The following is a 209,988-nucleotide window of genomic DNA, read 5'->3' as shown; positions in this document are numbered from 1 at the left end:
ATATTACTATTATTATAGGGCCCGATCACTGACTTGGTGTCAGAATGGAGGACCTACAGATTATTATACAACGTCCGACATCGATGTTCGTGGAAGTCGCCAGCAGCCCAAGCACCTATCCTTCTCACCTTTTTCACCCCTGACCCGTTTTCATGCCTGCTAATGCTTCAAGACTTGAGTATAATAAAGGTGAATAATGAAATTTCAGCAATTTAAATTGTATTTATTTGACTCATTTATTTAAACAGAAAAACTAATAATGTTCATCCGTGTTAAGTAAATTGAACTCAATCATATTAACTAAAGTGAATGTAATGTCAGTAAATCCAACATAATGTTGTTGTGTTTATGCAATGTAGCAATATCATCTCCATTTAAAGTAAGATAGTTAAGTAAGATTTACTTAATATGTGTTGTTCACATGTTAAGTAAGATTTACTTAATATGTGTTGTTCACATTAATAGTACATTGCTTTTCCGATTTAAACAACACAGTTGTGTGCAACCATTTGACATAACTTAGTTAAGTAAATCCAACATTTTTTTTCTTAGAGTGTACATGCTCAGTGGTCAAAACATATATTTATATTTCTGAGGAGTCATGTTAACCTATAAGTCAAGTGTAGTCACCTCCCACATTGTAATTCACCACATTCTGTTATCAAAAGAATTAAGATTAAAGATTGGGGGTGACAGGGTTTCCTTTGGAACTGGGAGATGAGAAAGTTTATGTGTACTTCTTAATCTCATCGTACAGCACCAACACAAAGGCACCGCCCATGCCTCTGATAACATTGGACCAGGCACCCTTGAAGAAGGCTTTCCACCCCTCTTGCTTATGGATCTTCTTCCAGCAGTCAATTGTGCCTGTATACATGATGTCAGCTGTGGACAGAAGACATGGAAAGTGAACCATAACGCCCATGTGTAAAATGCGTAATTGGGCAACGAAAACAATTAAATGCATTATTATAGGACACAAGCATGAGTGATGCTCACCTTGTTTGCGTCCAGACTGCATCATCATACGACGTCTGACAGTGTCAAAGGGGTATGAGATAATACCAGCTGCAGCGGTGACCGTCTGAGCGATCATCCAGGTGATGAAGATGTGCGTGTTTTTGGGATCTGGCAGCATACCTGCATGAGGGAGAATTTTAAGCCACCTGCTCGACACGAAATAGAAAATAAACATACTTTAAAATGATGTTAAGATCGGCCAGATGGGCGCACCTTTAGCTGTGTCGAAGCATCCAAAGTAGGCCGCTCTGTAGATGATAATACCCTGCACTGACACGTTGAATCCAAGGTAAAGACCCTTGAGGCCATCGGATCTGTAGGTTTTGGTGAGGCAGTTTCCAAGGCCGCTGAACTCTCTCCCAGATGCCCCCTTGCCGATGTCGGCAGCGAGTCTTGTTCTGGCGAAGTCAAGAGGGTAGACGAAGCAGAGCGAAGTCGCCCCGGCGGCTCCGCCAGATGCGAGATTACCAGCGAAGTAACGCCAGAATTGTGTTTTTTGATCCACACCACCGAGGAAGACCTTCTTGTACTTATCTTTGAAGGCGAAGTTGAGGGCTTGGGTGGGGAAGTAACGGATCACGTTGGCCAGGTTGCCTCTCCAAAAGGAAATAAAGCCCTGCTCCTGTGGGATCCTTCTCAAACAGTCCATGATTCCCTTGTACTGCATCTCTGCGGTGATCTGCTTGCTGGCATGCTGGACCTTCAAGTAAAGACAATAAAAGCACATTAAAAAAGACACGTATAACTCCCTCAAACTCTGGTTAATTATCTTGTAAAACGTTGCGAAACTTTTTCATCCATAATTTGATATTTAATATATACATAATATATCATTTGTTTCTACATTTTAATAACTTCTTGTACACTACCGTTCAAAAGTTTGGGGTCACCCAGACAATTTCGTGTCTTCCATGAAAACTCACACTTTTATTTATCAAATGAATTGAACATTTCATAGAACATATAGTCAAGACATTGACAAGGTTAGAAATAATGATTAATATTTGAAGTATTAATTTTGTTCTCCAAACTTCAAGCTCAAAGGAAGGCCAGTTATAGCTTATATCGCCAGCATAACTGTTTTCAGCTGTGCTAGCATAATTGCACAAGGGTTTTCCAATCAGACATTAGTCTTCTAAGGTGATTAGCAAACACAATGTACCATTAGAACACTGGAGTGATCGTTGCTGTAAATGGGCCTCTACACACCTATGGAGATATTTCATTAGAAACCAGACACTTCCACCTTGAATATTAATTTACCACATTAACAATGTATAGAGTGTATTTTTGATTAATTTAATGTTATCTTTATTGAAAAAACAGTGCTTTTCTTTGAAAAATAAAGACATTTCTAAGTGACCCCAAACTTTTGAACGGTAGTGTATATTTACATAATCTTTGCCGGCCAGGAATTACTGTGTGTAGTTGGAGGCCTTAGTTACAAGCACACTCCTGTCACTTGAGAATCAGATGTGTATTGGATTACATAGCTCAGGTTAAATTTAGCAATTCAATTTCACTAAATATTACTGCAGTCATCACTAATATTATTAATTAGCTTAATATACGTACAAATGGCTCACAAATTAGTAGTAGCCTATGGCCATTTTATTTACACATATTAGGAGTCCTTGTCGCCGTCATAGCAGCAACGTTGCAAAATGTGCGTAAAACCATCTCCGCATTGACACGGGACCTCTAGCGTGCCCCTTGCCTTTAAATATATAATAACTTACACAGTGCACAGCTAGGCATTTTCTTCAACCTAAATGTATTACAGATTTAGATTTTAACGTTGGGTGTATCAGTAACTCAGCATTTATGCACACTTTACGCATAAAAGAAAGACCATGCGACCATACGTTTGGCATCAGATGGTTTCATAAATTTACCTGCAGCAACAACTTTACTCTCTCAATGGGAGCAACAGCTGTTTTTGAAATGGCAGCGGCAATGCCACCGGCCAAAAAGTCCTTCATGAAGCTAACCACCGCGTCCGACATGGTTGGATCTTTCTTGTGCAGATTTGAGACTCCTGACTGATCCAAACTTCACCAACGCCCTCAAGGAAACCCAACGACCATCAGAGTGGGCAAGCCCTCTCGTGTCTGTCCTAATATATGTGCGCCATGTATCGCGAGACATTTCAGTGATGGATTTACGTTTGGTCAAACAGATAAACGAGGGTGAATAAATATCCGAGGTTGAAAGTCAAGAAGTGCGCCATGTTCCTGAAGTCAGGATTATGCCATGCCAGGACACAATAAGTGTAATTTGATTTGTATTTAAACATAAATGTATACTTTGGAATCTAAACTAATCATTGTGAAGTAGTTGGCCTATCTGCTGCTGACCCAAACCTATTTATCCATAATCCAAACATACATTGTTGGTCATTTCAGTTTCCAGAAGACTTATAATAGACAGTTTTAGGAAGTGTTTTTTAAATGGTTCCATCTGTGGTGAACTTTTTGGCTGACAATAGACTACAGCGTCCAGTCCAGCAGTGTGGTTGGGCCCAAGACGGTATAATTCCTATGATTACAAAAGGTGTTTCTTTTACTACGCTATCAAATATGCATCATTGCAACCACAAATATCCTGGTGGCGACATAAATTGTACAACTACAAGTAAAATGCACCTTTAAAAAAATAATTAAAGCAGTTTCAAATATAATATTTTTAGGAAAAAGTTTGTAAAAATATAGCAATAACTAACTACCTATTACATTGCAATAATATGTTAGAGGACTGATGGACATGTAATGTTAACCTGTTACGTTATACGTGTTATTGTGTTTACAGGAAGAAGTTGTTCTTGATAATAAAAATTGGTTATGTGAATTACAGGAGGTCAGTGAAGGTCTCACTGCGTTGCTTTGAAACCTGTCAATCATCCTATAGCTACCTGTGGGGGTGGGTGGGACACCTGGACTACTTCGGATTGGCAGAGCAAGTAAACTGTGATGGTGTTTGTGTTACTTGCCTGTTGAGAGTAGTCTATGACCGGGAGGAGACGAAGTCGAATGTTTAACGTGTTGGCTGTTGTTTGGCGTCGGCTACGGCCCACTAGTAGCCCAGGGCTCTCAAGTTTTGAAGACAGGCAAGCGTGAGATTTCCATCAGCACCCGATACATCTGACTGTTGCGCGCGCCGGCATCGAGCCGAAAAGAGTTGTTGACGGGGGGTGGGGGGGGGGGGTGCTAGTGACTATTTTTCTGCTCCATCCCAATGCGCGCAGACCGGCGTCGGAGCTCTGCAGCGGAACAATCGATCGGCGTATTGAGCACCCCTGCATTCAAGCATTAAATAGCCGAGAGGTTTTTTCAGCGTGAGGAATTCGATGTGTGGCGGGAGTGCGTGAGATAAGACCGAAATGCGTGAGTCTCACCCTCAATGCGTGAGACTTGAGAGCCCTGGTAGCCTGTGTACTGTCCCCAAATAAACGGCAATAATCAAGATGTCGTCATGTAGCTTTCCTGACCGGGTCGCTACATAATGATAATAGGCCTACAATAAAATAAGATAAACGGGTTTCCCGGTCAGTCCTCTTCTTAGGATATTTGCCACCTCACGACCACTTGGTGGCGCTGCTGGACTATGTTGATTCATGGGGAACCCTAAACGGTTTCAAGATGTTTCCTCACAAGACAATATTAAATTAGTAACCCCACTTATACAACCTCAATTATAATATTATCATATCACAAATTCTCATGAAATCGTTCTTTTTGGTTGTTATAGATTATTCACTCAAAGCTAGGGAGGTGTAGGTGGGGTGTAGCTAACAGGATGACTGGGGGGGGAAACCAGTGACACTTTCCTTCATATAACTTGATCTATAGTTTTGTGTACACAGATATAAACCTATACAGAGTAATCCATCCCTATGTTGCTGTGCTCTGCTGTCTAGTCAGCTGGTGGCACTAGAGAGCTGGTTTACATTAAAGGACATCACTGACACCCCCAGAGTGAAACAGGTGCTTTTCCTATAATTTACTTCACACTCCACTCAACAATACAAATAATGCACCACTTTACTGGTCCCCTACAGGGAAATGTTCTTAAGTAGCCCCCACCAGACAGGTCAGAGGCCAGGCCCAGCTGCAAGGCATACAACCTCAGAGCTGGTTCGGGATTCAGCATCTTGTTCACGTGAACGCTTCAGTTAGGCAGATGCTTGCTTACACAGAGGCCTGCACCTGCTTGTCGGCCTTGCAGAAGTCATACATTTGACAATTTGAGAGCACATAGAACAATTCACAATTGTTTTAATTATAAGCCTCTTAATTCTGAGCTGTCAGGGATTACCTGGTTTCATGCCATTGTTTAAGTTTACAGTTATTATTAATACCTGTATCAATCTTGTTTTGGCAACGTGACATTAAACTACTTCTCAATTTTTCTGGATTGTCATCACAGTTTGTTTGATTATAAACTTGGAGAGTTTTTATAGCAGCAAATGTGCCTCTTTTACCATTTCAAAAAAGGAATTGTTTTTGTAAAACTTACCAACGGCTGCTCATGTGATGATCTAAAATATATCTAGTCACCATTTAGATAGTCGGAGGAGAGCCTTGGCAGAGTATATGTTGGCCTACACATTAGAAAATGTGGTTCTCGTTTTATTTTCGGAAACACATTTGACTTGTTTTGTGGTGCTAAAACTCTTTTTATAATTCTATTTAAATCTGATCTAGATTTGCGAAAGTCGTTGCTCAGTAACCTTGGATCTTGGAGATTGAAGGAGGGGTCGTGGAGGGGGTGTGGGCTTGGATTTGCATTTTGAGTATGAAGAGCTGCAGGTGTCAGACAGTTGAACGCCCCCAACCCACCCCCACACACATAAGCATGCACATAAGTAAAGCCGTTACGCATAGCTCCAACACCAATACAGTCATTGATTTTATCTGTTAAGAAGTAACTGTGACAAGAATCTCTTTATTCCTCTGGTCCCCCACCGTCTGAATCCTTAGATCTTAGACCAGTAGAAATTCAAAGATAATAGAGATTATGAATGTCAGACAGGGTTAAAACCACAAATATTAGGGACAAAATTCACAAGCATAAGGGCACTGGTTGCGTATGACTCCAGTGTGTGATTTAGACTGAATTTCTGGTTAGGTTATAATCCTTCTATAAGCAAATTTAAATCATGAATTTGAAAACCTGGATTCAAATTCAGTTTAGTATAGTTAGATGTGGCGCAGGTTTAATTAATAACAATAAACAGATGAAAAATAGCCTCTTGGCTAACTCTGGCACATTTACTGCAAAGTTTTTTATCAATGTGCACTGTCCCTTATTAAATAAACCATTAAAAAAAAAAAACTATTATATCAATATTGTATTTTTGAATACTAAGTGAATGGTTAATTAAAATATGTTGTTTGTTTATTTGGATATCTGTTTGCTGTGCAAAAAGGCCAATGTTGCTCTATTTTTGTCTCACAAATAGAATGTTATAGTCTAATCTTTTAAGTAGTCAGGCTAATTTAACGTTGGCTTAATGTAAACTTAAATCAGATCGGAGTACATAGTGAATATGATGGGACATATTTTCTGCTCCAGATTGTTGCACATTTGGTGCTCCAGTGAGTATTTAGGCACCAGGATGGTAAATGTGAAACTGACAATAAAACTAGTAGGCTTAATTTCCCATGTGACATGCTCATCTTATTGAAGGAACATGTCACCAAATGCAACATGTGGCTCATTGGTGTGTTTTTAATTGTTATCAAACGCCAATGGAGCTCAATGAAACAGAGACAACACAAACTATACCTATAGGGCTCAATTAATTACTGTCTTTTTATGGTATATATTTGTTGACGAACAAAATATAGAATAATGCCAGCTCTATCATTTAAAATAATCAACACCACTACCTCAACAGTTTTTTGTAAACATTATGTACTTATATAATATATACATTATGTAAGTAATATACACACACACACACACACACACACACACAATGATGCATGCAGAATTCACCAGCCAAGAACAACAGGGCTATGTGTCAACAAAAGCTTAGTTCCCTCCTAAAAGAAGATCATGTTGGCTGTTTATTTCCTCACAATGCTCGATCCCACGAGTCTCCTGGTTAAAGTCATAATGATATTACAATCCTCTTGCCTCAAATCTAGCAGGCTGGGATGCACACTGAGTCTCCCTGAGCAGACTTAGAGACTGAGCTCTCCAGGACTCAGGGGGAAGGAGATTATTTGAGTGTTTTCCAACTTCTCGATGATGCATTTTGGCTGTTGGCCGGTTTTCACAAACATTTAAGAAGCTGACAATATATGTGTGAGCCTTTGCTTAAAAACATAAAGAAAGAGAGAGAGAGAGACACACAGTGTCATGCAGCTTCTCACCCGCAGTCAGGGCAGTGCCCATGGCAGGGCAAGGTGGAAAACCACACACACACTCACACACACACACACACACGCACACATAAACACACACGTAAACACTTCGGTTGAGAACGAAGAGAAATCCCCATGACAAATCTGGAAAACCTGGAGACACGCAGTCAGTGGGGGACGAAGGGATGGACATGGCGGGAGTGGGGGTGGAGGGTGAGAGAAACAGAGGCTGAGGGAGCGAGGTTCATGAGAAAGAGGGGTGGGGTGAACATTAATACTGGTGGAATATGACAGCAGTGCCGAGATGTAAAGATGGTGAGAGACAGACATGTTTTAAGAAAAGGAAGTCTGGTTGGGGGGAGTTAGGCAAGCTTGTGGTCTTTTGCTGTTTGGACTGAGTGACAACACTGTTTTTAAAACTGGTCGGCAAGGCGCGGCACGGTACAGTTTAAAAAATACCATTAAGTCCCCAGTATGTGAAAGTTCAGTATCTGAATTCATTTTCAGTATCTAAAATCAAAGGCTATGCTAGTGGCATGACTGTATATTTCTGCAAAATGGTCACATGCCATGGTTTCAGCACACCAAACACAACTGCAGTTTAAAGGCCACCTTTTACAAATATTCCAAAATGTTTATATAATACTAATAATAATAACAAAATGAATGTCAATATTAATAATAACATATGATGTATTTTCACAGTTCCTAGCAACATAGAACAAAATAGTTTTTTAATGGAATATTTGCTAGGCATCTTAGTTGTAGTGCACATGAACTACACACCACTCGCATTCAGAAACTTTCTTTTACATCACTCCTTATTACCTTCGCATTGAAAATGCGGAAGGTTATGTTTTGATCGCCGTGTATTTATTTATTTATTTGTATGCCTGTTATTCGCAGAACTCAAAAAGTATTAAACCGAATCGCATGAAATTTGGTGGGATGATTGGTTATTATCCGGGGACCAGTTGATTAGATTTTGGGATCGATCGGGTCAAAGGTCAAGGTCAAAGGTCATGAACAGGTCAAATCTTCTTGAATCACATGGAATTTGGTGGGATGATTGGTTATTATCTGGGGACCATTTGATGAGATTTTGGGATCAATCGGGTCAAAGGTCAAGGTCATGGAAAGGTCAACATGTTTTTTTTTACCATAGCACGATACATTTTTGTCCAATTGGCATGCAACTAATGCCAAAATGTTCATAATTCAATGCCCAATCTTGTGATATGCGAAGGTATTCGCTCTACCGAGTGCCCGTTCTAGTTTACTATGTAATGCATTATATTTACTATCTTCCATTTTACTCAGAATTCTTAGTTTGAGATTTATTCTCCATATCGTGCTCTAAAAGATTACACGATGAAGTAGTGTCCAATGTGTTGCATTTTTTTGATTTTGTGTGTCTATTATATAGTGACCAAAGAGGGTCTCGGACAGAATATGGATTCTTAAATAATGGTTGGCAATAAATTACAATTAAATTCAATTCAATTCAGTTTATTTTGTATAGCCCAATATCACAAATTACAATTTTGCCTCAAAGGGCTCAACAATCTGTACACATACGACATCCTTGTCCCAGAACCTCACATTGGATCAGGAAAAACTCCCAAGAAGTAGAAATAAACCTTCACGGGGGAAATAAAGGGAAGAAACCTTCAGGAGAGCAACAGAGGAGGATCCCTCTCCCCAGATGGACACGTGCAATAGATGCCATGTGTACAGAAGGAAACATTACAGAGTTAAAACACATTCAATGAATATGACAGAGTGTATGAATAGTTGGTAGTAGGCATATTCCACGATCCAGACCTCCATACATACAGTAACAATTTGCGATCTGTTACTGTTAATCAAGCTCGCTCAACTCTCTGATGCTAATGTGTTGCTAGTACAAAATAATGTTTTGCTAATACAACATTCTCAGTATGTTTAAATGTTATGCTGTTCTAACATGTGTTGCTCTTTTAGACTTTATGTGAGCGCTTAATGTAGACCATGTGTACAATCTAAATCAGCTAACCTATAATCTTAAGAATCTTTGGTTCATTCCTTTGTTTGCTATACTAATGCCTATTTACAATACCTTTGGTGAAAATCTATTTCCTTGCAGATCCTCCCCTGATAGTACCTTCTTTAGTCAGTTTGAGACATCAACACATCAGTGCATCATATATTCTTTGTACTTTAAGGTATCAGCTACATGAAGAGGACCCGCTCCATGTATAGATATATCCTGCTCATTCTAAGATCTAGAAAATACAACCATTCTTATTTTCAGGGAATTATATAACAAGTAAAGAAAACCTACTAATTAAGAGTGTATGTAGATCCCCTTCAATGCTACACACTGTTCCTTTAACAACACTTATTTCCCATATTAAATCGTTGTACACTTTACTTTTTAATTACACAGTTGTTACATTACATTACATCTGATATAGATATGTGTATGAAAATAATATACTGTAACAAACAACACTAAGTGTTGCAGTTCAGGAGTTTCACGGGTTCAGCAGTGTCACATTGATAATTCTTAAACTGGGATGTTGGCACTGAGAAGCAACACTGCAGACAGCTCCTGCACAGATTATCTTCCATTAATTGGATATATGAGACAAAGTAAACTTTGCTCACAGTCCATTTTCAGTGTTTACGAAGTCTGTTGGATGAGAATGAAAACAGGATTAGTCTAAATAGAAGAGAGAGCGATCTCGTGGGTTTCTGTGATAAAATGAATGCAGACATTTAGTTGTATTTCTTTTTAGTTTAGTGATTGGCTTTCTCTGTTAATAATCAAATAAACTAGCCTGTTGAGTAAAAATAATTCTAAAATTGTTCACTGTTGATGGAGCGAATTAGGTCAATATCATTGTTCCATAATATATATTGTGTATGCATGCAAATGTAGCTATCGGAACTTTGTAACAACCCCCCACAACACAAAATTAAGCCTGAACCAAAAACTCTCATTTCTTTGCTGTGACGTTTCAGTCCTCTACCTTCCTCTACCTTGTAGTATTTACACTAAAGTGTAGAGAATTGTAAATAGCAGCACTCATCTCTCATTCACAATAGAAGAATTCCACTTGGACCGGCAATCGCTCAGGAGATGCTAATACATTCAGAGGAGTAATATATTTGTAGCACCCTCAAGATGATGGTCCCACTCATCTAATTGTGTGAATTCATTCATCTACTCAGAAAGACAACAACCTCTTCAAACCTCAAGTCCATTTAAAGCAGATTTTGAACCCTCTTAGCAGCGCTTAGTCCTGAATTAAAGTGTGTAATGAGGACAACTTCGTCACACAGTTTGTCAAGAGTTTAACCTGTAGTGCCTATTGTAATCTATTGTGTAATAGTGCTGGTATGTAAATGTATTGGCTTTATCATGCACATTATGTTGCAGAGAGGTTGCTCTTCCAACTTATATATTCATCTTGTATTCAGAATAGAAGACTTTTAAATGAGAAGAAAAAAGATGACCTCACCCAATTATACACAGTACGGCTTATGTGTTGTAATTTTCATTCATGTCATTAAGATGTAAACTCACAAATCTTTTGAGTAGAATATAAATTTCCTCAACAACTAATAAACAGTTGAATCCATACATCTCTGACACATTATCAACAAACACTGATCACTCAAAGCATCAGTACCATTTATTACAGCACTATTGTTTTTGGCTGACAATGTATTTTGCCTATACTACCAACAATGCCATGGCTCTGTTGATGCTCTGCTCACTCCTCCTCTCTGCCTCCATCTGCCTGATGGATCATGGAGGTCTGGGTCATGGTCCATGCCTACTACCAACTATTCATACACTCTGTCATATTCATTGAATGTGTTTTAACTCTAATCTGTCCTTCTGTACACATGGCATCTATTGCACCTGTCCATCCTGGAGAGGGATCTTCCTCTGTTGCTCTCCTGAAGGTTTCTTCCCTTTTTTCCCTGCGGAAGGGTTGTTTGAGAGTGTTTCCTGATCCGATGTAAGGTCCTGGTACAGGGATACCTAAGTGTACAGATTGTAAAGCCCTTTGAGGCAAATGTATAATTTGTGAGAATGGGCTATACAAAATAAACTGAATTGAAATGAATTGAATTATAAGATGTCTGTATGGGTTTGTTCACTCCTGCATAGCGTGAGCCATTTGGGTATGAAGCAGAAGACGCTTTTTCACCAAATCAAATCCAGACTGGCAGCTAGAGAGAAAAGCTAAGAAGTCTGATGCTAACATTTATTATGGGAACGATATGAAGTATTAAAAATGTGCAGTTTGAAAGTAACTTATTTCAACTGATAAAACTCTGCTTGCTTGGAGACCAGAGTATACACCTTTTAATGTTATGATTAATTTCAAGAATGATTCATAAAAAGAAATGTGTTACTAAAAGCAATCTGGTCAGTTACAGTTGATCATCAGAAAATTAGTTACCCCGAGAATTAGTTCAGCAGGTGAAAAGTGAGAACCTCTATGATCGGTTTAGTAATTGACGACTTAAACAAACAAACAAGCTGCTCTCAATATATAAATTGAGTTTGCTGTTTCAAACAGCACCTCTTTTTTGTATCGTGAAGGATAATGTTTTTATTTCATAATGGTGTGTAAATATTTATGATTGCTTCATGCTTCATCCAAGGTGACCTGTCTGCTATACAAAAAGCACAAAATGAATTTTTACATCAACTACCGATGATTTGAAGATTTTTTGTCTGAGAAGAAGTGAATGGCATTGTATTACTCTATCTTTTGAATAATACCAAATAAAAAACATATTTTTAATAAAATTATTCTTAGTTGCAGCCGCAGATTATCTTACACAAGGTTCAAAAGAAATATATACAGTTTGCATGATTATCACTACTGATAAAATACTTCCTAAAACAGGTTTTTTTAGATATCTTTTACTTCACCAAAGGTGAGTGGAAACTTAGTATACATTTATATACATTTATATTCCATTCAATGCTTCACGTTTACCCCCTCGGCTAATAAATCATTTCAATACAAAAACACCATCGAAATGTCCCAGAGGTTTAGCCAAATGTAATGTCTTTATGATTCCGCTGTCTCTGTTGAAACACGGTTTGTCTGAAAACTTTGATAAATCAATCTGTGTGTGTGTGTGTGTCAGTGTGTGTGTGTGTCTATGTGCGCATGGGTGTATGTTGTGATTGTGTTGGTGTGCCTGACAATGCATCACTGAACCTTTGATTGGGGGATAAGCCACTGCTTGTGCGTCCATCTTGATTTGATGGCCGGAGAGAGGGCTGATTGACCCCGTGACCTTTCTGTGTGGGGCGAAGCTGCTCGATGTCCGAAGCTCCTGTCAGCGGGTTAATGAGCGACGGCTGCTTGGGGCACGCTGGGCCTTGGCTAAGTGGCCGGGCCGGATGACCACCCTCTGCTGTGACCCTCTCTACGGCCATCAGTTAAAGACCCCCTCCACCACCCAACTCCCGTGTTTCTCCTCCCTCAGCCTTCCTTAGAGTAAAGCTGCAACTCAGGACTTAAGCTCAGGTTTGTACAGCTGCTGCACAGGCTTTCACTGGCCAACGGAAATGTTCACTACCCCATCGTCAGTTTGGGATGCAGCAATGCTCCTCCCAACACACACTCACACACAAATACCAAATGATCTGTTGTGAAAATGTAAACATCAATGTATCAGTACAATCCAAACCATCCACTGTAATGCAAACTCATCATCTGTGTTTTTCTATCAAATTTTATGGTAACCAATTTAAACCCCTTATTTACATTGACAATCAGTATATAAACACCTTATGTGTAGGTAATAACACTATAATGTAGGTCTAATTGGATATTTAAAAAAGTATTAATTTAGTTGTCAAAGATAATACTTGTGTACAAACAGTTAATGAGTTTTTGCTCACACATTAAAACATGGCTGCATATATATATATATATACTATGTTCAAAAGTTTGGGGTCACTTAGAAATGTCTTTATTTTTCAAAGAAAAGCACTGTTTTTTCAATAAAGATAACATTAATCAAAAATACACTCTATACATTGTTAATGTGGTAAATTAATATTCACGGTGGAAGTGTCTGGTTTCTAATGAAATATCTCCATAGGCCCATTTACAGCAACGATCACTCCAGTGTTCTAATGGTACATTGTGTTTGCTAATCACCTTAGAAGACTAATGTCTGATTAGAAAAGCAATTATGCTAGCACAGCTGAAAACAGTTATGCTGGTGATATAAGCTATAACTGGCCTTCCTTTGAGCTTGAAGTTTGTAGAACAAAATTAATACTTCAAATATTAATCATTATTTCTAACCTTGTCAATGTCTTGACTATATGTTCTATGAAATGTTCAATTCATTTGATAAATAAAAGTGTGAGTTTTCATGGAAGACACGAAATTGTCTGGGTGACCCCAAACTTTTGAACGGTAGTGTATATATATATATCAGGATATATCAGTCTTAACACCAGTTATAGATGCTTCATATACACTTAAAGCGTGAAAGAAATGTCCTTATGTCTGCTAAAACTATGTTCTAGCTCATATACTAATTGATCATATGCTGCTTACAATGTTAAAATAATATGTTAGTGCTGGTAACAAATTTCCACGATTAGTAAATTCATCATTAATGCTTTATATTTTTTGAGATGCCCGGTTGTGAGTAATCCATCTTGCTGGTGCATATTGTGCTCTAAGATAACTGACCTTTAATAACATTTACAACTCCACATGGATTCTCTCAGAGGGAAAGTCCATGGTCCTTAATTAAATACAATTATTAATGTTTATAACTACGACTTGCTTGATGGCTTATTAGAAAATAAATTAATCATTGCTAAATAATCAAGACTTTCTCACCTGTCTGCCAAACGTCAATGGGTTGTCACAAATGTTTTGTTGCTGATCTATCCAATGTGTATGTTATTAAAGTTAAAATTAGATATTGATTAAAGAAAGAAGAAGAAAAAAGTCCAGCTAAATACACAGTTCAACTTTATAAGGGCCTCACGGCTATAACAAGTATCTGGGCCAACATAGCATCATAATATAGGTCCCAGTTAGAAAAACTTGTAATTATACAGATATGTTCTGAAAATAATAATAAAGGATGACGAAACACATATGATTAAAAGGATAATGTAAATTTGATGAGGAAACAGAAACCACCTGCAGTTTCAATACATTTTGAAGAAATCTAGTGTTATGGTATTGAGGTTGTTTGGACACCAGGTAGTTTCCAACAAGTTTGACATTTGTAAAAGGTTCTGCATCTACTGTTATACAAATGAAAATGTTGCTTGTATGTTCCACTTTTAATCCCAGCATATATGTCTAAACTTTTCCTGATTGTATTGTATGAATTTGCCTTTTCCCGTCAGCAGATTCGACCCGCGAGGCAACAGGCTTGTTTCGTGGAGCATGTAAAGCAGCCCATCCCAGTGTGGACGTTTGTTGAAGTGAACAGGGTAATGAATTTTAAACTGCTATAGTAACAGCTCTCAGACATGTGGTTTTAGTGTGTAAGCATGGGTGAATGGGTGGGCGTGTGTGTGTGCGGTTGGGATTTTCAGTTGTGTCTGTATCTGTATTTCTATGAATGTAGGGGATATGTGCATAAATGGGGTTGGGGGCAGGGAGTCAGCCTCTGTGTACGTGTGAGTGTATGTGCTAAGGATAAAGACCTAGCAGACCAGCCTGGCTTAGTTGACAGGTGACAAGGGTTGTTTTGAATGGGGATTTTGTAATACCAACAGTGAGGAAAAAGCCGGGGTACCAAGGGACTTCTGAAAAGAGAGAAAGAGGACTTTTATTCTTGCAGTGACGGAAGAGAGAAAAGGCTGTGAAGGCTTCGAGGGACTTAAGGATCCCACTAATCAAACTGCTCCACCGTCTAGTGCACTCATTTTTATTCAAAATGTAGAAATGCTAAATCATTCCAACCGGATTGATCCCTGTGTCAGTGCTTGTGTGGTATTTTCATTCTCTTCTTTCCTCCGTATCCTCAACTTTGACATATCAGTCAAGCAAAGACAGAGCTGTTACAAAGCATACTGATCCAGAGGCAGCGTAATGGTTAAGAAGTGGCATTTTAAATGTTGTTTGGAAATTTCCATAAATTAACAGGCACTTTTGAAACAAACGGCTTCAAATAGCTTCGTCAACAAAACATATTTCCCATCAATTTTTTATTCTTTTGTGTGTATTGTCTCTCAAAGCTTTGTTGGTTAGCAAGGTGCAACCAATAACTGTGATAATAATTGGGATGCTAATTTTGGCTGCTGAGAACAAATGTACTTACCGGAAGAAATTAACGGCTGACTGTTAAGCATAAAGCATACCCCGCTTTATTGTCTATTTTTCTCTAAATGACCATAATTTCCTAAAAGAACATCATGCTGTATTGAAGAAGACTTAAAACCGGCAATTGAGACCATAAACTCATGCTAAAATGTTAACTGAGGTAATGACTCAATAATGAATAAAAGTGACAAATAAAGTCATGAAAAGTACAATCTTCTTCTCAAAAACTTCTCTACAATAGACTTATTTTTTGCCACCAGAGGATTTGACCCTGATGGCCATTATAATGAATGCTTGTTTAAATTAAGGCACTTCCGTATTGGCTTCACTTTTCAGAGCAGGAGTCACGCTGACACGGCTTACATACCATCTGAAACAGCAACTTCAGTTATAACTGAGTTTTTATCTTAATGTCATTGCTAAAAACCTGAATTGACAATCAACCTGCTCTCATCGTTCACACATTAACAAACACGTCAAACCCTATTTTATAGCTTCGTCCTTCATTCTCGTCTTCCAAAATCCCTTGCAGTTTGCATACAGCAGTGGGGGTGATGTGCACTCCTTGTGCTCCACAGTATATTTATAGTTCTGAGTTTTTTTTTTGGGTCCTGGATTACCTTTTGTCTCGACCACAGTTTGTCATGCTTGATAAAAGCTGTCTGACAATATCTTAACTAAAACTGGAGAACCACAGTGAACAGTTTTATCCTCACGTTATACAGCTGATATAGGCGGAGCCATGTGTCTTGGAACATCCAAAAGTTCTCAGATGACACTGGCCTGGTTGGTCTATTTACCCGAGGCAATGACCTGGCCTATAAACGGGAAGCATTACTGCAAATGATGAAAACATGCAGGACCAATAAGATGGTCAGAAAGGCTGGCTCATTGATTGGCCATACCCTGATCTGTTTTTTCTGTTCCAGATTTGTTTTTAGATTTAGCATCTCTCTGGTGTTAATCATGTTTCATATAGCTTTTTCTTTCGTTATTTATTCTTTTTAATGTGTTTTTTGTCTATTGTTCTCTGTATGTAATAAAGTGTTTTCATCTAATCTAATCTAATCTGTATCATGAAATGTTGAGTGCCTACACATTAACAAAAGCAGACATACAACTTCATTCATAACAGTTATAATCATCATAATGTATCACAGAAAAAACTCAAACATCAATCAGTTAAAGTTTGAGAATCTGTGTGTCTTGTCTTTTGTGGTTTGGTCTATGTGTTGTATGTGGGGCATTTGGGAGGCATAATATTTGCATGATTGATCAGTGACTGACACTTGCACCTGCATGCCATCTCAAGGTTACAGTCAAAACGTTGGATGTAAAACTCAGATCAGTATCTGGGTTCCCTCATATACTGTACACATCTTAGGCTATATATAATAATATAATAGTAATATAATATTATAATATAACATTAGTTCTAATAGCCAAACAAAGTTTGAAATTTAATACAAAATTAGAATTAAGCTTTGTTCCAAAATTTGAAAAACGAATCACTGTTTTGTAATGCCAGGTACATTTCAAATGTATTGGAACAAAATAAAATGCAATAGGTGTAGCAACTAAACTGAGAGTTACATAGGGGTTTGCATTCAATCTTAATGTTAAAGTAGTTTCATTTTTTTTTAAAGATTTAAAGTTAAACCATGATTTAATCAGATTTAAGTATGAGTCATTGTTGATCCTGATTCCCTCTGCTGGGTTTATACATACTTGTCTGTGTATTAGTCACAGGGAGCACAACTCAGCCTGTGAAAACAGGAATGTGTCGGTCCTGGCTCTGGAGAATCTTTGTAGAGTATTTTCTTGGGCAAGTGGGTCAAATAAAATTATGCATTTTGGGAAATATGAGACTATGCATTTTGGGATCTTGACTCAGTCTCCAACTTAATGAAAAGCAACATTAAATTGGTAGCATTCAACTCCCTGTGAAGTACAGGACTAACTCTATAACCACTATCTCACCATAGCCGTACAGTATTTACAGTTTAAACCATCTTATTTTTAATACTTTTAATAAAGTTAGCTCTGTGGTGAACAGGTGAACTGAGCTCAGTGTTTACTTTATTTACCCCCTAATGCATGCTGTGATAGTATTTGCTGTGATATTATCTATTACTTATGGATGAATTTTCATCTCTCCATTGCATATTACTAACTCTGCTTCCTCTCCGGAGTCCTTGTGACTTCACGTCTCACAGGGTCCATTGGACCCGGCTGGGTCTGATGCCATGGCCCTGCTGATGCCCCGCCCACTCCTCCTCTCTACCTTCATCTGCCAGATGGATCATGGAGGTCTGGATCGTGATCCATGCCTACTACCAACTATGCACTCTGTCATATTAATTGAATGTGTTGTAACTCTGTAATGATTCCTTCTGTACACATGACATCTATTGCTTCTGTCCATCCGGGGAGAGGGATCCTCCTCTGTTGCTCTCCTGATGGTTTCTTCCATTTTTCCCCGTGAAAGGGTTTTTTCTTTTTCTTGGGAGTTTTTCCTGATCCGATGTGAGGTCCTGGGACAGGGATGTCGTCTGTGTACAGGCCCTCTGAGGCAAATTTGTAATTTGTGATAATGGGCTGTTCAAAATAAACTGAATTGAATTGAATCTGAGCCACTTTTATTCTTAATAGCAATTAGATAGTGATGATATATAGACAGATTAATAAAAGAATAACTTTAAAAAAAATCCAAAACACATCCATTACATACACAGTCGTATGACTAACGGATGCATAATTATGATAATTACATTTTAATTTCACTTTTTAAGTTTGATTGACTTTGGCTTTGTCTCAATATTGTTTGAGGTCCCAGAAATCCCATTGCGATATAATTGTGAACATAATCAACCAACTTCTTCCTCAAAATGTATTTATTTTTTATTTCTGATCTGATACAGATCTTATAAAACTATACATTTGGTGTAGTGCTGCATAAAAAGTACTTATTGTACCATATTTTACAGCTGGGAACCCTAAACAAAAGCAAGGCATTAATATCTGTGCAGACTTCTGAAACTTACAATTGTGTTTATAAACATATTTAAATTAGAAAAGGTCATGCATGTTTGAGCTGATAAATCAATATTATGTTTTTGAGATGTATAGGAGACAGAATTGTGTGAATTGTCTATTTTTTCCCCACAAATAAATGTATGTTATTGGTTCAATGATCCAACTGATGCACATCATTTCTTTAAATGCTGTTATTTCTTTATACACAGTTGATTCATTATGCACAGTTGTTACACTCTAAGTATTTTCACTTCAGTTACTGGACCAACATCAGAGTGGATTAGTGGCTGCAGTGAACAGAGACGTTGGTAATTGTATTTAAAAGGGCCACATTTCTAGGGTTAAACACCCCTGCTGTGACCCAGCCTGTCCAATGGAGTGCATTTACTCAGGCAAACAGTGGCCTCTCCTCCACCCACCATCTCAACCTCCACCCCAACACACCCACTATGGTGGCTTCTAGCATCCCCAGGAATTGAAAGCAGAGCACTGACTCAACACTCATCCTCTCCACCGCTGTCCGAGATTAAATCATGAAATCATTTAGTGTTTGTGTGGTCTTCCCTGTCTGTGAAAGGATGGACCGGCTAGAGAGAGAGAGAGGACGGATCCAGCTCTAGTCAGTGTGTGGGAACCACATAGGGCGAAATCCCTAGCTGATCCTGGCCAAAACACTTTGTTTTTCTCCCCTCCATACCCACCCCTTTCCTCTCTCTCTCTTTCTTTCTATCCATTTTTGGGTTTTTCATTTTTATTCATAGGGTGATTGGGGTGGAGGGAAGGGTGTCAAGAAAGCAGGGGGCAGTTTGCGTATGTGTGTGTGTGTGTGTGTATGTGTATGTGTGTGTGTGTGTTTGGTAGGAGGGGATTGTTGGTCGGCTGATGCCAGTGGATGTAGGTGCAGGCCTCAGACCAGGCCTGTCAACAATAGCCACAGTGTTGTTTGGCTAGTTGCGTCCAGGACTCTTGGACATTCTTCCCATGTCAGTATAATCACTACTGGGAGGTAGCTCCATTACGGATTACCATATCATTAATAGTATCCATGACTTTTCTTCAAAGGCTACTTGTGTAATGTTGCCTTGTGGATGACGGTTAATCCGCTGAGCTGCAGCTGTAGGAAAGAAGAGGGGTAGATCCCACCATCAGTCTCTCTGCCTCACCAACACACAGACACACCCACACACACACACACACAAAATATAGACACACTCACTACTCCACACATACTAACACATATAGAGGCATCTCTCTGCCCAGGCCCACGGGGATCAGGCCCCTGAAAGACAGATACAAACAACAGTCAAATACAAAGTTCCACCCATAGAGAAAAAGAAACATCCATTCTACACTTCCCAATTGATCCCCTCCTTAAAGCCAAAGACCAACCCCCTGCCTCCCCCCTTTCTCTTCCCTTCTCCTCCCCTGTCCCTGAGTTGGCTCTCGTCCTCCCGTTAAAGCCCCCCGCTCTTTAGCGCAGCCCTCTTCTCAGATGGTGGGCCAGATTATGTGGGGAACAATAACAGTTTTCAATGTAAAATGTGCATCTTGTTAGTCCTTTTTCTCTCCTCCTATCTTATGATGGGGAGAGAAAAGGAGAAGCGTAAGCAGCCATTCAGAAAGTTATCTGTGGGTGTCTTCTCCTCACAAATGCTGGCCTGTGCCGTGGCGGTTTTTAATCCTTCTATTTTTCAGTCTACCGCTAGATTTTAGCAGAGAATACACAACCAACACCCTATAGACCAGGGTTTCCATTGGCATCTCAGTGCAGCGTTCAGTCAATATAACGTTTTAAATGGGTTTGACTTTGTCTTTTCTAGAATGAAAAGAGAAGCTTCTTGGCACTATTTCGTTATTGTGTAACTTTAACATTGGGTATTAATGTTGGCGATAAAAAACACTCTTTTGTGTGCTGATAGTGGGAGTTCAGAGAGGGCAGCAAGACTAATATTCTGCAGCTAAGTCATATAAATTTATAGAAACAATTTTTTTTTTAAAGCTTGACTACATTTATTTTTTTCAATTGCATTTCACAGCTTAAGTGTGTGGCTATTACAATTATAATATATTGGTTGCTAATAAAGAAAGACATTGGTTAAAAAGCTATAGGGAATACCTCAAGTTTATAATATTTGGTCAGACTGCTGTTCCCGAGGTTATAAAATGTATTTCTCCACTGATTTATTTGTATAACTAAACTGCTCTGAGATCCATACTATGTGACCAGGGAGAGAAAACAGGATGTAGGTTAGAATAAATAATGTCTCTATTCGTTCCTATCAAATTTGAGTCACAATTCTGCCCTAGTGATGACCTGCACTCATAATATCCCCAGGCAATACATATGGGTACATTTGTTGTATGGCATCCTCCATCTTTCTTCTCATTCCCTGTCATTCTTCTCTCTTATCTACTTAAAGTCTACAAAGGCCCACCAAATATTAAAACAATAAAATAAATAAACATTTCAGAATTATGGAGAAATTAACTGTCTCAGCAAACACAAACTCTCACATGCAGAAATAGCTTTTTGTTTTTGGGATTACTGCCTTTCACAATAGTGTATCGACCATTAAACATTCACAAGCTAAAAAAAAAATCTCATTTTTTTCTGGGTGCTTGGTCAGTCTCATTTGATGACTGACGTGTATTATTTCTAACTGATTTACTGCTTTATGGTTGTTGTTCCGTAGTCCCAGTTGTACTACATTATGTTCTTGGTGTCGGACATGGGTGCCCTGCTGTGAAGGTCACGGTGAGGTCACTGAGGGTATGACCACCACGATGATGACCACTGCCGTACCACAAAGCAGACTGTTAAAACACTGTAAAACTAAAAGGAAACACACTTTAAATTGACAACGTTGTTTCTTATTTTGAAAGAAATAGCTACTATTGTTTATTTATGTCTTTTCTCTGTGTGGATGTCTTTCTGTGGTTGTGCTCTCCATTTACTCCCTCTAAAAAAACCTCTTTCAGCTCAAATAAAATAATTCAAACACGGTATCAACATTCACGCCAGAAAATGTATTTGCTGTACGTCATTCAGTTTGACTTGAGATGAAGTCTTCGACCCTCACTAGCTGCAAATCTCATTTCTTCTTTATTTCTTTCTCTGGATTGGTTGCTCAACTCATGACCTCAGAAGGTGACCTGTGGCGCCCCGGGGTCCCCCCATCGCTGGCCCTACGCTGGCCCTGGACACAGCTAAATACAGAGGACCGTCCGTCATCTCGCCGGACAAAAGGGCAAACATACTATGCTCACCCCTCATGAGTCCAGCCAAGCGCACAGGGAGCACATTAGGACCTCTGGGTTTTATTTACCCTTTCTTTTTGGTCCTGCAAAGAGTCGACGGGCGTCAAGTCGGTCAGGTGCCTCATCTGTGACCGTCTGACCACATCACACACACACACACATGGCCTTTCACATTCCCAAAGAGCTTCACGTTGCATTCACGTTGTCGGTTTTCATATTCTCTGTTTGCCACTGAAGCGTTATGTTTGAGAACGATTTCTGGTAGGAATGAACCAGCCTCAGTACAACTTAAAGGCTTTCTCAAAGAAACCTTCACACGTGAATGCAGCCTCACAAGCACCAGAGTGATTGAAGCTGAAAGGACGGCTCTCCTCATTGAATCCCAAGACGGGAATTCCAGTGGTGCTGGAGATCTTGAGTTCTACTTGCAAAATAGAGGTGAAAGAGGCGAGTAAAGTGTGTGTCGCAGGGAAATAAAAAGTGAAGTGACGATAGACAGGGGAGCAGTTTACAACACAAGATCATTTAATTAGTTCCATTTTGAAGCAAAGATAAAAGCTTTGCTTCTAAAAGGTCGTGCAGATTTCACTTTATGCTTGACCAGGAATGTATGTACATGTTTTAATGAACCCTTGTTATGTTTTTTAAATGACCAATCTACCCAAAGTACAAACATGCATATTCTTTTCATATATTCTGTTGGTATTCAGCCATGCTGATAGGTTTGTTTTTTTCTGCTCTATCTGCTTTTACCCTATGTCAGTAGCAGTGTTAATGCTCAACTCATCACGGTGAAACTAATGTAACAGCTTTATACTCTGTTGGGTGTTTATAAGACATTATATTTCAAAAGATTAAATGTTTTGTGAAAACCTTTTAAATGTATTCAGATAGTTTTTGCACTTGGGGATTTTAGCCTCAGTCTCAATACAATGGAGGTGAATGTACACCTGTTTGTGTTTTATTTTTAAATGAACACCAACAATTCTTTCACAGATTTAACTGTTTTTAGCAGGACCATTTCTTTGGTCCACAGTTTTTAATTATGGTTATATATTTGGGAGGTTTAAGCCAGAGAGGGTTAGTTGTGTAACTAAAAGCATACTTTTATTGTTGATTGATTACATTAATTTCAGTTCTCAGACAGGAGTTTTTGAGAGAGCTTCTGAGAAAGTGTTAAGATCAACTGATTTGATTTTCATAATATACCCATCAATGACAGTACAAACAGATTAGAGAATGTGCTGCTTTGTACTGACGATGTAAATTAAGCATTTGTTACAATGAACATTATATGCAGAGTATAATTTGGAACGTTAGTTGTATTAGTATATGATTTATTACCTTCGCATTGAAAATGCCGGAAGGTTATGTTTTGATCGCCGTGTATTTATTTATTTATTTATTTGTATGCGTGTTATTCGCAAATCTCAAAAAGTATTGAACCGAATCGCATGACCTGCACTCATAATATCCCCAGGCAATACATATGGGTACATTTGTTGTATGGCATCCTCCATCTTTCTTCTCATTCCCTGTCATTCTTCTCTCTTATCTACTTAAAGTCTACAAAGGCCCACCAAATATTAAAACAATAAAATAAATAAACATTTCAGAATTATGGAGAAATTAACTGTCTCAGCAAACACAAACTCTCACATGCAGAAATAGCTTTTTGTTTTTGGGATTACTGCCTTTCACAATAGTGTATCGACCATTAAACATTCACAAGCTAAAAAAAAATCTCATTTTTTTCTGGGTGCTTGGTCAGTCTCATTTGATGACTGACGTGTATTATTTCTAACTGATTTACTGCTTTATGGTTGTTGTTCCGCAGTCCCAGTTGTACTGCATTATGTTCTTGGTGTCGGACATGGGTGCCCTGCTGTGAAGGTCACGGTGAGGTCACTGAGGGTATGACCACCACGATGATGACCACTGCCGTACCACAAAGCAGACTGTTAAAACACTGTAAAACTAAAAGGAAACACACTTTAAATTGACAACGTTGTTTCTTATTTTGAAAGAAATAGCTACTATTGTTTATTTATGTCTTTTCTCTCAGTGTGGATGTCTTTCTGTGGTTGTGCTCTCCATTTACTCCCTCTAAAAAAACCTCTTTCAGCTCAAATAAAATAATTCAAACACGGTATCAACATTCACGCCAGAAAATGTATTTGCTCAAAAAGTATTGAACCGAATCGCATGAAATTTGGTGGGATGATTGTTTATTATCCGGGGACCAGTTGATTAGATTTTGGGATCGATCGGGTCAAAGGTCAAAGGTCAAAGGTCATGAACAGGTCAAAATCTTTCGCAGAACTCAAAAAGTATTGAACCGAATCGCATGAAATTTGGTGGGATGATTGTTTATTATCCGGCGACCAGTTGATTAGATTTTGGGATCGATCGGGTCAAAGGTCATGAACAGGTCAAAATCTATTGCAGAACTCGAAAAGTATTGAACCGAATCGCATGAAATTTGGTGGGATGATTGTTTATTATCCGGGGACCAGTTGATTAGATTTTGGGATCGATCGGGTCAAAGGTCATGAACAGGTCAAAATCTTTCGCAGAACTCAAAAGTATTGAACCGAATCGAATGAAATTTGGTGGGATGATTGTTTATTATCCGGGACCAGTTGATTAGATTTTGGGATCGATCGGGTCAAAGGTCAAAGGTCATGAACAGGTCAAAATCTTTCGCAGAACTCAAAAAGTATTGAACCGAATCGCATGAAATTTGGTGGGATGATTGTTTATTATCCGGGGACCAGTTGATTAGATTTTGGGATCGATCGGGTCAAAGGTCAAAGGTCATGAACAGGTCAAAATCTTTCGCAGAACTCAAAAAGTATTGAACCGAATCGCATGAAATTTGGTGGGATGATTGTTTATTATCCGGGGACCAGTTGACTAGATTTTGGGATCGATCGGGTCAAAGGTCAAGGTCAAAGGTCATGAACAGGTCAAAATGTTCTTGAATCGCATGAAATTTGGTGGGATGATTGGTTATTATCCGGGGACCATTTGATTAGATTTTGGGATCAATCGGGTCAAAGGTCAAGGTCAAGGTCATGGAAAGGTCAAACTCTTTTTTTACCATAGCACGATACATTTTTGTCCAATTGGCATCCAACTAATGCCAACATGTTCATAATTCAATGCCCAATCTTGTGATATGCGAAGGTATGCGCTCTACCGAGTGCCCATTCTAGTTTTGAGTGTTTTTGTTATGAAAATCCTTGTGCCTCCAATAAATGTGGCATTTTGACACCTGCATCAAAACACATTTATCTTACTTGGTGAATGAAGTCGTATTCCGAAATTTAGTCTTAAAAAGATAAGCTGATAAGCTTTTTACAATTACAAGTCACATGACTGTAACATGAGTGTTAACATGAAAATTAGACACTGAATCTCTGCTGTTAATTCTTCTTCTAAGGCCTCTTTAATTTAACATACAGTATTCTTCTAAATATGAATAATTTATTGATGTTGTCCAACTTAATGCCATTAGTCTTTAACAAAAAGGCCGTAAATCATAAATTATGCCACTCTATTGGATACGTCTTGTGAAATTACTCACACGGTGTTATTGTTTTATTTGCCTCCTCTTTACACATACTCCCTTTATAAATACACACAGGAACTGGAATGTATGGCGCTCTTTGTCTAACTACCATGCAAAATTACCTGATTTATCTCGAGCACTTTCCGATGTCACACTGTCTGCGCTTGTGACAAAAGTGCCCCTTGTTGTGGCACACCAGATAACCAAACCCACCCTCATGGAACTCACAGCACCATATATAAAACACGCTCTCTCAACCTTTTGTCCCCCAAAAACAAAGGACTGCACTTTCTTTAAGCAAATGATGCCTTAATTGTGCAAGTTAACAAGCTTGCTCTTTTTTTTCATGAATAACAAAGAGTTTGGTGCCCGTTTGTTTCTTTTTGTTTGTTGTTGTTTTTTGTTTCTTTAACTCTTCTATAATGTGTTGTTGCACACTTGTTGGACTGTTCCCATGCTGCTCTCTCTGTCTCCATATTTTCTTAATGTTCTACATGAGAAAAACTTAACAAAACACCGGAAAAGGACAGAGCTTGGAAAGCCAGGGTGTAACTGAAATGATAGGCCACAGTGGAATATTCTGTACAGTATTCATTATGTTTTCATTAATATTGGAGATGTCTTTGACCCTGCTCCTGCTCTTGCTTTAAAACACTGCTCTATTCATTTTGGGCTCAAATATCTCCATTCTAAATGGAGGTATTTTTTTTATTTATTTATACATTTTATTTGTCAGGGACAAAGCAGCGCACATTATTACACAAAGTGTACATGTGATACAGAAGGTTTCTAGCCAATTGGCTAATTTGCAACCCCAGTCCCTGAATGGGACATCGGCATGGATTTGCATAATCTGATGGCATTGCTGTTGAGCAGATAGAGGGTTGTGCCAAGTACAAAAAGGTGAAGCCCTCATCCCTTGGCAGGGGGCAGAGAATACTGAAGAAACAGCTTAATTAGATTTCATATCTAATATCTTTGATCTAACAAATTTTTATGTGTGCCTACATGAGCAAAAAACAAAGAACATTGTCTTAAACATTTATATTTCTTTTCTGTGTTAATATCAGGGACGCACCTTTCTAGATGAAAAACGTTCATTACCATATCAAATGCTGTCGCTTTTTACACTTTGTTACCGCTAAGTGATGTGCTCTCACTAGAATCCCTCCCAGACAATCAAGAGGCATTGATATGTGGTGTTTTCTTTTCTCCTAACAGACCCTATTCATGTCTGCTCTCTCCTTACAGTGCCAGTCTTTCTTCAGACGTCGCTGGTGCCAAGGCAGTAGGATGGCTGCCTCTCTCTGATGGGAAACTGTTGCTCATGTGCTCTGGGTTGGCTGCCAAGTTTTGGCATTATAGGTAAGAGAAGGGGGGAGGAGGAGGAGGAGGAGGAGGAAGAGGGCTGGGGGTTGGGGATACAGAAAGGGGGCCCTGTGAGATAGTGGTGTCTGTTGTGCCTTGTGGGAATGATCTTCATCACTTTTCCCCTTTTTTCAACATTCTCTATCTCTCACTGTTTCTGCTTCTCTCACCCTCTTCTTCTGTCTCCTCCTCCCTCCCCCGGCTCTCTGTCTTTTCATGCTTGAGATCAGACGACCATCCTGAGGTGAGCCGGCAAAGATCTGATGCCACTGAAGGACTTTGATTAACAACCAACACTGACTGTTGGATTTCTCACAGCTTGTTTCTTCTTTGGCTTCTCTCCCAAAACTTGATTGTACCCCTTTCACACACACACACACACACACACACACAAACACACACGCACGCACACGCACACACCACACACACACTACGGCAACACAAACACTACGGCACGGTAAAGGAAAGGAGCTTTGCTGTTACACTCTCTGAAGCTTAACTAACCGTCTAAGCCCGACTTCATGTGGGTACAAAGATCAAAACAGGGGCTTTCAGACATGTAGAGGGCACTTATGTGTGGGTTCCTCTTTTGGTGACAGCAGGCAACCGTATATGCTTTTGTGACCACTTAAAGGTAATAGCTTAACATTTGGGGAAATATGTTTAGTTAAAGAGAGATAGATTAGAGTAATTGATGCCACTCACATCAGCAACACCTTTGACTAACTCTTTATATATTGTTTTATCAATCTGTACAATAACCAAAGTGACCATATTAACGGGCTTTATGGGGGGTTTATGTCGGACTATTTCTAGAAGGTTACTAAACTCAGCCAAGAAAGAGCCAGATACATAACACCCAGCAAATTGTCCCTTACTTCGTTTTGTGTACTAAAAGAACAAACAAGATCTCCATAGGTGTATAGAGGCCCATTTCCATCAACTATCACTCCAGTGTTCTAATGGTACATTGTGTTTGCTAATCGCCTTAGAAGACTAATGTCTGATTAGGAAACCCTTGTGCAATTATGTTAGCACAGCTGAAAACAGTTATGCTGGTGATATAAGCTAGACAACTGGCCTACCTTTGAGCTTGAAGTTTGAAGAACAAAATTAATACTTCAAATATTAATCATTATTTCTAACCTTGTCAATGTCTTGACTATATTTTCTATTCAATTTTCAATTCATTTGATAAATTACATTACATTACATTACATGTCATTTAGCAGACGCTTTTATCCAAAGCGACTTACAATAAGTGCATTTCAACCTAGAGTACAAACTAAGAACAACAAGAATACAGGAAGTAACATTTCCTCAACATAGTCGAACTACAAAAGTACCATAAGTAAGTGCTATTTAAGTGCCACTGAAGTGCTAATCTGTGTTTTAATCCAGATAAAAGTGAGTTTTCATGGAAGACATGAAATTGTCTGGATGACCCCAAACTTTTGAACGGTAGTGTATATATATATATATATATATGTATATATATATATATATATATATATATATATATATATCCGATGTGAGGTCCTGGGATAGGGATGTAATACATAGTACATACATATGTATACATACAGATTGTAAAGCCCTCTGAGGCAAATTTGTAAATTGTGATAATAAATAAACTGAATTGAATTGAATATAGGGTTGTCACTTTTTCTATAAAAATGCATTATAGTTTATAAATTGATTGTGTTTGGTTTGTATCTGCAGAGTAAACTAGTAAATTGAGCTGTCAGATAAATGTAAAAAACTATTCTTTCCTTCTAAAATGTTTATAGTGCTTAAAAGGAAAATACTAAGTTTTTCAAAATTGTACTTGAGTAAATGTACTTTCCACCACCCTTTTTTACATGACAAACCAGATTAACAAAAGAAAAAGATTATTCCACACACAATTAATGTGTTGCACTTGCTTGAAATATTTGAAAAGGGAAAAATAGTTATGCATTCAATCTGAATTTTTTTCCATTCTTTTCTTAAAAAGCATCTTTAGAACCACATATGTTAATTATTGTTATAATTTAATGATTGTGTGTTAGTAACAGCTAGCAGCAGAAGTACAACAACAAAGTAGTTACCAAAAAAAGATATATTATGAGCATCTTCTATGTACAAAGGAGTATGAAATACATTACATACTAACTTACAGTGTTGTGAGACAAGAAGTAGTCACAAATAAGAAGTGCAAGATTTAACAAAAAATCAAATATAAAGATTTCATGAAAGGGAATAAAATTTGACGTTCGGTATAAAGTGTCTGTATCAACAGATGTCTTTAAATACAGTTGTATTGAAATTATAATATATTTTTGTTTTGGTTTCTTGATACAAAATATTTAATAAGTTACAAACATCTGAAAGCCATAACGTCACTTATTCCCATCATCGTCCCTCTTTCTACACAGGGATGAAACTTCCTCATAAATTTGCCCGACTTCCTGCTCATCTGAGTTAAACTCAGCGTGCGAATTGTTATTTTTCTTTGACATTCAGTAATGAATAATTTTTCTAAAGAGTGGATTGTTAATGTTCAGCATGTGATGTTAATGCGAAAGATAAACATTCTCAATGTGAGGCTTTACCGCTGTGGCTCAGTTTACATGACAATATATAGTTTGGAGTCCTTTTTTCTTTTTTAATCCGTGCTCATTTTATTATTATTCATTTGATTGTGCTGCAGTTTAATCTTTCTCATCTGGCTGAACATCAGTCTTTTTTCTCCATGTTTAGAGTCAAGATTTAAACCAATATTGGAGCTGTAGGGATCCAAGTATTCCTTCAAAGCCCTTTCACTTTTTTTGTCACCGTTTCATCTGCGTGGACATTTGTCTTTCATTTCTTTCATTTGCTCTCTGCTTGTCTTTTTGTTCAGGGGCTGGTTAATGTGAGTTTATCCAACCATCCAGGCGATTAATGTGGGCTTATCCATGCATCTGTACCGCTCCACCCAGAGGAGATTCCTCCGTCCATCATATCTGTCCATATGTCAACGGCCACATGAGGATACCTATATTGCTTGTTATCTTTTACAGTAAGATATTATCACCTATGTTGATACAGAGGAGATGTATAGGTAATGACTTATTTACCTCTGAAGGAAAACCGTGGGGACTAAGTATTTTCTTGAACTCCTCTTTGAGAAAGACTTTGATTTCATGGTGTTGATTATTTTTTTCTTCGCAATCACTCAAGGATAAAGCACAAGAGACGCAGAGATTGTTCCCCTTTCAGATTCACCACAATGGGGCTCCTTGGTTAAAAAAAACACAACAAGGAGTTTTCCTCTCTGCTCCTTTTTTAACTTCTCCTTTGTACAATTCAACTCCATACAACTTACTTGAAGAAAGACAGAAAGAGTCTGGAAGCAGTTTAATGCATTTATTGAGACTGTGGTTACATATAGCTGCTTGGCAAAAACAATTATCATTTCATCGAAGTAATTCCTTATTCTGTTGAAGGCAGAGAGTAACTTTACCAATATGGCGTTCCTTTATGGGTATAAGGCGTTCCTTTTGGGAATAAGTATTTAAAAGGCTTCAATTCAATTCAGTTGATTTTGTAGCCCAATATCACAAATTACAAATTTTGGGGGCTTTACAATCTCTACACATACGACATCCCAGTCCCAGGACCTCACATCGGATCAGGAATAACTCCCAAGAAATAGAAAAAACACTTTCACAGGGAAAAAGGGAAGAAACCTTCAGGAGAGCAACAGAGGAGGATCTCTCTCCCCGGATTGACGGAAGCAATAAATGTCATGTGTACAGAAGGAATGATTATAGAGTTCCAACACATTCAAGGAGTATATGACATTCACAGATTGTATGTAATGCTGCTCCATAGTTCAGATGTTTGAATGAATATAAACATTATATTTGACATATAAATAAGGATCACATTTTAGGTTGGGGGGCTTGGTCTAACATCCCTCTTTACTCCTGATGAACCCCATTTCCCCATGGAAATAGTCAAACTTGGCTAAATTTCAGACAATTTGAATTTTGTTTTTATATGCAACTTTTCATTCAAAACACATCACAATATATTCAGAATGTGTGTCTTGTGGAAATCTTTATTTACTTTTTTTCGCCTTATTATGTCCAAAACTGTTTTTGTATTCAAGATTTGAAAGTTACATAAGGGGGGTTGTTGGGTGAGTCAATGGTTGTGTTAACTGCAGGTCTGTTTAACAGGAGCATGTGGCTCAATGTGAATAAGGCTCATGTCTGCCCTCTGGAAACTGATGCTGACACATTAAACCCTCGGATCAGTCTTTAAGGAGAGTGAATGGGGTAGTGCGCCAAAAATAGTGGCCATGTTTATGAAGTTTGAGCCCAGTCTGCCTCGTTCTAAATATTTATTTTAGTCCTATGTACTTGTTTAAAAAAAAGCTATATGTTGCATGCTAGAGCATGTTAGTTAATTTAATGAACTAATACTCATCAATAATGTATCAAGCAACATCACAATATCACTAATAATATACAGATTGAAACTGAATTCACTGAAGATTGAACATCTTTCTCAAAGGTGCACTAAGAAATATGTTATCTCTCTTCTAATCTTTTGCATCGCTTTTCTTTGCACTTTATATCTTTTTTCATTTGTAATTTCTTGTTATTTTGGAGATTTATGCGTCACCTTAACACTTAAAAGTGTAAATGAACACAACACAATTTGAGTTTTAAGAAATATTTATTCACAACATGTACAATATCTATTTCCATCATTCACAAATATATAAATAAAAACAATCGCAAAAAATATAGCAAAACGATTTACATGGCGTGTTGCGCACTATGCAAACTAAAAGTGTTTGCGTGCGTGTGACCGATGAAGTTGAAATAGTGGTGATCGAGTCCCTGCACCGGGGATAGGTATCCACCGTGCTGCTGTGTATGCGCAGAGAGAGGCACTGTCGGGTACGAGATGGCCGGGCTGCGGGTCGAGCTGTGCCAGGAGAAGTGTCCCGGAGGACTCTGTTGGTAAACGGAGTCAGACGGGCTGTGACTTTGGTGCTCGGGAGAGGAGTGCAGCTGGCTGAGGTAGTCAGACGGCTCCGGCATCGAGGCGGCGGAGCCGAACACAGGCTCGGTGACCACACGAGATTTAGACTGTAAGAATGCAAGGATCCGTGCGTACTTGATGTCTTTGGTTTCAGCCCTGTCCTCTGTGGTCAGGTAGTGCACAAGGTTTTTCATACACTCGTGGTATCCGTAGTGGAAGTAGTTTGCAAACTCAGCCAGTAGTTCACCTGGAGTGAATCAAATAAGCATCAGCAATTACAACCCCGCCGGCAACAAGTGATCAACACGTATAGCGCAACGTAGGCTAGTTTGTCTGCGTAAAGATAGAGTTGCAACACAATGTTTACATATATACGTTTAAACTAAAATGTACATATATAAACAAACAACTCATCGTTTTACCTAATCAGAATGGTAGAAGTTTTCATACAGTCTTCCAACAGAAACGTGGGGTTGACATGCGTAAAGTGTCAGAGCTCTGTGAAACGCGGACTCACCTTTTTCTCTCCCACGGGGGAAATCCGCTGAGTGCAACGCTCGCAAGTACTGAACTGTCATTTCCAAAATTTCAGCTTTCTCCAGTTTTCCAGAGTTCTATCAAATATTTAAAAAAGTCCAATATTAGAAAATGTTTACATGGTTATTCGAAAATGCATTTTCTGATAAACACGTCCTTGCTAAACGATCAATAGGCCTACTGTAGAATAAATAAGAGTTACCATATACAATGCAATACACATATTCCAATACCTGTTTTGCCAGGGCCATTGGTACAGTTTTCCCTAATTCGTTTAAGCAGCGATTAATACGGTCCCGTCTTCGTTTCTCAATGACTTTGTGAGAGATGGGAGTTCTCTGTGGAAACAGGGAGAGAGAAAACATGAATTAAAGTAATACATCGCATTCACAACTATTTCGTCAGTCAGAAACACGAACATGAAACAACCAGAAAGATATAAATAAAGAGAAATGCAGTGATGAAATATTTTGGAAACCTTTTGCGCGCCGCGCGCTGTGTTGCTCCAGAGCGCGCAGCGGACATTTGCGCGCCGAGCTTTTTCCACAACTTTGAGAGTTTATTGGAAATATTTTGAATCTCTTTTAGTACATATATTATGTATACGTGTTTGTAACCAAATGAATTCCATTAGAATTGCCCAAATCATCCGAAACTGTCTGATAGGCTATTTCAGACAAGTAGCGCGCTACAGTTATTCTCTAGCACGTGCCACAGAGGTGGTGGACAATAGATGTCCCCTCCACTAGAAAGAACCTTACTCCAAGTTGTAGTTGAAGAATATTCGATGTAAATTATGAAATAAAAAGTCCCATAAAGTGACTGAAAAGTGTTTAAAAAGCAGCGTTGCCAAAAAGGTTCAGTCCTCCTTATGCAGCGCGCACCATGGAGCGCGTACCTTTCTGTCTTTCATTTTAGATGCCATCGACGAATGTCTGACAATGTTCTTTAAAAACCGTGTCAGCGCAGGAAAGAGAAGTCGACTATGTTGCTCTGGCAGAAGATGAGGAGAGACTGAGGTGGAAAGTGGAAAGTGAAAGTGGAAAGCTGGTCGTTATATAGGGATCATCCAGGGGACTCTGGCATTCATGGTGTAAATTATTCCATGGTATTAGAGCCATGCATTGGGTAAATGTGTGCATTAGGATCAGTTAAAGAAATAGTAAAAATCTAAAGCCATGGGCTAGCAGGGGGGCAAACCTGCTTTGTTAATCCACGTGGCTGCTCAAAAGACACGTGATTACTTTCGGAATATTATTTGCATAGTAACAACCCAGGCGGGAAATCAGAGGCGAGCGTTGAGATCGCCTGATCCGGCGGGGCGCACTGTGCGCACTGAAAACAAAGCCGGCGAAAAAAGAAACCCTCTTTCTTCCAACTCGCGTTTCTCACACGATCGCCTGTTTACAAATCCCAGCAAGCGATCTTAACTCTCATCCAAGCCCGGTCCGAGTTTTAAGGCCTGTCCAGTGTCATTAGAGTAATTAAGTAAGCCTTTAATAGGCTGTTCCGCCAAGTTCAGGGGAGATCTTTTGGAGACGGAGTCCCCCCGTTTGTTCTCGGCGTTTCTCACACGACTTGGTGACACGTCCATCTTTTATGAGAGATGGCAAGCTTTTTGTCTACATTCTTCATTTTGTTGGACTCGGCAGGTGTGTGATTAGCCCTGGCACACGAGCGTCGTCTGCGTCAGGGCCAGCGTCAGCAGCCTCTGGCACACGAGGGTTACCCACCACTGGAGACTCTTTGGAGAGGCTCACTTTGTATCCTATTATCCTATAAGAAAATGGCTATTCAGTCGAATGAATAGTTTCATTGGCCTAAATTTTAATAATGCTGTGAAAGAAGTGGAGAAATAAAGAAGAATGCAGCTGGTGTGAACGCGCATTATTCCCCGTCACCTGCAAGATGGGTAGCCTGGAGACCCCTATTCATTTGCCTAATTTCGGTCAACTTAACAAACTTTGGGAGAAATTATACTGCCATTGTTATGAAGGGTGAAGCTTTCTGATCGAATTAACAGCATGTTTTGATCCGGTAAATGTCATTAGAAAGAAAGAAACAATCGCGTTTAAAGGGGCCGGGTAATGCGCCAAGTGGAGACGCCAAAGCGCAAACTGCACAAAGGGTGCTAGTAAATGCCACAGGGGACTTTTGTACCCTCACATTGCTCAAGTTTTTCCTCCCAAACAAAGGGCATGATTTTATATTTGAATACATTTCATACAACAATTGGCTGTTTTCTTCAAACATATTTTCACAGCAAGTTTAACAACAGGTTTATTGTGTGCGCTCCTCACAGATTCAAACTGCTCTCATGCGCCAAAACATTGCTCCAGTTCTTTATTTTGTCACTGAGAACGTTTTATCTCGAAACTGTCAGCGTGCTTGGATATATTTGATCCTGTGAGCAATGTCGAAGAATAAAAAGCGGCGGTGGTTGGTAAAGAAAGGCTCACAAGACATCTGAAGTGTTTGGAGAGTTTTTTAGAGCACCATGGAGAGAAAAGCGCGAGCCAGCGGGACGGGGGCATAACATCCAATTACTTCAACGTGCAGTTTTAACACTTTTTATGTGTGTGTCCTTTGAAATATGGAGGGGCTATTGCTTAAAAAAATGAATGAAATACTGGAAGTTTTGGCTGACCGACTTTGTAACGTCAAGTGCTACGTAATATGAGGCCAAACAATGTGTCAGGATTTGTTTTTACAACTGTGGCGTGAACATTTAATTTCCGTGTGAAAATATTGTGTTAAACAGTCCTACGACTATCTTGTTGGAAACAAACGTTTTATATATTCATGTGTTTAAGATATTTTCAGTAAAATAGTTGTCATGCCTTTATATCCACATTTTACATTTCATGAATCACAACTGGTGACAATATTGGTATCATTCAAACAGATTGTTGTTGTTTGAGGTTTAAGTATTGATGATTATTCCTAACATACATCAAAATAATATTACTGCTCGAATTATTAATATGTAATAATTACTATTTTTCAGAATGGTTGCATGTTTGTGATACATTAGTATGGAATCTTTATCGATCATTATTGTGTGTATTGATACTATAGTATTGATCTAATTAACCGTTGTAATCACTGCTGTTTTCTCTACCTATTAATAAAGAGGTCGCAACGGACCGAAATAACAGTATAACTGCAACTAAAATGACTTTAGTCCATATACTTTAGAAAATACAGGATATTTAAGGATTGGTCTTCACTGATAGACCATATCAAAATGCGATGGGCATAACCTTTACGTTTTCCCTCTGTGTTCTTCCATAGACCGCTGTCCACAGCCACTGCGTAAACAAAACCGGAATATGAATACCTTTTTACTTTCAATGTTGTCATTTTTTACGCAGTCGTCCCTCCCTGCTACACATTGCTGCACATTCAGCTACTCCAAGAGTTTTGTCACTATATGGAGCCCAGAGCAAGTAAAATAATCCTATTGAAAACATCACATCCCTTAAAGATATACAAATGAACTGAAATCAGTCAGGTGAGAGCAGTGAGATCTGTGTGAACATGAAACTATTGTTCTTGTGTGGATTTATGAAATAGCTACAGTTGCATATAGCATAAAGGTTACTATATTCATTTAACACACATTATGTATATTGCTGTTACTGATGTGGTAAAATCCTGCAGCTTTTGGTTTTGCAAAACAAACAAAAAACACATGAACAATCCCTAAGAAAAAGATTGCTTCTGCAGTCGCTATTACTCGAAATAGTGTGTCCGCTCAGGGGAATTGGGGACATAATCGCTTGTTTTAATCTCTCGTTCATCTCTAACGTCAGCACAGTTACAGAAAAATATAAACAAGCCTAAATTGTGACAGCACATCAGTGTTGGACTCTGTGTGTGACTGTGTGTGCATGTGTGTGTGGCTGTTTTGTTGTTGTTGCGTGCGCGTGTGTGTTGTCAGGCGCGGCGCTGTGACCCGTGGTGACCCCTGAGGGTCCCGGACACAATCCTTTAGCTTGGTGCGCCACCCTCCGCCTGAACTGCAGCAGTTCACACGGTCCCCATTGAGCCCCTGGAAATGATCTAAACTGAGTTCAGACGACATGGTTCAGCAGCTACATGCCCTTTGAAAAACAGATACAACAGAAACAGAGGCTGAAGATTTACTTTTTTAAACTTCTAAACATGGAAGTACAATTATATTCCTCTCCTCTCATACAACCTTTAGTAAAAGTAATAATAATGATCGTCCAGAAGGTTAAATGTTTTTTCTTTCTTCAATATACCATCTTTTACACGTTATAGTGATTTGTGTATCTCAGGATATAAAAAAGGCAATAGGAACATAAACGTAACACATATATTATAATAATGATTTACAATATGAAAAGATTATTAAAACGCAATGTGTTCCCACTGACTCGTGATAAGCTTTTATTTGGCGGGGCTATTTGCAGCATTTTGTTGTGTGTGAAAACATAATTATTCTTTAAAGTTGTGTTTCTAAATAAACGCTCTATTATTCGCTCTGTTGAAAGTGGTTGAACAGTTCCCTCTCGTGGTACATTTTGGTAACTTCAGTTCAGGATATTTATACGAGGATATTTCTACACTGAGACTGATTTTTGTCTCCATTAAATAGAAATGACCAACTATTATATTGTATAATTGTATTATAATCTAAGCATCATTTAACAAGAAATACTGAAGTCAAAGTTAAATTAGATGTATTTAAATGTATGTTTAAAATTAAATGTATTGTAATAATTTATCATTTATGCAAGATTATTTTCAGGAAATTCCTTTGGAAAGCAGGAGCTGCTCATGACTCTTGATTTTGGGAGAGAAAAATATTAATATTGATTATTATGATATATTAAATAAAGCACTTAAGTGAATATGTTGTATAGAGTCAGGAATAATCTGTGTTCTGTACTCATCATTTGACTCCAAAACCAATCCAAACAATATAACCATATATATATATATATATATATATATATATATATGTATATACTGTATAGAAATGAGTAATACGTCACTTTCAGTGGTTCTCACTTCACTGTAAGTATACTTTTGTTGGGCCTTTTTCTGCTCTATCGCCTGGATCTGTTATATATGTGTATAATGTATATAAATGAGTGATAAGTCACTTTCAGTTCTCACTTAACTGTAAGATGAAGCTAAATGTAACTCTTTACCAGAACAAAAGATAATTTGAATGTATAAGTACAACAATGTAAACCGATTCATGTTAATGCCCTTTTATTGTTGTAGCTAGTTGACATTTAGCTGGTTTCAAATACTTTTTATATCTGGGGTTAAAAGTATTTGTAGTACTGGAGGGCTTTTATATTCCACTGTATACATATGTATTAAATGAGTTACTCTGCTAAATCAGATGAATTATGCAAAGTGTAATCAACAAATAATTATAGTGTATTATGGTAGATTAAGTACAATTTATTGATCAGGGGTGAACTCAAATGCTACTCTGTAGTATGCTAAGTATACGTAAAAGTGGTCCCAACTTCATTAGCTCTAGTATAGAGTAGCATACGATTGGAATATTCAAGTATCTTAAAATGCTTCTTCATTACAGCGCTTAAGCAAATAAGTGTAGTAACCTTTTACGGCTGAATGTGTAAAATATACCTTCTCCCCTGCTCTCCAGGGTCGCTGCCTATTCTGGACATAATACATATTACAATTTAATATGATTATTAAATTAATATTATCGGATGAGAGATGTACAGTTATTGGCACAACAGATTGACCAATGACAGGATGCCTCTCAAACCTGAGGAGAATCAACACGTGTGGTCGCTCCTGATTGGCTGAGAGCCGCACCAGCTGAGTAAAATGTAGACTGCAGCTGCCGCTGCTGCTGTTGCTTCCTCAAGACTCAAAATCGTACTCCGTATCTGCTGGTGCTCACAGGTCAGTGCAAACATTTCCCACCTTCTGCCTCAAATAGTTACGTGTACATTTGTGTTTACTAAAAGACTCATGTGTTATTTATGGAGGTTTGTTGAAATGTGGGTCTTTTTTGAGCCCTCGGGGTGGGGAAAAACCTGCGCTTCGCTTATTGTTGCCCTAAAATAGATCAAGCCACTTTTAGCATCTTCAACATGTTTTCATTTCCTTTTCTCTCGTAATGTAAACGTCGGCCGCTTGTTCAGTCAGTAGCATGCATTTAATCCGAATTAAGTGTTTCTCTTATTTAGTCTTGGGGTGTCCGTGAGGTATTTCGTGTATGTCGCAGGGGCGTCTCTAGGATTTTGATACATCTGGGGCTTAGCCAGTGCAGCTGCTCGCCATGTTGGTGCCCTAAGCATAACTCCTTCATGATGCCCCCCTGAGATAGGAAAGTGACGGCGAGCGTTGTCGACGGGGGGGGGGGTGCTCACCTGTGTGCGCGGATGTGTCTGCGCGCGCATCACGGCAGAGCGATGCGACCCGAGAAGTGTTAACGGGGGTGCTGAGCGATTAAATATATCTCTTGTTCTGCCGTTTTGTGATATACATGCCTAAAAGGCGCCTAGTATTTCTAGACTGAAATAATATCGGCATTATAGTTATTAGAATTTTGAGGATTTTTTTAGTTGCCTACTTTGTGATGCCCCCTCACACAGCAAAATCGAAAGTGTGAATTTAACTCGCATAGTGTTAAAATCAACACTTTGCTGGTGTTTATATAATCCACCCCGGCTCCGAGTTAAATTTACACTTTGCATAGTGTTAATATTTTAACTCATTAATAGTGTTAATATTTAACACCTATAGTGTTGTTAAAAGACACAAAAGTGTACTTTTAACACTCAATTGTTGTTGATTTCTAACACTCTTGGTGTTATTTAATGACACATTGCAGTGTATTTTTAACTCCAAATTGTTGTTGATTTCTAACACTCTTGGTGTTATTTAATAACACATTGCAGTGTTCTTTTAACACTAAATTGTTGTTGATTTCTAACACTCTTAGTGTTATTTAATAACACATTGCAGTGTACTTTTAACACTAAATTGTGTTGTTTGCTTTCAGTAAGTGTTGATTTCGAACACTCGTCATGTTTAATGCTATGTAAAAATTTACTATTAACACTAAAATTGTATATCTACATACGGTCAAATGCTTACACCCCAAAAACAGTGAACTTCAATAAATTATTGATACAATTCTTTTTATTTTATTCAGAAAATATCTTCAAAGCACCATCATGCACATTTACAAAAATCAACTCCTGGCAGGCCGCATGTACAACACCAGAAATGAAACACTTCATTTTTAAACCACGTGCAAGACCTTCGCCCAGAACTCACGTACTCTTGGAGACTGATCTGTTGTTGTAATATCGATGTTGTAGACTGTTGTCTGCACAAAGGTGAAGAGTGGGACCAAAGTTTCATCGTAAGACAGGTTGAACACGTAGTGGGATTTAAATAGTTCATCAAAAGCACCCAACGAGCTCGTAGCTTGGCAGGGGATGAGCCGTTTATCCACAACGATGTAGAAGGCATCGATTCTGTTTTTGTTTCGGCCAACAGCAAGGATGTACGGTTGTTTAGCCTCTCTTCCCAGCAGGTGTTCACTGATGCTGCAGCATGACTGAAAAACACAACATGAAAAACGTAGCTCAAGTTATTAGCCATGCAGTGGTACTTGTTGCTCCATGAGTTTAATAGATCCTCCAATTTGAGCAGTCATCTGGCCCTGTGTTGCAAAAATGAAATGTGAGCTTCACTGGAAGTGTCTTCCTCCCAAATTAAGTCCCACTTTATTTTGAAAAAGGAACACTCAGTGAAGCGTGTATAAGAATTCGAATTATCACTTTAAAGCAGTGTAGGAAAATGAAGAGTTAGCAAGCTTTCAACTGCATAGTTGAGTCTGTTAGATAAAATAAATGTTGATTTGCTCCTGTGTCGAAAAAGTCTTTGCTGTTGAAGAACTGTTGTAAAGATTGCAACATTGAGATGTTCAGATTAGTTGTTATTTTTCAAGCTTAAATCAATTTTTTATTGAGTTAATATAACTGAAAAACTGGCTTGTGGGATTTACGCAGACGAGACACACATACCTTGTGACAATGCAACATTTTTCCCACTGCATCACTGGGACTTATTTTGATCCTCTTCCGTCCAGCTGTGGGTGGCAAGAGATGGAGAAGCAGCAGCAGAGAAGCCATGTCACTGTCCCCGTCTACCAGGAGTAAATGAGGCAAAACAAATCATGTATATGTACTTGGAATGCACAAAGTTAATAGCACCAGCCATTTGGATAATAAATTAAGGATATCATGTAGCTTACCGGTATGATCATCTTCTGGAAGGTTCTCTGCAGCTGTCAGAAGTTGGCACAGCTCAGTTGACGGAGTCAGGTGTTTGGCCTCTTTGATGACCGTGGGCTTGAATGCTGTATCCCACTTCTCGAGCATCTTGGAAGCCGTCTCAGCACCAAACAGCAGCGTGAAGTCTTGATTCAGCTGTTGATCATACAGATGCCAACAATAATAAAAATTAAGCAAAAGGTGTGTGTGCTGATAACTACTTACATCCAACCAAATTAAGGACTAGAGTTTAAATAAAAGATGTGCACAACTCACGAGTCCTTTGACGTCTAAAAAACGTGGAAATAAATTCTACAATATTTTGAAGAAACACTTACCCATCCATTTCAGTCATATGGCCAATATGTTGACAAGCTGTCTACGGGTGCGGTGCTTCAGCGAATTTCCTGACTTGTACTCTTCAAGGACATCTTCACCTCCAGGTTTGGTGAGCAAGGCATTTTCTACCATCTACTCACATAAGATTTTAAAAAATTTAGTGTATAATTCAGTTCAGTTTATTTGTATAGCCCAATTTCACAAATTACAAATTAGTCTCGGAGTGCTTTACAATCTGTACACAAAACCTCGCATCGGACCAGGAAAAACTCCCAAATAATGTTCAGTCTTAATCAAACAAACAAATTGGTCAGGTAACGTAGAAACATCTTTTCAGGATATGTGGGGCATGCTGAAGCCAAAACAAGCAATATAGTCTACACTACAAAAGACAAGGCACCGTTCCATGTATGTAAATTAACCTAATTGAATAAATATGTATGGAAAGAAGAGTTACATAATACGAAGCTACACAACAGCTAAACCCTGGGTTAATTATTAATTTACACTAAACTAAGTTTCGTAACTTTCTCAATCTGGCACTCACCATTCTAAATTTAATTATAGTCCAATTGGTGAGAATCATCATTCAGTTAAACAATTTTCTTCATGATATTGTGAGTAAAAATGTTAACTGACATCTACTGCTTTCAAGTACCTCTTTTGCAGTCTCTGAATCCGAAACCTTTTTTGTAGACCTGTCCATGACCTCAGAGCTCAAAATCCCCCTTTGTCTTATCCTATGAACAATGCCACTTAAACATTGTGTATTTGTTGTTAAACCAGCAATAATTTGTTTTTTACATAATATGTTACTCACCTGCAGTGATGAATTCCAAATAGGTGAAACCTAGCTGTAATCGGATGTACTTCTTGGTACTCTGGTATCTCACCTTCAGCAGCATGGTGATATCTTGCAGAAACTGTACAGAGTGGAAAAAGATAGCTGTCCAACTTTCTCTAGGCAAGGAGTTATTAAACATGTATTAAGTCCAACAAGTGGCTGAAGTTAACAGGGTATCGCTAAGTTAACGTTAGAACCTTCGTCTCAGAGATGTTGGAAGTCTATAATTACCGTTTTGGTATCAATTAGGCACTCGCTTTTTCCTCTTTAGTCCCTGTCGTAGTTTAGCATATGCCTGCGATAAAAGTCGGCCAATTAAACCATACGCCGGTGAAATGCAAGACAGCGAGACCGCAGTTCCGCGAAACTAACGTTGGCCCTCGACACAGCAGTACCGCGAAACTACCGTAAGCCCTCGACACAGCAGTACCGCGAAACTACCGTAAGCCCTCGACACAGCAGTACCGCGAAACTACCGTTAGCCCTCGACACAGCAGTACCGCGAAACTACCGTTAGTAATGTTAGCGCGCGAGACAGCAGTACCGCGAAACTACCGTTAGTAAAGCTAGCCCTCGAGGCAGAAGTACCGGAAACTCTCGTTTATGTCCTGTCATGGTGGATCGTCGAATTTCTGATGGCAAAATAATGTGGCATAATTAAGTTAAATATTCTTCAAGAAATTTACTGAAAGAAAAAAAGTCTATTTATTATTTTGGCCTGGAATTAAATATGCTCGGCCGGTTTGAACAGGTTCATACATAGACTGATGTTACACTTCCTGGCTTATTTCTCCTCCCTTCAACCAACTAACATTAGCAAACGTTAAATTAGCTATTAGTCACAAGCTTCACTAAAATATAAAACACGTCTCACCACACTTGAAGTTAACACATCATTTCATATGAAGATGAACAGCCTGTAGAAGTAAATATAATGTGTACTTAACTTCTGAAATAACAGCTAAATATCTTCCTGACCACGGGTTTTCTTCACCGTGACTTCAAGAAAGAGCGCGTTGAAACCGGATGTGCAAGTAACTCGGTCAGGAGAGCATCACTTAACTCGCCGCAATAACTCCGCCCCCAGAGCTGTTTTAACACTAAGTGCTAAAAGAACACCACAATCAACACGGATCAACTCCAAATATTTGACACTGGGAAATCAACACTACCAATTTTGCTGTGCAGGCAGGGCCGGAGTGGGGCCACTTTTCAGCCCGGGAATTTCAGGCTCAAGACCAGCCCACTTTTCTCATGGTAGTGGAAATTGGATAAATGAAGCAACAGTTCAGCTCTTACTATCCTGTAGTTCTTTTATTAATACCATGGTCCAACAAATAATATAAAGGTTAAATACAACAATAATAATCCACTTAAGATGAGAAGTTAACAAAAAATATGCATAACATTAAAAAAGGCAGAATAGCATAGCAGGGGTGTCAGACTCAGATTAGGCATTAGGCCAGATTTGTTGGAGTGAGACTTCATGGGAGACGTCATTGGCATGGTCATTATCATTTTTCTTCATGTGTATTATATAGTGGTGATTTACTCCATTACTACACCCACTTCCGAGCAAACAATGCATATTGGTTCATCAAGTACTGTCATATACTGCTCTTTCTTAGAATATATAACTTTAATTCATATTGTTTCCTGTTATCCTCTCTACCTGTCCCTGTAGTCATGGCCTCCTCATTGTAAATGTCGGGCTCCTCATTTTCAGCAGGAGACTCTTATCTGCTGCTACAAAGAAAAATTAAGTTATATTACTGCATACTTCAATATCAATATCAATATTTCCATAATATTTGCAAAGTCTTTGGATCGCCATATTTTGGGTGAGATAAAAAGGCTAATATTTTAATTCAATTTAATATTTTGCTTGGGAATAGGTTGACAACGCTACAATGATATTAATCAAGGCTACTACATTAGCCGAATAGTTATGTTGCTAATCATTAGGCCTTTGTCTCTCTTTACCAGTTGCCACTTGTGTTTGTCCTCTTGAAAATAAATCTGTAAGCTTGGCACATTTGGCAGCATCCTCCTCCAATGCCTTTCTTTTTTTCAACCTGGCTTTTTCAGCCCCTCCTGCCCTCTTCCTCCCGTCCATCCTCCCTGACGTGCATCGTTGCGGTCGGGCCGGCCCAGCTATCGGTAGCTGAGAAAACTTTTTGGAAAAGACCGCGAAGGGCTGAACCAACTCGATTAGGAAGTGCTCCTCTCCCAAATTGAGTTGGTTGGTTCCATAATGGACTGAACCAACTCTATTATTTGGGAGGGGTGAACTTCCTCGCATGGTACAACCCATGCAGAGGCTGTGGTGTCAGAATGCGGAACGTGTTTAACCCACTTTAAGAGAAGATGGACTAACGTGACAAATGTCAACAAATACAATTCTCGACCGGCCCAGAAGTGAAGCGGCCCACCGGGAACTCTCCCGATTACCCACCCCGGGCCTGCCCTCAGGACTTGGTGCCCTATGCGCAGCGCGTCGTGCGCGTTATGGGAGCGGCGGCGCTGGGCTTAGCCCAGAAGAGTGAAACAGCGAAATTTGTAGACATAGAAACACTCTCAGACAGCAGCTTGCTGTTACGTGCGCCTGCTGCCAGCCTGACTCCGCTGTTTTGGGTGAATGACATCACGTGCGACTTGCCAAATCTTTTTATTTATTTTTTATTTTAAATTAACATTCGGGACTAATTAAAGCCAAGGGACGCCACTGGTATGTCGGAAGCTGATCCTACAACAACAGATATGACCAGCATTTGACCAGACGCCGTCAGAGAAATGATACTTTGTTCTGAAACTTTTGGGGGGGTTTTAATCTCTGCTTTAACCACATTGTGTGCACATTGACGACATTGTGAATGAAATGTGATCAAAACGAGGGTTAAAGAGGAGAATCGTGACTATTATCAAACGCATGTCGTTGCATCCCCGCCATACGTGTTTCTGACCTAGTAACCTCGAGCCACTTCTCGTGATAACATTTTCTGGAGTGAGTCTGAAAAGCACACCGAGGAGAAGACAGTATAGCCGATCAGTGGTTTTTCAGGTGTTGGTCCACACCAATATTTCTTGCAGTCATATATTATTATCTTTGGCCAACCTTTATTTTTGTTGTATAATCATCACAATGAAACATACCGTTTTGAATGACTTCTTTAATCAAATGGTTACATTATCACGACATATATACAGTTTTCTTTCAATTCAGTTTATTGTGTATAGTCCAATATCACAAATTACAAATTTGCCTCATAGGGCTTTACAATCTGTATACATACGACATCCCTGTCCCAGGACTTCACATCGGGTCAAGAAAAACTCCCAAGAAATAGAAAAAAAACCTTTCACAGGGGAAAAAAAGGGGAAAAGAAACCTTCAGGAGAGCAACAGAGGAGGATCCCTCTCCCCGGATGGACAGAAACAATATATGTCATTACATAGTTGCAACACATTCAATAAGTATGACAGATTGTGTGAATAGTTCGTCATAAGCAACAGACCACGATCCAGACTTCCACAATCCATCATGCAGATGGAGGTAGAGAGGAGGAGTGGGCGGGGCACATCAGCAGGGCCATGGCATCAGACCCAGCCAGGTCCAATGCTATGGAGGACTCAAAATGACTTAAGTATAAATAAATAAATGCATGAATAAATACAAGAATAAATGAATAAATGCTTAAATAAATGTATAAATAAATAAATAAATACAAGAATAAATGTATAAATACAGAAATAAATACAGCAATTAATATATATAAGTTATCACTCAACAGGACATCATTAAATAAATGTATTTCTACATTTCTGTATTTCTTCATTTATTTATATCTCTATTTATGTGTCCACACGTATTTCTTCATTTATTTATGTGTGACATTTATGTGTCCGTATATTCAAATGAGCTGGGCGGTCCGAACCTCATTGTTGAACAGGATTGGTCAAGTCAGGAGCAAGACAGAAGCAATCGATCCCTAGCACTTGGATCTGTAGACGAACAGCGTTTATTATGCATTCTTGTCTGTACATTCTAAATACTACTGTTGAGTCACGGAATGTAATTTAAGGATGTTTTCAGCCGAGAAGTTAGTTGTTTAAGCATCAAATCTGTGGTCGGTTTATCGAGATTCAGTCTAATAAGGATATGCGACGGAGATTTGAGGTCCTGCTCATGGGACCAGTGAGCTCCAGGCGGTCAGCGCTGTGTGGCCGCCGAGAGAAGCCTGATCTCGGCAGGACTTTTGAAATGCTCCGCTGCCTCTGACGTCTCCGTGGCGGCTAAACATGAGATATAATTAGGTTTTTGAGGATCTAAAGAGCACAACGAGTTTATTATTTACTAAAAGATAACGTTACGTCAATTTGACTGAGGGTTAAGATTCATAACTTCATATTGTAGCGACCCTGGGTCAGGAAAGCTACGAGACGTTGTATATTTATTATCGTTTATTCGTAGCCTACGCCAAACAACAGTGAACACCGCAACACATTCTACTCCACTGTTAATTATTTTACAGTGAATAATTTGAGTAAATTCATGCGCAAGAACAGTTGATGTGGTAACGTCACAAGACCAGAAAGACCGTCCTGCGTCCTCGAGAGTCTGGACTCCCAAAACCAGACTCCAAAGACCAGACTCCAAAAGAACACAAGTCTGTACTCAGTGTTCTTGGAATTGATAAACGGCTGAAGTCAAAAAGCTGTCGAGGCTAACTTCTGCTAACGGTGAGCTGAGCGAGTCAACTTCAGCGTCATGTGCCAGGCAGAAATAGTAGAGCACAACACACCAGGTGCATCACACTCCTGTGACCAATCATGCTTTAGACAGAGGTTCGGACCGCCCAGCTCATTTGAATATACGGACACGTAAATGTCACACATAAATAAATGAAGAAATACGTGTGGACACATAAATAGAGAAATAAATAAATGAAGAAATACAGAAATGCAGAAATATATTTATTTAATGATGTCTTGTTGATTTATAACTTATATTTATTCATTCCTGTATTTATTTATTTATTTATACATTTATTTAAGCATTTTTTTATTTATTTATACATTTATTTATTTATTGATACATTTATTTAAGCATTTATTTATTCATTTATACATTTATTTAAGCATTTATTTATTTATTCTTGTATTTATTCATGCATTCATTAATTTATTTATTTATACTTAAGTCATTTTAAGTCCTCCATACAATGCACCCTATGAGACATGAAGTTAATAATGTGTGATGGAGAGATGAAAATTCATCCATAAGTAGAGAGATAAGAGGAGATAGGTGCTCAGTGTATTCTAAAACGTTCCCCAGCAGCATATCTAGGGGCTGGACCAGGGCAAACCTGATTCAGCCTTAACTATAAGCACTGTCAAAGAGGAAAGTCTTTAGTCTACTCTTAATGAGGTGACTGTGTCTACCATCCGGAATGAAGGTGGAAGCTGGTTCCATAAAAGAGGAGCTTGATAACTGAAGGCTCTGGCTCCCATCCTACTTTTTAATAATAATAATAATAATAATCATTTATTTTATATAGCGCTTCTCTAGACACTCGAAGTCGCTTTACAGTCCAGAGTCCAGTAGTCATACACACACAGTCGTCCCGGTGGTGGTAAGCTACATCAGTAGCCACAGCTGCCCTGGGGCAGACTGACGGAAGCGTGGCTGCCAATCAGCGCCTACGGCCCCTCCGACCACCACCAACATTCATTCACATCCATACGAACCGGGGTGAGGCTGCGGTGCATGTCTTTATGATGGTGGGGGAAACCGGAGTACCCGGAGGAAACTCACGCAGACACGAGGAGAATATGCAAACTCCACACAGAAAGGACCTGGAATGACCGGAACGACCGGGATTCGAACCCAGGGCCTTCTTGCTGTGAGGCGACAGTGCTAACCACTCTATAAACCACAAGTAGTTCCGCATTTAGTGAGCGCAGCTCTCTAGTGGGGCAATATGGTACTACAAGTTTCTTAAGATATGATGGTGCATCACCAATCAAGGCTTTTTAGGTTAGGAGAAGAATTTCGAATTTGATTCTTAATTTTACAGGGAGCCAGAGCAGAGCAGCTAGTGCAGGAGTGATGTGATCTCTTTTCTTAGTTTTAGTGAGAACACGAGCTGCAGCATTCTGGATCAACTGGAGGGACCTAAGAGACTTATTATAGCAGCCTGATAATAAGGAGTTGCAGTAATCTAGTCTAGAAGTAACGAACGCGTGAACCAGTTTTTGTGATGTGCCTGATTTTTGAACTATTACGTAGATGAAAAAATGCTGTCCTTGAGATTTGCTTTACGTGGGAGTTAAAGGAGAAGTCCTGATCAAAGATAACGACGAGATTCTTTACAGTTGTTGGATGCCAGGGCAATGCCGTCTACAGAAACCACATCACCAGATAATTGATCCCTGAGGTGCTCAGGGCCGAGTAAAATAACAGTTTTGTCAGAGTTTAACATCAGGAAGTTGCAGCCATTGCATCCATCTTTTTATGTCTTTAAGACCTGCTTGAATTTTATTGAGCTGGTTGGTCACCTCTGGTTTGATCGATAGATATAATTAAGTATCATCTGCATAACAATTAATGTTTACAGAGTGTTTCCTAATAATATTGCCCACAGGAAACATGTATAAGGTAAATAAAATTGGTCCAACCACAGAACCTTGTAGAATTCCGTGACTAACGTTGTTGGTCATTGAGGCTTCATCGTTTACAAATACAAACTGAGATCGATCTGATAAATAGGATTTAAACCAATTTAGTGCGGTACCTGAAATGCCAATCGACTAATCCAGTCTCTGTAATAGGATGTCATGATCAATGGTGTCGAACGCAGCACTAAGGTCTAACAAGACCAAGATAGAGATGAGTCCTTTATCTGATGAAATTAGGTCAGTTTTAATTTTCACCAGTGCTGTCTCTGTGCTGTGGTGTTTTCTAAATCCTGACTGAAACTCCTCCAATAAACTATTATGTTGTAGAAAGTCACACAACCAACCGGTTTGCTACTTTCTCAAGGATCTTAGAGAGGAAGGGGAGGTTAGAGATCTGTCTGTAGTTAGCCAACACCTCTGGATCAAAAGTGGGCTTCTTCAGGAAAGGTTTAGTTACAGTTACTTTGAAGGAATGTGGTCTGCTAGCAAAGACACATTGACAATATCAAATAGAGAGCTGCCAATTAAAGGCAAAACGTCTTAAAGCAGCCTCGTCGGGATGGGCTCTAAGAGACAGGTAGACGGTTTCGAATTAGAAACCGGTGAAGACAATTGGTCGAGGTTGATGGGAGAAAATCCATCTAAATATACACCAGGGCATACATGTGTACAGATTGTAAAGCCCTCTGAGGAAAACATTTTGAGAATGGGCTATACAAAATACACTGAATTGTATTGAATACAGCCGTTTCCAAGGCCACTCCACTTGAGGACAGATTGGCACTGGTTGAGGGCAAGTGATTATTAATCTTGCCTCTAATAGTTAGAATCTTTTCATTGAAGAAGTTCATGAAGTCATTACTCCTGAGGTCTTTAGGAATACATGGCTCCACAGACCTGTGACTCTCTGTCAGCCTGGCTACAGTGCTAAAGAGAAACCTGGGGTTGTTCTTATTTTTCTCTATTACTGATGACTAATAGGTTGCTCTGGCATTACGGAGGGCCTTCTTATATGTTTTAAGACTATCTCAATCTGCCATTTTGGATCTTTAAAGTATGTTCCAATATATCATTGTGATCACATTTCTTTCACATGAACTCACTTCTATGTAATTGTAACCGAGATGCACATACAAAGAAGCACGGAAAGAAATGGCTGGCTGCCCTGCAAGTTCTGCTGTATTTGTATTTGATCAACATAAATTACTAGTTCATTTGCAAATTGTTTAAACTTCACTGCATAAAGTGGGGAGACGGATGTGATTAAGATCTATCGTTGGATTCTGTTTCTATTATTTACTTTCTGTGTAAAGTCAACAGAAATTATCCAACTGAAAGTCACAGATACGGTCTAAGTCAACTTATGTTGTAAACAGGTTTTGTGTGCAACATGCTGTAATGTAAAGTGTTGGATGTGGAAGCACATCCTCCAAGAGGAATCTGTGGAATGTAGGCTGTGTTAGCCTATTTCTTCTCTCTTTTTTTTAAACAGCCTTTTCTAAACACTAGGGAGTGCTCTTTTGGCCATGCGGTGCAGTCACATGAGCAGTTACACGACAGACATTGGATGATCCAAAAGTGACCGAGCACACTCAATCATGTGTTATTTTCCCTTGAGTACAGGAGGAGCTTTCATTACTGCAAACAGAGGGGGACACTATGTGATTCAGGAGCTCACTGCCACACTGTCGTCACTCTGATTTGGTCAGATAAGAATACAACCATCAGCCTGCTTTTCATATGGAATGGTTACTGGAAAAAAAAGTTAATTGATCAGCAGATCCACAGATTTAGACTATTTTGAGAATTGATTGTATTCCGAACTAAAATGCCAAACATTTATTTTTATTAATTGATGGTAACTTCTTGCAGCTTAGTTTAAGCAATACCTTAAATATATGTGAAAAATACAGTAATGCAGTGTGCTGTAGTTTTGCATTTGTATTTAAAGTACACACTGACCTTAGTTGAAGAGCAACGCTCTGAAAGGTACCCTGTTTAGTTTTTTAACCTGAAGATGTTAAGAGTGAGTGTCAACTTTTTGTTCATTCACGAGGAAGTGATGCATATTGACAGTTATTGGTGGTGACACATTAAGAAGTGCACTGCAACTCAGAGTTAGTTAAAAACTTGAATGTGCCCTTTAAAAAATATATTTTTTAAAATCTGTTTTGCTAATGTTCAATCAGTAATAACATGCATCTATTCCATTTGAATGTCTCTTTAATAAAATAATCTGACCTTTTAAACATTTGATTTGCTGACCAGATTGACTCGTGGACGATTGTTTTAAAACAACAAAACACGTTTTCTTTGACCTACAATGTAGAGGTAATTTGTCCTGATGTTGTGTTGGTAGCCGTTGACGGGTGTGTGACCTTTGTTCCACTTCACAAATCCCGTCCTCCACCCTCCCTCCCCTGCATTACTCCACTGTGAGAACATGTGACTGGGAGTGTGCGATTTCACCAGGGAGGTCGAGACCTGCAGTCTGGAGCGTGGTTGTCTTGTGCAAGGTTAGCCTTCGTGTCCTAAAACCAGGATTGAATGTTACTGGAGGCTGGACGTGAGTCCGTCAGAGGGGGAAAGCAGATGAAAGATGTCACATTAGCTTCAACAAATGTCCAGTAGCCACGCAGTCACACATATATGCACTGAGACTGATAGGTTGTCCTTTCCTGTTCAAATGTTCACAGCTTTCAGGTAGTGTCGAAAGTAAATCAGTTGTCCAGGACCATCCGAACACTTTTCACTTATGAAACTTTGGAAGTGGCTTTACACCGGAATATACCAATTTATCATTCTATTGAGATTATTTCCCTCAAGATGTGCTCATGGTGACCCTAATGTCCCAAAAGGATTTTTTTCCTTCATCTTTTGCACATGATTCAAAAAGTAGTTAATGAGCTTTACTGAAGCAGATTCAGCATAAAGAGAACTGAATCATTATATAAAAATTGTCTGTGGTAATTTCCTGAACACATTTTGTTTCAGGTTTAAGAACTTGTCTGTCCTTGTTTGTATTGCTATATTAGACTGAACATCTGTAATTAACAATCATTTACAAACCAAGGATGTGGAGAAGCCATTGTTTTGACAACAAGATTGCAACCATTGATTCATTTTGTGATTATCGTTGCTATCACAACGTATTCCCATAATAATTAATAAGATCCTTTTTACTCCAGACAAAATTATTTGGTTAACATGGGATGTTGTTAAAACGAGAAACACATACAGGACTGTCTCAGAAAATTAGAATATTGTGATAAAGTTCTTTATTTTCTGTAATGCAATAAAAAAACAAAAATGTCATGCATTCTGGATTCATTACAAATCAACTGAAATATTGCAAGCCTTTTATTCTTTTAATATTGCTGATTATGGTTTACAGCTTAAGAAAACTCTAAAATCCTATCTCATAAAATTTTAATATTTCCTCAGACCAAGTTAAAAAAAAAGATTTATAACAGCTGAGTGTTTGTCAAGGCTCAGGAAACCCTTGCAGGTGTTTCGAGTTAATTAGACAATTCAAGTGATTTGTTTAATACCCTACTAGTATACTTGTTCATGATATTCTAATATTTAGAGATAGGATATTTGAGTTTTCTTAAGCTGTAAACCATAATCAGCAATATTAAAAGAATAAAAGGCTTGCAATATTTCAGTTGATTTGTAATGAATCCAGAATGCATGACATTTTTGTTTTTTGAATTGCATTACAGAAAATAAAGAACTTCATCACAATATTCTAATTTTCTGAGACAGTCCTGTATAGTTTAAAGCCCCACTATGTAGTTTTTCACTTTTGGCGCCCCCTTCAGGTTTTTAGGTATTTAGGTTTCGACTTCAGTGTCGTAAATACCCAGTGACGATAGATGCAGCCTCGCATACACTTGTATTGATTTGGGATCATGTGTTGTCCTGTATTATAATTATTATTATTATTATTGTTATTATTTGTACGTGTCACAGGTTATAAAAGGTGACGCAAGGTTTTTTTTGTTTGGAGCGCGCTGACAGGCGGCGGACTCAGAACGGCAGCAACCGGCGACTGTTTCTATTTTGGATTCATACCAACGGGCGGGATCACTAATAGAAGACTGCGCAGGAACACTGTGAACTGGCCCAGCACCTACCGGACTAGGGTGAAGTAGCGCGGGGATTGAACGCGGCGCCTCGCCACGTCTCTGCCTGGTCGATCAGCTGTTTGTCGGCTTTGGGGGGGGGGGGGGGTGCGCGTGCAGTCATTTACTTTTGTTTTGGGGGACTGCAAATGTGGAGTACGTGTGATCGAATACAATATTGTTGACAACACCAAAAAGCTACATAAAAAGCTACCCTTATACTGGAGCTGCGAGCGTGAAGTGGCACTTTATGACATTGCATAATCACTGCCAGAAAGCAGGTCGAGTACATCCGCCGGATATACCGGGCGGCTCCAGAATCTTACATAGCGGAGTTATTTCCCCACAGACCCCCGATGGCAATAGCGGAGACGCAAATCGTCATATTAAAAGTCATTGTAGCGGCACAATTTTTTTCAAGCTGTTATTTTAAGGTCCAAAAGTTACATAGTGGGGCTTTAAGTTAATAGAAGTTGTCCTTTTGATTTTGCCGTAAAATGCCAAAAGTCTGTCAGATTTGACCACTTGTAGCTACGTCATTTCGTAAGTCATTAAGATCACGTTAGCGCAGTGAGTTGGTTAAACACATTTGGATGACTTAATGCTCTAGGTCGCTACTCGCATGACATGCCAAAACTTCAGCTCAAGATACCGGTCAAAAAGTCAGCTCCCTCACCTGTTGAACGCTATGACGAGCTCCTCAGCCTTGGGAGCAGTGGCGTCCATAGAGCCTCTTAAAATTTTGAGATGAAAAAAAAATACATCCTGTCAAAAAACATTATATGCCAAATCATTTAAATAGTAAATATACCGTGTTGACGCGCTAAATGTGTGTGGGAGACCGTCAGCGTGTCAACAACCACTTAAGTTAATGTGAAAAAATATAATATATCGCCACTCATTATCACATTTTCGGGACACCGGCCAAATGTGTGTGTGCGGGAGAGAGCAAACATTTCACAGTCGTTTCGGCAAGGACGGCTTCTCATTGGCGGATGAAACGTGAATCTTGGGGCACAAAAATGTGCGCTCATTGGCCAATGACATTGTTTTATTATTTCACGTGATTGGACTATTCGGCAGATCAGAGACATATCGTTCCCTCAGCCAGAGAGCTCCACGGAGCTACGGGAGCAGGTAGCTAACGGAGCTGGTCAGCTGGTCAGCTGGAGGCTCAGTGAGTAATGCGCTGTTTAGATTCCCCTGTCTGTTGTTCCAAAGTCCTGGGACTGAAACTCTCTGGACTACAACGGGGGGAGGGATCTAAAGAGCTGCAGACAAGTGTAAAGCACGAATCTTGCCGCAGTTATCTAGCTAAGAGCATGGAGCTAACTCGCTAACAGCATGAAGCTAACCCTGTTTGCAGAGCAGAGCAACAGAAGGAGACCGAACTGGCATCGAAAACACAACGAAGAAGTTCTGAAAAACAGACCCATTCCCTCAAGAATAATGGAAACAGGCTGGTTACAGACATGATTGACTTTAACCAGAGAGTTATTGAGATGTTTGCCAACTTTAAAGAGAGGAGGGCTACTTTTCTTTACACGTAGTGGGTCTGCTCTGTCAAACACCCAATGTAACATGTGCTGCATCTCTTTCTCACTCTATTCTGCTCTGAACCTCTTTCATGTGAGGGTGAAACTCTTTTATTTTGCAAACCTCTGAAACCCAACCCAATGTTTCTTAAAGCATTCTGCTCTGAACCTTTCATGCCCAAAGTTACAGTGTGTTGATAGTTGTTATTGGACAGTGTTGAGCACGGTGGTTTCTTGAAATAAAGCTTTGTTTTTTACAATATTCTACTCAAAACCTCTTTTCTTCTCATTGTTGAGTGCTATTTAAACTGCGCCCCCCCCCCCCCAAAAAAAATTCACCAGCCGCCACTGCTTGGGAGGAACCAGTTACTAATGGAGGTCGTAAGCTTGTTTGCCAGACTTGCAAATATAATACATTTCTCCCATATGTGCACTTGTGTTCTTGGTTTTGGAAGGTCTTTAAAAGACTCCACCCTCGTATACAAATGTTTGCAGATTAATTTAACTGCTGAGAGAAAGCTGCTTATGATATTTGGAAGTGACTGTCTTGCCAACATTGGATTAAGTTTGTTTAAAGGCTCCACTTGTTAAATTACCCTCCAGTGTTACGGTTGAGCTTAAATCATTTAACCTAAACCTAAACACCCAAGCTGGCTAGTTTATTTTTCTTCTGTCAGTGCACCATCTCACCAAGAGGAACTTGAACATTTTTGAGGAAATCAAATGTGACTGACCAACCATGTGGTTTTCTTTTTGTAACTTCCTGGCTGTGGTTTCAAAACTACAGCTGTAGTTTACTCTCGAGCTGCAGTCTTGGTGTTTCGTTATGTGTCAAATGAACCAGCTGCTCTGTCCCACTCTTTTTTTCCAATGGCTTGTGTGTGGGGTGACCCGAGAGCTAGCTCTGCCATTGGCTTGTCGGCTTCCCAGTCCAAGTATGGAGTGCAGAGGTGGAGGAAGGGGGGTGGGGGGGATGTTGCATTACCTTTTAACTTCAACAACTCTCAAGCATGCAATCAATGACATATGTCCACTGTTGAGCTGAAACGTACCACTATTTTAATTATCGCTTCCTCTGTCAATTACTCTTCTGATAAATCATGCAGTCTTTAAAATAAATAAATCTGGAAAAGTTGTGTTTTGGCATTTGTCGACACCAAGTCATGTTTTAGTGCTGAAACCATCAATTGATTCACATTCACATTCTCAGATTCCAGCTTTACACAATTGAACACTATTGTGTTTTGGACTTATCTTCAGACACAACGAGACATTTTAAGATGACAACTTGGCCTTTGCATAGTTGGGATTGCATTATTTTTCAAAAGTTAGAATGATGATGATGGATAGTGGCAGCTTTCAAGTTTTTTTCAAACAGAGAAAAAAAACATTTGCGTGTTAATAAAGCTGTAAAATTGTGATTTGATGAATACATTTTGTATAATATATTTGTTGGGGTGGGCAATATGACAATTTAGCATCAATGTGATGAAATATTTTAAAATGTCAGGAATTTAATTGTCAGGAATAACCTACAAACTGACACTACTTTCTTGTTGTTTTATCTGCTCAGCCCATGTAGTAGAACATTGCCTGTATTGCTGTGTATATTGATAACATAACTAGTGCTGTGAAAAATAACGCGTTAATTCAATTACAGGTTTAACTAGTTTTTTTTTTTTTAACGCATTTAACGCATGCGCAGAATGAGCTTCCAATCCGTCTGTTGTTGGTCGTCTCGAACCAGCAGCATGTTGTTCTGTCTCTACGTGTCACGTTAACACGACTCCGATCTCCGTCTCGCGCGCCGCAGAGCTCGGATGCCGGCGTGTGCACGCACATCCGGACGAAAAAAAGTCACTTGCACCCCCCCCCCCCTACCCCCTTTCAACAACTCTTCTCTCGGCTCGCGCAGCAGAGCTCCGATGCTGGCGCGCACACTGGTGAGCAATGCAGGGCTCTCAAGTGTCACGCATTGAGCGTGAGATTCACGCATTTCGGTCTTAACTCACGCACTCCCGCCACACATCGTACTTCTCACGCTGAAAAAAACTCTCGGTTCTTTAATGTTTTAATGCAGGGGTGTTCAATATGTCGATCGCGGTCGCCGCAGAGCTTCGATGTCGGCGCGCGCATCGCTCTGTTGCGCGAGCCGAGAATTGTTGACGGGGGTGGGGGTAGACGAAAATTACAGGGTGACGGGTGGAGATTCCCCCTGTTATAATAGGGGAAACACTGGAGTTGATAAGCGTGTCTTCTTGTCTGATCAATACGCAACTGTGAGGTGCGCGAATGGACCGAGTGCGCTGATCACTCACTCAACGAACAGACGGTGCGCGCGCAGCGCGCCAAAAAAAATTTTGGAGCACCGAAGACCCATTTTGACCCAGGAAAAACCCTGAATGTATATATGTGATTAATCATGATTAATCCACAGAAACCTGTGATTAATCTGATTTAAAATTTTAATCATTTCACAGCCCTACATATAACATATAATTACATACCATGACAGGATTTAGAATAGGATGTTATCCATACTGCCCGACAGTCACATTTCAGCGTTGTACATTAATGTTACACTTCACAAACATCCATGTGTATTAGCTTTGTAGCAGATGAAAAATGTCCACATGTTCACATTTAACCCACAGTCTTAATTTGTTCTCATTTCAAAATGCAAGAAACTAAAATGTAAGATTGTCTCTACTCTAGTTGATTAACACAACATCTTAGATTTAAAAGAACCTGCTCATATGCTCAGTTTTATGTGTATCTGGGTTAGTGCTCACAAACTCTGGGATATCAGTAAAAAAAAAAAAAGTGTCAAAATATCGATGTGGAATACAAAAACATTCTTGTGTAGTTCTTTATTCGACAAGTTTCACCTGTTTGGCCACTCGGCAACACAAGAATTGCACACACTGTGCCCAGATAGTGTATGATAAGACATTGGTCATTTAATCTTGAATACACATCACTCAAAGTGTTTAAGTCACTCAGATCTGCAATCAGATTAGTTTGAATTCTGATTAAATCTGGCTACCATTACCTTTTTAACCCTTGTGTTGCCTTCGGGTCAATTTGACCAGATTCAATGTTTAATGTCGGTGTTTTTTCGGGAGTCAACAAACAAACATAAAGTACCTCACACTTAAACTTGGAAAACAATATTAATTCTAATAATTTTCTGGAGATTTTAATAGCTGGGGTCATATTGACCTCAAGGGTAAAATATGTTAGTAAATATAAAGGTAACAGGAGGGTTCAACATTGAATCGGATCATATTGACCCGAAGGCGACAGGAGGGTGAAACATTGAATCGGGTCAAATTGACCCGAAGGCAACACAAGGGTTAAACAGATTTTTTTTGAAAACCTGATAACTACTTGTTGGTTGTGTTTTCACAAGGACAAAAAACTCAGACTGGGTTTAAATGAACCTGCTGCCTGAATATTGCTCCAGTGATTGAGTAGCGTGGCCTCATGTGTCTGTGTTTCTATTTGAGAGGGGCGTGTTTCTGCTATTCATAGTTGTGAAAACCTCAGAGGTCTATTGGGGGTCAGTGTGAGTCCCTCTTATAGCAACGGCTGCAGCAAAGGGCCTGTCAGATAGTTATACTGCTCCGCCTTTGGACACTGTCTGTACCAAACTTCATATACAAATACTTTTGGCCTGTGAGTATAGAGACTTATTATATCTTCATTTGTAAACAATCAATAGTAAAGTTAATTTAGCTACATTTGATGTGCTGTATAGATGGGGTGTGATCATCTTGTCTTAGGAACACCTGTAAGACTTACTGTATTGTAGCATTGGTTAGGATTCATATTACATATATATATATATATTATTTATTTTTATAAAGCACAAATATACCTGAACCGCTTGAATGAATCTTGTCAGTGCTTTGTGTTGTGGTCTTTGAATATATACATTTAAGAGATTATCATTAATCTCTTTTTATCCTTGAGCACATTCAACACTTTACTGCATTTAAATTATCATGAAAAGTAAATTAAAGAAAAGTAGCTTATCTACAATACTTTGTCCCAGTTGGCAATGGTCCCAGTTGCCATGAGATCTGTGGTAATAATAGAAGGAGGTGAGAAGTCAATTGTTACCTACTGTATGTGGCAGTTGTTCATTTACCTACAGGGCTGTTACCATCTGATCTAAATGTCAAATCAGTTGAATATAATCCATTTAAAGCCACATTATATATTGATATTAATATTTTTCCATATTCAGATGTTAAATTTGAAAAATGCCTGCAGGTTAGATAGGTCCTACTTTAAGTTAAGTTTAAATGAGTTTGTCCTACTAAAGTCCAAACTGCATTTACAATAACTTACTTTTAAAATTAAGTGTAACAGAATATCCAGTTAAATGTGCTTTCAGCCCAGTGACTTCATTTCTCAAACATCCAGAACAGAAATCCTCCTTTACTCCTCAGACATATACTGTAGGAGAGTTGCGTTCATTGAACAGTGTCTGTGGTTGTGTCCGTATAATTCTATAAAGGCGTCATATTTCCTTCCTGTGCCTTTATTGCAATAGCTTTTGAATGGGATAGCACATCTTCCTTTTGTATGCATTGTTTGTGGAAGTAAGAACAGTGGCAAACGTAAATGTACTTTCAGCAGCATATTTCTGTTAGAAGTTTCTTTAAAAATAATCTTTATCTTTTAGTTTTGGGGATCTAAAGATAGTTTAAAGAAAAAGTTCCTTTTCTCATTTAAGGACTGACATTTCTTGTTCTCTTAAACAAAAAAATATTAGCATTTAATTGTTTGCTCTGAATAATTCCCGTTACGGATAATCTTTGTTTTACATATCTAATGAAGTTAGACTACTTTAAAAGGAAGGCATACAACGACCAGAATACCTGAACATGGAATAGTGAGGTAAAATGAGATTTTCCTGGAAAAGGAAAATAAAGTGTATCAAACTTAATATTTTAAAAAGTGCATGATAGACAGATATATAAACATATTTAAATCAACTCAGGATATCTCTGATCTATTGAAGGACATACTGTTAAGAGCTTTAAAGCTAAGGTTGGGCCGAAGGTTGTCTGATGGGCCGAATAAAACAGAACTTTTGACCTAACACAAATAATCAATATCACTTTGTGGTGGACCAACGCTGACCTTCACTGCTGCTTTATCGCCCTGCCTGCTGATTCATCGTAGATCTATCCTTGAAGCTTTATTTCGGTTACACACTGTATGTTTATGTTATCAGTCCATGATCATGCCAGAAATGGATTCATTCCAGTTCTGTTTTAATGTTTAACTTTGGTTTTTTTTTTTTACATGTGGCTCTAATTGAGGAACCTTTTATAAGGCTGAGGCAGCTGTTAATATGTTTGACATCTGGATGGTAATTGTGTAGAAAAAGGTGAAGAGATGCACACCTTATAGCTTCAACATCCTCTGTCTGATCATTAAATGCAAGTGCTGCAACTAACGACTGTTTTCGTTATAGTTTAATAAGCAGATTATTTCTTGAAAAACTGTTGGTCCATATAACATAATAAAACAATAAAACAAACGTTATCCTAGATCCCATGTAAAATATAAATTGTTAAATAAATAGTTTTTGTTTGACGAGCAGTCCGAAATATAAAATATTTTTTTATGTCAAGACATGGAAAAACAGTATTGAACAAGAGAAGTTTGGAGATCTATTTTTTTTTTAAATGGACAATTATCAAAATTGTTTGTTTTCTGTCAATCGATTCATCTTTCTATCTTCCTATACCTTTTTACTTTCAGAATATACATTAAAAACAAACAAAACAAACATTAGTAATACTCTATAAATGTAAAAAAATATTTAAGTTAATTCTTTTGACACATAAAGGAAGAAAAAGTTTGCCTTACATGTAGTATATTCAGTTTAGCATGTATTTGTGACCACGATGACACATACATTGCCTTAACTCTGAATGGAACCACTATTATTCTTCTGTGCGAGCGGGTTCTGATGTTTCTGTGTAACGGTCTAAAACAAGAGACCCATTGATTAACAAAAGATCAAATTCTACCGCCTGCTGGATCACTGCATTCTGAAAGAACCGCATTGTTGACAATTTCTTTGAAACTGTTTTCTAAAATCTCACATTAACATGCTGTCATTATGCTCGTCATGAATGCTAAATTAGTTATTTTTTTAAATACAACATATTTTAAAAACACATGTCTTAGCTTAACTGGAAAAGAGAAACAAACAAACACACCGTACAAAAATAGCTGACAAAGTTTCCTAATGTAATTCTGTTTTGTTTTCCCTGCAGAACAGTCATGCAGGCTCAGGAAGTTCTGAGACAGCTGCGGTTTCCCGAGCTGGAGGATGTTCGGCAGTACATGCGCAGCTTGCCCACCAATGCACTCATGGGGATGGGTGCCTTCGCCGCCGTCACCACCTACTGGTTTGCCACTCGGCAGAAAGCCCTCAAACCACCCTATAACCTCGGCCTTCAGTCAGTGGAAATGCCAGTAAGGGATCTCTTTTCTTTTCTTCTGCTACTACAAAAGTCTCGAAACTAATAAATGCGATGTGGATCCTACAACAAAGAAAACAATGATGTAACTGTCCAGCCACTGTCTTGTAATCCTGTGAGTTGGATGAATATCTGAAGTGTGATCTGATTATATTGTGAATTTTTAAATATTTGATTGCTTACCTGTGTAAATATATAAATGATGCTGTAGCGAGAAATGTCCCCTTGCGGGTTTAATAAAGTGTCTGTCGGTCTGAAGGAGACTAGTCAGCAGACCTCATTCAGGAATGATAATGGGATCCTTCCCAGAAACTTTAAATCCAGCTAAAGCTCTTGTAATTACGAGCTTTGACATCCTTACTCCTCGTCACACTGTGAGTGCCAACAAGTTAATCTTAGACTAGTTAAAGTTAACTGTGCTGGTGAAGTGGCTAGTTCTGTAGTTCAAGTGCTGTTGACTACTGATCATCAAATTTACTGCAGACCGGATGGAAACACTTCATTAATAACTTATTAACATTAACACACACTTAGTTGTGTATTAGAAAGTGAGTATTTCTAGTTTTTTTATTATTAAAGTGCACATGCCATGAACCAGCGACTATTTATTGACATTTCACATTTCAGCTCAAACCACAACTGCTGCATATAGCGTCCAGGTTTGTGTCCAAGATATCCCAGAGAGCCAGGTGACACCGAGCGAAGGTGTACCACAAAATACACCTGTGCTTTCCATCTTCTCCCTTGTTCTCCTGACTAGAGCCATGTAATGTGTCCCGAGGTCGAGGTGTTGACAGTTCGGTAAGAGCTGCTCTTAACAATGTGTTGTTTTTCTCCTTTTTCTCGCAGGGTGGAGAACGTGCAAGAAGGTCAGCGCTGAACGACAGTGATGAGCACATGACTCACTACTACAACGACGCACGCACACTGTACGAGGTCTTCCAACGAGGGCTCAGAGAATCAAGTGAGTTTATCACTTGTATTAGCTACATGTGAACCAATTCCTTCCGATGAATGTAGATAAAGGTGAGCATTTTCTTTCGCAGATGACGGACCATGTCTCGGATCAAGGAAACCAAACCAGCCATACGAGTGGCAGTCTTATAGTGAGGTGAGACGTGGACCATAGACATGGAAGTCTAACATTGAATTGTTCCACAATATACAACTGGCCAAGTCTCAATAGGTTTGAAAAAATAAATGAAAATGGACTTTTGTTTTGTTTTTGCACAGGTGGTAGACAGAGCGGAGAACGTCGGCTCTGCTCTCCTTCACAAAGGACACTCTCGTACAGGAGACAAGTTTATTGGCATCTTTTCCCAGAACAGGCCAGAGGTAAGACAAATGGCATCATCTTGTGCTTTTATCTTTCAGAGTTTTTGAAGCAAAGATATTTTGTCTGAGTCTGTTCATTCACTGTGTAGACCAGCCTTTATCTCACCATTTTGTAATGTTGCCATCATGTATTGGGAAGTCAGGAAAAAAAGTTAGATTTAGATTACTGCTTGATGAGAGTATTGACCCGAGTACTGTCCACTTTTAAGTTTGGGCTTCACCATCTGATTTGCTACATATGACCTAGTTCCACAACTAAATTGCTTCCCACATCTCCAATGACATTTATTTACGTTAATTCTCGATTTGACACACACAAATTTAATTTTTACCTGCACTTTTTGGAACTGTGCAAACACCGGCCCTACAGGACGTTGATTCTGAGCCATGATCTCAACATTTCATTAAAATAAAATAGAAAGTAAAAACAGAGTCAGGAGCTATAAGGTCAAAGCACTGACTGTTTGGATTATTTTATGATTAAACTCAACTTAACTCACAACTCGCATTTGATGTAGGTAGATGTTATGAAGTAATAACCTTTCAATCATTTTAATTCTATTCATAATGTTGATCTATTTAATGGTTTTCTTGTCACTTAGTGGACCATTTCAGAGCTGGCCTGTTACACATACTCCATGGTGGCTGTTCCATTGTATGACACACTTGGCACCGAAGCCATCGGCTACATTATCCACAGAGGTACACACAAATTCACACTAACCACACACCACCTGGAGCTCTAACCCGTACTCTAGATCAAGGACACTGATATTAACACTAACAAAGTGGTTAATCTGGTGCCTGCCATCTGTTTTTCAGCTGCCATCTCAACAGTAATCTGCGATGTACCCGAAAAGGCTAAGATGATTTTGGACTGTGTCGAAGGGAAAGGGCGAACAGTGAAGACCATTGTGCTCATGGAGCCATTTGACAGCGAGCTGGTGACGCAGGGACAAGAGTGGGGCATTGATATTCTGAGTTTGAAAGACTTTGAGGTGAGAATAAAAATGTAACCTTCTCTATGTACATTATGACAACATCTACACTACCGTTCAAAAGTTTGGGGTCATCCAGACAATTTCGTGTCTTCCCTGAAAACTCACTTTTATTTATCAAATGAATTGAACATTTAATAGAAAATATAGTCAAGACATTGAGAAGGTTAGAAATAATGATTAATATTTGAAGTATTAATTTTGTTCTTCAAACTTCAAGCTCAAAGGAAGGCCAGTTGTATAGCTTATATCACCAGCATAACTGTTTTCAGCTGTGCTAACATAATTGCACAGGGGTTTTCTCATCAGATATTAGTCTTCTAAGGCGATTAGCAAACACAATGTACCATTAGAACACTGGAGTGATAGTTGATGGAAATGGGCCTCTATACACCTATGGAGATATTTCATTAGAAACCAGACGTTTCCACCTAGAATAGTCATTTACCACATTAACAATGTATAGTGTGTATTTTTGATTTATGTTATCTTTATTGAAAAAACAGTGCTTTTCTTTGAAAAATAAAGACATTTCTAAGTTTAGTTTAGTTTAGTTTATTAAGGATCCCCATTAGTCGACACCGTAGTGGAGACTATTCTTCCTGGGGTCCAGGCAAAAAACATTACAATACAATACAAATACATAAAATGCAGTACAGCATGATCAATTTTCACAAAAACACTTAGACTTAGAAAACAACATTTACATTAAAAGTAAAATAATAATACCTATAAATACCTAAAATAATAACCTAATCTACTATAATATCCTTTCCGATTATTGCTGCCTTAAGTTTCCTTTTGAAATCACATTTATTTCTTGTTAGTCACATATGAGGGGAGCACATTCCAGTATGCAATGGGCTCTGTACATTACTGATTTCTTTAGTGCATTAGTTCTTGGTAGAGGAAAAGTAAAGTGACCATTTAGTGCATGTCTGGTATTATAAGCATGTCTCTCATTTGCACCCCTAACTATAAGCGCTATTAAAGAGAAAAGTCTTCAGTCTACTCTTAAATGAGGTGACTGTGTCTGCCTCCCGGACTGAAAGTGGAAGATGGTTCCATAAAAGAAGCGCTTGATAACAGAAGGCTCTGACTCCCATCCTACTTTTTAGGACTCTAGGAACCACAAATAGCCCCGCATTTAGTGAGTGCAGCTCTCTAGTGGGGCAATATGGTACTACAAACTTTTTAAGATGGGAGGCTTTGTAAATGAGAAGAATTGTGATTCTTGATTTTACAGGGAGCCATTGCAGCTCAGCTCATACTGGTGTAATGTGATCTCTTTTCTTAGTTTTTGTGAGTACAAAAGCTGCAGCGTTCTCTTTTCATTTCTATTCCAACCTTGTTAATAAAGTCATACTTTGAACTGTGTTTTTTAAGACTTTAAGTACACAGACGATGCATCTAAGATGCGCTTTGTTGTAGTCCATCTCATGAACATTGTTGTTTTCTCAGCTGCAGACCGACGTCACTAGCATCCGCCTGCCGTCGCATCATTACTACGTAGTTTAGTGAAAGTGTCGTCGGATTCTCTAAACACCGCGGTTGTCTTTCCCTAACTCCTCATGAATTCTCCTTCCTATCTTTTTTTGACCCTGTGACGTTTTCCACAAAGGTCAAGGTAAATGGGTTAGACGTTAGGAGGTCATTTTGGGACTATTCGACTGCAGCCTGCATCTCACAATATTAACGTTTTCATTTGTTCCAGGCCTTGGGTCAAGCCAACCTCCAGAAACCAGTGGTGAGTGTCCTGTTGAATACATGACAAAAAAAGCTGTGAATTCGGACTACATTATTGCAATCAGAAACTTTAATAATTTAGCTGGACGATTATGTTTGGGACTCAAATAAAATATATAATCTTGCACATTTCAAATGCAATATCAATTCAAGCTTTACACGCTGAAGTGTTGACCTGTGACCTGATTGCAGCCCCCTCAACCAGAGGACCTCGCACTTATCTGCTTTACATCCGGTACCACAGGTAATTACATAACTTGTTTCCAAATCTTTTGAAAATGTCTTCATCATGTATAATCATGATCATCGCTTTGCTTTCAGGAAACCCAAAAGGTGCAATGCTTACTCATGGAAATGTAATCTCCAACACTGCAGCTTTCATGAAAATAACAGAGGTAAACAAATATTTTTAGTATTGGCTCTTAAAATAAAGGGCATTATCTAATGTATGGTTTGATTTTAAGTCCTTTTGTATTAAGGTGGATGCTTCTCCGAATTCTCAAATACTCTTTTACATTCTTTTTTTGTGGAATTTCCACCCTCATTTTGTAATTATTGTTTTCAGTCATAGCCTGAGAGTAAGACTGCAGACACTACTCAGAGCTGAAAAAGTACTTGCGCCTCCTCTCCATGCATACAAAACATTGAATCTATATTTTTGCTTAAAAAATTAATTAGAACTAAAAAAAAGCCCCTAGAGCTGAATATCAGAGATTAGACTGTAAAAGAGAGTATTCTTTGGTGTAAATACACAAATACTGTCTTTATCAAAGAAACTAAATGTGCTTTTGAGCTGGAGGAGTGCATAACTAATGCAGAAATGTACACAGCACATTTAGTTGTACTACCATTATCTTGGTATGCACAAGACAAAATGTCATCATCAATAATTATTTGCGAGACACATAAATAGTGCTGGAAATGGCATTCTCCCCCTTTACACTTTTGGCGGACTTCTGAAACCAAAACTACATCCTTACGTTTATGAGATTTGGATAATATAAATTGTAAAACATTGAGCTTTTTCAAAGACCTTGCTTAAAATCTGAAATCCCTGTTTGACTCGGGTTGACCCTCTGACCCCTTTTTATTATTTATTGTCCGTCTCACCTCTGTTCATCGTTCCACTCCTTCCTTCTATGTACATTGTTGTCCAGGGCGCACTGAAGCCCACCAGTAAAGATGTGCAAATCTCCTTTCTCCCTTTGGCCCACATGTTTGAGAGGGTGGTGGAGGTACAGTTCGCCTAGCCTGCATACATGCATGTGTTTTGTTTTGTTTTGTGTCCTCCGCAGGTATACTGCATGCTGAGCATCAATGACATTCATGTATCCTACCTCCCTCTAGCTCACATGTTTGAGAGAGTTGTACAGGTATGTGCTGGAGTTGTTTTTCTTCAGATGTGTTACACAATGAAATAACAAGTGTGGTTTAAAGCTTTAATAGAAAAGCATGTTTATTATCCTCAAAGTAGGGCATCAAATAACCTGCAGCTGAGAGTCTGTGTGATATTGTTATGCAGTGAAACCAAAAATGCAGCGTGTGTTGGTCAACGTCATGTCGTCCTTCGTTGTTTTGACGAATGTGTGATCAATGGAAGTCCTTGACCTGCAAAGTAACTTAATAGCACGACCAGTAATGGCTTCTAGAAAATACTGCAGTGGTTTTAAATAAAGAACACTGGATATTTAGAGAAATGTTGACAACAACACTGCTCCCTTATGGTTAAATTGTCACACTGATTTAACTTGCAACATCGAGGAATAAGCAGCTCTCTTGTCATCAGGGTGTCATCCTCATCCATGGTGCTCGAATCGGCTATTTCCAAGGCGACATTCGGCTTTTGATGGATGATTTGAAAACGCTGCAGCCGACAGTTTTCCCTGTGGTCCCACGTCTCCTCAACCGCATGTTTGATAAGGTCAGAGTTTATGCAATGTTACCAATGATAAAGTCTTCAACAGTCATATTTATGAGAAGAGCCAGCTGTTTCACTATCATTTCCCAGAACCTCATTCTCCTTTTTTATTATTTAATTAATAGACTCAAAATGTCCTTTCTCTGGTCTGCTGACTGTCAAATGTGGTGATTTAAAGTAAAGTTGTTCTCAATAACTCACAGATATTTAGTCAAGCCAACACGCCGCTGAAGAGATGGCTGCTCGATTTTGCTTTCAGTAGGAAGGAGGCAGAGCTTAAAAGTGGTGTGGTCAGACGGGACAGCATATGGGACACACTCGTCTTCAAAAAAGTGCAGGTAAACAGGTTCAACTAAAGCTTAATTCTTCCACTTGATATTAATAAGATTTCGCACGTACTTAGCTTTTAATGAGGTGTGGGCCGTTGTTAATGGGTACATAAACAGAAAAAATACCTATTTTTATACATGTTATAGTCTGTGCTACTGTTAAAGGCCTAATTGTTCATCTTTATTTATGATCTAAAAAGCACTGACCACATGACTAGTTCCTTACAATAATTTGACGATATCACCCGTAGGTTTTATGATTTGTGATAAACATTGTTCTTTCTGTATGTTTCACACCATGCAGGCGAGCCTGGGCGGTCGTGTCAGGCTCATCATCACAGGGGCAGCGCCGGTGTCTCCAACTATCCTGACGTTTCTACGAGCTGCACTGGGCTGCCAGGTGAGCCACGTCCACTTTTCTTTGAACTCATCTTTTGTTTTGGAATGTTTGCATGAATGTCACCAAAAATACGTTCTGCACTCCACAGTTTTATGAAGGCTACGGCCAGACTGAATGTACAGCTGGGTGCTCCATGTCAATGCCCGGGGACTGGTCAGCAGGTAAAGACATTTGTCCGCTCTCATTTAATTCAGCTTAAAAGTACACAGTTCTGTCTTTGAACCATCAAACTGAAATGGCACTGTTTTTTCTGCAGGTCACGTTGGGCCTCCTCTGCCCTGCAATGCTATCAAACTGTTGGATGTGGCAGAAATGAACTACTTGGCAGCCAATGGAGAAGGAGAGGTGAAGAGGGCTTTTCAGTAACAATTAACATACATAAAGTTGCACGGGAAAATGTATTTATTACTTTTTAAGTAGACAAAGAGTTTACTATATTATTACACGTATTCCATCAAAAAGTCAAAAATCATAGTATAGTTCAATATAAAATGCATTAAAATGAGTCTGTTATGCCATACATAAAAATGGTAACAATGGTTATAGTAAAGTTAAAAATAAAAACTTCATGAAAGTCTTACAATGTATCATTGATACAAGTATGATAACTGCAAATTCAAACCTTTGAATAAATGTGATTATCATCAATATTATCCCCTTTAGGTGTGTGTCAAAGGACCAAATGTATTCCAGGGATACCTGAAAGATCCCGAGAGAACTGCAGAGGCAATCGACAAGGATGGGTGGCTGCACACAGGAGACATTGGCAAATGGCTTCCTGTGAGTGGAACAGTCTTTCGTCTAATATTATTGTGGCATAGCATCAGTTGCAAGTTGCAACCCTAATTACCTTCGCATTGAAAATGCGGAAGGTTATGTTTTGATCGCAGTGTATTTATTTATTTATTTATATGCGTGTTATTCGCATAACACAAAAAGTATTCAACCGAATCGCATGAAATTCGGTGGGATGATTGGTTATTATCCGGGGACCATTTGATTAGATTTTGGGATCGATCGGGTCAAAGGTCAAGGTCATGAAAAGGTCAAAATCTTCTCATCAATCGTCAATTTTTATACAATTGGCATGCAACTAATGCCAAAATGTTCATAATTCAATGCCCAATCTTGTGATATGCGAAGGTATGCGCTCTACCGAGTGCCCGTTCTAGTTGCAGTTTGTTTCTCTCCTGCCTTGTTGCAGAGTGGCGCTCTGAAGCTCATTGACAGAAAGAAGCACATTTTCAAGCTGGCACAAGGAGAATACATTGCCCCTGAAAAAATAGAAATGGTGTATGGTCTCAGTGATCCAGTGGTCCAGGTGTTTGTTCACGGAGAAAGCCTAAAGGTAAGTAATTCATGTGAAACTTGTGTAGCGCCAAATGGCAGACACTGTTATGACCATGCACAATACAGTTTCTAGTATGGTTCAATTTGTGTGGCATTTATCTTCCTGTTATCCGTGTTACATTTTTTCAGGCGTGTCTGGTGGGGATAGTCGTGCCGGATCCAGACTTTTTGCCTATTTGGACCAAGAAAAGAGGGATTGATGGCTCCTACTCTGAACTGTGCCAAAACAAGGTGAGAGTAATTCCTATCTGCAGCTTAAACACGCCGCTACACGTGTTAACTTTTTTTATTCCTGTTTTTAGGATGTGAAGAATGCCATTCTGGAGGACATGCTGAGGTTGGGCAAAGATGCAGGACTCAAGTCTTTTGAGCAGGTGATTGTTGCCATGTTTGACTATATTACAATGAAAATACCTTTTGAGTTCAGAATGTTCCCATTCGGCTGCATTTGGCCTGGCTTTAAAAACTAATTTAAATGCAACAACATATTTTACTCAATATTCATTCTTAATTCATCATCTTTCAATTTCACCTGAAATTATGTGGCGATGACCGAATGAAAATATCAAGTACATTTTGTTTCGTTTTTTAAGGCATTTTTTTCCGGCACAAATGCCATAGTGTTATATTATCAAATATTAGTATGTGCTCCTTTTTTTGTTTTTGGAGAGTTTGATAGTAAACTGAATCTTTTAGGATCGGGTGGTTGGAAAATCAAGCAATTTGAATCCATAACCTTGTGCTTGAAAAAAATGTGAACGCTTCTTTGTAAAATAATCAGCACTTTAATTAATAAAAATACAATCGTTTTTTACATTGTTTTAAATTTTTGCTTTTACTTTCTTATTCAATCTGGTTTTACTCTACTTTTCCTCTGCAGGTGCGTGATATTGCATTACATCCCGAGATGTTCTCTATCCAGAACGGCTTGCTGACACCCACCCTGAAGGCCAAGAGGACTGAACTTCGGAGCCACTTTAAAGAGCAAATTGATGAACTCTATGCCAAAGTTTAAGATGTAAACTGGGATAAAGAAGTAGTCTAAAAGGTATAAATAATTTAAAGCACACGACCAGGACCCCATTGATAGTTGAGGGTGTTTGTCATTGATTTGTTGGTCAGTGAGCTAATGAGCTTCATGTGTTGTAGCTGTACCATTTAAGGCAGTGGTCACCAACCTTTTTGAGCCCAAGATCCCTGACCTTCGCCTTCATGACGACAAGATCTACCTATTGAGGCGTTGAGAGAAAACGACTGTCCAGACTGGACTTATGACTTTTTATTTGGCCTAATTGTCATTTTGGTCCAGCGTTCAAATTGATGTGACACAGAATTTAAGTGTAATATAACAAGTAAAATATTTGTTAACCGCACACAATATGAACAAGAAAAAATACATTTGCAATGAACAGCTGGATGAACTACCAATATAAATGTTGTATTTATTTACATTTCGTTGCTTCTGTACCTGGACTCTAGCAATGACAATAAATTGAATCCAATCCAATTACAGCACAACACTGACAACATGATCAGTCAGTGCAACTCATGTAAGTTCAGCTCTCATCATAATGCCATCACGTCATGTGACTCCAGTCAGAGTGATGGCTGTGACTGAACTCTGCCTGTGAGCTTGTAGTTAGTTCATAATCACAGACAGCCAGTCTGAGGCCGTCTGTCAGCTGTCTGTCAGTAATCCAGCTCCTGGTCTTTGATTTGGTGATTTTCTCAATTTCACTGACGAGTTTTTCGGGGCAAAATTGGTATTCATGAAAGTTTTCTCATCTGGGATTGGTTCTGAACTCAGACCGTTGGTGATTACGTTCACATCAGCTCTACAGACATCCTCAGATTTAAAGAATTTTCATAATAATAAATATGAGAATCACCATTTGTGACTCCTGCATCTGTCCCTTTTCAAATAATAGTATAAATGCAATTGCAATCACTTTCAAGTAAACCAGATTGCTCTATGGACAAGAAAAAAGCTCAATGTTGAGCTTTTGTTTTGAAGGACAACAGCAGAAAAGCTCAACTCACGGAGGTAAGACCTGGCAAGTCGCCAAGAATCTCGGCTGTCGCGCACGCGCAGGCGTAACCTGTTAATGCCTTAACGTAAACATGTACACGAAGGTACAGGCATTTCAACATATATTTATTGATGACTTAGTTTTATGTCGGTGTACTTTGAGGCGAGCTTGTGATCAATAAAGGTATTTCTGCATTTACCCCTGCGCCCCACGTGTCGTGGTACGTTCCCCTCTTTCTGGGTGCACAGCTGAGAACACGGCTGTGTAAGCGAACCCGTTTTCAGGCGTTCATGAATCAGGCGGAGATCTTTTCTGACGTCAATCTTCCAGTCAGAAAGAAAACATTTCAGAAGACACTTCAGAAAATGTTCTAAAACAAGGAACAATGTGTTTTTGAATTTATTTTCATTTTATTTTGGAGATCGACAGGGAACGTCTCCGAGATCGACCGGTCGATCGCGATCGACGGGTTGGCGACCACTGATTTAAGGGTTCCCTGCTATCTGGTAAATTAGTTCAGAATATGTCATGTTTCTGGTCAAATTTACCATAGAGTACGGGTTAAAAACACAAAGGGGAAATCCTACCTGCTCATGCCATGAACTGCCATTAAGTCAGACTGGTCCACGGTCAGAAACGTGAAAACATTTCTGCCAGTTCTTTTATTTTTGGGAGCCGTAGAAAGAAATCCTATAAACTTGCTTTTAAAACTGTGACTTATATTGCCTATTTATCTATCAGTGTATTTGATGTTTTGGTCTTTCTATTTAAGTTGGTATTTAATATAATCATCAAACCTGTAAATAGTGTATCTGCAAAGAAAAAAAGAAAATCTATTTGTTTGAAGAATAGTGTGCCTGATGTTCTGTCGTTCTAATCCCTGCATTCCTTGAAGGACTGCTGCACCCGTATTCGTGAACAATTTAGGTAACGGCCTATTCAGAATCATACTGCTTGATGGATTTGTGTGGCTTTTTACTTCTTTCTTCACACTTCATGGGAAATAAAATGTTACGAAACTGTACATGCAGTTCCTCCCTTTTAGATTTTCAAATGTTAGTGTCACAGGTTGCAGGATAAAGCTGCATACCATCATTTGTAGAATGCACTTCAGTTTGTTGGGGTAAATATTTGAAACACTGTTCATTTAAAGAAGCTATTTTTCCAAATTAATTCCATGTCCTTGACCACATTAACTTTCTTTTTCTTTTCTTGTGTGAAATGTAGCAGAATCTCAGTTGTTGGAAAACAATGTTATTGTTGATTCAGATGATTTGACTGAATCACGTTAACAGCCTCTTTGACTTTTAAAGCCATATTCTTTTTGGTCTTTTTTTATGACGGTGTAGAAAAAGGGTAAATGTTCAGTTTTGTGCTTATGGTAAAAGTACACTTTATTTATTTCTCAGCTGTACCAAATAAATGCTTTCTTCCAAACTGGTGTTTTGTTTTGTTTTTTATACTTGGGAGAAACATGTGTGTGCTGCTGCAGGCAGAGTTGTCGGTCCATCCGGTACTATGAGATTTTCATAAATTGATTTTTTTATACTGTATACCATTTTTTACATTTGTTCAGGGTAGATACTATGACATTTCATGAACTACTTCACTCAGATTTTTCCATGACATCTATAATAGCAATTTTATGATATACTATGTTTTTATTAACATCATAAATGTCATAACATACTGAGGTGCGATGTTACAACATTTCTGGTCCATAGTATTCATGCTATAATGTGACATTTATAAATATGCAATACTATGACTGATACTTTTCCAAAGCATGTTAAATATCCAACAGCTAATACTTCTTCTTTTAACTAAAGGACAAATTAAATGACTAATTACATTTCTTACATACTAGACATACAATGTCGTACTGGAATGCCCTGAGGCAAATTTGGAATTTGTGATATTGGGCTGTACAAAATAAACTGAATTGAATGCCAATTATACATAAATAAAATCATGCCACGGAAATGTTGTTTACTTGTCTAAAATAATTGGAAGACGTGACTTTCTTTATACATTCCAGTAATTAACTAAGGTTAGAACCTGGAATTTGTTTTTGATCGTCTTTAGTGCAGTCAAAGGAATAATTAAAAACATCACCTATGGATATAATTACTGTCAAAACAAAGCATCACTAAGAAGTTTTTTAATTGAAAAGCAGCAGGCATTTAAAAACCCTAAAACATTGCAGAATTGTCACCAGTAGGAACATTAGGCGAGACGGCGTCCTGTCAGCAGATTGCACGTCCTCTTAACACTGCGTCTTGGAACGTTGTTGTAAAATGTGATGTGTAGGTTGGGATTTGATGATGGGGCTGACGCTGCAGCCAAAGCAGGAGTATTTCTTCTGATTCCCTCATCTGGACCACATTTGATGTACAACCAGTACCCGCTCTCCGTGACACGGATGCTTTACAAGCTATTACCTCTCAGCAGTCTGCCTGGTTGTCAGCCGGTTGTGCTCTCATTGATGAGTTGTGGAGCTGCTCCACATTCACTACCTCTTCAGATTGCTTTTGTGACATGAAACTCACCCTTTACTGGGATTCAAAATCTGTCATACATTTGAGCAGGAGCTGATCGGAGATATCCCCATTGTTTTGTTCAAAGTCATCCAGGCTCTCCAAGTAGTCCTGGTCGTCCTGTCCGTCTCCCCACACGTCAGCCATTGCCTCCTCTGGACACGCCGTGCTCTCTGGGGCCTGGTTTGGGGTCTGGCTGAGTTCAATGTTGCCTGCATCATCCATTAAGTAAGCCTGGTCTTCCTCATCCTATAAGTGAACAGAAGACATGGTCATAAATATGTCTTTGAGCTTTAAAAGAAGACAAACATGAGTTCCTGGCAATTTCAGCAAGTGAAAGTAAAGCAAACTAACCAGTTTCATGATATAGCTGACGCAGATGTCCTGTGGCAGTGGGTAACCTGTAACATTATGTCACACAGGTTGCATTGACACCATTGAGCGCTCCCCATGAACAGATGTAGCCTTCATGTTTTCAATAACAAAAGTCAGTATGGTAGCTCTTAAAGTCAGAACTTACTTGAGGACCTGAAGTTCCTACATTCAGGATCGTGACACTTCTGATACCAAACTTCCTCCTTAAGGTCCACAACAATCCTGCACAGGAGAATGTGGCCAAATTAGACAGGAAGTGGAGCACACGTCATACACAAACTTTAACAACATGAAACATACATACATGATGTTGTTGCTTCTATGAAACCGTTTCACGTTTTCACACCAGCGGTATTTTGCAATGTCGTAAACAAGCAGTTGTTCAACAGCAAAGTAGTTCCATCGTCTGATGCCTGTCAAAGTAAACACATCTTTGCATAGTGCACTCTGACAGGACAGTTTGAACACACACACTTTGTAAATTATGATATGTACGAATGTCCATAGCAACTTAATGTTCCTCTACCAACAGATTCTGCATTCATATGCAGGAGGAAATTTGATAAAATGTTGGTATCGGAAGCATAAGAGGAATGCATGGGCAGAAATTAAATCTGGGCACCCACCAGCTATTGTCTGAGATTTACTTTTGTATTGGTTGAAGCAATGAATCAGTTAGTCAACTAACAAATAATTAATATGCATTTCAATAATTAATCATTTTAGCTATTTTGTCAAGCAAAAATGCTAAACAATTTGTTCCAGTTAATAGAATATGTGTTTTCTGCTGTTCTGATTTTTATAATTGTGAACTGAATGTTAAGACATAAACTATGGCTTTAGGAAACAGTGAAACACATTTTCAGTTTTCTGTCAATGTAGACCAAACAATGAATTGACTGATCAACAAGACATGCAAATGTTTTAAAGTAAAACATATGACTCGCCCAGACACTTACTCCCATGGATGCCATCCTTTGTTGTCACAGTTAATACAAAGTTGTCCACTTCTTGATGAGGGGACGACAGGTCACCAGAAAGTGAACCTGCCAGTGATGGATGAGAAGAAAAAAAAGTTAGATGAACTAAAACCATTCATGCTGACAAATCTGAACATATTGATACTCTGAGTAATTATAAAACACACTGTGCATACAAAACAGAGAGAAGACGTGTTGGTCAGTTCAGTGTCACCTGGATATGTGGCTGATCCCTGCTGGGAATGAGGCCTCAAGGTTTTGGATTCCTTGGTTTCTGGGACGTCCGACGTGAGAATTCTTTGACCTGTGAAACTAATGATACACAGAAATAAGCTCTGATGCTGTGGTTTGATGAAGGTAATATTATTTTTAGAAAACAGAGCTAAAAAGTGTTGTACCTCATATTACAGACGAGGGAAGCCAAGAACACACTTTCCTCCTCAGAAATCCCTTTCTCGTGTTTGTGAGTAAAAGTGTTGTCATCTGCCACCGTGAACGCAGAGTTCTTTCCCACTTTTGATGACTTGTAAAGGCGGAAATTTCTGTTTTTTGTGTAAACACCTGTTTTGCAAATTATAACAATAATTACTGTATAATTGTTTACTGGCAGTGTTTACAAACATGATCCATTGAAGAGGCAATGAATAAATCAAGAGAAAAATTTGACCCAAGTTAGTGTCCGTTTCTCTTACCAAGATCAACAAAAAGACACTCTTGGCCATTCTTGTTTTTCACCTGGAGGAACTTGAGGTCTGTCGTTTCCTGCCTGCGCCTCTTGGCCTGTGGACTCTCATCCATCTCATCTGCCTTTGCTGGCGTCCCCTCAGAGACTGCATGGGATCCGCTGTCAGGACATGATTGAGACAAATTACACAAAGGTAGCAAAAGACATGTAAATATTTATTTTAACATGTCTGAAAAACCAACCGTGTTTCACTGTTTTCTGCCACTGAATTCATCCCAACATTCAGGACACTTTTGGGTGTGCTCAGGACTGGGTGGAGAATCGCATGGATAAACCTGCCTAAACAAATAAAAAGACAAAATATATTAACTGAAGTAACTGCAAATAATGTTAACAATTGTGTTGCCTCTATGAAACACTGGACCAACCCATATGTATGTTGTCTTTGAAAGCTGCACTTTGGAGATTAAAGATGAGATGTCGACTGAACTTCTCTTCCGTGCTCGAGTCAAGATTGAGGATATTTTTTGCAGAGCACTCAATTCCATAAACTTCCATTAGTTTGTCACAAACATACTGCCAAGACACACAATATAGAGAGATACATATCATACAGTTGTATGTCATACATCTTTAGGTAAGAAAGTAACAAGATAAGCTACAACACACTCTCACAATATTTGATGGAAGATTAAATTAATGCCATAGAACAGGGTGTCCAAACTACAGCTTGCGGTCCAATTGCCGCCTGTGGTGCATTTTTAATAACACATTCTAAAAATATAATGGAATATGGCCCACACATGAAACTTGCGCTTTACTATACTGTGCTTCTTATTGTCAACACTAGGTAGAGCTACTACCTTGAACAAGGCAGCTTTTTTTTTCATAAGGTAGCTAAACTCATTCATTGGAAACCTTTCTCCGAATTTATAACACAGTGCCTCACTAAAGTCGCAGGTATAATGTGCCCAGAATATTTTTCAATATTCCTTTTTTAAAAAAGCCCTCGTAGTTCCATGTCCAACTTCCAGATGGAAATGGAATAATAAGAGTAAAAGATGAACAGGAAATTGCTCCTTTATTTGTTTACTTACTTGAATTAATTTATTAACACCTTTTGGGCTTTATAATTGTTGAACTGAACAACATATGAATCATTGTTGTCTGCAGGGGAAGCAAGCTGCTCGATAAAACTAAATATATTTGAACAGAATACAGCGAGATATATTGTAAATTAAGATGCAAAAAGGTCTTTACCTGGATAAGTGAAGACACCATAGTTTCACCATCAGCTCCGTTATTTGAGGGCTTGTAGAACTCCAAGTCAAAGTAGAGCTTACACACAGCTCCCTCTGGTATCACCTCATAGCAGTGCATCAAGGAGTGTGTGTAAGTCCTGAAATAAATCAAGTAACAAATCACCATTGATGCACATCATTCATCACATTGTAATCATTTCACAATGTAAATCTACCTGTAGTAATGCCATAGCTCACTGTAACTGGTAACCAGGAAGATCCTTTGACCCAGGGATGTCTTTTCTTTCTCAAGTGCAAAAACGTGTACAGCCTAGGAAATGCAAAGCACTCGGTCAGCTTTCTCACCTTCACACACATACATCTAATGTGTAGTCTAAAGACATAGTCCAGCATTACAAAAGTCACGTGTTACTACTGCACCTCTTTGCAGCTCTGAGCGAAGCTGATCGCCATACACTGACGAGGAAAGAGCTTCCAGACAGAGGAAGGCTGGCACGGCCACAACCGAGGTTTGTAGTGTGTGGCCAGAGGTTTCTGCTGGAAGGACTGAGCAAGCTGCTCAACCTTCTTCATTCGATCTCCCCACTTCCTCATCTTATCAACCACTTTTGTTTATGTCACCCTTTATTGCACCCAAACAGTGACTTGCTCAAGGAAACCTCAGCAGAGGGGAACCTGGAATCATCCTTCAAGCTGAAAAAAAAATGGTTTTAGCATTACAGAGCGGTGTTTTTGTTATTAAGCCTGCTGGGTGTCACTCTGTTTGTGGAAAATGCAAAATAAAAAGTTTTTTTAAATGCCTGCTGGGTGGACCAAATAATACGAAGACCTGTTAGTACAACATAAAACTGTTACAAAGTAAACTGAATTGAAACTGAATTAAATAACATTTATGTAAATTAGGATTAGATAGATTCCCAGAGATATATTTTTCCACATATAAAATACGACCTGATATACTGTTAGGATGTTAGCATACTAATGTTTAATTAAAAACTAAGTTAATTCAATGATGGTTTTAATGGGTTTAGTTAATAAAGTACTTTTCATTATATTGCGTGATATACGTCTTCCACCACTGTAAACCAGGGCTCTCAAGTTTTGAAGACAGGGAAGAGTTACATATCTATCCCCCCCCCCCCCAGAACGAAACTTTCGGATATCAGTCGCGCGCAATTCCAGGATGCTTTATTGTCATTGGTTGCTGGATTGAATCGTACCCAGATACAACAGATACGTTCTTTTTCTGATTGGCTATTGTGTAGCCCATTACTTTTTTTTGATTGGCTGATAAGTGGCACCTCACAGCAGAACTCCAGGGGAGCGCTTGATTCCTCCACGGTGAGGGCAGCGCGGCCAGCTCATGTTTCGTGCTGCGGCACATTAAAACATTAAATAACCAAGAGGTGTTTTTCAGCGTGATAAATACGATGAGTGGCGGGAGTGCGTGACTTAAGACCGAAATGCGTGACTGTCACGCTCAATGCGTGACACTTGAGATCCCTGGTAAACTAATGTTAACCAAATAAACAGTTGCAGAGTTAATTCAGAGCTAATCTAAGAAGTAACGGTAACGTTGACTTAAACTAGCATTAACTTTAACGTATTGTTCATAACTCACCATGTGTTATGATTCACTGGTACAACAGTCCAGGCGGCTACGTCACCGTTGTGTTGATGCTATGTGTCAATTATCCAGTCATTCAGTCCCGTCACTTTCTCAATTGAAATTGGTTTGTAAAGCAAACATAAACAAACAAGTAGTTTCAGCCTCAGTGTCGTTTTCGTTTTGGCGCACTTCGAGTAGGAAACAGCACTGCTTCCGGTTTCCGGTAATAAAACGGAGTCGTACCAGACAATAATTTTAGTTTTTACTGTCAATTCATGTAAATTAATTTATTATATGTGTGGCCTCGTTAAAAATAAAGTGGAATATTAAAGTGCTTGCATCGTAAGCGTTAACTTATTAAATTAAACGTCATTAATGTACCTCTGCTTCATGATTTTGTAATGTTTAACTCCATGTGACAACTTGCACACAACACAAATCAAATACATTTCTACACAATTTAATTTATTCTTAAATTTGAATGACTCTCTGTTGTCTGTTGTTGTTGTTGTTTTTGCCTCTGCATGTCAGAAAGATAGACATCTTAAGTTTGCATATGGCCTTGCAGCCTATTAGCCAACATATAATAGTGAATACATAATGTCATCATCTGTTAGCACATTTTTCATTTAACCAATTCTTAATTATAATTCCCCACTAAAAAGGTGTATGATTATTTCAGACTTAAATTATATATATATATATATATATATTATATACAGGACACCCTATTTACCCCAAAGAGTCCCGAAGTTAGCAACAGAAGAAGATTTTCAAACAGACACAACGAGCAGAGACTACGGTATGTTAATATATATATATATATATAGAGAGAGAGAGAGAGAGAGAGAGAGAGAGAGAGAGAGAGTTATGTTGGCAGGTCATCTGCCATATTGAGTTTCAGCAGGCACCAGCAAGGAATGAAGGAAGTGAGAGTAGCCTATGTAAGGATTACGAGCACTGTGAACTGAACTCAAAAGCCCGACCACAAGACAGAGTTGGCAGGGGTCAAAAAAGTGTTAGTGCAATACTGAATGCGATATATAACTGCTTTATTAATAGTCTAAGAGTAATAGTGTCTGCAGTTATTTAGTTGGACAAAGGGAAATTGAAAGAACATTCCAAATGAAGGCATATTATTACTTTACCACAAATTCACAATTTGGAAGGATAGAGGAAGAAAGAAAGATAGAAAGAAAGAAGAGACAGCATTTGAGTAAACGTATAGCTGGGCTGTACCATTGAGGTTTATCTGGTTTATAAAAACATCTGCAGCAAATCAGCAAGAACTTCCAGTAACTCAGTAGTAGCTCAACATCAGGGGCCCAAAGGCATGTTATTTCCTTCCACAGGAAAGGGAAAGGCGTTTCTGGTGTGATAAGTTTTTACTTAGGACAGTGTTCTGCTGAAAAGTATTGCTCCGCTTCACTTTGATGTAAACAGACTTGATTTTTGCTCCAAGAAATAATTTATTCTTTCTTAAGGTATGTGTCTTTTGATATTTTCTTTTAGTGTTGGTGTTTAATCATGCATTATCTGGGGTTAGAAGGTGGGTGCCATTTTACAAGAGTGAGATCGAGGGCCTGTCTAAAAGTAATTGAACTGCATGCCAGATCATCCTATTTCTGTATTGTTTACAAATTTTTATACAAGTTTGGTCCAGCAATTCTCTTTTTGGATTTCAGTTTCAGTTCTGTTCCAGATAGAAGAAAAGAAAAGCCCTTCAAAATGTGCGACAGAAGGAAACTGCTTCTTGCTGCAATTGTTTTCTACTATGAAGTAAGTTGTTGTTTTCCTTAAAAATAGTTATTCAAAACCTGATGTGATGTTATGTTAAATGTTAAATGAAGATGATATTTGCTTCTCTTGAAACTATATTTTAACTTCTATACTCAATTAAAGGTGACTCTGGGGAGCGCAAAACTGCTGGACATGGCCCCAGATTCTGTAGATTACATGTACAATGGATGTCAAAAAGAGGCCATGGAGAAGTTAATTCATTCAGGCCTCTTAAAACAAGAGCTAAACGACAATGAGGGATTCCAGAAAGCTTGGGATGTAAATGCTACTTGTTCAAAGCTGATCCCTGGAGGGACCAAAGAGCATAAGGCTGCACTGTTGGCATACGCTGATGGGGCTGAAGAGTTTACAGAGACTTTTGACAATGCAGTCGAGACAATGGGCAATATAAGCGCCTATGAAAACCACTTCCATTTCAAGTCGCTTCATTTCCTGCTCATGGATTCCATGTTGCTGATGAGTACAAAGAAGTGCAAGACTCTGCATGTTCTCCAAGAAAAAGAATACACAGCACAAAAGGGCTCAACCGTGAGATTTGGAAAATTCATCAAAGTTCACACAAGCTACAGTGTGCTACAGAAAATGGAAGATTGGGATGGGCATGTCATCTTTAATATCACTTCTTGCTTCTTTGTTCACCTGGGAGATGACATTTGCAGCCCAGACCAGGGTATGGCCCTCTTATCTCCATCTGAAGTGTTCACTGTGGAGGCAGTCAATAAAATAGCTGCTGATGACTCTGAATTCACTGAGATCCTTTTGAAACACTTGGAACTGGACAGCTCGCACAACTGTTACAGTGTGTCAGGGTAAGACATTTTTCTTTATCATGAATGAAATATTTAGCTAAATGCTATGATTATTAATAGTTACTGTATATTGGATTTATGATTTTCTATATGATTTATTCATGAACACTGTTAGTGTGGTCTTTAAATTGTACAGCACTGTTAATAATGAATGGGAAAGTGTCTGGTATCAGCAAGTAGATGGACCCGATGGGCAGGTGGCACCTGGTAGACCAGCCATCAGTGTACAAATGGGTGTGAATGGGTGAATGGCTTGACGTCGCTATCCAAGTACCAAAAGACCACATTCATTTACCTGACTTTATGGCAATCTAAGCAAAATAGTCCCATAGAGTTCAAAGCCCACCATCTTTTAAAGCCCTTGACAATCCGGTTGCAGATCTTTAGTATTTCTCTAAATCCTTAATTATTAATGACAAACAACAATCAAAGTTAGTGTTTAATAAAAAGAAGAATATAACAATCAATAATTGACTCGGTCAACTTTTTACAGGCTGAGAGAGCGTACATTTTAGTTTTCAATGTCCACAACAATTAACCTTTTTAAGTGGTTTGAATTCTATCTATTTTACAAAGAGTAGGTCGATTGTATTATTAACTTTGTTTTTTTACCCCAGTAAGAAGAGCAGAGAAAAAAGGCACAAATCCCTTTCCTGAAATAACTAAAACAGTTTGGCAATTTATAAGAAAAATGTTGTCTTCATGTAGACATTACTCATAGTATGAAGCATATTGATTTTTGCAAAATGACCAAAGATATTAACGTCTCTCTCTTTATTTCCATCTCACTAGGTCCCCAGCTGATGTCTCCACTCAGTGGCTTGTGTTGATGCTTGTGGCTCTAGCTCATTTCCCCTTCAACTATTGAGAACAAATGAAAAACAATTACCTGCGCAGATTGCACTGAGAGTTCCACAAAAGGTTGTTTTTTCTTTTGTACAGTCGAACAATAAAGATCAGTTTTTCTTCTATGCTGCCAAATAAGGTGCAACACACTTTTGAAGCCCGCCGAAAACACGTTTTTTTTTTAATGTCTTCAAAGACATTTGCTTTATGCTTATCAGCAGATACTGTATATACTCTAAACTGGTATCAATATTTCAATTTCATATAAAAAATTGTTTTTATAGTTTGAGGGAAACAAACATGATGGAAACTTGGTATTTGTCTTTAATACATGTTAAATAAATGAATGGTTGTTTCTTTTCATGATAATTAAAAGAGTCAAAACCATGATGAAGATTGATATTAAATTCAGACACAACCCTCATGTTCCACCATTTTACCTTCATCCAAGTTACAGCATATTGATTGACAATATTGTGGTGCAAAGTGGCATCAGTAGAAGTAGGCACACAAATAAAAACGTATATTGTCGAGCAAAGAATGGACTGTTTAATCTGTAAATACTAGCAAACATATATTTTACTTGTGTTTTCAAGTTCAGTGAATTTAACGTTAACATTTTTAAAGTTAATCTATATATTAATACAACAATTAAACATTAATTCACCACAATTTGTGTCTGTGTGTTTGTGTTTGCACCAAACAATCAGAATATTATAACACATACTGTACATACATTTATTATATGCAAAACAAATCATACTTAGAATAAACAGTAACTCTATACAGTCCCCAACAAGTTTTGAATTCGCAAATACTTTCTCAAACTAACAAATTACAGCATCAAACACGAATTTACACCCAACCAGAATCACGGTAACTTAATTATTATAGATTTAAGGGCATTAATGCTGGGAGAGCAGCTGTAATACGGATGCTGCAGGTATTGTTGATGAAATCCTCCGATTAATTGTCTGATGACATGAATATATGTCTAACATGAGCACACTAAATCAGTCAAGTCGTCAAAAGCAGCTGAAAGTAAATGATGATGACAAAGTATTTGTAGATTTGTATAATAGGCAATATATATATATAAATATATATATATATCATTATAAAGACATGTGGGACAGCTTAATTTGGCATAATGCAGAATTAGCTTTAAGCAGTTCCTTTTTTTAATTTGTATGTTCTCACGTGAATGTACAACTATCACCAGATTACTTTGATATTGAATACAACTTAAAAACATGATGATTCTCAGTCAAGTTCTGCAGTTAAAAGTAAAGTCTTAACTATGACTTTTAGCGATGAACATCTGAGATAATAATATCCTTGGAAAGTGTTAGTTATACTCAATCTGACATGATGTGTTGAGATTAGTTTATTGTACCTTAATTGCCTCCATGAGTTTGTGTGCCACAGCCACTGCTGCAGCTGTTGATAAACAGGCCGGATCATCAGGGAGGCAGACCGCAGTTTGAAAACTGGATTGTGTCCAGTGGAGACAACTAACTAACTAATTGTTGGGCTCAGAATTTAGTCTTGACCTGTGTCCATGGAAATGAATGCTCTTGTCTTTGCTGAGGATGCTGGTGTCGACCCGAGAGAGGGTACACATGCTGCTCTGGCGACCCGGTCGAAGTCTTGTGTTTCGGAGCTCCAGCTCGTCGTAGCTTGAGACCTGGACAAATGGACACCAGCGGAAAACCTGCTTGAAGCCTGCCCGGAACCTGCAGCAAAATGAACCCCTGACATGTAAACATGCTGCTGTATACAAATACAGTATTTACACATGTGTGTTTTTTGGGATTGTGGGGAGACTTATTCATAGCCCACCTGCTGTTAAGGCAGCAGTAGATGATGGGGTTGTACATGGTGGAGCTCATTGCCAGCCACAGCACTGACAGGTAGACCTGCTGGATGTACTTCCACTTGCTCAGACGCTTGTTGAGACCCGTCACAATGAAGTAGACGTGATAGGGCAGCCAGCAGAGGGCAAAGGTCACCACTACGATGATCATCATCTTCACCACCTGCAAGACAAAGGAGATAAATACTAACAGTATTAACACGAAAAATGTAATAGGAGCTCACAAGATGAAAACACATCATCTCGTCCACTTCGTAGACAATTCAATTCAATTTAATTCAGTTTATTTGTATAGTCCATTTTCACAAATTACAAATTTGTCTCAGTGCTTTACAATCTGTACATATAGACATCCCAGTCCCAGAACCTCACATCGGATCAGGAAAAACTCCCAAACAACCCTTCGCGGGGAGAAAAGGGAAGAAACCTTCAGGAGAGCAACAGAGGAGGATCCCTCTCCAGGATGGACAGGTGCAATAGATGCCATGTGTACAGACGGAATCATTATACACCAATTAAAACACAGTAAGAACACAATCAATGAATATGACAGAGTGTATGAATAGTTGGTAGTAGGCATATTCCACAATCAGGCCAGCAATTTAAAAATGTGATATTTAAATGGATGATTTTGAAATGTAAAGAAAGCAAGAAAAACAGTGTTGTAGTCAAGACTGTGGGTAGAAGCAAAGAGAAATGTAAACGTTAACAAGTTTACCTGGTTTAGTGTGGATGTAATCTGATCTAAAACAGAAGATATAAGGGGTGTAAAACCACAACAGTGAGCTGAAAGACTCCATAAAAGTGAGAGGACCTGCATAACCAGGGGATAATTATTTGTGGGTTTGTCACTATGAAATACCTTTCACAACACTCATTTGATGCATTGGCAATATTTCCAGTTAAAAATATGTATTTTTTTTAAACCTCTGCGGTGTCAGTGCTCTTCAACTGGAAGAATGTCAAATTAAGGAAACCAAACTCTAAATTCCATTTCACTGTGATTTTGAATATTCAAAGCCATGGCAGCTCTTTTCATGCAAGTGTCTCTGAAGTAGCGAGTATGAGACCCAGCAGGTTCCAGGTAGGACAGATGAAAGAGCAGCACAGAACTCATCAGTGTGTTGCAGCCCGATGCAGAGCGGTGGGGGGTTAAAAGGAGCAGGGGGCTATTATACCAACAGCAGAGGCTCATCTGCAGGATGGAGATGAGAGCAACTTCCTCTTATCTCCAGCGCAAATGGTATCTTGTCAGAGTGGGCCTTTCAATCAAGCCTGATATAGTCCTGTCATTGTCTAGTAACCTTTGTTTCCTGATGTGGATAAATCTCTTTTATCTCTCGTGGCCCAATTTTGCCAACAATCTGAGCCCCTAATAAATTTTCTTTTCAATAAAGCCCTTGAAAAGATTGTGAATGGCAAACCTGCACCTGTCGCAGCCTCTATTTCTGTAGACTGAATGTGTGTGTGTTTGTTGTGCCAAACATTATTATAAATGTAAATGCCAATGTAGTTTTTGTGTTACATTGTTGCTCAATTTATTAGTAGTGTAAATGTGCCATTGTTAAAAAAAGTTGCAATATTTGCAATGTATATTTTTTAAACTAAATCTTTCTGCAGCCTTTCTTCTTTCAGCTGTCTATTTTAATAATCCAGGGTGTTAACTTGCAATATTTGTGAGGTTTATCAATAAATTGCTGTAGTATTTAGCGTTAATCCAGGGGCTGACTCGATCGTCGCTCGTCATGACAGCTGTGATGACCTTAATCCCTGTTTAACCCAACCCTCACAGTAACTGCTGCAAAGCTCAGTGCACAGTCCGGCTGATGAACCTCTGTCTCTTCTTCTAGGTTGCAGTTACAATTGCCTTAAAGTTAAATTATCTCTTCAGAGGTCTATTTAAACACATGACAGTATAAGTGTAATTGTTCGAAGGTACGCTTTCTTTGCTTGCCTTTTTTTAGATAGTGAAGTATGATATAGCTTCACCGCACTGAAGTAATCTGCTCTGCTCTATTTGACGAATAGTCTTAACTTCTACATTTCAGGAAAACACCTTATTAACATGTATAATCTGTTTACAGATATGCCTGTTTGTTTCCCCTCCAAACGCACATGGAAACTAAATCAATTGTCAAAATGCATGAAATAAATGTGGTGTTTACCTTGCGTTTGGCCCTGAGTTGTCCATGATAGTTATCAGATGAGTCTCCTGGGATCTTCCCTCCCCAGAGAGTGACCCCCACAATAGTGTAAGTGATGCCCATCACCACTAGGGGCAGTACGTAGACCAGAACTGTGACTATGATATGATACCTGTGGAAGTGGAAAAACACACCACCAGAAAATATTTTAAATCTGAAGTTAAAGACAACTTGATGATGCAGAAATACAGCCCAGATTTGCCATGACAATGTCAATGAAGCTTGGCAAAAGAAAGAAAGGGTCATCAGTGTTCTCACATGAAGGAGTCGTCGGCCATGCGGGGCCAGGCCACGTAGCACAGGGTCCTGCGGGGTAGAGTACGGGTGGTGGAGAAGTAACAGAGAGGGAAGGCCAGAACCACGGCCAGACTCCAGATACAGACAATAACTCCTGTGGTGGCCTTCGCAGACAGACGAGGCTTCAACGGGTGGATGATGGCCATGTACCTAGAGGTCAGAGGTCACAACAACAAAATAACTTTTTCGGTATAGATCCAAACACAAAACATAACAGTTTCAGTATGTTGAACTTAAAGCAAACATGACCACATCTGGCATTTTGCAGAGCAGGTTACTGTGACTCACTCACTATATAGTTTAGATTAATATCTGTCTAAAGACGTGTTCAGCTGTCAAGAAAATGCCTCAGCACTTTTAAAAACCAATTAAGGTATTAATTAAGGTACCTCTATTGGCCATCATTGTTTTGAAGCGTCAAGGTTAAGATTTTATTTATTTTAATTTTTCCATGTCTTCATTATGTCTAAAGGGAACCATCTTTAACATTTGTTTTTGTTAATAAATCTGTAACATTTACCCTATAGAAGTTGGTCTTCTCTTTTACTTATACTCACTTTACTTATACTCGATCACAGCGGTGTATCAACAAAGGCTGGCTCAAATAAAAACTGATAGGTAGACTTCCAGCTAAACATAATCATATTTGACAGTTATCCGCCATATTGATCCTTTCATGAAAATTGTGAAAGAATAATTGGAACTTTTATATTTGTGTCAAAACCTTATCTAGATGCAAATACGCCTATATTTGCATCCAAAACAGGCACACAAACTGAATGAATAGAAACAGTGTATACACTTTACGGCATTGTTCACTGATTTCCCACACATGTATTTCTTTGGTAAAAAGTGCATCTTATAATGAATGTCACTTTTCTTTCTCAGTGTTAGAAAGTTACATCAGTATTTGCCAGTATTTTTTTTAAGCCTTTATATAAAGTTGTCCCTCTTTTTTATTTTTACAGAAAATGTATGAGAAACATTTGTTTTCTCTATGGAATAGTGGATTATGATCATCACATGTACTGTATATGTGCAATTGATCCTTAGAGTTCTCGACCCCTATTTTCATTCAGAGCACTGCAACTATTGAAAAATGGCTTACATTTATAGTAACGGGTTATATCTGATAAGTAAAAGTAAACTGATCCAAATGCTGGCGTTAATTTATAACACATTACTGTAAAAATTAAATTGCAAAATGTCTCAATTTGTAAAAAAATTAATCTTGAGGCACGCAGACACAAATATATTGCCTATTGCCTATCATCATCATTTACTTTCAGCTGCTTTTGACTTGACTTGATTGACAAAAAAAACCAGAAATAAATTATCAATAACGCGAAATAAATATATCGAATAGCACTCCATGCGTGCAATATGATCTTGTGTTTATCATAGCCTACCTGTCGATGGCTATGGCGGTCATGGAGTAGATGCTGGCGAACACCGCAGTGACCGGGAAGAAGTTGTGAAACCTGCAGTACACCTCCCCGAAGTACCACTCTCCGTGAGCAGCGTAGATGAAGTTGATGAGCGTGTTGAACGCAGCCATCGAAACATCGGAGAAAGCCAAGTTCAGCAGGAAGTAGTTGGTGACCGTTCTCATCCGCTTGTGCGCCAAGATAATCCAAATCACAATCAAGTTTCCAAAAACTGCCACTGCCAGCACCGCGATGTAAGCCACCGACCACAGCGCGATGCGCCACGCCGGCTGCACGAACTGGTTGGTCAGGTTTCTGGTTGTGTTGGATTCATCCCGTTCAGAGGCCATTCCTCAAGTGTCCCCAGTCTGATCTGCTTTAGTCTGCTGCTGTCAGCGATGGAAAGGACTTTGGAGACTCTGATGCGCAGCATAGCAGAAAGAGTTTTAATATGTGACCAGAGAGAGAGAGAGAGAGAGAGAGAGAGAGAGATGTCCTATCACTCACACAGCTTTAGTGCAGGAGCAAGAGCAACATCTCTCTCTCTCTCTCTCTCTCTCTCTCTCTCTCTCTCTCTCTCTCTCTCTCTCTCTCTCTCTAGAAAATGCCAAGTATATTCAGGATATGTACAGTATATACTTAAAAGTGTGACGTAGAGGGATTTTCAAATATGTAATAACTGATGTACATTCATGTACAGGTATACTAATGCGATGTATTTGTATCTGACTGAAATGAATGAATGTTTTCAATACGGATTAATCTGCAGATTATTTTCTTGATTAACCAATTTCTTGATTGATGAAAAAAAGTAATAAATGCCATCATTATTATATGCAGAGCCTAAAGTGGAAAAGTGGGAAAGCAGCAAATCCTCCAATTCTTATATTTGCAAATCATTTTCTATCAACTGACTAATCAATTCATTGTTCCCGTTTTATTGTTTAGAAGACTATTGTACAACGAATTTCATAAGCTAAATAAGCTATACAATTATTTGTACTTACATACAGTTCAAATAGCTACATTCCAACACTGCAAATTTCAAATATTATTACAAAGTTTCTCCAAACAAGTTACAATAAATGAATTTAACCTCCTCCAGCTATCTAAATCTGATCAACAGGTCTTTATTGTGGTCATTTCTTCCAGCTCATTATCAGTTTCTCTCCAAATCATGAATTTGATTTCCCTCATTAGTCCCTGTTTTCTTAGGTCCCCTCACTTGCACTTGTCCTCTGCCAGATTGTTTTGTGTTCTTCCTGACCAAGCCCTCCAGCGTTACAAATTGTATTTATCTGTTCCTGCCTGTTTTGTTGCTGCCGGTACTTGGAGTAAAGATCATTATTTCCAGTTCTGTCTCCTGAGTCGTGCTATTGGGTCCACCCTAATACTCCCGTGACATCATAGCTGTAAACCAACGCCTCTAAATATTATGTCGGTTGATCTGTATTATGTAACCATAAGGTCAAACGTAAAGGCCATTCAGTTTTTCTAATTATAAGTTGAGCATAAACTGTCAGGCTCAAAATCATCAAATACAATGTACTCAAACAACACAACAAATATAAATCATTTACATTTTTTTAAATTACAATTGGATGTCTAAATGTGCACTTTATTCGACTTTGCACTCGAGAGACATTAATCCTGAAGTGACTCAAAACAAAACAACTACAGATGACTACTATTTGCCAAAAACATTCAGACATTGTCATCAAAACCAAATGTAATGGATACAAGGAGATATTGTCAAAGCATCATAATTTTATTCTGGAACTCAAATTTATTTAATTAAACAACCGTCTTGGTGACTCTCGTGACACTTGTCAATCTTTTTTTCCCACCAGGTACAACTGCCAATTTGCTCAAAGGGTACCTGTTTTGATTTTGTTCATGAGCTGCATATAATGTGTTGTTTCATTTCCATATTGTCGCTCTGGCCTTTATAGTTTAGCATCCTTTACTGTAAAGAATATTCTTAGGACATGGAAGTACACAAACACACAAAGACATATGAACTGTGCATGGGAAAAGACCACAAGAAGGTCAAAAAGTCTGTTTCCTCTCAGCAAGACCTCATTACCCAGAGGCCATCTCATTTGGACCACTCCCTTTCTCAAATGTCAGTGTTCAAACCTCTTCCAAACACACCATGTTCCCATATATTAAAAAAGGTCACAATCTATTAGGTAACAGATGACAATATCATTAGCTGCATCAAAAACAAAAAAAATTGTATTTCATATGAATAATTTAAGTAGTTAATAACATGGGAGGCAGCGTCTGATCTGTGTGTAACAGCTAGGATGAAGTTTAATATGTGTAAAGCAAACCGAGAAATTGACTGACAAGAGGAGTTTAATACGGTCAATGCAATGTGGGGAAAGTTATGTCCTCAATACCAGCATCAGCTGTGTAGGAATGTGGATGACATGCAATCTTTCCTGTCGATGCTTCTGTAGCAACACATTCAACGACAATAGTTGTCGAGGTCAGCGAAGATTTTTTTTTTATGTCACGTCAGATAAGAGCCAACACCTTAAAAACTTGAAAAATGATGTACATTGGCACATCTGAATTCCATTTTTTTCAGGGGAATTAAAATTGTGATTATTCCATAAAAAGGGCTGTCATGCTGTTTAACTGCAAACATTTCCTCTGTTTTCCTGTCAAATGCCACACAAACTGTCATGCAACCACTTATGGTAAGCTGTATGTAAGGTTAAACGGAAATAATAAAATATCCAACTAAACAGCTGGCAGCAGTGGTGGAAAAAGTACTCAGATTCAATTCAATTCAGTTTATTTGTATAGCCCATTTTCACAAATTACAAATTTGTCTCAGAGTGCTTTACAATCTGTACATATAGACATCCTTGTCCCACAACCTCACATCGGATCAGGAAAAACTCCCAAACAACCCTTCACGGGGAAAATCTACCTCAAACACACACGGCGTTCTCAATTCAAAGTACACGAGTACAGACTTGTGTTCTTTTGGAGTCTGGTCTTGGGAGTCCAGACTCCGGAGGACGGGAGGACGGGACAACGGGAGGAGGGTCTTTCTGCGATTGGAACAGCAGCTGACTTGATGACGTCACCACATCAGCTGTTCTTGCTCCTGAGTTTACTCTAATTATTCACTGTAAATTATTTTTTACAGTCAAATAAACAGAACATCCTAAAATTACATTCCGTGACTCAACAACAGTATTATTTATAAAAAGTCAACTGTCAGTAGTTTATTTTCTCCTCCGCTACTGTTTCCGGTTGTTGGTGAAATGCATTCTGGGATATATGCTGGCCAGAGTACGCACAAATCTCCTCTGATGCATCCTCCGGAAAGTGGGAGGATCAAGTCACATCCGGGCATTTTGACCGTGCTTTGCGAGAAGCGAATTTTGAATTGGAACATGTACCCGGGCTGAGACTGATGACGTTTCACGAGTCCACGAGAACACAAGTAGAGAAAAGTACGCACAAGTACGCATATTGAGAAACGCCGAAATACTAATAAAACGTGATGGTTCACACACATCTGCACTAATTGTGTTTTGCACAGGTTGCACGTTGTTGTTTTGAAAATGTATGCAGTATAAAACTCTGTAGGCTATTGCCAATTGTTTGCACTTTATTGTTAGGCTACTATCCTGAAAATATATTCATTGCAGCCACAATAAGCGACTTTTTTGCCAAATATTAGTTATTTTTTTCCACAGATATAACTTTATTTCCATTGTTCTAACAAAGTGATTGCACATTTGATTAGTTTTTGTCTGATGGACCAATCTGGTTTACTTAAAAACAATTGCAATTGCAATTTAGTTTTTTTCAATAATAATTCAGCATTGACCATTTTGTTGGGGCAAGCACATTTTTCTTCCTCCAAAGTGGGGTGTGACAGAAAGAGTTTGAGAACCATGATAGCCATCAGAGGCCAGATTTCAACGCGTTAAAAATAAATAAATGAATTGAAATTCAATGAATTGATGTGAAATTCAAAGATACCTAAGATGGCGGCGCGCACGGACGCAGCGGCCCCTCTCTGTCCTGACCATTTGGTGTTTTGTTCTGTTTCTAAATGTTTGTGCAAAAGTTCGTCCAAAAATTGTTCGTCTTCGCCTCGTCTGTCTACGTCGGAACCCAAATATAGTCGCCAGGTTCTGTTAACCATCGGCAGGACCAAACTACACGGCACTCTGGACGCTGAACAAGCGGAAACACTCATGAGCACGGATTACTCGCCGCCTACAACCACACCGACCACACCGCACTCGACTGCCACTCCTGCGCCAGAAAGGAGGCGCGCAAGCGTTGTGAGAGGAAGCAGAAGAGGGTAGGCGCGGAGGTATCCGAGCTAGGCTAGCGGCTAGGCCAACTCGTCCAGCCATACCATCCATTATCATGGCTAATGTGCGATCCTTGGACAATAAAATGGACCACATTAGACTGCTGCAGACGGAGCAGCGAGACGTGAGGAACTGCTGTGTGCTTATCTTCACGGAAACATGGCTAAACGACAACATCCCCGACTCTGCTGTGAGACTGGAGCAGCTAACATGCTACCGAGCGGACAGAGCCCTCGCTGATGGAGGGAAAACTCGCGGCGGCGGGGTATGTGTTTACATCCGAGATGCATGGTGCCGGGACGCTGCCGTGGTATGTAGACACTGCTCACCACTGGCGGAGTTTATGATCGTAAGGTGCCGTCCTTTTTATCTGCCGAGGGAATTCACGGCGATTCTGCTAGTCGCTGTTTACATCCCCCCGACCTCCAACAACAGTGATAGAAATGCGGCACTTTGTGAACTGTATCAAGGCCATCAGTGAACAACAGACGGCTTACCCGGACGGCTTCACAATCTTTGCTGGAGATTTCAACCATGCAAACCTTAAGACTGTCCTTCCCAAACTACACCAGCATGTTGATTTCCCTACAAGAGGAGACAACATTTTGGATCTGGTCTACACAACCCACAAAGGAGCGTACAAGGCCTCCCCCCTCCCCCACATAGGTCTCTCTGACCACATCACCGTCATGCTAATGCCAGCATACAGACCCAGAGTGAAAGTCTCCAGACCGGTTCTGAAGCAGGTACGGGTGGCCAGAGGGGCCTCCTGCGCCTCCAAGACTGCTTTGACTCAACAGACTGGGGAATGTTTAAACAGGCAGCCACATACAACGACCACACAGACATTGGGGAGTACACAGACACTGTTACTTCTTACATTAGCAAGTGCATTGATGATGTGACCCATGTAAAGACCATCACCACTGGCTAACCAGAAGCCGTGGCTAACGGGAAGTCCATCGGCTGCTGAGGACTAGAAATAGGGTCTTCAGAGCTGGGGACGAAACGGACCTGAAAACAGCGAGAGCCAACCTGTCCCACGGCATCAGGAAAGCAAAAATTTCCTACACAAAAAGATAACCCGGCACTTTAAAGACAGCAGAGACACACGCAGCCTGTGGCGGGCATTCAGACCATCACAGACTATAAACCCACGCCACAGAACTGCGACAGCAACATCTCTCTGCTAAACAACCTCAACAGCTTCTTTGCCCGGTTTGAAGCACAGAACAGCACTCGTCCACACAAGACTCCGCCCCCTCCCCATGATCAGGTTCTGTGCCTGTCTGCTGCCAGCGTGAAGAGGACTCTCTCGTCCATCAACACCCACAAGGCAACAGGTCCAGACAACATCCCTAGTCGTGTGCTGAAGGACTGCGCAGAGGAGCTTAAGGACGTCTTCACGGATGTCTTTAATACTTCTCTGAGACAAGCTGTTGTTCCATCATGCTTCAAGGTAACCACCATCATACCTGTGCCAAAGAAATCCACTCCGTCCTGCTTCAACGACTATCGTCCAGTGGCACTGACCCCCATAATCATGAAGTGCTTTGAACGACTAGTCATGTCGCATATCAAATCCATTCTCCCCCCCACTCTGGACCCTTTCCAGTTTGCATACCGGGCCAAATGGTCCACGGAGGATGCAATCTGCTCTGCTCTCCACCCAGCCCTCACCCACCTGGACAAAAAAGACTCCTATGTAAGAATGCTGTTCATAGACTTTAGCTCAGCATTCAACACAATCATCCCACAACAACTAATCTGCAAACTTGACCAGCTGGGGCTCAACACCTCGCTGTGTAACTGGCTGCTGGACTTCCTGAGTGAGAGGCCACAAGCAGTACGGGTCGGCAACAACACCTCGAGCAGCATCACACTCAGCACAGGGGCCCCTCAGGGCTGTGTGCTCAGTCCCCTGCTCTTCACCTTGCTGACTCACGACTGCAAAACCAGCTACAGCACCAATCACATGGTCAAGTTTGCAGGCGACACAACATTGATAGGTCTCATCACCAAGGATGACGAGACCCTCTACAGGAGGGAGGTCAACCTTCTGACCACGTGGTGCGGAGCCAACAACCTCCTGCTCAACAACAGCAAGACCAAAGAGATCGTTGTTGACTTCCGGAAAGGCCACACCCATCACCCACCACTGACCATCAACGGTGCAGACATTGAGCAGGTCAGCAGCACCAAATTCCTGGTGGTGGAAATCAGTGAGGACCTCTCGTGGACAGCAAACACTACATCTCTGGCAAAGAAAGCACAGAGGCGCCTCTACTTCCTCCGGAAACTGAGGAAAGCAGGAGCCCCCATCCATCATGTGCACCTTCTACCGCGGCACCATCGAGAGCATCCTGACCAACTGCATCACTGTGTGGGCGGAAGCTGCACAGACCACAGCAGGAACGCCTGCAGCGCATAGTGAAGGCAGCTGGAAGGATCATGGGTGCCTCACTCCCCCCCCTCCCATCCCTGCAGGACATATACAACACCCGCCTCACCCGCAAAGCGACCTCGATTGTGAGTGACCCTGCCACCCTCACACGGTCTCTACACCCTCCTGCCCTCTGGGAGGTGATACCGGAGCCTCCGGGCTCACACCACCAGGCTGTCCAACAGCTTCATCCACCAGGCTGTCAGGAAGCTGAACTCTCTCGCCATCCTCCCACTCCGTCCTCTCTCAGACTCACATGTCTGAATGCTGCTAGCACAATTTATGTTGTCTATATGTTTACATGTTTTTACTATTTTTGCACTTTATGTTGTCTATGCACTTTATGTTGTCTATATGTTCACATGTTTTTTACTATTTTTGCACTCTATGTTGCACAATTCACTTTATGTTGGACAGAAGAGAAACGCAATTTCGATCTTCTGTATGTTTGCACATATGGAAAATTGACAAATAAAACTGACTTTGACTTTGACTTTGAGATACTGGATTTACTGTAACTATAATGGCAGAGAGAGAGAGAGAGAGAGCGTGAGAGAAAGTGTTCAAGTGAGGGAGAGAGGGAGAGAGAGGGAGAGAGGGAGAGAGAGAGATAAAGTGAAAGTGAACGAGTGAGAGAAAGCAGCTTATGACCAAGTGGTCGGACAGGATTACATGTCGAAGTGGAGTTTAGAACTATCTTTTAGAGAGTGGGAGAAATGGAAGAGACCGAAGGGTTATATGGAGGGGAATGATTTGAAAGATGTGAGGTAATCAATATTTTAACTTTTAGTAGGTTAGTAATTCCCAATAGCATTCAGTACCCTTTCAATCAGTCACAAGATACATCTCAGGGTTAAAAGGATAATTCATGTAAAGAAGGAAAAAAATATATTTTGTTTGTGCATATAAATACACGTTGGTGTGGGTGTTTTTTGTGAAATACCAGATAGTTTTACCTTTGAAATCCATGAACATTTATTAAAATGACACTGAAATGTACAGAGGTTGTAAGGCATTGGATTCAATCTATTGTCATTGCACAGAGTACAGGTACACAGGCAACACAATGTATTCTCTGCATTTAACCCATCCCGAGTTATTCGGAGCAGTGGGCTGCAGTGATGCACCTGGGTAGCAACTGGGGTTTCAGTGACTTGCTCATGGACACTTCGACTTGCAACTAATGGGAAAAGCGGGGATCGAACCAATGACTTTCGGGTTGCAGGACGACCCCATTACCCCACTGAGCTACAGCCGCATGCACTCAAGATGCCTGAGACAAGGGACAGCATGAAGACGCACTGCTTTATATAAAGGGGTCACAAGCAAACAAAGATTATAAAAGATGAATATGTACTGAGATATGTTGAGGCCTGAAAAGATTATTGTGCACATAGCTAAAGTTAAAGAACGCACTGAGAGACAAAAGAATAAAACTATTAGCACAGTGATACAAACACCTTTTGATTGCAGCACTGTTCAGATATATGATCAGGTTCAAGGTTAGCAACTTCGAAACAATGAATCCTCTCCTGCCTCAAAGCTCCCATAATTGATAGACTACAAATACATTGTTAGAATTGTTAGAGGGGTGTTTCATAAACATGGATTAACAGTTTAATCTAGGCTAATTTCAGGGCTATTTTCAGGAAAATCTGTTTTAAAAAGGAGGTGTTGGAGCTATTTAATTTGACTTTTGTATTTAGGTTGTATTGTAAAGTAATATTGATTATTTATTGCTTACTTAGGTTATGTTTTGATATGTTAGTTGTTTCTTAGGATAGTTGTAATTTAGTTTAATATATTTAGTTGTAGGTTCACTGATTGGGTAACACTGGGCACCTGTGGCTATATGTAGAGGTGGATAGGCACAGGACCAGCATGCACCAGGGTGGCCAATGGTTTTTTACCACAGCACGGAGAGGAAATGTCAACATTTTGTTTGTTCTTTTTTGTTGGTTTAAGAAATAAATTATCAGAATACTAACAGGCGGAAATGGACAGTACTTTCTTTTGCATGCGTCAACACCAAAACCCACGGTGCATCAGTGGCGGTTTGATTTATCTAATTGTTTGATTACGGACGACAAATGGCCACTACACAAAGTAAAAAACCTTGCCTGTGAACGCAAGAAGAGGATCCCGCAGTATTGGACTGGATGGATTGCATTGGATCGTGTTGGATTATCGACGGAGAAACTGGTATGTGATGCGACTGCTGTAGAGGACAACGGCTAAACGAATGGAGTTTAAAAGTCACCACACAGCCATGTTTCGTAAAGTTTAAGAAGTCTGACAGCAGTGACGCGCTGCATGTGATCATTGCGCAATACGCGCACCACTATCAGCGGCCACATTGATTAAAAAGCCGACTTCAGTGAGTGTCTGTGTGATGAAGCGGATCGGCCAGTGAGCACCCCGTCTGTGTTTGCTGCCTTTAAGCCGCATTTATGTCCGATTGCGGATTTTGATTGCTGTACAACAAGCAGTGATAATACACTTTAAAAATGGCTGACGATAAGGCGAGTGACGTTGAATCGCTGTCAGCAAGAAGGAACATTAAATTAACTTCTAAAGGCTTGGGCTATTACACGGAAATGTGCCAGCAAAAGAGAAGTACAAAATGTAAAGAAGCCAAAAAGTGTTTGGGAAACATTCGTGAGTTGATGGCATCAAATGAAAATGTCAATTCAGTGACTGCTGAGCTTGCTAAATTCATCAAGTTTTACCAAGACGCAAATGAAATGCATGAATCGTTTGTGAACTTGCCTTTACCACAAGATGAAGTTGCAAGGCAAAATAAAAATCATGAAGAAAAAATGACTGTTTTATGAGTTCACGGAAAGAGTAAAAGACTGGCTGTCAGAAATGGGTCAACCATATGAGCAGCCACAGGATGACGTCAACGACCAGCGCGTCGCAGATGAGATAAACCCTGAAGACAGTGCGTCTAACGTGTCAAGCGTAAAAGTAAACTCTGCGAAGACAGTCGCAACTATCACGAAGTTCATCAACACCATCTGCACGCGTTGAAGCTAAAGCCGACATGGCAGTGTCGTGTGGCAGCAAGGTTTGGACCCAAACGCAGCAGGCAGAGTTTCAAAATAAAAAGGTTTTTTCTAATTGTTCACTGAGCAGAACCACAGTCTGGCAACAGGAGAGAAACAACAGGAACAGGGACAAGAACCAGACAGGAACAAAAACGACCAGAACCCGAACAAGCAGAAGGACACAGGCTAAATACACTGGGGAAACGAGACACAGGTGGAGACACAGGTGGAGACACAGGTGGAAACAATCAGGAACGAAATAGACAAGCACAGGGAACGAAGCACAGGGAAACAGGAAACAAGACAGGGACTTCAAAACAAAACAGGAAACACTCCAAATCATAACAGGCAGCCCTGAAGGAGCGGGTTGCTGCGCTCGGAAAGAAACATTTAATAGAGGACCAAGAGGAACGTTTGAGGGAACGTTTGAGGAAAGAAACATTAAGGTTGAGGAAAGAAAAGGAGCAATTGGAGCTTGAGACGGAATTGGCAGTGACAAACGCAAAACTTCATGTCTTGGAAATGAATTCATCACAGTGTGGTTCAAAACGTTCTGATGGCATGAACTCTTATTTTGAAAGGAACACTTCTCAAAAAGCCATTCAATTAAGTGCCCGTGCCAACACCTTTGTTCCAGTTAACGTGGATGAACAACGTCACGTGTTTTCTGATCCCATAACCCAACCACAAGTTGTAAGGCCAGCCACACAAACCGTATATGAAAATCAAGCAGGACGTGTGCAAACTCAAACTCTGACTGACAACTATCAGAATGATATTGTAAATGTTATGCAAAGACAAAATGACATCGCCGCTCTGCTGGTTCAACAAAATCTGTGCTCTGTCCTTCCTGTTAGAAATATTCCTGTGTTTGATGGAGACCCTCTCCAATACAGGTCTTTCATCAGAGCTTTTGAGAATGCAGTGGAGGAGAAGACAACTAATTGGAGTGACTGTTTACACATTCTCGAACAATACACCAGGGGTCAGCCAAGAGACCTGGTGTGTAGTTGTCAACATTTACCTTCAGAACAAGGATACCAAAGAGCCAAAAGTCTTCTAGCAGAACACTTTGGAAACGAGTACACAATTGCATCTGCCTATATGGAAAACATTCTCAACTGGACACCTGTTAAAAGTGAAGATCTCAAAGCACTGAAATCATTCTCTCTTTCTTCGAGGATGCTCAAATCTAACAGAGCAAATGATGCATATGAAGGAACTGGACTTACCATCCATTATGAGGAGCATCATCTTGAAACTCCCTTACAAATTAAGGGAAAGGTGGAGAAATGTTGCTTGTGATCTGCAGGACCGAAGTGGCCGGAGAGCACTGTTCAGTGATCTTGTTGGATTCATTGAGAAGCAGGTCAGAATTGCCTCAGACCCACTTTTTGGAAACATTCAGGAATCACAATCCACCAACTTGAAAGCCTCTAACATTGGTCACTTGACACAAAGGAAAAAGGGAAGCAGCTTTGCTACCAATGTTACTGCAGTAAAAGAAGGAGTCATTACTCCATACACCGAAAACAAGAACAAGACTTTCTCTACTCACAACTGTCTGTTTTGTTTTCAAAGTTGTCACACAGTGGATAAGTGCCCACAGTTTAAAAGGAAAGGACATCGTGAGAAGATCAATTTTATCAAAGAACAGGGTATTTGTTTTGGTTGCCTGAAAGTAGGCCACATAAGCAAAACTGCAGGAGTCGCTTGGATTGCAATGTGTCACCAAAAGCACCCAGGAGTCCTTCATATAGAGCGGCAGGATAGAGGAACAGCCCCACAGCAACCCCAACAGTCTGAGACCCCTCCAAGTGTTTCAAATGCTATGTCTCAGACCTGTGGCCATATTGGGGCTGGTGATGAAGATAATTCCATCTTTTCTATTGTTGCAGTCAAAGTCAAGAGCCAGAGGGGCAACAAAACAGTGCAGACATATGCCTTTTTGGATCCAGGAAGTTCAGGCACATTCTGTACAGAGAACTTGGCAAGAAAATTGAACTCAACTAGTAAAATAACAAGTATTTTATTAAGAACAATGGGTCAAAAGAAGATTGTGAATGCACATATTGTGTCAGGTCTTGAAATGTCTGGCATGAGTTCAAATGATTTCATTGAGTTACCTGATGTTTTAACTCAAAAGACCATGCCTGTCTCTACACTGAATGTCCCACGACAAGAGGATCTGGATCAATGGTCCTATCTCAAGGAGGTTAAGCTCCATGACATTGATGCAGATGTTGAGCTACTAATTGGAACTGATGCTTCAAAAGTGATGGAGCCTTGGGAGCTGATAAACCCTATGCAGTGAGAACCAGAGTGGGTTGGGTCATTCATGGTCCACTGCGTGGGAGAAGCAGTACGAGTACGAGTGGCTGCCTTGCTGTAACAGCCAATCGAATCTCTGTGGAACATCTGCAAGAAATGCTGGTCAAACAGTATAACCATGACTTTAATGAGAGATCATCGGAGGAGCAGATTGAAATGTCCAGAGAAGAAATCAAGTTCATGAACATAATGAAGAGCACAACAGTACTGACTGGAGAGCATTACTGTATTGACTTACCTTTCAGACAGAAAGATTCTGTCTTGTCTAACAATCGCTGTGTTGCAGAACAGCGCTTACGAAGCCTGAAAAGAAAGATGGATAAGAATGGCCCGTTTAAGGACGAATACATCACGTTTCTAAACAACATAACCCAAGAATATGCTGAGATGGTACCTGCTGATCAACTCAAGCAGATGACAATGCCTCTACCGGATTGCCCAGCCACAGTTCTTGCTGTGCGAGTTGATAACATCCTTCCGAAGGAGTTGCGATTCCACACGTTTGTGGCAAACAGGACCGCTTTTATCAGAGCAGCAGCTGATGTGGATCAGTGGAGATACGTGGGTTCTAAGGAGAATCCAACCGATGAAGCATCAAGAGGATTACGAGCTGAAGGAAAGTTTGGCTACTGTGAATCATGGCAAAATTCAAAGGTCTTTGATCCAGGAGGACATAAAATGGAACTTTAACACTCCAGCAGCTTCCCATCAAGGCGGCATCTGGGAGCGCCTGATTCGTTCAGTGAAAAGTGTCCTCACCTCAATTCTTAAACAGCAAACTCTGGACGATGAAGGGCTCCAGACCATCTTCTGTGAGGTTGAGGCAATACTTAATGATAGACCCATCACAAGAGTGTCAGACGACCCAGATGACCTCGAAGCTCTCACACCAAACCACATTCTACTTTTAAAGGGAAAACCAATCATGCCACCAGGACTTTTTGATAAAGATGATCTGTACATCAGGAAAAGGTGGAAGCAGATTCAGTTCATGGCTGAACTTTTTTGGAAGAGATGGATCTCTGAGTACCTTCCATTGATGCAAGAAAGACAAAAATGGACAAGGCCAAGAAGAAGCCTCACTACTGGAGACATAGTTCTTATTGCGGACGCCACAGCTCCAAGAGGATCTTGGATGATGGCAAAAGTGTTGGAAGCAAGACCAGATGCAAAGGGACTGGTGCGCACTGTGCGGCTTCAAACAAGAACCAGCGTTCTGGAGAGACCAGTGACGAAGCTCTGTCTGCTATTGGAAGCAGCAGCTTAGCATACTAATGCTTTCTCTACCTCCATCTGCTCTACCTCTAATTTCTCTCTTTCTTCTTTTGTAGGTTCATCAAGAAGATGTGTTTAAATGTATGACATAGAATATTCATAATTTCATAGTTTGCCATTGTAATGTAGGTTGTAAGAATAGCTCCGTTTAAGAATATAATTAATTGTGATTGTATGCACAATTAGGGGCCGGAATGTTGGAGCTATTTAATTTGACTTTTGTATTTAGGTTGTATTGTAAAGTAATATTGATTATTTATTGCTTACTTAGGTTATGTTTTGATATGTTAGTTGTTTCTTAGGATAGTTGTAATTTAGTTTAATATATTTAGTTGTAGGTTCACTGATTGGGTAACACTGGGCACCTGTGGCTATATGTAGAGGTGGATAGGCACAGGACCAGCATGCACCAGGGTGGCCAATGGTTTTTTACCACAGCACGGAGAGGAAATGTCAACATTTTGTTTGTTCTTTTTTGTTGGTTTAAGAAATAAATTATCAGAATACTAACAGGCGGAAATGGACAGTACATTCTTTTGCATGCGTCAACACCAAAACCCACGGTGCATCAGTGGCGGTTTGATTTATCTTTTTGTTTGATTACGGACGACAAATGGCCACTACAGGAGGTTTAAATAAGACTGACCAAAGGAGACTTGCCATAGAAACAGATACCTCCATGCTAGACTGGTCTCTGTCAGGTTAGCTTCTAGGCATGGAAGTGTAAATAGTTTTTTGAATAGATGAATTAAAGTCATGAAATATACCAGACTTGACTGCTCAAAAAAGAAAAACAACAATATGCAGTTTAGCATCTAACCAGAAGTGCAAAAAGTAGTAAAGTGGGGAGAATTTTACAGAATAAAATATTGAATAAATATTGTGTGGAATAAACAGAAAGGGGTATGAACACACAAGATATCTACAGAACAAACAGTATTAACAGTGTTGTGTGATTACAAGTAATGATAATAGTAGACCAAAACCAACAGCTGGAGGTAGGATATGAATACAATGAAGCATGCAGGATTGCTGTTTGTGTTGTTGTTATTGAACCTCAAAGTTGCACCCAGTCCACATAGCACTCAAAGAAGCTCTGGCTGGTTTCGTAGAAAATATCAAAGAGCAAGTTCCTGTTGCATCATAAAATGTCAAACTGCTTGAAATTTGAGCTGAAGAACAAAAAGAGGAGGGCCGTAGGAAAGAGTAGACGAACAACCAGGAAGAAGGACGACCTACTGGGAAACTATCTGCATGTGTGCTCTACTTTGCATTCATTCGAGTCCTGGCTCTGACTTTTCTCCAAGTTCAAAGGTTACTGAAATCCAGTGGGTGCAACGAAGCCCTCGGTTTTGAAAGAAAGGTAAGACGTGCAAGCGTGTTGTTTCTTGCATACACTAATTCCATTTTTGTTGGTGGAAATGATTCATGCTTTCTTTCTGTGCTGATCATGTGACTTAGACAATGTGGAACGGCACTTCACTCCCATGAAGACATTCACAGGCCGCAGATAGTCAGCTGCTTGTGAAAAAGACTACTTTGATCACCTCTGCTTGTGTATTTTTATTGCTTTGCCCACTAATATGTTTCTTCTCTCCAACTGTGCCCACTTTGCAGGACTTTGTAATGAGTATGAATTAGGCATTTCTCTTTTTTAATTTCTGTTTTACTGTTATTGTATTTAGTGTTGTCTAAAACACACATGCAGGAGAATTTTGAATAGAACAATTTAATTTCGCAACAGAAAGTAATTCCTGCACATTATCATCACTAATAAACTTTGTGCACTCATGTTACATTTTTGTTAATTATATGTATAAATATAAATGATGTATAACATCATTGTTGTAAGCAGACATAAAAAGGACACCTACAGTGTTGAGTGAAGTACCATCTTTGTCAACAAGTATGACTTGATGTTTTATGTTATTCCAACAGGTTTTTACAATATTGTCAGTCCTTATCTGCCTCCACCTGTCGGTTTAGAAAGGGTCACAGCGACACTAAACAAACAAACACTTATTTGCTGACAACTCAATTTAAGTAAGCTATATGTATGTAGGTATTACATGTTTATATACAGCCTTTTACATGTTTAATGGGAATGTTAAAATGAAGTGTGGCCACCTTGTTCAACATCAATATGCAGGCATTTATTTCTGCTGATGTGGTAAAATGCAGAGCCAACGGTTTAATTATTATCTAGGCTTATCAGTTCTACAGGTGAGTGTATTGGCAAGTAGACAACAACATCCCTCCATTTTGTTGGAGTAACAATTTATGTGCTAAATGTTAAATAATCATGTGTATAATTTATTATTGAAAATTAAGTTGACTAAAGCAAGACTCAGACTAGGACATTGAGCTCACTGCATGAGTTCGAACAGCAGATGTGTAACCCCCTCCCCCCCCTTTGGTTTTTGCTGGAGGGCATAAATACAGGGGCCATCGCTATCAATAAGTTCACATCACACTGAACAAAAAGACAATGGGATTCTTCCATTCGATTTTCTATTATTTAAATAATAATAATAAACTCATTAAACACAAGATAATTTACCATTTTATGATTTATTAAGCAAAAAGGCAATCGTTGTTTGTGTTCCAGCATGGCCTCCTTTTGCTTTAACTTTGAGTTCCCTCTCTCAAATGACAAACACACTCATTAGGAAAGCAATGAACTCTCATGATACTATCAGAAGTGGAGTAACTATTGAAAACATTAAGAGGGTTGGCTCTTGTTGGCAAGAGAACACTTTCATTATATGTCTATCTCCCTAAAATCAACGATTGATTGAAATTATATTTTATTATTACTAAATATATTGTAGGTTTTAAACTGTTATTGCAATTCCCTTCATTTGAATGTGAAATATCAAAATTAATATTAAATGAAATGTAACCACCGTATTGGAAAATAATTAAACTAAAACAGTGAAACACTATGAGAATATAGTGTAGTAAATGTAGGAGGAGAGTATGCAGCAGTTTTCAAAATTAAGTTAGTGGACTTCTTCACACAAACTAGGCTGCAGTGATTGAAGAGCAACATATTAAGGATCTTCATTTCTGACAGTGATTATCATGTGAAGTAACAAGTTGTATTTATATCTGCATAACATATTTATCTAGAGGTTAACAAATCCACTTGGATCTCCTTTAATGTTACTAGGTCAGTCACTTATTAAATGAATTGACACAGTGACTCTCATCCAGCAATACCTTTGCACTGTTTGTTCACCCCAGTTCCAGGCCAAAGGTTAATTTCACCAGCCCATATCGGGAACACATTACTCGCGTTTCTCTGGTTCATGTATACACTGACTCCATGAATGTGTAGCTCCCCAGTTAAACTAGCTGGCTTGCTGAGCGGTCCGTCAGGTTTAGAATAAAGTAAGACAGGACCACAAATCTAACATTCTCAACTGTGTCCTGTCAACAGATGGAGCAAGTCTCTTTCTCGCCACTGTCCCGTCTTGCTATATGTGGGGGCACCCATGGAAATGAGATGTCAGGGGTGTACATGGTGAGAGAGCTGCAGAAACAGAAGTTAGATCGGAAGGGATCGGTTTCTATAACTACCGTCCTGGCAAATCCACGGGCAGTGGATGCTTGCAGAAGATACATGGAAACAGATCTAAATCGCTGTTTCACAGATGACTTGCTGAGGTAAGTTGAAAAAAGTTGTGCTAAAACTTTAACATGGGTTTAAAAGACAATCTGTACATTTGAAAACTAGAAAAACCGTATGCATGTATGAGGAAACTAATGATATGACCTGGCTTCCAGTGCCCCCATAACAGACTCGACACCTTACGAGTTGAGGCGAGCCTGTGAGCTGAACACTCAGCTTGGGCCAAAAGGAAGCCAAGAGGCTGTTGATCTGCTCTGCGACATCCACAACACCACCGCCAACATGGGCATATGTCTAATCTTGTACTCCTCCGACTGGATCGCCCTGCATATTTACAAATACCTACAGGTAAGAACTTCATCCAGACAAAATATTTTTAGGGATGACATTTTTTTAGTTTGACATGCAGACTCGATTTAAAAAATGTCATCTAATAATTGTACAGCAGGTATATTAATGTTTATCTTAATTTTACTTCACATAATAATTATCCTAGTTATCAAAAAGAGTGTCCAAGCAATGTCGATCTTTATATTACAGAGTATTTTACAGTAACTTTGGAGTTCGCAACAAATATAAAGGCTGTCTCTAACTATTCGAATTACAAATATCACATTTGAAATAAGAATGCAAGAATAATAATTGAAATTCCATTATTTCAATAGTCAATATTTATAATTGTTTAATTGAAGCATGCAGTGCTGTAAATAGTCCGCCCGTCTGGTTTTCAGAGGAAGATAACCTCTGCGCCTGTGAAAGCAATCCTTTTGGAAACAACCTCTTCTGAGGCTTACTCCCTCGAGTCAGTGGGCAAACATGGCTTCAGTAAGTGTGAATTATTCTTTCTGCATCTGATTAATTGAACTGATTAAAGTGTAAGGTACTGGAGTTGCTTCTCTTGTTCTCTGCAGCGATAGAAGTCGGCCCGCAACCCAACGGCGTGCTCAGAGCAGATATCTTCAACATGGTCAAAGAGGCAGTGGACCTCCTAATAGAATGGCTTCAGAAATTTAATTCTGGTACGAAACAACTTCCAGTATTTCAAGGGTCAGACTTCCAAAACATAAAAATAGTCTCCCACCGCCGGTCAGATCAGGAAACTTTTTAATCTTTTCATTCCCAAAGGCTTGTTATTCATCCCCTGTTGTCTTGATTTGTTCTTATGCTTAAACAAATCCTCTGCTTGTCATTAATTTCAATATTTAGTCTTATTTTGAAACTGTAACCCTGAGTTAGAAAATATTTTAACAAATAGTGTTGCTTATTTAATTACTTATCCCTAGTGGTATCTAGCCATGTTTTATTGGCACATGTTTTGAAATGTCTGTCTCTCCACCAAATACAAGGAGGGTGCAGCACAAATGACGCAAATATCTCTAAGCCTGGCCAAGCGACGACTATCTGTGTGGCAAAATACCACTAAGAGATGACATTTTTCTTTTATATGACTACAACTTTGAATTTACCTCAGTACCTCCTTGAGGAAACCAGCGTTTCTACTTATATTGCCTGCCCCTTTGCCAACAGGAAGTGTTTTTGAAGGAGGTGAAGTGGAAGCATTCACACCGGTGAGGAGTGTAGACTACCCAAGGGATCCTACAACTAATGACATTACCGCTGCCATCCACCCCGAGCTGCAGGTATAGAGGACTAGGACATCTGGGAAAGATGCATGCACACACAAGCCTTCCCATAAAACAACTATAATTGTTTTTATAAAGATTCAAATGACAATGTGAAAGGGTCACTCATTGTGATGAATGTACAGGTAATTACTAACAGAGTCTGAAGCTCCCTAAAGCTTGATGGACCTTTACAGAGAGTTATAGCTCATTGTGGTAGAGACAAAAAACGGAGCTAAAAGAGAGCGACTATTGCACTTGAACAAGAGGTGAACAAGAACACAACTCTATCTTAATGCTAACTTATCTTCTATTTGACTCAATGTGTAAAGAATCAACTGTTTGCAGACACATTTGCACTTCATTTCAACTTAAAAAGGTGATAGGTGCATTCAAAAGTTTTCCTGATGCATCATGAATAACCTTTGTGAGCATTCTGTCTTTCTCTAGGACAATGACTACACGCTTCTCCATGCAGGCAACCCTGTGTTCCAGTCATTTTCTGGGGAGACGGTGGAGCATGAAGGAGAGGACCTCTACCCTGTCTTTGTAAATGAGTGTGCCTACTATGAGAAGAAGATTGCTTTCCATTTAACCAAAAAGATCACTTTGACCTTGCCGTCTATAAGCATCAAAAAGGACAGAGTACAAAGGGATAGATATGGTATGTATAACTAATACATTATAAACTCAGAATAAATGTAAGTGTTCACTAAATGTAGTCATGTTTCTAATGATTTTTAATCTCAAATGTTTTATCTCAAATGACCAAATGCACAACATTAATACAAAAACAAACCTATTTATAGGTGTGCTGGACACAAATAACGTGATTACCTCCTGGCTATCCAATATAGCAGAGTTCATTTTGTACTGAACAATATTGCATAGGTGCTGAAGCTATGATCCTCCACATGCTATATAATAACTAGGACATTTAACTTTCTCGCACTGTGGCAATGATGCAAAACACCATGTTTGAATAAATGGAAAATATGGATATGTTCAATTTATCAGAAATTTGTTTTGTTCTTGATTTTTTTAATAACATGCTCATGTTTAGCTGCGCTGATATTTACCATGCTCAAAACTAAATGTTGCATGTTAACTTATGTTAATTAACACTTTACACAAAGTAAAGCAGAGGCTTATGGGAATATTATTAGTTTTGAAGTACTTAATTATACAGTAAAGTATGGGATTGCTATATCAAGAGCCTTGTTGCTAGTACAGCTATAAATGGCAATGGCTTAGCATCTCTGTATCTTAGGGTGATGTTTTACCAATACTACTTCACCAGTTCACACAAAAAGAAGAAGTCAGTAAATGTCAAATTTATCAACACAGAAACAGGTGCAGTGTGCTTCAGAATACATACAAAATGTGTACAAAAGCCATGTTGCAAACACATCAGACAAATAACAAAACATTGTGACACAAAAACATCACAATTTGTATTCTGGTGCCAATAAATTTTCTATTTTGGACCCACAGTAACAAACTCCTTTACTTTCCACAAATGTTAAGTGTCGTGAGGATTTTCACCTGCAAATGAAGATCTTGATAATTCAATTGTTATTCAAGTTGCCAGTCTCTTTGACTCTGGAGTATCGGTAACAAACATTGGGAAAGCTTTAATTTATCAAAATTGATATTACGCTGTCATATCTGTCCGTTAAGTGATTGATAAAACTGAGCTCGAAATGGAACAGAGAACTGACCGCAACACAGAAAAACATTTAAAGTGGCTTAACAAATGGAAAATGGCAGTAGTATAATTTGGGGCTGAAACATTAGTATTTAAATGTTACAAAGAGGTCCCTGGTTTGCTCTAGTGACTTCAAATCAAGTAAGTTTTTAAAAATAAAATAATTGTTAATAAATGTGAGACATATAAAGAGTGACAATGAGTGGTTAAACTTTTAGTGAGTGACATTTAGTCAAGTTACAGACTGAAATCAACAATAACCACAGATGACAGAAATGCCATCTGAAAAAGGCATGCACAGCCAAGGTAAGGCTTGATATATACGATTATGCAAAAATAAAAGCACCAAAAAAAAACATCAAAATAAATGCATGGATAATATTTTTCATGCACTAACAAAGAAAGCTACCCTGATAACAGCAGGTTGGAAATCTGCTTGCAAGTTCATCATCTAAAACTGATTTAAGGGCAATGTGGTGAGCAGCTTTAGAAGCAATGGCAACTGAAAATAAGGTATTGAAGTACAGAACACCAACACAATTAGCGCCAGAGATAACAAATGATCCAGAACATGTGGGTGTTATAATACGGTTCAGAGCATGCGCTGGGTAAGATTCCAAATGCTAGAAAACAAAGGCAAAATAACACAACTACAAAAAGTATTTAACCCCTAATTATGAGCACTTATGATGACTAGCTGCAAACGGGTTTAATGTATTTCTGTCTAGATCTGGGATATCATGTAATTGATTTTTTCTCTCCCTAAATGATGCTGCAGAAGAAGTGAAAAGTTACAAACGGAAACCTTTTTCTTTTTAAAAGTCTTGAGACCAGTAGGCAGTTTTAAGGTAAGTTGTTGTTGTAGTCTCTCTTTAGGCTACCCTGTAAGCAGTTATGCGGGTGTAGTTTTTGCGGTGACTCCTGGCCGCCCATAGGAACAAAGCAGCTGCCATCATCTGCAGAGGGAAGGAGATGAGAGCGAGGTAGAGGGACCAGCCCAATGAGCCCTCCACCCCTTCTGGGAGGGGGGAAAACAAATCCACCCCGGCCAGGAAACAGCAGACAGTTCCCAGAGTGCACAGACCTGATGAATAGAGGAGAGACTTAATAGATGGATGCAACAATCCAGCAAATGTGAAGCACTGCACTGAGTTTGTGGAGGTGTAAAAGCAGCAGGATGAGAGAAACAGAGTGAAATTACAAACTGTGTCGTCTGAAACTTAACAGCAACCAGTATTATTGCAGAGGCATACATTAATAAATCAAGACCAACCTTGCTAACATAAGAAATTAAAGTGAAATTGCATATATGACATACCAATGTTTGTTTATTTGCGAGGCAGTTGTTTAGAGTATCATCTATTAGCTGAATTACCAACAACACAGGAGTCAGGAACTTTATGATTAAGCTCACCAGTTAATGTCCCATTGTATGTGTGCTTCCACTTTCAGTCCAGGAGGCAGTCACCTCATTTAAGAGTAGACTTAAGACTTTCCTCTTTAATAGTGCTTATAGTTAGGACTGAATCGGGTTTTCCCTGGTCCAGCTGCTGGGGGACATTTTAGGATACACTGAGAACCCATCTCCTTTTCTCTCCCTCTACTTATGGATGCATTGACATCTCTCCATCACACTTCACATCTCATTGGACATGGCTGTGTCTGATGCCTCCTGCCAGGTGAGCCGGCCTCCTGCCTTGGCCCTGCTGATGCGCCCTGATGCGTACACATGACATCTATTATGTCTAGCCATCCTGGGAGAGGGATTCTCCTCTGTTGTTCTCCTGAAGGTGTCCTCCCATTTTTCCCCTGTGAAAGGGTTTTTTCCATTTCTTGGGAGTTTTTTACTCCATTGGAAATATATTGACACATTTGCTTTCCAGATCGCAACATAGCCTTACCGTGACTACTTTTAGTGTATGTCTTACTGGTGTCAATTGACTAACAATTATTTTAATAATCGATTGATCTGTCGATTATACATTTTACAAGGTGTTTGCTTGACTGACAGAAGAGAAAATTGATACCACCGCTTTCCCTTTGATTTGTTTTTTTTCCTGTTTCGATATTTGCCAATATGGCAGTGAGTATCACAACTAAATCCAAATGTCCCTTCATAACATCAAAGATGCATAGCCATTTTCTCTGTGGCCTATGGCAGAAAGGTGATAATATACATGAATTTTCACTCACCTGCAAGTAGATGGAGCACTCCCACCCCAAAGGTGGGGGTGAAGCTGCGGCACAGGCAGGCACAGACCCCAACGAGGCCGCCGAGAAACACCAAAGCCAGAGACACCAAGGGCAAGATAAACTGGCATCTCCACAAGTCTGGAAAAAGACATGCACAAAAACTGGTTCAAAAAGATGTCAGGTGCATGTTTAGAAAATAAAGAAAATAGAGCAAAATGGTCAGAATTTGACCAACAATTTTAAGGGAAAAGGCATTTGTTGCAGAGCAAATTCAAGAACCTATAAAAAGGAACATTACATAGAGATTTGCCTGATACAAAAAAACATGTAATTTACAGTATATTATTGCTTAAAATTCCCTTTACCGACAAGTTGTAAAGCTGAAAAAATACAAGCGGAACGGAGTAAACTCACATGTTCTCAGCAGATCTTCTTCACCGTCATAGTTTACAGATTGTTTGTACTTTGGATTGAACTGCTGAGGAAGAGTGAAACTCACACACTGTGTCTCCATCGTTGGATCTGAAGTCAGAATCAGAGAGTGCAAATTTAACTGTGCTAGCATCATGTATCGATAGGGTGTGATGTTGGGCAGCAGGAGGAAGGTAACTTTAAAACTTTTCAATTATAATAGTATCTGCTTGATCTGGTATTTCACTTAAACATTAAGACTGAATTTATTTTGCTTACACATTTCCTGAAATGAAAAACTATTGGTGTCTTTTAAATCATTTTAATCATCACATTCCTGAAATGCAACCGAACACACTTGATGTCAGGGATGTGATGTTACAATGATTTAAAATGAATTACTTAACTTAAGGCATAACAATCTAGTAAATAGTGTGGGATGTTACATATTACAAATAAAAGAGTCGTGAGAAAAAGGTGTAGAGATGTAACTAATACTTTGAACAAGAGTACATACCTGGCTGTTTGAACCAGTGTGACTCTCTGGGCACCCGTATGCACCTCCACCACAGTCCCAAGGTGCCGTTCAGGCGGAACAGGGTGTCGCGGTAAGTCTTCTCATCAAACTCTCCATTGATGAACTCTTCCCTGAGCACTGAGTCGTTGCTCCCCTCACGCTTGGCTGGCGGGCAGCTGTACTGGTACCAGTGCTGCGTTCCCACAGCCACAGAGAGGTAGACTGTCGCCAGCAGGCTGAGCACCGAGCCGATGACCAGAGCTGTGGCATAGCGATTGTCTACCATGGTCTATATGAGGATAGGTCGTGTTTACAAGAAAAACGATGTGATAAAAGAATAAAAATTCGGCTTTCACTGTGGGCTGGTTAAACATAATATTTCCGCTTGGTGTAGAGGCACCATGGCATGTCTGTTAACGACCGATCAGGTATTGTGATGGTGCCAAAGTATCTCAACAAGAATACTCTATTTAATCACGTCACTGCGCTGCATTTGGAGCAACGTCCCAAACACAGAGGCGTTCACAACCTGTCGAATAAGCAACACGAGCTAATGTTTAAGCGTCAGGTTCAGTTTTGAATTATGTGCACCTGTTAACCAAGAACGCGTTAGCACGGTGTTACAGATCATGAACAGTTTCAGCTAGTTAATACTCACAACGAAGGCAGCTTCCTCAACTGTGCGACTAACCTAGGATAAGTGAGCGTCTCGCGTGCTAGCTAAGGCTGTGTATAGCTGGCTGCAGAGGTACGAGACATTTCACAGACAGTTGACGTTAAACGTTAACGTATACATTTAATCAAATGTTGTATTTTTCTTCTTCTTTTTTATTTTTACCTCATTTCTGGACACAACTTCCAAATATTCGCGTTATTTTTTCTGCTCGTCAAACACAAAGAAGCAGTCCTCCGCCCACTTTTCTACGTCAGCAAGTTTGTCTTCTTCTTCTTCTTCTTCTTCTACTTTATTTGTCAGCCAGCGCGTTAGGGTACTTCACCGCCACCCTGTGCTTGCGGAAGTGGAACTAGAAACCCAAACATATCCAAGAATCCTATCAATACAAAGAATAATACACATTTGAAAGAGAACATAAACACACCTGTGACCCTTTAGAAGATAATTATTTTCTTTAAATTAATATCCAATATCCCATTCTAACATTATTAGATATTTTGGCATCTATTGCGCCTGTCCATCCAGGGAGAGGCATCATTCTCTGTTGCTCTCCTGAAGGTTTCTTCCCTTTTTTCCCTGTGAAAGAGTTTTTTGGGAGTTTTTCCTGATTCGATGTGAGGTCCTGGGACAGGGATGTCTATGTGTACAGATTGTAAAGTCTTCTGAGGCAAATTTGTAATTTATGAGAATGGGCTATGCAAAATAAACTGAATTGAATTGAATATATTCTACCTGTTGGACAGATTAAATTGGCCCTACAAAAATGCAGAAATGGTGTCACAATTACATAGTTTGCCCTCTTGAAGTGTGTATTGCTGTCTTGGTCTCACTTGTTTAAAAAAGACATTTATAATATGTTGTTTATTTGGGGGAAAGAACGTCTAATTTAGTGTTTTGTTCGATTTTCTTGGATTAATTATCAAAGGGATGTTTGTAAATGACAAAGGGCGTAGGTTTGCATGTAGTTCCTAGGTACTATAGTCACGACCAAAGTTTTGGGAAAGACACAATTGTCCCCAACAATATTTTGTTAATTTGAATTGCCTGTTAGAAAAAATAATTGTGCACAATATATATGAAAACTTATTCGTATCAGTATCAATACTATGTTCTCCGCCCAGAAGAGTGAAAAATACATTTCCACGTTTTCCAATGCGCCCGAGTCTCGATAAAAGGTCTACATTTATTCATTAAGGCATCATTTTGAAATGCATTCAGGAAACTCAGAAACTCATTGCAGATGTAGTCTAGGTTGAGGTAGCAGCAGCTGGACCATCAGAGCTTCAGGTGAGGTCTTAAATTGATTCTGTGTTGAGGTCTATTATCATGGCTGACAGTGTAAATATTGTCTACCTGTTTTATGTGAATTATTATTATGTTAAAACATGCATGTCCAAACTAGGCTACATTTTCTTTGCTCTTTAGGGAACAGTCAGTTTGAACAACAGGGACTGTCATGACGTGAGTTTAGCAGTGTCCTGGACATGAGGAGTGAACCTCATCAGAGTACAACAACTTCAGCACAAGAAGTTACGGTTTCAGGCAAAGGGGTATAGTCAGTATCTGTGGCTGCATTATAGCCCTAAATGTACTTTGTTTTGAATGTGTCAAAGCATCAAAAAGACCACTCTGAATAACCCAGCCTTCTGCTTAAATGTTTTTAGTAATTGGAAAAATGCCATTGAAAGCTATAATCGCAATCAAACAAGTAAAGCACACCATCATAACATTAAATTAATCAAAAATACACTCTATACATTGTTAATGTGGTAAATTAATATTCAAGGTGGACGTGTCTGGTTTCTAAGGAAATATCACCATTGGTGTATAGAGGCCCATTTACAGCAACGATCACTCCAGTGTTCTAATGGTACATTGTGTTTGCTAATCACCGTAGAAGACAAATGTCTGATTAGAAAACCCGTGCAATTATGCTAGCACAGCTGAAAACAGTTATGCTGGTGATATAAGCTATAACTGGCCTTCCTTTGAGCTTGAAGTTTGTAGAACAAAATTAATACTTCAAATATTAATCATTATTTCTAACCGTGTCAATGTCTTGACTATATGTTCTTTGAAATGTTCAATTCATTTGATAAATAAAAGTGAGTTTTCATGGAAGACACGAAATTGTCTGGGTGACCCCAAACTTTTGAACGGTAGTGTATACTGTAACTGTATATTGGCATTTTAGCAGAACCTTTCGTATTCATTTATTTAAATATTTATTACTATTATTTATTTGGTGCAGAATACTGTTGTTTTCAAACTAAGGTTTTATTACTGTTATGTTTAAATCAGTTCCAAGTTCCACAAATGTTAATATATTGTAATAAAGTTTGCCGTTTTTTTAAATATGACGGGTAGGGTGGGGTGGGGTGGTGGTGGGCAGGCTGTCAATCTCCCTACCAATGCTGAGACCAAACCTACACCCCTTGTTGTAATTGAGGCAACATGGATTAATTAAACAGTTTGAAAGTTGTTATGGATGCCTTGAAGTTATAATCTCTTTGTGAATGTTCTATTCAATTCAGTTTATTTTAAATAGCCCATTCTCACAAATTACGAATTTGCCTCAGCGGGCTTTACAATCTGGATACATTCGACATCCCTGTCCAGGACCTCATATCGGATCAGGAAAAACTCCCAAGAAATAGAAAAAAAAACGTTCACAGGGAAATAAGGGAAGAAACCTTCAGGAGAGCAACAGAGTAGAATCCCTCTCCCTGCGGTTTAAATAAGTGTAATGTCCCAGTAATAATGTCTGTCTGTTGGCGAGACAAAGCAAACCTGCTCACCTGTTCATGATCCGGAATTATTTGTACAAATAAGATGATCCTTAATTTGAAGTCTTCTGCCCTATAAGCTCTGTTTTCTATCAATATTAAGAGATGATTTTGTGCTCACACATCAATAAATATTTCCCCTTGCGATAATAAAAGGAACAATTAATGAAATGTTTGTCTTCCAGTAAAGGTAGTAATTAACATTATTTCCCAAGCTTCCTAGAAAATAATTTAGGCAGAGAACATATTTGTATATTCTACAACTTTTCAACAAGACATATCTATTTTAAACTTGTAAATACATATCAAAACTAGCATATAGCCACATAATAACAAAGGGGATCATTGGAGTATTATACAATCATATTTGTATTTATTTGTTCCGCTTCAAAAGCTCAAATGCCAGCATTAGTAAATCAGAGTACAACAAAAATATTTTTAAGCTAATAAAAGCTTCATGTCAGCAGTCCCACAATGCATCTGTGGTTGTAGACAGTATTTCCCTGCAGAATCAGTGAGGTAGAAACGCCCACAGTTGATGTGATGGTTAAATACATTATTTGGCTAAAAACACAATCTTCACATTTCAATCACTGATGTTGTGACACAAATCAATCTTCCTTCACATATTCAAGCTTTTTAAAATCACACATCAAGTTCACATAAGTGCTGATTTGAGTTTGTACATCAGCAAATAGAGTCGTGCAAATTGATTCCTTTTCTGCAGCAGGAATTTCTCTTATCACAACAAATCATCTTTAATGAAAAGCCTCCTTTCCCGTTCGTAGTCAGACTGGACTGTTGCATTCAGGATGGGGGTGGCAGTAAACTCCACACTGCATGGCCCTGAGCTGCAGGGAGCCTCTTCCAGCTCCAGGACAGTCACATTGTTCGGTGCAGTGGTGCTGAGGATGTTTGCAGGTACAAAAAGAGTCACCTGAGGGCCTCGGGTTGGCCAGTAACGTCCGAGGTTGAAGCCGTTAATCCAAATTTGCCCCTGAGAAGAAAAAGGACAAGAACTGACTAATTAGTCGATAGTATTAGCATTGTATTTGAGGAATACGTCCTTCCTGACATTAAAAAAACACACCAAACACTTAAAAACCTTGAGCCAGTGAACATCTTGACAGGATACACTCAAACAACATGTATTTTGTGAGTACTTCTATTTGTTCCATTTAGAAGAGGGATGCAGCTGAATATTTTATTTTATTTTATGTTACCACGAACAATCAGGGTTTACTCATGATGCTCAATTCTTATTGTGCTGATTTCTCTTTTTAAATTTAAAGGGCAAAATAACTTCAACTCTAACAAATCCAGAAACACTTGTGACATACCTTATTCCATTTGGGAAGCTTGATGTAGGTGTCCTGAGGGAGATCTGGGATGCCGTCAGGAATGATGAAGCTTCCCTTGTAGAAGGCTGGCAGGGAGAGAGCAGGAGGCGGTGGTGGGTCTGTTGGTTTCGTTTCACCGAGACGACCCTGACTGACTGCATCATCGATGCTGAGGCTGTACATGGTCCAGCCAGTGAGCGTATCCTTCCCCAGAGTCATGTTGGACACCAGGCCCTGTGCAGTGCAACCAATCAGATGGGAGGAGCAGAGAAGTGTTTGTTGGAAATTGGTTAGAAGTTTTACTTCCTAGAAAGTGTGAAATTCAAATACAAAAACTAAATCTTAAAATGTTTAAAGCTTGTAACACCTGAAAAATAAAATCTAATAAAGCCTTATGACATCTATATGTCAAAACACATATAGTTTCTTTCAAATGTAGCAGGAAATAAACCTTAAAGTCATTAATGTTCTTTCCGTAGTTGATTCGTCCCATATTCTCCACCAGTAAGTCCACCTGACTGCCAGCTTTCCCAGTCACATTGATAGTTATGACTTTATTTCTTTCAAGAATCCCCACAGCCACCTTGAGAAGAAATCAGCATGAAATCAGAAATAGCTAACGAGAACTGGGCATAATTTTTTCCATTTTCCTATGCCAGTGTGGATACGATAGACACCAAAACAATATTTGTTGTTCTATATCTTACTATGAAAAATACAACAAAAAAGATTCTTGACATTTACACAAAAGAAGCTCACGTTCTCAAGAGTTCAATGTGGTCTCAACACATGCAGCCATACAATAACTGCTGCTAAACTATAATTAGTCAAATGATGATGGCGTTTTTGACAATTTTCAGATTGTACCAATGTAGCATATAGTTTAACTCAACTCGTGGTGATCAATGACAACAAAGGTCAAGTGTGTGGACCTGCGTGTAACTTCTGGAAAGAAGCAATCACACTCACCCCGTCCACGGACACATACGCTCTATCATGGACGCCGTTCAGCGGAGATGACAGTGGAGTTGGTGTGTTGCAGTTAACAGGTAGAGTGGTCCTGTAGAGCACATAACCAAATGCCTAAAGGACAAATAGGAAAGAGATACATTTTACACAAAAAAACAGCAAAAAAAGTAATATGGAAAAATAGTCCTTTTTTCAAGACATAAAACAGAAAAACATTAAAGGATACCTGGTTCAGTTCAATGAAAGTCTGAGGATATTTGCTTTTGACAGGGCCAGAGAGAGACAGTATTTCTAAGGCATCTGATAGCGTCTGGAGCTGTGGTGATACAGGGTTGCTTTTTACTATTTATTCTTCATGCTTTAAATCATGTAACAAAAAGTATTTCAATGGGTGAGTTCATAGCAACAGTGTCCACTGCCTGCTTACCTTGTTCATCCCAACAGTCCCATATGCGTACTTTGGAGTTGTGGGTGGTATTGGTCCCGCTGGTATCTTGTGGTACTGTTGTGAAAAAAATACACACGTTCTTCCAGATGATATTATTCAAAAGTAAAATAAATAAAAAATGTACCATTACATTGTATGAAAACAGCTGAAGCGATACTCAAAAAAAAGGTACTAAATTAGAGCCCTGCACTCATTTTCTTACCATTTTGATCACCTCTTGAATAGCAAAGTACTTCTCCGTAAGGTCTCCTGCTTCCGTGAGCGGGGCGTCGTAGTCGTAGCTTGTGGGCTGCGCGCCGTATGGATTGTTGGCACCTGAGATATCGAGAGACAATAGTAGGGGGAGTTTTTTTATAAGCTAATCATTATAAAAACTAGTGCTGTGAAAAATAACGCGTTAACTCAGTTAATTCAATTACAGGTTTAACTAGTTTTTGTTTTTTAACGCATTTAACGCATGCGCAGAATGAGCTTCCAATCCGTCTGTTGTTGGTCGTCGGGACGAAAAAAAAGTCACTTGCAAAATGAGCTTCCAATCCACCACTTCAATCTGAACTATGTCCGCTCTCATGCAGACGGTCTGTTCATCGGTAATGATCCTTCCGCAGGTTCACCTACGGAAACCTTGTTACGACTTTTACTTCCTGTAGATCAGGGGTCTCAACACGTCGATCGCGACCTGCCAGTCGGTCGCGGCGTAGTGTCGGTAGATCGCATGACATTAAAAAGATTGGCCCGCCCCCTGACATGTTCTCTTTAGCACGTCTTTGTTCTTTTATTAAACTAAACGTCTGTTGTTGATCGTATCTCCACACCAGCATGTCATTTCTGTCTCTTCGCGTTGCGTTAACACTTATCGATCTCCGTCTCGCGCGCCACAGAGCTCCGTGCGCGCGCATCGGGACCGAGCAAAAGAAAAGTCACTTGTCAATCTGTCCACCTGTCCGTGTCGGTGAGGTTTCAGCTTTGCAGCGGTGTCCCCGCCGTCGCTTTCATCACGGCCCAGTTCATGAAGAAAACCCACACAGTCAGTTTGCCTCAGCAGCTGCTAGAGGAAGACTAGAGGCCTTTAGATTGTATCATGGTGGAGTTCATGGTTGACAAACAAGAGAAAAATGTTCTGTTTAACCCTCCTGTTACCTTTATATTTACTAACATATTTTACCCTCGGGGTCAATTTGACCCCAGCAATTAAAACCTCCAGAAAATTATTAGAATTAATATTGCTTCCCAAGTTTAAGTGTGAGGTACTTTACGTTTGTTTGTTGACTACCTAAATAGCCCTTTAAATAAATAAAAAAGTTGATATTTCTTATATATTTGACAGTGAAAAACAGCCTGGGGTCAAATTGACCCCAAAGAACACCGACATTAAACATTGAATGGGGTAAAATTGACCCGAAAGGTAACAGGAGGGTTAAACATTCTGTTTAGGATGAAGATGTATTAATGTTCCATATGGAAGAAAACTGCTAAATAACTGCTGAGTTGCAGCACCATTGTATAGAAGAATGTATAAATGTATATATCCGTCTTTTGTCATAAATCTCTATGTTCTCACAAAATATACCGAGAATATCGGTAATATGTGAGTAATCATGATTAATCCACAAAAACCTGTGATTAACCCGATTAAAATTTTTAATCGTTTCACAGCCCTAATAAAAACACAAAAGACCCAGGTAGCATTGCTGTAAGTCACTTGAAATGATAATGTCTTCTCATCAAACTAGTCTGTTGAAGTGCACTCACCATTCCAGTATCCAAAGTTTGTTCCTCCTATGAACATGTATCTGTGGGGAGAGAAATTTAAGTGAAATGTAGACAGAAATAAAGCACAAATGGGTTCAAATATCTTTCAACAAGACGTGAGCTCCGTGACTCTTCGTCATTCGCTCTCTAAGAAAATTTATTTGCAGACGTCAATTATGTAACAAATAACCAAATATGCTTGTAACTAGTTACATATTGTGATGGTGGCCATCGAGTCACCATCATAATAATATATGTTGTGTAATTGTACATGCCTTTAGTGTCATTAAATCTGTTAACTCACAGGTTGACGTTGGCTCCCAGAGCGAGCATCTCGCTGAGGGACTTGGCCACGATGGCAGACGACACGACAGAGTGTCCGGACCCCCAGTGATCCAGCCAGCCAGTGTAAAACTCAGAGTTCACCTGTTCACACGGCAGGAAAACTAATGAGTGCCTGAGAAAAACGGCAGTGTGGTTTAAAATCACAAACTGTTTCGAGGGAAATACTTGCCAAAGGTCCATGAGGTTCAACGTGTCTCTGTGCATCAAAGGCAGCGGTTACATTGGAACCTAACAGGATCAAAACACAAAGACAAGTTCATGAGTAAAGAAGCTATTTATGCAGCTTCCTCATCCTTGCTGACTAATCTAACACATGACACAAAGTAAATATGGAGGGGGATAAAAAGAAGAACATGGTTGAATTACTGTAAATCATTATGTAATGTATTTAATCTCAAGTTGCTTTTACAATACTGCTAATATAGTGTCCGATCTATTGTCACAGCATCTGGAAACAATCGCCGAGTGGGTTGAACACTTGTGTTTGACACTCAATATCAAAATACAGGGTCCTTATGTCTTTCCTCAGGAAAATACATAACACCTAAACTCGATGTTAAGCTGCCCTTCTAGTGACATGCTAGTGACGTGCAGTAGACAAGAATGCTGGTAAGCGTTGCATTGAAAAAACATGTATATTGTATTTGTCCCTCCCTAATAAACATGAAATTAAATTAAATACTTTACTGAACCTTTAACCAACAATCAATATGTATTGTAAATTGCATTGCACTGACTAGACTCCAGACACATACCTGGCCCAAAGTCAACAGTAGCGTAGAGACCTTGTATTGAGCCACACTTGAGGTAGCTGAGCCCAGCTCCATCTGTGGTGAAGAGCACCACCTCCTCACCAAGGTGATACCGGAACAGCTTCGTAAGGTGGCGCATGTAGTTGTAGTCACAGGCAAAATAACTGCCGTATTCATTCTCCACCTACCAAACACAGCCACAGCAGGAGGGAATTCTTATTTTTCCCAAGGAATCAAGTACTAGTCATGAAACATAATGCATGCAACCCTCACCTGAACAGTGATGATCGGACCACCGTTCTGGTAGAGAAAAGGCTTCATCATTGGCAGTAACTTCCCCATCCACTTATCTACTGCTGTGATGTAATCTGACACAAGGCAAATCATGATAGCGTTGTATACTGCAGCATGCAACCATGACTGTGGCATCATTCATTCAGTTTTTCTTTGATTCTCACCTGGATCTGAGGAGCGCAGCACAATGTCTTTCTTGTTGAGTAGCCAAGCAGGCAACCCACCCTGTTTGACAAAGTAAACAATGGCTTTTAGTGCAATTTCGATGGCCGACTAACCATGCAGAAAATAAAATTATCCTATGTGCCTATGTTAATCATATTAGATGTATTATTACTAATGCATCACTGTTTGATGAGCAGTTTACTGCTTCAGCTGGTTGACGTTGAGAGCATTTTGTATATTATTCACTGTTGGTTAGTTCAGCCTATACATTATATGTTAGAAGTTGACCAGATGGTTTGCATGAATACTCTTGATCGGTAAAGTCATTAATCACTACAGCTGTCAAATAAATGTAGTTGTGTAAAAAGTACAATATTTTCCTTTGAAATGTTTCAAAGTAGAAGTCTGAATGAATAAATAAATACCATAACAAACTCAAAAAGTATTTACTGACCACCGGCACTCACCATTTCCCACTCTGCACATATGTAGGGTCCAGGCCGAAGGATGACCACTAAACCTATGTCTTGAGCCAGCTGAAGGAAATATTCCAAATCCCTGTCTCCAATAAAATTGTACCGGCCCGAAATGTCTTCGTGGTAGTTCCAGGGAATGTACCTACAACATGAATGAAGTGTCAGTATTATCCAAACACGCATTCTTATGTTTAATGGTTTCACTTCATTACAGCTGCAACAAACACATATTTTCATCATCAATCAACATGTCTATTATTTTCTTCTGTAAAATGTCATAAAATTATGATAAACGTCAATCAAAGCTATTAAAGCCAGAGCTTTGCACCTTAACATGTATTGCTTTGCCCGACTAGCAGTCCAAATCTCAAAGATATTTAGTTCACAATCATAAAAGACTAAGAACATATTCACATTGTGTGAGCTAGCGCCATAATTACTGCATTTATTTCAAAGAAAATTAATTTGAACATGTAATCGTCAATTAAGATCGATACATAATCATTTATTCACATCACTACATTGCAACCGCTGACAAATGATGCCAATTTGGTAGAATGACTGCAGCACAGCCACATCAAAACATCAAGAGAGCCAACAGGGATGTGAACATATTTCTCTCAGCAAATAAATTATCTGAATTAAAAAACCTTCCTCTACGATTCATTTTTTAATAGAAGCCAGTTGAAACATGGCACAGTGGCAACAGCTGAAACAACAAAACAAATGTAGAGCAGGAAGATGGTGAGACACAAGTAAACGCACGTCTGGATGGCATTCAGTCCTGCCATGTACATCTTGAGCAGTCGGTCCTTCCAGTAGACTCGGGGGATCCGGCTGTAATGGATGCTTCCTGATATGTATCGAAACTCTTCTCCATCTTTCCGAAAGCAGTCCTTCTGGTAATCCAGGCTGAATGAACCAGGGGCCCCGAGCTGCAGGTCAACACATCATAATATAACTCACTTTGAGTCAGTTTATATTGTTTTACTTTATGTGGTTCAAGTGCCATGTTTTATGGTGAAGGGCTGACATCTCAGCTGACTTTTACAGATAAGAAAACACGAGCCCGATCTAACCCTACTTTACAGTCAACAAGCCTTTAGCTCTATCAATAAGCATCAACTGACATTGAGATTTATGTTGTGTGTCTTGCTGTATTTAAAAAAAGCCACATTCATTTTGAGATTAAATTGCAATCCTTTGTTTTGAAATTTGGTAGCATTTATATAAAGCCGGATACATTATCTGCTTTGAACCGTTTTCAATGTTTTTTGGAATGTGGCTGAATGTATAATAAGCTCCTTCAATGTTGACAACAGAGTGTAAAATCCCTCAAAAACTCAGCGGTAGCCTACTTACTGAATGTCCGAACTGCAACAGCAACAGCATGCTTCCGAATCTGATGAACATGATGAATCCTCGCGCGAGCCGTGTTGTCCGGTTGAAGTATTACATTAAATGAATGTAGCTTTCCAAGCAATCGTATTTACTTGGACACCGTCAGCTGTACATTGTCACTTCTCCGAGGACACTGATATTTTGAATGAGGTGGGAGCGTGAGTTGCGGAAGTGAAATCATGTGACGCTGCGCTGCTATGGTGTAAAAAAGCGTTTTGATCAGTAGGTGGCAGTGTCGCGCTTTTTATTTATGGCGTTTGAGGCGAGATGGCGTGTAGGCAGGGGTGTTCAAACTTTTTGCAACGAGGGCCAAATGTGATAAAGTAAAGATGCCCGGGGGCCAATAGTACCATAAAACATTGTTTTAACCACAACATTTACATGAAAATATACTGTTATAAAACAATTTATTTTTACCGTCACAATTACTTTTATTTTTTAAATGACAATGTAACCACATATAATATAATATAACCAAGTCTGCCTTTCATTCAGTCAGATAACAATGAACAAACTGTACATAGAATACCTTATATTCCTATGAGTTAAATAACGTTGCTTATTGAACATTTTAAACAGGTGTTAGTGTTATACGTATTGCAAAGTGGTCTGTTATCATTAAACTTTAAAACTAATTAATTTTGCCCTTGTCTTTTACTTAGAGCTGTGAAACGATTAAAATTTTTAATCGGGTTAATCACAGGTTTTTGTGGATTAATCATGATTAATCACATATTACCGATATTCTCGGTATATTTTGTGAGAACATAGAGATTTATGACAAAAGACGGATATATACATTTATACATTCTTCTATACAATGGTGCTGCAACTCAGCAGTTATTTAGCAGTTTTCTTCCATATGGAACATTAATACATCTTCATCCTAAACAGAATGTTTAACCCTCCTGTTACCTTTCGGGTCAATTTGACCCCATTCAATGTTTAATGTCGGTGTTCTTTGGGGTCAATTTGACCCCAGGCTGTTTTTCACTGTGTCAAACATATCAGAAATATCAACTTTTTTATTTATTTAAAGGGCTATTTAGGTAGTCAACAAACAAACATAAAGTACCTCACACTTAAACTTGGGAAGCAATATTAATTCTAATAATTTTCTGGAGGTTTTAATTGCTGGGGTCAAATTGACCCCGAGGGTAAAATATGTTCGTAAATGTAAAGGTAACAGGAGGGTTAAACAGAGCATTTTCTCTTGTTTGTCAACCATTAACTCCACCATGATACAATCTAAAGGCCTCTAGTCTCCTCTCCAGCAGCTGCTGAAACTGAACTGTGGGTTGTTTTTTTCTGAACTGGGGTGATGAAAGCGACGGGGCGGGGACACCGCTGCAAGCTGAAACCTCACCGACACGGACAGGTGGACAGATTGACAAGTGACTTTTTTTGCTCGGTCCCGATGCGGCGCACGGAGCTCTGTGGCGCGAGGCGGAGATCGATAAGTGTTAACGCAACGCGAAGAGACAGAAATGACATGCTGCTGTGGAGATCGATCAACAACAGGCGTTTAGTTTAATAAAGAACAAAGACGTGCTCTAGAGAGCATGTCAGGGGCGGGCCAATCTTTTTAATGTCATGCGATCTACCAACACTACGCCGCGATCGACTGGCAGGTCGCGATCGACGTGTTGAGACCCCTGATCTACAGGAAGTAAAAGTCGTAACAAGGTTTCCGTAGGTGAACCTGCGGAAGGATCATTACCGATGAACAGCACGACCGTCTGCATGAGAGCGGACAGAGTTCAGATTGAAGTGGTGTATTTGGAAGCTCATTTTGCAAGTGACTTTTTTTTCGTCCCGACGACCAACAACAGACAGATTGGAAGCTCATTCTGCGCATGCGTTAAATGCGTTAAAAAAACAAAACTAGTTAAACCTGTAATTGAATTAACTGAGTTAACGCGTTACTTTTCACAGCACTACTATAAATACATGTAAAAACTAGAATGGGCACTCGGTAGAGCGCATACCTTCGCATATCACAAGATTGGGCATTGCATTATGAACATTTTGGCATTAGTTGCATGCCAATTGGATAAAAATTGACCGTGCTATGGTAAAAAGAAGATTTTGACCTTTCCATGACCATGACCTTTGACCCGATTGATCCCAAAATCTAATCAAATGGTCCCCGGATAATAACTAATCATCCCACCAAATTCCATGAGATTCAAGAAGATTTTGATCTTTTTCATGACCTTGACCTTTGACCCGATCGATCCCAAAATCTAATGAAATGGTCCCCGGATAATAACCAATCATCCCACCAAATTTCATGCGATTCGGTTTAATACTTTTTGAGTTAGGCGAATAACACGCATAGAAATAAATACGCGGCGATCAAAACATAACCTTCCGCATTTTCAATGCGAAGGTAAAGATATTGTGCCTTATGTCTTTTCTCAGTATCGTATAAAAACAGTGCGACACAATAGTGCAAAGAAAAAGTTATGAAGAAAATGTTGCCCCAGATCTAAACAAGCATGATACCGTCCAACCGCTTGCTGCCTGAGTGGTGTGCTGCAAATTATGAGGGCTTTAATGATCATTGCCAGACTTTATTTTATATTTTGTATTTTGGTTGGATTTGGAGTGAGAGCAATCATCCCACTTTGAAAAGTGCTACGCTCATATCTAGAAATCTAACAGAGTTTATGAGTGGACTGAACTCAGAGTTGAGATCAGGAAGCAGATCTCTTAAATGCTTTTCTGCTATCTAATTACAGCAGTAACTCACCCAAAAGCCACTCCCTACGTCCTTATTCTGAACATCTATGAATTACTAAGAAGTTTATTTAATTAAGTTCTTAACAATAGATCAAGTAATTATTGATTTAATATTAATGCAGGCATTGCTAATGATGGCCTAAGTACTGCATTTACCTCATTAGATTATATTGGCTTCAGAGTGTACAAAAATCCACTCCCCATACACTTGCTATTACTAGTAAACACTGAAGAAACTTTTATTCTTATGCAGATGATATCCAGTTATATCCATCGATCAAGCCAGACAAAACCAACCAGTTGGCTAAACCTCTGAATGGAAGTATTCAAGTAGACAAAACATCCCTTAAACGTGGTTTTGACATGCTATGACTTTTGATACATTACTCTATATTTATTAACTAGAATGGGCACTCGGTAGAGCGCATACCTTCGCATATCACAAGATTGGGCATTGAATTATGAACATTTTGGCATTAGTTGCATGCCAATTGGACAAAAATGTATCGTGCTATGGTAAAAAAAGAGTTTGACCTTTCCATGACCTTGACCTTTGACCCGATTGATCCCAAAATCTAATCAAATGGTCCCCGGATAATAACCAATCATCCCACCAAATTTCATGCGATTCAAGAACATTTTGACCTGTTCATGACCTTTGACCTTGACCTTTGACCCGATCGATCCCAAAATCTAGTCAATTGGTCCCCGGATAATAAACAATCATCCCACCAAATTTCATGCGATTCGGTTCAATACTTTTTGAGTTCTGCGAAAGATTTTGACCTGTTGATGACCTTTGACCTTTGACCCGATCGATCCCAAAATCTAATCAACTGATCCCCGGATAATAAACAATCATCCCACCAAATTTCATGCGATTCGGTTCAATACTTTTTGAGTTCTGCGAAAGATTTTGACCTGTTCATGACCTTTGACCTTTGACCCGATCGATCCCAAAATCTAATCAACTGGTCCCCGGATAATAAACAATCATCCCACCAAATTTCATGCGATTCGGTTCAATACTTTTTGAGTTCTGCGAAAGATTTTGACCTGTTCATGACCTTTGACCTTTGACCCGATCGATCGATCCCAAAATCTAATCAACTGGTCCCCGGATAATAAACAATCATCCCACCAAATTTCATGTGATTCGGTTCAATACTTTTTGAGTTTTGCGAATAACACGCATACAAATAAATAAATAAATAAATAAATACACGGCGATCAAAACATAACCTTCCGGCATTTTCAATGCGAAGGTAAATAATAATACATTGTATTTGAATAAAGCTTTAAAAGGTACTCAAGGCACTTTACATGGTAAAGACAAATAATAAAAACAGCAACAAAACAAGAAAGATGACAATAATGAGAAACAAAATGTAAACAAATTTGTATTACAGGCTAAATGCAAATAGGTTTTAATTGCTGTTTTGAAACTCTTTATATGTCACACTTCTGCAGTCCAACTGCTTAACATCCTTGTACTTGTTGTCAGGTGGTTAGCGCGTAACTTTACTTTTTTTAAATACACAGCTCATGTACATGGAAGGAAGTCTTACCATTAAAGACTATTGTAAAGTTACATAAGATAGCCTACATGAGGTCAAACAGGATCGTAAGGACTATGTATCATTATAACAGGAAATGTTCCTCACAGGGGGAAAACCCCAGTTGTATTAAATGACCAACTAGTGCTTCCTTATATGCACTGTTGTCCAGTTCTACCTTAATACATTAACAGCATTCCATCACTTGAGCTGATTGTGAAAACTGAATGCACTCCTCAAAACTGTATAAAAAGAGGGATCAGTGGTGAGCAGCTCCCCAAAGGAACTTTCTGGTCTCATTAACAGGAAAGAAGCAGATGCTTTTTTTCGGTTTACATTGACTGGGTTGTAATAAATAAGGTAGGAAATAATAATTACATGAGTTATTATAATAGCATTTGCCAATAGTCTTTTCATTGTAATACCAGTATTTTAAAGTGTTTTATACTTAGGTTCATCAAGTGACAGTTAACGTGAAAAGTGCAGAGAATGGTTATTTTTCTTCTTCTCCCAACCAGGATTCTGCTGCTTTCCCGTGTGAAAATGGTTAATTATAAAGTAACCATATACACTGGCAACCTCGCCACTGCCGGCACCTTTGGCAATGTTTCCATTAAGCTGGTGGGCACGCATGGGGAGAGTAAACGCACTCGGCTTAAAGGGGCTTTCGCCTTCTTCAGAGGAGCAGTAAGTCTGAAATATCCTTCTCTAAATGTAGAACATACTGTCTCAACTTTACCGATATGAGATTATGGCACAATAAATATAAATTTAGAAAAGCTGATGTAAACCTTCTTTAACTCAGACTCATGCATTATCAGGATATGTGCTGCTCTGTAACTCTTTAATTTATGGCCACAAAGGTGACCAAAGCAACACAAAATCCCCATAAATCTATGTTGTATGCAGTGCCATAAAAGTTTTATTTTGTGCACCATTCCACATTTATGTGTACAGATTGTAAAACCCTCTGAGGCAAATTCGTAATTTGTGATATTGAGCTTTACAAAATAAACTGAATTGAATTGAATGACCAAATACGTTGTATCTCCTGTCATGTGAATGTTTCCCATTTCTGTCATTTTCCAGGTGTCCAGTTTTACCGTGTCCTGTCCTGTCTCCATTGGAAAGCTAGTCTTAATAGAGATAGATAAATCGCGCTTCCTTCTCTTCTCCGAAGACTCTTGGTTCACTGCCAAAGTGGAAGTAAAATCCCCGAAGTTTGACACCTACAACTTTCCCATCTACCACTGGATCACTGACAGTGAGGTGCACCGCTTCAGAGAGGCAACAGGTTTGTGACCACGAAGACATAAAAGAAGACATAAGATCAAATATAACAATAGGCAGTAAACAGTAAATAAAGAAGGAAACGTTATTGTATCGCATTGTATGTATCAACAATGTAAAACTGTGTTCATCTTTCTTTCTTTAAGCTCTGAGAATCTTTGAAGACAACCACCCTCTTGGCAGGTACAGTCGGGAGCAGGAGCTGGAGCAACGAAAGGAAGACTATCGGTGAGCAATCAGAGCATGTACACTTTGTCACTTTTTGCACCCCAAAACAAACATACAAATACAATATATAGCATATGTGCCAAGTATAATATGTATGCATACTCTGCTTATTCCATATTTACCAGTTGGGATGTGTATCTCGAGGGAATACCCAACTGCATGAAGGCAGAAGGCCCTCATTCTCTGCCTAATGAGGTCCGCTTCTCCTTCACCAAGACCACAGAGTTTCTCTTCACATTGTCGACTGGGTGAGGTCTTCAATTATGTCAGATATCTATCTATGTAGAGGTACCTGCCTCTGAAAATGATTTAAGGCGTACATTATTAAAGGCATAAAGTTAATCTATGCTTTTATTTTCTAGGCTGGCTGAGCTGAAACTGAAGGGACTTTCTGATTCCAAGGAGAACTGGCCTGATATTGAAGCTATCCATCATGTGTTCTGGCACAAACGGACTGACATATCAGGTACTATCATGGTAGTTTAATTAAATACTTGAATTTGTATGTATGATAGTAAATTAAATTGTACTCTTAGATATTCAACTGTATTCCATGATGTTATCTAAAACATTTGCATTATTATTACTTATGTGCCACACCTAGGTTCCCATTTTCCCATTTCACTTGCAGTGTTTAGTTAAGCTGATAACTGTATAAAGGTAAATTCTGCTTTTTCCCAGAATATGTCCATGATCATTGGAAGGAAGACGCTTTCTTTGGTTACCAGTTTCTAAACGGTGTGAACCCCATGTTGATCCAACGCTGCTCAACCCTGCCCAAAACCTTTCCTGTCAGTGATGACATGGTCTCCCTCAGTGGTCAGTGTAGCTTGGCAGATGAAATGAAGGTGAATGTCTTCACTTTGATTAATCTGAGAATCATATTTTGCTGCATGACATGTTAAAATGTAAAATGCATGGTGATTTTACATGTTTACTTAATATAGTTAATATTCATTTAATTCATGCAATTAAACACAGAGAGGCAACATATTCCTGTGTGACTACAAGCGTTTGGATGGTCTGAAATCAAACATCATCAACGAGAAGAAGCAGTACTTGATGGCTCCCCTGGTCCTTCTTCACCAAACACCTGATGACAAACTGATGCCAATTGCTATTCAGGTGAGATTAAAACTCATATAGCATACATCTCTGACCGTTTTAATTTCTAGGTGTTCCTTTTGAACTGTATGGCTCACTTCTGATTGTTAAATAAATTCCCACCTTTTTCCAAATAAATGAGAAAAAAACATGACATGACATGTAAAAAAAATTAACTGATCTGAGCTGTAAATAGGCATAACATATTATGCCTCTCTCCGCTGTAATGACCAGAATACATGTTCTACTTACCTTCACCTTTCACGGCCTGCAATCATGAATGCAAATGGCTTGTGTTCAGGATTCCAAACCAAACACTTTTACTGTTACAGGGTTGTCTCCCAAATCCCTTTTTAATTAAAAAATCAATACATTTTGTTTCACTGCATCTGAGTAAGTGTAAGCTGGCTCACAGAGGCACCTCTTATTTGTCGTTACTTGGTGATGTGTTGTGAATGGTGGTAATATTCAAATGTAAAGCTATGTTTGCAGTTTGCACTCATGCTTGCCTCCGCAGACGGGGCGTGAGCATACAGACAAAATTAACTGTGAGGAATCAAGAAGACAACAAGTGTAAACCATAGACCAGGTGTAAGCCATGAATCAACCTCCACAATGAGGATTGTAATTATCTGTAAACTCATATCTCATATTCGTGGACAACTTTATTACATTTGTATATGCCTTGTAAAGTGAATGCACATGCATTACAAAGAAAGTAAGTAAACTATTTGATTCGGCTGGCAATCTACTACCTATTTACCATCTATGACCTCCTGTTTCTAGATTGGCCTATTTTGTATAATCATTTAACGTTATTGACCACTACTGGTTCTAGGTTGAATTAACAACAACTCCCTTCCTTGTCCTGCAGCTGAAGCAGACTCCAGCAGATGATAATCCCATCTTCTTTCCGACTGACTCTGAGTACGACTGGTTGATGGCCAAGATTTTTGTGAGAAGTGCAGATTTCAACGAGCATCAACTGAATGTTCATCTGCTGCGCACTCATTTGCTGGCAGAAGTTTTTGCAGTGTCACTGCTGCGCAACGTGCCCATGGTGCATCCGTTGTACAAGGTAACTGAAAGGGAGAAATACTTTTACTGTAGTTTGATTTTGACAAGTTGCTTATTTCTGTGTCTTACAAAGTTAATGAATCATAATCCTGATGAGTGTCCGGAAATATGAACACATAACACCCATTCTCCACTCACGACACTAGCTCCCTTACTCATTCCGGATTGACTGCAAAGTCGAACTACTAACCCATGAATGCATAAATGGTCATGCACCTCCCTACTTAAAAGAACTCACTACTCCCCCAAACCTCCACCCGCACCATCAGCATCAGGTGGTCAGAGAGACTGTTCCATAAGCATATGGAACAGTCTCTCTGATCACCAAAGGGAAACACAGACACTGGACTCTTTTAAGACTGGCCTAAAAACCTTTTTATTGAGGAAGGCGTTTATGACTTTGAGTTGAGTACTATTAACAGTTAGTTTTAACAACTGGCTCTGTGGCACTCTGAGAATCTTGAATGAAGATTGCCTTACAAATAGAATGCATTATTATTATTGGATTATAAGTATTTCACACTGCTTAATATTGTAGAAGCGTCAAGAAGTTAACAGAGTTTTCGTCTTTCCCTCAGCTCCTCGCACCTCACACTCGCTACACTCTACAGATCAACAGCTTAGCTCGAGCTCTTCTCATATCTGAAGGTGGATTTTTCATGAAGGTAAATGAAATTAACAACATGCTCAGTATGGCCATAGTGTATGAAGCTGAGCAAATGTAATGTTTAAGGTAAGAGTATATCCAGGCATAAATAACCAAGATATTCTCTCTCAGATCTGTGATGTATTCACCAAAGTTAAGTATGACTGAAATCTCAAGTTTTTTCCACACATTTGATTGCCTCCTAGTTTGCAGCTTCTGGTGGAAAGGGTAAGAGGACACTCCTGAAGAGATCACTGTCCTCAATGACTTACAGCTCCCTCTGCATACATGACAACATTGTTGCTCGTGGTCTGGAGGACGTTCACAACTTCTACTACAGGGATGATGGACTCAAGCTTTGGGATATCATCTACAGGTATTATAGGCATTCTGTTGCATATTATTACAAATTCATGTTTTTGTGATTTGCATATGTGTGAATTGGTCCAATTTAGAGGTATATATTTATATATTTTAACTTTAAAACAGCCGGGCTAACTGTTTCCAGTCTTTATGCTACGCTGCCACCCTGGTTGTAGATCTATACTATGTGAGAGTGATATTGATCTTCTCATCTCACAATCAACAAGGAAGACACTTGGTAAGTTTGTAAAATGTCAAACTATTTATATATAATTGTGTGATCCACTTTGTTGAATAAGCTATAGCACCAACTTCCTAAAGAGAACATACCTGATTATTGGATGGCCTTATGTTGTCTTACAAAAGAATGTCTTACTACCGAGTGAGTATAAAAAAAATGGATAGTTCAACTGGGATTGTGTTTAACAAAAGTAATCGACATTTCTCAAAGGTTTGTGCAGGGAGTGCTGAGCTTCTACTACAAGAATGACGCTGAGGTCCAGAAAGACTCTGAACTGCAGAAGTGGATTTTGGACATTTTTGAACATGGATTCCTTTCCAAAGAAAGCACAGGTGCGCTTTAAGGGGATTGTTTAGAGGGATGTTGTTTATTATCAAAAGACAGAGGGCATCATATACTGTACAGAATGTAACAGACCCTTCAGGATAAATTGTGATATGGGGCTGTTGAGTCTCTCAACATGGATACAGCTGAGCCGGTAGCTATCAGCTAACAGTGATAACATCACAAACAACAGCAACAGTGCTGACTGAGCTAATATTCTTAACCTGGGGGGGGGGGGGGGGGGTGCTGGAGGGTGGGTGCTACGCTTACTTGATGACACCATGGGTCAGGATGGCATTATTAGGCTAACTGCCATATGAGTGCAATACAGAGCAGCAACCTTGACCTAACCGGGTAAACACTGAGAAGCTTTGATTGCAATACGCAGAGAGGGGGAGCCATTAGCCTAGTCTATTATTCCAGTAAAAATGGTTTCTTACTGCTATACTGAGTCTTTGAATCCAGAGTACACAATCTTTAGTAAACACACTTTATTCTCACTAATTCTCAGGAATTCCCCAGAGCTTTACCACCATGGCTGAGTTGGTCAAGTTTGTCACCATGGCGATCTTCACTTCCTCAGGACAGCATTCGGCTGTGAACACTGGACAGGTAAGGTCTTTCAATTTAGTTATAATAATGCTATTTATGTGGAATGGGTTCATCAGGTTGTCGCTTGCCCTGAAGTCTTTCACATAAACAAGAGTCTACAGCCATGCTTGCATGACTCTTTGGCTGCACGTTGGCACGATGATGCTTGGAGCTAAATGCCACGATTGCTAACACTCACAATGACAAGGTATATGGCTATTAGCCTACACTATTGAACATACAACAAATGTATTCAGATGATAGTCCAAAATGAAGAGTAGACTAATAGGATAACGTAAGTTATCACCCTGAACTGAACATGAATGTTTAAACTGAATTAAATGACAACCCAGCAGTAGTTTTAGAGACATTTCTCTGATAACCTCAAATGTCCACCTCATGGTGGGACCATGAATGTCTGGAAGAAATGTTTACAATCCATATATTTTAGTTTTGACCAAAGTAGCCAACTTTCCTATTACTAATACGGCGTGGCTTCTAAAAATTTTAATCGTCTGTCAATCATTTATTCGTCGCAGTTTGACTACGGTGGCTGGATGCCCAACGCTCCCACCACCCTGCAACTTCCTCCACCAACAAGAAAGGGGACAACAAGCAAAGCCATGATGCTGCAGACATTGCCTAACAAGGGCACAGCAGCAAACGGAATGGCAGTCATGTGGCTACTGAGCAAGCAATCCTCTGACTTCGTAAGTCTCCAAAACCTCATGAAAATAAAATAGAAAATCACATTTCTGTTTGAGTTATGCATAGGTCATGATGTCATTACAAACAAAATACCCTTTTCGACCCACTTGGAAATCCTTGTCACTTCCCAATCTTTTACCAATAGTTTATGTTTGATAAACATTAAATGAAAATGAAAAAAACATGTTTTAAATGTATCATTGATGTCATCAGGTCCCTCTCGGCCAGTACCCACAGGACCATTTCAGTGAGAAGATTCCCTGCAACCTGATAAAGGATTTTCAAGCAAGTCTTCAAGAGTTAAGTGCGGCCATCAAAGCCAGAAACAAGAATCTGGAGGTCCCGTACACATACCTCGATCCAAGGGAGGTAGAAAACAGTGTGGCCATTTGAATATCAAAAGTTGTGACTTTCACAGCTGTTTGTCAAATTCAGTTTGGATTAGATTAGATTAGTTATTACTTTATTCATCCGCAGGAGGAAATTGTATAAAGCAGCGGCAAACATGTTTATAAATATACAATAGAATCAAATTAAATAATGGAGCTAAAAATTCATTTTGCACAATAGATGAGATTGCTGTTTTGTTTTACTTACTGGATTTCATATTGATTAAAGTACAAATTATTATTGTTCATCAAATTGTCATTGATGGGCAAAAATACAAGTTAAAGTAACATTATGCAACAATTGTACCTCCAGAAAATTATTAGAATTAATATTGTTTTCCAAGTTTAAGTGTGAGGCACTTTATGTTTGTTTGTTGACTACCGAAAGAACACCGACATTAAACATTGAATGGGGTCAAATTAATCCTAAGGCGGGGGGAGGGTGTAATATTGATTCGGGTCAAAATGACCCTAAGGCAACACAAGGGTTAAACAGCTTGAAAAAAATTGTGCTGCTACAATGACTTATAATATGGCGATTTGCGCCTCCGCCATTGCCATCGGGGGTCTGTGGGGAAATAACTCCGCTATGTAGGATTCTGGGGCCGCCCGATCCGGGGCGGATGTACTTCGACCTGCTTTCTGGCAGTGATTACGCAATGTCATATAGTGCCAGTCCACGCTCGCAGCTACAGTATAAGGGCGAAGCAAGCGAAGTCTCTTGTAATGAATTACACGTTCCAATGTAAATTATGAATATGTAGCTTTTTGGTGTTGTCAACAATATTGTATTCGATCACACGTACTCCACATTCAAACATTTAGAAAACAACGTATTGTAGCGACCCTGTGAAGTGGCTGTCAATCACAGTGTGGCACCGTGCATGCTGGTCGAGGGGGGCGTGCCTGTGATTGGCGGAGTAGAGGGGAGGCGGGGTTAACCTGTCAGAAAAGGGGAGTTAAGGGTGGTTGACGGGAACCGTTGTTGTTGACGTTCGAGCTGCTGAGCTGAGAGGAGCACGCTGTCTGTGTTGGTGGATGCCCAATAAAGTGAGGATTAATAACGTCGTCCCGTCTCCGTGTCATCAGTGCCATAACGTCCGAGACGTTACAATATATAGGCTGAAAACGCGATCGGTATTTCATCAAAACTAAATGTTGTCATTCTTTTGGTTATGTTAGCATTCATCTCCGATATCACAATGAATAAAACTATGCAGTCATATTTATGTAAAATCTTTGAATATTCTTACCTTATCGGTTGACATCATTTCTTGGTTTCTGACTTCGTCTGGTCATCAATACAAGTGTATGCGAGGCTGCATCTAGCGTAACTGGGTATTTACGACACTGAAGTAAACGTTAAATACCTCCAAAACTGAAGGGGGCGCTAAAAGGGAAAACCTCCATAATGGGGCTTTAAGATAGAGAGAAATTAAGAGTTTAAAGCAGTGATTCTCAACTTGTGGGTCGCGGACCCGTTTTTACTGGGTCACTTGGGCAAATAAAAATGAATATATATGTATCTATATATAGATATATATATTATTTTTTTCAGCAGTGCCAGGTTGGATCAAACCATCCTGATATAGGGGAGATTTTGTATTTTTAGGATAATTCAATTAAACATCCTACTGAATATAAAATGCAGCTTCTCCCATTAGAAATTTCTCCAGACTCAAGTCGGTGAGTGTTACACCTCAGGTTGAATTTAGTGCTGCTTAAGTTTCTGTAAAGCACAATGTTTTTCAGTATTTACTTCCGATGAGATAATAACAAGAACAGTTACTTTTGTGTGTATGAATTCACTTGAATTGCACTTTTTATAACATTTATTTTGAATCTGTGGAAAAGCTGCTCCTCAAGACAGTGAACTTTTTCGTAAATTGTTTGTCAGATTCAGTGAGAGCGTTTTCTCAGTTAAAGTTAGGTCATTTGAGTCTTTTTTTTAATACTACTTCTTAGTTCTTTTTTGTGTGTGCATAAAAGCTGTTGAGTTTGTTTAAAAATGGCTGAAGATTCTTAATTGTTATGTACAGTATGTTGTAATACCTCGTGTCCTGAAGATGCACTTTTTGTTTTTTAATTAAAATGCAGCTTTTATAGAAATAGTTCCCTCTCTAGCATCGCCACCAGCTGGTTGTTTTAATTCATCATTAAACATGTTTTTGTGTTGGAATACGTATTCTGTCAGACCAATTGAGAACCACTGGTTGAAAGTAGGTACCATTTTAAAGTATGTACCATTAGACCAACAGTACGAAGAGATGTATTTTTCAGTTGAGAGTATTGTCATTTAAGGTCACGGTAAGGAACTTTTAACTCATTTGTTGTCTTGTTATTAATTTACCTTATTATTAAAATAATTTAAAAACTTGTCACACATCTCTTGCAATCATCAATAAAATGACAGGGGGAGCGGTTTATGACCGTATCTTTTACCTTGAATTAGACTCCGGGGTCTGAATGATTGTCTAGAATTAAATTGGAGAAGGAGGTTCTTGATTCTTTAACTGCCTTTTGATAGTTATTCAATGCATCTTTCCAAATATAATAAAAATACATGTCGAGCAGTTTTTTCAATTTTCTTTCCTTTCTCTTTTAGTCTCTCTTCAGTTCTTTTCGGGGCTGAGATCATTATACAGTACGAGGTTGAGGATGTGACTCTTTGAATGTGTCGGTTGTTGTATTGCCGAAGTGATGTTAATGTGTTAGTATCCATAATGTCTCTATAAGAGGACTACAATCTCCCTCAAATATCCATGTATCTGTGACGACAAAAAAGTCCAGCAATAATAAATAATAAAATCGTGGCATAAAAAGGGTGGCGGGGGAGCTGTAACGTTTTCTACCGTGACACCATGTCATTTCCTCAGTACAGAGACCAAGTTCTCAGACAGCATCTGGGATCCCCCTCTCGTGGAGGCCATCGCGCTTCAGGAGGATGGGCCTCGCCCAGAATAGGTCGAAGTTGTTGATGTAGGGCAAGGGTGCTCACACTTTTTTAGCACGCGAGCTACTTATATAATGTCCAAGTCAAAATGATCTACCTACGGGGGGGGGGGGGGGACCTACGCCGCGATCGTCTGGTAGGTCGCCGCGATCGACGTATTGAGCACTAGTCCTTCAGCCAGGTATGTATTTGAAAACAGTCTGGACCACCTCTCGATTCCCCTGTTGTGGGTGGGGATGACACAGCGTTGATGCTGGCCTTCCAGTTCAGTCTGTTGTCGACATCCAGGAATTTGTACTCCTCCACCATACCTACATCCTCTCCTGGAACCCTCAGCGGTCATGGAGCCGTTGTCTTCCTCCTGAAGTCCACCAGCATATCTCTGGTCTTGGCCACGTTCAGAAGCAGGTCATTTCTGCCGACCCACTCCACTACTGCCCTGTACTCCACTTCCCATATAAAATAAACAATTCAGATTTTTTTTTTTCCAATTCTTTGATTTATTTATAGAATGAGTTTGTATGCAATTTGTTGTAATATTTTCATCTATGGCTATTGTTTGGATTGTTCCCAACAAGTAATTATTCATTTTGATAATTTCTTTTCATTATGTTTTTTTTTGAATTCCACATGGTCTTTTCTGATTCAACTTGTATTATACTCTAACAATCTTAAACGTAATGTATTGACACACAATATGTTCAAGTTACTAGAATTTCTATGAATCTTGTTTTGTCTGTTTTTATTTTTTTCAAGTGTTTTACGTGTCTCTTTTCTGCTGCTGATATTGTGGCTAATTTGGCTTGGAGTTGACCTCTGCGTTGCGACTGATTGTCTGAACTTAATGGTTTACTTCCTTGATAGAGAAATAAATGAGACACAGTAGTAGTATGGGAAGTATGCAGTTCACCCTCCAAACCAGTAGACGGCAATCACGCGCTGCTACGTTGTTTACCATCCGCCCTAGACGCGGAAGTAAAGCAAGTACACAACGCTGGCTGTGGTCGCACGTGGGTACGCAAGTTTCTAAGAGTAATGTGGTTTGGCCCGCTGAATTAGAAACATGTCGAAGAGGCAGATAGCCATGCTAGAAGAAAATACTGGTTCTGGAGTGCAACTCGAGAAGAAGGAGGTTCATGATTCACCGCCGGAGACCAGACAGACCCGCAGCGGCCGCAAAGTGCGCACTCCTGCAGCACTTCTGGACTCCGAAGCCCCAGTGAGGACCCCCAGCCGGAGGACCAGAAGTTCCGTCCTCCAGGAGCTGCCGAATGTAGAAAAGAAAATTACGGAGGAACCAGTGCAGAAACTAGAGAGTCTGGTCGAGGAGAAGCTCGATATCCCGGTATATCCGGAGTCGGTGGTCGTTAATGTGTCAGAGCAAGCGGCGCCGCACGCGCAGGCTGCAGCAGATCCAGACGTAGGCGCTGTTAACGGCAGCGAAGACGTTCACGTGGTCGGGCCTGCAACAGCAGAAACGGCGCCCGAGAGTATCGCCGCCCCAAAGAAGAAGCGTCGTTTGGGTTCAAGTGGAAAACAAGGTCCGGTCATTCCGCTGGGAAAACCCAAATCCGGCCGCGTGTGGAAGGACCGCAACAAGCAGAGGTGGGCTAACGTTATTATGACTGAGGATAACGTTAGTATGACAAGTATGATAAGTAAAAGAGACGCGTTACATCTATTCAAGTAACAGCTAGCTCGCTGCCATTTAAGTCGAGTTTTCCTTTTAATTTGATGCATCATATGTTGTACTCCAACAGTTCAGAGACATTATTAAATTACTTTTCATGTAATACATGTGATATACATCTCTAGTGATAAGTATTAAATAGTTCAAGGGAGGAAAGCAAGTACTGCATACACATTCCTCCATGATACGATAACAATAATATAACATTGACAGAGGTCATTCTGAATATTCAATATTTTTAAATACGTGTTACTAAATACTCCTTTTACCCGTTTAAATGCAGTTTAATAATTTAAGTAATTGTATAGTACGGTATTGCTACTTATATTTATCCTCAATTAATCTAATTATTAAACCATATTTTACACAACAAGGTTGTGAGATTGGTTTAAAATGACTGGAGAGAACTTCATTTCAAACGTAGAAAAAGTATAATAAAGGATTTGTTTTTACCAAGTCCATCATCATCAAAAATATTTCCAACAATACTATGATAAAAGTAGATCGGGAATTGGCCGTGCCACGACAATAAATGCTGTATTTGTCGGCGTCTTTGTTTCCGAACAAGTTACATTCATCACTCAACCAACTCGTCTTTGTGAGCCACACTTGTCCCTGGCCTCAAGTTGCCTTGCATGCAAATTATTCCAGCCCTACACTCTTGTATTATCTATAAACATGCTGTATCTGATTTTGTGTTTCAGGTTCTCTGCAATGGTAAGAGACAAACCGTTGTGCTCTTCATGGGAAAAGAAGATGGAGGCCAAACGGGACAAGGATCTGGTGAAACGGTATACCTTGAAGCTCAAAGATGATAAAATGAAACAGAGAGAGGTAGGCTCAAGCTGTGTAGTGATTTAACCTTTGAAATGTGTAAGTATTTACATTGTTTTACATATTCTATCTTTCCTGTCTTTATAGGAAAAGAGGAAAAGGAGAGAGGACAACTTGAAACGCCGCGCAGAGAACGAACGGAAATCAGAGATTGTGCAAGTGGTATGTCAAATGTTGATCACACTAAAAGTTCTAGGAGACTTATCTTTTTGTATATTATAATACGGGCAGAAGAAATCAAGCATTCTGATTGGTTGAGAGTTAGTCACGAGGTGTACTTTAATCAGCCATAATGTCCGACAGCTGTTTACATTTATTTGAGAGTTCCATATCGGTGGACTCAAAATATGAATAATGGTATTATAAAAGCAATACGGTACTCGAGGAAGTACTTTGTCAATTATGTCCTTTTCAAGGGTTTGCCGAACAACAACCTTGAAGCTGTTATTATTGACGACAAAGTCCTGCCTCGCACATTATTGCTGAAATATAATAATTATGGACAAGCTCAGAGTGCATAAAAAAAGAACGTTGGTACCTGCAGAGCTTATATTTCCATAATCTACCACTTTCTATCAAGCTTATTTTGTGTTGTAAACCATAATCTTATAAATTATACATTGAATTTACCAACCGGGAACTTTAACTCTGGTTAAAACAAGTTGTCTAACATATTTGAAGGACATTAAAGTTATATAGAAAGTTAAAAACATGATTTTTTTCCGAATTATGCAAAAAAAAAAAAAAAGTGCACCAAGTGAAAGGGCAATCATAATTGGCAACATAAGCATACACAATCTATCTATTGGCAGGCATGAGAATCACTCACCTTTCGGCGAAATTCGCCGTTTTGAAACCAAAATAGGTGACTTACGTGAATCGTGTAGATCCGAAGAGTTTTTGTTTTGGGGTAGGGGGGGGGGGGGGGTCAATTGGCCGGCCGGCGTTTGTGAGATTGGAGTGGGACACGGAGAAAATGTGGAGTGGTGCTCTTCGCAATAAAACATCTTTGATGGGACGTGTCGCGTCTCGGCCAATCAGCGTCAAGATGTCTTCAGCGTTTGGTGGTTTAGGTTAGCTTGAATGTTAGCCGCTACATCTGCTGTTGTCACGCTGCACGGTGTAGCGATGCTAACAAAGTACCCGTACGTTAAGAGCGATGTGATTTAGCATATGTTTAGTATCGATACTTCATTAAAAGAGCGATCAGAGCGCACGCGCTGCTCCGTGTCAAGCTGTCTGCGCAGCGCTAACAGCGAGAGGCGTTAAAGGGTACCTGTTGTGATCTCGAATATGTAGCCAGATCAAAAGATAATGTGTTTCTAAAGGTTATTCATGCACTGACGGTCCAGTATTCAATAACAATACGTAGTTTAGGCTGTTCAAAGTCCCTCAACTCCGACAAGCTTCATTGCACTGGTGCTTGAATATGGCGCCGGTGGTGTGACGTCACATCGTTGATAGATCGACAGCCAACCACAGCGGATGTGTTCAGAAACCAATGTAAACAACGTCGGCGCCGCAAACAAATGCTGAGAACTTGATAATAATAAAGAAAACGGGCGAAATATGGACGATGAAAGATTGTCAGATTCAGCAACTGGATACTTGTTTGAACCTTTAAAAGCAGACTATCCCCATTTAGTGAATTGTGACAGCGATGATAGCGATGATTCTGATGAAGTTGATGCCGAAGGACCGCCGGTCCAGATGCTTCACCGTGCGGACCGTGCACGCAAGTCGGCGGACGTTTGGGGCAGTTGTGGGAAATGTGTGCCACAAAAAACAGACATAGAGTGCATTTGTTGTAAAGAACACAAACTTATGTCCGATGATATAGTGACATTAGACCTCATCTGCTTTACACAAAAGCGTGAGCTTGATAGCTACATCGCGCATAAGCCAGCGCTGGAGATGTCTTTCATTGATGCAATGTTCGGCCGACATGTTCGGGGGTGCTAGTGACTTTTTCTTTGCTCCGTCTGTCCCGATGCGCGCAAACCGGTGTCGGAGCTCCGCGGCGCGCGAGACGGCGGGCAGAGGACTGTTAACGCAACACGTAGAGACAGAAATGACGTGCTGCTGCTGTAATGTGGCGCTATAGAGAAAGTGACAGGGGGGCGGGCCAATTTTTTTTTATGTCATGCGATCTACCAATACTACGCCGCGATCGACGTATTGAGCACCCCTGATATAGATTGTGTAATTCTTGAGGCCACCGATCTATCCCAAGAAGCAACGCGTGTAGAAGTGGCTCCGGATTGGCTGAATTTCTTTCAACGACTCAACGTCATAGTGACCTTTGACATGAGTAAATAACTGGCAAGATGTCTGCGCACTGAAGCGTTCACGGACTCGGAATGTTGACAAAGAAATGTAAAGCCTCGGGCTATGCGTGACTTGTTGACAATAGCGGCAGGGAAAATATGATTTATTTGATGCGCCTAATGGATGTAGCACGTTGTTGTTTTTGACTACAGGTACCCTTTAAGTGGCGGAATTTTCGGCTTTAAAAATAAAAATAAAAAAAGATGCCAGAAGTGAAATGTTTAAGTTCAGTCTGTAAAGTTCTGTAACTCTACAGCTGCTCATCCTGATGAACTCGGTATCATCTGGTCAGATACAGACTAACGGCTTCATAGTGTATAATCAATGCTATGATGGCTCCATGTAGTTTCATTCATATCTGGCTGTATTAATACTAATATTACTGCCATTTGTTAAGTGTTGAAAAAGTTGGTAAAAAGTGAACCATACAGATATTTTATTTATTACTATTATAGATAAATATACCAGTGTCTTATTTATGGTATACTGTTTTTATGGTATTGTATCTATATCATGATATTTATGGCAGGTATGGTATAGAAGATCGTGACAACCAGGTAGAGGCAGAACAGACTCGAGGCTCAGCAGAGCACAAGACTTGAAGACTTGTTCACGCCAACAAAAAAAAGGATGTCCAACATCGATGTTCATGGAAGTCACTAGCACCCCCCCCGCGTGCGCCTATCCTTCTCACCCTTTTCACCCCTGACCCGTTTTCATGCCTGATTGGAGATTGACCTGTTTGTTTATAATCACCTGTCTCTTGTATCACAGATCACAAACACAGCAAAGATCAAGAGGATGAAGAAGAAACAGCTCAGGAAAATTGAGAAGAGAGACACGCTGGCTCTGCTGCAGAAGACACAGAAGCAGCGCGTCAAAGGGCCAAAAAGTCAGAAGGTTGACCCAGATTTGATCTAAAGACTGAGATAATAAAAATTACTGTTTATAACTTGGCCTACATGTTTTCTATGTGGACGACTGAAATACAGTAAGCACATTTATATGGGAGTTAAAATAGCTCAAATGAATTTTGCACAATAGGTGAGGTTGTTGTTCATGTTGCGCTGAGGTGACCATCAACATACAGTTAAGAACCAACCTTTTCTGTTAACTTCTTTTTCTGGCATTTTAAGTATCCTATTGCTTTTTCCAATTGTTCTGTTAATTTCCCAAAGCCTGTAAAACATCCCACATTACCAATCTTGGTTTCAAGTGATTTGTTTAATACCCTACTAGTATACTTTTTCATGATATTCTAATATTTAGAGAGGATATTTGAGTTTTCTTAAGCTGTAAGCCATAATCAGCAATATTAAAAGAATAAAAGGCTTGCAATATTTCAGTTGATTTGTAATGAATCCAGAATGCATGACATTTTTGGTTTTTTAATTGCATTACAGAAAATAAAGAACTTCATCACAATATTCTAATTTTCTGAGACAGTCCTAGATGGCCTGGTGACAGCGTCCCGCAACCCCAAAAAAGAATGAGTGGTTTGGAGAATAGATGGATGAATCACATGAGTTTTTTACGTCAACTTCTGTTTTCAAAGTAAAGGACTATCAATACTATTTTTAAATGATGAGATTGGTGCTGGGAAATCGGTTTGAGCTGAAACAATTATTTGATAATTTTTTTTCTTTTTATCATCCATATATTCACAAGCGCCTCAAATTTGAGGTTTAGAGTGTTGTTTCCCTTATATTCACTGCCCTTAAGTGTTTGGGGTCACTCGCCACCAAAGCTTGGTCCACTAGCAGGTCTGTCAAACTCATTTTCACTGTCATCATGGCTGCCCTCAAAGGGCAGTAACACTGTATATTGTAACTATACCCCCGATAATATTCTTAAATAAATGCATTATTGCTTTCGATTATTGTTTATTCCTGAGTTTTATTGTTTATTCCTGAGTTTTTGTACATGCATTTCAAATGTTATGTTATAAATTTCTCTTATAACATTCAATTCAATTCAGTTTATAGCCGATTTTCACAAATTACAAATTTCTCTCACAGTGCTTTACAATCTGTACACATAGACATCCCTGTCCCAAAACCTCACATCGGATCAGAGAAAACTCCCAAATAACCCTTCAGGGGGGAAAAAGGGAAGAAACCTTCAGGAGAGCAACAGAGGAGGATCCCTCTCCAGGATGGACAGGTGCAATAGATGCCATTATAGTAGAATAATAATTTATATTACTAAATAAAAATAAAACCAAAAAGTAACAGAATGAAGAAAATAAAAGTATAGATTATTGATTTGAGGGAAATTATATGGGTGAACCAATTACAAAAAATGTATGACTTCGATAACTGCCGAGCTCTAGAATTATATCCTATGACATTTGATTACAAGACAGTTAACTGTTTACATAATATTATTACACACAAGTACAGAGATGTGCTAATATATTTGCAAATGTAAGTTGACGTATAATGCATAATGTAAGTACTGTAAATGTAAGTACTGTAAACACACATTTGAGCTGCATGTTTAAGTTCACAGTTCAGACCTGAATTGAAATCAGCTGCCGACACCATGATGTTAAATCAGTGTATGAGAGCTTCAGAGTTTATTGAAGAGTAAATACTCACAAGCACCACATGAATCATATGAGCTGATAATGGCCAGGTGGTCCTCTCCCTGTAAAACATGTCTCCTCAGGTGTTCAGCTTTCTCACTGCATCAGGCAGCTGGAGCTCGGCAGGAAGTCCTGCACATAAGTGATCACCGCCTTGGACAGGTAGGTCATGGTGCCACAGCTGCCACTAGTGGCGCTGTCGTAGAACAAGTTGCAGATTCCTGTTGCTGGGTCCTTCTCCAGGAAATAATCACGAACACTGTGGGACTTCTGGGTAAGCAGAGGCAAGACAGAGAGAACCCCGGTCAACATACATGAACATCCCTTCAAACTCGAATGTGCCTCTTGCCGTCAGCTGTCTCTGTACCTGGTCGCTGAGGAAGAGGTCGTTGGTCAGATGCAGGATGCGGTCCATGTCAGCTACCAGGCCCAGAACCATCACAGTCTCCATGAGCAGCTGCCGGTACTCTGGTTGGGGGACGTGGTTCGCTGTGGCGAGAGAACAGTCAATACTTTCACACATATTCAGTAGAACGTTTTACTGATTTTAAACCTTATGTCCACGCACTTTAAACACATTCCTTACATTCACTATTACACTTGTCAGTCATGTATATACCACTCGGCACAGTTTCCCCCACAAACATTAGCACGTCTTTACAAATCATTTCTTCAGGAATGATCACTGAAACCCCTTTTTGTTGTTCGTTTAGAAGGGTTTCACTTCCAATTGTTGATGGCATTTGGCTCTCGTTCATCTGGTGATGAATGCACCGTTGTGAGCACTTTGTACACATTTCTTCAATGTAAACTATAATGCAGTTATCCTTGTTTCGGAGCTTAAAAGATTAGCTTTGTACTCCTATCTCACAACGGACAGTTAAAATGTTTAAACACGATGCAGCAGAACGATTAATATCCTCTTTGATTCCACACATTCCTTGTCAAAACCCTGTCGTCAGCCGCTGACTGAAGTGACATCACTTCACGCAGCTCATTCTGGAGCCCCAAAAGCTTTCGGAAACTTTTCCCACACTATGCAGTTGTACTCCACAAGGCCTGTAAACAGACTCTGATGTCGGGTGAGTTCTCCTTTACGATAGTGAATCGTCCCTCCTGCATCACCAGGTATATGGTACTGACGAGAGTAATAGCACATCCAGGTGTGTCACCATAACAATACATGTGAATAAGGTCTCTCACTCTCACACAAAATGATACGTTTAGCCCGTATCTATAGTTATACATTCCATGTAATAATTCATGCTGGAATTGGGTGTTAAAAAAGGGGAAGCGATGAGTTGAACAACATGTCTGATCTCCCGACGTTCGGCTACAGAAGGAATCACCCGTCATTGGTCAAACGAATTGGAACCTTACCATAAAAAATGAATAAGTTATTTTTTGTGTGTCAAGTGCACATTAATGCCTGTAAAAAGATAGAATGTGAAAAGGGAGAGACAGCGAGTGCAATTACTGACAGTACTGATAGTGTGAGCGAGGTTTTGGGTGAGACACGGTGTCTAATGAAGCCCTGTTTATTTAGACAGACATCACCGCTGCTCGGACTACTGGTTCACAGTATTTACAGAGCAGGAACAGAACATTTTAGTTATCAAGCTCCTCTTTTATGGAACCAGCTTCCAATTTCAGTCCGGGAGGCAGACACAGTCACCTCGTTTAAGAGTAGACTTAAGACCTTCCTCTTTGACAGAGCTTATAGTTAGGGCTGAATCAGGTTCACCTGGTCCAGCCCCTTGATATGCTGCTATAGGCTTATAGCTGCCGGGGGACATTTTAGGATGCACTGAGTACCTATCTCCTCTTTTTTCTCTCCTTAAGGATGAATTTTCATCTCTCAATCACACGTTACTAACTCTGCTTTCTCCCCGGAGTCCTTTTGACTTCACGTCTCATGGGGTCATCGGACCCTATGAGACGCATAGATTCTATCTGCCTGATGGATCATCGAGGTCTGGGTCGTGGAATTCCTGCTCCTGACTACGCCACTGTCCTGTTGAGACTCCGCCCACTGTTGAGACTCCGCCCACTCCTCCTCCCCAACGCCATCTGCCTGATGGATCGTGGAGGTCTCCATCGTGGAATATGCCTACTATGAACTATTCATACACTCTGTCATATTCATTGAATGTATTTTAACTCTAAATCTGTCCTTCTGTACACATTACATCTATTGCACCTGTCCATCCTGGAGAGGGATCCTCCTCTGTTGCTCTCCTGAAGGTTTCTTCCCTTTTTTTCCCCCTGAAGGGTTATTTGGGAGTTTTTCCTGGTCCGATGTGAGGTTTTGGGTCAGGGATGTCTATGTGTACAGATTGTAAAGCACTCCGAGACAAATTTGTAATTTGTGAAATTGGGCTATACAAATAAACTGAATTGAATTGAATTGAATTGAACATTGTTGTTGTTTCTGCTGGATGTAAAAGTGACTGAGATTAAAATAAGAAAAGAAGATATAACACAATCTACCACCTATAAATGAAAAATGTAATTCATACAAAACAATTCAGCCCCATTATAACCTTCTTGAATTATTGCAGGGTTGATATATTAGACTATGTTTTAGCGAGGCGTACCAAATAAACTGGATATAGTCCTATTGACTTTATACTTGACATGAGGTGGAGCTCTTTGTTTTACAATTATGTATAGAACTGAAACTTGATTATTTTCAATATGGATGAATCTTTCTCGATTAATTAACTGATTGGGTGAGTTGTAAAACAGAGAGTGTTTTTCCTGATCCGATGTGAGGTTTTGGGACAGCACCCTCATTGGGCTCATCTCTGGTGGGGACGAGACCGCCTACAGGTGGGAGACTGACCACCTGGTGACCTGGTGCAGCCAGAACAACCTGGAGCTCAACGCTCTAAAGACAGTGGAGATGGTTGTGGATTTCAGGAGGAATGCAGCCCCACCCGCCCCTCTCATCCTGTGTGACTCCCCCGTCGACGCTGTGGAGTCCTTCCGCTTCCTGGGCTCCATCATCACCCAGGACCTCAAGTGGGAGCTGAACATCGGCTCCATCACCAAGAAGGCCCAGCAGAGGATGTTCTTCCTGAGGCAGCTGAGGAAATTCAACCTGCCGGAGAATGATGGTACAATTCTACACGGCCATCGTTGAGTCCATCATCTGCTCCTCCATCACCGTCTGGCACCCTGCAGCCACAGCCAAAGACAAGTGCAGGCTGCAGAGCATCATCCGCTCGGCCGAGAGGGTTATCGGCTGCAATCTGCCTTCCTCCAGGTCCTGTTCACTTCCAGGTCACTGAAGCGGCCAGAAAGATTGTCGCTGACCCTCCCACCCTGGACACTCCCTGTTCGAGTCCCTCCTCGGGAGGAGGCTGCGTCCATCATGACAAAGACCACCCGCCACACCAAAGTGTTTTCCGTCGGCAGTCGGGCTCATCAATGGAACCCGGGACTGACTGACTGTCACCCCAGGACTACCACCTCTTCTTCCACCTTCCTCTCCTCCTTCTTCCCGCTCCTTCCTCTTCCTCCTCCTCCTCTTCCTCCCACCTCCTCCCTCCTCCTTCTTCTTCCCTCCTCCACACACGTCACTTTAACATGCACTTTAACTTGAGGCCTCCTCCACACATGCCACTTTATTTGCATGCACTTTAACTTAAACACACGCCACGCATAACATACACTTTTAACTAAAACACACCACTTGAAGCACACACCCAAACACTTTCACATTATTTGTTGTCTTTCTGTCGTGTTGATTGTTGTTTGTTTGTCATGTCCAAATGTTGCACCTTCCACCAAAAAAAATTCCTCGTTTGTGTAAACATTCCTGGCAATAAAACTGTTTCTGATTCTGATTCTGATTCTATGTGTACAGATTTTAAAGCACTGAGACAAATTTATACTTTGTGAAAATGGGCTATACAAATAAACTGAATTGAAACTGAATAAAAAAATTCTTAACGATTATCAAAAGAATTCCAAATACATTTTCTGTCAGACTCGATTAACTACTACCTATTAGTCAACTAATCATTTCAGCTGTACTTGTTGTTTAATTTATAACAAAACATCATATTTTAGGAACTCTGAATACACCTTTCAAGTGAAAGGACAATATTTCTCTCTGAATTTTAGTAGTAGGAGTAGAATTATGAAGTGGCATGAAAAGAAAATACTTAAACCAAGTACAACAACCCACAATGTGCACTTACATTATACTACTTAGTTAAATTACAATCGGGGTTATTGGCTATTTGTATTTTCTCAGTCATTTATAAACCTTCTGTATGAGGTTGCGCTTGTCACAAGGACCTGAATGTACCAGAATCATAGATTAATAATGTCTTGTGAATAATTGTCAGTGGACACATAGGTAACTCTGCATCTACGTAAAGGAATGCATCACAAGACACTGGTTTCAGTCATGACATTGTAAGTTTCACCCCAAAATAACCTGAGAAGCAGGTTGAGTACAAACAACATCTTGCTTTTTCATCACCTTTATGCTCAGTCCACGTTTTAAAAAGGCATTCATTGGTAAAGTGCACAATACTTCTTTGTGTAACAAGGAAACAGCTCCTTCAGTTCATCACCAGCCTGTTTGCTTTGTAAATCCTTTCAGTTGCATATGACATCTTTTAAAACGCATGATTAACCGTGCCTTTTATTGAACTGAGGTGACTGATTGAGAAGGAATGATCGTCCTTCAATCATGTTAAAGCTGGGTGTTTTTCACGTCATTAAGCATGTCGGTATTCCCCATATAAAGGCTGACAAACGTCTGACAGTGAAGTCATTAAAGTGCGAGACCGGTTTCATATAACAGCAAGGAAGCTAAAAGTAAAATACAGACAACTTCTGTAAGTAAAATCTTTTTCTTTACAATTGTCAATCTTTAAGTGTGTAGAAAACTGATGCTTATTCAGATTCATGTTTTAAAAATTGTTTTCATCAATTGATTTTGCTTTAAGATCTTTTCTTAGAAATCTCCGACATTCATACTTTTACTTAAGGAATTGTTTCGTTTGATCTGTCAAAAAAACATAATTGTTGTGTTTCTTTCAGATGCAACAGAGGTTCAAAATGATTCTGACAATTCTAATACAACTCCTTCTCATTGGTGAGTAAAACTTATTTTTCTTGTTACAGTGCACATTAAAACCTCTAAGCTGTCATTATTAAATAAAGTCAAAGATATTCATGACATTCAAGGGACACAATCCCCTCTTTCAAATGATTGTTTTAACCACTGCATATTTATTTATTTTGTAATAGCATCCGCAAATGCTCTGGGGACGACAACCGTCGCAGCCGCAGCCACGACAACCAAGGCAGGCGCAGCCACGACTGTCGCAGGAGCAGTCGCGACCACCCGAGCTACGACCGTTGCACCCGTGACCACCGCAGTCAAAACAACGGCGATAACACCAAACCCAACCACTGCTGCTGCGCATGCTGGATTCACGTACATGAGCGGTGTCGTCATGTGTTACTTTAGTGTTGTCGTCTCCAAATTGTTCTTTACATTGTAACGTGGTTGTTTTGCCCTTTTCTGTTTTTTCAGAATACAGTCATTGTTAGCCACAAAGAAACATAGTATGTGGTTTATGTTTAAATATATAACCTGATAACAACGTTATGAAGCACTTTTGTTGACGTTGTATAATAATCTGTAGGTCCTCCATTCTGACACCAAGTCAGTGATCGGGCCCTATAATAATAGTAATATTGTGTATAATATGGTCATTCATGAACCAACTTCCTTTTTTTTTGGCGTGAACAAGTCTTCAAGTCTTGTGCTCTGCTGAGCCTTGACTCTGTTCCTTGAGTCTGTTCTGCCTCTACCTGGTTGTCACGATCTTCTATACCATACCTGCCATAAATATCATGATACAATACCATAAAAACAGTATACCATAAATAAGACACTGGTATATTTATATATAATAGTAATAAATAAAATATCTGTAGGCCTATGGTTCACTTTTTACCAACTTTTAATACAACTTAAACTCCCTGCAGTATAAAGCATCCATAATTGGAAAATAATCAATACATAGTTATCATATATGCCTTCAAAATACATTTATAAACCATATTAAACCTGCCTGTAAATGTACATAAAAAGTTATTAAATGCTTTATAACGGTCATGATTTATTCACATATGATTACAACTTTTATGTTTTTTGTTTTTAAGCATTTCTACATGTTTCATAGGATGGGCGATAGTCATATATGTGTAACTGTTTACAACTTCCAAAACATGAAGTGTTATTAAACCATTAAGTAAGTTACAATAAACTCCTAAATGCTAAACTGTTATTAATTTGTGAGCACCAGAATACAGATGGCTGGCTGTTTTTTTGTAATTTTTTTTAAATTGGTCGGATAATGTTTTCCTTTCATTGGTGGCATGAAAAGCACCTTGTGTGTAATAACAACGCCATGTTTTAGACAGTAGGTTCTGTATGTGATCGGGCCGACCTCTGACCTCCGCCCGCCCTTCCCTCCCTCCCATTGTCTGTTCTGTGGAATAAATACAATTGGACGGTAACTCAAGGCGTGTACGTGTGATTTTACTTCTTTTCACTCAAATATATCAAGGAATGCTGGATTGAGACCTCCAGTGGCATCACATTTGAGATATATTTACATTTTTATTGACTAATAGGTAAGTTTATACGGATGTATAAAACAATCAGATTCCCCACGAAGAATCATACGGCATGACAAAGCATTAAAAATAGAGATGCTCCGATCAGCTTTTTTGGTGCCGATCACTGAAATCAGTATCTGCCGATCCAATAATACCGATCACCGTCGAATCGACAGTGTCGATTGAAGCATTCTATTTATGTGTAGCATTATTTATGAAATGAATTCTTCTCAACAACATTGGTTATGTATTTTAAGTATTTAGAATTAAAATACATTAAATACACATTTAAATTTAGTACATTAAAATTGTTTGATTGCCAGTGTCGGGGATTTCAGATATGTATGGAACACATCTGCATCAGTCATTTCCTGGAACTCTTGTGGAAATCTATATACAGGACTTCAAATAATCAGAAATGTGCTTTTTTTAACATACAAAAGTCTGACCTTTATTTTTTATAAACTCTTCCTTGGTACAGTAAAATTTAATTTTAGCATAATTTAAATCTCAGAAACGATCTATAAAGATACTAAATCAGTTAATTGTTTACTTTTATTTCTTAGTGTATGATTTGTCGACATCTTATTTTGAAAAACGGATGTTTTTTCACGTGGTTCTTTCCGCTAACTTTGGAAAACCGGATGTTGTGTCACGTGAATCCTTCCGTTAACTTTATCAAAACCCTCGCGCGCTCCCGATCAAATGCATGTCCTGTGAACATCAGTCTATCGGGGCACAGAAATTATTTGTCGGCTGAGTTGACCACGGAGATCCGAGTGTCGGCTGAGCTGACCACGGAGATCCGAGTGTCGGCTGAGCTGACCGCATTTCGGCGGGAAAGGGACGCCGCTCGGTCAGTGATATGATCCCCTCTGCTCTCTGTCGGCCCTCTCCGGGCTCATTTTCTCCGTTGCTATGCGCCGCCATTGAAACGTCTCTGATAGTTCTCGCAGATTCTATGTCATCTGATCGGCCAAGTTTGATCGGCCGTTTTGAGAACGCCGATCGAAACCGATATGGGGAATATCGGCCGATATGGATCGGAGCATCCCTAATATATATATATATTATAATTGTTCATCACGGCAACAGTTTCATTGCAAGTCAAACGGACAAACTTCCTCTTCACTCCTTTGAAACTTTCACTTTCATTTATGTGGTTTCGCCATATTTGGTCAAACTTAAGAAAAAATTTAATATATATATATTTTTAATAAAATAAAAAAAATGCAATTACATACCAGTTGGTGGCGCTAAAGCACCAAACAGTTGTTTGCCAACCGCCATTAAAGAAGAAGAAGGAAAAAAATTGCATAGAATCTGTTGTCATGGAGATAGAACCCATCAGCATTGCCTTTCATGCTCAACATAATATAGTGACATCATCATGATGATGACATCATTCTGCCTGTGCTGCCTTTGATCTGTGACATCACTGAAGTGTATAAGTAGGAGAGAACCGTTTCAGTTTCTTTGAGAGTTAGAGGAGAAGCACAGCGCACCCAGAGAGAAGTAAGCCGCACACAGAGAGAAGCAAACCACAAAGAGAGAAGCAAACCGCTGTACGATCAGATTGATAGCTATGGAGGACATGCATCAACAAACAACGATCACCGGAGAAATGCAGCTGCCGGAGGCTTTCGCGCAGAACTGCATAATCCGTGATGATAAGGTTAACATCAGCGAGGGCGCTCAGAAGATCCAGGCCTGGAGATCTGAGCCACTCGAGGAAGACCTTTGCGGGCAAAGGCCTCGGTCAGGGCTCTGACCGAGTTGATGGATAAGAACAAGACCACGTTGGATCAAACCCTGAAGATCGGGCAGGAGGAAAAGGTTGGAAACATCGGGACGGTTGTTACCAAAGAAGAGTTGGCTGAGGTGATCCAGGCCTGGAGAACAAAGCCACTCAGGAAAGACCTTTGCAGGGCAAAGGCCTCGGTCAGGGCTCTGACCGAGATGGATAACAACGGGATCATGATGGATAACACCCTGAATATCGAGGAAAAGTTTGAAAACATCAGGATCAACTTGATAAATACGGCAGGTTCGGTTTATCAAGAAGACCACCTGATTGGAGAAATGCAGCTGCCGGAGGCCTTCGCAGAACTGCATAATCCATGATCAGAAAGTTAACATCAGCGAGGACGCTCAGAAGATCCAGGCCTGGAGATCTGAGACACTCGAGAAAGACCTTTGCGGGGCAAAGGCCTCGGTCCCCGTTCAGACCGAGTTGATGGAGAACAACAAGATCACGTTTGATAAAATTCTGAACCTCGAGCGGTTAGAAATAAATCGGCTTACTGTTGAAAATGAAAAATTGAGAAAAACACCAGCCCTGAAGAACACCAGCGACCAGGAGACTCTCAACATTTATCATCAGAAAACAGAAAAGCTGAAGAAAGACCTTTGGAAGTGGAAGCAGAGAGTTACGGCTGTGAATGATGAAAAGACTTCCCTTCAAAGTGAGCTCCACACAGCCCAGGTTAACATCAAAGACCTGCTGGAGACCAACGCTTCTCTCAAGGAGACAGTGAACCGGATGCCTCTCGGTCTAAAGGCAACGGACAACACCCAGGTGGTGTTGGAGGAGAAGAACACCTTCCTCAAAACTGAGCTCCACACAGCCAAGGATAACATCCAAGATCAGCTGGAGACCATTGCTTCTTTCAATTCGGCTTTGACCCGGGTGCCTCTCGGTCGAAAGGCACCGGCCAACACCCAGGTGGTGTTGGAGGAGGAGAACACCTTCCTCAAAACTGAGTTGAAAGAAGCCAAGCTCCAGCACAGAAGATATGCCAAGATCATCGCTGATATGACTCAGCAGTCTACTGATTGGATCCTGGAGGTACAGGATGCGACAAAGGACCTGGAGAATGAGAGGATCACCCTCCGAAGAGATCTCCACACAGCCCAAGTTAACATCAAAGACCTGCTGGCGACCAACGCTTCTCTCGATGTGGCAGTTAACCGGGTGCCTCTCGATCAAAAGGCACCGGACAACACCCAGGTGGTGTTGGAGGAGAAGAACACCTTCCTCAAAACTGAGCTCCACACAGCCCAGCTCAAGATCAAAGACCTGCTGGCGACCAACGCTTCTCTCAATGTGGCAGTTAACTGGATGGCTCTCGATGTAAAGGCACCGGACAACACCCAGGTGGTGTTGGAGGAGAAGACTTCCCTCCAAAGTGAGCTCCACACGGCCCAACACCAGATCAAAGAGCAGCAGGATGAAGCCAACGCACTGGCTGAATCCCTTTGCAGGTGGAAGCAGAGAGTTACTGCTGTGACTCAAGAAAAGACTTCCCTCCAAACTGCGCTCCACACAGCCCAACACAAGATCAAAGACCAGCTGGCGTTGGAGAAGCAGAAGACTTCCCTCCAAAGTGAGCTCCACGGCCCAGCTCAAGATCAAAGAGCAGCAGGATGAAGCCAACTCACTGGCTGAATCCCTTTGCAGTTGGAAGCAGATAGTTACTGCTGTGACTCAAGAAAAGACTTCCCTGGAAAGAGAGCTCCACACAGCCCAACACCAGATCAAAGCCCAGCTGGCGTTGGAGGAGCAGAACACTTCCCTCCAAAGTGAGCTCCACACAGCCCAACACCAGCTCAAAGCCCAGCTGGCGTTGGAGGAGCAGAACACTTCCCTCCAAAGTGAGCTCCACACGGCCCAGCTCAAGATCAAAGAGCAGCAGGATGAAGCCAACGCACTGGCTGAATCCCTTTGCAGGTGGAAGCAGAGAGTTACTGGTGTGACTCAAGAAAAGACTTCCATGGAAAGAGCTCCACACAGCCCAACACCAGATCAAAGCCCAGCTGGCGTTGGAGGAGCAGAACACTTCCCTCCAAAGTGAGCTCCACACGGCCCAACACCAGATCAAAGCCCAGCTGGCGTTGGAGGAGCAGAACACTTCCCTCCAAAGTGAGCTCCACACGGCCCAGCTCAAGATCAAAGAGCAGCTGTAGTCCATAGCTGCTCTGAATGAGAAGGTACAACAACATCCGCTCAATCAAGAGGCAGCCAAGGACCAGGAGACTCTCAAAATCTACCAGCAGAAAACAGAGAAGCTCAAGAAAGACCTGTGGAAGTGGAAGCAGAGAGTTGCTTCCCTTCAAGGTGAGCTCCACACTGCCCAGGTTACCATCAAAGACCTGATGGAGACCAACGCTTCTCTCAATGTGGCAGTGAACCGAGTGCCTCTCGATCAAAAGGCACCGGACAACACCCAGCTGGTTTTGGAGCAGGAGAACATCGCCCTCAAAACAGAGCTGCAAGAAGCCAAGGTCAAATATGCAAGGACCATCGCATATATGACCGAGGATTCTTCTGTTCAGCTCCGTGAGGTACAGGCTGCGGCCCAGGACCTGGAGAAGGAGAGGAACAACCTCCGCCAAGATCTCCACGGGGCCCAGGTCAACAACAAAGAGCTGCTGGAGACCATAGCAGCTCTTAGTGAGATGGTGAAACAACATCCGCTCAACTTAGAGGCCGCAGAAAGCACCAATCTGGTGTTGGAGGAGGAGAAGGACTCCCTCCAAGAAGAGCTGAAAAGAGCCGAGGTCCAAAACCAGATCTATGAAAGGACCATCTCTGATATGACTGAAGAACACCATGTGTTGATCCTTGAGACACAGGTAGCAGCCCAGGACCTGGAGAGCGGCAGGATCTCCCTCCAAAAAGATCTCCAGACAGCCGAGGCCAACAACAACGACCAGCTGGAGGCCATAGCAGCTCTGACTCAGACGATGAATCAGAAGCTACTGGAGCTAGAGGGAGCACGCCTGGACCTGGACCAGAAGACCGCTACCATCGAGGAACAGAACATCATGTTTGAAGATATCAGACGAGAGAAGGAGGCTGAGGAAAACAACAAGCTCCCGTTGGAGCAGGAGGATACCTCCCTTCTTCAGGCCACAGAGATCCTCCAGCAGCCCGAGATCTCCAACCGCCCGCGGGGGAAAAAATGGTACCAAAAGATGAACCCATTCCACAAACATCAACGAAAGACAAAAGGCTAGAGACAACAGGAGCCACAAGAGACACAAGAGACAACAAGAGACACAAGAGACACAAGAGACAATAAGAGACAGTAAGAGACAACAAGAGACAACAAGAGACACAGGCCACAATAATGGACAAAAGAGAGAAGACACAAGCGACAATAGAACTATGTTGCTGCATGTCTTGGCTAGGTTGCCCTTAAAAACAAAGGGGCTCACCTGGTTAATAAGGCGTCTGAAGGCGTCTCCGGCAGACGAATGCTGGCCTATCAACGTCTTCTCTCCTTCTCTGGCTCTATCTCTGCAGCCAGAAGATCATTTAACAGAACCAAAATTCAATCTTTCTCACCACAAACAACTCTTTATCCTTTCCAGCCTCCTAGACCACCACTGCAGGGTGGGGAAGGAGGAGATGTCCTCCTTCAAGGGATCTCCTTCCACACTTCTACCGAGCCACTTTGGAAAGAGGAAGAGGGAGATGAAGAAGAAGTTAATGGAAGTGTAGTGAGAGAAGATGTCTCTCTCGGCGGTAACGAGGAAGACAGCGGCAGAGACGATGGAGAATCAGCTGCAGATGAAGAAGCAGAGTTGGGAAAGCCGATCAGCGTTATGAAAAAGTGGCGCTGGAAACAGTGGTCCAAATCGGATCTTTAAAAGTTTTATATGATTTAGGATCTCTTTAAACCAACTGTTATGTGTCGGTGGGAGAACGTGTTTCCACTTCAAAAGTACGAGGTGTCTAGCTAACGGTGTCGTGAAGGCCAGGAGGCGTCGCCCTGCCGATGGCAGGTTGTGTGGGTGTGTAAGCGAGTCAAGTGAAACCGCGAAAAGCCATAAAAGCTCAAGCGGGTAAACTCAGGCAAGTAAACGCAGCATACGGCGCTGAGAGGATTCAGAGTTAATGTGAGATGGGATCGTTGAGAATTTAGTACCGATGTCAAAGAAAAGACTTTACGGTGTTTAAAGTCATACGCGGGTAAAGCCATGGAGATAAGCCGCTAAAACTCTCAGGAGTAAACGCAGCTTAAGGCGCTGAGAGGATTCAAACTTTTATTTCTTTTTGTTTTGTTTTTTTAATTTTTTTTAATTTACTTTATGATTTTGTATTGATTTTTGCAAACACAGGAATGAAGAATAATACCACTTCCAAGAAGTTGGGGTATACAGAACGGTGTATACAGAACATTCAGGCGTTTGGAAAAATACAGATACAAAGTCATGAAGGAGGGATGGGGGGCTTTAATCAGTGTTGTCACGGATGCCAATATATAGGAGACAACTATTTCAGTTTCTTCGAGCATTATTGAGTATTTCGGCACAACACACATAGAGAACCAAAGCGCACAGAGAACCAAAGTGCACTCAGACAAGATCAACTTGTTAGCTACAGAAGACATGTATCAACAAACAACAGTCATTGGAGAAATGCAGCCTTTCGCGTAGAAACCCTGCATCATCCATCAAGAGAACGTTACCACTAGTGACCACGCTCAGAAGACCCACGCACGGAGAACTGAGCCACTGGAGAAAGCCCTTTGCGGGGCTAAAGGTCTCGGTCAGAGCTACGACCGAGACGATGGATGAGATCAAGATTTATAAAACCCTGAAGATCGAGGGAGAAACATCAAGATCGAATTGATAAATACGGAGGCTTCCGTTGATCAAGAAAAGTCATACTGGAGGTATGCAGCTGCCCAAATCATTTGAGCAGAACCCTTGCATAATCAACCAGAAGGTTGTTACCATCAAAGAGTGGGCTGAATTGATCCATGCGTGGACGTGGACAACTCAGCCACTCAACAAGCCCTTTGCGGGGCAACAGGCTCGGTCAGGGATCTGACCGAGATTATGGATAACAACAAGATCAAGTTTGATGAAACCCTGAAGATCGATCCGCAGGAAAAGGTGGAAAACACCAAGATTCGTTTTATAAATACGGAGCATTCCGTTGATCAAGAAAAACATTTAATCCGAGAAATGCAGCTTTTCGCGTAGAAACCCTGCATCATCCATCATAGGAACGTTACAACCAGTGAAGACGCTCAGAAGACCCACGCACGGAGAACTGAGCCACTGGAGAAAGCCCTTTGCGGGGCTAAAGGTCTCGGTCAGAGCTACGACCGAGATGGTGGCTAACAACAAGATCAAGTTTGAGAACACTTTGAATCTCGAGCGATTGGAAAATAATCGTCTGTGACTAAAGAAAAGACTTCCGTCCAAACGGAGCTCCACACGGACAGGTCAACAACAAAGACCAGCTGGAGACATAACAGCTCTGAACGAGACGGTGAAACAAAGGCCGCTCGACCTCAAGGCCGCTCGACCTCAAGGCCGCGCGACCCCAAGGCCGAGGATTCTGAGAGGATTCAAACTTTTATTTCTTTTGTTGTTGTTTTGTTTTGTTTTATTTTGTTTTATTTACTTTATGATTTTGTATTGATTTTGCAAACACAGGAATGAAGAATAATACCACTTCCAAGAAGTTAGGGTATTCAGAACGGTGTATACAGAACATTCAGTCGTTTGGAAAAATACAGATACAAAGTCATGAAGGAGGGATGGGAGGGGGGGGCCTCCAAAAGAAAAATGGCACTGGTAATGGTACTCCTGGTTTACTGGGATGGGGTTCGATACCCTGAAGTGTCGGTAATCGGCTCACTGTTGAGAATGAGAAACTGAGATCTGCCTTGAAGAACACCAACGACCAGGAGACTCTCAACTTTTATCAACAGAAAACCGAGAAGATCTATTTATTTAATTAATTCATTTAATTAATTTAATTTATTATATTTATATCTCCTCCGTGAATCGCCACCTTAACGTGGTGGAGGAGTTTGAGAGGCTCAGTGATCCCGGGAGCTATGTTGTCCGGGGGTCTCCCAAGGCAAACAGGTCTCGGGTGAGAGTCCAGACTAAGAGCGGTTCAAAAACCCTGATGAATAGCAGCACACGAGCTTCAGCTACCTCGCCCGGACAAGGGGAACGGGCACCCTCCCGGAGCCAGACCCAGGAGGGAGCTCGTCGTGAGCATCTGGTGGCCGGGCTTTCGCCTATTCATTTAATTTAATTCATTTATTTAATTTATTATATTTATTTTACTTATTTAATTAATTTATTATATTCATTTATTTACTTTACTTTTTTAAAATTATTTTATTTATTTATTCATTTCATTTAATATATTTATTTATTTTACTTATTTATTTTAGTTTTATCCTAGTTAACTAGAAATTAAAATAACCCACAAGCCTCCAAAAGAACAAAGGCACTGGTAATGGTACTCCTGGTTTACTGGGATGGGGTTCGATTCCCTGCAGTGTCCGGCTACTTTTTTGGCATAAACGTGGTTTAATATTTTCATTGTCACTGTTTCTGAAAATAGTGTTTCACGCTTTCTACATTCACTAATAAGTGATATCCTCCAAAGTTTGACTGAATGAAACAATCACACGTTATCGAGCATCACGAGACTCTTTATATATACAGGACTGTCTCAGAAAATTAGAATATTGTGATGAAGTTCTTTATTTTCTGTAATGCAATTAAAAAAACAAAAATGTCATGCATTCTGGATTCATTACAAATCAACTGAAATATTGCAAGCCTTTTATTTTTTTTTATATTGCTCATTATGGCTTACAGCTTAAGAAAACTCTAAAATCCTATCTCATAAAATTTTAATATTTCCTCAGACCAAGTAAAAAAAAAGATTTATAACAGCTGAGTGTTTGTCAAGGCTCAGGAAACCCTTGCAGGTGTTTCGAGTTAATTAGACAATTCAAGTGATTTGTTTAATACCCTACTAGTATACTTTTTCATGATATTCTAATATTTAGAGATAGGATATTTGAGTTTTCTTAAGCTGTAAGCCATAATCAGCAATAAATCAGAATAAAAGGCTTGCAATATTTCAGTTGATTTGTAATGAATCCAGAATGCATGGCATTTTTGTTTTTTTAATTGCATTGCAGAAAATAAAGAACTTCATCACAATATTCTAATTTTCTGAGACAGTCCTGTATATATATATATAGATAGATCTATCTATCATATATATATACACACACACATATACACATATATATATACATGTATATATATAAATATATACACACATATATATACATATATACATACACATATATACACATACATATATATACACATATACATATATATACACACATATATATATGTGTATATATACACATATATACACATATATATATACATATATATACACACATATATATACACTCATATATATATATACATACATATAAATATATACATATATATATACATATATACACACATATATATATATACACACATATATATAAATATACACATATATATATATATTTATATATATGTGTGTATATATATATACACACATATATATATACACACACATATATATATATACGTGTATATCTATATATACACATATATATACACATATATATATATACACACATATGTTACCTGCACTGCACGTGGGAGAAACGGTGCACACAAGTGATGCGGTCACTCGCTTTGGTCTGAAACCAAAAAAATCCCCCAAATCTATCTCTGGCTGTGTGAGTAAGAAAGAAGGGATCTTACCAGACCTCTACAACCCGCCCGCATCTCTGCTGGAGGCTTGCAGCTCTTAGCTACTACATCAAGTCAAATGTATTCAAGTTGCATTGTGGGTAACGTAGGCGCTCGACTTTTGTGGTAAATCATGAACTCGACAATGTTATAGGTGTAACACTCAGCCTACATACTGTGCCTATGGTATATTTCAACAGTGCTATATACATGTTATATTAATACAAGTAACAAAGGCTTGAGACGTGAAGGATCAGTAAGGTAAACATTTCACACTCGATGTCTCTGTTTATGAGCGTTAAATCTATCTTCATATATCCTTTTGAAGGCATAGACATTATTGAGCATGATAAATCTCAGTCGTGAGACCAAAAGAAAAATGTGAATATTGTCATCATATCGACAAGTATTGCAGATCATTTACGCTGTTTCACCACAAGGTGGTAGAATTACACAGGATGACCATGGCCAACTTTACAACTTCCATGCTACAAGGTATTCATGACGTTATTAGTACATCTATACATATCTAACATATTTGTGTAAATTGTTTGTGAAAGAAAAATTATAATTTTGCACCAAATGCTGTACACCTGAAGCAATACATAATATCCGATCATATCATATTGAAAGACTTTTGGACTGCATGGAAGAAAAAACGCCTGAATCTTTCAAAAACTTGGACATTTTATTTACAGTTCAAATATACATGCAACATTTTCTTTAAATTAATAAACATGAAATTAGCAAAAACAAGAAAAGAAAAATAAATGCTTATTTTTTTCTCCAAAAAAATAGCAATATACAAAAATAGAGCTTACAAATACTGTACAGGAAGTTGTCTCCAAAAATATTCTGTTGCAGAATTCTAAGTTGTAATAACAATGTCTGTGAGAGCCACAAACGTAATCAGTGTAATTAAAAAGGGGTCTGTGGGTAGGGGAGGGGCTCTGGGGTACACTGGTAAAGGTAGCATGGATTGTTTGAAACGAGGAAGTTATCTGTGACTTGGAAGGGCACGAGAAGGGCCTCGCAGGAATAAATAGCACCATGAAAACAAGAGGAAAGTTGACTTTGGGGAGGCAGTGATAGAGATTTTTTTTTTAAATGGTCTGGTTGCTAAAACCAACCATGTAAATATAAGGACACCCTTCATCAATAGAGGATGTTGGTAATACATTCCTTTTAATAAAACCATTTTTTCCATATTCTTCTAGAGCACTGTCTAACTTCAAACATTGTGCCTTGAAGACAATCTACTCTTGAGTATCAGTACATTTTTTATATCTAGTGATGTCCCTGACTGGTATTTTTTTCTTGTCTATTTTTTAGTGTTGATAACTCAGAAGCAGCACTGACGTCAATGATTCCAATTTCAGTGGCGGGGGGCATTTCTATATTCATTCTTCTTTGGCCATAATGTGACAAAAGAAAATCTCCTTTCCTTTAGAAATGCATAACAATCTTTCTTCCTGGTTGGGGCTTTATTTCATAACAGTTCATTTTGTATTGGCACTTTGTTTTTAGTAGGATTAGGACGGCACAGGATGGAAACGGGGTAAAGATGTCTACAATCTGACACAACACTTAAAATGGCCAAATGGCAGGAAGTGTTCAGCTCCCATTTGGTTGATATGAAGGAGCATTTCTTTGCGCTTCGTATGTATTAACACACGACTACTGTCTACACACATTCAACAATGGTGATAACACTGACAACATGACAACAGAGCAGGCTTTCACATTAGATCTCCTCCTCTTGTGTTTCTCTCGTGCACTTTACATTCCGAGACAAATCCGTGAGCAGGAACACAACTTTAAGACATGAATCATTGAGCATCAAGATATGACGTCTTTCAGGGACAGTGGTAGAAATACACGCCGCTGTATAGTTTATATACAGCGGTTTGGAGGATAATGGCTAAAAAGAAAATGTCAGTTATCATATTGTAAAATTTGCAGTATCGTACAAATTCATTTAACCCTTGTGTTGCCTTAGGGTCATTTTGACCCGAATCAATATTACACCCTCCCCCCGCCTTAGGATTAATTTGACCCCATTCAATGTTTAATGTCGGTGTCCTTTCGGTAGTCAACAAACAAACATAAAGTGCCTCACACTTAAACTTGGAAAACAATATTAATTCTAATAATTTTCTGGAGGTTTTAATTGCTGGCGTCAAATTGAACCCAAAGGGTAAAATATGTTAGTAAATATAAAGGTAACAGGAGGGTGAAACATTGAATCGGGTCAAAATGACCCAAAGGCGGGGGGAGGGTGTAATATTGATTCGGGTCAAAATGACCCTAAGGCAACACAAGGGTTAAACAGTGGCAGTGTCTTCATAACCGAAGACTAATAAGCGAAAAGGTACCAAACACTATAGTTATGTTGCTTATTTCCGTCAACATAAAGCCACTACCTCTTCCCTAACATGCAATATGAATGAATCTCTGATCACAAAGTTAATCATTAATAAACTGTAAGTTTGAAATGGCCAACTAACACATCCCTGGTCTTGTTTTTGTAATTGTTGCTGTATTTGTTAAAATAAGGCTAATGTGAAGAATATGTTTCTTGAAATCTAAGTTGCTTTAAAATGTTAATACTTTCTTTATGTCCGAGGACTGGACCTTGAAAAGGGCACGGGACTACCGACTAATACGCTACATACAGGATAACCAAATCCTTTGTCACTTTGTAAGCTGTGCTGGGAACCCGTGAGATCTAGTTGGTGTTGGAGAATAAAGTCTCACGGCGAATTTTGTGTTCTTAAAAGAAAAATCTATGTTCTGTTTTGATTTATTCCAAAAGACAAAATAAAAGATATACAAACAATTTTTATTCTGAATATAAGCCTGTTTTCGCTTGTTTCTTTTTTCATCAGTAGTGTTTGTAAACATAAAACATCATGGAAACAAACCCTTTTTATCGCGCAAAACACATTGAGAAATGTGATTTAATTGTATTTCATTGTGTTAGTTAACATTATTTATGGTGGGACTATTCTTTTGTTTATTTATTATTTATTTTTGTTTTAATATTTGGATCAGGGATTGTGCCTATAATGAGAATGTATTATTATTTGTCCCTACATTTCCCAGGTTAAAGGACATCTCCAACATATCTTAAATCCATCACTCCTGACACAGCACAGTTTTTGTAGCTGCCCTTTTCAGGTCAGCACATTGACACACAACCCATTTACCAAATTCAGCAAACAAGGGATGAGGACAAAAAAACATAAACACAAAAGCTGGCAGGGCTTAAGAGTTACTATATGTGTGGCACAAAGCAAAAACAGAAAGAGGGAGAGATGAAAGCGCCAGAATACTGCAGCCAAAAAGCAGAACTACCCTTTATGTATGTGTGTGTGCATGAATGAAAATGCTGCTTCATTACAACCTGCTGACCCCTGCCACTCCCTTTGTGTGTGTTTTACCGAGTCGTGAGTATTTCTTGACCGAAAGAGATGCTGATTATCTGCTGAGGGCAGTAATTCTGGTGCAGGTGTTAATCATCCACTTACTGGTTCACTCTATGCAGCTGTACCCAGTAATTATTATAAATACAACAATAAATACAAATACTCTACTTGGATGGATGCAAAAAAAACCGGCAACTGTGTATGCAGAACAAAACAAAAGCGGAACATTTATGTTATGTGTTTTAGACACTTGCTTAACATTGGTTTACTTTGTTGTGTAAAACAGTTTTATGGATAAAGCTCCAGGTGTCACACACTAATACTGGTTTAAATAATCACAGTTGTTGAAGTAGTTGCTTGAAACTGTGATTTCCTTTTGGAGAGATTGTGAATTGTTTTTCTGGGGTAAGAGGATGTACTGCACTTGTATATGTTGATCGGTTCACTCTATCACCTTCCTGTATTGACAGAATAATAACAAAGGATAACGGCAAAAGTCACATTGTAATGAATGACAAACAGGCCATCAATGAGGGGGAAAATTATTTCGGCTTAGTGTGAAGAATTCTGTTTCAACACATTTAAACCTTTCACATTTAATCGGACAAAGTCTCAAGGTTGCTTTGAGCTTCATTTTGTATGTGTGTGCACTTACAACTAAAAGCATTATCCACATTTCATGACCTGTCTACTGACAGGTTTTGTTGTCCCTTTCAGATATTTTGCTTTACAAATCAAAGTTTACTAATTAAAAATCAACACCCATGTGGCTTTGTACAGTACATCAACTAATAGTTAATGATAACATATAAAACATAACCTTGCTACTAGAATGACAAGCAATTAAGGTTTGCCTTATCATAAAGTGCTTTAAAAAAAAAAGTAAAACAATTTATATTTTAGTGTACTGTAGTTCTTGGCCCTCCTGGTCTTATGCTGGTGTCTCCAGAAAAGTGCTTTGGTTGAGAAAAAGTTATCGACCACGTCTTGGCCAACAAGGACACTTTTTCAAGATCAACTGTTTTCTTCATTGTCCGCGAAAAGAAAAACTCATGAATACAGTCGATTATCAGTCAGAACTGATAGAAGCAAATCCTTTTGTGAACCATTGCAAGAATAAGTTGATAATGGCGGAAGAGTCACAGTTTTTGTGAGTGTCTGTCTCCGCTCTGTCCACAGATTCATACCAAAGGTGTACCTGTACAAGTGGGAGTATGAGTGATGGGATGTGTATTTGTGTGTGTCTGTCGTGTACTATATGTGAGGAGGGTTGGAGGCTGCTACACCAGGTTCTCGATGCCGGGTAGAGGCTGCTGTATTGGCACCGGGGCATCCATGTTGCCGGCCTGCTGGGCAAGCTGCAGGACGGGCATGTTGCACAGCGGGCACACTTTCCTCACCTCCAACCACTTAATGAGGCACCTGGAAGAAAGCAAAGGCAGGGAGCATATGGTTAAGGCAAAAACACAGAGGAATGTAAAGGGGTACAGAAAATTAAAACTTGGGTTAGCTTGACTTGTCTTGTTTTAGGACACAAACTACACCAAATCAGGTGTCCACACTTACAGGGGGCGGCTTTAGCTCAGTGGGGTAAGAGGGTCGTCCTGCAACCGCAGGGTTGTGGGTTCGATCCCCGCTCTCCCCATTAGTTGCAAGTCGAAGTGTCCTTGAGCAAGGCACTGAACCCCCAGTTGCTTCCCGGGCGCTTCACCGCAGCCCACTGCTCCTTAATAACTAAGGATGGGTTAAATGCAGAGAACTAATTTCCCCTTGGGGATTAATAAAAGTGTATATTCTACATCTGCTTACAAGTTTGGCTGGCTTATGGTAAATGGTAAACGGCCATGTACTTGTAATGGTCCCTTTCTAGTCTTCCAGCCACTCTTTAACAGTACGCCATTTACTTGTACACTGAAACATTGGTGGAAGGGGCTGCCATGCAAGGTGCCATCTGCATATTGTGACCTAACCATTCAACCACCCATATCATGTGTATTAGTGTTGTATGGTATCATAAGCGTCTTTGTGTATTCAGAAAAGCGCTATTTAAGTATTAATTATTTTTATTATTCTTTCATGATTAATTTAGCGTATTAAAACATATTGTATTGGCACATGTGTAAATCTATAAATAAAAATAAATCGTGGTCAAGAAATGGAAAATACATGTTTGCGTTGATATAGAAAAGGTGTAGACCGTTACACAATCTGTCCACCAGAGGGCCCTGACAAACGTATCTATACAAATAATCTGTACACATACAACATCCCTGTCCCAGGACCTTGTAGGTCACACACAAAACCATTATTCAGGATTTTTACACATTTTGACCAATGGATTTCCATGACTTTTCCATGACTTTTCCATGATTTTAAACCAAATTTCCATGACCAAACTGAAATCTCGGTATAAATATGAACAATTTAGAAAGTGTTGCGTATTAAGAGCGTACGCCGGCTTATATTTTGAGCGTCTTTCTTTAAAAACATTAATTATTTAAAACTTGGCGTAAATGAATGACTTTTCCAAAACGTTTATGATTTAAGTTTTTTCCATGACTTTTCCAGGCCTGGAAATGACCATTTAAAAATGTCATGACTTCTCCAGGTTTTCCTGACCGTACGAACCCCGTTTATTGTGAGATTGTTCTGCTCTCCAGCTGTGGTGCACTGTAAATCACTGAGACAGAGACGGGGGATGTACAGTTTTAATAAATTTCCAGTCTGGTACTTCATATTACAGTTGCACCAAACAGCTCTCTGATCGAGAAGTAACTTAAAGTGAAACTGAAGAAAACTGTGAATTAATTGGTTAAATCGAAATGTAAAACATGGTTTGGTTACAGCTTTACCAATGTAAAGACTTTTGATTTGCCATTGCTAATTAAATATCGTTGGGTTTTGGACTGTTGACCAGAAGAAAAAACAAAACAATTTCAGAGTAAACTATTCAACCAGTAATTTAAAATAAAAGAGAATCAATCAATAATTACAAGATAGGCTGCTCTTCAAAGTTGAATGTTTTTTGTTTTCCCTCGGAATGTTTATATAGTGGATTCAGTGAGTTGTGACCCTGCTACTGAAACAGGGGGGGGGGGGGGGACTAGGCCATGAGAGGTGTCTTGCTGACATAAACAACTCAGTTGAAATGGTCAGGGCACGGGGGGAGGTGTGGGGAGGAAGTTGGCTAAGGCCATACAACATGTGCTGTGAATCTCTGCACCTGATCAACACTTGCCTTAGGCTCTATGTTGTACAAAATATATATAATCATTAACGTGTTGTTATTGTCATCACCAACATGCAGTCCATCCAGGCAATGACTTGAAAATTACATCGCTCTAGTCTCTGAGAATTGTGTCTCTTTGTTGTTGTTTTATTAATGTTTTCGTTATTCTTTTTTCTATCTCCTATGTGTCTCGGATAAATTCCTAAGAGCCCGTAAAAATACATTAAAATGTACTACTTTGATAAGGAAAACTGTAATGATCCACGTTTCTTTTGGATGTGTGCACTCGTGTGTATGTATCCATAGGTGCACACAAAACCGTATACTTACTTCCTATGAAAGGCATGTTTGCACGGACAAATCCCCAGCTCGTCTTTCTGTTTGAACTCCTCCAAGCACACTGCACAAATCTGAAAGGGAGAGAAGAAATTAGAGATATTGTTCTGGGGATGAGAATGGAACAACTTTGAATGTGTTGGTTGTTCTCTGGTATTTGTTATTTTCTCTGCCGTCTTCATCAGAATTTTGTGTTGGTGGTTTGGAAACAAATTATTCAAGAAACCAAGGTCAGGCACTCATGGAAAAAGATAACTGTGGCCAACATCTGCTAAAAAATTACACAAACAACAGAATAGTAACTGACTAACTGTGTTGGGTTTTGTAACTCTGACTTAACTCAAACTGGGGACTTATTCAGGTTTCCTTTATCCCTTAGGAATTCCTTTTTCCCCAGGTTACAGGACTTAGAAAGACTGAAACATTTGAAAGACAGCCACAGCCATGAAAGTGGACTCACATCACAGCACACAGGACAATTTGTGCATTTTAAAACGTTATCTTTGAAGGAAAACAGAGACATTGTCACTGATTATCCAGCTCATTTCATTCTACCCAACTCTATGGGTGAATTGTCTCAGTGCTGTTGGCTTCTGCCATAACAGATAAAACTATTACATAGTAATAATGGATGTCCTTTATGCCTGACTGAGGCAATCTTGATGGACAGGATGAAGTCTTTTTGGTCACTGTTTGTTTTACACACACACCCGTTCAACAGGCAGGATACAACAAGTCTGCCAGCTAGCATTAGCTCATTGTTATGGATATGTGGGACAGGATTATTCATTGTAAATCTGGATAAATAAGTACAAAATGTCTTTTTAAAATACTGGAAATGTATTTTTAGCAGACTTTGCCATTTGACAAACACTGGGAGAATGTTGGTAAGCTTCCTTTTTTTCCATCTATTGGATGTATTTGTATTTATTAAACAACTGACTGCTGGTTTATTGTTGTTCTACTGAAAATACATGAGGAAAGTTGCTTTGTGTGTACACATTATTCAGTGTATTATGGGTATCATACAGGCTGAACCTTCCAGATAAATAGACAATCTGCTGAATCAGAACTAGATGAGAACATCTTATGGCTGCAATCTTCTTGTTTTAAAATCACACCCAGAGCTACTGACCAAAGGTCTGATCTGGCATAAATCTAACCTCCCAGAGAAACTCATTATTGACAGATGAAAAGAAACGACTGACTGACTCCACCCCTTTTCTAGACCAACATTCGAGTTGCAAGAACAAGGGTAAGGAACTGTTTTCAAATTGTGAAAAAATTGGCAGAAATCCTCACCTCATTCCCATCACAAAACATTATCCAACCAGTGGGTGACATTTCAATAAAAGAGGGTTCTAATTTGGCACACGGTTATTTTGGCTGTCTAACTCGCATCCCAGCCTTTATCCACAGTATTTTTTCTCAGCCCTACATTATGGGGGTGGATGAATGAGGGATGAAAAGGACGACATGAGGGCTATTCTCTCCTGATGATTTTTGGACACAGCAATTCTCTGTTAAGATGTCTGCTTTGCTCTCTTTATTTGTGAATAGATCAGTGTTGGTGTTCCTCTCAGGGCCTTGTCTATGTTGTCACACTCACTGTTGAGATCTGACACCCTTCACCAACTATTGACAGAATATCTTTCTATGCTGAAAATTAACATATAATATAATTCTAGATAAAATTGTTTGAAACCCTCTAATAGTGACGTTAGTATTGACTTAAATATGCTGTCTGGCTCTAATACAGATGAACATGAGTGAAGGGTTTTAAGACCAACTAACACACATTCTTTTGAAACAAATGTGACAATAATATTCCACAACCACACTAATTTACATAAGGTCAATAATTAGGTTTTCAATTCAATTAAATTCAGATTATTTAATATAGCCCAATATCACAAATTTCGAATTTGCCTCAGCGGGCTTTACAATCTGTACACATACGACATCCCTGTCCCAGGACCTTGTAGGTCACACACAACACCTCTATTGTGAGATTGTTCTGCTCTCCAGCTGTGGTGCACTGTCAATCACTGAGACAGAGACAGGGGATGTACAGTTTTAATACATTTCCAGTCTGGTCCTTCATACAGTTGCACCAAACAGCTCTCTGATCGAGAAGTAACTGAATTGCCCCACTAGAGAACTGCGCTCACTAAATGCGGGGCTACTTGTGGTTCCTAGAGTCTTAAAAAGAAGGATGGGAGCCAGAGCCTTCAGGTATCAAGCTCCTCTTTTATGAAACCAGCTTCCACCATCAGTCCGGGAGGCAGACAGTCACCTCATTTAAGAGTAGACTTAAGACTTTCCTCTTCGATAGCACTTATAGTCAGGGCTGAATCAGGTTCACCTGATCCAGCCCCTTGATATGCTGCTATAGGCTTATAAACTGCTGGGGGACGTTTTAGGATACACTGAGCACCTATCTCCTCTTTTCTCTCTACTTATGGATGCATTTTCATCCCTCCATTGCACATTATTCACGTCATAAATCCTATCTGCCTGATGGATCATCGAGGTCTGGATCGTGGAATATGCCTACTACCAACTATGCCATGGCCCTGCTGAGACTCCGCCCACTCCTCCTTTCTACCTCCATCTACCTGATGGATCGTGGAGGTCTCAATCATCAAGGCATCAAGGCATCTATTGCACCTGTCCATCTTGGAGAGGGATCCTCCTCTGTTGCTCTCCTGAAGGTTTCTTCCCTTTTTTCCCCGTGAAAGGGTTATATGGGAGTTTTTCCTGATCCGATGTGAAGTCCTGGGACAGGGATGTCTATATGTACAGATTGTAAAGCACTCTAAGGCAGATTTGCAATTTGTGAGAATGGGCTATACAAAATAAACCGAATTGCATTGAATTAACGTGGAGCTGAAAAAATTGTGAATTAATTGGTTAAATCAAAATGTTAAACATGGTTTGGTTACAGCGTTACCAATGTAAGAACTTTCGACTTGCCATTGCTAATTAAATATCTTTGGGTTTTGGACTGTTGACCAGAGAAAATATATATATGTCAGAGTAAACTATTCAACCAATAATTTTAAATAACAGATAAAGTATTAATCAATAATTACAAGATAGGATGCTCTTCAATGCTGTATATTTGTGTTTGTGGTTTGCACGGAGTGTGTGTTTCCTCAATAAAACAGCATGGCTTTACTTACCACACACTAAAATGAAAGTTTATACTGTGGATGTATTTATCCAGGGTTCATTCATAACTAAATGCTCATTCATAACTGAATGAACCCTGGAGGCTTTAGCTACAATTTTCATGCAAAACCAATGTACTTAATTACATGGAAAAACATTACCAGATCATGGATTTGATCAGAGAAAAAATATGTGGTCCAAACTTATGTGGAACAAACCGAACAAATTTGATCGGGAATAAAATAATGTAAAATTTTCTAAAATGCTTGGTTCAAGAGAGCCAAGCAACGGGATAAGATGAACTATAGAACCTGGACTAAAAAAAGGGCTAATCTTCAAAAGCTTTTTATGGCCACAATAAGCGAATTGTTGTAGTTCACAGTTTACATCAATCAAAATACTGAGTTTAAATCTGTGCAATTCAGTCTAAAATCATGTCTACAGGGTGATCTTTCAGTGTGTGAGCCTTTAAAACGAGGTCATCCACCCAGGATAGCATGTGTGTTATTATTGTCCTTATACAAATACAGCTTGGTAATTCCTTCAGTCTTCACTCACATGACACCTTCGAATGCTTTCTTTTAGTTTCTAACAACATAAATAGTACAAGACTGAGGCTTGATGGAGCAGCGGGAAATAACAACACTGATGTCAAGAAACTGTGTTTTGCCACGTGTCAGATGGTATTGTTCACATTTAATTTGCACTACGGTGTTAAAGGGATAGTGTTACTCACGGCAAAGCCAATGCGTCTGCTTAACTCACCGACTTCAGCTTGCAAATCTCCAACCAAGGTGAGCTGACATACAGTGTGACATAATAACAGTAGAGAGAACACTCATAACTTAACCACGAGATGCTAGTTTTCACAGGACAGTGTGTCAAAATAGATGCACTGAATGTCAAATAACTAACAATGTGTTTGCCGTCACTGTTGCCAAACTAGACAAAAGCCATAACATTTCTTCTTTTTACATTAAACGGAAGCCCAGAAATACAAACTGTGCTGTGCACATAGTCCACACCATTCCTGATATCTTCTGACATATCATATGTCTGCTTCTGATGCACATAACAAAAGTTGCTACCAATTACTACCAAAGCTGAGGATGTTTATGTTCATAATACCACACAGATTTTTTTTTTGCTCCGTCCCGATGTGCGGAGACACGCCGGCATCGGAGCTCTGCAGCGCGCGAGACAGAAATGACATGCTGTTGTGTAGATACGATCAATAACAGATGGCTGTTTAGTTTGTTTAATAAAAGAACAAATACGTGCTCTTTAAGAAAAGGGACCTTAAATTACTTCTGCTGTAATTTGGCGCTATAGAGAAAATTACAGGGTGGCGGGCGGAGATTTCAGGGGGGCGGGCCAATTTTTTTAAATGTCATGCGATCTACCAACACTACGCCGCGATCGACTGGTAGATCTCGATCGACGTATTGAGCACCCCTGGTGTGTTTGATGGATATATCCAGAAGGTTACACTGACTCAGCAGTATAACCATGTTAAAAAGATACAGATAGAAGCCAAAGACAGTGTAAAAGTGAACCAACACATTACCTGGTTATCAACACTGTTCCTTTAAAGCCAGATAGATGTTTTTTTAACTATAACAATTATTAAAAAGCAAAAGCAGCATATGTATATATTCGGAGCATATAAGTGCTAGTTCTAATTAATGATGTGCTAACACCTTCTGCTAATGTTAACTAGCCCCCATGAGGTCCTTTTCATCCCTCATCCATCCACCTCTATAGTGTAGGTCAGCGATTCCCAAACTGTGGTACTGCAGGTGGGCCGCGAGAGGTCATTTACAATAAATAAATAAAATGTTTTTAATTTTCAATTTTGAAAAGTTTGAAATTAATATACAAATATTTATGATTTAAATTACGTGTTATTCTTTTATCTGACCTATTTTTCTGACCGCCAAACAAAACAATGTCAAATAGGGCGCCCTCTTGTAGTATTAGTTTATGTTTTGATCAGAGTTGTGATCAGCGCCGCCGCTCCCATAACGCGCACTATGCGCTGCGCGTAGGGCACCGAGTCCTGAGGGGGCTCCACAAAATCGGTAAAAAAAAAAAATTATAATAATTATAATGCCGATATTATTTCAGTCCAGAAATATTAGGCGCCTTTTAGGCATGTATATCACAAAACAGGCAGAACAAGAGATATATTTAATCGCTCAGCACCCCCCGTTAACACTTCTCGGGTCGCATCGCTCTGTCTGCCGTGATGCGAGCCGACACATCCGCGCACACAGCAGGGTTTTTCCTGGGTCAAAATGGGTCTTCGGTGCTCCCAAAATTTTCATCTTTTCATACGCGTCGGGCTGTTGAGTGAGTGATCAGCAGCTGGCCGCTCAGACAAGTCGCGCACCTCACAGTTGCGTATTGATCAGACAAGAAGACACGCTTATCAACTCCAGTGTTTCCCCGACTATTATAACAGGGTGAAATCTGACCACCCGTCACCCTGTAATGTTCGTCTACCCCCCGTCAACTCTTCTCGGCTCGCGCGCGCCAGAGCTCCGATGCCGGCGCGCGCCTCCCTCAGCCGGGATGCGCGCACACAGGTTAGCACACCTCAACATTAAATTACGGCTTAGGCGCGCGCCCACATTACGGCTTAGGCGCGCGCCCACATTTTCTCTATGCGCCCCCCCCCCCCGTCAACAACGCGTCGTCAACGCTGGTTGTAATTTAAGGCTTGGGTGGGCCGCAGAAGATTTTCAGATTTCAAATTGGGCCGCGGCATTCTTGAGTTTGGGAACCGGTGGTGTAGGTCTTTACGTCAGTTGTAATGTTTTAGGAAGTTACATCATCTTCCAACCTCTCCAAATAACGAGTATCACTTTTAATCGTGCCCCAGAAACAATCTTTAACCATGACTAGCAAATCTAAACTGATTGCATGCATAATGAAGCAGAGACAGATATTTGTCGGACCCTTGTTGGAGTTATATATGCTATGGGTTTGAGGGCGGGACTTAGCATATGGGTAGGTACTTCTAGCCCTTTATATGAAATCAATAGAGAGCCCAGTGAGTCATGGCAAAACCATCATAACTGCACGAGAAGGACCTGAGTAAATTACCAACATTGTAGCAAAAGCATTGCTAAATTTAAATAGCATTTTGTTGTATCATCTCATTTGGACTATCATGTGCACAGTGTATACTTGTACGGGTGGATTACAGAATGTTCCCTACATGAGATAGGCCGACTGGTCAAAGAGTGATATTTTGGAAATGAGTTCCATCAACTAATAATAACTGAACAAAGAAGATGACTGCTTACCTCATGCAAATTTAGTTCTTTGACTTTTTCTTTCTGGATGACCTAAGAGGCATAATAAGAGATACAGAAAGGTTAGTCATTGGATGACATTAACAATGTAATATGGTGACAGAAACCAGTTCCTCTGAAAGTAAAATAAAAGACTGAGCATCTAATATTGAGTGTTTGAGGAATAAACAACCATACAGGCTGAAAAGGGCCACAGAGATATGTACTACAATATAGTTTCAGTTTTAAAGTAAATTCATGGGCACTACTAATGCTTGATGGGGACTGTGTGTGTGTGTGTGTGTGTGTGTGTGTGTGTGTGTGTGTGTGTGTGTGTTTGTGACAATTTACAGAGTTTATGGTCATTGCAATATATACTATGCCAACGTGTGTGTACATGTGACATGTTTGGGTGTTCTTCTTGCATGCATATATCCCCTAATTGAAGGGTATGAGAGTCATGTACATGTCCTCCATCATCCCCTCTTACTAGCTTTGCAGACCACACTGGCATGCTCTATCCCAACAAACTGTGAACCTTATTTTTCCAGTTGAGCCCTTCAGTTTAAGGCCAGACATTTTCGGAGAACCTGTAAATATTTTTAAAAGGCCCAAATCTATTTTAATCCAACCTGCAGCTGTCAGAATGGTTTGCAAATGCGTTTTTGCACCAGTTGAATTAACATTTAGGGACCAGAGGGGCTCACCAATATTTTCACATTTTTAAAACTGCATTGAGTGTGTTTGTGTGTGTGGGTGTGCACTCACTTGTTTGTATGCATATAGCTCTTTGTGCGCCTGGTGCCGTAACCTGGGGAGACGCAAAAACAAAACATATTTTTGATTAGTCAGCGTCCTTCAACTGAGTATGTTAAATAGAGAGAAAGTAGTCATACAATCCTGAAGGAAAGAACAATGACAAACATGGATGTAATTTCCTTATAAATACCTTCTGACACTCAGTATTGTAATGTGTCACTGTGGTACCAAATAGGCAGACAAAACAATTCTAAATCCAAAGAGATCAATAGTAATTTGGCATATACAAACTGATAATGCATATAATTTATCACAAAGGGAGACAGACAAAAACAGGAAGAGCAGTTTTTCAGAGCAGATCTTTATCTTGAGACAAAAATGTTTGGTTTGTGCGTGTTCTGCATGAGTTTCAAAGAGGATATGATTCTCAGGCTTATGTCAATACATATCAACTGGATTAACTAATTAGAGTGTAAATACAAAAATAAGATATCACCTTACTGAACTCTATTCAATATTTGTTTTGTTTAGCAAGATGATAGAAAACCACGTTACATATTATCAGATATTCTTAAAAGACTGTAGGTCTTAGACCAGACATTAAGTAAAATATAAACTCACAATATCACTAAAAATACATTGGATCAGACATTAAAAGCAATTTTGTAGATTATTGAGGAACTCTTGCATAATGGTTCAAGAGGAGAGTACCCACAGATACAATCAATGTTTATGGTTTATTTCAAACTCTTGGGGTAGCATTGCTCTTGTAAATGAGCAACAGAAAAACATCTCCAAACAAAAAGAGAACAGAAAGAGCGCTGGATAATAAAATAATGTAGGTACTGAGAATGAGAATAATATGTAGAAAAAAGGGACAAAAACAAGAGAGATAGGAGAAATTCATAGGTTTGTAAGATTTACCTCCATTACAAGTAACCTTAACCTCTCGCAGCAGAGTGAGAGGGATCTGTAAAACAAGCAGCAGTCTAGGAGAACAACTGACATTTTGAAAGAGGTCAGCAGGAAAAGGTGCAGAGACTCCCAAGGGTAGGGGACAATTTGTCATGGTGAGGGGGTTGTGGGTGACGGATGGGGGTTGCTCAATGGCCCTTAACTGCAATGTCAACGTGGGTAACATTAACCAGCTGAGAGAAACAGTTGTCCAAATTGACCATCCTCTCAAAATATATTATTATCATTAATCGCCTGTAGTCAGCGTGCTACTCAAAATTAAAAAATTGTGTGAGAGCCATCATTATAGTGTGTCACCTCACTGCACATTCATAAGCACTAAACTTTTACAGACTTGTTGTTACAAAGATCTAGGTTTATTTACATTGCACATGCATAAAAATGTAGGCTATGTTTATGAGTTCAGCATTCAAGAACTTATGTCTCTTACTTTTGGAAACACCCCATGCTCACGAAATACTTGCTGTAATGTACACTGCGTATTTAACATATATGTGAGTGGACCCAGGACTCACTGTTGAAGGTGGTTGAGTATTTCTGTGACAGTCTGCCTTGTGTCAAACTTTGTGTGAGTGTTTGTCTGTTGGAGTGATGACCATCACACGTCAACTCTAGAGTAAATTCCTTGGTCCCCTCATTCTCATCTCAGTGTAAACAAGCAATGACGCTTACTGCACAGAGACTATAGGAACAACCTCAGAGGTTTAAGTAAAGCTTGAGCCAATTTGTAAAAGAAGGATATTCTTACACTGTATGGAGGCTTTCATTTTTACCATTTGTCATGCATTAAAATTTTTAGACTGCATCTTTAGATGCTCTTTATCGAGCAAAAATGCTCTTTTTGCTTTGTGTGACTAGATCTGGCCACATTGATTTTCATTGTTGGATCATGACAAAGTCATAAAGTGTCTTTTCACAGTTAAATTAAGAATTGTAGGAATACATTAGTAGTTAACCTACTTACCATTTGCCCTGCAAGATAGGATATCGCAGGGTGACGAGGGGGGACTTTTATTGGGAACTGCTGCTTCTCACTGTCTTAGATAAAACATGCTGGACAATATTTCTGTTCAGTTAGCTCTTGGTATGTGAAAACTCTGCAGCCACGGCAGCCAGGACAACTTAATTAGACCAGTAGTATTAAATAGAGGGTCAAGGGAATGACTAGAAACCACCTCTACTCTTCCTTTGTGGGGAGTAATTACTGGAATACACTCAAAACTAATTGCTTTAAAAAGGTAGATTAAAGAATAAGAAGAATAAAGTAATGGTTACAAACTAGTTCTAAACACCCAAATGCTAATCTGATGAAAAACCAAATGTGAATTTAATTTAAGAAGGGATATGGGGAGAACATTTAGGAGGCTAATTGGCTCAAAGAACTTGTTTCTTTGACGCCAAGTGCCATGATCATGATAATGTAGACAAGCAGTTTTGGATGTCAGCATAATATTACTGTTGAAAAAAGTCACACATTTCTAAAAAAAAGAAAACAATTATATCTATATTATTCAACCTCAACTAAAAGCCATTGTGACAATGACGATGTTGGCTAAATAGAAACAACATGATTCATCCATTTTTAATCTAACTGTTCTGTATAGATTACTAGATATAAAGTAATATTAGTATTACGTATTTACATTGAGAAACATCAGTACATCATTTGTACTGGTTTGAAAATGAGAACCCTGGAGGCACATTTTTATTTTTGATCGTGGCGGCTCATGAGGAGAATGCAGTCCACGAGGGTAATTAATAACAAACTGGTGTTACACATACCATCATATTAATGATTTGTTTTGCCCAGTAAGTAGACAATGTTGCCTAGCGAACGGAGCCCTTCTGTTGCCACACACTCACACACATCATACACAATAAGAGTTCTAAGCAAAGCCAAATCCAAAGCTAACAGGTGCATGGGTGTTACCTTATTAAGTAGCAGCAGAAGAGGAGGCTGAGGATGAAGACAAAGATGGCTGTCCCAAACACCACAATGTAGATATTTAGGGGAAGATTCTGGAACCCTATATTTGGCATCCTGAAACTGCAGTGAGGGAAATCGGAGCTCATGGATATTCTGAATGGAGAGAGAGAAATGGCATACAGTAAATAAGCATGTCCACATTGTTCAACACTCCAAGAGGGTGGACACATATCAAGCATGTACCAATATTGACACAGCATTAGAACTCATGAACTAACCTACCCTCAGTTACTGAGGGTAATTTAGTTCATGAGTTTAGTATATGACACAAAGTGAAACTGAAACTGAGGCTCAATTCCAGTTTCACTTTGTGTCATATATAAACTCATGAACTAAATTACCCTCAGTTACTGAGGGTAATTTCTCAAGTCAAATTTAGTTTGACTTGAGAATGACGCCATGCAAAGTGAGGATTGGGTATGTCCCCTAATATGCATTTATATATTATAAAATAGCATCCATATTGTACCATGATATACTTTTCAACAATCATCCATAACATAAGGCAAACGATGCAATACAGCCTTGATTATCCTTTACCAACAGTGCTATAGAGTCAACAAATATAGAATGTGCCCGTTTGTTTTACACTTGATGTTTGCTGACACCAACAACTCAAAATCAACAGGACAATATGTAATAACAGGTAACCAAAAACCTTACTCTGACATTATATACATTATATCATATTATCTTTACAAAAGTGACATTAACATATATTTGAAAACTTTGTATGAGCATACCGAGAACATTTCTTTTGATTCATAAAAAGGCAAACAAACAAGGATCTACTGGTCAAGAGCTCTTACTCAATGTACCTCAGGGACATAACTAGACATGGCTGCGCCTGCCCAGAGTAGAGGAAGAGGAGGAGTGAACAGGAATAACTTTGGCACCCTTGGGAACCCTGTCTTGTGCCACTCCCCTCCACTTAACACCAAGAGCTTCATTCCTCTACACTCTCTTCTGGACAGTGGAACGTTTTGGAGGAATTCGCTATAGTCATCACAATTATCTCCTCCTTATTATTTGGGGCTTTACACTAAGACAGTGTTCTTGGTGAGCCGCCTGGCTCATGACTTCAAGGTGGACAGGATACATAACTTGAAATTCTATTTAAAACTAAATGTTTGTAAATGTCTCACAATGACACTATTTCTGGCAACTCAGAAGGTAAACTTTTATTTCCCTTTTTATATCACTGTAAAGAATGTACGCAACCACTACATGCAGGAGAGGAGATGATGGTTCTTGGTCTCAAAGGCCATGTTAAGCCTTAGTAAGTTGTCCCGCCCAGTGCAAATCTTTTTAGGGGAAAAGCAGCTTAGACAAATTATGAATTCCTTCAAGATGTTGTGGATTGGGGCTCGAGTGTGGAAACAATGGCACTGAATTATAGTGGAACCCAACGGTTATCGAATTAAATAAGCCACGTCTATAAGTGTGGATCAATTTATTTTCTATTTTCCAACAGCGCAGGCCATTTTAGCCGTTGATTTCGCCGCCTGACTATCCATCTGTTTTCGACAATTCAATCAGCTTTAGACAAATCATGCATGATGATCGTCATATTTGTCTGAACTCAAGCTCTGCTTCTCTCTCTGTATTTCCCTCCAAACACACCCCAGACAACTTCTCCTGCTTATAGGAAGACACAAACATGCGGCAGAGTTATATATATATATATATATCTTTATTTTAAAGCCTGGTGTCAATATTGCAAGACTAACAACTACGTTATATCTTATTATTGTTGTGTAGACGCAAACCTACATACCACACACATACCCGAGTGGTGCCTTCATGCTGAAGAGCAGAACAATCTACAGTATATCTTCGTAACGCTTCAGAAGTGACATCACTTGTCCTGGAGAGCCTCGTCAGCGGGTTGCCTTGGTTGACTTATTTGGATCACAGCCCTTGTTTGCCTCGGTCATGAAGGCTCCATGTCGAACTCAAGCCTTGCTTAACACTCCGACTCTCTTTAAACAGCCACTATAACCTCCCTGTGCTTATCTGAACACATAAACATGCTGTGGAGCCACATGCTTTTCACACACACAAACAAACCCCTCTGGAGAAATGTGGGAGCAACACACTGACAATCAAGTAATGTAGATGGAAACAACCAGGGGTGCACATAACTTTTTCAGTGAGTTACTCAGGTGAGTACCGGGAGATGGTGTTTGGTACTCACTCCATATGTAGCGTCAGCTTTTGTGACGTCCACCTACGTGGGGGTGCTAGTGAGAGTGTGCTCACCTGTGTGAGCGCATCACGGCTGAGCGATGCGCACGCCGGCATCGGAGCTCTGCGGCGCACGAGCCGAGAAGAGTTGTTGACGGGGGTGGGGGGGTGGTGCAATCGGAGCTCTGCGGCGCGAAACGGAGAGCCGAGAAGTGTTAACGCGACACGTAGAGACAGAAATGACATGCTGCTGTGTAGAGACGATCAATATCAGATCGGTCAGTACGCAAAGGCGCGAAGTAACACGAGTGGCATTACGCATTGTTGATTATTTTCGCCCATGCGTACCAGCGTACCAGTTATGTGCACCCCTGGAAATAACGTATGTCAATAGTGTGATTTTGAAATAATGTTCAAAAGATATGGATTTAAGTCCAAGTTATAATAAAAACAATTCAGCTTTCAGCTGCAGCTCCTGTAGTCCCCGGGGATATTTTTAGCACATTTTTGTTACCAGATTGGCCCAGTGAGCTTTGGCCCCCTACCAGAACTAAGATGGACCTCCAGTGACTCGTCAGCTTCGGCTGCACTGAGCTTTCTCATTCAGGTTTCCAATAGTGGTGGACATTATCATCGTAACGACGACATAAAGGAATGCGGAGAAAGGCTTCGACGTCTTGTCCTTTTCTGTAACACCGGACATATTGTGTAATCTAGTTAAGCCATTTCTGATACTGACATTCATCTTTCCTGGAAACATTTATATTTCAAAAGCTACATGGATAGTCTTGTTACAGAGAAGAAAAAGATGACTGGATTATTGTAATTTGTCATGTATTTGTTGTACGTGTTTTTTTCTTGTTTATTTTCATAACCAAATGGGTAAATGATTATGAAAGTGTTGGACCAATGTGTTTGACAGTGATCTCAATCACCGTCATCAAAAACTCAAGGCCCATTGAAGCTATTACAACAGCTTACTGAGAAAAGTATTATCTATATCTATATCATCTGCCATGATATTAAAAACTAGCAAAAGTCTAGGCTTAGGACTTGCACTGCTTCCTCTTACTAAAAAGCTTCCTGTGCATCTAAAAATACTGTGTCGCCCTTCTCCCTTTTTTAAACTAAAGGGCCCACTCGGGACCAAAGCCAAACTTTCACGCATCACTGGGTATAAAACTGTACACAAAATGTGAATGTACAGTGAGGCATCCCTGACATAGCTGAACCGGAATAATATACGAGAGACCAAACAGCCCGGAGAGAGATATATGAGGATTTGCAATAAACAGTGTCTTCTGATGGGAAAGGGCAGATGTGATGTGCATCCTATGTCTGCCACCAACTGCCTTTGTCACATTTTCACATGGCCTCACCTTGTCACAGAACCAGCAACAATACCACGCACAGCACATCATATTCATAGGATATGAGCATGAGTGGGCAAATCCCTCTTTGCAGTCATTGTGCAGTTTCCTGTGGAATGATGGAACAGAAATATATACGTATATATATATATATATATTTATCTATATATATATTTTCAACTTCTGTGATCTGAAAGACTGAGAAAGAGAAGAAAAAAGGGAAACCTGAACAATACACGAGAGAGCGAAGAAGTTAACAGTTTAGCCTTAAAATGCCAGTTTCCCAAAATTATCAAGATACAGCAGAACATGAACACATATTTGCTTCTATCTAGTGTCGTGGTGTCTGGCCACAGAACTTCAGATTGTATGTGCCCAAAAATCACAACTACAAGCCCATTTATTGTTATGTCAATAGATACGGACATTTTGTGATGTTTGTTTCTCAAGAGCAAACTATGATGCAATAAAATCGTTTTTTTAAAGACCTGCATGAACCAAAGTATATGCTTCAATAAAAAACATGTTGTACAATAATGGCAGGTACTGCATGAATCCATGAGCTTGAAATCATCCCAAAGGAGCCTGCAAATAAGTATCCAGAATACTATTCATTCGTCAGCAAAAGAAAAATGAAGCCAGTGAGGAAGGGTCAATACACAGGAAAATCACCTATCGGTCAGATATATGTATTCACTCACTAGTGTGAGCTTAACACACACCACTCTGCTACCTGAAATTGAGAAACATGTAAGCTTGAGTCTGCTCAGTCTGATTGGGAGGAAATCATGTGATTAAACATGGTTTAAGAAGCTGCTGAGTAATAGGTCTTTGTTTTCTTTCCAAGGAAAATGTATCCCAATGCATGACCAAAAATAGGTTAATTAAATGTACCCTTGTCCTCTGTAATTTCCCAAAATGCACTTTCCAAAATAGTTTATTAAAACATTTTTCAGGCGCTAACAAGCGTTTGTCCAAGCAGTGGTCACATTTTCAAAACTCTAAACACAATTAGCACAGCATCGGTGTTTTGTGGCCGTACCATTCACACGTCATGTCGTTTTCAAACAATATGCAGTCAGTGAACACATTTCCACAATGCTTACATTTTCATAACAGACGAGCTATACCTCCCAACAAAACGATGGATTGTTTTTGTATTATTTACGAATGTTAACACACAACATCCCACCATGGCAAAAACAATATTCCAAACCTTAGATACAGTCTAAAAACCTCTTCTGCAATGATATCAGTTCTAAAACAATATATCTCAGCTGATAATAAACAAACAATTGAGCGGCTGTAGCTCAGTGGGGTAAGAGGGCCGTCCTGCAACCGCAAGGTCGTGGGTTCGATCCCCACTCTCCCCATTAGTTGCAAGTCGAAGTGTCCTTGAGCAAGGCACTGAACCCCCAGTTGCTTCCCGGGTGCTTCACCGCAGCCCACTGCTCCTTAATAATTAAGGATGGGTTAAATGCAGAGAACTAATTTCCCCTTGGGGATTAATAAAAGTGTATATTATTATTATTATTCCCCATCTCCTCCTGATGGTAGGTCAGAGTTTGGAATGTTTTTGAGAAATATGTTTTAGCAAGTTTTGGATTAGAATTTAAGTTTTGATTATGACAGGTTGAGATGTTGATCACACAGACACCGCCTACATTGACAAACCGAATGTTGTTCAATCATCTATTGCAGCCGTTGCCCCAAAACATAGTTTATTTGGAGAAAAAGAGAAAAAAAACGAAACAGTTTGGATTGAACTTTTTTAAAGGAACAATAGTTCCCCCCCTTTTTATCTGGGCTTGTTGCCGTTGTGTTTTTGTTCAGATTGCTCTTGTGTGTTTCAGGGATATTTTGTTCACTGTAAGCAACAATGTAAAACTTTTTTCTGTTCCATCAGACTGTAAACAGTATTTATACTGTACTTCCTGTAGTAAACAGTAAAGAGAGAAAAAAAACTGATTTGTTTTTTACTGGAATGTGAACATTACATGTGGACATACAGTTCCCAACCAAGAAATGTTGTTTAAAAACAGTGGATTACATGTTTTGCATGCAAATACCTGAAAAACTGAAACATAAAAGTCTATGCAGTTTTTGTAATGTCAGCAACAGCCAGCGTTTTGCAACCTGGTGGACTTTGATCGACTGGAAGGACCTTGTGAAGTGAAAACAAGAGATATTCTTTGACAGAATAATTTCATTTTGAGTCAGATTTCCAGTGTTTTGGTAAAGTTAGTGTCTGCAGAAAAAGATGTGTTCTATTTTGAAATGAAGAGTTAGTATATATTTAACAAAATGTGCTTTTGACAAGAAAATTATCCATTTGGCCAATTGTGCTTTGTAGGTGTGAGTCTGTGTTAAGAGTTTAGAAAAAGTATCTGAAGTATGGGTGAGCGCTTGTTAGCGATTAAAAAAAACTGTAATAAATGTATCATTCATATATATATATATTTATATATATATATATATACACTACCATTCAAAAGTTTGGGATCACTTAGAAATGACTTTATTTTTCAAAGAAAAGCACTGTTTATTCAATAAAGATAACATTAAATTAATCAGAAATACACTCTACATTGTTAATGTGGTAAATGACGATTCTAGGTGGAAACGTCTGGTTTCTAATGAAATATCTCCATAGGTGTATAGAGGCCCATTTACAGCAACTATCACTCCAGTGTTCTAATGGTACATTGTGTTTGCTAATCGCCTTAGAAGACTAATGTCTGATTAGAAAACCCGTGCAATTATGTTAGCACAGCTGAAAACAGTTATGCTGGTGATATAAGCTATACAACTGGCCTTCCTTTGAGCTTGAAGTTTGTAGAACAAAATTAATACTTCAAATATTAATCATTATTTCTAACCTTGTCAATGTCTTGACTATATTTTATATTCATTTGATAAATAAAAGTGTGATTTTTCATGGAAGACACAAAATTGTCTGGGTGATCCCAAACTTTTGAACGGTAGTGTATATATGATACATTTATTAATGTTTATTTCCTTTTTTTATCATATTATCACATAAAATTCCCAACCCCGAAACCTCAGCTCTCTTCAGTAGTTTCTTATGATTAGCCAACAACCTCACATTCATAAGCCAATGTCCGAATAAGAAGTGGAAATTTCCACGAGCAGCCACAGCCGGCCATGAGATTTGCAGATCTGAAATGTAATATGCCAAAGGGCAGCAACAAACACTGGGGCCTCAGATGCAAAAGGGCTCTTCAAAATGTCCTGGCTGTGTGAAGTAAAAGGCCCACACTTAGATGATACTGAACTTCCACACACAATCTTCAGCAGTTTGAGTGGGGGAGGTTGTAGGGCACTGGTCATTCACATATCTGGCCGCCCATCAAAACACAATTGCTCCTGCTTGAAATGTTGCATGACAAGAGTGGCAAGTTAAATCATCCTTTCAGTTGGAGAATAGTCCAACCAGAGCAGGTACAAAGCACACAGAGTACAGGCTTAGTTATAATACAGCAGTCAGAGTGACTTCCTGAGAGGAATGATACTACAGAAAGGACGTCACTGTAACTATAACTCCAGTTCTGGAGATGTGGGAAGCCGAGGACTCAGTGGAGCTGACCAGGTTAACCTAACGCTGGCTGCTGAGAGAATTCCAATTACAGGATTTACATCTGATGCCACTCCATGTACCATCAAACAGCATTTTATTGACAAGCATGCATCTAACCGTTTCAGGCTTATAATATACATATTATCATGAAATTCAAAATCATCTAAATGGGACCTAAATCAAAGTGTGCCTTGCCCTTTACTACATTTTCTCTTTTGCTCTCTGCCTCCGCACATCCTTCCACAGAGGACTCCAATTGTAACACAAGCTGACACAAACAAGAGGAACTGACACACACAGCTGTCTCGACTAGCACCCTTGTCTCCCCTATCCAGTGCCACGTTTCTTTTAGTTTACCTTCAGTGCTCCCTGTCACCTCATTAACTGTAGCCATTTGACTTTCAATGTTTTACTTTATACCCCATTTGAAAATATGCTTGAAATATTTGTTGAATTTTTTTAGTAGCCAGTGCCACAAACAAACACACACACACACACACACACACACACACACACACACACACACAGACACACACAATCTTTTGCAAATAACACTGAACAATATACTATCCCATCTGTATCAAGCCTAATCCTATGCTATGACTTTTCACAGCTACCTACTTCATAGAAACAAGACCCGTGGTCCTGCATGTACTATTAATAAATGTTGTAGTCATATGAGGGTGAGTAAGTCAGGCTGAAACATGAAAACAACCTGAACCCTGAAGTCCTCCCTTCTTGGGGTCATCAGCTGCTGACCTGTAGGTAATAAACAAATAGCGTAAGACTAAATGAAACATTCAATGGTGTCAAGTTCACAAACTATGACTTAATCTAAAATATGATATTGTTTATTTTCTAGTGGACACCTACTTTGTAGGCTAAGAGGGAACCTACTTTCAATTTCAGTGAGGCCTTACTTTAGTCAGTGAATTTAAGTAATGTGTTTGAGTTGGACAAGCGCCTTGTGTTGAGGAACAAGAGCAACAACGGTTAAGATGATGATTAGTGGATGAAACTAAAGAGAAACGTATGAAAGTAATACATAGAAGACATTTTAAAATGTTAACACTAACTGTTTTGCATCAGGATAACAAGTAAGGAGGTCCCTTATGTACATGTGGTTACAGGTTTCATGCATGACTCTTTGCTTGCTTTTACAGTTCCCCACATGGATTTTACCACATTTGCAATGGACCTGCTGCATTCTCTAATGTTGGGATATGAATATGAATGTAATATGTTTTCAGCATGATATATACTATTATTAGAGTTGGAAATTGTAAAAAAAACTAAGTGCAAGTAACAAAATCAGTTCCACTAAAGTGATACAGATGGATGAATACCAACAGAGTATCTTATTCAATACCCTTCTTGTGAATGGGAGCTGACGGCTGGGTGTGGGTCCCACTAGTTCGCTAATTGCCGCCGCACTGCCCAGCGTTCATCCTGCGATAAATGCCGATTATGCCATCTTCCCACCCAAGGGGGCTGGACCACGTTACAGATGCCCTCCTGGTGGCGGGACCGTATTGACACAGAAGCGTTACACCCACCCACCATTCACAGCAATCAGCCTCTTCAGATCAGGCTGATTGCTCGGCTCCAGAAAGCAACATTACAAATCCTACATGAGTCGGAGGGCATGTTTGGTGCATGTCGACATTCGGTCGAAGCCCATCTGGAGTGGCCGCAGGTTCCTCGAGAACCGCCGATTGCTCCTTGACTCCAGAGAACTGAAGTAGTGCAGAGTTTGGTTGTTTCGTGTATACAGCAGAATTAAGCAGCAAAAGCAAACTACAAGTGAGCCGCGGTCTGTAAAGGCCCGCTGTGGATGACACGCGTGGGACAAAGTCGAGCTGCATGAAGGATCCAGACTAATGTCAAACAAGATTATTTATTTTTTTAAGTGTATTACGTGCTCCACAATGGTTAACCACTGAAAGTCAAAGTCTAACCTACTAATCAACCACAACAAATATATTTTAGTTTTGTATGGTTTGACAAGCCATTCTACATTTAGCCACCAATAAGTCACATTAAGTTCTTTGCGACTAATTGTCATAGTGTACTGTCATATGTGAGCACTGCAGTAGCTGAAGGAGTTTGAAGGACGATTCCCTGTCAACTATGTTTTAAATGCTGCAGCAATGTACATTTTAAACGTGTTGGACGGGCTCTACATATTTAGGAAGACACCAGTCTGAGTAAGAACAGTTATGGCATGTGGTATTTGACTATTTTACCTTTGTTCTCAATCTGAGTTCAAGTAAGTTCCTTACACTATGTAAGTAATGCTCATTTTCTCTCATCTGCAAAATGGCATACCTGGTTGCTGGTGTTAACACATAGATGGTATTCCCGTTACTGCCACTGACGAGCAGGCTTTATATTGCGGTGTTTACAAGGTGTCCGTCGTCAAAGTCATTCTAATATAAGTAATCCCTTTCATCGCAGGGGTGTATTTATATATTTGATAATATTGTATGTCATCACACACATAGCTGACGTCCATCTTTCTAAGATAATGAAAATACCCTTTACAGAAGCCACCTAAATACCCACAAAAACAATTTCAAAAGTGAAGTCAGAGCAAGACCAGCAACACGTGTTGCACCTTCATGAACCCTTGGGGAAAAATGTTGTATGGAAATGGACCTCCATTGGTGCTCTGACAGTGAACACACTGCTCCGAAACATTGAAATCTTATTTGCCTTAAAGGTGGAAAATAAGAAATTGGTGGCATTTCAATTGCCTCCCTACGACTTTCAAAATGTCGGCGGTGAACTGGTGGACTCATACGGTGCTAACGCTGAGAACAGTGAAGGGAGAGCTCTCCGCTTCTGCAACGATGCTGTCAGTCAGGACGGTATGACCAGCTGTAAGCTCTGTGAGCTAGCCAGTGGGGCACGCTCACATGCACTAATTGTCACGAATTCCCCACCTTCCTAGTTAAATTCATCCTGCTGACATGTTTAATTAACTCTCCTGTCATTCCAGATCCTGTCATCCTCACCTGATTGTCCCTCATTCCCTTCACCTGGTCCTCACGCCCTTCTCACCTGCCTCTGATCACCTCGTTAGTCCCTCATTCCCTTCACCTGGTCCTCACGCCCGTCTCACCTGCAGCCCATCCCCTCATTAGTCCCTCACTATTTACCTCCCTCACTTCCACTTGTCCTCTGCCAGATTGTCTTGTAGGTCACCGCCCAACTTTCCAGCGAATTCCTAGTACTAGTTCTGATCTACCTGTTTCGACCCTGTTTGCCTGTTAACCCGACTTGAGATTTTTCCCTGCCCCTTTTGGATTTGTTGCCCTGTTTGACGGAACACCCGGTTTTGACCCTGCCTGAAACATTAAGTAAACAGCCTCCTCCTGCATTCCTGTGTTTGTCGTGCTTTTGGGTTCCAGTACCTGTAACCATTACACTAATATGCAACAAATGCATGCACAGCCAACCCGGTAATGTCAACAAATTAAGAATAAGCCCAGATATCAAGACATATAGACTAAGATTGATTTATTTCTCTTCTCAGGTAGACATTACTCCACTATATCTTTACATAGGAAATAGTTGTTTGCTGCTATAATAATGTTTAGAATGTGAAATACAGCTCCTTTAACCTCTAGGTCAGAAACATTATAAGTCTGCAAATGACAAGTAATATTGAGAGGTAAATAAAAAGATCCCTGATAGTTCTTTGCAGCACAAAAGTAAGAACAGAGTTATAAACGATATAGAAAATGAGGTGATCTGTAATATGTACGTATACATTTTTCCGAGGCAACAACTGAGAATTAATACCTACTCAAAATGACTCACCAAATACGATCTGAGCACTACAATATGATCTGCAGTGCTCAGATATGTTTCTGTCAAAATGAGTTTGATGCCTGCTTTAACAGTTTAGCTTTTGCATGTTTCCTGTTGTTATCTTTCTATCCTGCATACATGAAAATGTAATGGTTGCTGAAAATAGTGTTATGTATCTATAAACAGGGCTGGGCAATAATGCAATATGATCATTTGTCATCTTTTAATGATGAAAACATATGTTGAGATATCATTAAACACAATTACGCCATCTGAATTGATAATAACAAACACGTACTAACTCAAATTCCTCAGAAAATCCAACAATTAATTGAAGATTGCAGTTTTGTTTTTACATCCCACTCATAGCAATTTACAAATGGTTTTTTTCTCTAACATTTAACTAAAAATGATTGTGTTCATTTTGTACTCAAGTTCTTACTTAAATAAAAAAATCATCAATTATTTACTTTGAGTTATAACTTATATTTATAAATTTCTGTATTTATTTAATCATACATTTATTCTTGTATTTATTTATTTATACATTTATTTAAAGGGTACCTGTTGAGATCGCGAATATGTAGCCAGATCAAAAGATAATGTGTTTCTAAAGGTTATTCATGCACTGACGGTCCAGTATTCAATAACAATACGTAGTTTAGGCTGTTCAAAGTCCCTCAACTCCGACAAGCTTCATTGCACTGGTGCTTGAATATGGCGCCGGTGGTGTGACGTCACATCGTTGATAGATCGACAGCCAACCACAGCGGATGTGTTCAGAAACCAATGTAAACAACGTCGAGCGCTCGCAAACAAATGCTGAGAACTTGATAATAATAAAGAAAACGGGCGAAATATGGACGATGAAAGATTGTCAGATTCAGCAACTGGATACTTGTATGAACCATTAAAAGCAGACTATCCCCATTTAGTTAATTGTGACAGCGATAGCGATGATTCTGATGAAGTTGATGCGAAGGACCGCGGTCCAGATGCTTCACCGTGCGGACCGTGCACGCAAGTCGGCGGACGTTTGGTGCAGTTGTGGGAAATGTGTGCCACAAAAAACAGACATAGAGTGCATTTGTTATAAAGAACACAAACTTATGTCCGATGATATAGTGTCATTAGACCTCATCTGCTTTACATCGCGCATAAGCCAGCGCTGGAGATGTCTTTCATTGATGCAATGTTCGGCCGACATGTTCGGGGGCCTGCACCCGAGGGAGAACTGTCAAATCGGTAAGTTTGCCAGTTGTTTCATGTAGGCTAATTTGCGATCACCAGAGTTGGTGTGATTATTACTAATATTCTGAATATATGGATCGAAGTGATCTTCACATACCACGGAGTTTCTGCTGAATGTAAATGTTTTTAAAGTATGCCCGGTTCCTAAATTGTGCAGCCACTTCTTCGCGAGCACCTTCTTTTCCTCTGTACTAGGTTTGGGCACGCAAAATAACTTTTTAGTCTTGTGAGTCCGTTTATTATTTAGACAACCGAACGCCTTGCACTGCGCCATCTTGGCGTGAACTCCAGACGTGAACTGGTTTGAGGCCACCGATCTATCCCAAGAAGCAACGCGTGTAGAAGTGGCTCCGGATTGGCTGAATTCCTTTCAACGACTCGACGTCATAGTGACCTTTGACATGATTAAATAACTGGCAATATGTCTGCGCACTGAAGCGTTCACGGACTCGGAATGTTGACAAAGAAATTTAAAGCCTCGGGCTATGCGTGACTTGTTGACAATAGCGGCGGGGAAAATATGATTTATTTGATGCGCCTAATGGATGTAGCACGTTGTTGTTTTGGGCTACAGGTACCCTTTAAGCATTTATTTATTTATTCCTGTATTTATTTATACATTTATTTAAGCATTTATTTATTTATTCTTGTATTTATTCATGCATTCATTCATTTATTTACACGTAAGTCATTTTAAGTCCTCCATATATAACATGCTTCAAGAAATCAGCAGTCAAAACCTCAGCAGTGCCACATCAGCGGCGCTGTCAACTCACGCTACTACACCCACTAACGAGGAGCGTGTTGCAGCCCACACAATGCGGTCAGTGTTGACGGAAACACAGAAAAAAAGCCCGTCTGTTTCTCTGCCATGTGTTTTTTCCCAGAGGTCATCGCTGATTGGGTAAATAAGAAGCGAGTTCGTGTTAATTAGGTTCAAACCACGGTAGCCTCTGATTTGTGTGCGCCCTACTGGGGAGCACCAACATGATAATGAGGATTATATTGAGGATGGACGAGGATTGTCACGGCGAAAGGACATCATTGAGCTGATTCGCACCATGCCATTTGGCGCCAGGAGAGCCTACTTTAATAAGCCCACTTTGGCATCATATGCATCTTCATACGTGTTATGTGCCTGTGGTTATAGTTAGTGTATCGCAGGAGAGGGCACCGCTGGGCGTAGGCTCGCGAGCTAGCAGCGTTAACGGTTAACGGCTAACAGTCGCAACAACTTACATCGCCTCACTTATCAAAGAGCAACCGTTAATGGATAAATACCGTTAAATAACGTTCAGTCAATTCCAACACACTCGCACGTCCCTTGACAACGCGTGAACGACGTTGTATCACGACTCACCTGCTGCACTAGTAAACAGACCGCACGTTTTGACTGGTCTTCAGCTATAAATGTGACAGATATATACTACCTAGTTGACTAACTAGTTGGATACATAAAATAACTACTTAGCTAACAAGCAGTTGACGTTAGCGGCTCTGGATAAAGGGGGGTACAAAAGAGGACCATTCACTCACCACCAGTTCCCTCAGTCCCAGTAGTCGCTATGTTCTTCTGCCGTCTATTTCTTCACACACTTGAGCGACGAGTTGACCACCGACAGCACAAATCCGCCTTATTTTAGCATCACCGAAGCACAGCTGCAGGGCGACCTCATCACACAGCCCCACGCCTGTGATGGTGACTATGGTAAAGGCTGTGGTCAGCGGGAACCTCGCCGAGTCTAAGTGGGAAGCAAGAGGCAAAACTAAACTAAAAACAGTCCCGGACCATAAATAAAGAAGGTGTTGCATATAAATGTATGCGGTTTGCAGATAGGGGAGGGATCCTGCTACGGGGGGCTTCCTCACAGAAATGATATCATCTCTTTCTCGAGAGAAAAAAAGAACTCGTCGTTGGCAGTGGACGACGTGGTTGGCAATCTGCACGGCTCGCACGTAAACGTTTTCTCCCCACTACCACCAGCAGATAGACCCCACCTCCTCCCAGTCAGCTCAGCATGCGCAGGCCGATGCGGGTGACACCGCCGGAGGTTTTGTGTACAGCGTGTCGGAGGGGAGTGATGCTGGCGTGGGAGAGGGAGGGCGGGGGGTGGGGGGGGGGGCAGTATTGGTCACGTAGCGAGTAACTCTTAAAAAGTAAAATAGTTTATATTAACAACCAATACTGTAATCTCCTGATTATTACTCAAATACATTTCAGAAAATCGATAGAGCGTTTTTACATATGTGTATGACATCAAAATTCTACGAAAAAAACATATAAAAGTAGAAATTAGGCAGCAAAAAATAACATTATAAAAGTAGCAGCGAGACAATATACAATAAAAAAGCTCAAAGATATACTGTGCCAAATAACAATGTAAAAATAGGATGCAAAGACCTTTTTAAAGAACGAAATATAATACGGTAATATCAAATCACTGCACTTTAATGAAAGTCTATTAAATAAATGTATGGTACACTTTTGCACTTTTGTATTTGGTCTGTGTGCATGTTAGTCTGTATGTACAACATTGTTATATTGAACAATTATTTCATTGCCCATTCAATTTATTTAATTTATTGAACTAATTTTACTTGATCTACACCAGGGGCGTCTCTAGGATTTTAATACATCTGGGGCTTAGCCAGTGCAGCTGCTCGCCATGTTGGTGCCCTAAGCATAACCCCTTCATGATGCCCCCCTGAGATAGGAAAGTGACCCACGGCGAGCGTTGTCGACGGGGGCGGGGGGGGGGGGGGGGGGGGATAGTGAGATGTGTCGGCGCGCATCACGGCAGAGCGATGCGACCCGAGAAGTGTTAATGGGAGTGCTGAGCGATTAAATATATCTCTTGTTCTGCCTGTTTTGTGATATACATGCCTAAAAGGCGCCTAATATTTCGAGACTGAAATAATATCGGCATTATAATTATTCTAACTATGAGGATTTTTTTAGTTGCCTATTTTGTGGTGCCCCCTCTGGACTTGGTGCCCTACGCGCAGCGCGTCGTGCGCGTTATGGGAGCGGCGGCGCTGGGTTTAGCCCAGAAGAGTGAAGCCGATGAGTGAAGCAGCGAAATTTTTAGACATATAAACACTCTCAGACAGCAGCTTGCTGTTACGTGCGCCTGCTGCCAGCCTGACTCCGCTGTTTTGGGTGAATGACGTCACGTGCGACCTGGAGGTGTTAACCACTTGTGTACCAACTCTTTTTTTTTTTTCAATTTTTTTAAATTAACATTCGGGGGACGCCACTGATCTACACATGTTACTTGTTTATACAATGTATTGGCATTTTATAGCTTCTTTATGGTTGTTGTTTTATCTTATGGTGCCACAGTGTACAAATACCTAATTGTAAGTAAAGGGACTGCCTTTGAAATATTACACTATCAAGAATACTTGTTATGCATGGTCACTTTCAGAGTGCTAGGTTCTTCTGTAAGTGGTTCATTACGCATTTTAATGCAGTAGCTTGTTAAAGTGGAGTTTTTAACTTCATGCTGTTTCTTAGTGTATCTATAATGGCATGATATTTAACCATTTAACATACATTAGCAACCAAAAATAGCTCTTATTAATGATTTATAATCTATAAAGCATGTGAAAGAAAATAACGATTAACCATTCATTTATCAATGAGTTACAACACATAAACCCTTAAAGGGCTGGTGGTCTCAACAAAAAGGCTTAGATATCACACACTTCTAGGAACCATCTGTGAGTGTAACAAGTGGATTGATACATGCTCTTTTAAGCACCAAACACAAAAAAAGATCATGTTTCACCCTAAAGAACAACAACAGTTTCTACATTGATGATACAGCTGAGTAAACAGTCAGGTCAGAGATATTTATTTGGATATTTTCCAATCTAATTTGATCAAATATTGTACAATAAAGGCTGTGTCGGTTTGCAACATGTCACATGTGACAAGTCTTCTGGAAAGATGCCCAAATGTAAAATGATCTGTGCTGAGTTTCAGAGATGTTGCACTAGGGAGACAGTTTGAAGTTGGACTTCATGTTTGTAATGTCTGAGTTGTACTACAACAAGCAACATGTTCCCGTTTTTGTTGTATTAGGTATAAATACCTACCACATTTAAAACAACAAAATAAATACAACAAAATACATTTGTTAGGAGATGAGATGTGTCAATTGAGTACACAATAGAATGAGCACTTGCAAAAACGTGTGTCTGCTTTGAGAGACTGTGGGATGCTCTCAGGTGCCTGACTTATGGAGACTCATCCACGTGCAGACAGGGTATAATTTATCAGCTCACAGACAAGACAACAAGCTCCATTTCTGAAAGTAGCTCTCCTCGGTACCGTCTGTTCACTCTTTAGTACCGAATTATAGAACACGTATTGTGTTGCAGGAAACCTTGTTATCTAGAGTTGTCGCTCATGGGAAATATTCTCCATTAATATCATGAATTTCTATAGAGCCTGATAATCAGACGGAAGTAGATGTTTGTGGTGATACAGAAGTCTGGAACCAGGCTACAATATCTATAATTTATTCCTGATCAGTTTTTATTTTCTTACATCCTTAATGTATCTGTCTTTTTATTGTCACATTCAAATATTACTTTTTCAACAGTAACATTCACTCAGTCATTATTTACATTGTGACATTTATATATGTGGTGTTATCAAGACTATTGGGGTTCAGAATGTATATCAATCAAATATTTTCTCAAGATAACTGACAGTTAAGGGGGTCTCAGTTTGGTGTGACACATTTTCTGAAACACACACACACACACACACACAGACACACAGACACATTTCAGCACTTCCTCCTAAAAAATATGAATACCGTATCCAGGAAGCCACACTTTGGCCACCCAGCCCGGCTCTTCATTTCCTTTGAAAGTAGTGGTCGAGCACGACCCTTCCCCAATGCACATCACTATGAGCGCATGTCAATGAGGTGCGAATGACAGGGTTGCATTGTGAGATGGGAGCAGAGTGGGAGTGCCATGTGACACTCCTGAATGGGCTGCCGGGGGTTGGCCGGGGGGGGAAGGATGGCAACAATCACAAAGGCCCATTGAGGGATTGCAGACTAGGTACAAGACTGGCACTGGTCCTCCTTTCCTTCAGTCTGTTGATGGCCATTATGCCCACTTCTGCACATGCACTTTTGTCTTGTGTGATTGACCATTGCATCTTGTTCGTAAAGCCCACAATGGGATGTTGTGTTTTCAGAACTACAAAAGCATTATAAAATGACACAAATGAGAGTCATGGAAACATTGCATGTTTGACTCGGTCTAAAGTAATAGCTGGTCTTTCTCAGGGGGAAAAAAACCCTGCAATTTAATTCAGTGACAAAAAAAATGGTCACAAGAAGAAAAACCCTAAACGTTCTGATGTCTCGCACCCCTCAAATGATAGCTGCTTAATCAGACTCATTTATGATTGCTTGCAATAGTTTTCTTTCACTGGAGTCAAACACACACTTTAAAAATAGTCTTATCTTTCACAGTCCTTTCAAGAACAATAAGTGTCAGTCCAAAAGAGAGCATGTAAACCTTTTAGTTTGGCACATGGCACCGTGCATTGTGATAAAACTCCTTAGACTGAAGAATGGTGAAATAATTAGATATTTTTGAAGTTATGCAAAGAAAAACAGATTTGGTCAGCAGGTCTGATACAGTTGCTACTGTTTGTAAAGTGACCGCCTGTATAAAGAAGATGGCTTGAGTTTCAACATAGGAAGTAGTCCATGATATAAGTGCACTCAAAAACAAAAGCACCATGAATTTGTTCAGTATTTTCTTTAGGAGCACTTAATGCAACAGCACTAACACAATCAATAATGTGTAATACAAATAAATATAGAAGATTGCAGTTTCTTACCACCATTATATAATTGAGTGACATCCTCATGTTTTTCAGGTGTTTTAAGTTGTTGGACAAGCATCTGTTTTCCTGACAGAACAAGCTGTAAAAACTGAACAAAATCATTCGCTTTGTTTGATTTCCATAAGGTAACGATATCTCACAAACCCTCTGCACTGTATGTTAACATTATGTGTACATTGTTTCAGCTCAGGAGAGAGACACATGAGGTGACAATGTGTCACGTTTGACTGGCGCTTTCATTTTAAGACACATTAATGCACTATTTGCTACTCTCTAGTGGTGATATTGGTTCATTACATCTAGATTCAATTCAATACAGTTAATTTTTTCTAGCCCAGAATCACTCATTTCAAATTGATCTCTAAGATCTGTACACATGAGTAGATAACCGATCCCTGTGTAAACAGAAGGAGAGAGGGAGGGGGAGCATCAGCAGGGTCATGGCAGGAGGCAGAAGACCCATGAGGCTTGCTTCAAATGGGCATTGGGTGCAGTAATAGTCCATGCTTTTTATCTCCTCTAGACTGGACTACTGTAATTCCCTCCTCACTGGGATCACTGGCAAGAACGTCCAGAAACTGCAATACATCCAAAACAGAGCTGCCAGGAACCTGATGAGAGTCAGTAAATATGAGCATATAACACCCATTCTCCACTCATTTCACTGCTCCCTGTCTCACTCCTACTACTTACCTATAAATGCAGAAATGGACATGCACCTCCCTATCTACAAGAAGTTATTACTCCCCAAACCTCCAACCGCACCCTCAGATCTGCAAACAGCTCGCTTCTTCGGGTCCCCAACACCAAGCTCCGCACAATGGACGACCGGGCCTTCTGCTCAGCAGCGCCCCGCTTGTGGAACAGGCTCCCTGACCACCTAAGGGAAACACAGACACTGGATTCTTTTAAGTCTGGCCTAAAAACGTTTTTATTCAGAAAGGCATTCAACACTTTCAGTTGACTTTCATGAATTGTTTACTAATATTCCTTTTTTATTATAGTTTTAACTATATGTACTGGCTCTGTGGCACTCTGAGATTCTTGGATGAAGAGTGCCTTACAAATGGAATCCATGATTATTATTATTATTGTTATTATTATCATTATTATTATTATTATTATTATGGGTGCAGTATTGGGTGCAGTATGAAATATACACAATATAGTTAATTAAAGTGAAACAGCTGAGGCGTAAGACCTGAATTAAGTGACCATATGTAACTTAAATTAGTCAGAGAAAAAGATTTGCATAACATTATTATGGTGTTGTTTTCTTCATGCCAACTAACATTTATTATGTTTTACTGTTTTGTTATGTTTATTATTCAATTCAATTCAGTTTATTTTGTATAGCCCAATATCACAAATTACAAATTTGCCTCGGAGGGCTTTACAATCTGTACACATACGACATCCCAGTCCCAGGACCTCACCTCGGATCAGGAAAAACTCCCAAGAAATAGAAAAAAACCTTTCACAGGGAAAAAAAGGAAACAAACCTTTAGGAGAGCAACAGAGGAGGATCCCTCTCCCCGGATGGACATATGCAATAGATGTCATGTGTACAGAAGGAATCATTACAGAGTTACGACACATTCATTGAATATGACAGATTGTATGCATAGTTAGTAGTAGGCATGGAAATGGATTATCTTGGGTCAATTTAAATGTAAGTAGGCTGATGGTGATTCATGTGGATCCTGCCTTGTTTGCTAAGTAGAGCTGGCTTGTAGAGGGCATTTGAGCTTCTGTGGAGTCTACTCTTTAACATTTACTAGATGTCATGATTATGTTACAGGTACTGCATTATTTGTTTCCATGACTCCAAAATAGTAGCTAGCTGGCCCCGGAACCGGCACAGGACTCAGGAGCCAGCTAGCAGACGTAGTGCGTGCACGTCTTTTGATTGGATTACCAATATTGAGAGGCGGGGCCTATGGGCAGGTATATGCAGAACCTCAGAACTCGGAAACTGAATTTGATAAACGAATTAATTCGCGTACTACTAAGCTATTTTTTCAACCCACAATGGCGGAAGGAGGAGAAAGATATCGATTTGGTCGAGGATATAATTATAACGCCATTCTCAAGACAAACTTTAAGACCGACGCCGACGCTACAAAGCCCGTCACAGGCGGGGAAGGGGTTCGTTCGCCACTTTCAAAGTTCCAACTACGAGCGCTATCGATGGCTCCACAGGCTCCGAGAAGCACTGCACACCGGACTGCTGGGAATGCCTGTTATTTGCAAGTGATAGATTTGGTGTTTGGAGCCACACTGGCTTTGCAAACTTGAGTTGTCTAACCAAGGCAGCAACGTACGGCTCGGCACTTACAAGCATCGGTGCTTTTGTGGACACCCGAGCGGATCTACAGATCAACGAACAAGCGCGCAGGGCAACCGATCTGCACAATGAAAAGGTGAAGAAAAATAGGGAAATATTGAAAAGACTCATAATTGTGTCATGTGTTTGGGTAAACAGGAACTTTCATCTTCATCATCACGGTGAAACTGCTTTGGGTTTAGTGAACACACTGTAAAAAAAAGTTGGACTTAAAGCTCAAAGTTTGTGGAACAGAAATGGATAGAAGAAGAATATTAATATAACTCTGTTGCACTCGAGTATGTTCTTGCCTATTAGTTGAACTGTACTGTATTGTACTCTTCCCCTGCAATTCTCTGAATAAAAATGTCAATTTCAAGGTGACGCAACGCCTGGTTATACTGTGTCTCTGTCTAACTGTATAGTGTCTAGAGCCATGATATCATAATGATAGTAATAAGAGGTGGATTAATTCGGGTGGGACTGTGTAGGACCTCAATGAAGGCCCAGGCCCACGGCACGCCACTGAAGGAATTTGATTAAAATAATAAATTAATTAATATAGCAGTGCAAGTTTTGTAACAGTAGAGATCCACGATCACATAACTCACCCAGTTTCCCCAGTGAGACACATATAGCAGAGTTGCCTGTGACGAGGCGACGTATCCAGTGACAGGCGAGATGCAACAACAGTGTGTTTGCTGACCTCTCATGGAGCAAAGTATGGAGAAGAGTTGCTGCAAGCAAGGTGTTGCGGTACTATAGATATCATTTGCAAAACAAATAATAATTTGATAAATAATTGCAAATACACTTTTGAAGCAGTGCTGCTATCTTCTGTACATTGTGTTGAGGTAATTTAATTTGTAAAGGAGACTTTAAAGTCATTATTCTGCATAAAGTAATTCCTCTAGAAATATTTATGATTACTTGTCATCTGCAATAATATTAGTTTTCGCACGATCACCTGACAATTAGGTATTTGATTTAAAAAAACACTTTAGACTTACTCAAATCAATATTTACATGTAGGCCTCATGGATCAAATGACTATTATAAAAGCGGTCACTTGTAGAATTATCACTTTGCAATTCCCTTCTTCAAAGTTGAGTGATTTAGTCTATTTCATCATATTGTTTGGGTTTTACTTGACTGTCTTGATTCACGCTCGTGTTGTTTTTGGTCGCAGCCGACATCTGTTTTCAGCATAAAAGCTCTGGAAAGCCCACTGTGCACTACCTGCTCAGCAGACAGATATAAATAGTGACTAGATGGTGAATATAGTGGAGTATTTAGCAAAGAGCTAAATTGGTGGTGACCAAAACCGACCTAAAACCAATCGAATATTGGACTCATATTTGTTAGGTGCCCAGAAACACAACTCAAAATTAATACTTATTTTCTCTGTATCTACTAGATGAGTAAATAAGCAACTCTTTGCTAACATATATTAAATGTGTATGGTGATAATATGTAATTGTTTGCAGCTTGTTATGTTGCTCCCTGTTACACGAGAGGCTGGGAGCCACGGGAAGTAGAACTCGGAAGCAGACAGCAGAGACGACGAGGTAGTCGGATTCTAAAAACAAAAGTCTTTACTAGCAAACATTTAGAGCCGAACCAACACAGAACAAGTGGTTGACAGACACACAGGCAGGGTTGCCAGGTCTGTGTGACAAAACCAGCCCAATATCAGAACTCGAAATATGCCCGTGCCAAACCATATAGCCTACACTGCTTTTAAAGTCCATGTCTATGTGTGTACGTGCTGATCTGGAGTCAGTTTGGTAGGATTTGGGTATAAATAGATTATTTCATTTAAAATATGGATTTTTATTTCAAGATATTCATGTAATTTGCATGCAAAATAGGTCTACCCGAACCAGCGGACACAAAATTCAACCCGCGGCAACACTTCAAAAGTAGCCCAATTCCGCGGGAAAACCGCGGACCTGGCAACACTGCACACAGGGGAACGAGGCACAGGTGGAAACAATGAGGGCGGGGTCTGCAATCACACAAGAGGGCAGCACGTGAGGGAGGAGTCTGAAACGAGAGACAAGGTGAGTGACAGCCAACACAACAGAAAGAGACAGTGAACACAGAACTACCCAGAAGGTCTGGGTGTCACACTCCCAAGAGGTCAAAACATGAATTATTGCTGCCTCTATAAAATATCATATGTAGATTGTTGGAGCAGAAAATGTGTTAAACGTTGTCTCTCCCATCTGTCTATGGGGGATAATCTAATCCTGGGTGGGGACCAACCGAAAAGGTCACAAAGCGATGACCTGGGTGTGACCAACCGAAAAGGTCACAATCAGATGACTTGAGGGGAAACAGATGGACTCTGGAAATGTGTACGTCTCGGCGAGATGTATAAAGAGGAGGAGAATCAGCCAAGAAGGCAGCATTAAGTCTGAGACTTCTCATTCGGAGGGTTCAGATTTTGCTCCACTCGGCCGGGTGTTTCCATGACTTGATTGTGTGATTACTTAATTGTCTGATGACTCATTTGTCTAGTTGACTCACTTGTCCACTTGTTTGTACCTGGCTCACATTCTGATCATTTGTGAACTTGTTACTATATAATAAAGTGTGATAAGACCACCGTGCTTAAAATACTTTTGATTTCTCACAAGGCATTGGAACATTTATTCCACCACATAGATGTTATTAATCTCTCATCTTTAACGAACAATGATTAAAAGATGTATTAATAGCTTCAGGTCATCGAATGATTCCATCAAGGCGTTGGTCTCTCATCCCTTTCCTGGACTCCGAAAATAACCTCCACATGTGCACAGGTCAGGTCAGAAGGTTATCACTCACATCCCATTCATGTCCTCACTGTCGGACCACCGGATGAGATGCAGCAAAGGGCCTGGACAATAATGTAATTATCATTCATAATTTTGTTGTTCTTCAGGCTTTGGCCTGAAGAACAACAAAATAAGGCATGAAGCTATATTTATTATCCTGCCTCTCTCTCTTCATGTCTATCTTTGTCTGCTTCCTACCTTATAAAACTTCAACATTCACTTCACTGCCTCTTTGTCTTTTGCTGAGAAGTCATTATTCATACTTTCCTCAGTGAATTAAAGAAGTTAAGATTCTTTAGGAATAATTTTCATGGGGGAGATTGTGGCCGTAGACTTAAATCACCAGTAGTGAAAGTAAAAGTCTAATTACATCAAGTTTCTGATATCTAGATTAGGTATATAATATGCTGCTTGCAGTTTCTTTTCTTACCATAAATCGATGAATACCATAATCCACAAGTATAGGGATGCCATAAGAGCTTTGGTAGATTTAATAACACAGATACGCATATGTATGTCTAGATATTATGTTTATTTTGGAATAGCAAGTTTGATCAGAAGACTGTTCGCTTCATGTACATTCTGTACTCTGACAAAATTAGCAACTTCTGGATCAAGTTTTGAGTATTTTTTAATACATTTTCCATCATCCTTTGTGCAAGTTTGCATCTTTTATCAAACCAGAAAGTTTCAGTAAAAAAAACGTACGAGAAAGATTGCAGCCGTCCACTGATTCAGATAGGGAAGTGGATATTGTTTCAGGAATTAAATATGCTGAGTAAAACAAACAGGCAAAGTTAGCAAATGTCATTGATATGTTACAAAGTGGTACAAAAACAATTGCAAAAATCAAAAAGCTCAAAGATCAAAAAGCCACATATGTTCTCAAAAGCCTAAATAAACAATGTAAAGACAAATTGGAAAAATCTAAGAATACTCAAGGAAAAATAACATAATCTACAGGAGGGAGGAGAATGTTTTATGCACATTGTTAACTCTACTCAGCTTTAAGATTAGCTCCAGTATCATTTGGGCCATTCTGTGTGAAAGGCAGTTTACCAGTTAACATGTGTGATCCAGAGAGACTTGAGAGTATGAGGGGGGGGGGGGGCATCATATTATTCAGTGAGGGGGATTTGGCCAAAGCTATTCGTGACAAGGCTCCTTGTTACACTACAACAACAGAAAACTCAGACCTTTGGCCAAGACCTGTTGCACAACCGGTCGTGTGATAGTACACACAAAAAGGAAAGAAACAGAGTCAGGGGGCAACAGAAATGAAGGGATTAGAGGAAAAAGTGGTGAATGGAAATAGTGTGTTCCCTTCCATTGTTTAACAATTTTAGATGCAAAACTCATTTTAGTTTAAATTCCTTGTTGATGATGAAATTCCAACATAACTCTACTCAGATATGGTTTCCGTCCATTTTAACACCTACTTTCTTCACAGACAATTCTGTAATGAATGTGACGAACAAGAAAATAGTGTCTCGCTGTTTACTTTTAATATTTTGATGGCCCAAGGGCACAGCCACATAGTTGCATTTCAACAGCAAGAAAGACACCAAACTGACAAGTTTCTGAAGTCCATGAAGATTTACATTCACTTTCGAAAACACATGAGCAGGTAGAATTAGCAAGGGTTAAACACACAGGAACACAGTCCAGAATAAGGCAAGTGTATCCACAATCACTCAGAAAAGAAAAGAAAAAAGGCTAACTCGCACTACAAATCCACAAGAGAACTAGAATGGGCACTCGGTAGAGCGCATACCTTCGCATATCACAAGATTGGGCATTGAATTATGAACATTTTGGCATTAGTTGCATGCCAATTGGACAAAAATGTATCGTGCTATGGTAAAAAAAAGAGTTTGACCTTTCCATGACCTTGACCTTGACCTTTGACCCGATTGATCCAAAAATCTAATCAAATGGTCCCCGGATAATAACCAATCATCCCACCAAATTTCATGCGATTCAAGAACATTTTGACCTGTTCATGACCTTTGACCTTGACCTTTGACCCGATCGATCCCAAAATCTAATCAACTGGTCCCCGGATAATAAACAATCATCCCACCAAATTTCATGCGATTCGGTTCAATACTTTTTTAGTTCTGCGAAAGATTTTGACCTGTTCATGACCTTTGACCTTGACCTTTGACCCGATCGATCCCAAAATCTAATCAACTGGTCCCCGGATAATAAACAATCATCCCACCAAATTTCATGCGATTCGGTTCAATACTTTTTGAGTTATGCGAAAGATTTTGACCTGTTCATGACCTTTGACCTTGACCTTTGACCCGATCGATCCCAAAATCTAATCAACTGGTCCCCGGATAATAAACAATCATCCCACTAAATTTCATGCGATTCGGTTCAATACTTTTTGAGTTTTGCGAATAACACGCATACAAATAAATAAATAAATAAATACACGCCGATCAAAACATAACCTTCCGGCATTTTCAATGCGAAGGTAAAAAGGCTGGAATGCTCCAGCAACAGACAATAGCACACATATTAAAAACACAGGGGAGAAAGAGTAATGAGGGACAGTTCAAATTAATCAAGGAAGTGTGGCTAATCACACAGACAGGAAACACACAATTCTAGGAAGTTAGGCAAGAGACAAGGTGAGTATTTCAAAATAAAACAGGATTGAATGATTGAAACATGAAATAATAGAAAAACCATAACCTAAGAGTAGGGCAGATTATGACATACTTGCGAATTTGTAGGGTTTGAGGAACCTGGAAGGTTCATGTTTTTTTTCATCTGCAAATGAGGATAAATAAAATGCATTTCCTGGCTGTGTGTAGAGCCCATTGAACTACACTAGCAAGACCTTTACAAGTTAAATACAAGTTTTAGAGTCTTCCTTTTTGGTTTCTGGGTGACAGTCACAGTGTGATCGGTTAGTCCTCATCAGTTAAGTTCAGCCAGAGACTGCACTAACTCATGGAGCTAAGGAGTAGTAACCAGTCAGTTGGACGTGGACATGACTTCAATATTTCTAAAGTAATGTCTACATTCCTATTGTTTGCCCTTTGATGAATTAGTATTCAAAATGTCCTGCACTAAACTGGACTCCCTCAAGTTGATGTTCTTTCCCATTCACAGAGGACCTTGAAGTCTGACCAATGTTACACAATAGCAATAAACTAGCCATTAATGAGGGCCCTCTGATAGGTCTTTTGCACCCGCCTTACTGCTTCATGGTGGTGGAGGAGGTTGTGAGTCACTCGGTAGCATTCATGCAGGATGCTCGTTGCCGGGGAATGGTACAGGATCATGAAAGGCAGTTGTAGCCAGCTGACTGAATTCCCTCTTTACTAAGTTCCTGTGCATGTTCCAACTGACCCGTCAATGAAAAGCCACTTTCTTCCCCCTTTCTGGTGCGTGGCTGTGCAGGAGAGCGAAAGGGAGGTGGGAAAACGATGGACAATACAGTAACCCAACACTGGCCAGACTCACAATGGGAGGTCTCTGTGCCGCGTTGGACCAACAAGCAGAGAGGCCTTTCTCATGATCCAAGTGCTTCTCCAATCCCACGCCAGCATTCCTCTGCACTTTAATTATGCAGAAAATACATGCATATTTATGTGCTAATCATACCATCTTGTCCGACACATCCTGTAAAGTAATTGTGATAGCAAATGAGCATGTGATAAAAGTGGACCAATATATAGAAAGGGCATTACTGTCTTGTGACTGCATAAACATGTCATTAAAAGACTTGCGGATTGTTTATTCAGTGTTTAGGGACTCTGTGCTCTTACTGTTTTGCTTCAAAGAGCACAGTATGACTCAATACCATCTCAAAATATAATACAAATATACTATTTATTTCCAACCGAGTGTCTCAGATACTAATGTATATTATTTGCACTGCTATAGCTGTCAATACTTTGATTCTTCTTCTGTTAATTTTCTTTCTTTTTACCCGTTAAAAATGGTCATCTTTTAAAATCCCATGTGTCTTTTTTTTTTTATCATCTCATGTCACTTTGACATGTTATCGCAATGTTTTTTCATGTTCATCGTAAAGCACTTTGAATTTCTCCGTTGCTAAATACCACACAAATACTTTTGCTTTGACTTACAAAGCTATAACACACACATTAATTTGCAATGGTACAAACATGATCTATAATAATCAGTGTGGAAATCTGACATGATATACTTCATTGTTACCTGTCAGTGTTGTGTGTTCTCCCTCCCTCCTTGTTTCCCTTCAGGTGCCATCAAGGTTTTGTTTTTGGGGTAAAGAGAGCCTACTGTTTGATCCATACTCCAGAGCAGAAGGTGGCGGTAATGCACCAAATATATACATGCCAACCGCCCTTAAACATCAAGAATTCAATTCATTTCAGTTCAATTCAGTTTATTTGTATAGCCCAATTTCACAAATTTGTCTCGGAGTGCTTTACAATCTGTACACATAGACATCCCTGCCCCAAAACCTCACATCGGACCAGGAAAAACTCCCAAATAACCCTTCAGGGGGAAAAAAAGGGAAGAAACCTTCAGGAGAGCAACAGAGGAGGATCCCTCTCCAGGATGGACAGATGCAATAGATGTAATGTGTGCAGAAGGACAGATCTAGAGTTAAAATACATTCAATGAATATGACAGAGTGTATGAATAGTTCATAGTAGGCATATTCCACGATGGAGACCTCCACGATCCATCAGGCAGATGGCGTTGGGGAGGAGGAGTGGGTGGAGTCTCAACAGTGGGCGGAGTCTCAACAGGACAGTGGCGTAGTCAGGAGCAGGAATTCCACGACCCAGACCTCGATGATCCATCAGGCAGATAGGATCTATGCCGTCTCATAGGGTCCGATGACCCCATGAGACGTGAAGTCAAAAGGACTCCGGGAAGAAAGCAGAGTTAGTAACGTGTGATTGAGAGATGAAAATGCATCCTTAAGGAGAGAAAAAAGAGGAGATAGGTACTCAGTGCATCCTAAAACGTCCCCCGGCAGCTATAAGCCTATAGCAGCATATCAAGGGGCTGGACCAGGGCAAACCTGATTCAGCCCTAACTATAAGCTCTGTCAAAGAGGAAAGTCTTAAGTCTACTCTTAAACGAGGTGACTGTGTCTGCCTCCCGGACTGAAATTGGAAGCTGGTTCCATAAAAGAGGAGCTTGATAACTAAAGGCTCTGGCTCCCATTCTACTTTTAAGACTCTAGGAACTACAAGTAGTCCCGCATTTAGTGAGCGTAGCTCTCTAGTGGGGCAATATGGTACTACAAGCTCCTTAAGATATGATGGTGCATCACCAATCAAGGCTTTGTACGTTAAGAGAAGAATTTTAAAAGTGATTCTTGATTTTACTGGGAGCCAGTGCAGAGCAGCTAGTGCAGGAGTGATGTGATCTCTTTTCTTAGTTTTAGTGAGAACACGAGCTGCAGCATTCTGGATCAACTGGAGGGACCTAAGAGATTTATTAGAGCAGCCTGATAATAAGGAGTTGCAGTAATCCAGTCTTGATGTAACGAACGCGTGGACCAATTTTTCTGCGTCTTTTGGAGACAAGATGTGCCTGATTTTGAAATATTACGTAGATGAAAGAATGCAGTCCTTGAGATTTGCTTTACGTGGGAGTTAAAGGACAAGTCCCGATCAAAGATAACGCCAAGATACTTTACAGTGGTGTTGGATGCCAGGGCAATGCCGTCTACAGAATCCACATCACCAGATAATTGATCTCTGAGGTGCTCAGGGCCGATTAAAATTACTTCGGTTTTGTCTGAGTTTAACATCAAGAAGTTGCAGGTCATCCATGTTTTTATGTCTTTAAGACATGCTTGAATTTTACCGAGTTGGTTGCTCTCCTCTGGTTTTATCGATAAATATAGTTGAGTATCATCTGCATAACAATGAAAGTTTATGGAGTGTTTCCTGATAATATTGCCCAAAGGAAGCATGTATAAGGTAAATAAAATTGGTCCAAGCACAGAACCTTGTGGAACTCCGTGGTTAACGTTGGTGGTTATCGGCGTCATCGTTTACAAATACAAATTGAGATCGATCTGATAAATAGGATTTAAACCAAATTAGTGCCGTGCCTGAAATGCCAATCGACTGCTCCAGTCTCTGTAATAGGATGTCATGGTCAATGGTGTCAAATGCAGCACTAAGGTCTAACAAGACCAGGACAGAGAGGAGTCCTTTATCTGCTGCCATTAAGAGGTCATTTGTAATTTTCACCAGTGCTGTCTCGGTGCTGTGGTGTTTTCTAAATCCTGATTGAAATTTCTCAAATAAACTATTATGATGTAGAAAGTCGCACAACTGATTTGCGACCACTTTCTCAAGGATCTTGGAGAGGAAGGGAGGTTAGAGATCGGTCTGTAGTTAGCCAACACCTCTGGATCCAGAGTGGGCTTCTTCAGGAGAGGTTTAATAACAGCCACTTTGAAGGAGTGTGGTACGTGGCCTGTTAGCAGAGACACATTGATAATATCTAATAGAGAGCCGCCAATTAAAGGCAAAACGTCTTTAAGCAGCCTCGTCGGGATGGGGTCCAAGAGACAGGTAGACGTGTTAGAAGTAGAAACCGTTGAAGATAATTGGTCACGGTTGATGGGAGAAAAGCCATCCAAATATACACCAGGGCATACAGCGATTTCCAAGGCCATTCCATTTGAGGACAGATTGGCACTGGTTAAGGGCAAGAGATTATTAATCTTGTCCCTAATAGTTAAAATCTTTTCATTAAAGAAGTTCATAAAGTCATTACCACTGAGGTCTATAGGAATACACGGCTCCACAGAGCTGTGACTCTGTGTCAGCCTGGCTACAGTGCTGAAGAGAAACCTGGGGTTGTTCTTATTTTTCTCTATTACTGATGAGTAATAGGCTGCTCTGGCATTACGGAGGGCCTTCTTATAAGTTTTAAGACTATCTCGCCAAACTAAGCGGGATTCTTCGAGATTAGTTGAACGCCATATGCGTTCAAGCTTTCGTGACGTTTGCTTCAGTTTGCGGGTCTGAGGGTTATACCAGGGAGCAAACCTCCTCTTCCTCACTGTCTTCTTCTTCAGAGGGGCTATCGAGTCCAGTGTCATTCTCAGTGAGCCTGTGGCACTGTCAACAAGATGATCAATCTGGGACGGACTAAAGTTAGACCAGGAGTCCTCTGTTATATTGAGACGTGGTATTGAATCAAATACAGAAGGAATCGCTTCTTTAAATTTAGCTACAGCACTGTCAGTTAGACATCTGGTGTAGAAACTTTTGACTAACGGAGTACACTCCGTTAGTATAAATTCAAAAGTTATTAGGTTGTGGTCTGACAGAAGAGGATTCTGTGGGAAGACGTTCAAATGCTCAATGTCAACGCCATAGGTAAGAACAAGATCAAGCGTTTGGCCAAAGCTGTGAGTGGGTTTCTGTACTCTCTGACAGAAGCCAATCGAGTCCAACAAGGAGATGAATGCAGCACTAAGGCAATCATTATCAACATCCACATGGATATTAAAATCTCCAACAATAATAACTTTATCAGTTTTAAGAACCAAACTTGATATAAATTCTGAGAATTCAGATATAAACTCTGAATATGGACCTGGTGGCCGGTACAGAATCACAAATAGAATTGGCTGTAGTGTTTTCCAGGTTGGATGTGAAAGACTAAGAACAAGGCTTTCAAATGAGGTGTAGTGTAATTTTGGTTTAGGATTAATTAATAGGCTCGATTCAAAGATGGCTGCTACTCCACCTCCTCGACCGGTGCCTCGAGGAATGTGAGTATTAATATGACTTGGAGGAGTCGATTCATTCAGGCAGACATATTCTTCATGGCTCAGCCAGGTTTCAGATAGGCAACATAAATCAATGTGATTATCTGATATTAAATCATTTAGTAACACAGCTTTAGATGACAGAGATCTAATATTTAGGAGACCACATTTAATAGTCCTGTTTTGTTGCACTGCTGAAATAATGGTGTTAACTTGTATAAGGTTATTGTGTACGACTCCTCTTCTGCTTACTTTTGATTTATTTAATTGAAGTGGCCGTGGGACAGACACAGTCTCTATTCTAGAGTCAAGGGTGGGTAACTGCTCGAATGGAAGAGCAGAGAACGGTGTTAAACTACAACTCTGCTCCCGGTTCCTGATCTGAACCCTGGATTGTCATGGATTAAGTCCGGTGATCAACTTGGTCATATTCGCAGAAATGAGACGCGCTCCGTCCAACGTGGGATGGATGCCGTCTCTCTTCATCAGATCAGGCTTTCCCCAGAAAGTCTTCCAGTTGTCTACGTAGCCCACATTATTCGCTGGGCACCACCTCGACAGCCAGCGGTTGAAAGACGACATTCGGCTATACAATTCGTCTGTCTGCAAATTTGGGAGAGGGCCAGAGAAAATTACGGTGTCCGACAAGGTCTTGGCATAAGCACACACCGATTCCACATTAATTTTAGTGACTTCCGACCGACGGGCTCGGGCGTCATTACCACCGGCGTGTATTACAATCTGACTGTATCTCCGCTTGTCCTTAGCCAGCAGCTTCAAACAAGACTCCACGTCGCCCGCTCTGGCCCCCGGGAGGCACACGACTGAAGAAGAAGAAGAAGAAGAAGAAGAAGAAGAAGAATAATTATTATTTGTTGGCACAACCACAACTGTCCCAATCTCTTCCACTTCATGGAACCTTTGTTTTTTTGTGTAAGAATGAATCTTATTTGAACCAGTTACTCCTACTTTTGATATTTTCACTTATTCTTTGACTGTGATGTGTTCGTTCCCCCCACTTACCGACCTAGACCAAGAAGGGGACGTAATACAAATTGGGGGCTCGTCTGGGATCTTCCCTTTAAAAAAAAAAAGACACTCAAGGGTGTTGAGTCATTTGTAGTTTGGTCGAGAGTAACCATGAGTTTTGAGTTGATTTGCAGGATTTTAATGTAAATCCAAGCTTTGAGGATGCTCTATTGTGTATTCCATCCCACTTTAAAAGTCAAGATCTTAAAGCATTAAAATCATTCTCTCTTTCTTTGAGGATGCTCAA

General features: G+C 39.7%; 13 protein-coding genes across 24 annotated transcripts; 5 read left to right on the top strand and 8 right to left on the bottom strand.

Annotated features, from left to right (window-relative positions):
• Positions 1-727: 727 nt before the first annotated feature.
• On the bottom strand, positions 728-5,728 carry slc25a4 (solute carrier family 25 member 4). The gene is made up of 3 exons (XM_056408604.1): positions 2,916-5,728; positions 1,234-1,720; positions 728-1,140 (listed from the first exon to the last, which is right to left on the bottom strand). The coding sequence occupies exons 1-3, from the start codon at positions 3,024-3,026 to the stop codon at positions 728-730; spliced, it is 1,011 nt and encodes a 336-aa protein (XP_056264579.1). The 5' UTR covers positions 3,027-5,728.
• Positions 5,729-14,111: 8,383 nt separating this feature from the next.
• Positions 14,112-72,397, top strand: acsl1a (acyl-CoA synthetase long chain family member 1a). 5 transcript variants are annotated; one of them, XM_056408576.1, is made up of 22 exons: positions 14,112-14,883; positions 26,838-26,951; positions 60,648-60,849; positions 61,704-61,818; positions 61,901-61,965; positions 62,088-62,189; positions 62,792-62,891; positions 63,012-63,187; positions 64,902-64,934; positions 65,126-65,177; positions 65,255-65,328; positions 66,229-66,306; positions 66,720-66,854; positions 67,055-67,189; positions 67,485-67,580; positions 67,669-67,741; positions 67,837-67,925; positions 68,244-68,360; positions 68,785-68,928; positions 69,060-69,161; positions 69,233-69,304; positions 69,811-72,397. In XM_056408576.1, exons 2-22 carry the CDS (start codon positions 26,914-26,916, stop codon positions 69,943-69,945), a joined length of 2,133 nt encoding a protein of 710 aa, XP_056264551.1. In that variant the 5' UTR covers positions 14,112-14,883; positions 26,838-26,913; the 3' UTR covers positions 69,946-72,397. The 5 variants fall into 5 exon arrangements, with proteins under 5 accessions (XP_056264551.1, XP_056264550.1, XP_056264554.1 ...); XM_056408575.1 differs by lacking the exons at positions 14,112-14,883; positions 66,229-66,306 and adding an exon at positions 66,091-66,168 and having other exon boundaries at positions 26,852-26,951; XM_056408579.1 differs by lacking the exons at positions 14,112-14,883; positions 26,838-26,951 and adding an exon at positions 38,373-38,435.
• helt (helt bHLH transcription factor) lies at positions 31,748-33,438 on the bottom strand. The gene is made up of 4 exons (XM_056408602.1): positions 33,412-33,438; positions 32,747-32,851; positions 32,494-32,590; positions 31,748-32,223 (listed from the first exon to the last, which is right to left on the bottom strand). Exons 1-4 carry the CDS (start codon positions 33,436-33,438, stop codon positions 31,748-31,750), a joined length of 705 nt encoding a protein of 234 aa, XP_056264577.1.
• Positions 39,663-42,447, bottom strand: LOC130189675 (uncharacterized). 5 transcript variants are annotated; one of them, XM_056408598.1, is made up of 6 exons: positions 42,237-42,447; positions 41,982-42,084; positions 41,820-41,901; positions 40,804-40,978; positions 40,574-40,638; positions 39,663-40,104 (listed from the first exon to the last, which is right to left on the bottom strand). In XM_056408598.1, the coding sequence occupies exons 3-6, from the start codon at positions 41,865-41,867 to the stop codon at positions 39,784-39,786; spliced, it is 609 nt and encodes a 202-aa protein (XP_056264573.1). In that variant the 5' UTR covers positions 41,868-41,901; positions 41,982-42,084; positions 42,237-42,447; the 3' UTR covers positions 39,663-39,783. The 5 variants fall into 5 exon arrangements, with proteins under 5 accessions (XP_056264573.1, XP_056264572.1, XP_056264574.1 ...); XM_056408597.1 differs by having other exon boundaries at positions 40,574-40,695; positions 42,237-42,258; XM_056408599.1 differs by lacking the exons at positions 41,982-42,084; positions 42,237-42,447 and adding an exon at positions 41,161-41,293 and having other exon boundaries at positions 40,574-40,695; positions 41,820-41,959.
• Positions 72,398-73,104: 707 nt separating the features above from the next.
• primpol (primase and polymerase (DNA-directed)) lies at positions 73,105-78,595 on the bottom strand. The gene is made up of 14 exons (XM_056408586.1): positions 78,421-78,595; positions 77,220-77,492; positions 77,015-77,109; positions 76,798-76,936; positions 75,966-76,113; positions 75,780-75,876; positions 75,545-75,696; positions 75,251-75,413; positions 75,067-75,164; positions 74,832-74,918; positions 74,177-74,285; positions 74,018-74,094; positions 73,852-73,898; positions 73,105-73,746 (listed from the first exon to the last, which is right to left on the bottom strand). Exons 2-14 carry the CDS (start codon positions 77,391-77,393, stop codon positions 73,513-73,515), a joined length of 1,620 nt encoding a protein of 539 aa, XP_056264561.1. The 5' UTR covers positions 77,394-77,492; positions 78,421-78,595; the 3' UTR covers positions 73,105-73,512.
• A 1,194-nt stretch (positions 78,596-79,789) lies between these two features.
• Positions 79,790-82,535, top strand: si:ch211-145b13.6 (ecto-ADP-ribosyltransferase 4). The gene is made up of 4 exons (XM_056408594.1): positions 79,790-79,892; positions 80,094-80,187; positions 80,311-81,017; positions 81,810-82,535. Exons 2-4 carry the CDS (start codon positions 80,137-80,139, stop codon positions 81,883-81,885), a joined length of 834 nt encoding a protein of 277 aa, XP_056264569.1. The 5' UTR covers positions 79,790-79,892; positions 80,094-80,136; the 3' UTR covers positions 81,886-82,535.
• Positions 82,536-82,630: 95 nt separating this feature from the next.
• tacr3l (tachykinin receptor 3-like) lies at positions 82,631-88,067 on the bottom strand. The gene is made up of 5 exons (XM_056408591.1): positions 87,650-88,067; positions 86,202-86,390; positions 85,905-86,055; positions 83,706-83,902; positions 82,631-83,599 (listed from the first exon to the last, which is right to left on the bottom strand). The coding sequence occupies exons 1-5, from the start codon at positions 88,015-88,017 to the stop codon at positions 83,386-83,388; spliced, it is 1,119 nt and encodes a 372-aa protein (XP_056264566.1). The 5' UTR covers positions 88,018-88,067; the 3' UTR covers positions 82,631-83,385.
• Positions 88,068-102,366: 14,299 nt separating this feature from the next.
• Positions 102,367-107,091, top strand: LOC130189671 (N-acyl-aromatic-L-amino acid amidohydrolase (carboxylate-forming) B-like). Its single transcript, XM_056408592.1, has 7 exons — positions 102,367-102,481; positions 104,561-104,787; positions 104,908-105,100; positions 105,484-105,577; positions 105,664-105,771; positions 106,280-106,392; positions 106,825-107,091. The coding sequence occupies exons 2-7, from the start codon at positions 104,561-104,563 to the stop codon at positions 107,050-107,052; spliced, it is 963 nt and encodes a 320-aa protein (XP_056264567.1). The 5' UTR covers positions 102,367-102,481; the 3' UTR covers positions 107,053-107,091.
• A 602-nt stretch (positions 107,092-107,693) lies between these two features.
• cldnd1b (claudin domain containing 1b) lies at positions 107,694-112,116 on the bottom strand. Of its 2 annotated transcripts, none has more exons than XM_056408595.1 (5): positions 112,042-112,116; positions 111,204-111,492; positions 110,690-110,797; positions 110,276-110,413; positions 107,694-109,166 (listed from the first exon to the last, which is right to left on the bottom strand). In XM_056408595.1, exons 2-5 carry the CDS (start codon positions 111,487-111,489, stop codon positions 108,955-108,957), a joined length of 744 nt encoding a protein of 247 aa, XP_056264570.1. In that variant the 5' UTR covers positions 111,490-111,492; positions 112,042-112,116; the 3' UTR covers positions 107,694-108,954. The 2 variants fall into 2 exon arrangements, with proteins under 2 accessions (XP_056264570.1, XP_056264571.1); XM_056408596.1 differs by lacking the exon at positions 112,042-112,116 and adding an exon at positions 111,862-112,035.
• A 2,900-nt stretch (positions 112,117-115,016) lies between these two features.
• On the bottom strand, positions 115,017-122,734 carry glb1 (galactosidase, beta 1). 2 transcript variants are annotated; one of them, XM_056408583.1, is made up of 16 exons: positions 122,569-122,733; positions 121,972-122,141; positions 121,198-121,348; positions 120,730-120,790; positions 120,545-120,639; positions 120,275-120,455; positions 119,689-119,747; positions 119,479-119,600; positions 119,175-119,215; positions 117,625-117,737; positions 117,402-117,476; positions 117,201-117,290; positions 116,975-117,088; positions 116,457-116,588; positions 116,006-116,239; positions 115,017-115,662 (listed from the first exon to the last, which is right to left on the bottom strand). In XM_056408583.1, the coding sequence occupies exons 1-16, from the start codon at positions 122,617-122,619 to the stop codon at positions 115,408-115,410; spliced, it is 1,944 nt and encodes a 647-aa protein (XP_056264558.1). In that variant the 5' UTR covers positions 122,620-122,733; the 3' UTR covers positions 115,017-115,407. The 2 variants fall into 2 exon arrangements, with proteins under 2 accessions (XP_056264558.1, XP_056264559.1); XM_056408584.1 differs by lacking the exon at positions 116,457-116,588 and having other exon boundaries at positions 122,569-122,734.
• Positions 122,735-127,203: 4,469 nt separating this feature from the next.
• Positions 127,204-135,248, top strand: LOC130189663 (arachidonate 12-lipoxygenase, 12R-type-like). The gene is made up of 15 exons (XM_056408582.1): positions 127,204-127,268; positions 127,427-127,595; positions 127,998-128,202; positions 128,345-128,426; positions 128,552-128,674; positions 128,789-128,892; positions 129,108-129,274; positions 129,408-129,551; positions 130,405-130,608; positions 131,186-131,272; positions 131,460-131,629; positions 132,068-132,189; positions 132,693-132,793; positions 133,312-133,482; positions 133,694-135,248. The coding sequence occupies exons 2-15, from the start codon at positions 127,452-127,454 to the stop codon at positions 133,871-133,873; spliced, it is 2,004 nt and encodes a 667-aa protein (XP_056264557.1). The 5' UTR covers positions 127,204-127,268; positions 127,427-127,451; the 3' UTR covers positions 133,874-135,248.
• Positions 135,249-137,796: 2,548 nt separating this feature from the next.
• Positions 137,797-143,550, top strand: ccdc86 (coiled-coil domain containing 86). The gene is made up of 4 exons (XM_056408593.1): positions 137,797-138,427; positions 139,217-139,346; positions 139,434-139,508; positions 142,449-143,550. The coding sequence occupies exons 1-4, from the start codon at positions 137,886-137,888 to the stop codon at positions 142,593-142,595; spliced, it is 894 nt and encodes a 297-aa protein (XP_056264568.1). The 5' UTR covers positions 137,797-137,885; the 3' UTR covers positions 142,596-143,550.
• A 17,634-nt stretch (positions 143,551-161,184) lies between these two features.
• Positions 161,185-191,839, bottom strand: rnf24 (ring finger protein 24). Of its 2 annotated transcripts, none has more exons than XM_056408481.1 (6): positions 191,458-191,839; positions 177,643-177,792; positions 174,747-174,789; positions 173,991-174,032; positions 167,500-167,579; positions 161,185-165,362 (listed from the first exon to the last, which is right to left on the bottom strand). In XM_056408481.1, the coding sequence occupies exons 2-6, from the start codon at positions 177,783-177,785 to the stop codon at positions 165,221-165,223; spliced, it is 450 nt and encodes a 149-aa protein (XP_056264456.1). In that variant the 5' UTR covers positions 177,786-177,792; positions 191,458-191,839; the 3' UTR covers positions 161,185-165,220. The 2 variants fall into 2 exon arrangements, with proteins under 2 accessions (XP_056264456.1, XP_056264457.1); XM_056408482.1 differs by lacking the exon at positions 191,458-191,839 and adding an exon at positions 185,570-185,605.
• Positions 191,840-209,988: the final 18,149 nt, after the last annotated feature.

Source organism: Pseudoliparis swirei, chromosome 24 (genome assembly GCF_029220125.1).
Source record: "Pseudoliparis swirei isolate HS2019 ecotype Mariana Trench chromosome 24, NWPU_hadal_v1, whole genome shotgun sequence".
Lineage (NCBI taxonomy): Eukaryota > Metazoa > Chordata > Actinopteri > Perciformes > Liparidae > Pseudoliparis > Pseudoliparis swirei.
The sequence above is the reverse complement of the archived record's forward strand: the minus strand, read 5'-3'. Positions and strand labels throughout refer to the sequence as shown.

Coding starts and splice junctions, on each gene's coding strand:
- glb1 (XM_056408583.1), bottom strand. CDS start 122,619: ATGTTCATCAGATTCGGAAGCATGCTGTTGCTGTTGCAGTTCGGACAT. Junction 117,291..117,401: donor GGACTGTTGGGATGAACAAG/GTAAGCAGGCAG, acceptor GTATCACCACAG/CTCCAGACGCTATCAGATGC. Junction 117,089..117,200: donor CTTTCATTGAACTGAACCAG/GTATCCTTTAAT, acceptor TTTGTCCTTTAG/GCATTTGGTTATGTGCTCTA.
- helt (XM_056408602.1), bottom strand. CDS start 33,438: ATGGCATCTAAAATGAAAGACAGAAAG. Junction 32,591..32,746: donor CAATGGCCCTGGCAAAACAG/GTATTGGAATAT, acceptor AATATTTGATAG/AACTCTGGAAAACTGGAGAA. Junction 32,224..32,493: donor CCCCCGTGGGAGAGAAAAAG/GTGAGTCCGCGT, acceptor GATTCACTCCAG/GTGAACTACTGGCTGAGTTT.
- LOC130189671 (XM_056408592.1), top strand. CDS start 104,561: ATGGAGCAAGTCTCTTTCTCGCCACTGTCCCGTCTTGCTATATGTGGG. Junction 105,578..105,663: donor AGTGGGCAAACATGGCTTCA/GTAAGTGTGAAT, acceptor TGTTCTCTGCAG/CGATAGAAGTCGGCCCGCAA. Junction 106,393..106,824: donor CCATCCACCCCGAGCTGCAG/GTATAGAGGACT, acceptor GTCTTTCTCTAG/GACAATGACTACACGCTTCT.
- acsl1a (XM_056408576.1), top strand. CDS start 26,914: ATGTGCTCTGGGTTGGCTGCCAAGTTTTGGCATTATAG. Junction 66,307..66,719: donor TGTTTGAGAGAGTTGTACAG/GTATGTGCTGGA, acceptor TCTTGTCATCAG/GGTGTCATCCTCATCCATGG. Junction 68,929..69,059: donor TTCACGGAGAAAGCCTAAAG/GTAAGTAATTCA, acceptor ACATTTTTTCAG/GCGTGTCTGGTGGGGATAGT.
- cldnd1b (XM_056408595.1), bottom strand. CDS start 111,489: ATGGTAGACAATCGCTATGCCACAGCTCTGGTCATCGGCTCGGTGCTC. Junction 110,414..110,689: donor AGAAGATCTGCTGAGAACAT/GTGAGTTTACTC, acceptor GTCTTTTTCCAG/ACTTGTGGAGATGCCAGTTT. Junction 109,167..110,275: donor AGTGCTCCATCTACTTGCAG/GTGAGTGAAAAT, acceptor TCTATTCATCAG/GTCTGTGCACTCTGGGAACT.
- si:ch211-145b13.6 (XM_056408594.1), top strand. CDS start 80,137: ATGTGCGACAGAAGGAAACTGCTTCTTGCTGCAATTGTTTTCTACTAT. Junction 80,188..80,310: donor CAATTGTTTTCTACTATGAA/GTAAGTTGTTGT, acceptor ACTCAATTAAAG/GTGACTCTGGGGAGCGCAAA. Junction 81,018..81,809: donor AACTGTTACAGTGTGTCAGG/GTAAGACATTTT, acceptor CCATCTCACTAG/GTCCCCAGCTGATGTCTCCA.
- primpol (XM_056408586.1), bottom strand. CDS start 77,393: ATGAGGAAGTGGGGAGATCGAATGAAGAAGGTTGAGCAGCTTGCTCAG. Junction 74,919..75,066: donor GGGATCAGCCACATATCCAG/GTGACACTGAAC, acceptor CATCACTGGCAG/GTTCACTTTCTGGTGACCTG. Junction 73,747..73,851: donor TCAGCTATATCATGAAACTG/GTTAGTTTGCTT, acceptor GTTCACTTATAG/GATGAGGAAGACCAGGCTTA.
- LOC130189675 (XM_056408597.1), bottom strand. CDS start 41,867: ATGGACAGGTCTACAAAAAAGGTTTCGGATTCAGAGACTGCAAAAGAG. Junction 40,979..41,819: donor ATTCAGAGACTGCAAAAGAG/GTACTTGAAAGC, acceptor TATGATCAACAG/CTGAATCAAGACTTCACGCT. Junction 40,105..40,573: donor AAATGTTGCATTGTCACAAG/GTATGTGTGTCT, acceptor TGTGTTTTTCAG/TCATGCTGCAGCATCAGTGA.
- tacr3l (XM_056408591.1), bottom strand. CDS start 88,017: ATGGCCTCTGAACGGGATGAATCCAACACAACCAGAAACCTGACCAAC. Junction 86,391..87,649: donor ACCGCCATAGCCATCGACAG/GTAGGCTATGAT, acceptor TCTGACCTCTAG/GTACATGGCCATCATCCACC. Junction 83,903..85,904: donor AACTCAGGGCCAAACGCAAG/GTAAACACCACA, acceptor TTTGTCTTGCAG/GTGGTGAAGATGATGATCAT.
- ccdc86 (XM_056408593.1), top strand. CDS start 137,886: ATGTCGAAGAGGCAGATAGCCATGCTAGAAGAAAATACTGGTTCTGGA. Junction 139,347..139,433: donor ATAAAATGAAACAGAGAGAG/GTAGGCTCAAGC, acceptor CTGTCTTTATAG/GAAAAGAGGAAAAGGAGAGA. Junction 139,509..142,448: donor AATCAGAGATTGTGCAAGTG/GTATGTCAAATG, acceptor CTTGTATCACAG/ATCACAAACACAGCAAAGAT.
- slc25a4 (XM_056408604.1), bottom strand. CDS start 3,026: ATGTCGGACGCGGTGGTTAGCTTCATGAAGGACTTTTTGGCCGGTGGC. Junction 1,721..2,915: donor GAGTAAAGTTGTTGCTGCAG/GTAAATTTATGA, acceptor CTTTACTTGAAG/GTCCAGCATGCCAGCAAGCA. Junction 1,141..1,233: donor ATGCTTCGACACAGCTAAAG/GTGCGCCCATCT, acceptor TCCCTCATGCAG/GTATGCTGCCAGATCCCAAA.
- rnf24 (XM_056408481.1), bottom strand. CDS start 177,785: ATGAGCTCCGATTTCCCTCACTGCAGTTTCAGGATGCCAAATATAGGG. Junction 174,033..174,746: donor AGCTATATGCATACAAACAA/GTGAGTGCACAC, acceptor TATGCCTCTTAG/GTCATCCAGAAAGAAAAAGT. Junction 167,580..173,990: donor AAGAACTAAATTTGCATGAG/GTAAGCAGTCAT, acceptor TCTCCCTTTCAG/ATTTGTGCAGTGTGCTTGGA.
- LOC130189663 (XM_056408582.1), top strand. CDS start 127,452: ATGGTTAATTATAAAGTAACCATATACACTGGCAACCTCGCCACTGCC. Junction 128,893..129,107: donor CAAACGGACTGACATATCAG/GTACTATCATGG, acceptor GCTTTTTCCCAG/AATATGTCCATGATCATTGG. Junction 131,273..131,459: donor AAGGTGGATTTTTCATGAAG/GTAAATGAAATT, acceptor ATTGCCTCCTAG/TTTGCAGCTTCTGGTGGAAA.